At 43.4% G+C, this 267,500-nt stretch overlaps 1 protein-coding gene across 2 annotated transcripts; it reads right to left on the bottom strand.

The window, feature by feature from the left end:
* Nucleotides 1-31,633: 31,633 nt before the first annotated feature.
* LOC139417973 (glutamate receptor 1-like) lies at nt 31,634-161,407 on the bottom strand. Of its 2 annotated transcripts, none has more exons than XM_071167010.1 (16): nt 161,230-161,407; nt 160,898-161,032; nt 103,910-104,149; nt 75,402-75,589; nt 73,662-73,715; nt 68,392-68,550; nt 68,141-68,308; nt 67,206-67,310; nt 64,071-64,181; nt 62,040-62,246; nt 57,406-57,920; nt 44,864-45,062; nt 44,474-44,721; nt 41,458-41,572; nt 39,173-39,307; nt 31,634-32,031 (listed from the first exon to the last, which is right to left on the bottom strand). In XM_071167010.1, the coding sequence occupies exons 1-16, from the start codon at nt 161,312-161,314 to the stop codon at nt 31,885-31,887; spliced, it is 2,811 nt and encodes a 936-aa protein (XP_071023111.1). In that variant the 5' UTR covers nt 161,315-161,407; the 3' UTR covers nt 31,634-31,884. The 2 variants fall into 2 exon arrangements, with proteins under 2 accessions (XP_071023111.1, XP_071023110.1); XM_071167009.1 differs by lacking the exon at nt 41,458-41,572 and adding an exon at nt 40,759-40,873.
* Between the last annotated feature and the right edge of the window lie 106,093 nt (nt 161,408-267,500).

Here is a 267,500-nt window from a genome sequence, read left to right as displayed (position 1 = left end):
ATAATTAGTGACATGAGGTTAACCTGAGATCAAGTTCCCTACATGTAGTAACTTTGTGAATAGCAATTGTTTACATGGGATGTTTTTAAATTGCTATATTTATTTATTTATATTACCTTTATTTAACTAGGCAAGTCAGTTAAGAACAAATTCTTATTTTCAATGACGGCCTAGGAACACTGGGTTAACTGCCTGTTCAGGGGCAGAACGACAGATTTGTACCTTGTCAGCTCGGGGGTTTGAACTTGCAACCTTTCGGTTACTAGCCCAATGCTCTAACCACTAGGCTACCCTGCCACCTCTATAATTTGCATAATAATGGAGTTATTACAAAAGTGAAATAAGGAAGTAACTTTTCCTCATGTACAGTAGTTACAAAAACTCTCAGCTTATTGCTTTTGCAATTAAAATGCAATTACCAAAATATTATGTCAAAAAAACATGAAAATAAAATAGCAGTTTTATTACACAGGCACAATAATAGTTTTCACCAGTTAAATGTCATGGCAAAATGTAGATTTACACTTTAATAGACATACTCAAAACGAACTGCTATTCATGTGTAATTACATGATTCTGACATGCCAAAACTTGGCATATTTGGAAAGAAGACATCTGGGAGATTGAGGAAATGATCAGAAGATAGATAGGAGTTACATAGTTCAGAATATACAAGTTCAAACACACACAAAGATAACCGTTATTTACAAGCTATAAGTGAATTATTGATGACTAAAGCTGGAAACACATCAGATGGCTTCCACAACATGTGAACAATATCAGAAAAAAATTGATATTGATACACCTAACAACTAGAAATGGGAAGATGTTTAAGTAAGTTGTGTCAGGTGTGGTCATGGGAAGTTTCCAAGTCTCTGAGCCAGGAAGCAATAGTTTCCATTACGCATAAAAGGTTCTAGGCCTTGCTTTGTCCCACCCAGGTCAACTGCATATCCCTGGAAAGCTTATCTCACTGGCTACAATGCTGTCAAGGTGTCATAGTAGCCAATCCCCTGTGTAATGGATGCCTACAGCACGTAAGCAGACGACATCATATTTTTGATGCACAAAGATATAGTCACTCGGTGGACTTTCGATGCTGCCATTAAGTCAAACATCATTAGAGAACATTGTCAATAGGCTATATTTTTTCCCACCAACCTAAGGATTAATTTCATACCCCTCGTGTAGCTACAGCTCAAACACAGACCAAAACATTTGGTAAACATTTGCTGCTGACCTCCTGAGTGGCGCAGTGGTCTAAGGCACTGCATCGCAATGCTAGCTGTGCCACTAGAGATACTGGGTTCGAGTCCAGGCTCTTTTGTAGCTGGCCGTGACCGGGAGACCCATGGTGTGGCCATGAATTGGCCCAGCGTTGTCTGGGTTAGGGGAGGGTTTGGCCGGCAGGGATGTTCCTGTCCCATCGTGCACTAGTGACTCCAGTGGCGGGCTGGGTGCAATGCACGCTGACATGGTCGCCAGGTGTACAGTGTTTCTGCAGTGCGGCTTGGCAGGGTTGTGTTTCGGAGGACGCACGGCTCTTGACCTTCGCCTCTCCCAAGTCCGTACGGGAGTTGCAGCCATGTCACAGGACTGTAACTAGCAATTGGATACCACGAAAAAGAGGTCAAATTTAACAAATATATATGTTTGGTGAAAACGTTGTATAAAATACACATTTTGACTCTCAGGGCTGGTGATCAATAACAGTAGGTCACAGCCAGACAAATAACATATCCTCATGATGTGTGGAGTCCCGGCTTTTGGTGTGAATCAATTTATTCCGTGTTTATTTTGTTTATGCTTCACAACGCTAACCGTAATGTAGGTAGCAGCCATCTTGAAATGAGGTCATCGACTCAACCTGCCCTTATACACTCGTATGCCCATATATGGTAGTAAGTCATACAAAAGATTTGAAGACACAGATCAATAGCCAAGATACTCAGCTTTCTGTAGATACGCTGCTTTTGCAGATATGGGCTACCGTTCTCATAAATAATGGGAATTGATGAGAATTGATGTAAAATATATCACTAGCCACTTTAAACAATGCTACTTAATATAATGTTTACATACCCTACATTATTCATCTCATATGTATATACTGTACTCTATATCATCTACTGCATCTTTATGTAATATATGTATCACTAGCCACTTTAACTATGCCACTTTGTTTACATATTCATCTCATATGTATATACTGCACTCAATACCATCTACTGTATCTTGCCTATGCCTTTCTGTACCATCACTCATTCACATATCTTTATGTACTCATTCATATATCTTTACACTTGTGTGCATAAGGTAGTAGTTTTGGAATTGTTAGGTTAGATTACTCGTTGGTTATTACTGCATTGTCGGAACTAGAAGCACAAGCATTTCGCTACACTCGCATTAACATCTGCTAACCATGTGTATGTGACAAATAAATTTGATTTGATTTGATTTAAAGGACTGAATTGGGGACTTTACATTTAAGAGGTTAAGTGTTCTATCCATTCTTTAACATGCAGTTCCAGATAAACTCAGGGGGAAAAAGAAACGTCCTCTCACTGTCAATTGCGTTTATTTTCAGCAAACTGAACTTATTTGTATGAACATAAAATTAATAAACTGAGACATAAACTGAACAAGTTCCTCAGACATGTGACCAACAGAAATGGAATAGTGTGTCCCTGAACAATGGGGGGTCAAAATCAAAAGTAACTGTCAGTATCTGGTGTCTGCACCAGCTGCATTAAGTACTGCAGTGCATCTCCTCCTCATGGACTGCACCAGATTTCCCAGTTCTTGCTGTGAGATGTTACCCCACTCTTCCACCAAGACACCTGCAAGTTCCCGGACATTTCTGGGGGGAATAGCCCTAGCCCTCACCCTCCGATCCAACAGGTCCCAGACGTGCTCAATGGGATTGAGATCCGGGCTAGTCGCTGGCCATGGCAGAACACTGACATTCCTGTCTTGCAGGAAATCACACACAGAAAGGGCAGTATGGCTGGTGGCATTGTCATGCTGGAGGGTCATGTCAGGATGAGCCTGCAGGAAGGGTACCACATGAGAGGGTCTTCCCTGTAACGCACAGCTCCAGACACAATGAGACATAATAATGGAACGAGCAGTACACAAGATGTCCACTAGATGGCGATATGCTCCCATTCATAGAGCAGTAACCATTACTCCTCTGGTTTTAGGCTACTTATCATCCATACTACCATAGACGACAGGAACACAATAGCAGTATGCAGAACAACAGATATGTTAGCTAGATTAGTAGATATCATACAAAAATGTTGTAGACTCTGGGGGTTAAGAGAAATGTCTACTTATTGTGTATTGTACATACTATTGTACCATCATACATTAGTAGTCTACACATTAGTGACATTGTGAACCAGTCAATATCAGTCAAAGGTCAGGGTTGTGGGGATGCATGAGTCAAAGGTCAGGGTTCTGGGTATTTGGGTATTCATGAGTCAAAGGTCGGGGTTCTTGGTATGCATGACCCTGACCCTTAGTATACTAAGGGTCAGGGTTCTGGGGACGCATGAGTCAAAGGTCAGGGTTGTGGGGATGCATCAGTTTTCGGCTCCCTGGTGGCGCAGTGGTCTAAGGCACTGCATATTAGTGCTAGAGGTGTCACTACAGACCCTGGTTCAATTCCAGGCTGTATCACAACTGGACGTGATTGGGAGTCCCATAGGGCGGTGCACAATAGGCCTAGCGTCATCCGGGTTTGGCCGGGGTAGGGGAGGGTTTGGCTGGGTTAGGGGAGGGGTTGGCCGGGGTAGGCCGTCATTGTAAAGGGAGGGTTTGGCTGGGTTAGGGGAGGGTTTGGCCGGGTTAGGGGAGGTGTTGGCCGGGGTAGGCCGTCATTGTAAAGGGGGGGTTTGACTGGGTTTAGGGGAGGGTTTGGCCGGGTTAGGGGAGGGTTTGGCCGGGGTAGGCCGTCATTGTAAATAAGAATTTGTTCTTAACTAATTAATTCCTAATTCCTAATTAAATAAAGGTTAAATTACTTCTTCTTCTTCGGTTTGAGAATGAGAATGGCTTCCTCTGTTCTGTAGAGAAGATAAATATAGTTGTTGTTGCAGCAGTGTTTGCTTCATTGGCCATAATGTAGTGTTGATGAAGTTGATTAGTCTCAGTCATTCATCTGCTAGTGCGTTGGTGGGCTCATCATATCCTGTTTCCTCCTCGTTGTTTATCAACCAGTTGGTTTCTGCCTTTGATGGTCATTTAAATCCCTAATCTTGTCACAGGGATTTGTCTCGCTGCCACTCAACTTGAAACAACATTTTGGTCACAGTAATATAGTATGTTGTGCCTCCCTCCCTTCCCGATCATTCTATTTGTACATATGTAGGATCTTATTTTGTGCCAGTTTGCTACAGCCAGAAAATAATCCTGCGGCAACAGACAATGTTACTTTTAATTTTCAAACTTCAGAAGTCTTTTTATACCTCAAATACACTACAAGTTTTACATTTCCTGCGTTGCATAAAAGTTCTCCTAATAGAGGGTGATCAAATTAAGATCCTACACCTGTATGCGATGACGAAAACATGTTATTAACGTGAAGTGGCAAAGGATTAAATGCATAGGCCTTCATAAATCTGTTCCCATTTCCTATTTGTTCATCGCTCATTGTGTGTTGTGTTAATTACTGTGATCACTCAACATCGAGTCCCGCTCTGGATTTCAGCTGCCTTCCGTGCAAATAAAGGATGCAAAGAAACTACATTTTCAACTAAACCGGTTGTCTGCCTCTAGCTAGATGGTACCAAGTGGAGAAATCTATGCAATATACTCATAATGCGTGCATGTAGCTACTATATAATGATACGAGGCAGCAATGTTCGTTTTAACGCATGTTATATTGAGCCTTTGTGGATGTTATAACATGTATATGTGACCTATGCTAGAAAGCCTTGGCAAGCTTCGGCACGTTAACAAAAAGCTTATTTTCAAGCATCTCCAGATGCAAGTGGACCTCCAATGCCACTATAATCTAATTCACTCACTCTTTGCTTCCTGCATTTCCCTCTCCAAATGCATCGAAAAGGGAATTAGCCCGTTGCGTAGCTGTCATCCTGAGCGCACAAGGAAGGGGCATTATAGAGACTTCAGTTTGCGTATGTGTGATAAAGTCAATGTGCACACATGTCCGTGTCTAGGCTGCCGACGGGAGGCAACCGTTTGAAATTATGTTGTTTATGCACACTTTATGGACAACACAACCTGTCCACGGACCAACTTTAGGCTACCTGCTGTTAGGAAGTCTGCTGACTATGTGAAATATAATGTCTCCTCATTTCTTGTGCAAAGACTCAATCTGATGGAGAGGAGAAATGCCTTATGGCACGTTTGTTACCATACAGTTTAACACTCGGTTTGAATACGTTTCATAATATTACCATCTAAGCACATTGGGTTGAAGTGTACCATTGTGCAACACCGTCAGCCTTGATAAAAACCCAGAGAAATACTACTGCCTCTGCAGCTAACTGGCACATTCAGAGACTCAAGTCATGTCGGTAGAATTGAAAGGTTGGCATGGCAACCTTTTTGGGGGGGACTGAAAACGGAAAGGCAGAGCTTTTACACTTTGAACAATGACGTTCTCCTTTAGTGTGTAAAGATACTGCAGTGCTGACTTGGCCCTTTGACATTGTAGTCTTAAGGCGTCAGCATGCATCAGTTCGGCTGGCGCCTAGGAACTCGGCTAGCCGAACAGAACCAGTGTTCTCTATACTCCCTTAAAAGACCTTGGCTTAAAATTTTTTTTTTTAAAAGGGGGCAATAGTACTGTTTGTCCATTTTGAGACACCATAGCCAGTATACACTTCCTCAAAATGGTCAGAATTAATCAAGGATAGCTCTAGAAATCTGTCATTACTTTTGACGTTTTTTTTGCCCGAAGGGACCTTCCTTAGTCGTGCAATTTTACATCTATTTATGATGTTCAGTGCAGTGTTGTTCTACCAGCTACAGACAGTTGACTTGATACCAGAAGGTTTCTCTCTCTAGTCCTACAACACTTTGGCCTCTGGGAGATCTACTGCTTTAGCTTCATTTAGCTCTGGGCCCCAGGCAGGGCTCAGGCCACTCTGAAGGCACAAGCTTTTGTTAATTTGTTGTGAGCACCGTCATCGCCAGAGGTTAACAACACATTTAGAGTCATTGTTTTATGGTGAGAAAGCCAAGTGGAGATGCTCTGGTTTAGAAGGCGGGGGCACCTTTAAGCATTGGATATGGCACAAGAGAGAAAACATTTGTGTGAAGTCAACAACAACAGATCTCTCAGTTCCTTCTCCTCCAATCAGATTCCCCTTATCAGCTGTAACAATGCTCCCTATAAAGTTTTCCACTCAGGGACTTATTCAACTGGAAGTGTGATGGCGAAAGCAAGGAAAAATAAAGTGATTGTTCTGTTATTATTGGATGGTATATCACAAATGGCGTCATTCTTATTTGATAAATACCTGCACATATTCCTGATAGGCACCTTTTCATATGAGATTATGGTGTCAAGAATCAGCCAGCTCCCCTCTGGAAATAGTGAATATGGGATTGCAGCTACAAACCTTTTCAGACGCAAAGGTGGGTGGAAGAGATAAGAGTGGGACAAAATTATTCCAGTGTTATTATAGCCCCATAGTGTATTCACAAACTTATTTTCCTCACAAAGTGCCTTCATTTCAAGTCACTTTACTACCTATGTGAAGATTTATAACTCTATAGGCGGTCGGTCCGTGTAAAAGCCAGTTCATTCATATTCAGAGGTTGGCAGTGAGGGTGACCGGAGATAAGGTTTTCTTTGGAGGGTGATGGAGATCAATTTCGTTCTCTAAAGCTGAACATTTTAAGTGCTTTAGAAGATCTCTATTGCTTGAAACTGGGAGATTACTGTCAGTTAGTCAAATTATATATTGTGATCAATAGTGAAGAAGGGGGTAAATTGAGCCATTAAAAATAATTATAATTTACATTCAGCATCACTAGTCTGAAATGCTCTCCTCGTGTAGACCGGATAACCCTGTGTGGGTTATCCGGTAGGCCCGGGCAATCCCCTTGGATTGATGAGGAATTTAAAAATTGTACGCAGCCTACCTGTAATGCCCGGGGTGAAGTGGAGGAAGAAGTCAGGTGCAGGAAGCAGAGAGTTCAGGATAGCGATACTTTTAATACACCACACTGGTGAAAACGAGGCCACCCAAACAAATGCCCCAAAACACAGGGGAACTAAATAGTTCCACAAAAACACACACACACACGGACAACCGTGACTTACAGACGTGTACAATCGTACACTGAAAACAATCCCGCACAACCAGCAGGCGGGCAGGCTGGTGAATAAAGCCCAACCAATTCACCTAACTAATTAAATTAACTAATTCACCTAACTAATTCACCTAACTAAACACAGGTGCAACTAATAAACAGACAAGGGGGGAAAAAGGATCAGTGGCAGCTAGTAGGCCGGTGACGACGACCGCCGAGCGCCACCCGAACAGGAAGGGGAGCCACCTTCGGTAGGAGTCGTGACAACGTCAAGGGAAATATAGTATTCTTTCTAACAAAGATCTCTAAATATATTTCAGAATGTGTATCCCTGAAGATAATCAGAATTCATGTAAGCAAAATATTTTTTGAAAACATAGCTTGACCAAAAAAAATGGTCTCTTGGAAGCTTCCTTGGGGTAAGTGGGTGTTATTGTCCTGCGGGTGTGAAAGATTCAGCAGACTGCTGGCATTACACATCTGGCTAAAAGACTACTGTAGCTCTGCTGGAGTCACTTTTATTTATAACTTTGACACCTTCTGGAAACAGAAGATACTCTACAGGAATGACGGAGTCCATCCAAATCATCTTGGCTCCTGGACATCTTGGCTCCATGCATTTCAAGGCTGTGTTGAAACAATGACTGGTAAATGATCCAAGGCCAGCTCAATTAATCCCTACCATTGTGACAATGAGTCGTCATAATGCTGCATCAAATGTACATGATCTTAGGGGCATTGGCAAACACAGTGTAAGTAATTTAATTTATGTACCCCTAATTGCACCGAATACATCTGTTTATCCTACAGCTGTTGTATGCTGTAATCATGAGCCTATTAACCAGAGTTACACTGTTAGCACTGAGGCGGTGTGCAATAGTAGGAAGACCACTTGATGCAGCTCACCCTGCACTATCAGCTCCAATGTAAATAACATGAGTAAGTCTACCTCTGATAAGCTTCCCAGTAAAGCATTAAAAACAATTAAGCAACCTAGAAAAGTGCTAAGAATAGCCCTTATTAACATACGTAGCCTAAGAAAAGGTCCATGAAGTCAAACACTTGCTGGTAAAAGATGACATTCATATTCTGACTATCTCTGAAACTCACTTAGATAATACCTTTGATGATACAGTGGTATTAATACATGGTTATAACATCTACCAAAAAGACAGAAATGCCAACGGAGGCGGTGTTGCGGTCTATATTCAGAACCACATCCCTGTAAAGCTTAGAGACGATCTAATGTTAAATACTGTTGAAGTAATATGGCTACAGGTTCATCTGCCTCACCTAAAGCCCATTCTTGTGGGAAGCTGCTATAGACCACCAAGTGCTAACAGTCAGTATCTGGACAACATGTTAAATGTTAAATGTGCAACCAGAGGGGAAAAAAATTCTAGATCACCTGTACTCCACACACAGAGATGCGTACCCGCCCTCTATTTGATAAATCCGACCACAACTCTATCCTCCTGATTCCTGCTTACAAGCAAAAATTAAAGCAGGAAGCACCAGTGACTCGGTCTATAAAAAAATGGTCAGATGAAGCAGATGCTAAACTACAGGACTGCTTTGCTATCACAGACTGGAACATGTTCCGGGATTCTTCCAATGGCATTGAGGAATACACCACATCAGTCACTGGCTTTATCAATAAGTGCATTGAGGACATCGTCCCGACAGTGACTGTGCGTACATACCCCAACCAAAAGCCATCGATTACAGGCAACATTCGCACTGAGCTAAAGGGTAGAGCTGTCGCTTTCAAGGTGCGGGACTCTAACCCGGAAGATTACAAGAAATCCCGCTATGCTCTGCGATGAACCATCAAACAGGCAAAGCGTCAATACAGGGCTAAGATTGAATCATACTACACCAGCTCAAACGCTCGTTGGATGTGGCAGGGCTTGCAAAATATTACAGACTACAAGGGGAAGCACAGCCGCGAGCTGTCCAGTGACACGAGCCTACCAGATGAGCTAAATCACTTCTATGCTTGCTTCGAGGCAAGCAACACTGAGGCATGCATGAGAGTAACAGCTGTTCCGGACGACTGTGTGATCACGCTCTCCGCAGCCGATGTGAGTAAGAGGTTTAAATAGGTCAACATACACAAGGCTGCGGGGCCAAACAGATTACCAGGATGTGTGCTCCGGGCATGTGCTGACCAACTGGCAGGTGTCTTCACTGACATTTTCAACATGTCCCTGATTGAGTCTGTAATACCAACATACTTCAAGCAGACCACCATAGTCCCTGTGCCCAAGAACACAAAGGCAAACTGCCTAAATGACTACAGACCCATAGCACTCACATTTGTAGCCATGAAGTGCTTTGAAAGTCTGGCAATGGCTCACATCAACACCATTATCCCAGAAACCCTAGACCCACTCCAATTTGCATACTGCCACAACAGATCCACAGAAGATGCAATCTCTATTGCATTCCACACTGCCCTTTCCCACCTGGACAAAAGGAACACCTACATGAGAATGCTATTCATTGACTACAGCTCAGCGTTCAGCACCATAGTACCCTCAAAGCTCATCACTAAGCTAAGGAACCTGGGACTAAACACCTACCTCTGCAACTGGATCCTGGACTTCCTGACGGGCTGCCCCCAGGTGGTGAGGGTAGGTAGCAACGCATATGCCACACTGATCCTCAACGCAGGGACCCCTCAGGGGTGCGTGCTCAGTCCCCTCCTGTGCTCCCTGTTCATTCACGACTGCATGGCCAGGCACGTCTCCAACACCATCATTAAGTTTGCTGAAGACACAACAGTGGTAGGCCTGATCACCGACAACGACGAGACAGCCTATAGGGAGGAGGTCAGAGACCTGGCCGGGTGGTGCCAGAATAACAACCTATCCCTTAACGTAACCAAGACTAAGGAGATGATTGTGGACTACAGGAAAAGGATCACCGAGCACGTCCCCATTCTCATCGACGGAGCTGTAGTGGAGCAGGTTGAGAGCTTCAAATTCCTCGGTGTCCACATCAACAACAAACTAGATTGGTCCAAACACACCAAGACAGTCGTGAAGAGGGCACGACAAAGCCTATTCCCCCTCAGGAAACTAAAAAGATTTGGCCTGGGTCCTGAGGTCCTCAAAAGGTTCTACAGTTGCAACATCGAGACCGGTTGCATCACTGCCTGGTACGACAATTGCTCGGCCACAAGGCACTTCAGGAGGTAGTAGCCTTTTTACTATTGTTTTATTTCTTTACTTTACACACACACACACACACTTTTTCTTTACACACACACACACACACACACGCACACGCACACACACACACACACACACACACACACACACATACTTTTTTTCTCTCCGCACCATTGGTTAGAGAGCCTGTAAGTAAGCATTTCACTGTTGCTATTTGCTACACCTGTTGTATTCGACGCACGTGACAAATAAACTTTGATTTGATTTAATATGTGTGAAATGCTTGATAATGTATGTGATATCAACAGTGTGCCTATTTCCACTGGTTAGTACTTGTATAAGTGTGCCCTTTGGTTTCCGTTGTCTGTTGACATTTGTTACAATGTCCGTGGGTGCGTGTGCGTACCTGTGCTGTGTGTTTCGGGCATTCGTGCCCTTGTGGATTGCACAGAAGATTACGGGTCTCGTCCCGTGTGGTATCATTGTGCGAGTGTGTATTTATTCGAGGTACTCCTCACTCTTTTGTTTGGGTTTCAACCCTGTGTTTTTGTATAGTGTTTGTTTGGTCTTCACCACGTCGTAATTTGGGGTATAATAAAAAAAACTATTTCGCATTCCTGCGCCTGTTTCCCGAATCATTGTTACCAACGTGACAGAATAATCAACCATTAAGGGAGACAGCGGGAATGGCCCGTCCGACGACGACGCAACCCCAGCAGCCACAACTGGCCTGACACAGAGAAGTGTATTTTCTGGGTGATTTAAATATCGACTGGCTTTTCATCAAGCTGCCCACTCAGGGAAAAACTTCAAACTGTAACCAGTGCCTGCCATCTGGTTCAGGTTGTCAGTCAATCTACCAGGGTAGTTACAAACAGCAGAGGAATTGAAATCATCAACATGTATTGATCACACTTTTACTAACGCTGCAGATATTTGGTTTAAAGCAGTATCCAAATCCATAGGATGTAGTGATCACAATATAGTAGCCGTGTCTAGGAAAACCAAAGTTCCAGAGGCTGGGCCTAATATAGTGTTTAGGAGGTCATACAATACGTTTTATAGTGATTCATATGTTGATGATGTAAATAATATTTGCAGATCTGTGGTGTGTAATGAGGAGCAAACAGATGCTGCACTTGACACATTTATGAACCTACTTATTCCAGTTACTAATAAGCACGCACCCATTAAGAAAATGACTGTAAAAAATGTTAAATCCCCTTGGATTGATGAGGAATTTAAAAATTGTACAGTTGAGAGGGATGAGGCAAAATGTATGGCAATTAAGTCTGGCAGCCCAACTGATTGGCAAACGTACTGCAAATTTAAAAAATCATGTGACTAAACTAAAGAAAAATAAAAAGAAACTACACCATGAAACAAAGATAAATGACATAAAGAATGATAGTAAAACGCTTTGGGGCACCTTAAATTACATTTTGGGGGGAAAAAGCAACTTGGCTCCTTCATTCATTGAATCAGATGGCTCATTCATCACAAAGCCCACTGATATTGCAAACTACTTTAATTACTTTTTCATTTTCAAGATAAGCAAACTTAGGGATGGCATGCCAGCAACAAACGCTGACACTACACATCCAAGTATATCGGACCAAATTATGAAAGACAAGAATTGTACTTCTGAATTCCGTAAAGTCAGTGTGGAAGAGGTGAAACAATGATTGCTGTCTATCAACAATGATAAGCCACCGGGGTTTGACAATCTAGATAGAAAATTACTGAGGATAATAGCAGATGATATTGCCACTCCTATTTGCCACATCTTCAATTTAAGCCTACTAGAGAGCATGTGCCCTCAGACCTGGAGGGAGGCTAAAGTAATTCCACTAAACAAGAATAGTAAAGCCCCCTTTACAGGCTCAAATAGCCAACCAATCAGCCAGTTACCAACCCTTAGTAAACTTCTGGAAAAAATGGTGTTTGACCAGATACAATGCTATTTTACAGTAAACAAATTGACAACAGAATGTCAGCAGGTTTATAGGGAAAGACACTCAACAAGCACAGCGCTTACACAAATGACTGATGATCGGCCGAGAGAAATTTATGATAAAATGATTGTGGGTGCTGTCTTGTTAAACTTCAGTGCAGCTTTTGACATTATTGATCATAGTCTGCTGCTGGAAAAACGTATGTGTTATGGCTTTACACCCCCTGCTTTAATGTGGATAAAGGGTTACTTGTCTAACAGAACACAGAGGGTGTTCTTTAATGGACGCCTATCAAATATAATCCAGTTAGAATCAGGAATTCCCCAGGGTAGCTGTTTAGGCCCATTGCTTTTTTCAATTTTTACTAATGACATGCCACTGACTTTGAGTAAAGCCAGAGTTTCTATGTATGTGGATGACTCAACACTATACATGTCAGCTACTACAGCGACTGAAATGACTGCAACAATCAACAAAGAGCTGCAGTTAGTTTCAGAGTGGGTGGCAAGGAATAAGTTAGCCTTAAATATTTATAAAACTAAAAGCATTGTATTTGGAACAAAACTCTCACTAAACCCTAAACCTCAACTAAATCTTGTAGTAAAAAATGTGGAAATTGAGCAAGTTGAGGTTTATTTTAATATTTATTTAACTAGGCAAGTCAGTTAAGAACACATTCCTATTTTCAATGACGGCCTGGGAACAGTGGGTTAACTGCCTTGTTCAGGGGCAGAACGACAGATTTGTACCTTGTCAGCTCGGGGATTCGAACTTTCGGTTACTAGCCCAACGCTCTAACCACTAGGCTACCCTGCCGCCCCGAGGTGCCTAAACTGCTTGGAGTAACTAGATTCTAAACTTTCATTGTCAAAACTTATTGATGCAGTAGTAGCTAAGATGGGGAGAAGTCTGTCTATAATAAAGCTCTGCTCTGCCTTCTTAACAACACTATCATCAAGGTAGGTCCTACAGGCACTAGTTTTGTTGTAACTGGACTACTGTTCAGTCGTGTGGTCAGGTGCCACAAAAAAAGGAATTAGGAAAATTGACATGTCTGTCTAAACTACTGGCACACAGCTCGGACACCCATGCATATCCCACAAGACATGCCACAAGTCCCCAACAGACTATAGGAGGCACACAGTACTACATAGAGCCATGACTACATGGAACTCTATTCCACATCAAGTAACTGACACAAGCAGTAAAATTTGATTTAAAAAACAGAAAGAAAACACCTTATGAGAGACAGAGGGGACTGTGAAGCAACACAAACATTGGCACAGACACATGCATACACACACACACACACACACACACACACACACACACACACACACACACACACACACACACACACACACACACACAGACGATAACAGGCGCACTATACATACACATGGATTTAGTACTGTAGATACAGTGAGGAAAAAAAGTATTTGATCCTCTGCTGATTTTGTACGTTTGCCCACTGACAAAGAAATTATAATAATGTTAATGGTAGGTTTATTTGAACAGTGAGAGACAGAATAACAACAAAACAATCCAGAAAAAAGCATGTCAAAAATGTTATAAATTGATTTGCATTTTAATGAAGGAAATAAGTATTTGGCCCCTCTGCAAAACATGACTTAGTACTTGGTGGCAAAACCCTTCTTGGCAATCACAGAGGTCAGACGTTTCTTGTTGTTGGCCACAAGGTTTGCACACATCTTAAGAGGGATTTTGTCCCACTCCTCTTTGCAGATCTTCTCCAAGTCATTAAGGTTTCGAGGCTGACGTTTGGCAACTCGAACCTTCAGCTCCCTCCACAGATTTTCTATGGGATTAAGGTCTGGAGACTGGCTATGCCACTCCAGGACCTTAATGTGCTTCTTCTTGAGCCACTCCTTTGTTGCCTTGGCCATGTGTTTTGGGTCATTGTCATGCTGGAATACCCATCCACGACCCATTTTCAATGCCCTGGCTGAGGGAAGGAGGTTCTCACCCAAGATTTGACGGTACATGGCCCCGTCCATCGTCCCTTTGATGCGGTGAAGTTGTCCTGTCCCCTTAGCAGAAAAACACCCCCAAAGCATAATGTTTCCACCTCCATGTTTGACGGTGGGGATGGTGTTCTTGGGGTCATAGGCAGCATTCCTCCTCCTCCAAACACGGCGAGTTGAGTTGATGCCAAAGAGCTCCATTTTGGTCTCATCTGACCCCAACACTTTCACCCAGTTGTCCTCTGAATCATTCAGATGTTCATTGGCAAACTTCAGACGGGCATGTATATGTGCTTTCTTGAGCAGGGGGACCTTGCGGGCGCTGCAGGATTTCAGTCCTTCACGGTGTGTTACCAATTGTTTTCTTGTTTTCTTGGTGACTATGGGCCCAGCTGCCTTAAGATCATTGACAAGATCCTCCAGTGTAGCTCTGGGCTGATTCCTCACCGTACTCACCGTTCTCATGATCATTGCAACTCCATGAGGTGAGATCTTGCATGGATCCCCAGGCCGAGGGAGATTGACAGTTATTTTGTGTTTCTTCCATTTGCGAATAATCGCACCAACTGTTGTCACCTTCTCACCAAGCTGCTTCGGCGATGGTCTTGTAGCCCATTCCAGCTTTGTGTAGGTCTACAATCTTGTTCCTGACATCCTTGGAGAGCTCTTTGGTCTTGGCCATGGTGGAGAGTTTGGAATCTGATGGAGAGTTTGTGTCACGTTCTGACCTTAGTTCCTTTGTTTTGTCTTTGTTTTAGTATGGTCAGGGTGTTAGTTGGGGTGGGCAGTCTATGTTTGTTTTTCTATGTTGTATTTTGCGTTTGGCATGGTATGGTTCTCAATCAGAGGCAGGTGTGGTTAGTTGTCTCTGATTGAGAATCATACTTAGGTAGCCTTTTCCCACCAGTGTTTCGTGGGTGATTATTTTCTGTTCTGTGTTTTTGTATTTCACCATTCAGGACTGTTTCGTTTCGTTCTCATTGTTTTTGTTTTGTGTTCATATAATAAATACAATATGGACACTTACCACACTGCGCATTGGTCCTCCGATCCTTCTTACTACTCCTCCTCAGAAGAGGAGGACAACGACCGTTACAGAATCACCCACCACCAAAGGACCAAGCAGCGTGGTAACGGGCAGCAGCAGCAGCAGCAGCGATCTCAGGACTCCTGGACATGGGAAGAGATCCTGGACGGCAAAGGACCCTGGGCACAGGCTGGGGAATATCGCCGCCCCAAGGCAGAGCTGGAGGCAGCGAAAGCTGAGAGGCGGCGGAATGAGTAGGCAGCACGGCAGTGCGGCTGGAAGCCCGAGAGGCAGCCCCAAAAATGTCTTGGGGGAGGCACACTCCCCGTGTGGCGAAGTCAGGAGACCTGCGCCAACTCCCCGTGCTTACCGTGGAGAGAGAGGGACCGGGCAGGCACAGTGTTATGCCGTGAGGTGCACGGTGTCCCCGGTGCGTGTGCATAGCCCGGTGCAGTACATTGCAGCACCTCGTATCGGCTGGGATAGAGTGGGCATCGAACCAGGTGTCATGAAGCCAGCTCAGCGCATCTGGTCTCCAGTGCGTCTCCTCGGGCCGGGGTACATGGCACCAGCCCTACGCATGGTGTCCTCGGTTCGCCAGCACAGCCCAGTGTGGGCTATTCCACCTCGCTGCACTGGCCTGGCTACGGTGAGCATTCAGCCAGGTAGGGTTGGGCAGGCTCGGTGCTCGAGACCTCCACTGTGCCTTCACGTTCCGGTCTATCCGGTGCCACCTCCACGCACCAGCCCTCCGGTGGCAGCCCCCCGCACCAGGCTGTCTCTCCGTCTCCTTCCTACAGGTGCTCCCGCCTGTCCAGTGCTCCCAGAGTCTTCCTCCTGCCCAGCGCTGTCAGAGTCTCCCATCTGTCCTGAGCTGCCAGGGTCTCCCGTCTGTCCTGAGCTGCCAGAGTCTCCCGTCTGTCCTGAGCTGCCAGAGTCTCCCGTCTGTCCTGAGCTGCCAGAGTCTCCCGTCTGTCTTGAGCTGCCAGAGTCTCCCGTCTGTCCTGAGCTGCCAGAGTCTCCCGTCAGTCAGCCAGGAGCTGCCAGAGCCATCAGTCAGCCAGGAGCTTCCAGAGCAGTCAGTCAGCCAGGAGCTGCCAGAGCCGTCAGTCAGCCAGGAGCTGCCAGAGCCGTCAGTCAGCCAGGAGCTTCCAGAGCTGTCAGTCAGCCAGGAGCTTCCAGAGCTGTCAGTCAGCCAGGAGCTGCCAGAGCTGTCAGTCAGCCAGGAGCTGCCAGAGCCGTCAGTCAGCCAGGAGCTTCCAGAGCTGTCAGTCAGCCAGGAGCTGCCAGAATCGCCCTTCACTCCGGAGCTGCCGGAGTCTCCCGTCCGTCCGATGCTAGGGTCCCCAGTCCGAAGTCGGTGGATAATCTTTATCAAGCTGAGACTCCATGTCATCAGATAAGACCTGGTGTGTCTCTGGTACTCTGTCATAGCCTCTCTTTATCAAGCTCAGACTCCATGTCATCAGATAAGACCTGGTGTGTCTCTGCTACTCTATCATAGCCTCTCTTTATCAAGCTGAGACTCCATGTCATCAGATAAGACCTGGTGTGTCTCTGCTACTCTGTCATAGCCTCTCTTTATCAAGCTGAGACTCCATGTCATCAGATAAGACCTGGTGTGTCTCTGCTACTCTATCATAGCCTCTCTTTATCAAGCTGAGACTCCATGTCATCAGATAAGACCTGGTGTGTCTCTGCTATTCTATCATAGCCTCTCTTTATCAAGCTGAGACTCCATGTCATCAGATAAGACCTGGCGTGTCTCTGCTACTCTATCATAGCCTCTCTTTATCAAGCTGAGACTCCATGTCATCAGATAAGACCTGGTGTGTCTCTGCTACTCTGTCATAGCCTCTCTTTATCAAGCTGAGACTCCATGTCATCAGATAAGACCTGGTGTGTCTCTGCTACTCTATCATAGCCTCTCTTTATCAAGCTGAGACTCCATGTCATCAGATAAGACCTGGTGTGTCTCTGCTACTCTATCATAGCCTCTCTTTATCAAGCTGAGACTCCATGTCATCAGATAAGACCTGGTGTGTCTCTGCTACTCTATCATAGCCTCTCTTTATCAAGCTGAGACTCCATGTCATCAGATAAGACCTGGTGTGTCTCTGCTACTCTGTCATAGCCTCTCTTTCACACAGATACATGTTAATAGTCTTCTTTGTTAATGTACCTCCTCAGTGTCATTCAGTCTGTTTGTTCATCCCTTGCTGCTGTTCAAATGGACTTCATCCCTTCTCTCACTTCCTTGGCTGCTCTCCAGAGCCTGTTTTATGTTTGTATACACGGGGCATGATGATGTCTGCTCTGTAACAATGAAAATACACTATATTGAGGCATGACACATTGCAAAAATACAATGCATATTATGCGTGAAACTGACCAACTGTAATCATCATTTATACGTGGCAATTGGCTCAACTTACCCCAGTGCCATTGGCAAACCTTCTGACTATATTAGTCCACACAGCTACAAGGATGTACTTTCATGTAAAACTTGTAGTGTATTTGAGGTTTAAAAACTCCACTTTGAAATTTCAGATTTCTCCCCTACGAAAAATGTATCAACCCCTAAAAAAATGTCAATGTATTATAATCCACAAAATAATTGAAATGTCCTGTTGCTGCAGGATTATTTTTAAACTGGCTCAAATTAAGATCCTACATCTGTACAAGTAGAATGGGACAACATACTATATTACTGTGACCATATTGTAGCTTATAGAGACTCCAACTGATGTATAAAACAATCTTAAAATGATCTACTTTGGTTTAAGTAAAAGCATCCTGAATCCAATAACACAATAAATGAATTTGACTGGGTGAAAATCTGTTTTATGGACCTAACTTACTTACCACTTTTCCCATGTGATTTCTTCCTTTAGCGTCCATTAAATTATGACCTTTCCCTAAATATTTGGTCACATGATTAAGTTTGTGTGTCCTAGAAACAAGGGGTGGCTCAATTAACCCTTTGGTTCAACTTTCCCCACTCTCCCTTTATGGTTTTGGAAACATTTGGAACTTAACCTTCAACTTTCACATCAGCGATAAATACTTTTTCAAATGCAAAAGATAGACTAACTGTATGCAGTTTTAGCACAGTTGCACACAGCTATGTTTTGAATAACATATCTTCCTCCCCAGTTGTGTTCCAATGGAAATGTGTGAGCAAGGTGGGAGTAATTGTGGTACTGTATGTCGCCTACTGAAGGCATGAGTTATTCCAAACACAGTCGGGTGGATCTATGCTAAATCAATAAAATTCTGAGAATAATTCTCACTTGTACGGCAGGAGAAAATCTAGGCCTTCAAACTAACAAGTTGCATGGTCACAAACATTTCTTATCTACCCATGCAGTCAAAATGGCCATTACCTAACACAGCTACTGCACTTCCTATATCACAGGGCTGTTCCAAATCGCTTCTGATTTTCATCCTCTCCTTCTAATCAGGGATTGATTCAGACATGAGTACACCAGGAGAGTGCAATTAACTACCAGATAGAAGCAAGTAACGGAAGTGTTTCTGTACGAGGCCCCCCGAGTGGCGTAGCAGTCTAAGGCACTGACGGCCGTGACCGGGAGTCCCATAGGGCCGCACAAAATTGTCCCAGTGATTGGTAATTGGTAAAGGGAGGGTTTGGCCGGGGGCTTTCCTTGGCTCATCGCGCTCTAGCGAGTCCTTGTGGCGGGCCGGGTGCCTGCAAGCTGACTTCATTCATCAGTGAACAGTGTTTCTTCCGACACGTTGGTACGGCTGGCTTCCGCGGTTAAGCAGGCAGGTGTTAAAGAAGCAGCGCGGCTTGGCAGGTCTTGTTTCGGGGAGGATGCATGACTTGACCTTCGCCTCTCCCGAGCCCATTGGGGAGTTGCAGTGATGAGACAAGATCATTACTACCAATTGGATATTACGAAATTGGGGAGAAAAATGTGGTTAAGTATTTATTTTTTTATAGAAAAAAAAGAATATGTTTTTCTGCGCTCCAGGACCAGAATTGAACGGCCCTGCTATATCACCTCAAACCTGGGATGAGTTCATTTTGCTTCAACGTTTGCCACGTTGCGTGACGGTTTGTACTGAACGACACGTTACCCAAAACGTTCTTCCGCGTTTTCGAAAAGACTTTGAGGTACCTTTGCTCCATTTGGTGAGTGTGGCGGAGTGTGGCTTGAAACTATGAGAGACGTATTTACAGGGCAGTGGTGCACAAACCAGACCCATTACATCTCCCTCAATGGCCACACCTCAGCTGCAGTTATACAGGGTGTCTCCCAGGGCTCTGTGCTGGGTCCCTTACTCTTCATCATCTACATCCTCCCCCTTGGTAAGATCCTCCGTCACTTCAACCTTGATTTCCACTGCTATGCCGATGACACACAGATCTACCTCGGCACCAAATCCCTCCTCAACCCACCTCTGACCCACATTGAATCTTGCCTCTCTACAATAAAAACTTGGATGAATACAACTTCCTCAAGCTCAACAGTGATAAAACAGAACTCCTCCTCATAGGCACCAAATCCACCCTCACCAAAGCTGGCAACCCCACCCTCACCATTGACAACACCACTGTCTCTATCATGGTCCAAACACACCAAGACCGTCATGAAGAGGGCACGACAGCACCTTTTCCCCCTCAGGAGAAGATTTGGCATGGCTCCCCAGATCCTCAAAAAGTTCTACAGCTGCACCATCTAGAGCATCTTGACTGATTGCATCACCGCCTGGTATGACAACTGCTTGGCATCCGGCCATAAGGCGCTACAGAGGGTAATGTGTATGGCTCAGTACATCACTCGGGTCAAGCTTCCTGCCATCCAGGACCTATATACTAGGCGTTGTCAGAGGAAGGCACAAAAAATTGTCAAAGACCCCAGTCACCCAAGTCATAGACTGTTCTCTCTGATACAAAAACCCTTTTGTTTTTACACTGCTGCTACTTGCTGTTTATTATCTATGCATATTCACTTCACCCCTACCTACAAGAACAAATTACCCTCGACTAACCTGTACCCCAGCACACTGACTCGGTACTGGTACCTCCTGTATATAGCCTCGTTACTGTTATTTTATTGTGTTACATTTATTTAATATTTTACTTCAGTTTATTTAGTAAATATTTCCTTAACTCTATTTCTTGAAGTGCGTTGTAGGTTAAGGACTTGTAAGTAAGGATTTGACGGTAAGGTTGCATTTGGCGCATGTGACAAATACAATTTGATTTGATTTGGTCCTGGACTCCACGCTCTCTATTAACCTCCACATAAGACAGACTGTCAAATCCTCATTCTTCCACCTCCGCAACATTGCCAAAGTAAAGCCCCACCTTGACTAAGCCTACCCTTAAGCCCCCTCCCTTCCAGTGACAAGCAGGGGATGTGACAGAGAGAGATAGTTAGCAAAACAGGCCAAAGACCCCTCAGAGACACCAAAACTCCTTAGCCGGCCTACAAGAATGGAATGGTCTACCGTATCGAAACCTTGGCCGAGTCAATAAAGATAGCAGCACAACATTGCTTGGAGTCAAGGGCAGTGGTGACATCATGGTTTACAAACATGATAGCTGTACTTTCAGTTCATGGTTGACGACAGCTTGTTGGCCAAAACATGTGAATGCATCCAACTGGTATTTATGACTTTACATTTGGTAATTACCACTTTCCCACGTGGTTACGAAAGCAGCATAAGAAGTGACTATGGGCCTCCTTCCCGATTGGTTATGAATGGAGCATAAGAATTGACTATGGGCGTGGCTATGGAGTGACCGGGGCGGAGCCCAATGACTATATACACTCAAGGAACCATGGAACCTTGTAGGTTACAGTGTGTATTAAGGCCACCTGTGTTACAAAACTGCTTCTACTATATACCATAATGGGGCGGCAGCTAGCCTTAGTGGTTAAAGCATTGGGCCAGTAACTGAAAGGTTGCTGGATCGAATCCCCGAACTGACAAAGTAAAAATCTGTCTTTCTGGCCTTTGAACAAGGCAGTTATAACCCAATGTTCCTAGGCCATCATTGTAAATAAGAATTATTTGGTCTTAACTGACTTGCCTAATTAAATATAAAAATACAATTTAAATTTAGGAATCATGACATGCTGTGTATCTAATCTGAGGTGTTCTGATGCGAGGTCAATAAAAAAGATTTCATGTTAGACCTAGTGCATTAGATAACACCAGTCTATCTGTAATGCACATTGGTTGATCCCGTAGCCATGGATACAGGCACTTCTTCACACAGGCAGGTAGATTTGAATCTGGGTGAATCTACAATACTGATGATGAAGTGCCTTATCAGCGTTCATCTGCTGAAACATCCGGGAGGGTCAATATATCTCCTATGGTTTAATTTGAAACTCTTCCATTTTTGTCTATTTCTCCCTCAGATGTGATGAGGCTATTTTAGAAACCTTTTCATAATGTAGTGCAGCAATACAGACAGTGTAGCCGATACGTACGTTATCTGTGTGCAGAGACACTGCAGGCTCATTGAAATACATTTAGTAGCATTTATTTTCTCTCCACAGAGTGGAGTAGATCGACAATACCCTATCTAGTAAGCCTAGGAAACACTGACATGCAGGAAACTAAACTATTTACAGTTAAGAGGCCCCCCCCACACACACTCTAACCACTAGACTACCTGCCCCCCCCCTACACTCTAACCACTAGGCTACCTGCCGCCCCCCTACACTCTAACCACTAGGCTACCTGCCCCCCCCCTACACTCTAACCACTAGACTACCTGCCCCCCCCCACACACTCTAACCACTAGGCTACCTGCCCCCCCCCCCACACACTCTAACCACTAGGCTACCTGCCACCCCTACACTCTAACCACTAGGCTACCTGCCGCCCCTACACTCTAACCACTAGGCTGCCTGCCGCCCCTACACTCTAACCACTAGGCTACCTGCCGCCCCTACACTCTAACCACTAGGCTACCTGCCACCCCTACACTCTAACCACTAGGCTACCTGCCGCCCCTACACTCTAACCACTAGGCTACCTGCCGCCCCTACACTCTAACCACTAGGCTACCTGCCGCCCCTACACTCTAACCACTAGGCTACCTGCCGCCCCTACACTCTAACCACTAGGCTACCTGCCGCCCCTACACTCTAACCACTAGGCTACCTGCCCCCCCCCCACACACTCTAACCACTAGGCTACCTGCCACCCCTACACTCTAACCACTAGGCTACCTGCCGCCCCTACACTCTAACCACTAGGCTACCTGCCCCCCCCCACACACTCTAACCACTAGGCTACCTGCCGCCCCTACACTCTAACCACTAGGCTACCTGCCACCCCTACACTCTAACCACTAGGCTACCCTGCCGTCCCTACACTCTAACCACTAGGCTACCCTGCCGCCCCTACACTCTAACCACTAGGCTACCTGCCACCCCTACACTCTAACCACTAGGCTACCTGCCACCCCTACACTCTAACCACTAGGCTACCTGCCGCCCCTACACTCTAACCACTAGGCTACCCTGCCGCCCCTACACTCTAACCACTAGACTACCTGCCCCCCCCCACACACTCTAACCACTAGGCTACCTGCCACCCCTACACTCTAACCACTAGGCTACCTGCCGCCCCTACACTCTAACCACTAGGCTACCTGCCACCCCTACACTCTAACCACTAGGCTACCTGCCGCCCCTACACTCTAACCACTAGGCTACCTGCCACCCCTACACTCTAACCACTAGGCTACCTGCCTCCTCTACACTCTAACCACTAGGCTACCTGCCGCCCCTACACTCTAACCACTAGGCTACCTGCCGCCCCTACACTCTAACCACTAGGCTACCTGCCGCCCCTACACTCTAACCACTAGGCTACCTGCCGCCCCTACACTCTAACCACTAGGCTACCTGCCGCCCCTACACTCTAACCACTAGGCTACCTGCCGCCCCTACACTCTAACCACTAGGCTGCCTGCCGCCCCTACACTCTAACCACTAGGCTGCCTGCCGCCCCTACACTCTAACCACTAGGCTACCTGCCGCCCCTACACTCTAACCACTAGGCTACCTGCCGCCCCTACACTCTAACCACTAGGCTACCTGCCGCCCCTACACTCTAACCACTAGGCTACCTGCCGCCCCTACACTCTAACCACTAGGCTACCTGCTGCCCCTACACTCTAACCACTAGGCTACCTACCCCCCCTACACTCTAACCACTAGGCTACCTGCCGCCCCTACACTCTAACCACTAGGCTGCCTGCCGCCCCTACACTCTAACCACTAGGCTACCTGCCGCCCCAACACTCTAACCACTAGGCTACCTGCCGCCCCTACACTCTAACCACTAGGCTACCTGCCGCCCCTACACTCTAACCACTAGGCTACCCTGCCGCCCCTACACTCTAACCACTAGGCTACCTGCCGCCCCTACACTCTAACCACTAGGCTACCTGCCGCCCCAGAGAGACTACTTTTTAGATACTATAAATGGTGATGATTTCACTAATGAACCAAGGAATGAAGCAACATCCTCACTCAATAGAGAACTGGTGATAATAATACAATCTGAATCAGCAGACAATCTAATTAAAATATTTAAGTGCCAAGAGCAGATTGAACCAGTGACTTAGCCCTGTGACACTACAAGACTTTTAATGAGGTAACTATGTAATGTAATGAGCCGATAATTCATAATTAGGGGCTTCTCAACTAATTGCCAGCTCCTTTTTAGTGTCTCTCCTCTTGATGCTAGTGCAGGGATTAATGATGTGTTACGCTATATGATGCCCACAGTTCACAAAACAAAGAACAAAGGTCAGCGATATTTTTTTGAGGCATATGGCAATTTTGTTTATTTATTTTGTTTCAAGAGTAAAAACTCTCACACAGAAAACAGAACAGAAAGAAACAAACACTGAGAGAGAAATTCTAAAACAGCCTGCCTGTCACAGATTTTTCCGGAACTTTCATCACGCACACCTGACCTCTATTCCCACGGATTAGTATGTTTACTGTATATATGTGCCCTTTGATTTTCGTGGTCTTGTCTATTATTGTTACAATTGTCCGTTGGTGCGTGTGAGTACCTGTGCTGTGTGTTTTGGGCTTCCGTGCCCTTGCGGATTGTGCAGATGATTACAGGTCTCGTCCCGTGTGGTATCATTGTGCGCGTGTGTATTTATTTGAGGTACTCCTCACTCTTCTGTTTGGGTTTCAACCCTGTGTTTTTGTAGTACACGTGTTTGTTTGGTCTTCGTCCCCATGCCTTTACACGGCACGCCGTAATTTGGCCTGAATAAAAAAAACTATTACGCATTCCTGCGCCTGTCTCCCGAATCATTCATGCCAGCGTGACACTGACAAAGGGGCTCTTCGGCTATCCCCATAGCAGAATCCCTTTTGGGTCCAGGGAGAACCCTTTTGGGTCCACCCTCTGTGGAAAGGATTCCCAAAAGGGCTGGAACCAAAACAGGTTCCTCAAAGGGTTCTCCTATGAGGACAACTGAAGAACCAGTCTAGATTCTAGGTAGCCCTAAGATTGCATTGTGACTCTGAACCCTTTTCTCTCCTTTTAAAACCATAAGAATCCCTCAGGATATTTCCTGTGTTTGGTATTTATTGTGAACAATGGGGAGCCTTTCTTTTTTTAACGTTCAGCATCCCTACGTCAAGGGAAATCTAGTATTCTTTCTAACAATGATATTTAAATACATTTCAGGATGTTGTTTATCCCTGGAAATAATTAGAATTTATGTAAACAAATTTTTTGAAAATATAGCTTGTCTAAAGAAAAAGTAGTCTCTTGGAAGCCTCCTTAGAGGGATGGGACCATCAGATAAGACCTGGTGTGTCTCTGCTACTCTATCATAGCCTCTCTTTATCAAGCTGAGACTCCATGTCATCAGATAAGACCTGGTGTGTCTCTGCTACTCTATCATAGCCTCTCTTTATCAAGCTGAGACTCCATGTCATCAGATAAGACCTGGTGTGTCTCTGCTACTCTATCATAGCCTCTCTTTATCAAGCTGAGACTCCATGTCATCAGATAAGACCTGGTGTGTCTCTGCTACTCTATCATAGCCTCTCTTTATCAAGCTGAGACTCCATGTCATCAGATAAGACCTGGTGTGTCTCTGCTACTCTGTCATAGCCTCTCTTTGTCAAGCTGAGACTCCATGTCATCAGATAAGACCTGGTGTGTCTCTGCTACTCTATCATAGCCTCTCTTTATCAAGCTGAGACTCCATGTCATCAGATAAGACCTGGTGTGTCTCTGCTACTCTATCATAGCCTCTCTTTATCAAGCTGAGACTCCATGTCATCAGATAAGACCTGGTGTGTCTCTGCTACTCTATCATAGCCTCTCTTTCACACAGATACATGTTAATAGTCTTTTTTGTTAATGCACCTCCTCAGTGTCATTCAGTTTATTATTTCATCCCTTGCTGCTGTTCAAATGGACTTCATCCCTTCTCTCATTTCCTTGGCTGCTCTCCAGAACCTCAAGACCCTGCATCTTTTATGTTTGTATACGCGGGGCGATGTCTGCTCGGTAACAATAAAAATGCACTATATTGATTTCATATGTATAACACATTGCAAAAAAATACTATGCATGAAACTGAAGAAATGTAATCATAATTTGTATGGGGTATGGTGACTCAACTTACCTCATGGTCATTGGCTCAACTTACCCCAAGGCTAGGTTTAGGACATCATATTGCTGCTTATAAAGGCCCCAACTGATGTATAAAACAATCTTAAAATGATCTACTTTGGTTTAGATAGAAGCAACATGAAACCTCTAACACAATCAATTCATTTAACCTGGTGAAAATCAGCTTTTTGGACCTGACTTACTACTTTTTTCCATGTAGTTTCTTCCTTCACAGAGACTCCATAAAATGATGACCTCTTGCTAAATATTTGGTGACATGATTATTTTTGTTAATGGTTTCCTAGAAACGAGGGTTGGTTCAACTAACCCCTTTGTCCCCTAACCCCACTCTGGTTCAACAGGAAGACTCACAGCATGTGAAAAGAAGACCATGAGGATACTGTATCTATTGCAGTGAAAGGTGGTTGTGGGGCAGGGATGAATACCTAGGCTGAACACTCTACGCATCACGCCAATGGGGTTAACCCACGAGGTGGGAATTGTAAAGTGGCTCATACAGGCGGAAATTAAAGGAGGGAAATGAGGAGAAAAGAGTCACGACGAAGTTTTACTCTACAAAGTAATGGATCCACTTGATAACTCCCAATACAAGAGACTCCATCAGGGCATGATTTGTGAACATTTTAAAAGGCAATCTTCAAAACAATTACCCTTCTTCAGTTCACAGATTTAATGACACTGTAGAAATAAACACAAGGGGAGCCTCTCTTTCTCTCTGTCTCTCCATCTCCCCGGGACTATTCTCACTCCTTAGTCTCACCATCCCATTCTCTCCAGACCAAGCAGAGCGCTGAATAAGAAAAAAAAGAGAACCAGGGCACGTGGTTACAAAAGTTTGTAATTTATTGAGAGCACTGTTACTCAACCAAGTTCTCTCCCCACCTATTGAAATCTAAATTGTGCATTAGTCTTTTTCCCGAAAGATATCGCTTGAGACAGAGGTGAACACACAAAGACATAAGGTCGGTTTTCTCTTGCACCTCGAGAAGTAAATTAAACAAAGTAGTGCCAGATCAAAATATTATTTAAAAGGACAATATAAATGTAATCTCACTATAAACGCACAAAATATATTGGACTGAGAAAAGCTTTGAACAAAACTGTCTGCACCTGGTCAACAGAATGGAACATCATTTCAACACCAGGGTGTCTTACATTACATTTCTTACCATACAAATGTGGATATTATTATTATTATTTATTTTTTTTAAACAAATTGATTAAAGTACAGTACAAAACCAAAATAAGTTTTAGTTGTGTGACACTGTGCTATGCCAAAGAGGATAACAAATAGGGAGAAAATGAATAGAAGACGAACGACCCTCTGAGTCGTACAGTAACATATTGGGTGATGGGATAGTGACATACAATGGATGGCTGCTCAACGGACCATGAGATGCTGTCCCTCACAGTACAATGACACGTTACAGTAAAAATACCACCGTACAGTGTACATTTTAAGAGTGTTCTTGTGCTTGTACTGTCTTTGTACTGTAGATCCAAAAAGTTGTGAAATTGTACAGTTGTCTTAAATCATATGACGATAGGTAGCTTAGGTTAGGTGATGTAAGTTAGGTCATTGGTATGTTACAAGCCTGACCCATCAGTGTAGGTTAACAAGCCTGACCCATCAGTGTAGGTTAACAAGCCTGAAACATCAATGTAGGTTAACAAGCCTGAAACATCAATGTAGGTTAACAAGCCTGAAACATCAGTGGATTTGTAGAGTAAAATGAAAATGGCACACCCTAATTTGTGGGCTAATTGTGTCATCCTCTCATACCATCTCATTTCCAACACTAAAGCCACTCGATTAGTCATCTCATTCATGTCCTATATTTTAATGTATTTCTCAATCCCAGCCCCCTTCCCCTGCAGGAGGCCTTTTTGCCTTTTGGTAGGCCATCATTGTAAAGAAGAATTTGTTCTTAACTTGCCTAGTTAAATAAAGGTTGAATAAAAAAAATTATAAAAAAAATATCAAAGATTTTATGCCACTAGATATTCTACTGCCCTTGGAACATGTTCCTTATCTTTATCAATGGCTCATACGTCATCTTTGAGATATTAATGGAAACATGCGGAATGAAACAGCAGGTAGAAATGATATTGTCTGTTCTATCTGTACTCTGTTAAATCCTTTAAATCCTCAGTTGGTAGAGCATGGCGCTTGCAACGCCAGGGTTGTGGGTTCGATTCCCACTGCGGACCAGTATGAAAAACAGTACAAAAATGCACTCACTACTGTAAGGATAAGAGTATCTGCTAAATGACTCACTACTGTAGTATCTCTGGATAAGAACGTCTGCTAAATGACTCACTACTGTAGTGGCTCTGGATAAGAGTGTCTGCTAAATGACTCACTACTGTAGTGACTCTGGATAAGAGAGTCTGTTAAATGACTCACTACTGTAGTGGCTCCGGATAAGAGAGTCTGCTAAATGACTCACTACTGTAGTGGCTCTGGATAAGAGAGTCTGTTAAATGACTCACTACTGTAGTGGCTCTGGATAAGAGAGTCTATTAAATGACTCACTACTGTAGTGGCTCTGGATAAGAGAGTCTGCTAAATGACTCACTACTGTAGTGGCTCTGGATAAGAGAGTCTGTTAAATGACTCACTACTGTAGTGGCTCTGGATGAGAGTGTCTGCTAAATGACTCACTCCTCTAAATGGTAATGACCTACAAACTGGTGGTTTATAACATATTTACATGACAAGGGAACACAATAGGGAACATGGTTTTGAAATATGTCATAGCTGTGTAGTTTTGTAGTAATTTAAAAATGTAAATTAATTCTCCATGTCAGGTGTTGGGCAGGAAATATTATATATATATATATATATATATATATATATATATATATATATAATACAGTGCCTTGCGAAAGTATTCGGCCCCCTTGAACTTTGCGACCTTTTGCCACATTTCAGGCTTCAAACATAAAGATATAAAACTGTATTTTTTTGTGAAGAATCAACAACAAGTGGGACACAATCATGAAGTGGAATGACATTTATTGGATATTTTAAACTTTTTTAACAAATCAAAAACTGAAAAATTGGGCGTGCAAAATTATTCAGCCCCCTAAAGTTAATACTTTGTAGCGCCACCTTTTTCTGCGATTACAGCTGTAAGTCGCTTGGGGTATGTCTCTATCAGTTTTGTACATCGAGAGACTGACATTTTTTCCCCATTCCTCCTTGCAAAACAGCTCGAGCTCAGTGAGGTTGGATGGAGAGCATTTGTGAACAGCAGTTTTCAGTTCTTTCCACAGATTCTCGATTGGATTCAGGTCTGGACTTTGACTTGGCCATTCTAACACCTGGATATGTTTATTTTTGAACCATTCCATTTTGCTTTGTGTTTTGGATCATTGTCTTGTTGGAAGACAAATCTCCGTCCCAGTCTCAGGTCTTTTGCAGACTCCATCAGGTTTTCTTCCAGAATGGTCCTGTATTTGGCTCCATCCATCTTCCCATCAATTTTAACCATCTTCCCTGTCCCTGCTGAAGAAAAGCAGGCCCAAACCATGATGCTGCCACCACCATGTTTGACAGTGGGGATGGTGTGTTCAAGGTGATGAGCTGTGTTGCTTTTACGGCAAACATAACGTCTTGCATTGTTGCCAAAAAGTTCAATTTTGGTTTCATCTGACCAGAGCACCTTCTTCCACATGTTTGGTGTGTCTCCCAGGTGGCTTGTGGCAAACTTTAAACAACACTTTTTATGGATATCTTTAAGAAATGGCTTTCTTCTTGCCACTCTTCCATAAAGGCCAGATTTGTGCAATATACGACTGATTGTTGTCCTATGGACAGAGTCTCCCACCTCAGCTGTAGATCTCTGCAGTTCATCCAGAGTGGTCATGGGCCTCTTGGCTGCATCTCTGATCAGTCTTCTCCTTGTATGAGCTGAAAGTTTAGAGGGACGGCCAGGTCTTGGTAGATTTGCAGTGGTCTGATACTCCTTCCATTTCAATATTATCGCTTGCACAGTGCTCCTTGGGATGTTTAAAGCTTGGGAAATCTTTTTGTATCCAAATCCGGCTTTAAACTTCTTCACAACAGTATCTCGGACCTGCCTGGTGTGTTCCTTGTTCTTCATGATGCTCTCTGCACTTTTAACGGACCTCTGAGACTATCACAGTGCAGGTGCATTTATACGGAGACTTGATTACACACAGGTGGATTGTATTTATCATCATTAGTCATTTAGGTCAACATTGGATCATTCAGAGATCCTCACTGAACTTCTGGAGAGAGTTTGCTGCACTGAAAGTAAAGGGGCTGAATAATTTTGCACGCCCAATTTTTCAGTTTTTGATTTGTTAAAAAAGTTTGAAATATCCAATAAATGTCGTTCCACTTCATGATTGTGTCCCACTTGTTGTTGATTCTTCACAAAAAAATACAGTTTTATATCTTTATGTTTGAAGCCTGAAATGTGGCAAAAGGTCGCAAAGTTCAAGGGGGCCGAATACTTTCGCAAGGCACTGTATATATAATTAGAGAGGAAATCTGTAAGTCGGAATGAAATTCCAATGCAGTGACGTTGACAAAGTGGCTCATGTGAGAAACAATACAGAAATCATCCATTCCTATGTGATGTGTGAAAACATTCAGCAGTAGTTTTATTCAACATACTGTATGCACCTATAGATAGGTTGAAAGTCAAATGTTTGGAATTGGACATTTTTGTGTCACAAGGAACAAAATCACTGTTCAGTATAAGGCAAAATGATTGACACCCTTGATACAGCTAAGCATTAATGACTGTATAATATAAATCATTGAAATGCTGAGCTATATTGTTTACTCAAAAGGTCATACCCCTAAACATGCTAACCTCATGGCTTTGGGGAATGATCTTTGACCCTCTAAACCTTCTCACTCATCATTATTCACGATTCATTCAGGATTATCTGTAATCATGGTAGCATCCACATTAATGTAAAAGTGTTTAGAAATATATTCTATACTTATTTCTAATAAAAAAATGACACCAAAATGACACACTACATTATTTACCATTCATTTATATTGGGCCAAAAATAATCTAAAACACAACCAAGACAAACTGCAAATGCATCCAACAAGTATGTAGAGTCACAAGCTTGATGTAATCATTGCGTGCTGGGAATATGGGACTAAATACTAAACTTTTGACTACTTTATTTATAAGAATCTTTCGGGATGTCAATCGGTTTGACCCTTTTCTCTTTTCTGAGGAAAAAAGTAGTTAATTTATCAAACAGAATCTCTTTCTCCAAGATATTAGTATAAAATAATATCATTTCCTCATTCTTTTTGTTGCATACAATATAGCTTAGTATTTGAATTCTTTATCTTATACGTTATTGCTCATCTTTAATCCAGGGGTTCAATTATTTCAGACTCCACTGTAGCTGTTCATGACTGTTAATGATAGTAGTAGACAGGAAAAACTGAATTGTCGACCGGAAAAACTGACATAGTGCAAAAAAAGTGTCACTATTAATTGGGTTGGGGAAGAACTTCTCTTTTTGATACACAAAAGTATGCCATCTATTAAAGTCCAAGACAGCCATCTTTATTGCAGCAGAAAAGATCCACATAAACCGTCTCTTTACAAAAGTGATTTTGTTTGTTGTTTCTATCTTCAGAGAGAGCAGTCAGTGAATCCTATTGGCAGTAGTCAAGCCACAGTGCAACACTCCCCCCCCCCCCCCCCCCCCCTCCTCTTTTCCATTCCTCTTTTTGGTGGGGTCTGTGCAGAGGAAGGACTGCCCCATCACATGCCCGCGGCCTGGCTCATGCAGGGGAGAGTCTGTGACGCTTTGGGGAAGTCATGGGCGACCACTCGTCCATTCTCGCCCCCGCTCCCTGTCCTGGTCATCCGGCCCAGGGTGGAACTCAGCATGGCTGCATCAATGATTTGCTGCATGGGATAACACAGGGAGTTACACAACAACAATACATTATAGTTACCCATTAATTTTACTGAACTCCACTGAGTTAATCCACTGAACTCCACTGAGTTAATCCACTGAACTCTACTGAGTTAATCCACTGAACTCTACTGAGTTAATCCACTGAACTCTACTGAGTTAATCCACTGAACTCTACTGAGTTAATCCACTGAACTCTACTGAGTTAATCCACTGAACTCTACTGAGTTAATCCACTGAACTCTACTGAGTTAATCCACTGAACTCTACTGAGTTAATCCACTGAACTCTACTGAGTTAATCCACTGAACTCTACTGAGTTAATCCACTGAACTCTACTGAGTTAATCCACTGAACTCTACTGAGTTAATCCACTGAACTCTACTGAGTTAATCCACTGAACTCTACTGAGTTAATCCACTGAACTCTACTGAGTTAATCCACTGAACTCTACTGAGTTAATCCACTGAACTCTACTGAGTTAATCCACTGAACTCTACTGAGTTAATCCACTGAACTCTACTGAGTTAATCCACTGAACTCTACTGAGTTAATCCACTGAACTCTACTGAGTTAATCCACTGAACTCTACTGAGTTAATCCACTGAACTCTACTGAGTTAATCCACTGAACTCTACTGAGTTAATCCACTGAACTCTACTGAGTTAATCCACTGAACTCTACTGAGTTAATCCACTGAACTCTACTGAGTTAATCCACTGAACTCTACTGAGTTAATCCACTGAACTCTACTGAGTTAATCCACTGAACTCTACTGAGTTAATCCACTGAACTCTACTGAGTTAATCCACTGAACTCTACTGAGTTAATCCACTGAACTCTACTGAGTTAATCCACTGAACTCTACTGAGTTAATCCACTGAACTCTACTGAGTTAATCCACTGAACTCTACTGAGTTAATCCACTGAACTCCACTGAGTTAATCCACTGAACTCCACTGAGTTAATCCACTGAACTCCACTGAGTTAATCCACTGAACTCCACTGAGTTAATCCACTGAACTCCACTGAGTTAATCCACTGAACTCTACTGAGTTAATCCACTGAACTCTACTGAGTTAATCCACTGAACTCCACTGAGTTAATCCACTGAACTCCACTGAGTTAATCCACTGAACTCCACTGAGTTAATCCACTGAACTCCACTGAGTTAATCTACTGAACTCCACTGAGTTAATCCACTGAACACTATCGAGTTAATCCACTGAACACTATCGAGTTAATCTACTGAACACTATCGAGTTAATCTACTGAACACTATCGAGTTAATCTACTGAACACTATCGAGTTAATCTACTGAACACTATCGAGTTAATCTACTGAACACTATCGAGTTAATCTACTGAACACTATCGAGTTAATCTACTGAACACTATCGAGTTAATCTACTGAACACTATCGAGATAATCTATTGAACACTATCGAGTTAATCTACTGAACACTATCGAGTTAATCTACTGAACACTATCGAGTTAATCTACTGAACACTATCGAGTTAATCTACTGAACACTATCGAGTTAATCTACTGAACACTATCGAGTTAATCTACTGAACACTATCGAGTTAATCTACTGAACACTATCGAGATAATCTACTGAACACTATCGAGATAATCTATTGAACACTATCGAGTTAATCTACTGAACACTATCGAGTTAATCTACTGAACACTATCGAGTTAATCTACTGAACACTATCGAGTTAATCTACTGAACACTATCGAGTTAATCTACCGAGTTAATCTACTATACCAAGTTAATCTACTATACTCTACTATACCAAGTTAATCTACTATACTCTACCGAGTTAATCTACTATACTCCACCAAGTTAATATACTATACTCTACCAAGTTAATCTACTGAACTCTACTGAACTCTACTGAGTTAATCTACTGAACTCTACTGAATTTTACTGAGTTAATCTACTTAACTCTCCTGAGTTAATAAACAAAAATGTACTTGAAACAGCCATTAAGTGATTATTGGTTCAGTTACTTGGTATAAAACAGGAATGTGCAAACAGACAATCCTGACTTCTGTGCTATGAGTCACGCAATGTATTTTCTTCCTCTGTAAACTCTTGTGAAAGATGACACTCGTTCTCTCTGCTCCTTTGTCTCTGGTTATCTCACAGTGGAGAGCCAATAAGTGTACCATGCAAAATATGAGACCGAACCCCCGTAACAATAACGCAAGCAGAACCGTGCGGCGCTAGCTCCCAGCCTACTCTCTTTTGCATTAGTTTAACATAATGAAACACCCGTAGGCTTGAAACTGGAGCTAATGATCTGGATGTTGGCTTGTACATCCTCAGTGTATAAATGATTTAAATCAAGTACACTTCAATAGATCCCGAGGATTATGCTCTTCGGCTGATGCAGACTAATTGGTCTACTCACAGTAGCGATATGTGGCTGAGATACTTTAAACACAGGACTTACGTGATTCCGCTGTCGACCTGACATGTAAACATTTTCAACAAAATGGCTGTTTATGATGGAGCTAAACGTGTACTGTACAGCTGGGATGTATACTAAACACATTAAGATATCATCATGACATTAAATCACTTCTGTTGCACATATGCAACAGTCCCTGGTTTCATGTCTAATTGCAATCAACTGATATTTGGACATTCATTTTTTTGAAAATGTATCATAAATAAATAGATACATTGAAAAAAATGTATTAAGCATTAAGTTCATGAGGTTAATGAGAAGTTGCAAATGAAAGTCATACACAAATCGTAACTAATTATCGGATAAGATGAAAAGATACACACATCTTTGATCTAAATAGGAACTTACTGTATAGTGACGCATGATCACATGCATCTGGCAGCTATTATGCCATTGTTTTCAATCAAACCTACGTCATCAAAGATGGAGATGACAAACAAAAGCCAGGTGTTTCTACACCTCAGACGATACAGTACCCAACAGAGTAATAAATACTGTATAACTAAGAAGTAGTGTGACATATTCTTCTCACACACATAACTCATCTAGTAGCTGTAGGGTCAATAGCTGAATAAATGGACCCTTCATTGAAACAGCTCTGTGCCTGACAAAGTGCTTTAGTCTTCTGCCCGATGGTTCAGGGGGATGACCAGTATTTCTGTAGTTCAGGGGATTTAACAGTATCTCTGTAGTTCAGGTGATTTAACAGTATCTCTGTAGTTCAGGGGATTTAACAGTATCTCTGTAGTTCAGGGGATTTAACAGTATCTCTGTAGTTCAGGGGATTTAACAGTATCTCTGTAGTTCAGGGGATTTAACAGTACCTCTGTAGTTCAGGGGATTTAACAGTACCTCTGTAGTTCAGGGGATTTAACAGTATCTCTGTAGTTCAGGGGATTTAACAGTATCTCTGTAGTTCAGGGGATTTAACAGTACCTCTGTAGTTCAGGGGATTTAACAGTATCTCTGTAGTTCAGGGGATTTAACAGTATCTCTGTAGTTCAGGGGATTTAACAGTACCTCTGTAGTTCAGGGGATTTAACAGTACCTTTGTAGTTCAGGGGATTTAACAGTATCTCTGTAGTTCAGGGGATTTAACAGTATCTCTGTAGTTCAGGGTATTTAACAGTACCTCTGTAGTTCAGGGGTTTTAACAGTAGCTCTGTAGTTCAGGGTATTTAACAGTACCTCTGTAGTTCAGGGGTTTTAACAGTAGCTCTGTAGTTCAGGGGATTTAACAGTATCTCTGTAGTTCAGGTGATTTAACAGTATCTCTGTAGTTCAGGGGATTTAACAGTATCTCTGTAGTTCAGGGGATTTAACAGTACCTCTGTAGTTCAGGGGATTTAACAGTATCTCTGTAGTTCAGGGGATTTAACAGTACCTCTGTAGTTCAGGGGATTTAACAGTACCTCTGTAGTTCAGGGGATTTAACAGTATCTCTGTAGTTCAGGGGATTTAACAGTATCTCTGTAGTTCAGGGGATTTAACAGTATCTCTGTAGTTCAGGGGATTTAACAGTATCTCTGTAGTTCAGGTGATTTAACAGTATCTCTGTAGTTCAGGGGATTTAACAGTATCTCTGTAGTTCAGGGGATTTAACAGTACCTTTGTAGTTCAGGGGATTTAACAGTATCTCTGTAGTTCAGGGGATTTAACAGTAGCTAGGTAGTTCAGGGGATTTAACAGTAGCTCTGTAGTTCAGGGGTTTTTTCACGGTCGTCGTCGGAATGAGACCAAGGTGCAGCGTGGTAGGCGTACATTTTCTTTTATTTGTAATGTAGCCAACAAAAACAAGAAATAACAAAAACGACCGTGAAGCTTACAAAGGATATAGTGCCCCTAACAAAGACAACTACCCACACTGAAAGGAGGGAAAAAGGGCTACCTAAGTATGATTCCCAATCAGAGACAACGATAGACAGCTGTCCCTGATTGAGAACCATACCCAGCCAAAACATAGAAATACCAAAACATAGAAAATAGAACATAGAATGCCCACCCAAATCCCCTGACCAAACCAAAATAGAGACATAAAAAGCTCTCTAAGGTCAGGGCATGACAGTACCCCCCCCCCCCCCCCAAAGGATGAGGACTCCAACCGCAAAACCTGAACCTATAGGGGAGGGTCTGGGTGGGCATCTATCCGCGGTGGCGGCTCTGGCGCGGGACGTAGACACCACTCCACCTCTGGCTCACCCCACTTTGGTAGCGCGGACTGAGGACCCTCGCTGTGGGCCCAAGACTGGGGACCTTTGCTGCGGGGCACGGACTGATCACCCTCGTTGCGGGCCCCGGACTGGGCACCCTCGCTGCGGGCCCCGGACTGGGCACCCTCGTTGCGGGCCACGGACTGGGCACCCTCGCTGGTGGCTCGGGACTGGAGTCAGCCGCTGGAGGCTCCGGACTGGAGGCCGTCGCTGGAGGCTCCGGACTGGAGGCCGTCGTTGGAGCCTTCGTGCCATGACTCCTCACTGGAGGCTTCGTGCCATGGATCATCACTGGAGGCTTCTTGCCATGGATCTTCACTGGAGGCTTCGTGCCATGGATCATCACTGGAGGCTTCTTGCCATGGATCACCACTGGAGGCTTCTTGCCATGGATCACCACTGGAGGCTTCGTGCCATGGATCATCACTGGAGGCTTCTTGCCATGGATCATCACTGGAGGCTTCTTGCCATGGATCATCACTGGAGGCTTCTTGCCATGGATCATCACTGGAGGCTTCGTGCCATGGATAATCACTGGAGGCTTCGTGCCATGGATCATCACTGGAGGCTTCGTGCCATGGATCATCACTGGAGGCTTCTTGCCATGGATCATCACTGGAGGCTTCTTGCCAAGGATCATCACTGGAGGCTTCGTGCCATGGATCATCACTGGAGGATTCTTGCCATGGATCATCACTGGAGGCTTCTTGCCATGGATCATCACTGGAGGCTTCTTGCCATGGATCATCACTGGAGGCTTCTTGCCATGGATCATCACTGGAGGCTTCTTGCCATGGATCATCACTGGAGGCTTAGTTCTGGACGCAGGCACAGGACTCACCAGGCTGGGGAGACGTACAGGAGGCTTTGTCCTTGGCAGAGGCTTCGGATACACTGGGCCGTGGAGGCGCACTGGAGGTCTCGAGCTTAGAGCCTGCACAACCCGTCCTGGCTGGGTGGTTATCGTCACCCTGCAAATGTGGGGCGCTGGCACAGGACGCATTGGGCTGTGCAGACATACCGGAGACACAGTGTGCAGAAATGGCACAGGATATCCTGGGGCGAAGAGACGCACTGGAGACCAGGCGCGCTGAGCCGGCACCATCCGTCCTGGCTGGATGCTCAACCTAGCCCGGCAGATGAAGGGAGCTGGGATGTAGCGCACCGGGCTGTGAATGCGCACTGGAGACACCGTGCTCCGCCGCATAATGCCTGACCAGTACGACGCTCGCCACGGTAAGCACGGGGAGTTAGCTCAGGTCTCCAACCTGACTCAGTCAAACTCTCCGTGTGCCGCCCCCAAAATGTTGCTAGCCGTGTTCCCTCATAACGCTGGGCCCCTTTACCAGCTGCCTTTGCCTTCTTCTCTGCTTCTACCTGCTCCTACGGCAGGCGATCCTTTCCGTCATTGATCTCCTCCCACGTCCAGGATCCCTTGCCATTCAAAATGTCCTCCCACGTCCATTCCTCCTTACCACACTGCTTGGTCCTTTGGTGGTGGGAAGTTCTGTCACGCCCGTCGAATGAACTAGACCAAAGCGCAGCGTGGTGAGCGTACATGTTCCTTTAATTGAGAAATGACGCCGACAAAAACAATAAACAATACAAAACAACCGTGAAGCTTACGGGCAATGTGCCACAAATAAAGTGAACTTCCCACAAAGAAAGGAGGGAAAAAGGGCTACCTAAGTATGATTCCCAATCAGAGACAACGATAGACAGCTGTCCCTGATTGAGAACCCTACCCAGCCAAAACATAGAAATACCAAAACATAGAAAATAGAACATAGAATGCCCACCCAAATCACACCCTAACCAAACCAAAATAGAGACCACCATAATTAGCAAATAAATAAATTAAAAATCCTACAATGTGATTTTCTGGATTATTTTTTTCTCATTTTGTCTGTTATAGTTGAAGTGTACCTATGACGAAAATTACAGGCCTCTCTCATCTTTTTAAGTGGGTGAACTTGCACAATTGGTGGCTGACTAAATACTTTTTTGCCTCACTGTAAATTATAGAGCCTTCGTCATTGCTTCAAAGTTAAAATAATATAAAAACAATAATTAAGAGGGTGCTTATATTTGTTCTAGTTCACACATGTACAGATGTAGGATCTTAATTTGAGCCAGTTTGCTACAGATTATAATGAATGGACTTTTCTTGTAAGGGTGGATACATTTTACGTTAGGAAAAATCAAATCAGATTTTTTAATGTGTAACTTACAAACTTTAGAAGCCTTTTCAAATCTTGATTACACTAGCTTGCATTTCCTGCCGTGCAGGAAAATTCTCATCAACAAAAGAGAGATCAAATTAAGAACCTACATCTGTACAAGTGTGTATTAATAAGAACATCTTTTTTTCCCCACAACTCCCCCTGAGACACATTTGGAGAGTCGGGGTCGCGGCCTGCCGTCCTCCACTTAACTAACCTTCATCCTCCTCGACTCGATCCTGGACTTGTAACAGAACTCGACCAAGGCCACGAGCATGGCCAGCCCCAGCCCTCCAATCAGGATGTAGAACACCCCAGCCACATTGCTGAGGCTCAGAGCGCTGGTCTTGTCCTACAGACACAAAGACACAGGGTGAGACGCACTGGACCATGTCCAAGAGACACACCACACTAGGATAAAGATAGTGTAATTAACCATTCAACTACTGGTCTCACTACTGTCCTAGTGAATTTACACGACACATACTGACTGGTAAGTGTACCTTCATGATAAATCAACAGGTCATTGTATATCTCCTAGAGAGGTCCTGACATATCTTTCTAATTTAACTGACTACTATCAACAACATACTTGATACAGTACATATCTAAGACTGACAGAAACATGCAGAGTCATGCACATGTAACAGGCTTGGAGTGAACATATCTTTAGAAAGTAGCTGACTAATGTGCATTTACAGCTAACACGTGTCTTTTATACCAGACATAATGTCCAGTCATTCAAAATCAAATATGCATTAAAACACTTACATTAATTCCATTCTATATCGCCTCGCTGTTTTTTTGTTGTTGTTGATCATTTACTAAACCACGAAGTCCCTTGAGATGAGAATCTCTTTTTCAAGGGAGAGCGTTTCACACTATCAGAATGATATGTAGTTGGTGTTGTGTATTCTAAAACATTCCCAAGACTGAATTTTTATAGAGTTGAACCATGCAAGAGGGAAAGGTCAACTTTTATTTTAGGTTTACGTCATAGGGTAGGGGTATCTTTATAAAATATAATTTGATTTTTAAGCAAATGCACCAGATAAGGGAAGGGCAATTGATTCGACAAGCCGTGGTTGCCGTGACATCACAAGAGGGGTTGCGCACATCTGTGACATGTGTAGTCTGGGATTGGTGGCAGATTGGCCATGTCTTGGGTCTCAACCAATAGCATGCACACTGTCTAAAGACAGAGACAAGGAACACAGCACTAAAGGAGAGGAGATCCCAGTTCTGGAGGAGGTCTTGTATAAAGGGCCTTTCTCTCCACGCTGTCATTTACCCGTGTCTCTTCATTTGACTTTGAAAGTTAAAATCACAAATAAATCTAAATTCTATTCATTCAGAAAACTGTGAATACTTTGCCTGTAGATGTCTGTAGAATATCCCAGACACAGGGAACAAAAGGGTATTATCACTGTGTTATTCCTACACTATACAGTTTCAATTGTTATCCTTGTAATTGGTTCATCATCATTAGCTACACACATTTTGGAGAATAGAATACAACCCTAGGTCTACTTTTTTGGTTTAGACGAAACAAGCATTTACCAAGATCTAATTACGGGCCACTGTCTCATCCATAGCATGTGAGGACACAGCAATTATCACTAATCACTAAAGGTGTCTGAGTTCCAGGGCTGACATGAATCACAGTTATAAGGACACCAGTTTGTGTAAATGGCAGATTGGAGAGAAAGAGTGCTGAGTGCTGGGGAAGGGGGGACGAGGGACCGTACAGAACTGCTAATACTCAATCTTGGTGTTAAGTATAGGACCAACACATGGACTGACCTTTCTTCCGGAGTCCTTGCTTCCACACTCTCCCTTATCGTACCACCATTTGTTTTTCAGTTTGTCTAAGATGGCTTGCTCATTGAGTTTCAACACCGCTAGGTTTACGGGGATTCTTCAACCAGGAAATGACATAAATAACATCACCCATGTTATCTTATGTTATTCAGTACATAGTAAACAGACACCCATTATTATGTCTAGATATGTTCTACGTACATGTCTAGACGGATAAAAAAAAAACAAGAAAAACAAACAAACACAAATCACAACTTGAAACTGTCACTGCCAAAGTGATATGCATTAATACTCCATCTAGCTTTGTGTCCTTTTTCCCTACTGCAAGATGTGTATTACTATATCACTTTGGGTAACCGGCAAAATGTAAACACTCGGATATGCAAACCTGTCAATTATTGTTGCTTTAACAAGACAGTACTTTAGAAAACATACACGAAACTCTGCAAAAAAACATTTTTTGGGGGGGGGGAATTGCCAATGCAACTAATTTGAAAGTAAACGGCACGTTTTTTGAAGAATTCCTCATACAATATAGTTGTAATCTTACACAAACTAACGTCAACAAGGACGAAGGGGGATTTGTGGTATTGCAGCCGATGTGTTTTTTTTTTAAAGGTTTGTTGCCGGTTACCCCCCATCGTCGTGGTTACCCGCTAGGTTTCTCATACTGGGGCTGACCTTGGAGTCACCTCCTCCGCTGCCGCACTCTCCCTTGTCGTACCACCATTTGTTTTTCAATTTGTCCAACAGGCCCTGCTCGTTCAGTTTTAACACTGCCAAGTTTACTGGGTTTCTTGAAATGATAATAGAATAATATTGGTCAGCATTTATGGAGATGTGATACGGTGTGGCAGAGGTAGTTCAGAAATAAAGTTTAAATAGCAAAAAGGAGGTACTGTTATCAGAATAATGAAAAATTAATAAAAAATAAGGCTACTAATAATGTGCCTGCCACTGTAAAATAAAATACAAAACATTTGTTTCTAGTCCTGTATATAAAAATAATACTTCATGGTTTAAACCATGACAGATTTTACCAAGCAAGACCAAGGATTCTAGGTAGGAGAACTATATACATATCAGAACATGTCTTGGATTGGTTGCATGGGCATGTATTTCCGTTAAAATCTAAAATAAGTAGCCTCCTGGATAAGGACAAGGCATAAACAGCCAACTTGTCGATTCACTTTTCAATACTCAAGTTTTCGTCAGATATTCATTGGGATATTTTTGTGGTCAGGTGAGCACTATCCAAGGCATTACTGATATTGGGCATTGTGCTCCATTCTCTTCATCCTTTGCTGTTGCTGGTCCATTACAGTATGGACAACCCTCTCATAACTAACATGGTGGAAGGTGCTGCTGTACAGAAGTCTGATGGAAACATTATGTCAGCATGAACACTCAGCAAGCTAGAGTCTTTCTCAGTAAAACCCCGGAATTCTTTCTCTATTCAGAGAGAAAGAAAGAGTTCCGTCTGCCTAATGGATGAGTTAAATAAATCCACATCCTCTATTAGGATTTTAGTAGCATTTGTCTTTGAGAGCGGCAGTTTTCTTGTGATGCGACTGACAAAAATAAAGTGATGTGACGATGATGTGGGGGAAAACACGTCAGGAATAAAAACAGGAAGGAAGAAGATTATTATTATTTTTTTTTCAACAGGTATAGAAGACAAGACAAGGGTGGGATGTAATGGTATGCCACATCAGATACACAGCAATGAAGGACTCTTAAGTCCATTTCTGTTTCATAAACATTACGGAGAACTGATCACAGTTTACAACTTTATGATAGCAGAAACTATGTTCCAACATATTTAGAACGGATGGTTAGGATGTTTTTTTCTCCAAATCATCAAAACCTTAAGCTCATATAGAATAGTATGTATCTGATGTGGCACAGTTGTTACAGCTCATACAGCAGTCATTTCAACATCATTTTCTACTTTCAACATACACAAATGCAATAGTGCAAATATAGGCTAGTACACTGTGGCATGGGGATCACAGGTTGGTTTAAAGACGTTTTAGACGGTTATTTTTCAAGAGCTCATTTTATACAACTTTAGAGAATGTACCGTAGAATAGGAAAATATCAATCGTATGTATACACATACATCCGTAAAAACACCAATTCACAGAATTAGCTCAAGATCTTTGGAATGTGCGTAATTTGAACCCACAGCCACAGTGTGAAACTACAATTAGTCTCAGAGTATGTACGAGTCCGTCAAAGCCTAGGCTGAACCAGCCCATCACACTTGATATTGAGTGTAACTTAGAAAGCCTTTGTGAAACACCACTCTTTCTGTCACCTTGATAAAGATATTGGTAGACTAATAAACTAGGTAAACAACGTGAGTGATCGATCAAAAAGGCTGCTGGGTGTGATTGATAAAGCCTATGTGCTTTGTGAATGGGGCCTGCAGCCCATTAATATGAGGACAATAACATCTGATTGAACACAGGTGCATTAAAAGTGATGAAACAGATGAGTTCCTAAATGTGAATCTTGCAAAAAAAAAACGTTTTTACTGGGTGCTTTTACCCTGAAATAACTTGTAAAATATTGGTTCATAATTGGTTTTTGGTACTAAAATAAAATTGCAATTAAATCACAGGAGATGTACAGAAAAGGTAATAACTAACACCTAGGATTCTAATTCAAGTGCTATTTCTTGGGAAAATGCCGTTTTGAGATTTACTGTCAAAGTCCACAACTCTAGAAGTTCTGAGATAAAAAAAAATATGCAGGTAATAACATCAGGGTGCAATTTAAAGTTAATTGAATTAAATAGCTTTCATTTATTATCTATCAAAGCCGGAATTTACATTTTCGTAACAGTTATTACCCCCAGTTTTCCTAGTTATTCCAAGGAGCAAGACATTACAAAATGGTATTATAACCAGTGTTTGTCTGAAGAAAGTAAAGGCCTGAACGGTCATGATTCCAATATGATGTTGATGATACTTTATGGACTGAGTTGAGACAGTGATGGGGGGGGGACATGTTCTAGATGTCTGGTGAGAGTGGTTACAAATCAGGAGTAGAGAATAGTTGAATGAGACTCTCTCTCAATGAGACTTTATCTCTTTATCTCGTAATGAGACTTTATCAATTTATCTCTCAATGAGACTTTATCTATTTATCTCTTAATGAGACTTTATCTCTTTATCTCTTAATGAGACTTTATCTATTTATCTCTTAATGAGACTTTATCTCTTTATCTCGTAATGAGACTTTATCTCTCAATGAGACTTTATCTATTTATCTCTTAATGAGACTTTATCTCTTTATCTCGTAATGAGACTTTATCTCTTAATGAGACTTTATCAATTTATCTCGTAATGAGACTTTATCTCTCAATGAGACTTTATCTCTTTATCTCTTAATGAGACTTTATCTCTTTATCTCGTAATGAGACGTCATCTCTTTATCTCTTAACTAGCATTATCACTGAAACAGACTAAAATGTGCATAATTTGCCCAAAGATTGTAAATTGATATATAACATCATGCTACATTTATTAAAGAAATAGTCTCTTCACTAATTATTATTTACTTTACAAAAGTGGGATAATTTGCAACTGTAACCTCTCTCACCTCAAGGGTGCATTTGGCATTCACATGTAAAACATAACAGGTGTGGTCGATCGTCATGGTGACGTGACCAGCCTACACACTGTAATACCTTAGTGCCGATCCCTTGGGCGTGGCCACTCCGTAACCCTTGGAGTCCAGGTTCCCTCCCACCTTCATGGTGTCACAGGGTTTTCTCTGCTCGATGTACTCGTTCATGGTGGACTCCAGCAGGTAGGCATACCTCCCTTTGGACTTCCTGACCCGCACCACGCCCTCGTCTGTGGTCTTCACGAACACTGACGGGTCGGCAGACTTCATGTAGGACCACATCTTCTCAAATACGGCTATTTTCGATCTCTAAGGTGCAAAAACAATAATGGGTAAAATACTGTATGTAGATGCTCTATGAGAAATGTAACCGCCTCGTCAAAAACTAATTGGAGCCACTTCATGACAGTTGATGCTTTTTCATGACAGTTGATGACATCTAGAGCTTTACCCTGAAGAACTCTTTGGTGGAGCCTCCGTCTAGAGTACCATAGGCGATCTCCGTCTGCTTGGCCAGGTCCTCGGCACTCTCTATGGGCGACACCATCCTCTCCACGGTGAGGAAAGCAGCCAGGTTGGCCGTGTAGGACGAGATGATGATGAGGGTGAAGAACCACCACACTCCCCCTACAATGCGACCAGAGAGGGACCTAGAGAGAAGAGAGAGAGGAGAGTCTCTAACAATCCAAACATTGCCATCTCAGATAGAAGGAAAGGAAAGTGGACGTGTTGAGTGAGGGAAGTGATAAATCAATGGTTCAAGAGTAACACTGATCGTTTTCTTGGCACACAATGATACATTGCTTTCTGTTGCCACTATACAGATAATCACTCAATCACTTGGATAATCACTCCGTTTCGCACAATGCCACAGGTATAGAGACATGTGTATTAATTGCTTTTCCTTGTTTGATTGATTGTGAGTGTTGTACAACAACAACAAAAAAATGAAACAAAATAAGCTATATCTGTTCACACAAACCTACACTACACTATGTGAAAAAATAAGCCCCCACAAAAATGTTTGCGATCAAATCATTGCGCTAATTGTACCTTCAAAAGAACCTGACCCCATTCCTGGCCTAAATGCTGTGCTACAAACGTATTCTGAACTACAGCAGAGACAGTTGGTGCAGCACGTCTGCTCCGAAGATCACAGCGGCGCTACAAAACAGAGATCGCATTTCTGAGAAAACAGAAACACACATAGTTGGATTGTCCTTTTGTAGGGCTGCATAACACCCAATTAGTATGCATTGTATGAAACAATCCTCTCCATTTTCAGTCTGAGCGTAAACAAACATGGCAGTTGTGTGGGCTGATGGTGAAAGACAGGTTGATCTGTAGAAAATGGCGTTCAGCGTTGTAGGATCTCTGAGTGCCAGTGTAGATTTCTCAAAGACGACACTCCCCTTTTGGAAGCAGCAAAGCTTCTAACTAAAGCAGAGGAATTAAAGAGGAATTGTGTTAAAAAAAAAGAATTGCTTTAAAAATAGCAAATTGTTGTTCTGTGTTGTTTTATGCAAAACAGAGGATAAGCTGGCTCCAGTATTTGGATTTGCCCAGCAATTTCAGGGAGAAGAACGTCCTCACCCACAGACCTGTTTCCAAATTCAGAAACCGTTCCTCTTTGGAAGATTCGCTGAACAAAACCTCCTTTTATTGCCCCTTGAATCCCTTGTACACAATGCAGCTCACACACTAAAAGAGAATTTAAAAGCAGTGAGAACAGAGTGAGCCTAAGACTAGGGGTTGGAGGGTAGCATGTGAGGAATGCTACTGGAAACTACTGCAAAAGGAAAGCAGGAAAAACAGTAAGCCCTTCAAACTTCAATTCATTGACAGCTTGCAGGCACAGAGATCTTTTGAAGCCTCCGCACTAGCCAGCCAACAAGCTGGTCTCCAGAGAAACAGCCTGCCAATAGTTTAAGCCACCAAGAACTGGACATGGGGATTCTCTAGGTCCAGCCCACCACAACGAGATGGGATAAAAACACCCGATGGTCGTACAGTTACACCTCCAGCATGTTGGCTGCAGGGAATGACTCTAAAACGGCCATTCATCTCTTTCAATGCAAACTAACTGGTAAACAGGGTTGATACTAATGTGGATAATAATTATAACACTACTCATAATTACAAATAAGAGGTAATGAGGTAACAATACATTTTAAAATGACAAATCATTTCCCAAGTGTGTGCTAGAGCAAACACATAAAAACACACACGCACACACACGCACGCGCACACACGCACACACAATACTCCGTCATGGTGAACTGTCCTCTCCAAATATTTGAGCTCATCAGAGGGAGGTTATGTCCGTAGGTCTGTCAGCCATGTCTGGGGCGGGTAACGAGTCTCCAGAGACGATGAGATGCTGAAGTCCAACACTTGCATTCTGTCAGTCTGTATTGTTTGAACAGAACACTGCAGCGGCAGCAACACAGTTCAGATGTGACGCTGATCTCTTATTTTTGACAGAACCGTTGTTAAACACTGTTAAGCATGTCATAACACTGAGGGTTTCTGGGTCACCTCTGTACAAGGAAAGGCCTGTGAGGCCCGCAGGGTTGGGTTTGTGTGATTGGCTGTTTGTGTGTGTACTGTATGTACTGTTAAAGGAGTAGAATGTGTGAGAGTGTGTAAATGTTTTAGCTATGGGATGGCTGGGCGATGTGTTTGGGGAGTGTGTGTGTGTGTGTTTAACAATAGAATTGAAGTGACAGGCTGTGCCTGGGGCAGGAAGAGGAGCGTTCGGGGCGTCTGGTCACTAAGAGAGAGCTCTGACCCGTACACCACCACGTCTCACTGCAGACACACAGGCAAAGGGGACTGGTCCAGGATATACACTGACCCTTCCCCACTGTGTGCACACATACGTACTGTACATATGAACACACTTATACCTTCCTCTCCTTAATTTGATACAATATATAAACAAAAGTATATGGACACCCCTTCAAATTAGTGGATTCGGCTGTTTCAGCCACATCCATTGCTGACAGGTGCATAAAATTGAGCACACAGTGTAACGGTTTTGACTTGAGGTTATTTTTTTATAGGGGTGCCAGGTAGGTTGTGCCTACCAGAGAAAACATTGGTTTCTCCTTTTGTTGTTTGGGAGGGAATGAGTCCCATCTGGTCCGTCAAGTCTACACCATACAAAGGACTTATGTAAACGTCAGAAGGGAAATCAACTTTTCATAAACCCTTAAAACATTGAAAGAACTTCAAAAACAACTATTCTTTTGCGTGGGTTGTATTAGCAACATCAATGGATTACACACACATAATAATATAACACAATGAGTTCTGGTTCCTCCAGAAATGTCCTGTACCTCGGGCCTAAAAAGAGTTCCGCCCGGTAAGGAGTTCAGTGAACTCAAGTGACTTGTCACGCAATGTTGGTCCGTTCATTCCGTGTAGCGTAAACCCAGTATTAAATCATACAATCAATATAACCATTTTACCACAGAACTTTAAAGCGTATCTGCTCTTACTAATTCCTCAACTACATCTAACTACATAAATCATCACCGTATACATCATATCAAAACAAATGAAATACCGTATACAAAAAAGGTGGTAGTCAGTCGGTCAGTCAGACAATCCAATCCGCCACCAGATCTCCAGCGGAGAAAGGCCACGAAGAATAGAGAGGAGTAGTCCACGGACGCAAAGAGTGGATCCGATCCTGGGTAAACTCTCAGGCTACAAAACACACGTTTAACAGCAACAAAACAACCGGAATAGAGAAGCTTCGGGAACACATCCTCAGTCACGTCTCCATCACAAACGCCACTTTTGCGCAGCTGATGCTGGCTATTTAATTGGGAATTAAAGGGCAAGCACCCTATTGGAAGGAGAAGCACTGAGACGGCTCAAAATAATTCAGGGCCGTCACAACAGCCATTCAACTTCCATAAACAAAAATTGGCAGTAGAATTACTTTCAAAGTGGCACTGTCATAGGATGCCACCTTTCCAACAAGTAATTCCATCAAATATATGCCCTGCTAGAGGTGCCCCGGTCAACTGTAAGTGCTATTATTGTGAAGTGGAAACGTCCAGGAGCAACAAAGGCTCAGCTGCGAAGTGGTAGGACACACAAGATCACAGAACGGGACCGCCGAGCTTTAAATCACGTAGCGCGTAAAAAAAAAACTGTCTGTCCTCAGTTGCAACACTCACTAACGAGTTCCAAACTGCCTCTGGAAGCAATTTCAGCACAATAACTATTCGTCGGGAGCTTTATGAAATGTATTTCCATGGCCGAGCTGCCGCACACAAGCCCAAGATCACCGTGTGCAATGCCAAGCGTCGGCTGGAGTGGTGTAAAGCTTGTCACCATTTGGATTCTGGAGCAGTGGAAACGCATTCACCATCTGCCGATCCGATGGATGAATCGGAGTTTGGCGGATTGCCAGGTAAACAATACCTTCCCGAATGCATTGTGCCCGCTGTAAAGTTTGGTGGATGAGGAATAATGGTACGGGGCTGTTTTTCATGGTTCGGGCTAGTTCCCTTAGTTCCAGTGAAATCTTAACGCTACAGTATACAATGACATTCTAGACAATTCTGTGCTTCCAACTTTGCGGCAACTGTTTGGTGAAGGCCCTTTCCTGTTTCAGCATGACAATGCCCCTGTGCACAAAACGAGGTTCATACAGAAATGGTTTGTCGAGATCGGTGTGGAAGAACTTGACTGGCCTGCACAGAGCCCTGACCTCAACCCCACCAAACACCTTTGGGATGAATTGGAACGCCGACTGCGAGCCAGGCCTAATCGCCCAACATCAGTGCACGACCTCACTAATGCTCTTGTGGCTGAATGGAAGCAAGTCCCCGCAGCAATGTTCCAACATCTAGTGGAAAGCGATCCCAGAAGAGTGGAGGCTGTTACAGCAGCAAAGGGGGGACCAACTCCATATTAATGTCTGTGATTTTGGAAAGAGATGTTCGACAAGCAGGGGTCCACATACCTATTGGTCGTGTAGTGTATCTCCCTGGCAAATTATTTAAAACTAATCTTAACCCTTTCATAACTCATCTATCTTCATAAACCTCTGTATGACATACGTATGAGATATTGTGTCCAGTAAATTACTTTAATGAGCTGTGAAAAGTTACAATAACATTGGAGATGCAGCACACATTCCTCCAGTGGTGAAAGTGGAGCGTATGAGGCTGAGAGTGAGATCCCCCTCAGGGCAAAAACGCAGTAGCAAACACACATCCAAGCAGACAGGAGCGTCTATCTTCGTTGAGCAGAGTCTAGCAGTACCAGGGAGGCATTAGTCTGCTGTACAGCAGGAGTGGTATGGAGGGAGAAAGGCATGGAGGGAGGCATGGAGGGAAGGATGGAGGGAGGTATGGAGGGAAGGATGGACGGAGGTATAGATGGAAGGATGGAGGGAGGTATGGAGGGAGAGATGGAGGGAGGTATGGAGGGAGAGATGGAGGGAGGTATGGAGGGAGATATGGCGGTATGGAGGGAGGTATGGCGGTATGGAGGGAGGTATGGAGGAGGTATGGAGGGAGGCATGGAAGGAGGTATGGAGGGAGGTAGGTATGGAGGGAGGCATGGAAGGAGTTATGGAGGGAGGTATGGAGGGAGGCATGGAGGGAGGTATGGAAGGAGGTATGGAGGGAGGTATGGCGGTAAGGAGGGAGGTTTGGAGGGAGGCATGGAGGGAGGTATGGAGGGAGGTATGGAGGGAGGTATGGAGGGAGGCATGGAGGGAGGCATGGAGGAAGGTATGGAGGAAGGCATGGAGGGAGGGAGCGAGGTATGAAGGGAGGTATGGAGGGAGGTATGGAGGGAAGGATGGACGGAGGTATAGATGGAAGGATGGAGGGAGGTATGGAGGGAGAGATGGAGGGAGGTATGGAGGGAGAGATGGAGGGAGGTATGGAGGGAGATATGGCGGTATGGAGGGAGGTATGGCGGTATGGAGGGAGGTATGGAGGAGGTATGGAGGGAGGTATGGAGGGAGGCATGGAAGGAGGTATGGAGGGAGGTAGGTATGGAGGGAGGCATGGAGGGAGGTATGGAAGGAGGTATGGAGGGAGGTATGGCGGTAAGGAGGGAGGTTTGGAGGGAGGCATGGAGGGAGGTATGGAGGGAGGTATGGAGGGAGGTATGGAGGGAGGCATGGAGGGAGGCATGGAGGAAGGTATGGAGGAAGGCATGGAGGGAGGGAGCGAGGTATGAAGGGAGGTATGGAGGGAGGTATGGAGGGAAGGATGGAGGGAAGGATGGAGGGAGGTATGGAGGGAGGTATGGAGGGAAGGATGGAGGGAGGTATGGAGGGAGGTATGGAGGGAAGGATGGAGGGAGGTATGGAGGAAAGTATGGAGGGAAGGATGGAGGGAGGCATGGAGGTAGGCATGGAGGGAGGGAGAGAGGCATGGAGGGAGGCATGGAGGGAGGTATGCAGGGAGGTATGGAGGGAGGTATGGAGGGAAGGATGGAGGGAGGTATGGATGAAAGTATGGAGGCAAGGATGGAGGGAGGCATGGAGGGAGGTATGGAGGGAGGTATGGAGGGAAGGATGGAGGGAGGTATGGAGGGAGGTATGGAGAGAGGTATGGAGGGAGGCATGGAGGGAGGCATGGAGGAAGGTATGGAGGAAGGCATGGAGGGAGGGAGCGAGGTATGAAGGGAGGTATGGAGGGAGGTATGGAGGGAAGGATGGAGGGAAGGATGGAGGGAGGTATGGAGGGAGGTATGGAGGGAAGGATGGAGGGAGGTATGGAGGAAAGTATGGAGGGAAGGATGGAGGGAGGCATGGAGGTAGGCATGGAGGGAGGGAGAGAGGCATGGAGGGAGGCATGGAGGGAGGTATGCAGGGAGGTATGGAGGGAGGTATGGAGGGAAGGATGGAGGGAGGTATGGATGAAAGTATGGAGGCAAGGATGGAGGGAGGCATGGAGGGAGGTATGGAGGGAGGTATGGAGGGAAGGATGGAGGGAGGTATGGAGGGAGGTATGGAGGGAAGGATGGAGGGAGGTATGGAGGGAGGAATGGAGGGAAGGATGGAGGGAGGTATGGAGGAAAGTATGGAGGGAAGGATGGAGGGAGGCATGGAGGTAGGCATGGAGGGAGGGAGAGAGGCATGGAGGGAGGCATGGAGGGAGGTATGCAGGGAGGTATGGAGGGAGGTATGGAGGGAAGGATGGAGGGAGGTATGGAGGAAAGTATGGAGGCAAGGATGGAGGGAGGCATGGAGGGAGGGAGGTATGGAGGGAGGTATAGAGGGAAGCATGGAGGGAGGGAGGTATGGAGGGAGGCATGGAGGGAGGGAGGTATGGAGGGAGGGAGGTAGGTATGGAGGTTGCATGGAGGGAGGTATGGAGGGAGGGAGGTAGGTATGGAGGTTGCATGGAGGGAGGGAGGTATGGAGGGAGGTATGGAGGGAGGCATGTGGGAAGGTAGGTATGGAGGGAGGTATGGAGCGAGGCATGGAGGGAGGGAGGCATGGGGAGGCATGGAGGGAGGTATGGAGGGAGGTATGGAGGGAGGGAGGTAGGAATGGAAGGAAGTATGGAGGGAGGGAGGAATGGAGGGAGGTATGGAGGGAGGGAGGCATGGAGGGAAGGGGGGAGGCATGGAGGGAGATATGGAGGGAGGCATGGAGGGAGGTATGGAGGGAGGTATGGAGCTACTGAAGGGAAGGAGGGAGGCGGTATTGACACTTTCTCACTGCCTTGATCACGCCAGCCGTCAGTAAAACCCTATTTCGTATTTCATTGTCTCTGTGAATGGGAGGGAATCCCATCGGCTTTGCACAGTGGAGAACAGAAAGGTTAAAGAGATACTTTGGTATTTTGGCAACGAGGCTCTTTATCTACTTCCCCAGAGTTAGATGATCTCGTGGACACCATGTTTATGTTTCTGGGTTCCGTTTGAAGAACATTGCTATCTGCCAGTCTGTGAGGCTAATCATTTCTAATAACAATAAGATAATGACATATAATCGGTAATAAGTGTGCACTTAAGATGGCACACAGACATTTACCTCAGAAGTTAAACTCAGGCGTCTAGTGGCTTCTGTGAGTTGCTACATGACGAGCCCTTCTCTGAGTGGCAGTGGTGACATTTACAGAGATCAGACACATGCTATCATTAATAAATAGCTGGGGTCTGCCCACAAAGCTGCTCCTTCCATCTCCCATTGCTCTTGTTCTTCAAAGTTATGTTTCGATCTGGTTGTTTGGAGATTATCATCAACATGGCAGGCCTCCCAGTTACTGAATTATTTGACAAATAGCATCCTGCCAAACGCAGCTGGCCGGCAGGTTCTTTAAACTGTTCTTTCCTCAGAGCTGCTATCGATATATGACATTTGAGCTGTTTTACTGCAGGTCAGCTCACTGAACACACCAGTGTGAGAAGCAAGTTGACCTTTCTATTCCTATTGACCTTCAGGTGACCTTTCATAGTGCCACCTATCCACCTAGGGTGTCACGCCCTGACCTTAGAGAGACGTTTTATTTCTCTATTTGGTTAGGTCAGGGTGTAATGTGGGGTGGGCATTCTATGTTTTGTTTTTCTATGATTTTGTATTTCTATGTTTTGGCCAGGTATGGTTCTCAATCAGGGACAGCTGTCGATCGTTGTCTCTGGGAACCATACTTAGGTAGCCCTTTTTCCCTCCTTTCTTTGTGGGAAGTTAACTTTATTTGTGGCACATTGCCCGTAAGTTTCACGGTTGTTTTGTATAGTTTATTGTTTTTGTCGGCGTCATTTCTAAATAAAAAGGAATATGTACGCTCACCACGCTACGCTTTGGTCTACTTCATTCGACGGCCGTGACATAGTGCCACCTTTCTGCTCCAAATTAGACTCCCTCAGAGATGCAGTATCCTCACCGCACGCACTTTCACAATGCTGAAGAAGCTACCCGAATATACTGTAGATTCTCGCAATACTGAAGAAGGCACATGACTAAACACTCAGTTTATTAGGTACACCACTCCATTCACGAAAATAGTTTGCTCCTACAGACAGTGAGCCACGTAGCTGTGGCTTGCCATATAAATCTGGCAGACAGGCATCGAGGCATTCAGTTACTGTTCGATTGAATGTTGGAATGGGCAAAACGAGTAGCCTAATCGACTTTGAAGGTGGTATGATCGTCGGGTCAGGCGGTTCCAGTATCTCAATGGTACAGATTGGTGGAGGTGGTGTAGGTGGTGTAGGTGGTGTAATAGTGTGGGGAATGTTTTCCTTGCTAGGTCCCTTGATGACAATTGAGCAACGCTTCCATGCCCTGAAAAACGCAGGCTGTTCTGGAGGCAAAGGGGAGGTCTGACCCAGTATTTAATAAAGTGAATGTAGATTCTCACAAGACTCCTCAAAATAGAGTAGAGAGGTGTTCTTATAAAAGCCATCCTGTGTATCAAATCAAATCAAATGTATTTATATAGCCCTTCTTACATCAGCTGATATATCAAAGTGCTGTACAGAAACCCAGCCTTAAACCTCAAACAGCAAGCAATGCAGGTGTAGAAGCATGGTGGCTAGGAGGATAGGTGTAGGCTGCAAGTATTACCTAGTGTGATGCATGACTGATTACAGTTTTTCTCAATTGCTAAAACACTAAAACCCATTGGCTGAAAAAAGTTCTCAGTTGCCTGGACTCATTTAGCTAATTATGCAGTCTGTTGTCAATACCTTAAACCATTTCACATGGTAAAACACAATTTGCAGATCTCACTTAGACTTTTCAGAAAAACTCTAAACACATTCTCATTCTCAAAACTTATTCTGCACTCTAATGCACATGTCATCCATACTGGTAAACACAAGTGGCAACAATCAAATACAAATAGAGAACATATGTCATTGATTGAACACAACCACTCAAAATGGATTTAACCTGTTTCAAATGATACGACACAACCAATAAGCCAGGTCAGAGAGCAAACAGGTTGTTGAAGGTGGGAAGGAGAAAGTCTGAGAATGGATACTGGAGTACAGTGCATTGTAGGGTTGCACTGTACTATTGTAGGGTACAAGTACAGTGCATTGTAGGGTACAAGTACAGTGCATTGTAGGGTACAAGTACAGTGCATTGTAGGGTACAAGGAGGAGGAAGAACAGAAAACAAAAGAGCAAAGCAGAGTAGTAATTTCTGATACATTTTGAGCTACTATGATAGAACATGTTTTCCTTCATCAAAAGACAATGACGGAAAAATATGAATATTTCTTTAGATTTAAAAATGTACTTCTCCCTGAGAATTGTATGTTTTGAACAATGTGTTTTCTATTTTTCAGTGTATTGTTCACTGACTGCTTGAGATTGTATATCATTTTGATCACTTTGTTTATGATTTGAGAGCAGTGTTTTACACAGTTAAAACTGCAAGAGAAGTCAGAGGTTATGTAAATAGTGCTTGAAGATGAGGTTTTGTGTTGAATGTTTTCAGGAAATGGAGCAAGGTTTCAGAAATTGTGTTTTAGCAATTTAGAAAAACTGTAAGAGAGTCACTATGTGTTTGAGACATGAATGTAACTCATCTGTGCTCTGGCCTCATGGGTAAAGAGGTCCTTATCCCACTGAGTTTCTCCATTACTGTATAACCCCATGAGGTAGCAGGGAAGTGAATCACCACTATTTGTCAGGTCTCCCCTCCTCTATTTGTCAGGTCTCCCCTCCTCTGACAGCCTGGGAGACGAAGTCAAATCACCAGTCCGCCAAGAGGCTTAGACCATGAAACCCAAATGATTCACACAGGAGAGAGAGAGCGCGGAAGAGAGAGAGAGAGAGAGAGAGAGAGAGAGAGAGAGAGACAGTAGTATCTGAGGTATCTGAGGTGCTAAAAAAGTGTAATTTCCTCTTTAAGTGTGTTCCATGGCATTGCCATTGAAAGGGATCCTTCAAAGGGGTGTTTACTTACTAGAGATAGAGAGAGAGAGAGAGAGAGAGAGAGAGAGAGTCTGCTCCCAAGTGAACTGAGGAGAGGGGAAACTGATGTGTTAAAGCAGAGAACTGAAGAGAAGACCAGCGAAGGGAAGATAGAAGATCAATGTCTTCGTAATGATTTCATTTAGAGGAATCAACCATCTGCAGTACACGACTGTGCCTCGTTGGTCAGTATAGGGGGACAGATAAATGGGGGAGGAAAATAAGCTTTTACAGTACAAACTAAGACAAAGTAAGACTTGGATTGTCCTTGGAATGGCCAGCGTTAAAGGGTTCCTCTCCTGAAGCTTAGAAATTCTGTCTGGGTTAAATTGGATGCATCTACGACCGAGAAAACAACATCTGTCACAGGCAGCTTTCTGCAAATGTAATCTAATTTTGGCCCATTAGGCAGCTTTCTGCAAATGTAATCTAATTTGGGCCCATTAGTTCCCTCAAAGCAGAAGGATACACATGTCCACCTAAATGTCAGGCAGTGACTGAGGAGCCAGCAATTAGAGCAAGCCAAGCGCCCAGGGGCCTTACTTTATAATGAGGAGGAGGAGGAGGAGGAGGAGGAATGTCACCAGATTGACCTGAACTAATGATCTGGTAATGAATCCCCACATGACTTTATGAAGGAATACATTGATAATATAATAATATACAATAATATTAATAATAATAATAATAATACATAATATACACCGTACAGTATGGTTAGCTGGAAACAAAGGGTCAGGCGTGGGTCAGGCTAGGCAGGCAGGCAGGGAGGGGCATAGGACATAGGTTATGGTTAGCTGGAAACAAAGGGTCAGGCGTGGGTCAGGCTAGGCAGGCAGGCAGGCAGGGAGGGGCATAGGACATAGGTTATGGTTAGCTGGAAACAAAGGGTCAGGCGTGGGTCAGGCTAGGCAGGCAGGCAGGCAGGGAGGGGCACAGGACATAGGTTATGGTTAGCTGGAAACAAAGGGTCAGGCGTGGGTCAGGCTAGGCAGGCAGGCAGGGAGGGGCGCAGGACATAGGTTATGGATAGCTGGAAACAAAGGGGCAGGCGTGGGTCAGGCTAGGCAGGCAGGCAGGGAGGGGCACAGGACATAGGTTATGGTTAGCTGGAAACAAAGGGGCAGGTGTGGGTCAGGCTAGGCAGGCAGGCAGGGAGGGGCGCAGGACATAGGTTATGGCTAGCTGGAAACAAAGGGGCAGGGCATTGTGATAATGATTATGGTACTCCTGCCATGTGGCAAGGGAACAATGAATAAGGCCACACATAGATCTTAGGTACATACAACCAAAGCAGTTGCAATCCATTATATCTGAAAATATATTTTCTTTCAACGAGGCACAATGTAAAGTTATCCATCCGAAAGGGTTCTTTTCACGTTAACTCACTGGAAGGAAGGAATCCTGTAAGAACCATAACTGAATCTGAATCCATCTAATTTCAACAATTCTTTTGAATTTGAAATGTCTATTCACCAAGAATCAACATGAAAAATACACCCTCTTTCGTGTGCCAAAAATACCCTTATCTTAGGGAGTATCTTTGTCTCTCTTCTTTGAGAAGCTTCTGCTGATGTCCATGTCTGCCCTGATAAGAGCACAACTACACGCACCTCCAACAGCAGCCTGGACTGGACCCTGGGGCTGGGCTTGGACCTAGGGAACCCCTGACCAGGGTCTGGCCTGCACCCCATTACTGGTGTCTTGGGTTGTGATAAGAACACAGGCTCCTGAAGGCCCAGTCCAGACATACTGTCAGTCAGTCTGTCACTCTGCTCTTGTTTTGTTATGATCTTTTCTGCTGTTCTGATCTGTTATTTTCTGATATGTTCTGATGTCTTCTGATCTGTGCTGTTCTGTTCTGTTCTGATCTGTGCTGTTCGGATCTGTTATTTTCTGATATGTTCTGATGTCTTCTGATCTGATCTGTTCTGTTCGGCAGGATGCCTCTGTATCCTTTCTGCTGATGACTCATCTTCCATGTCTTCACTGTGGGGAGTCTTTTATAGTGTGAAAGGATGTTGTTAGTGGAAACACTACAGGTAACAGTGGGGGGTCGAAAAAAGGTTTGCTTACCTTGGCGAGATGTCACAGCCCTGCTGCATGAAGGCGCCCAGCGAGAACCACAAGCTGTTGAATATCCCAAACTCATTGGTGTGCCCCTCACTCTGGCTCTGGCCCTGTCCTTGGCCCTGGTTTTGGCCCGGTTGGGACTGGGACTGGCCCTGTCCTTGGCCCTGGTTTTGGCCCGGTTGGGACTGGGACTGTCCTGGCTCTCTCCTGGGACTGAACGACTGCTGTCTCTGCTGCTGCTCCTGGCCCTCCTCTCCCTCTGAGTCGTCCCCCTGCCACTCGTACGGGCTGAAGCGGCTGACCAGGAAGAGAACCACGCTCACACCGATGTAGGCAAACACGATGCACATCCAGATCTCGTAGGCCAGTGGGTCGAGGAAGGAGAAGACACCTGGTTTTGACTTGGTGGGCTTCTTGATCATGATGGAGATGCCCAGGGACATGAAGGGCTTGGAGAAGTCGATCACCTCCTCTCTCACCAGAGTGATGGTCAACGGGGCTACTGCTACATCTGCTTTCTAGGAGTCAAGGAGAGAATTACGTGTTCATCTATGTAGCTCTATGTATCATTCACCAACATTATCCCTACACTCAGAAATCCACGTCCGTATTCGTCCTTCAAACATTATCCCTACACTGAGAAATCCATGTCTGTATTCGTCCTTCAAACATTATCCCTACACTCAGAAATCCACGTCCGTATTCGTCCTTCAAACATTATCCCTACACTCAGAAATCCACGTCCGTATTCGTCCTTCAAACATTATCCCTACACTCAGAAATCCACGTCTGTATTTGTGCTTCAAACATTATCCCTACACTCAGAAATCCATGTCTGTATTCGTCCTTCCAGCCATAAAGACTTCAAGTGGATATGACAAAAGCATTTCCTTAAAGGGGCAATCAGCAATTGCAACAATAACAAAGCATTTTCCCAGCCCCTGCTTTGGTAAAAAGCTGAGGGATGTGGCTAAAGAAACCAGGGCTCCTGAGTGGCGTAGCGGTCTAAGGCACTGCATCTCAGTGCTCGAAGGCTGTATCACAACCAGCTGTGATTGGGAGTCCCATAGGAGTCCCATAGGTAGGCGCACAATTGGCCCAGGGTCGTCCAGGTTTGGCTGGTGTAGGCAGTCACTGTAAATAAGAAATTGTTCTTAACTGACTTGCCTAGTTAAATAAAGAAACAAATAAATGTAACCATTTTCAATTCATAGACAGAGCTATCGATTCAAGGACTTACCATCCACGACACCAAAGTATAGTTTTAACCATATCTTGAGGCTATATGGTGTCTGTTTACATTTACTTTGTTTATAATAAGAGAGTAAAACAAGCTTATATTTTGGGCTCTGATGGGGTACAAAAGTTGAACTAAGCTCATGAGGCATCAATAAGCAATTTTATTCAAGAATCAATGGGTCCGTAAGTGTAAAAAATAAATAAAAATGGATGTAACAACTGCAGATTGCCCCTTTAAGGTGATGTGAAGGAATGTAAATCACTCGGATTAGCATACGGCTCAGTAATAGTAAACTCTGTTCCCATAAGACAAGTTTCTAAAATCACTCTCCAGCTAACGTAAACACTGAGCTTTTTCAAGCTGAATAGTAATGAATCCCTTTCAAGAAATATTAGGCTTACAACACTGAGAGAAATAAAATAAAAACCCCTCCAAGCGAGACTTGATTTGGTTGAGTCCACCCAGCACCTCTGTCGTTGTAAGGACAGAACAAATATTCTACTGTACCCTCGACCAAACTAGGAGCGTATCTTTCATCTCAAGTTCCTGAGGGCAGAGAAATTGTGTTTTGACATGATTCACATGAACAATGGAAGATATGAGAAGTGACAGTTCTGTTAGGGACGTTTCAATAAAACAGCCTTCCTGGAATACAAATCCACATACTGTACTGTTCTCAATCTGTTGCCTGTTGCCCAATTCTTTGGTTACCAGACAACAGCGTTTGACTACTTGGCACACTATCACTTGGCAGCCTATCAAGACCCATCTGAATTGTGTTTTGACATTGAGGAAGCTGCTGGATATGTCAAGTGAGAGGTATAGACCTTTGTCCTAATATATCTCTTGTAAGGACACGCTGCGTCCTTTCTGAAGTAAAGCTGTGAAGTACTTCTCCAACACGATGTTATTGTTATCACAAAGAATGTATGTAAAAAAAAAACTAAAAAAAAACATAATATTGGAATGAAATAAGCATGCCCTGCAGTATGTCCTTTGGCTACAGTTGCAAATGTACAAATGTATGTACAAATGTACAAATGTATGTATAAATGTACAAATGTACAAATGTATGTACAAATGTACAAATGTACACATGTACAAATGTATGTACAAATGTACAAATGTACAAATGTATGTACAAATGTACAAATGTATGTACAAATGTATGTACAAATGTACAAATGTATGTACAAATGTATGTACAAATGTATGTACAAATGTATGTACAAATGTACAAATGTATGTACAAATGTATGTACAAATGTATGTACAAATGTACAAATGTATGTTTCAAATGTACAAATGTACAAATGTATGTACAAATGTACAAATGTATGTACAAATGTACAAATGTATGTACAAATGTACAAATGTACAAAGGTACAAATGTACAAATGTACAAATGTATGTACAAATGTACAAATGTACAAATGTATGTACAAATGTACAAATGTATGTACAAATGTATGTACAAATGTATGTACAAATGTATGTACAAATGTACAAATGTATGTACAAATGTATGTACAAATGTACAAATGTATGTACAAATGTATGTACAAATGTATGTACAAATGTACAAATGTATGTACAAATGTATGTACAAATGTACAAATGTATGTACAAATGTATGTACAAATGTATGTACAAATGTACAAATGTACAAATGTATGTAAAAATGTACAAATGTATGTACAAATGTACAAATGTATGTACAAATGTACAAATGTACGTACAAATGTATGTACAAATGTACAAATGTATGTACAAATGTATGTACAAATGTACAAATGTATGTACAAATGTACAAATGTATGTACAAATGTATGTACAAATGTACAAATGTATGTACAAATGTATGTACAAATGTACAAATGTATGTACAAATGTACAAATGTATGTACAAATGTACAAATGTACAAATGTATGTACAAATGTACAAATGTATGTACAAATGTATGTACAAATGTACAAATGTATGTACAAATGTATGTACAAATGTATGTACAAATGTACAAATGTATGTACAAATGTACAAATGTATGTACAAATGTATGTACAAATGTACAAATGTATGTACAAATGTACAAATGTATGTACAAATGTATGTACATATGTACAAATGTATGTACAAATGTACAAATGTATGTACAAATGTACAAATGTATGTACAAATGTACAAATGTATGTACAAATGTACAAATGTACAAATGTGTGTACAAATGTACAAATGTATGTACAAATGTACAAATGTATGTACAAATGTACAAATGTATGTACAAATGTATGTACAGATGTACAAATGTATGTACATATGTGCAAATGTACAAATCTACAAATGTACAAATGTATGTACAAATGTATGTACAAATGTACAAATGTATGTACAAATGTACAAATGTATGTACAAATGTACAAATGTATGTACAAATGTACAAATGTATGTACAAATGTACAAATGTACAAATTATTGTACAAATGTACAAATGTATGTACAAATGTACAAATGTATGTACAAATGTACAAATGTATGTACAAATGTATGTACAAATGTATGTACAAATGTACAAATGTATGTACAAATGTACAAATGTATGTACAAATGTACAAATGTACAAATGTATGTACAAATGTACAAATGTACAATGCAGATATGTATATGCTCCAAACTTGTAAAATAACACAACGGAAACATTATTTATACTAAAGGCCACATTGAATTTGTTTTCACGTATTTAGTATGTGACAAACAGCCACTAACAAAATCATTGCACACGTCTTTTGCATTTGTTATGTTTGGATTAAGGTTTAACGTCGTGTCTGTATGAATACTGAATCTTGAATACTGAATCTTGAATATTGAATCTTGAATATTGAATCTTGAATCTTGAATATTGACTGGGGGAAAAGGCTAGAGTGAAGGTTGAGATAAAAGATGGTGTGTACTTGGAAAACTACATGTTAGTCTAAAAGAAATGTGAAATAATGTCAAGATGCTTTTTATAGTGAAGATGAAGTTTATAAATTGCCTGGCTGGGCTGATGAGACAGTGGATAGCACAGTCTGATGGAACAGAGTAAATAGGCATTTTAACGTCATAGATTTAGCCGGAGGTAACTTGTGGAATAGACACCGGCTGGAATGCGCTTCTAAACAATCAGCATTCAGGATTAGACCCCCCCGTTGTATAAATGACAGATACTGTACCACATCTGCAACATTTTGGTTACTGCTACTACAGTATATAAACCGAAAGTGGTTGTATTCAAAATGTGTCCTTGCTATTGGACGAATTCCATGGACAGCTGTGTTGACTGAGACTGTACAATTAACACATTTCTCCTCTCTCAGAGCCTAGTGAGTTGCCCAGTGTGTTCATGAGATGGTTACTAACCCCATAAACGAGCTCGCCCACCATCCCGTTCCACATCTTGGACTCAGCGTCTCTGGCTCCGTACTTTCCATCCCCTACGATCTCCAGTTTATAAGTATAGCCCACATGCTTGGCGATCTCGGCGGCCAGCTCCACACAATAGCCCTCATACTTATCGTTCCCCACCAGCTGCTCATGATTTTTCTTCAGCATCACATATGGAGATTCCTAGGAAACATGAAGGACAACATTGATGTTTGTTTTTCATGGTTTCCTTCACTCTGCACGCATTCACCATTCATTTTTCACACATTTTTAAAAGGGACATTTATAAAGCTTTCCTTGTCCAGCTTTCTCTGGGACAATGTACTCTAGGGGTTCCCAGGGACTTTCCTTGATTTGAGGGGTAAAAAAAAGTACATACCATAGGTTATTATTTTTATTTTTTATAAGTCGCAATTGTTTATACTAATCTAAAACGACGCATAAATCTGTGATGCTTTGGGCTAGAAACAAGTGGTCAAATACCAGAGGGAAAAAGTCCCTCGGATGCATATGGGAATAACTTTGGTTTGTCTTTATGATATTCGGAAGCTGAGCTACGCATTTCTAAAGTTGAGGAGTCAAAGAAATCTGACTTTGCTTGGAAAGTATACTGATACTCCGTTGCTATCAATTGTTCTAATCACTTTCTGTAAAAGAGAGTAATATAATTAAATTGAGGGTTCATATAAATGACCGTAATAAAACATATTTGGTAGCGGAATAACATTTGGGAAGGCATTTGTGACATTTTTCAAACGTTATAAAGGGGGCCCTGGATAAAAAACTTGTCCATGGTACGGTATAATATATGAACTTGTTTACAACCATGGGGCTTCACATCAATTTCTGTCAATTGCTTTGTGTATACGAAGGGGCCTTCAAATGACATTATTCATGGCGAGGAAGTGGCTACCCCCGGGGATCTGGACACCATCTCACACCTTCTCCTCAGTGTCGGGTGACTCAGATCTGATGGGCAAGCAGCACTCCTGCTATTTCTGACTGGCCAGGCCAGGATGACTGTAAAGGGGCTGTGTGGAGCTCTGGGTCTACCCTCCAGGTAAAGCAGAACAGAGCTGCTGTGAAAGCAGCCCTCATGGCCTGGCCACAGGTGAACACAACATAGAGTACAATCGGGAAATAGTGGGGCTGAGATAGTTTCACAAGGACAGTATTTCAGAGTTCAGATTTAGCCAGAAGCATTTTGAGACACACAAGGGCTCTCTCTCCCTCTCCCTCCCCATCCCTTACTCTCCCTCTCTCTCTCCCCATCCCTTACTCTCTCCCTCTCCCGCTCTCTCTTGCGCTCTCCCCCTCTCTCTCTCTCTCCCCATCCCTTACTCTCTCCCTCCTCATCCCTTACTCTCCCCCTCTCTCTCCCCAACCCTTACTCTCCCTCCCCATCCCTTACTCTCTCTCTCTCTCTCTCTCTCTCTCTCTCTCTCGCTCTCTCTCTCTCCCCATCCATTACTCTCTCTCTCCCCATCCCTTACTTTCTCCCTCCCCGTCCATTACTCTCTCTCCCTCTCTTGCGCTCTCCCTCTCTCTCTCTCTCTTTTTCGCTCTCTCCCCTTCCCTCCCTCATGTAGATGACTTGACCCACTGGTAATGATAGCCCATTTTAGGGATTGCTTAGATGGATGAATGTGCTGTACGAAATATAAACCCTGCCGTTTGGATATGAAAAGTTAAAATAAATTCACTGTCCAATTTTTTCTGGGATAGTTGCCACTAATTTCTATCCCTGTGTGAATCCAACCTAAAAATCCCTATTTTCCAGTATAGCCATATCAAACACAGCCTCAAATAATTGTCCTTTTTTCGTCAGTGAAACCCATTATCAGCCTCCAAACATTGAGCCTATCAGTTAAGCTAGAAGAAGAAGTATTACTTAAATTATCACAGTGAATTATTGTAATGTTTGTTTATGTATCAATTAATCCCATAAGGCAACCGCCGATTTGACACGAAAATAAAATGTAATTCATTCATTCTAGTGAGACTCACAAGGATACTGGTCACTATGTAGGTCCTGTTTTGCAGTCCGAAGAACTCTTCAACTACCGGCGTGTATACCGCTGTGTTCACATAGTTCTCATTCTCGTTCCAGTAGCCCACCTACAGTCAGAAAGAGTACAGTCTATCAACACACACAGAGGAGGAAATCATACACTTCTATTTATAGTGTAAGACATATTAATATCACTGAAGCACAATTAGCCTACACACACATAGCGTGGGCATAAGAACACTGTCCATATCAGATTTAGCATATCGTTTATGAGGGCCCTGAATATTTATGAACAGCTTTGCCTGATGTTCTTTGTGGTGGGCTATCTCATCAATTGATGTGATTTAGGCGAGCGGACACCTGGGGCGATTGATTTGTGAGTTGTGCTTTGTGCCCACTCCCATACCCTATAATTACCCCTATACGTGTATCTTTTTTTATGACTAGTCTGTATACAGGTAGACCAGAAAAGCCACATCCCTGATTGGCAGATGAGTGGCAATCCTGATTACAACCACCTGCTACCCATCTGCTGTTCCCTACAAATGCTGTTTTGAATTACAGAAAGTTGTACCTAAACACTAAAGAAGGCTGTAAAGACGAAACTATCCCTGACGCAGTAAAAACAATTTTTAATGATGAAGTAAGCTTTATGCAATATATGTTTTTTAGTGCAAACCCATTACACCTCTTTGTTTGGGTATAAGAACATCCATTAACTCATATAGCTAATCCCCTAGCTAGTCCTTACGCTATACTCAGTGATAACCAACACCTCCTACCGTACGCCAGGGCCAGCTTATCTTATTCTCAGGTTGTAAGACTGTGTCGGTGATAACATTAAAGAGAGTCATCTTAATGTACAAATACCTTGCATGCCAAATGATACAAGGAATTTGCTCCAAATACAGTATGCAAGATCACTGAGTACTATAGCCAATGAGCTGCTGGTTCACTGAGTACTATAGCCAATGAGCTGCTGGTTCACTGAGTACTATAGCCAATAGCTGGTTGCATTCATGTAAACTCAGCAAAAAAAGAAACATCCTCTCACTGTCAACTGCGTTTATTTTCAGCAAACTTAACATGTGTAAATATTTGTATGAACATAAGATTCAACAACTGAGACATAAACTGAACAAGTTCCACAGACATGTGACTAACAGAAATGGAATAATGTGTCCCTGAACAAAGGGGGGAGGGGTCAAAATCAAAAGTAACAGTCAGTAACTGGTGTGGCCACCAGCTGCATTAAGTACTGCAGTGCATCTCCTCCTCATGGACTGCACCAGATTTCCCAGTTATTGCTGTGAGATGTTACCCCACTCTTCCACCAAGAAAACTGCAAGTTCCCGGACATTTCTGGGGGGAATGGCCCTAGCCCTCACCCTCCGATCCAACAGGTCCCAGACGTGCTCAATGGGATTGAGATCCGGGCTAGTCGCTGGCCATGGCAGAACACTGACATTCCTGTCTTGCAGAAAATCATGCACAGAACGTGCAGTATGGCTGGTGGTATTGTCATGCTGGAGGGTCATGTCAGGATGTGTCTACAGGAAGGGGACCACATGAGGGAGGATTATGTCTTCCCTGTAACGCAAAGCTTTGAGATTCCCTGCAATGACAGCAAGCTCAGTCCGATGATGCTGGGACACACCGCCCCAGACCATGATGGACCCTCCACCTCCACCCTCCATCGATCCCACTCCAGAGTACAGGCCTCGGTGTAACGCTCATTCCTTCGGTCCTGTCTGGTCCAGTAATGGTGGGTTTGTACCCATTGGCGACGTTGTTGCTGGTGGTGTCTGGTGAGGACCTGCCTTACAACAGGCCTACAAGCCCTCAGTCCAGCTTCTCTCAGCCTATTGCGGACAGTCTGAGCACTGATGGAGGGATTGTGTGTTCCTGGTGTAACTCGGGCAGTTGTTGTTGTCATCCTGTACCTGTCCCCCAGGTGTGATATTCGGATGTACCAATCCTGTGCAGGTGTTGTTACACGTGGTCTGCCACTGCGAGGACGATCAGCTGTCCGTCCTGTCTACTTGTAGCGCTGTCTTAGGCATCTCACAGTACAGACATTGCAATTTATTGCCCTGGCCACATCTGCAGTCCTCATGCCTTCTTGCAGCATGCCTAAGGCACGTTCACACAGATGAGCAGGGACGCTGGGCATCTTTCTTTTGGTGTTTTTCAGAGTCAGTAGAAAGGCCTCTTTAGTGTCCTAAGTTTTCATAACTGTGACCTTAATTGCCTACCGTCTGTAAGCTGTTAGTGTCTTAACGACCATTCCACAGGTGCATGTTCATTAACTGTTCATGGTTCATTGAACAAGCATTAGAAACAGTGTTAAACCCTTTACAATGAAAATCTGTGAAGTTATTTGGATTTTTACTAATTATCTTTGAAAGACAGAGTCCTGAAAAAGGGACGATTATTTTTTTGCTGAGCTCATTTACTCTGATATGCTGTGCATTTTCCCAAATGAAATATATATTGATATATTCGATATTCCTTTTCTGATTGACAAACAAATTCTTCGGATATGAATAAATAATATGAAAATCCTACAACTGCGCTATGAAAACAAATATGTCACATACTGGTATGATGTGAACATTGGACATTCATTTTTTTGCAAAGGCAATTTTGCTCCAGTGGTTAAATTTGGCTCCAGGGGTTAAATTTGGCTCCAGTGGTTAAATTTGGCTCCAGTGGTTCAATTTGGCTCTTGTGGTTCAATTTGGCTCCTGGGGTTCAATTTGGCTCCAGTGGTTCAATTTGGCTCCAGGGGTTCAATTTGGCTCCAGGGGTTCAATTTGGCTCCAGGGGTTCAAATTGGCTCCAGGGGTTCTTGTTGCTGGGCACAATGCTAGTGAATAATTAGTCAAGTTTTTTTTAACAAAGCGTCTTAAAAAAGGATTTGTAATTAAGATGAAAACAATGTGTCCAGACAATTACAGTTGAGATGATGAGTCCATTGAGGGTGATGTTCTCTGATGAATTACTCCTACTGGTAAGGTCAAGTGTCATACAGTATCCTACCTAACTATCTAACACAACATATTTCCCCTGAGGAGGACAAAAAGAGGTTGATTGATAATTCTAGAGGTTACGGACAAGTCCCAGTTCACCTTCAGCGGTCCACTCGGGCTCAGCTCCATGACGCTGACCGTGTAGTTGGTCCGATGGCCTTTCTCGTTAAACTGGACATGTCCAGTCAAGCCCTCAATTCGAACCTGTAGGACAAACCAGATATGGACCAGGATTGGTATGAAGAACTGCTAACTCTCTGAGATCTGTATCTGTGCAACCTGGAATCTGAAAAATGAATAACGCTCAACTGGTTGCTACAGTACGCAAAGAAATCAACACCTAATACAAGGGTAGGCAACTACATTCAGCTGCGGGAAGATTTTTGTCTGAGCGGATGGTTGGGAGATTTCTTTGATGACGTTATAACGTCTCCTTTTTATATTGGTGGGAATACTTGGGAACAGATTTCCTAAATTAAACTCAATTTTAGTGATTTCCTGGTGATTTATCAGTCCTTTTTTACCAAAAGCTAAAATCCTATAATTATTATTCTTTTTTTTACTAAAAACTTTGGTGAGCCCCAAAAATAATCACTTGATGGGCCAGTTTGGGCCTGTTGCCTACCACCGATATAATATATTTTTTACACAATACTGCATGATTATATTATAGCTAGGAGCAAAAACTGCAAAAATGTCATTTTCTTATCTCAAGAACACAATATTGCTATTTCAGGATTCCAATATTACCAGATGGTTGTTTTGACATGGCATGATATCTAACATAATATTTGAAATCCTACAATTCTACAGGTCACAAGATAACTATTTAAGGATTACTGTACATATAGCTCACAAGTTTGCATTTAACTGAGGGTTTAACACAATAGTACTTAATTAAGCTAGTATTGTTTTCTATTGTACAGTATTTCTCATAGTCAAACATGATTAATTGCCTGTGCAGCTAGCGTTGAGTTTGAAGCCTAGTCCTTCTATTCTCTGTGGCTGTGGAGTGAGTGGTGCTATCTGCCTACCTGCTGTAGGGCTCTCTGGATGTCGATACCCTGGCCCCAGGGAGCTGGTGGGTTGGCCAGACACTCGCCAGCGTTGCCTCGCCGGGAGATGTCAATACGTTGCTTCCGGAGGTTCTGAAAGGCGGTTGCCATGACGCTCACTCCGTCGTATGTGAGGGCTCCTGTGTACTAAGAGGGCAAATCCAAGGAGGCAACATTATTGGAATCTTGAGAACATGAATGGAAAGATCTCTGAGACAGTTTGATCATACCTTCAGTCTTCTCTTGGGTAGCTTAAGGTCTTTGCTGTCAAAGTCCACCCACTCCTCTATGACCTTGCTGACATTTTCGTCTGAGTAGTTCATTAGTTGGAACCCGGTGATGTTGGCACCACTCTTCTGGAACTCAGTGAAGTTCATGTCCAAAAATCCCTGAGAAAGAAGGAATCAAATTCTTACCATAGAACAGAAGCAAACTTAAGCTAAGTAAACAAAACAGAACCAAACATGGCTTAGCCGTAAGGATGGAGCAGATCATTGGAAGAAAGTGTTTTTTCAGAGTGCCGGTACTGAAAGCTTGGATTTCTTAGAGCTGCTATTCAGCTGTTCTACCCCACTTGAGAAGTCACCCACTGGGCAAAAACTTGTTGAATCAACGTTGTTTCTACGTCATTTCAACACCTAAAAGTCAATGTGCTGACGTTGAATCAACGTTGTTTCTACGTCATTTCAACATCTAAAAGTCACCGTGCTGACGTTGAATCAACGCGGAAAACTGATTGGATTTAAATGAAGTCATCAACGTCTGGGAATTCTGAATATTTTCAGCCACATTTTTACCTTTTACCTTTACCTATATCCACTGACATGGTGACTGTTTTCGTTGATTTCACATTGAATTCACGTTAGTTGACAACTCAACCAAATGTAAATCAAAACTAGATGTTGAACTGATGTCTGTGCCCAGTGGGCAGGTCAAATCAAATCAAATCAAATCAAATTTTATTTGTCACATACACATGGTTAGCAGATGTTAATGCGAGTGTAGCGAAATGCTTGTGCTTCAAGTTCCGACAATGCAGGTCCAGGCAGTCACTACAAATCTATGAAGCAGGAAATGAAAACCACTATTCTACAGTTTGACAAGCAGATGTCTTTTCAACTGCATCTGCCCTCTTTTACTATTTTGATTTACAAATATGACTACTTGTAGTCGTGCAAAGATAGAACCAAGTCAAACACAGGACAGCACTCCCACAGTCTCTGAGCATTCAAGGAAACACACATCAGACACAGCATGACGACTTAAAAATGGAACGTCGGTAACACTTCACCTTAAATGTACACTAATGAATATGTAACTAAATAGTAATACATGATATTTATAACATAGTAGTTACATGTAATTACTATGTAAATACTATGTAATTATACTGTAATAAGGGTTTAGCGGTATAGGTTGTTACACAAGTGGAACAAGGACATGTAATTACAAATCTGCTTGTCGGAGGTTATTCCGGATCTTCAAATTGAATTGTTCCTAGTGCTATCTTTGATTGACTTAGGGATACGGTGGACAACCAAGTGGGAGCGGCTCCCCTCACCTTGTTTGCATTTAATTACCTGTGTCTCCAGAGTAAGAACGTCTAACCACATTAAACTTACCCAGCTGGAGTCACGCTGCAGCTAGCCTCGGAAACAGGCTTCAGCAAACGCTCTTTGAATGCTTTATTTGAATGATAAAAAGTCATAGATCACATATTCCATTCTTACCCCCCCCCCCTCCTCCGAGGCTATAAATAATAAGAAGAGTGTTGGAAGTTTAGGGAGTCTTCACAGGCTGATAACTAAGATCACGTTTCGTTACATAGACCATACTTAATCAATAAACAGAGGAAGTATGAGTGTGTTTGTGTGTGTGTGTGTGTGCGAGCATGCGTGTGTGTGTGTGTGTGTGTGTGTGAGTGTGTACGTGTGTGTGTGTGTCTGTGTGTGTGCGAGCATGCGTGTGTGTGTGTGTGTGAGTGTGTACGTGTGTATGTGTGTGTGTGTGTGTACGTGTGTGTGTGTGTGTGCGAGCATGCGTGTGTGCGTGTGTGAGTGTGTACGTGTACGTACGTGTGTGTGTGTGTGTGTGTGTGTGTGTGTGTGTGTGTGTGCCCCATCTGGCAAATGGTTCAAATGGTAAGGAACCGCGGAGTGTTGCATCTTGCCACCTTTTAATCATTATTATATATGTTTCCTATGGCACAATCCAGTTAGGAATTTAACAATCCTGACGGTGAAGTCACCATTCCCCCCCCTCTATATTTCACAGTCCACTTTATGTGTTCTACCACAACAAATGTTTCTAGACCTCTTGAGTTGAGCCCTCTGGAGTGGATGTTTAGACCTGACATGCAACCCTTAAGCCAAACATACAGCATCCTCTCCTGGTGAAGTACTGTGTATAACACAAGACGACATACCACTAGAGCAAGCGGCTAGCTTGTTGCTTCATGGGCGACAGCTGACCTCAGATCTCAAATCAAATCAAATCATATTTCATTGGTCACATACATGTTGATTAGCAGATGTTATTGCGGGTGTAGTGAAATGCTTGTGCTTTTAGCTCTGACAGTGCAGTAATATCTGACAAGTAATAGTCAACAAATTACACAACATATACCCAATACACACAAATCTAAGTAGGAATGAATCAAGACTATATACATATGGATGAGCGATGTCAGAGCGGAACGGACTAAGATACAGTAGAATAGTATAGAATACAGTATATACATATGAGATGAGAAATGATAGATATGTAAGCATTATTAAGTGAATGAGATACTGTAGAATAGTATAGAATACAGAATATACATATGAGATGAGAAATGATAGATATGTAAACATTAAGTGGCTCAGATACAGTAGATTAGTATAGAATACAGTATATACATATGAGATGAGTAATGCAAGATATGTAAACATTATTAAGTGAATGAGATACCGTAGAATAGTATAGAATACAGTATATACATATGAGATGAGTAATGATAGATATGTAAGCATTATTAAGTGAATGAGATACAGTAGAATAGTATAGAATACAGTATATGAGATGAGAAATGATAGATATGTAAACATTAAGTGAATGAGATACAGTAGAATAGTATAGAATACAGTATATGAGATGAGTAATGATAGATATGTAAACATTATTAAGTGAATGAGATACCGTAGAATAGTATAGAATACAGTATATACATATGAGGTGAGTAATGATAGATATGTAAACATTAAGTGACTAAGATACAGTAGAATAGTATAGAATACAGTATATACAGTGCCTTGCGAAAGTATTCGGCCCCCTTGAACTTTGCGACCTTTTGCCCCATTTCAGGCTTCAAACATAAAGATATAAAACTGTATTTTTTTGTGAAGAATCAACAACAAGTGGGACACAATCATGAAGTGGAACGACATTTATTGGATATTTCTAACTTTTTTAACAAATCAAAAACTGAAAAATTGGGCGTGCAAAATTATTCAGCCCCTTTACTTTCAGTGCAGCAAACTCTCTCCAGAAGTTCAGTGAGGATCTCTGAATGATCCAATGTTGACCTAAATGACTATTGATGATAAATACAATCCATCTGTGTGTAATCAAGTCTCCGTATAAATGCACCTGCACTGTGATAGTCTCAGAGGTCCGTTAAAAGCGCAGAGAGCATCATGAAGAACAAGGAACACACCAGGCAGGTCCGAGATACTGTTGTGAAGAAGTTTAAAGCCAGATTTGGATACAAAAAGATTTCCCAAGCTTTAAACATCCCAAGGAGCACTGTGCAAGCGATAATATTGAAATGGAAGGAGTATCAGACCACTGCAAATCTACCAAGACCTGGCCGTCCCTCTAAACTTTCAGCTCATACAAGGAGAAGACTGATCAGAGATGCAGCCAAGAGGCCCATGATCACTCTGGATGAACTGCAGAGATCTACAGCTGAGGTGGGAGACTCTGTCCATAGGACAACAATCAGTCGTATATTGCACAAATCTGGCCTTTATGGAAGAGTGGCAAGCAGAAAGCCATTTCTTAAAGATATCCATAAAAAGTGTCGTTTAAAGTTTGCCACAAGCCACCTGGGAGACACACCAAACACGTGGAAGAAGGTGCTCTGGTCAGATGAAACCAAAATTGAACTTTTTGGCAACAATGCAAAACGTTATGTTTGGCGTAAAAGCAACACAGCTGAACACACCATCCCCACTGTCAAACATGGTGGTGGCAGCATCATGGTTTGGGCCTGCTTTTCTTCAGCAGGGACAGGGAAGATGGTTAAAATTGATGGGAAGATGGATGGAGCCAAATACAGGACCATTCTGGAAGAAAACCTGATGGAGTCTGCAAAAGACCTGAGACTGGGGCGGAGATTTGTCTTCCAACAAGACAGTGATCCAAAACATAAAGCAAAATCTACAATGGAATGGTTCAAAAATAAACATATCCAGGTGTTAGAATGGCCAAGTCAAAGTCCAGACCTGAATCCAATCGAGAATCTGTGGAAAGAACTGAAAACTGCTGTTCACAAATGCTCTCCACCCAACCTCACTGAGCTCGAGCTGTTTTGCAAGGAGTAATGGGAAAACATTTCAGTCTCTCGATGTGCAAAACTGATAGAGACATACCCCAAGCGACTTACAGCTGTAATCGCAGCAAAAGGTGGCGCTACAAAGTATTAACTTAAGGGGGCTGAATAATTTTGCACGCCCAATTTTTCAGTTTTTGATTTGTTAAAAAAGTTAGAAATATCCAATAAATGTCGTTCCACTTCATGATTGTGTCCCACTTGTTGTTGATTCTTCACAAAAAAATACAGTTTTATATCTTTATGTTTGAAGCCTGAAATGTGGCAAAAGGTCGCAAAGTTCAAGGGGGCCGAATACTTTCGCAAGGCACTGTATATATATGCGCAAGTATAGTGTAAGCATGTACAAGCACGCCCATGCACACACACACACACACACACACACACACACACACACACAAAGGAGCTCAGAGCCCTACAATTGCCTTAAAGGAGTAGAAATGATAATATACTTGCTCAGCGGGTAATCAGCAATCTGTCTACATTGTGTTCTGCACAGACAAGCAGAAGCTCTACTGGTCTGTCAGATACAGAGAAGATGAACAGGCACCAATACATGGAACAACGCCACCACAGATTAGTCGAAACAATCGGTTTCCATCAATTCTGCAGAATACGAAACAACAGTTGTGCTTACATGTTTTGTAATCGTTCAGTGGGGATGAAGGTACAGTGTTATTTTACTTCTCAATGGGGGCGTGAGTAGCGTCGTGATCAGAACAACAACAACAACAACAACAGCAACAAAAATTCTATCAATTTCACAGTAGAGTTTTCTTGACTGGGAGCTCCAGCAATATCTACAAAGAAGACATTTCAGATGGATTGAAAATAAAATTACAATGAAATGACATTGGAGCCTGCATGTTGCATCAAAGCTTCAATTGTTTCAGAGAGGGCTAGACTTACCAGGTTTGCCAATATGTAGTGGTAATTTTTTAGGTTCTTCTTCTGAGCAGCGATCTGGAAAGCATAACAAAATGGGGAAATTATGTCCATTTGGCAACACGTCAATGAAAGCATTTTGAAAGCTATTGCATTCCAGATGTGGATTGAGGTGTCCCATTAATCCTGAGTGGCGCAGCTGTTTAAGGGCACTGCATCTCAGTGCAAGAGGCGTCACTACAGTCCCTGGTTTGACTCCAGGCTGTATCACATCTGGCTGTGATTGGGAATCCCATAGGGTGGTGCACAATTGGCCCAGTGTCATCCGGGTTAGGTTTAAAAAATATATATATATATCTTTATTTAACTAGGCAAGTCAGTTAAGAACAAATTCTTATTTACAATGACAGCCAACTGGGGAACAGTGGGTTAACCGCCTTGTTAAGGAGGCAGAACGACAGAGTTTAACCTTGTCAGCTCAGGGATTTGACCTAGCAACCTTTCAGTTACAAGTCCAAAGCTCTAACCACTAGGCTACCTGCCACCCCTAGGATTTGGCTGGGGTAGGCCGTCATTGTAAATAAGAATTTGTTCTTAACTGACATGCCTAGTTAAAAAATGTATCGCAGTCCTCCCAAATAGAAGCTAATTGTTCCTGTCTTTGAGGAAATGAATTACTCATCTCCTGTCTCTGCCTGCATGTCTGAGTAAAATATCAGTGCTCAGCAGAAAGAGGGCAGCTGGAACAACTCACCGTGGAGGGCTGGGAAGGATTTGGCATCTGTCACTGTGGGAAGCCCAATTAGAGCGTTAATGACTACATGTTCACAATCTGTATCAAAATCACTAGTAAACCTGTGATGGATAGGCCCGGGATCGCCTCTGGGAGACAGAATGAAGCAGCCCGTCAGGGATAATTGAGCCTGACCATATTTCTAAATGCTTATCTATAAACTACATGTTTTTGAATATGCTAATTTCACTAGCTCTCTGCTATTCAGAAACCACGACATTTTTACATTTGAGTCATTTAGCAGAAGCTCTTATCTAAAGCGCCGTACGAGAGCAATTAGGGTTAAGTGCCTTGCTCAAGGGCACATCGACAGATTTTTCACCGAGTCGGCTTAAGGATTTGCACCAGTGACCTCTCGGTTACTGGCCCGACGGGACAAAAGAGAGATTTTACATATTCAAAATAGCTCAAAGGAACTGTTATCCCTCCCAAACAAGATAGACTACATTTATAAAAAAGGTCTGCTATGAATGTTTCTTAAGCTAGGTTTTTGAATAGTTTTAGTCCAGCTCTACTCACTGTGGTGATTCCTATTTATAGTACAATATATAAATGGTACCAGGGAACAATATTGTCCCTGGAGAACTGGCTGATGATATGATCTTCCAGCAACAGCATGGAATCCAAGTCATACACATCTATCTTTGTCTTCATTACAAACTTCCCTCCACTGTCCCCCTGAGACTGGCCCAGTATAGAACAGAGACACTATAACAGTACCAAGCAGTGTTCAAACTGAACCCCTGCAACTGAACCTTTGTCAATAGTTTTGAGTTGTAATACTCAGTAAGAGGAGGAAGGGTTATTTTGTTACTCTAGCTGCATGGTCTTCTTGTTGGTGTGAACCCATCCGATCCAATTACTGAACTAATCTGTCTAGTTTACAGACCATCTCTTCATGCATTAAGCTCTCAATAGTCACCTCCCCCTTGTTTCATTACTGGACTGTCTATCAATCTGATGTTATTTACCAGGTTGAGGATCAAGTTGAGTCTCTCCAGCTCACAGTCCAGGATGATGTTGTACTCCTTCTTCTTCTCTAGGTCCTGAACCACCTTCAGGAAGGCCACCTGATCCATACCACTGTCCAGGTTCACTGATGTCACCTGCCATGTCCTCTCTGCTGCTGTATCCAGAATCTTCTGCAGCACTGTCAGGCCTACAAGACAAACACCGAAGGTACACGCTAATTAGTCTGGGCATATTTGATGGTAAACCACACTTAGGTACTTTACTTAGGTGAAGTAAACCACACTTAGGTACTTTACTTAGGTGAAGTAAACCACACTTAGGTACTTTACTTAGGTGAAGTAAACCACACTTAGGTACTTTACTTAGGTAAAGTAACCACACATAGGTGACGGGGTGCAGGTAGCCTAGCACTTATTTGTATTATTTATTAAACCTGTATTTAACTAGGCAAGTCAGCTAAGAACAAATTCTTATTTATATTGAAGGCCTACCCCGGCCAAACCCTAATCTGGACGACGCTGGGCCAATTGTGAGCCGCCCTATGGGACTCCCAATCATGGCCGGTTGTGATACAGCCTGGAATCGAACCAGGGTCTGTAGTGATGCCTCTAGCATTGAGATGCAGTGCCGTAGACCGCTGCACCACTCGTGAAAGGCGAACTCGCAGTAGGAGGGTTGCCAGTTTGAATCCTGGGTCTGACAGGGAACAAAATCTTTCAGGAAGTGAGCGAACAATCAGAGGGTTGCTGGAATCAAATCCTAGATGCCATTGCCTGCTGTTGTTCCCCTTTAGCAAGTCACTTAACCTCCCACAACAATTGCTCCACGGGCGCCCAGTGTAACAGCCCCCTGATCCAGGCCTCTATATGTATATAACAGTCCCCCGATCCAACCCTTTCAGCCTCTATATGTATAGAACAGTCCCCTGATCCAACTATTTCAGCCTCTATATGTATGTAACAGTCCCCTTTTCAGCCTCTATATGTATGTAACTGTCCCCTGATCCAACCTTTTCAGCCTCTATATGTATATAACAGTCCCCTGATCCAACCTTTTCAGCCTCTATATGTATATAACAGTCCCCTGATCCAACCTTTTCAGCCTCTATATGTATATAACAGTCCCCTGATCCAGCCTCTATATGTATATAACAATTCCCTGATCCCACCTTTTCAGCCGCTATATGTATGTAACAGTCCCCCGATCCAACCCTTTTCAGCCTCTATATGTATATAACAGTCCCCTGATCCAACCTTTTCAGCCTCTATATGTATGTAACTGTCCCATGATCCAACCTTTTCAGCCTCTATATATATGTAACAGTCCCCTGATCCAACCTTTTCAGCCTCTATATGTATATAACAGTCCCCTGATCCAACCTTTTCAGCCTCTATATGTATATAACAGTCCCCTGATCCAACCTTTTCAGCCTCTATATGTATATAACAGTCCCCTGATCCAACCTTTTCAGCCTCTATATGTATTTAACAGTCCCCTGATCCAACTTTTTCAGCCTGTATATGTATATAACAGTCCCCTGATCCAACCTCTCCAGCCTGTATATGTATGTAACAGTCCCCTGCTTCGATGTCTTCAGCCTCTATATGTATATAACTGTCCCCTGATCCAACCTTTTCAGCCTGTATATGTATATAACAGTCCCCCGATCCAACCTTTTCAGCCTCTATATGTATGTAACAGTCCCCTGATCCAACCTTTTCAGCCTCTATATGTATGTAACAGTCCCCTGATCCACCCTTTTCAGCCTCTATATGTATGTAACAGTCCCCCGATCCAACCTTTTCAGCCTCTATATGTATATAACAGTCCCCTGATCCAACCTTTTCAGCCTCTATATGTATATAACAGTCCCCTGATCCAGCCTCTATATGTATATAACAATTCCCTGATCCAACCTTTTCAGCCTCTATATGTATGTAACAGTCCCCCGATCCAACCCTTTTCAGCCTCTATATGTATATAACAGTCCCCTGATCCAACCTTTTCAGCCTCTATATGTATATAACAGTCCCCTGATCCAACCTTTTCAGCCTCTATATATATGTAACAGTCCCCTGATCCAACTTTTTCAGCCTCTATATGTATATAACAGTCCCCTGATCCAACCTTTTCAGCCTCTATATGTATGTAACAGTCCCCTGATCCAATCTTTTCAGCCTGTATATGTATATAACAGTCCCCTGATCCAACCTCTCCAGCCTGTATATGTATGTAACAGTCCCCTGCTTCGATGTCTTCAGCCTCTATATGTATATAACTGTCCCCTGATCCAACCTTTTCAGCCTCTATATGTATGTAACAGTCCCCTGATCCACCCTTTTCAGCCTCTATATGTATGTAACAGTCCCCCGATCCAACCTTTTCAGCCTCTATATGTATGTAACAGTCCCCTGATCCAACCTCTCCAGCCTGTATATGTACTGTATGTAACAGTCCCCTGCTCCAGCCTCTATATGTATGTAACAGTCCCCTGATCCAACCTCTCCAGCCTGTATATGTACTGTATGTAACAGTCCCCTGCTCCAGCCTCTATATGTATGTAACAGTCCCCTGATCCAACCTCTCCAGCCTGTATATGTACTGTATGTAACAGTCCCCTGCTCCAGCCTCTATATGTATGTAACAGTCCCCTGATCCAACCTCTCCAGCCTCTATATGTACTGTATGTAACAGTCCCCTTCTCCAGCCTCTATATGTATGTAACAGTCCCCTGATCCAACCTCTCCAGCCTGTATATGTACTGTATGTAACAGTCCCCTGCTCCAGCCTCTATATGTATGTAACAGTCCCATGATCCAACCTCTCCAGCCTCTATATGTACTGTATGTAACAGTCCCCTGCTCCAGCCTCTATATGTATGTAAAAGTCCCCTGATCCAACCTCTCCAGCCTGTATATGTACTGTATGAGTGTCTTTCAGAGGTTGGGATAAAGCAGTAGTCAGTAATTCAGTTGGACCTGGGGTAACAATTGACAAGTAAAGTGATCTTAATATAAACTTTTCTTTTGATCCTTTGTAGTCACTAAAATGTAATTTACATCTCTTTTCTTTACACATTCTTTCTTTACATTCTTTCTTTACATCTCTTTTCTTGGCTTCACCTGCTGTATGGGGCAAGCTCCAATGCCGCTGTGACTTACAGAAGAACTTGAGTTGACTGAACGTATCCAGTGAAGCCTCAGTGGATTTCCTCTACTCTCATCTTCCATTGAACACACGTGTACTCGTTTCTTTAAAAGTAGATTAGTAAATAAACTGGTATTATAAAGGTGTAATGCTTTTGTGATCAGGAGTGGTTTGTTTAGCACAGCACTGCTGCATATAGAGAACAGAGGATTTCAAGAGCTACACAGCAGACTGTGTACGAGGCAGAGTTGCTCCGGTTGTTTTCACGGCAGTCACCTGCAATCACTGTCACCGCACCTAAAACTGTGACAGCCAGGCTGAGGTGCTGCTGCCTGAATGCCTGTGTATTCTCCTCAGCCAAAGTAAATGGGCTGCTTCATATCTGCTTTCCCAAGGGCCCTGAGTTTGAAAACGACCAAATGTAGCATTTGGTTCCCCCCCCTTTCAATACTGGAAATGGAAATGCTGAGTATTTTTTGCACTGGGTGATGACAGTGAGAAAGATCTATGAAGTGGAGAGAACTTCTCCCCCCCCTCCTTCCTTCCTTCCTCGCCTCTCTTCTTCTCTCTTTGAGGAACATGACTAAGAACGTAGACAGATGATGTGTGAATGCAGCTGAACCACCTGAATTAATGCCATTCCTTCCCCTTATCTATAACCCTGGCTCATCAGTATTCCCCCATATTCAGTGCCTTCAGAAAGTATGTATACCCCTTGATTTATTCCACATTTTGTAGTGTTACAGCCTGAATTTCAAAAATGGATTAAAAAGATGTTTGTCTCACTCATGTACACACAATACCCCATAATGACAAAGTGAAAACATGTTTTAAGAAATGTTTGCTAATTTATTGAAAATGAAATATAGAACCATCTAAGTTATACCCGCCCCTGAGTCAATACTTTGTAGAAGCACCTTTGGCGGTGATTACAGCTTTATGCCATCTTGGCATCATTTCTGTATCAGCTTTACGTAGTCTTGGGTATGTCTGTATCAGCTTTATGTCATCTTGGGTATGTCTGTTTCAGCTTTACAGTACGTCATCTTGGGTATGTCTGTATCAGCTTTATGTCATCTTGGGTATGTCTGTTTCAGCTTTATGTCGTCTTGGGTATGTCTGTTTCAGCTTTACAGTACGTCATCTTGGGTATGTCTGTTTCAGCTTTACGTCGTCTTGGGTATGTCTGTTTCAGCTTTACAGTACGTCATCTTGGGTATGTCTGTTTCAGCTTTACATCGTCTTGGGTATGTCTGTAAAAATAATCTAAAAACACATTTCAAACTTTGTCATTATGGGGTCATTATTGTGAGAAATTCTTTTAACAAAATGTGGAACAAGTCAAGGGGTATGAATACTTTCTGAACACAGTAATGTACAGTGTTTTGGGTAACGTGTTACAAAAGTAACGCGGTTTGTAATCAGATTACTAACTTTTTCCTGAATTGGGTAATATTACTACAGTTACTTTGTCAAACAACGCGTGCGTTACTTTCAGAATTTTCAGCGTGTTTCCATGAATCCCATCTCAACTTGTTTCCTCATTTAGTTCTGGAGCGAGCAGAGAAAGGCTGTTTGGAGAAATGTCGCGACAGCTGCAGTCCATAGAAATATATAGAGGGAGCACCTCTGATCTTTGCCATTGATCGCTTCTGTGATAGCAATGCCCATAGAGGGCTTCCCCGTCTTGTGGCAAGCATGCCCTCTATACAACTCTATGGGTCTGTGCACGTGCGGTCTATAACCAGAACCGTTGGCTCGAGAGAAAGATTTTGAATTGAAAAGATAAGAAATCTCTACAGATGTTTGTCTTACAGTATACTACCCAGCTAGCACAGTGGATCTGGGCCGATTACGGCTGAGAGTCGGGGCACTCGGCTAAAAGTCAGACTAGGGCCGACGTCATGTGGCCCGAGTCTGGGCCGCCTTCGGCCGTATTACTTATGGCTAGGATGCGGGGATTGAGCTCGGGCCGATTCCGGTGTGAGTTATCTGGCCCAAATCTATTACTTGGGGCTCGGGCCGATTGGGGCTACTCTCTGGCAGATGATTACACGGGCTGCTTCATTAAATTAACATTTTATTATTTATTTATTTTTCCATATTTTCTCATTGTTTCTGTGATCAAAAAATTAAATTAACATTTAAATATAATGATTTAAGAGTCCTGTTTAAGAAGCATTTTGATACTTTGTGCGATGCAATTGATAAGCATGATAAACTTTGTGGATGGATCCTCCCGAGCGTCGCAGCGGTCTAAGACACTGCATTGCAGCGCAAACTGTGTTGCTACAGATGCAGGTTTGAGACCCATGGGGCGAAGCACAATTGGCCCAGCGGCGTCCGAGGTAGGGGAGGGTTTGCCTGGCCGGGACGTCCTTGTCCCATCACGCTGTAGCGACTCCTGCCGCATGCACGCTAACACGGTCACCAGGTGTACAGTGTTTCCTCCGACACAGTGTTTTTTTGTGGATGGGTATCATTTGTAGGTATAAAATGTATAATAGTAATATTTATAATTACTAAATAGGGTAATTTTGTATTCATTTATTTAAATTTGCATCGGGACACTTCTGGAGGGATTCTGGTAGATGCAGGCAAAGTCGTCTGAATTCCAGTAGACAGAAAACAGCCCAATGTACTTGGGCCCATTCTGGGCAGTCATTCATTTTGAACCCGGGCCGAGTCCAACACCCGATTCCAAGCTGATTCAATCAGTTCCGGCAGCCCCGGAAGAGGGCCGCTTCTGGGCCGATTCCTCATCGCTAGCTGGGTATATATGGCTAATTAAGCAGCCCATATATGGCAGAGCACTTGTAGACTAGCACAGGAAAGCAGCGCCACAGATGAAAGGAGAAACTAGTGATAAAACCTGAGTTAGTAAGTAGACTATCTTTGGAAGAGAGTGCACGGCTCGCCTCGCTTCCTCATACAGTCAAACAAACTGTGAGATTTATATTTTTTTCATGAAAGTAATATAACGAGTATTATAAACTGGATGGTTCGAGCCCTGAATGCTGATTGGCTGAAAGCTGTGGTATATCAGACCGTATACCACGGGTATGAAAAAAAAAAATACAATTTACTGTTCTAATTCCGTCTGTAACCAGTTTATAATAGCAGAAAGGCACCTCAGGAGTTTGTGGTATATGGCCAATAAACCACAGCTAAGGGCTGTATGCAGGCATTGCGTCGTGCCTAAGCACAGCCCTTAGCTGTGGTATATTGGCCATATACCACACCCACTTGTTTCCTTATTGCTTAAATATAAGGTGGTACTTTCCTCAAAAAGTAATATTGTAAAGGTACTTTTGTTAACCAATATGTAATATATTACTTTCCCAAGTACCTAATCCCAACACTGGTAATGTATTACAGCACCTTTAGTTTTTGTTTAGTTTATTAATTCGACCATTTAAAAAAAAAAACAAGGACACATAAAACTTAAAAAAGCCATACATGCACATGAGTTAAATCATGAAGGATAACACACAATACAATGGGAATTATTTCCATTGTTAACCTTTTACGACTAGGGGGCGATATTTACATTTTTGGATGAAAAATGTTCCCGTTTTAAACAAGATATTTTGTCACGAAAAGATGCTCGACTATGCATATAATTGACAGCTTTGGATAGAAAACACTGACGTTTCCAAAACTGCAAAGATATTGTCTGTGAGTGCGACAGAACTGATGTTACAGGCGAAACCCAGATAAAAATCCAATCAGGAAGTGACGCATTTTTTGAAACCGCCTCATGCCAATGATTCATATGGCTGTGAATGGGCTACGAATGAGCTTACGTTTTCTACGTATTCCCCAAGGTGTCTACAGCATTGTGACGTCTTTTTACACATTTCTGTTGAAGAATAGCCGTAAGGGGCCACATTTAGCAAGTAGTCACATGGTGTCTCCCGCAGAAAATCTTGCGTAAAATACTGAGGTAGCCATTTTTCCAATCGCTTCTTTTGAGAAACCAATTGCCTCGACGGATATATTATCAGGAATTATTTCCATTGTTAAATCATGGAAGATAACACACAATACAGTCTGGGACTTATTTCCATTGTTAAATCATGGAGGATAACACACAATACAGTCTGGGACTTATTTCCATTGTTAAATCATGGAAGATAACACACAATACAGTCTGGGACTTATTTCCATTGTTAAATCATGGAGGATAACACACAATACAGTCTGGGACTTATTTCCATTGTTAAATCATGGAGGATAACACACAATACAGTCTGGGACTTATTTCCATTGTTAAATCATGGAGGATAACACACAATAAAGTCTGGGACTTATTTCCATTGTTAAATCATGGAGGATAACACACAATACAGTCTGGGACTTATTTCCATTGTGGTCCTCTTGAGACAAGATGTCTAGTCCCGATCCGACACGGTTGAACACAGTATGACAGAGAGATAATAAAACATAAAAACAGAGAAGAAGAACATCTCTCTCATCATTTCAGTTACATCTTAGGGATCATTCATATGGGCACAGAAGACATCAAACAGTTTTCTACTTTATTTTTAAAGCTGCCCAGAGAGAACGTTGTTTTTATGGGCAGAGGCGCATTGCAGCACGATAGAAACACAGAAGGTTAGATGTAATTCATAACACAGAGTAGCAACATATTCATCCTTACTGTGATTGTACAGTACAGTAATATGTCTGCATTGATAAATGACAGTGATTCCTCTGAGCATTCTCTAACAATGATCCTAACTAAAGGCCTTAGAAGTGAGATGTCTCGAACAGTTGTCAGATGTTTAAAAAAACGTGTTTTTTAAACACACATGTATCCTCCATACAAGCGTGCATGCAGGGCTCAGTTCAACTTGAAACATACTGGGGAAAGATCTTAATTCATGATCAAATTGTAAATTGGATAGTTTTGACATGATAAAAGTGTTCAGCTAAGTGTGTACTATCTATGATCTAAATATATTGCCTCGACAAACTCCTACTGTAGACGCAGTGTGCAACACAGACATTTCTTCACAACAGACAACAACGCTTCAGACAGCAGCACTCTACAGTTGCGATAGTGTACATGCCGGTACTGTAGGTGTACTGTACTCTTAGGACATGTCTATAGAACAAGATGTCTATAGAACAAGATGTCTTTAGAACAAAATGTATATAGAACAAGATGTCTTTAGAACAAGATGTCTATAGAACAAGATGTCTATAGAACAAGATGTCTATAGAACAAGATGTCTTTAGAACAAGATGTCTTTAGAACAAGCACTTTTATTTGAAATAAATAAATGAAGACATCACAGTGCTATGATCTTCTATGTCGTAAGCACTTCACGTGTGTGTAAAATGTGCAGTAGTAGCAAAGATCAACAAAATACTGACTTTAAAGAGGCTCTCATTGTGCCTTTACCTCAGGGCCAGAGTGTGGCTATTTTCAAAGCACATTTCTGACCAACACAGAAAGCCTCCAACAAAGTGCCACTGCTGAGCAGCCACAACAAAACATCTAAAAACAAAAGTATTCAATGCAATTTAAATACACCACCCTGGTACCATCTGACCTGCAAACGATCCACCTGATAAATAAGGTCATATTTATCATATTGTAAAGTTATATTCTCAGCGCCATCCAAAAGCTCCTCGACCCGTTTCAGTTTGCCTATCAGCCCAGCACAGGAGTTGATGATGCCGTTCCTACTCTCCTCAACATGGTCTGTAGACATGTAGACGGTGCCAAATCCTATTTCAGGGTTCTGTTTGTTGACTTTTCTTCTGCCTCCAACATTACATTCTGGCACAGAGACTCATAAGGGACTTCTCCTTAGATGGTAGGCTGGTTTTGTGGCTGTTGGACTTCCTGAGCCAGCGGTCACAGTGGGTCAAAGTAGGTCCCCATGTGTCGGACATACGCAACACCAACACAGGTTCTCCTCAGGGATGTGTTTTGTCCCCACTCCTGTACATATGGTATACTAATAGTTTGTCACGTTCTGACCTTTATTTCCTTTGTTTTGTCGTTATTTAGTATGGTCAGGGCGTGAGTTGGGGTGGGCAGTCTGTTTGTTTTTCTATGTTTTGGGGATTTGTATGTTTCGGCCTAGTATGGTTCTCAATCAGAGGCAGGTGTAGTTGTCTCTGATTGAGAATCATACTTAGGTAGCCTGGGTTTTACTGTTTGTTTGTGGGTGATTGTTTATGTTGATTGCTTGTGTCAGCACAGTTCTCATTAGCTTCATGGTCGTTAGTTTGTTTATTGTTTTGTATAGGGTATCAGTGTTCAGTGTTTTCTTTATTAAATTTCATCATGAACACATACCACGCCGCATTTTGGTCCTCCGATCCTTCTCGCCTCTCCTCTTCAGATGAAGAGGAGGACGCCCGTGACATAGTTGTACTAGTTTCCATCCTGACAGACACCTCGTTAAGTTCGCTGATGACACTGTCTCGATCAGCCTTTTGCATGATGACGAAGAACACCATGGCCTGGTCCTAAATGACTTTGTAGAGTGGTGTGACGAATCACACTTCCTCAATACCAACAAGACCAAAGAGATGTGCATAGACTTCAGGAAGTGTGTGCATAGACTTCCTCTGCAACATCTATCAGAGGTCAGAATGTAGAAATTGTAGAGGAATGCAAATATCTGGGTGTCCTCTTGTGGACAATAAGCTTCAGTAGAGTAAATGTTCAGACCTGATCTACAGAAAGAGTCAACAAAGACTGTACTTTCCTCAAAAAGCTGGGATCTTTTAATGTTGACTGTCCTATCACAAAATTATTTTTGACCCAAGACATCCCCTGTACCCGGACTTTGGACTACTCCCCCCTGGGTGCAGGTATAGGGGACCCCTCAGCAAGAAAAACAGAACTAGACAATCATTTGTGCCAGGTGTGATATCCCTCTTAAATAGCTTGGGCTAATGTTCCTATCGACCCAGTAAGGACAGCAGGCTAATGTTTCTATAGACTCAGTAAGGCCAGCAGGCTAATGTTCCTATAGACTCAGTAAGGACAGCAGGCTAATGTTCCTATCGACCCAGTAAGGACAGCAGGCTAATGTTCCTATCGACCCAGTAAGGACAGCAGGCTAATGTTCCTATCGACCCAGTAAGGACAGCAGGCTAATGTTCCTATAGACTCAGTAAGGACAGCAGGCTAATGTTCCTATCGACCCAGTAAGGACAGCAGGCTAATGTTCCTATCGACCCAGTAAGGACAGCAGGCTAATGTTCCTATCGACCCAGTAAGGACAGCAGGCTAATGTTCCTATAGACTCAGTAAGGACAGCAGGCTAATGTTCCTATAGACCCAGTAAGGACAGCAGGCTAATGTTCCTATAGACCCAGTAAGGACAGCAGGCTAATGTTCCTATCGACCCAGTAAGGACAGCAGGCTAATGTTCCTATCGACCCAGTAAGGACAGCAGGCTAATGTTCCTATCGACCCAGTAAGGACAGCAGGCTAATGTTCCTATCGACCCAGTAAGGACAGCAGGCTAATGTTCCTATAGACTCAGTAAGGACAGCAAGCTAATGTTCCTATAGACCCAGTAAGGACAGCAGGCTAATGTTCCTATAGACTCAGTAAGACCAGCAGGCTAATGTTCCTATAGACCCAGTAAGGACAGCAGGCTAATGTTCCTATAGACCCAGTAAGGACAGCAGGCTAATGTTCCTATAGACCCAGTAAGGACGGCAGGCTAATGTTCCTATAGACCCAGTAAGGACAGCAGGCTAATGTTCCTATCGACCCAGTAAGGACAGCAGGCTAATGTTCCTATCAACCCAGTAAGGACAGCAGGCTAATGTTCCTATCGACCCAGTATGGACAGCAGGCTAATGTTTATATAGACTCAGTAAGACCAGCAGGCTAATGTTCCTATAGACTTAGTAAGGAAAGCAGGCTAATGTTCCTATAGACTCAGTAAGACCATCAGGCTAATGTTCCTATAGACTTAGTAAGGACAGCAGGCTAATGTTCCTATAGACTCAGTAAGACCATCAGGCTAGTCTATTTTTATTTGTATGTAACTGTTATGAAAGTTGTATTGTCAAAAAAGATGTATATTTATACACCACCTTAAACGTGTACATGACACTGCAACAACCCTTCCCCACGGGGACAATAAAGTCAGTAGAGTAAGTAGGATACTCAACATACGTTATAGAGTAGTGATGGTACCATACCACACCATACCTTAGTCACAGGAGGCTGCTGAGGGGAGGACGGCTCATAATAATGGCAGGAACGGAGCAAATGGAATGGCATTAAACACGCGGAGACCATGTGTTTGATGTTTATAGAGTAGTGATGGGAAGCTTGTCTCACATATTTCAAGGCACTTTGATCTGATAAAAAAATAAAAAGTACCGATGCTTAGTATCAAAGTAACAATAACAGGTGATTGATGACGTTTTGCTTCTTCAGACATCACACTACCTTCTGACAGCTGTAGGAACTGCTGGACAAAGAGCGCCGACCTGCTGCTAAACAGGTGGAAAGTTGGCTCTGGGCGTAGAGCCAAAGTGAAATGAATTCAAACAACTCTAGTTGTTATAGGTAATGATCCAATTATGGATCCAAAGTTATTTGTTAATATGTCAAAGTGAGTTTAAAACGTTTAATTTAAGTTAAATTCAATTCAAAAGGTGACAGGCAGTTGATAAAAGCTTTGTTGGATCCCACTGTGTCTTTCAAAACATCAACCTGCGCTGGGCACCACTTCCAAACTTACTCTAGATAGTCTGTCAAAACATCGACCTGCGCTGGACACCACTTCCAAACTTACTCTAGATAGTCTGTCAAAACATCAACCTGCGCTGGGCACCACTTCCAAACGTACTCTAGATAGTCTGTCAAAACATCGACCTGCGCTGGACACCACTTCCAAACTTACTCTAGATAGTCTGTCAAAACATCAACCTGCGCTGGGCACCACTTCCAAACTTACTCTAGATAGTCTGTCAAAACATCAACCTGCGCTGGGCACCACTTCCAAACGTACTCTAGATAGTCTGTCAAAACATCAACCTGCGCTGGGCACCACTTCCAAACGTACTCTAGATAGTCTGTCAAAACATCGACCTGCGCTGGGCACCACTTCCAAACGTACTCTAGATAGTCTGTCAAAACATCAACCTGCGCTGGGCACCACTTCCAAACTTACTCTAGATAGTCTGTCAAAACATCAACCTGCGCTGGGCACCACTTCCAAACTTACTCTAGATAGTCTGTCAAAACATCAACCTGCGCTGGGCACCACTTCCAAACTTACTCTAGATAGTCTGTCAAAACATCGACCTGCGCTGGACACCACTTCCAAACTTACTCTAGATAGTCTGTCAAAACATCGACCTGCGCTGGGCACCACTTCCAAACGTACTCTAGATAGTCTGTCAAAACATCAACCTGCGCTGGGCACCACTTCCAAACTTACTCTAGATAGTCTGTCAAAACATCAACCTGCGCTGGGCACCACTTCCAAACTTACTCTAGATAGTCTGTCAAAACATCAACCTGCGCTGGGCACCACTTCCAAACGTACTCTAGATAGTCTGTCAAAACATCAACCTGCGCTGGGCACCACTTCCAAACTTACTCTAGATAGTCTGTCAAAACATCGACCTGCGCTGGACACCACTTCCAAACTTACTCTAGATAGTCTGTCAAAACATCGACCTGCGCTGGACACCACTTCCAAACTTACTCTAGATAGTCTTTCAAAACATCGACCTGCGCTGGGCACCACTTCCAAACTTACTCTAGATAGTCTGTCAGAACATCGACCTGCGCTGGGCACCACTTCCAAACTTACTCTAGATAGTCTGTCAAAACATCGACCTGCGCTGGGCACCACTTCCAAACTTACTCTAGATAGTCTGTCAAAACATCAACCTGCGCTGGGCACCACTTCCAAACTTACTCTAGATAGTCTGTCAAAACATCGACCTGCGCTGGGCACCACTTCCAAACTTACTCTAGATAGTCTTTCAAAACATCGACCTGCGCTGGGCACCACTTCCAAACTTACTCTAGATAGTCTTTCAAAACATCAACCTGCGCTGGGCACCACTTCCAAACGTACTCTAGATATTCAGATATTCTTCACTTACTGTCACTTGACAGGTGGCTAAGCCTGTTAAGCACTGGTGAGTGAGATTCTCCTCCTGTGGAGTACCATCCGCTGTGGTTCCTGAACGGTAGCCCAGGAGACAGGGTTGAGGATTAGGAATCCTCCAGACACCATAGGCGCAGGATGAAATCCTGGCTAAAAATTGGGAAAATGATTTTATTTGAAACCACACTAGCTGGACATTGTTGTTCGAATAATTTGTTTTATTTAGTCAAACCTATGGTAATCTTTTGTCTTCAGCATCCTACATAATACCACGGATGTACAGTTTTAGAAAATAGTGAACTGGGGAAGGAAAAAAAGGTCAGCAGAATGTGAACCCCACATTCAAACAACATTTTGTTTATTAAAGCTCACACCTATCCATTGTGCTAGGTGATTGGCAAAAAATGTAGGTGGCTAGGTGGTGATGTAGGTGGCTAGGTGATTGGCAAGTGATGTAGGTGGCCTGGTGGTGATGTAGGTGGCTAGGTGGTGATGTAGGTGGCTAGGTGGTGATGTAGGTGTCCTGGTGGTGATGTAGGTGGCTAGGTGGTGATGTAGGTGTCCTGGTGGTGATGTAGGTGGCTAGGTGGTGATGTAAGTGTCCTGGTGGTGATGTAGGTGGCTAGGTGGTGATGTAGGTGGCTAGGTGGTGATGTAGGTGGCTAGGTGGTGATGTAGGTGGCTAGGTGGTAATGTAGGTGGCTAGGTGGTGATGTAGGTGGCTAGGTGGTGATGTAGGTGGCTAGGTGGTGATGTAGGTGTCCTGGTGGTGATGTAGGTGGCTAGGTGGTGATGTAAGTGTCCTGGTGGTGATGTAGGTGGCTAGGTGGTGATGTAGGTGGCTAGGTGGTGATGTAGGTGGCTAGGTGGTAATGTAGGTGGCTAGGTGTTGATGTAGGTGGCTAGGTGGTGATGTAGGTGGCTAGGTGGTGATGTAGGTGGTACTTCAGAGTAGTTGCCTTTAAAAAAATTTTTTTTTTACAACAACACCATAACGAAGTTGGAGTTATCATGATGTATGTTCATGAAGTCTACTATTGCAATAAAATGTTTGTCATTTGAGACTCCTTGGTGATAACCAAGTGAGAGATAATTGTTTTAGTTCCGATGTGCATTAGATATATTGTTGTTGATTTGTCTGGTTTCTGTTGTTTATAGTAGTATATGTCATCTGAATCAACCAGTTGGTGAACTCAGTACCAAAGCCCTCCTTACAATTATCTCTTAAAGAACAAGAGCTTTGTTCTGAAGGAATTGGATAAAATTACATTTCGGTCAACAGAGATGACAATTATAAATATAGACACTAATCTTCATGCCCTGAATTGGATTTGCATAAACATTAACAAAATGCATTTAATTTACAAAACAATACTAAAGTAAACCCAATTGGAGCCACAACAAGCTGCTTCCTCATCCCATTTGTTTGGATGATACTTCACTGGAGCCCACAGCTTTGAGTTCGTATGCAAATGACACATCAATTACATTATGCATTACTGATGCACAAGGCTGACCATCTGACCTGACAAGGAGAGACTCCTAGTGGTGTGTGCTATGTATAATATTTCTGCATTTGCATTCATTAGCAGAGGGAACAAAATATGTTATGTTCTAAGAGAGACTGAATGGCTTACAAAGTCCTTGCAATTTTTACAGTAATATATAGAAACAGATAAAGTTACGTTTTTTCAAATTTTAGTGGCGACATGGATTACGCAACAGATGACAAAAGTAGTTTTGTAAGAAGTAACAGTGATCCTGCAAAGGGCATTTCATGTTAATTAAAACAGTGTGTCGGATCCAATTTTTAAACTGCCACTGCTTGCCTTGCAATACACTTCCTGCCATCTCTGTATAGGCACATAGAGCTTGTCTCAGCAGCTGTGGAATCGTCTCACACCAGAGAGCAAACCAGCTTTATCGCCCACTGAGCAGCATCCCAGCTAACAATATTAAGGAGAGACAACGTTTTTGTAATGTTACCGTAATTTTCCCCTAATGTTTGAGTGTCCAGTTTTCCATTAGTTGGGGGAACATTATATCTATGTTAACAAAAACCTTCTAAAAACTTTTTTAACATGTTTTGGTGTTAAAGTTAGAACATTCCCTTAAACTTCTTAGGACTGCAATCCCGTTAACTTCTTAAAGGTATAGGGGGCAGCATTTTCACTTTTGGATAAATAGCGTGCCCAATTTAAACTTCCTGCTACTCATGCCAGGAATATAAGATATGCATAATGTTAGTAGATTTGGATAGAAAACACTCTGAAGTTTCTAAAACTGTTTGAATCATGTCTGTGAGTATAACAGAACTTATGTAGCAGGCAAAACCCCGAGGACTAACCGTTCAGAAAATTTATTTTTTGGTCTCTGTCTGTTCACTGAGTTCTCATTGGCAAATTATATTTCTTGTTTTCAGTTCCTACCGCTTCCACTGGATGTCACCAGTCTTTGGAATTTGGTTGAGGTTATTCCTTTGTGCAATGAAGAAGTAGGCCATCTAGTAACTGGGTAACACTGTTGAGAGTGCACAAGACGTGAAAAGTAGCATGGTTTGTTGTCTTCCTGTATTGAACACAGATAGACCCGTCTACAATTTGATCGATTATTAACGTTTAAAAAAGTAGTTTGAAATATTTTGGCAAAGTTTATAGGCAACTTTTGAAATATTTTGTAGTAACGTTGCGTTTTTTGGAAGCTGTTTTTTTCTGGATCAAACGCGTCAAATAAATGGACATTTGGATATATATGGATGGAATTAATCGAACAAAAGGACCAATTGTGATGTTTATGGGACATATTGGAGTGCCAACAAAAGAAGCTCGTCAAAGGTAATGCATGTTTAATATTTTATTTCTGCATTTTGTGTAGCGCCTGCAGGGTTGAAAGATGCTACCCTCTTTGTTTACTATTGGGCTATCATCAGATAATAGTTTCTTATGCTTTCGCCAAAAAGCCTTTTTAAAATCTGACATGTTGGCTGGATTCACAACGAGTGTAGCTTTAATTGAGTATCTTACATGTGTAATTTAATTAAAGTTTGATTTTTATATAATTTTTTTTTTTTTGCCGCGCTGTATTTTCCATGTTTTTTGCCCAAGTGGGACGCAACCGTCCCCTATACCATAAGAAGTTAACGGACAACAGCCAGTGAAAGTGCAGAGCGCCAAATTCAAACAACAGAAATCTCATAATTAAAATTCCTCAAACATACATGTATTTTATACCGTTTTAAAGGTAATCTTGTTGTTAATCCCACCAAAGTGTCCGATTTCAAATAGGCTTTACAGCAAAAGCACCACAAACGATTATGTTAGGTCACTACCAAGCCACAGAAAAACCCAGCCATTTTTCCAGCCAAAGAGAGTCACAAAAAGCACAAATAGAGATAAAATCACTAACCTTTGATGATCTTCATCAGATGACACTCATAGGACTTCATGTTACACAATGCATATGTTTTGTTCGATAAAGTGCATATTTATATAAAAAAATCTCAGTATACATCACTAGTTCCAAAAACATCTGGTGATATCGCAGAGAGCCCCATCATTTTACAGAAATACTCATTATAAATGTCGATGAAAATACAATTGTTAGACATGGAAATATAGATACACTTACCTTAATGTCAAGCAGAACTTCTCTAGAATGTGGTTGCAATGTTTTCAGAATGTACAAAATGAATGTTCTAGAAACATCTCCTTAATGTCAAGCAGAACTTCTCTAGAATGTGGTTGCAATGTTTTCAGAATGTACAAAATGAATGTTCTAGAAGCATTTTCTTGGACATTGCAAGAACATTCGTGTCTAGTTTTCTGAGGGTTAGGAAAATATTCCATCAACGTCACATCAAACATACACAAAACATGGTTGCCATGTTCTCAGAATATAAGATATTAATGTTCTGGACACGTTTCATGGGAACGCAGCAAGAACATTTCTGTGTATCAGTTGTCAAGAGGTCGCCTGATGGTCCAAAATAAATGTTTTTCCTCCTAAAAAAAAAAAAAAATGAATTAAACATCACACCTTGCTGCTGTTGCCAAGCCCATCAAGACCCTGATTGGTGAACCACAAATCTATTCACAGCTCCTTTTGTATGTTGGTGAGGTTAGGGAAACTCTCACACACACTATGCTTTTTAACATGAAATGCTCTCATTATTTTGAGTTAATCAAGGAGAAAGAGAACAACATTTTTGCCAAATGCAAACTCTACAAAGGCAGCATTGTTCTCTTTGCCAGAAACATCACATCAAACCCCAAAAATCATCTGGAGGTTGAGCACAACGTTGGAAACCAAAGTCCCAGAAATGCATGAAAGAGGAGAAATCTACACACAATATGATAATAAGTATTCTAACAACATTCAAAACGGTAATATTAACATATAGTGAGAGTAGGGTGACTCCCCGAGCAGGTCTTGAACCCAGGCCACCAGCATCCATGACTAACACCCTAACCACTAACCACTGTCCCAATAAGGGATAGCTCCAGGCCACCAGCATCCATGACTAACACCCTAACCACTGTCCCAATAAGGGATATCTCCAGGCCACCAGCATCCATGACTAACACCCTAACCACTGTCCCAATAAGGGATATCTTGAGGGCATGTGCTTATTGGGCCAGTATAGTGGGGTCCATAAGAAACCCTAACCCCTCCTCCCTAGGCATTAGATCTGAAACAGCCTGATAGGTCCAGAAGAAATTCAAAATCAAATCAAATCAAAGTTTATTTGTCACACGCGCCAAATACAACAGGAGTAGAACTTACAGTGAAATGCTTACTTATAGGCTCTAACCAATAGTGCAAAAAAGGTGTTAGGTGAACAATAGGTAAGTAAAGAAATAAAAACAACAGTAAAAAGACAGTGAAAAATAACAGTGGCTAGGCTATATACAGTAGAGAGGCTATATACAGTAGTGAGGCTATATACAGTAGTGAGGCTATATACAGTAGAGAGGCTATATAGAGTAGAGAGGCTATATACAGTAGTGAGGCAATAAAAGTAGGGAGGCTATACACAGTAGCGAGGCTATAAAAGTAGGGAGGCTATATACAGTAGCGAGGCTATATACAATAGTGAGGCAATAAAAGTAGCGAGGCTACATGCAGGCACCGGTTAGTCAGGCTGATTGAAGTAGTATGTACACGTAGATATGGTTAAAGTGACTATGCATATATGATGAACAGAGAGTAGCAGTAGTGTAAAAGAGGGGTTGGTGGGTGGTGGGACACAATGCAGATAGCAAGGTTAGCCAATGTGCGGGAACACTGGTTGGTCGGGCCAATTAGGTAGTGTGTACATGAATGTATAGTTAAAGTGACTATGTATATATGATAAACAGAGAGTAGCAGCAGCATAAAAGAGGGGTTGGGGGGCACACAATGCAAATAGTCCGGGTAGCCATTTGGTTACCTGTTCAGGAGTCTTATGGCTTGGGGGTAAAAACTGTTGAGAAGCCTTTTTGTCCTAGACTTGGCACTCCGGTACCGCTTGCCATGCGGTAGTAGAGAGAACAGTCTATGATTGGGGTGGCTGGGGTCTTTGAACATTTTTAGGGCCTTCCTCTGACACCGCCTGGTGTAGAGGTCCTGGATGGCAGGAAGCTTAACCCCAGTGATGTACCCCTCCTCCCTAAGCACTAGATCTGAAACAGCCTGATAGGTCCAGAAGAAACCCTAACCCCTCCTCCCTAGGCACTAGATATGAAACAACCTGATAGGTCCAGAAGAAACCCTAACCCCTCCTCCCTAGGCACTAGATATGAAACAACCTGATAGGTCCAGAATAAACCCTAACCCCTCCTCCCTAGGCACTAGATATGAAACAACCTGATAGGTCCAGAACCCCTCCTCCCTAGGCACTAGATATGAAACAGCCTGATAGGTCCAGAAGAAACCCTAACCCCTCCTCCCTAGGCACTAGATCTGAAACAACCTGATAGGTCCAGAAGAAACCCTAACCCCTCCTCCCTAGGCACTAGATATGAAACAACCTGATAGGTCCAGAAGAAACCCTAACCCCTCCTCCCTAGGCACTAGATATGAAACAACCTGATAGGTCCAGAAGAAACCCTAACCCCTCCTCCCTAGGCACTAGATATGAAACAACCTGATAGGTCCAGAAGAAACCCTAACCCCTCCTCCCTAGGCACTAGATCTGAAACAACCTGATAGGTCCAGAAGAAACCCTAACCCCTCCTCCCTAGGCACTAGATATGAAACAACCTGATAGGTCCAGAAGAAACCCTAACCCCTCCTCCCTAGGCACTAGATATGAAACAACCTGATAGGTCCAGAAGAAACCCTAACCCCTCCTCCCTAGGCACTAGATATGAAACAACCTGATAGGTCCAGAAGAAACCCTAACCCCTCCTCCCTAGGCACTAGATATGAAACAACCTGATAGGTCCAGAAGAAACCCTAACCCCTCCTCCCTAGGCACTAGATATGAAACAACCTGATAGGTCCAGAAGAAACCCTAACCCCTCCTCCCTAGGCACTAGATATGAAACAACCTGATAGGTCCAGAAGAAACCCTAACCCCTCCTCCCTAGGCACTAGATATGAAACAACCTGATAGGTCCAGAAGAAACCCTAACCCCTCCTCCCTAGGCACTAGATATGAAACAACCTGATAGGTCCAGAAGAAACCCTAACCCCTCCTCCCTAGGCACTAGATACGAAACAGCCTGATAGGTCCAGAAGAAACCCTAACCCCTCCTCCCTAGGCACTAGATATGAAACAACCTGATAGGTCCAGAAGAAACCCTAACCCCTCCTCCCTAGGCACTAGATCTGAAACAGCCTGATAGGTCCAGAAGAAACCCTAACCACTCCTCCCTAGGCACTAGATATGAAACAACCTGATAGGTCCAGAAGAAACCCTAACCCCTCCTCCCTAGGCACTAGATCTGAAACAACCTGATAGGTCCAGAAGAAACCCTAACCCCTCCTCCCTAGGCACTAGATATGAAACAACCTGATAGGTCCAGAAGAAACCCTAACCCCTCCTCCCTAGGCACTAGATCTGAAACAACCGGTAAGGTCCAGAAGAAACCCTAACCCCTCCTCCCTAGGCACTAGATATGAAACAACCTGATAGGTCCAGAATAAACCCTAACCCCTCCTCCCTAGGCACTAGATATGAAACAACCTGATAGGTCCAGAAGAAACCCTAACCCCTCCTCCCTAGGCACTAGATATGAAACAGCCTGATAGGTCCAGAAGAAACCCTAACCCCTCCTCCCTAGGCACTAGATCTGAAACAACCTGATAGGTCCAGAAGAAACCCTAACCCCTCCTCCCTAGGCACTAGATATGAAACAACCTGATAGGTCCAGAAGAAACCCTAACCCCTCCTCCCTAGGCACTAGATATGAAACAACCTGATAGGTCCAGAAGAAACCCTAACCCCTCCTCCCTAGGCACTAGATATGAAACAACCTGATAGGTCCAGAAGAAACCCTAACCCCTCCTCCCTAGGCACTAGATCTGAAACAACCTGATAGGTCCAGAAGAAACCCTAACCCCTCCTCCCTAGGCACTAGATATGAAACAACCTGATAGGTCCAGAAGAAACCCTAACCCCTCCTCCCTAGGCACTAGATATGAAACAACCTGATAGGTCCAGAAGAAACCCTAACCCCTCCCCCCTAGGCACTAGATATGAAACAACCTGATAGGTCCAGAAGAAACCCTAACCCCTCCTCCCTAGGCACTAGATATGAAACAACCTGATAGGTCCAGAAGAAACCCTAACCCCTCCTCCCTAGGCACTAGATATGAAACAACCTGATAGGTCCAGAAGAAACCCTAACCCCTCCTCCCTAGGCACTAGATATGAAACAACCTGATAGGTCCAGAAGAAACCCTAACCCCTCCTCCCTAGGCACTAGATATGAAACAACCTGATAGGTCCAGAAGAAACCCTAACCCCTCCTCCCTAGGCACTAGATACGAAACAGCCTGATAGGTCCAGAAGAAACCCTAACCCCTCCTCCCTAGGCACTAGATATGAAACAACCTGATAGGTCCAGAAGAAACCCTAACCCCTCCTCCCTAGGCACTAGATCTGAAACAACCTGATAGGTCCAGAAGAAACCCTAACCCCTCCTCCCTAGGCACTAGATATGAAACAACCTGATAGGTCCAGAAGAAACCCTAACCCCTCCTCCCTAGGCACTAGATCTGAAACAACCGGTAAGGTCCAGAAGAAACCCTAACCCCTCCTCCCTAGGCACTAGATATGAAACAACCTGATAGGTCCAGAAGAAACCCTAACCCCTCCTCCCTAAGCACTAGATCTGAAACAACCTGATAGGTCCAGAAGAAACCCTAACCCCTCCTCCCTAGGCACTAGATATGAAACAACCTGATAGGTCCAGAAGAAACCCTAACCCCTCCTCCCTAGGCACTAGATCTGAAACAACCTGATAGGTCCAGAATAAACCCTAACCCCTCCTCCCTAGGCACTAGATATGAAACAACCTGATAGGTCCAGAAGAAACCCTAACCCCTCCTCCCTAGGCACTAGATATGAAACAACCTGATAGGTCCAGAAGAAACCCTAACCCCTCCTCCCTAGGCACTAGATATGAAACAACCTGATAGGTCCAGAAGAAACCCTAACCCCTCCTCCCTAGGCACTAGATCTGAAACAACCTGATAGGTCCAGAAGAAACCCTAACCCCTCCTCCCTAGGCACTAGATATGAAACAACCTGATAGGTCCAGAAGAAACCCTAACCCCTCCTCCCTAGGCACTAGATATGAAACAACCTGATAGGTCCAGAAGAAACCCTAACCCCTCCTCCCTAGGCACTAGATATGAAACAACCTGATAGGTCCAGAAGAAACCCTAACCCCTCCTCCCTAGGCACTAGATATGAAACAACCTGATAGGTCCAGAAGAAACCCTAACCCCTCCTCCCTAGGCACTAGATATGAAACAACCTGATAGGTCCAGAAGAAACCCTAACCCCTCCTCCCTAGGCACTAGATCTGAAACAACCTGATAGGTCCAGAAGAAACCCTAACCCCTCCTCCCTAGGCACTAGATATGAAACAACCTGATAGGTCCAGAAGAAACCCTAACCCCTCCTCCCTAGGCACTAGATCTGAAACAGCCTGATAGGTCCAGAAGAAACCCTAACCCCTCCTCCCTAGGCACTAGATATGAAACAACCTGATAGGTCCAGAAGAAACCCTAACCCCTCCTCCCTAGGCACTAGATATGAAACAACCTGATAGGTCCAGAAGAAACCCTAACCCCTCCTCCCTAGGCACTAGATATGAAACAACCTGATAGGTCCAGAAGAAACCCTAACCCCTCCTCCCTAGGCACTAGATATGAAACAACCTGATAGGTCCAGAAGAAACCCTAACCCCTCCTCCCTAGGCACTAGATATGAAACAACCTGATAGGTCCAGAAGAAACCCTAACCCCTCCTCCCTAGGCACTAGATATGAAACAACCTGATAGGTCCAGAATAAACCCTAACCCCTCCTCCCTAGGCACTAGATATGAAACAACCTGATAGGTCCAGAAGAAACCCTAACCCCTCCTCCCTAGGCACTAGATCTGAAACAACCTGATAGGTCCAGAAGAAACCCTAACCCCTCCTCCCTAGGCACTAGATATGAAACAACCTGATAGGTCCAGAAGAAACCCTAACCCCTCCTCCCTAGGCACTAGATATGAAACAACCTGATAGGTCCAGAAGAAACCCTAACCCCTCCTCCCTAGGCACTAGATATGAAACAACCTGATAGGTCCAGAAGAAACCCTAACCCCTCCTCCCTAGGCACTAGATATGAAACAACCTGATAGGTCCAGAAGAAACCCTAACCCCTCCTCCCTAGGCACTAGATATGAAACAACCTGATAGGTCCAGAAGAAACCCTAACCCCTCCTCCCTAAGCACTAGATCTGAAACAACCTGATAGGTCCAGAAGAAACCCTAACCCCTCCTCCCTAGGCACTAGATATGAAACAACCTGATAGGTCCAGAAGAAACCCTAACCCCTCCTCCCTAGGCACTAGATCTGAAACAACCTGATAGGTCCAGAAGAAACCCTAACCCCTCCTCCCTAGGCACTAGATATGAAACAACCTGATAGGTCCAGAAGAAACCCTAACCCCTCCTCCCTAGGCACTAGATCTGAAACAACCTGATAGGTCCAGAAGAAACCCTAACCCCTCCTCCCTAGGCACTAGATATGAAACAACCTGATAGGTCCAGAAGAAACCCTAACCCCTCCTCCCTAGGCACTAGATATGAAACAACCTGATAGGTCCAGAAGAAACCCTAACCCCTCCTCCCTAGGCACTAGATATGAAACAGCCTGATAGGTCCAGAAGAAACCCTAACCCCTCCTCCCTAGGCACTAGATATGAAACAACCTGATAGGTCCAGAAGAAACCCTAACCCCTCCTCCCTAGGCACTAGATATGAAACAACCTGATAGGTCCAGAAGAAACCCTAACCCCTCCTCCCTAGGCACTAGATCTGAAACAACCGGTAAGGTCCAGAAGAAACCCTAACCCCTCCTCCCTAGGCACTAGATATGAAACAACCTGATAGGTCCAGAAGAAACCCTAACCCCTCCTCCCTAAGCACTAGATCTGAAACAACCGGTAAGGTCCAGAAGAAACCCTAACCCCTCCTCCCTAGGCACTAGATATGAAACAACCTGATAGGTCCAGAAGAAACCCTAACCCCTCCTCCCTAGGCACTAGATCTGAAACAACCTGATAGGTCCAGAAGAAACCCTAACCCCTCCTCCCTAGGCACTAGATATGAAACAACCTGATAGGTCCAGAAGAAACCCTAACCCCTCCTCCCTAGGCACTAGATATGAAACAACCTGATAGGTCCAGAAGAAACCCTAACCCCTCCTCCCTAGGCACTAGATATGAAACAACCTGATAGGTCCAGAAGAAACCCTAACCCCTCCTCCCTAGGCACTAGATATGAAACAACCTGATAGGTCCAGAAGAAACCCTAACCCCTCCTCCCTAGGCACTAGATCTGAAACAACCTGATAGGTCCAGAAGAAACCCTAACCCCTCCTCCCTAGGCACTAGATATGAAACAACCTGATAGGTCCAGAAGAAACCCTAACCCCTCCTCCCTAGGCACTAGATATGAAACAACCTGATAGGTCCAGAAGAAACCCTAACCCCTCCTCCCTAGGCACTAGATATGAAACAACCTGATAGGTCCAGAAGAAACCCTAACCCCTCCTCCCTAGGCACTAGATATGAAACAACCTGATAGGTCCAGAAGAAACCCTAACCCCTCCTCCCTAGGCACTAGATATGAAACTACCTGATAGGTCCAGAAGAAACCCTAACCCCTCCTCCCTAGGCACTAGATATGAAACAACCTGATAGGTCCAGAAGAAACCCTAACCCCTCCTCCCTAGGCACTAGATATGAAACAACCTGATAGGTCCAGAAGAAACCCTAACCCCTCCTCCCTAGGCACTAGATATGAAACAACCTGATAGGTCCAGAAGAAACCTGATAGGTGTAAGCACCAGTGTAATTTCACTTTGAAGTAAATCTCAGCTGTTAAAAAATACACTCAAGGAACTATTATTGATCATAATAATTCAGGTGTATCATTTAAAAACAGGTTAATATACCCCACTAACATTCGACAACTATATTAAAGCTCTTAAATTGCTGAAATATGTCATTCAAATCAATGATAAAAGACTAGTCAGATTGACTGACATCTGACACAGACATGGTTGCGTAAGCAGATAGAAACCCTAACCCCAGAGTACGGTGAACCAAGAGGTTGTGAATTCAAATTCCAGGTGAGAACATCTTGAACAATAATTATAAAGTATAAATGAACATGCACAATGTAATCATGTATGTCAAAGTGTGTTAAATATTTAAGTTGAAAACACAATGTTAAAAACACTGTTGGTGTGAGTATCCCTATCCTTGCCAACAGACAAAGACCTATGAATGGATCAGCGGGTTCACCAATCAGGACCTTGATATGCTCGGCAACAGTAACAAGACATTATGTGTAATGAAATAGTAACCTAACTAACCCACCGAAAACCCGGACACATGCAACGTTCCAATGAAACATGTCTAGGTCATTAATATCTTAAGTTCTGAGAACATGGTAACCACGTTCTGGATAAGTTATATTTGACAAAAAAGAGAGCGGTCTATTGGAAATATTCCTTGCACATCATGGGAGCATTCCTATGAAAACATTAGCTAATGGCCTAATGAGACTCTTAAGGGAACGTTCTCCAAAGTTATGGGAATGCTTTGTTGTTAGCTGGGACTAACCTGCAGATAAACTAGAGAGAGAGAGAGAGACAAACGCTGTGCTCTATCTGTGTAGTGTTAGCGACGCATCACGCCACTGCAGCAGTGCAGATAAGCAAGTGAATCGTTGGGATTGGCAGGGAAAGCAGCCTGGGTAGCCCCCTTTTCTGCTGGTCTCACAGATCTGCCTATCACAGCTTCTCTCAAATGTCGCACAAACGCAAATGACATTCCCGCAGTCTCTAATTGTGTACAGTGTACATTTTTGAACACCTGTATGCAGTCGTTGTTCAAGTGGATCTTGGTCCTTATACGGACCCCGTCTAGGTTAAGATGATGAGCTTTTGTTGTGCAACGAAAGATCTGTCTTCTTTTTTTACTATAGCAAACATATGTGTGAGATGGCAAGGCAGGAAGACAAGGGTTAATCTAATCACCCCCCCCCCTCCCCCCCAGGACTGCACTGTGGGATGGATTGAGTAGGAAGAGGAAGTACCCACCACCCACTCCCCCCCATGGGACTGCACTGTGGGATGCAGTCAGTCAGAAGAGGAGCCAGGGAACTCAATTCCAGTTCTAGAGTCACGGGGAGAACAAAGGATAAAACACATCACATAGCTACATACATCAAAAAGTCAAAAGTACAAGTAAAACCTTTTACAGTCATCTTGTAGTCTGTGAGAGCAATCACACTGTACTACTTAGCACTTAAGGGGAACCATGTCTTGTCGTATAGTTACCAAACTATGCTCTGGAGTCTAGTCTTGAGGTGTCACAATCCTGAGCAGGGCTATGTGGCTTCTCTAGCCCAGGGCCCGGTTCCATAAAGCATTTTAAGTTAATTTCCCCCTTATCTTTTCACTTAAAGTTTACTTCACTTTAAGATAGTTGCACAAAACATTTTATGGTAAATTTCCCCCTTAAATTAAGTGAAAAGGTTAAGGGTTCCCTATGAAGTCCCTTAAGTGCTTCATTCAGTATGAATATCAATGTAAACCGCATTTGTGGAGGAGAATGTCGCTTTCTTCTGCCCTGGTTCCCAAAGAAAAACATCAACCAGCAAGCTTGCTAGGTATCTAAACATTGGAAGGTGCACAATCCATAGCTACTGTACAAAGCTAGCTGGCTAGCTAGCTACCTACGCTGAAAGTTAGCTTGACGAGCTAGAATGTAATAGAAAAAAAGTTGAGAGAAAAGTAACTAAAATAAATGTTTTATTATCTTCTTAATCAATTTGTTTCTCCTGTCTTGAATGTAGAAGTTTTATTTGGCGATAAAATAAAAGAGATCTCTTTGATGAGACACTCATTCAGCGAATCAGGTCGTCTCCGTGGTAACTCTTTCTGCATTAGATGCCTTCAAACTACCATAAAACCCTTAAATTATGCCCTTACCTAAGGAAATGTTTGACTGGCTCTATGCAACGCCCTTAAACAATTTTAATAGGTTAAGGAAATTATACCTTAAGGGAAACACCCTGAGGTCTGGCTTCAGCGTTAAGCAGAAAAGCAGCCAGTGATTAATCTCTGGTCATGTCCTGAGAAGTACATATGTAATGTAACCCCACGTACACGCACATAACACAGACACAGAGGCATTAAGATTGGAGTGAAGTTTCCTAAAAGGCTTAAATAACCACCGACTGTGTAATGCTATATCCAGGCAACAGGTGGGGCTCTCAGATCCGTCATGAAGAAGTCAGCAACCTTGAGTTCCTTGTCCAAGACTGAAGCGCTAAGACTAGCTAAATAAATCCATGGAGCATTTGTCCCGTTACCTTAAACATTTTACTCAGTGAAACTATCTATGGTGCAATGAAGATAAGCAAGCAAGTTACACATTATGTCATTATATTTGCTCGTCTTCGGTGCATGCCCTTCAGTCTGCAACCTCCGTCCTGGGCACATTCACTACCAGACTCTGCATCATTAAACAGTTATACAGTTATATATTACATATCCTTCTAGCTGCATCTGTTTCTGATGGTACTGAAGATGAGTGAAGGTCACAGTCGAGTGGCTGCAAATTGAAGAGGTACACGCACCAGGGGCTCATTTCCCATAGGAGACCATTGCAGTCATATATGCCCATCCAAGCACAAAATGTGCATTGAGGACATACAGTTCACAGAATTCAGCTTACACATCTAGAGGAGCTTCTGGCAGAATAACAAGCAATATATTTAACAGCTAAGAATACCAAATAATACTGTAGATTTAACAGCTAAGCTAAGAATACCAAATAATACTGTAGATTTAACAGCTAAGCTAAGAATACCAAATAATACTGTAGATTTAACAGCTAAGCTAAGAATACCAAATAATACTGTAGATTTAACAGCTAAGCTAAGAATACCAAATAATACTGTAGATTTAACAGCTAAGCTAAGAATACCAAATAATACTGTAGATTTAACAGCTAAGCTAAGAATACCAAATAATACTGTAGATTTAACAGCTAAGCTAAGAATACCAAATAATACTGTAGATTTAACAGCTAAGCTAAGAATACCAAATAATACTGTAGATTTAACAGCTAAGAAAACCAAACTCAAAACACATCCACAGATGTTGTAGGACAATATATCATACCATAAACAGTACGGCAACATAGTTAGAGACAAAATAGTAAAGCAAACTTTAAAATGGACTAGTCTGACTATACACCATTTCAATTAATGTCACCCTGAACTGAGGATACATCTAACAAGTATCCACAACATATCCACAAAAGACTAAATAACAGCTAGGCTACTTGAAAAATGTCTACAATAACACTTGCAGAGATGCTTGAGCTTGACATCAGTCCAACTGTGCCCTACCAGTGTACTGTGAGAGTGTGACGTCAAGCCTACTGTATAGTTTAACCTGCTCAAGAGGTTCCACTTGTAAAAACACAAAAAAACGTGAGGTAATGATGACCAGTACCTGAATGAGAGCTATACATGTAGACAAACTTGGTCCATTTGTAGTGATGAATCAGGGCAATGAGGGGCTCCTGAAGCTCCGGTCTTAGCTGGATCACAAACTGGTTGTTGGTTTCAATTGGGAAACTGGGTGTCACAAAGCAGACGTGGAGAGCCCCGCAGAACGACATGAGCATGTTCATGGTCTTCCTGTCATACAATCCAATGATGGCATAGACTCCTTTGGAAAACTGTGAACAAACTGTGGAGAGGAAAAGTAAGAGGAAAGATGTTAGGTTTATGAGAGTTCCTGTTTACACCGGTATCAAACCTTGGGTTGCAAGGGCCTATTGCAACTTTCTGCCCTGTTTCTGTAAAGTACATCAGACCGGTCTGGAGAGGGCGGGAGAACATGAAAAGATGAGAGCTCCGAGGGGTCACAGTTCAACAACAGGGGGAAGACAATTGTTGATAATGTGCAGGGTGTAAACAAATTTAATTTTAAAACACATTTTTAAAATAAAACATGCAAACTGGATCAATAAATTAATAGATAAATAATTCAATAAGTACATAATTGGAAATCACACCAAGGGATGAAGAGGTTAAGTGGTACAAAGATAAGTGCTATGTTAAAGTGCTTGATATAATACAATAAAATATGAAAAAGACAAAACCAGATTGAGCAAATAAATACATTGTTTTTTATTGAACTTCCTCTTCCTGTCGGTGGCCCCTCCAGCTCTCTTAATTAGGCCCTCACTAACTCCCACTGTCGATGCATTATCATCCTCTTTACCATTCATTCCAAGTGGAGCCAAGGTCTTAAATTTGGCTATCCACTTGGATTAGGGTTAGGGTAGGGTAGGGTTAGGGTAAGGTTAGGTTAGGGTTAGGGTAGGGTAGGGTTAGGGTAAGGTTAGGGTAGGGTGAGGTTAGGGTTAGGGTAGGGTTAGGGTAAGGTTATGGTAGGGTTAGGGTAGGGTAGAGTAGGGTTAGGGTAAGGTTAGGGGAGGGGAGGGTGAGGTTAGGGTTAGGGTAGGGTTAGGGTAAGGTTAGGGTAGGGTTAGGGTAAGGTTATGGTAAGGTTAGGGTAAGGGTAGGGTTAGGGTAAGGTTAGGGTTAGGGTAAGGTTAGGGTAGGGTTAGGGTAAGGTTAGGGTAAGGTTAGGGTTAGGGTAAGGTTAGGGTTAGGGTGAGGTTAGGGTTAGGGTGAGGTTAGGGTAAGGTTAGGGTAAGGGTAGGGTTAGGGTAAGGTTAGGATAGGGTTAAGGTAAGGTTAGGGTTAGGGTAGGGTAAGGTTAGGGGAGGGTGAGGTTAGGGTAAGGTTAGGGTAAGGTTAGGGTAGGGTAAGGGTAGAGTTAGGGTAAGGGTAGGGTTAGGGTAGGGTTAGGGTAAGGTTAGGGTTAGGGTAAGGTTAGGGTAAGGTTAGGGTAGGGTTAGGGTAGGGTTAGGGTAGGGTTAGGGTAGGGTTAGGGTAGGGTTAGGGTAGGGTTTGAGTTAGGGTAGGGTTAGGGTAGCGTTAGGGTGGGAGTGGGTTAGGGTTAGGGTAGGGTTAGAGTTAGGGTAGGGTTAGTGTCACATCAGGGTTAGGGTAGGGTTAGAGTTAGGGTAGGGTAGAGGTAGGGTTAGAGTTAGGGTAGGGTTGGGGTAAGAGTTAGGGTAGGCTTAGGGTAGGGGTAGGGTTAGGATACATTTAGGGTAGGGTTAAGCTTAGGGTAGGGGTAGGGTAGGGTTGGTTTAGGGTAGGGTAGGATTTGTATAAGGTTAGGGTAGAGTTAGGGTAGGGTTAAGCTTAGGGTAGGGTTAGGGTAGGGTTCAGCTTAGGGTAGGGTTGGTTTAGGGTAGGGTAGGATTAGGGTAAGGTTAGGGTAGTGTTAGGGTAGGGTTAAGGTAGAGTTAGGTTAGGGTTAAGCTTAGGGTAGGGTAGGGTTAAGCTTAGGGAAGGGGTAGGGTAGGGTTGGTTTAGGGTAGGGTTAGGGTGTTGTTAGGGTAGGGTTAGGGTTAGGGTAGGGTTAGGCTAGTGGTAGGGTTAGGGTAAGGTTAGAGTTAGGGTTAGGGTTGGGGTAGGGTTAGGGTATAGTTAGGGTAGGGTAAGGTTAGTGTGTGGTTAGGGTAGGGTTGGGTTAGGTTGGGGCTGGGTTAGGGTAGGATTAGGGTAGTGTTAAGGTAGGGTTAGGGTAAGGTTAGGGGAGGGTGAGGTTAGGGTTAGGGTAGGGTTAGGGTAAGGTTAGGGTAAGGTTAGGGTAAGGGTAAGGTTAGGATAGGGTTAAGGTAAGGTTAGGGTTAGGGTAGGGTTAGGGTAAGGTTAGGGTAGGGTTAGGGTAAGGTTAGGGTAGGGTTAGGGTAAGGTTAGGGTAGGGTTAGGGTAGGGTTAGGGTAGGGTTAGGGTAGGGTTAGGGTTAGGGTAGGGTAGGATTAGAGTTAGGGTAGGGATAGGGTAAGGTTAGGGTAGAGTTAGGGTAGGGTTAGGGTTAGGGTAGGGTTAGGGTAGGGTAGCGTTAGGGTGGGAGTGGGTTAGGGTAGGGTTAGAGTTAGGGTAGGGTTAGTGTCACATCAGGGTTAGGGTTAGGGTAGGGTTAGGGTAGGGTAGAGGTAGGGTTAGAGTTAGGGTAGGTGTTACGAATAGAAGAACAACAGTAGAACAGCACCAGCACCTCTGGCACTAGCATCTACCTCAAGCTTGAACAGTTGTTCAAAATCCGGAGCAGCAAGTACAGGGGTACTACATAAGAGTGCTTTCGCAGATTCAAAAGCGCTCTTACAATCAGGGGACCACACAAATGGTCTTGCCGGACTGAGCAAATCAGTCAATGGAGCAACTACCGCAGAGAAATTTTTACAGAAGCTACGGTAGTAGCCAACCATCCCTAAAAAGCGGCGTAGCTCTCGTCTGGTGGTAGGTGCAGGGAATGCAGTTATAGCCAAGACCTTGGCATCAACAGGGCGCACCTGTCCATGGCCAACCTCTTTACCGAGATAGGTAACAGTAGCCTTCCCAAACTCGCACTTTGCTAAGTTCAGGGTTAGAGAAGCAGCTGCCAACCGTTCACATACTACCCTTAGCGAGTCAACATGATCTGACCACTCAGACGAATAAATAACTAGGTCATCAAGGTATGCACTACAATTAGGAACGCCAGCTAATACGGAGTTAACCAGTCGTTGGAAAGTGGCTGGTGCATTTTGCATCCCAAAAGCCATGACTGAGTACTGTAGGAAGTTGTCTGGGGTCACAAAGGCAGAAATCTCAGAAGCACGTGAAGTTAACGGAACCTGCCAGTAACCTTTTAAGAGGTCCAACTTAGTTACATACTTAGCAGCACCAATAGTATCGATACAGTCGTCCAGTCTGGGTAACGGGAACGAATCTGGCATTGTGACAGAATTTACCTTTCGATAATCCGTACATAACCTGGACGTACCATCAGGTTTAGGAACCAGAATGCAAGGAGAACTCCAAGGGCTTGAACTTGGCTTAGCCAGGTCATTCTCCAACAAATATCTCACCTCATCCCTCATTATCTTCCTCTTGGAAGCGTTGATACGATATGGGTGTTGCTTGATAGGTGTAGCATTTCCAACATTAATGTCATGTTCCAACACATTTGTGCGAGTAGGAACGTCATTAAAGAGACATGGAAAACTGTGTAGTAGCCTCACAATATCATTAGCCTGTCCATCCGTAGACAGCAGCATTTCTGAGTTGGGCAATCTAACACACTGCTGTTGAGTATTGCGCAACTCCAAGCCATCAACATCATCAATTTGACAGTCCACTATCATCGCAGTAGTAGCAGAGGAGACAGCAGTACCTTCCTCTGTTTTTGAACTATCTAACTGTGTGATGGGTCGGGTGTGGTATGCTTTCAACATGTTAATGTGACACACACGAGATTGGCGTTTTCTATCAGGAGTTTGAAGCACATAGTCAGTTTCACTTATTTTCTTTTCAATTAAATAAGGACCAGAGAAACGAGCTGACAGTGAAGATCCTGGAACAGGTAATAACACCAGTACTTGATCACCTGGCTGTAGTGGACGAGAAACAGCCTCTTTATCATAGTGTCTTTTCATGCTCCTCTGTGAGGAAGACAGAGCTTCCTTTGCGAGAGCACAAGCTTGGTGTAGGCGCTCACGAAAGCGACTAACATAGTCCAACACATTCTCATCTCTGGTACACAACTCTTGGGACAAGAACTGTTCTTTAAGGACTTTCATTGGTCCTCTTACTGTGTGACCAAACACTAGTTCAGCCGGGCTGAAACCTAGGGACTCCTGCACAGTTTCACGAGCAGCAAACAAAACTAGAGGAACTCCCTCATCCCAATCTTTCTCAGATTCCAAACAATATTTACGTAGCATAGACTTCAGTGTCTGATGCCATCTTTCAAGCGCACCCTGAGACTCTGGGTGATAGGCGCTTGACACACGGTGCGTAATTGATAAGGATTTCAACACCTGCTTGAAGAGCTTGGATAGGAAATTGGTACCTTGATCGCTTTGTACCACCTTAGGTAACCCGAATGTCGTGAAGAATTTTATTAAGGCTTTACTCACTATCGGAGCTGTAATCCTTCTCAGAGGAATAGCCTCGGGGTATCTTGTAGCCATACACATTATCGTTAACAAAAACTGGTTACCCGATTTTGTCTTCGGTAACGGTCCGACACAATCAACCACCACATGCTCAAATGGTTCACCTATTACAGGTATGGGACACAGAGGAGCGGGAGGAATAACCTGATTTGGTTTTCCTGTTATCTGACAGGTGTGGCATGTCCGACAGAACTGAGCCACATCTTGTTTTAAACCCGGCCAAAAGAAATGTCGAAGGATCCGATCATACGTCTTTGTAATTCCTAAATGACCAGACCACTGGTGATCATGAGCAAGGGATAACACATTTTGTCGAAAGGCTGTAGGAATCACTATTTGGTAAACAGCATTCCAATCTCCACCCGCGTCAACATGGGATTTCCATTTACGCATGAGGAGATTACCATCAATGAAGTAAGCCATGTTCTTCTTCTTCACTTCTTCCAATGAGACAACACTAGAAAAACATTTAGCAAGTTTGTCGTCAACCTTTTGGTTAGCAATCAGCTGCTCACGAGTGACTGGTAACTGTATTGCATCAGCAATAAGTTCAACGTTCTTTGATTCTTTCCTGGGCTGTTTGTCAGAGGTGATCAGCTTCTCAGAGGCATCACACAATCCATCCTCTTGATCATCCTCTTTGAACAGAACAGTGTTCGACAAATCTATCACGTCACCCTCTTGTAGTGCCTGAGCACGAGTGACAGCACAAGCGGGGAACACATGTGGATAACTCTGTGCCAACTCATTCGAGAGAGAGTGGTCACTTTTATCCAATACTTCCAATACGGGTACTACCTTTCCTCCGGCAATATCGTTACCCATTATAAAGGTCACACCTTTCACTGGCAACTTAGGACGTACCCCCACTCTGAATATTCCACTGATTAACTCAGAGTGTACTTTCACAAAGTGCAACGGCACTGGGACAAAACCCATTTCAATACCCTGCACTAACACACTGGAACCACAGTATGTATCGTCAGATAAGGGCAACACATCAGACAATATAAACGACTGCGCCGCACCAGTATCTCTAAGGATTTTAACCGGACGCTGAGACGCTTCGTCATTCGTTAGGGACACAAACCCCTCGAAAATGAATGGTTCATAACTGCGGTCGGGGACTGGGTCTTTCAAACTACAGTTACCCTGAGGCAGCTGTTTTGTTGCAGACCTCACAACCGTACGAATTAGAGCAACACCTGTTGGTGGCTTGGCACGAAGAGGCATTTAAGCAGGAAGCAATCATTAGTCATATGTCCCACTTTATGACAATAGAAACAGGAACGCTCATTCTTCTGGCGTGTTTGATATACTACTGCGGGCCGACTAGGGCTAAAGGTAGGAAACTCAGTGGTTCTACTCTCAGTTTGAGCCGAAAACACACTCTTGTGCGTCAACACAAACTCGTCTGCCAACACAGACGCTTCTGCCAGGGAGGATACTTTCTGTTCGTTTAGGTAAACTACAATGCGTTCGGGTAGGCAATTTTTAAACTCTTCCAACAAGATTAACTCCCGGAGAGAGTTGAAATCAGTTACCTTACTAGCAGCATGCCATTTATCAAACAGATTTCCCTTGTCTCTAGCAAATTCCACATAAGTCTTACTAGAAGACTTTCTATGAGACCTAAATCTCTGTCGGTATGCCTCAGGCACAAGCTCATAGGCACGAAGAACAGTAGCTTTGACTACTTCATAATTCAAACTGTCCTCTAGAGGTAGCGCTGACAAAACCTCTTGGGCTTTACCAGTTAATTTACACTGAAGTAATAGGCACCATACCTCTTCAGGCCACTTCAATGCTACGGCTATACGCTCAAATACACAAAAATAGGAGTCAACCTCCGACTCTCTGAACAAAGGTACTAAGGCTATCTGCCTACTAATGTCAAACGTGTTTGAGGACACAGCTGGTGAGGACGACTCACTAACAGGAACAGTAGGAACGAAGGCTAGCCTCGCTGTCTCTGCCTCCAGTTCCATCTGGCGTATTTTAAACGTCATCTGCCTCTGTTCTCGTTCTTTTTCTGCCTCAATTTTACACATCTCCAAATGCCGTTGTTCTCTTTCTGCCTCAATTTTACACATCTCCAACTGGAGAGTCTCTCGCCTAATTTGGGCTCTCTCTTCCACCTCTAGTTGTAACTGTGCTAAACGGACATCCCTCCTGGCATCACCGTTTGACAGTGGGGAGCGTGGTTCAAAATGGGACAATGTGGCTGGTGTTTTAGCCTCGCCCTCATTATCAGATACCAATGGGCTTACAGGAGCAGCAACATCCCCTACAGGGTTAGTATGCTCAGGCAGCGGTAACACAAGCACCTGCTCTTCCAACAATACATTTAACACCAGCTTTTTAACCTCCGACTTAACTACATTCTGTGAAAACGATACTGAATAATGGTCAGCCAAGGTCATTAAGTCAACTCTACGACATTTATCAAAAACCTCCCACGAAGGATTATCCAAAAAGGACTTCAAATCAAAAGTAGCCATCTTACACTACTTCACAAGAGCCAACGAAAATAGCAAACACTAATGCTACTTCAGCTATGACGCTCAACACTGAACTATACCACTACAACAATCTACATGAGCGGCATGGGTGTCAGTAAAGACATATCCCGGATGAGGCTCCACTTATGTTACGAATCCCTTTTGGCCCGACAGTCTAGGGGGGATGGTAGTGAGACCCGTAACATAACTCATGTAAATTATAATTGTGACAAAGTACGTGTGAACGAAATAACCACGACAACCGAAATAATACCGTCAAACTCAGGGTTTATTTATAAACACACGGTAATGGGGGGAGCAGGAAAAGGGGCTGAGCTGGACCCAAGGAAAGAAACAATAAGTATTCAAAACACCCCTAAGCTAGACTAGCCTATTTCAACAACAGCTAACTAACTAACCAAAAATACAGTGGGTGGTCCGCCCAGTTCTAACTAGTGTGTTTTAACAAAGTTTACCTACGGGTAGTGTATGCCCATGGGCGACTTGTCTTGGTTTCCCCTTTTCCCACCAGCAAACACCATAAGCAAAAACAATACTCACAGGAGATGACAAAGTGCTATGGAGGTGCTCAAACAAAAGAGAGGTTAATTAATACACAGAGAGCGAGCGAAGAACAGAGATCTACAAACATGGCATTTACAAAGAGATTGAGCTACTGAAATCTATGAAAAACAGAGATCTACCAACATGGCATTACAAAGAGATTGAGCTACTGAAATCTATGAAAAACAGAGATCTACCAACATGGCATTACAAAGAGATTGAGCTCTAGAGCAAACAAATGATGGGGTTTTTAAACCATGGGGAAGGAACTATGATAGGGTAGGAAACAGGAGGAGGTGTGTCTTCTGATTGATGGGTTGATTGTTGACTGATTGGGGAGTGATGATTTTCACCTGTGAGGGGAGAAGGAGAGAAAAGAAACACACATACACAGGATACACACAGGATAACTGTATCCGTAACAGTAGGGTTAGGGTAAGAGTTAGGGTAGGCTTAGGGTAGGTGTATGGTTAGGGTTAGGATACATTTAGGGTAGGGTTAAGCTTAGGGTAGGGGTAGGGTAGGGTTGGTTTAGGGTAGGGTAGGATTCGTATAAGGTTAGGGTAGGGTTAAGCTTAGGGTAGGGTTAGGGTAGGGTTAAGCTTAGGGTAGGGGTAGGGTAGGGTTGGTTTAGGGTAGGGTAGGATTAGGGTAAGGTTAGGGTAGTGTTAGGGTAGGGTTAAGGTAGAGTTAGGGTAGGGTTAATCTTAGGGTAGGGTAGGGTTAAGCTTAGGGTAGGGGTAGGGTAGGGTTGGTTTAGGGTAGGGTAGGGTTAGGGTGTGGTTAGGGTAGGGTAGAGTTAGGGTAGGGTTAGGCTAGTGGTAGGGTTAGGGTAGGGTTGGTTTAGGGTAGGGTTAGGGTAAGGTTAGGTTAGAGTTAGGGTAAGGTTAGGGGAGGGTGAGGTTAGGGTTAGGGTAGGGTTAGGGTAAGGTTAGGGTAGGGTTAGGGTAAGGTTAGGCTAAGGTTAGGGTAAGGGTAGGGTTAGGGTAAGGTTAGGATAGGGTTAAGGTAAGGTTAGGGTTAGGGTAGGGTAGGGTTAGGGTAAGGTTAGGGTAGGGTTAGGGTAAGGGTAGAGTTAGGGTAAGGTTAGGGTTAGGGTAGGGTTAGGGTAGGGTTAGGGTAAGGTTAGGGTAAGGTTAGGGTTAGGGAAGGGTTAGGGTAAGGTTAGGGTTAGGGTAAGGTTAGGGTAAGGTTAGGGTAGGGTTAGAGTTAGGGTAGGGTTAGGGTAGGGTAGGATTAGAGTTAGGGTAAGGTTAGGGTAGAGTTAGGGTAGGGTTAGGGTAGGGTTAGGGTAGGGTTTGAGTTAGGGTAGGGTTAGGGTAGCGTTAGGGTGGGAGTTGGTTAGGGTTAGGGTAGGGTTAGAGTTAGGGTAGGGTTAGTGTCACATCAGGGTTAGGGTTAAGGTAGGGTTAGAGTTAGGGTAGGGTTAGGGTAAGAGTTAGGGTAGGCTTAGGGTAGGGTTAGGGTTAGGATACATTTAGGGTAGGGTTAAGCTTAGGGTAGGGGTAGGGTAGGGTTGGTTTAGGGTAGGGTAGGATTCGTATAAGGTTAGGGTAGAGTTAGGGTAGGGTTAAGCTTAGGGTAGGGTTAGGGTAGGGTTAAGCTTAGGGTAGGGGTAGGGTAGGGTTGGTTTAGGGTAGGGTAGGATTAGGGTAAGGTTAGGGTAGTGTTAGGGTAGGGTTAAGGTAGAGTTAGGGTAGGGTTAATCTTAGGGTAGGGTAGGGTAGGGTTAAGCTTAGGGTAGGGGTAGGGTAGGGTTGGTTTAGGGTAGGGTAGGGTTAGGGTGTGGTTAGGGTAGGGTTAGGGTTAGGGTAGGGTTAGGCTAGTGGTAGGGTTAGGGTAGGGTTGGTTTAGGGTAGGGTTAGGGTAAGGTTAGAGTTAGGGTTAGGGTAGGGATAGGGTTGGGTTAGGGTAGGGTTAGGGTAGAGTTAGGGTAAGGTTAGTGTGTGGTTAGGGTAGGGTTGGGTTAGGTTAGGGCTGGGTTAGGGTAGGATTAGGGTAGTGTTAGGGTAGGATAGGGTCATGTTAGTGTTCGCATGGGGTTAGGGTTAGGGTAGTGTTAGGGTAGGATAGGGTTATGTTAGTGTTCGGGTGGGGTTAGGTTAGGGTTAGGGTAGGATAGGGTTATGTTAGTGTTCGGGTGGGGTTAGGTTAGGGTTAGGGTAGGGTTAGGGTAGTGTTAGGTTAGGGTTAGGGTAGGGTAGGGTTAGGGTTAGGGTAGGGTTAGGTTAGGGTTAGGGTAGGATTATGGTAGTGTTCGGGTGGGGTTAGGGTTAGGGTAGGGTTAGGTTAGGGTTAGGGTTAGGGTAATGGTAGTGTTCGGGTTAGGGTAGCGTTAGGGTAGGGTTAGGGTAGGTTAGGGTAGGGTTAGGGTTAGGGTAGGGTTAGGGTAGGTTAGGGTAGGGTAGGGTTAGGGTAGGTTAGGGTAGGTTAGGGTTAGGGTAGGGTTAGGTGGAGAGGAAAAGGAAAGAGGAGGAGAGGTTGAACACGTGATTTGAATTGATTGCCATAATGGGACCCATGTCGTCATTAAAGTTATACTTTTGACTCATCTGCCCATAGAACATTCTTCCAAGTGTCTTGATGATCATTCAGGTACTTCCATGTGATTTTTTAACAAACTTGAGTCAACTTTTTGGAGTGTAAGGGGGCAATTATTTTTTCACACAGGGGAATTTGGGTGTTATATAACTTAGTTAATTAAATAAATAAAATAAGTATATATTTTTGTTATTTGTAAACGCAGGTTCCCTTGATCTAATACTAGTATTGGTTGAAGATCTGATTACATTCAGTATGAAAAATATGCGAAAATCAAGAAAATCAGAAAGGGGCAAATGCTTTTTTCACAGCACTGTATAAAACAGGTTATAAAAATAAATGCACTGCTATTTGTACGAGAACAATGAGAAGAGATGGGGGTAATTGTCACATCAGGAATGCAACGTAGTGCCATGTTGGTGACAGCTATCTTTGCAACCATTTATTGATGCTCTTAATAAGGTGTTATTTTTTTTTTTTATCTTGTTCAAGTCTCTATTTGTCTGTGTATATCTTTTCTTTATCTCCAGGCTCTTTCATTTCTGCACTGTCACTCATTGTGGCTTCTCTCTGCAAGTGGTTTGCTTGTTATCCAATAGAAGTCTCTTGTAGCGATCTGAAAAGACAGGAGCTGCTGCCATACTATTGTATGATAAAGAACTGCAGCAAAGGTGTCGTATACACACTGTCTATATCTATATAGAACGCTTTGATGTATACCTGCTAGTGAGTCAGCTGACTTTATTCATCTAGACATTGCTGTTCAGCGAAGAACGAAAACCAAAACAGTGATTCAAGTCCACAAGAGGAAGACTTGATCTGGAGAGCCTGTAAAAGTTTCTCTGTTGCAACTGTGTTCGCAGGGAGAACGCTTCGTTATGGTTTGAACTTCAAAAATAAACCTAATTGGAATTACTCGTATTAAGCGGATTTGAATTTAGTGTCTTTCTGATTATACAGATGTAGGATCTTAATTTGAGCCAGTTTGTTAGAGCGGAAATTATTTCCTGCAGCAACAGGAAATGGGAATTACGTGGATTATAATTTATTGATATTTTTTGCAGGGATTTTTTAAGGGCGAAATCAAGTCTGAAATTTCAAAGTGGAAATTACAAAGTTCAGACGCCTTTTTAAACCGCAAACCACATTTTTCTGGTGATCAAATTAAGATTCCACATCTGTATTTTGTGCAGATTTTATTAGTCTTTACTGTGTATGCTATGTTGTTCCGATCTAAATCTCAACCACATTTATCCTTGTAACAGCCAGGTCCATTTTTCCTCCAATGCAAAAGATACCAGAATACTATTTTATTATTGTTTTCAAGATACACATCTTTCTCGCTAGGAGATACAAAGGCAATAAAAGACTTGACAGTTCTTTTATATCCTTGTCCCATGTACCTTTAATCTCTTTATCATTACCCTCCAGTGTATTTAAGTAGAGTACTCTAGCTATAACAAATTCGTCCCACTGGGCACACCACGTAATTTCAATGTGGAGAATTGGGTAAAATTTGGTCTGATACGTTGATCAATGAGATTACAATCTATTTTCACCCACTCAAAAAGACAGTCAAACGTTTGTTGAATTCCCAATCTGTTACCACAATGCTTCAACCATCTAAAAGTAGAACCAAATTCCAATGGAAAATCAATATCTGATTTTCAGTTTAGTTGTCAACTAAATGTGTTATCACTGCGCATTCAAACATTTAAAAAGCACAGCAAAGTTTAAATGGGAATACAATGTCAGATATTTTGTCAATTTATACAACAATTTAAAGTGTTATGACTGTGCTTCATCTAATAGCAAAACTAAATAACCCTGGATTGCAATTTCGATGATTTAAATACAGTTGATGTCGGAAGTTTACTAAATAGCTCTCTATGGTCAGGGGGTGACAATGACACAAGTCATTTGTCCAACAATTATTTACAGACAGATTATTTCACTTATAAATCACTGTATCACAATTCCAGTGGGTCAGAAGTTTACATACACTAAGGTGTCTGTGCCTTTAAACAGCTTGGAAAATGCCAGAAAATGATGTCATGGCTTTAGAAGCTTCTGACATCATTTAAGTCAATTGGAGGTGTACCTTGTGGATGTATTTCAAGGCCTACCTTCAAACGCAGTGCCTTTGTGCTTGACATCATGGGAAAATGAAAATAAATCAGCCAAGACCTAAAAAAAAATTGTAGACCTCCACAAGTCTGGTTCATCTTTGGGAGCAATTTCCAAACGCATGAAGGTTCCACGTTCATCTGTACAAACAATAGTATGCAAGTATAAACACCATGGGACCACACAGATGTCATACCGCTCAGGAAGGAGACGCATTCTGTCTCCTAGAGATGAATGTACTTCGGTGCAAAAAGTGCAAATCAATCCCAGAACAACAGCAAAGGACCTTGTGAAGATGCTGGAGGAAACCGGTACAAAAGTATCTATATCCACAGTAAAAAGAGTTATCGACATAACCTGAAAGGCCGCTCAGCAAGGAAGAAGCCACTGCTCCAAAACCGCCATAAAAAAAGCCAGACTACGGTTTACAACTGCACATGGGGATAAAGATCTTACTTTTTGGAGAAATGTCCTCTGGTCTGACAGAACTGTTTGGCCGTAATGACCATCGTGATGTTTGGAGGAAAAAGGGGGAGGCTTGCAAGCCGAAGAACACCATCCCAACCGTGAAGCACGGGGGTGGTAGCATCATGTTGCGGGGGTGCTTTGCTGCAGGAGGGCCTGGTGCACTTCACAAAATAGATGGCATCCTGAGGTAGGACAATTATGTGGATATATTGAAGGAACATCTGAAGACATCTGTCAGGAAGTTAAAGCTTGGTTGCAAATGGGTCTTCCAAATGGACAATGACCCCAAGCATACTTCCAAAGTTGTGGCAAAATGTCTTAAGGACAACAAAGTCAAGGCATATTGGAATGGCCATCACAAAGCCCTGACCTCAATCCTATAGAACATTTGTGGGCAGAACTGAAAAGGCGTGTGCGAGCAAGGAGGCCTACAATCCTGACTCAGTTACACCAGCTCTGTCAGGAATGGGCCAAAATTCATCCAACTTATTGTGGAAAGCTTGTGGAAGGCTACTCGAAACGTTTGACCCAAGTTAAACAATTCAAAGGCAATGCTTCCAAATACTTATTAAATGTGTGTAAACTTCTAACCCACTGGGAATGTGATGAAAGAAATAAAAAATGAAATAAATCATTCTCTCTACTATTATTCTGACATTTCACATTCTTAAAATAAAGTGGTGATCCTAACTGACCTAATACAGGGCATTTTTACTAGGATTAAATGTCAGGAAAAACTGAGTTTAAATGTAATTGGCTGAGGTGTATGTAAACTTCCGACTTCAACTGTACTTGATGCATGTTGTCACGATCGTCGTATTGAGGAGACCAAAGCGCAGCGTGATGTGAATACATCTTTTTAATGAAAGACGAAAAAAAACACAAAGTACACTGAACAAACAAACAAAATAACAAGACGACCGTGACCGCTATCAACACTGAGTGCAAACATGCAACATCACATAGACAATAACCCAAACTGGGAAATGGCAACCTAAATAGGATCCCCAATCAGAGACAACGATAAACAGCTGCCTCTGATTGGGAACCAATCCAGGCTACCATAGACCTACATATGTCTAGACTAGACACACACACCTAGACATACAAAAAACCCTAGATGAGACAAAAAAGCACATACCACCACCCTCGTCACACCCTGACCTAACCAAAATATATAAAGAAAACAAAGAATACTCAGGTCAGGGCGTGACACATGTGGTCATTGCAATTTGAGATCCTGCACAGACTATTTTAGCATTTGTGAAGATCTCCACAGACCTAGGACATTTGCATGCCATCTTGAACATGCACGCTTTCTATGATTTCATAAGAAGACATTTATTGTTACAGAATTCAAAATGTGTCCAGGGACGTGTTACTCATTTTAAAGTTGAATAAATACACTGAGTGTTCGAAACATTTTGACACCTTCCTAATATTACATCCCCCCCCCCCCCCCCCCCCATTTTTGCCCTCAGAACAGCATCAGTTCAAAGCCTTCCACAGGAATGCTCGTCCATGTTTACTCCAATGCTTCCCACAGTTGGGTCAGGTTGGCTGGATGTCCTTTGGATGGTAGACCATTCTTGATACAAACAGGAAACTGTCGAGTGTGAAAAATCCGGCAACATTGCAGTTCTCTATATAAATCGGTACGCCTGGCACCTACTACCGTACCCCGTTCAAAGGCAGTTAAATATTTTGTCTTGCCTATTCACCCTCTGAATAGCACACACACACAATCCATGTCTCAATCGTCTCAAGGCTTAAAAATCGTTCTTTAACCCCGTCTCCTCCCCTTCATCTACACTGATTGAAGTGGATTTAACAAGTGACATTGATAAGGCATCATAGCTTTCACCTGGATTCACCTGGTCAGTCTATGTCATGGAAAGAGCAGGTGTTCTTAATGTTTTGTATATTCAGAATATGTGTATTGTCTATTTTTAGTTTAATCCTGGACTGAATTTAAACAATAGATGTTGATTACTTCCCAAATGTCAAATAGGCCGAAATAGCCCCGTTGATGATATATAATTGATAAAGTATGATTATAGTATGATTAATTTGCTCTGCTCAACTTTTGAGCTTAATGACTTTAACAAGAACAGTGAATCCGTTAAGTGGAGGTTTCTCAACACTCATTCTCATAATAGCACATTGGTAAGTCAGTGACAAATATCAATGCTGGGCTTGTTTAAAAACCCGGATGGGAGACTAAAAGGATAGCTGTAGATGAATCAACTCTCCAGCAGGAGGTGCTGCTCAGCTTATTGTTATTTGGGGATTTTAGTGGATATTACTTTGATGATTTGATGTTATTTTCAAAGGTACACATTTATACAAGGGTTTGTCTATGTTGAAAATTGGTTAACATGATGACATAATGACGTGGTTGCCATTTCTAATGTGTTTTCCGCGTGGTAGATTCCACATCACAATACGTTGACACATTTACATTGAAAACAATGTTGATTTAACCAGTTTGTGCCCGGTGGGCTATTCATGATAGCGGACCTTGGATTGTGCTCAATGGAGATTGTTTGCACCCACAGCCTGCACTCAGCAGTGAGAAAAACAGGTTTTTCTCCTGAGGGGTTTTTTTTTTTTGGGGAGATGCATAATGCTCCGAAAGTGAATGATCCTCTCTGATTCTCTGGCTCCCCAGTGAAAACCAGCTGAGGGCAGCTGAGGCTCTCTCTCGTCTGGCAGCCTGCTCTCTAGCTGGTGAGATTTGCTTTGGCTACAGAGAGGATCAAATAAAGACGGTCCGTCCAGTTGGGACAGTCTTTGCGGAAGCACGCCATGTTGACAACAGTGATAATGCATATTGACTTTTAAGAGCATCGAGACAAGTCACTTTTCCAGGCAAGAACTGGAGCCAGACCTAATCACGAATCAGAGCCAGAGCTCAATACAATTCACTTCTTAAAAGACTCAGGTTCTTTACGCAAATTGTAGAAATGGTAATCCCCTCATGTTCTGCAGGCTTTGACACAAAAAAACTGATATGTTTCTGAGTTTACTGTGGTGAGATGTGGTGCTCTATCATTCTCACAACATATCAGCCAAAGACACTGTCATTAGAGCCAGATTACACCAGACTATACCTACGTTATCATTAGTGCCAAATTACACCATTTTATAGCTACACTATCATTAGAGTCAGATTACACCAGACTATAGCTACACTATCATTATAGCCAGATTACATCAGACTGTAGCTACATTATCATTAGAGCCAGATTACACCAGAATATAGCCAACCTATCATTAGAGCCAGATTACACCAGACTATACCTACGTTATCATTAGTGCCAGATTACACCATTTTATAGCTACACTATCATTAGTCAGATTACACCAGACTATAGCTACACTATCATTATAGGCAGATTACATCAGACTGTAGCTACATTATCATTAGAGCCAGATTACACCAGAATATAGCCAGCCTATCATTAGAGCCAGATTACACCAGACTATACCTACGTTATCATTAGTGCCAGATTACACCATTTTATAGCTACACTATCATTAGCGCCAGATTACACCAGACTATAGCTACACTATCATTAGAGCCAGATTACACCAGACTATAGCTACCCTATCATTAGCGCCAGATTACACCAGACTATAGCTACATTATCATTAGAGCCAGATTACACCAGACTATAGCTACCCTATCATTAGCGCCAGATTACACCAGACTATAGCTACATTATCTTTAGAGCCAGATTACACCAGACTATAGCTACACTATCATTAGCGCCAGATTACACCAGACTATAGCTACACTATCATTAGAGCCAGATTACACCAGACTATAGCTACATTATCATTAGTGCCAGATTACACCAGACTATAGCTACACTATCATTAGCGCCAGATTACACCAGACTATAGCTACACTATCATTAGCGCCAGATTACACCAGACTATAGCTACACTATCATTAGCGCCAGATTACACCAGACTATAGCTACATTATCATTAGTGCCAGATTACACCAGACTATAGCTAACCCCGCCCCCTATTCTGCCTAGTAAGTGGTTGCTTCCTAGGTGCATCAAGGAGCAAAAATATGTTAGCAGGACGCTAGATACTCTAGTGCAGACAGTATCGTCAGGAGAGAGTTTCGAGTGACAGACACAGCATTTGATTTGATTTTAGTGATGGACAGGATTTACAGGAGGTATGTAGCCTATTGATTCCTTGTTGATGAATAAATAAAACAAAAGTGTTTTATTGTTTCTCTGTAATACTAGCAACCAATTTGGCTTGGAGTTGGCTTCAGCTAGTCAGTTACATAAATTCCCAATCCCCCAATCTCATAACTAACTAACAAGCTATTTCAGGCTTTCAATCAAGTTAGAGTAGCTTGTCTCCAACTGTTTTAGCTGTCATGCCTGCTGGCAAGGTTGCTAGACTTTAGAAAAAATGTAAGTCCTCCTTCAACAAGGTGATCAAATAAAGATACTACATCTGTAATTTACCCGGGGTAAGAAGGATACAGACCAAGGTTATTATAGTAAACTAAAACTGAAACTAATACAAAAACTGAAATAAAACAAACCTGTTTGAAAAACGAAAACTATTCTGAGACTATTATATTTGACTCCAAAACTAACTAAAAAAAAAAAAACATCATGAATTATGTTCAATTTTTGTTTTTTTTCCTAAACTTTGGGCAAAAATCTAATGGGGTTTTCAATTGAGTTTTGGGGGGATTTTCAAACTACTGAATCTGGTGTGTAAATGCTGCCAGGAGAGGGTGATGTTTCAAATAGGGCTATCTTGTGCATCACTATCACTAGCTAAACAGGGGTAAAACAGCTAGGCAGCTAACTTGATTCTTCTCACACGTTAAAAGGCATTGGACTGGTGTAAACCCTTATACATCAGTGGTGTAAACATGGGCAAGAGAGAGTTTCCTTCAACCATATTTTTTGCACCAGTCTTTTAAATCCAAGTCACATTGAGATTGACTTTATAATTGAAACCTAACCTAACCTGTGATCTGACCCATCACCTTATGTATTGCTGTCCCCCAGTTGCAAGAACTGAAATCCCCCCCTCCCCCAAAACACAAACACACTATACAGCACAATGTCTCCTAGGTTCCCAGGTATGCTTTACAGTATGTCCCTACCGCTATAAATGAAACTAAAAAATATAAAAACTCATTAGAAATATTTGTACACTACTATAACTAAATAAAAACTAGCATCTCGGGTCAATAAAAAAAAAATCATTTTTATTTGATTTTATATATTAAAAAATATCTATTATAACCTTGATACAGACCTAATGTCAGTTAATGTGCTGCATTCCCCCTCTAGCTCACATCACTACAGAGGTCTGGAATATGGCCACCAGCCATACTATGTATAGCCAAAGACTTAAAGAGGTCATATACTGTAACAGTTTACGCTGAGCAGACTGAAGAAACAGGCAGGATATCTGAACAACCTAGCACGCCAGAGACCAGCTGTCCTCGTCATGTCCTCTCTGGCCTTGGTCCTGTTCCTGTCGGCAAATTCTATCAAGCTAATGAGATATCTGTCACATACAATCAACACAGAAACACCCTAAAACCAACCTATTCCACACACAGAGGGATAAATGCCCAAGTGTGACAGCACTTTATTTCTAAATAACCCAGAGCTGCTAATAGTTGCTACAGGGCCTGCAGCTGGTCCTAGCTTCAAACACGATGCCTCTCAACCTGTAGGTGCTATTTGATTCAGAACCTTTAGTGATTGTTCTAATAACAACAACAACAACAACAATAATAATAATAACAATAATAATAATAATAACAACAACAGTAAAAATAACAATAGTAACAATAATAATAACAATAATAACAACAACAACAACAAGAACAATAATAATAACAACAATAATAATAATAACAATAATAACAACAATACTACTACTACTACTACTACTACTACTAATAATAATAACAATAATAACAACAACAACAACAAGAACAATAATAACAATAATAATAATAACAATAACAACAATACTACTAATAATACTACTACTACTGCTACTACTACTACTAATAATAATAATAATAATACAAATACTACTACTACTACTAATAATAATAATAATACAAAAACTACTACTACTACTACTACTAATAATAATAATAATAACAATAATAACAACAACAAGAACAATAATAACAATAATAATAATAACAATAATAACAACAATAACAACAATACTACTACTACTACTACTACTACTAATAATAATAATAATAATACAAAAACTACTACTACTACTACTACTACTAATAATAATAATAATACAAAAACTACTACTACTACTAATACTAATAATAATACATTGTATATAGCAGATGCCATTCAGGACACTCAAGGACACCTTTCATTAAAAGGCAGTGCGTGGAGAAAGACAGTCAGGAATGACTGTTAGTTATAAAGCCCCTGGGAAGGAGGGAAGGGGAGATGGAGAGAGGCTTCCTGCTCTCCATGTGTATAATATAAACCCTGCTATCATCACGCTGGCTCTTGTGGGTCTGTGGTTGAGTGACATGACTGGGACATCTGGCCTGGCTGCATGTCACCATCGTGAAGGAGGTGACATGAGTTGGGAGGATGACCACAAGCAATCTCTGACCGACGAAACACACTGGACAACCTGGCACAAGCATGACGTGCTACTAGTGTGGGTCAGTGAATAGAGGCCAGACTGAATTTATTTGTGCATGTCTCGTACTGCTGGAATGCATAGTCCTACACATGTATTGAAAACAAACACTGTGTCTCCCCCCCCCAAAAAAATACAAGGCTCCTAAAAACAGATGTTACCATATGCTCAAACTGAGAGAGACTGACTGTATACCGGAAAGTTGGAATTGCACTTGTGAAGGATTAGACCAGATGTCCTCTTCATGTGAATCATACACACACACACACACACACACACACACACACTCATAATTTGACAGCATGCTCACTTTGTTTTATCCAGACATATTGTGCATGAATTCCCTTGGACCTCATGAGTTACCAAAATCAATTGCTTTTATAGGCATAAACAATGAGGCGGCTTTGTTTAGAATCAATGTAAAGATGCTGCTGTTGCACCAGACAAGTCACTCATTCGTCAATCCTCTAGCCACACCTTTTAGGCAGGAGGCAATGATTTTTTATTTTTTATTTCACCTTTATTGAACCAGGTAGGCCAGTTGAGAACAAGTTCTCATTTACAACTGCGACCTGGCCAAGATAAAGCATAGCAGTTCGACAAAAACAAACAACACGGAGTTACACATAAACAAACGTACAGTCAATAACACAAAATAAAATAAATGTAAGTACGGCGTGTGCAAATGTAGAAGAGTAGGGAGGTAAGGCAATAAATAAGCCCTAGACGCGAAAATAAATAAAATTTAGCATACTACTGGAGTGATGGATGTGCAGATGATGATGTGCAGGTATAGATACTGGGGTGCAAAAGAGCAAGAGGATTAATAACAATATGGGGATGAGGTAGTCTGGTGTGCTATGTCCAGACTGACTGTGTACAGGTACAGTGATCGGTAAGCTGCTCAGACAGCTGATGCTTAAAGTTAGAGAGGGAGATATAAGACTACAGCTTCAGAGATTTTTGCAATTCGTTCCAGTCATTGGCAGCAGAGAACCGGAAGGAAAGGCGGCCAAAGGAAGTGTTGGCTTTGGGGATGACCAGTGCAATATACCTGCTGGAGCGCCGGAGCGCGTTCTGCGCGAATGTATGGCACACAATAGAGAGACAGTAGTCTGAGACTGACAAGAATACAAATCACCCAAACTATAAAAGCAGGGTTAGGGCCACACAATATCTATACCTGGAGTGCAGCACATGTGCACTGTAGAGGGCAACAACATGTAGCCTTCAATGCCTTTACCCTTGAGGGACGGGCCGTGCAATGCCATGCCTAGAGCCCAGTGCTCTCCCCAGCTGGACAACACCACAGGCTCCCGTTGAACAACACCACAGGCTCCCGCTGGACAACACCACAGGCCCCCGCTGGACAACACCACAGGCTCCCTGCTGGACAACACCACAGGCCCCCGCTGGACAACACCACAGGCTTCCACTGGACAACACCACAGGCTCCCGCTGGACAACACCACAGGCCCCCGCTGGACAACACCACAGGCTCCCGCTGGACAACACCACAGGCTCCCTCTGGACAACACCACAGGCTCCCTCTGGACAACACCACAGGCTCCCGTTGAACAACACCACAGGCTCCCTGCTGGACAACACCACAGGCTGTGGCTCCTGATCAAGAATGCTGCTCCCACAGAATCACATTCTTGTAATTTTCTACCAACTGAAAACTCACTTGAAACATAGTGGTTGAATTAACATTGTTTCAACGTGATTTGTGAACGTATTGTGACGTGGAATCAACGAGGAAAACAAAAGTTATCAACCAGTACTGTTTTCATGTAATTTCAACCTGCGTTTTAAACATTGAAATTAGGGTAAATCTTCAACTTAAATAGATTGATTTAACCTGACTAATGGATTGTTACATCAATCTAATGTCAACATAATCATCAGAACTATGTATAAGTTGATAATGCATTGAACATTTCACATAGAAACGTCAAAAATCTTTTTAATCCTATATTCAATATACAGTATTCTGGGTGATTGAAATTATGTTGAATTTCATATTTGATTAAACATATGTTAATTACCTTGTTTCAATGTTGATATTAAAATGGTATGTTTGAATCAACGTCATTGTTCCAACATCATGCCGTGAACCTAAATAAAGAGGTATATTGAAATAAAATCTGAAGCCACAGTCCAATGATTCCTTCCTGAACACCGACTCCTACTGGTATAAAGAGGGGTAATTCCCCTACTGGTATAAAGAGGGGTAATGCCCCTACTGGTATAAAGAGGGGTAATGCCCCTACTGGTATAAAGAGGGGTAATGCCCCTACTGGTATAAAGAGGGGTAATGCCCCTACTGGTATAAAGAGGGGTAATGCCCCTACTGGTATAAAGAGGGGTATTCCCCTACTGGTATAAAGAGGGGTAATGCCCCTACTGGTATAAAGAGGGGTAATGCCCCTACTGGTATAAAGAGGGGTAATGCCCCTACTGGTATATAGAGGGGTAATGCCCCTACTGGTATAAAGAGGGGTAATTCCCCAACTGGTATAAAGAGGGGTAATGCCCCTACTGGTATAAAGAGGGGTAATTCCCCTACTGGTATAAAGAGGGGTAATGCCCCTACTGGTATAAAGAGGGGTAATGCCCCTACTGGTATAAAGAGGGGTAATGCCCCTACTGGTATAAAGAGGGGTAATTCCCCTACTGGTATAAAGAGGGGTAATGCCCCTACTGGTATAAAGAGGGGTAATGAGAATACCTCTATCATCCAGATACCTACAGTAGCTCTACATACACTGCTTAGCTTTGGAAACAAGGGAACGGGGGAAACCTAGTCATGTGCTCAACTGAAATGTGTCTTCTGCACTACATTTTGTATTTTTTATTTTATTGAACCTTTATTTAACTAGGCAAACCAGTTAAGATCAAATTCTTATTTACAATGACGGCCTCCCAAAAGGCAAAGGGCCTCCTGCGGGGGACGGGGGCCTTGGATTAAAAAAACTACATACAATAAATACAATAGAAATATAGGACAAAACACATCACAACAAGAGAGACAACACTACATAAAGAAAGACTTAAGATAACAACCCAGCATGGTAGCAACACAACATAACAACACAGCATGGTAGCAACACAACATAACAACAACATGGTAGCAACACAACATGGCACAAACATTATTGGGCACAGACAACAGCACAAAGGGCAAGAAGGTAGAGACTACATCACACAAAGCAGCCACAACTGTCAGTAAGAGTGTCCATGATTGAGTCTTTGAATGAAGAGATTGAGATAAAACTGTCCAGTTTGCGTGTTTGTTGCAGCTCGTTCGAATCGCTAGCTGCAGTGAACTGAAAAGAGGAGCGACCCAGGGATGTGTGTGCTTTGGGGACCTTTAACAGAACGTGACTGGCAGAACCCAACCCCTCTGAATCAGAGGTGCGGGGGGCTGCCTTAATCGACATCCGCGTCTTCGGCGCCCGGGGAACAGTCAGCTGTGTTCAACAACTTTAAACACTGATCAGCTTCCAAACTCCTTTGCGAGGACTACCTTAATAATATTGAAAAGTTTAAAGTAACGCCTAACTTTTCTTACACAACCTGTATGTGAAAGTACATTCGGGGTGAGGTTGGGTTTAGGTAAGCTACATTGACATCTGATTTTCCCAGAGGACACCATCGTTTCAACGTGAAACTAGGTATACTATCATTGGTCCAGTGTGTGCCCAGTGGGAATGTCTTGCCACAACCTTTTGAGGCTGGCTATCATCTGGATACCTGCTAATCTCCTTGATATGGTAATCTAAAGCATTACAGGCCTATAAATATAATTCCTTTGTGTGATTACAACCACAGGAGAACACTTGTACTGCTTCTGCTAAACACTGGCAATCCCCTTCCTACTTAAATTGATTTTTGACAACTGAACTCCCCTTTCACTCTACACCAGAGTTAATTCCACATATTCACTACTCTTAACTGAAGAAAATAATCTGTTTAGTTATGATACAATGAATAATAGATTAAATGGGTTTGTTGAGGCAAGGCCCCGCTAAACGATTCACATAAAAGGCAAAAGCTCCCATAGAGACAGAAACATCACTTACATGCAACCATCTCCAGCTACAGTATATCAGGGCAATCACACAGGCTTAGTTCTGTTTTTCACACACACAAATACACATTGCCCTTTACCATGATCGTGTGTCTGTGTTTTTTAACCCCTGCCATGAGGGAAAACAGGTGTGTACTGTAAACATGCTGTTCAACACGTCCACCACACAGACACGCCGTAGGCTACACGGTCAGTTTCTCCTATAGCCGAAAGACTCGGCTTCAACTCAGTGATGGCACTACACCATGTATATCTAATTGGGGATAATCCAACTGGAATGGTTTCTTGCCAAGGTGGAGGCACTCAGTTAGCCGCTCCACTGTCACTCATCAAAGTCAACTTATCTCACAAGAAGCAAACGAATCACAACAAGCTCAATCTGTTTTGGTGGATTGCCCAACATTGTGTGACATGATGTATATTTTTTATGCGAACACAAAAGAAATGACTGGAAAGTACCCTGACAATTATTTCCATTCTTCGCTCAACCTATCTGTAAATTGCTGATAAGGAGAATATTGGCGCTAACATAGAAAGTTGGAATCTAAATAAAACATGCCTCACTACCAACAGCACATTGGAAATGTATGAGTTTTCTGCCTTAATTTTTAATTATCCTCAATGGTAGATTATGGTCATGTTTATTTTTTCACTGGATGGCATTGTGACTAATACCGCAATTTGCATAAAGAATCCAACTGTCTGTTTAGCAGTTCATCCAGTGATAGAACACCTACAGTGACATGTCTGTTTAGCAGTTCATCCAGTGATTAAACACCAACAGTGACATGTCTGTTTAGCAGTTCATCCAGTGATTAAACACCAACAGTGACATGTCTGTTTAGCAGTTCATCCAGTCATTAAACACCAACAGTGACATGTCTGTTTAGCAGTTCATCCAGTGCAGTGATAGAACACCAACAGTGACATGTCTGTTTAGCAGTTCATCCAGTGATAGAACACCTACAGTGACATGTCTGTTTAGCAGTTCATCCAGTGATAAAACACCAACAGTGACATGTCTGTTTAGCAGTTCATCCAGTGATAGAACACCTACAGTGACATGTCTGTTTAGCAGTTCATCCAGTGATTAAACACCAACAGTGACATGTCTGTTTAGCAGTTCATCCAGTGATAGAACACCTACAGTGACATGCCTGTATAGCAGTTCATCCAGTGATTAAACACCAACAGTGACATGTCTGTTTATCAGTTCATCCAGTGATTTAAACACCTACAGTGACATGTCTGTTAAGCAGTTCATCCAGTGATTAAACACCAACAGTGACATGTCTGTTTATCAGTTCATCCAGTGATTAAACACCTACAGTGACATGTCTGTTTAGCAGTTCATCCAGTGCAGTGATAGAACACCTACAGTGACGTGTCTGTTAAGCAGTTCATCCAGTGATAGAACACCAACAGTGACATGTCTGTTTAGCAGTTCATCCAGTGATAGAACACCAACAGTGACATGTCTGTTTAGCAGTTCATCCAGTGCAGTGATAGAACACCTACAGTGACATGTCTGTTTAGCAGTTCATCCAGTGATAATACACCAACAGTGACATGTCTGTTTCGCAGTTCATCCAGTGATAGAACACCTAAAGTGACATGTCTGTTTATCAGTTCATCAGGTGATAAGACACCTACAGTGACATGTATGTTTAGCAGTTCATCAGGTGATAAGACACCTACAGTGACATGTCTGTTTAGCAGTTTATCCAGTGCAGCGATAAAACACCTAGAGTGACATGTCTGTTTAGCAGTTCATCCAGTGATTAAACACCTACAGGGACATGTCTGTTTAGCAGTTCATCCAGTGATAGAACACCTATAGTGACATGTCTGTTAGCAGTTAATCCAGTGCAGTGATAAAACACCTAGAGTGACATGTCTGTTTAGCAGTTCATCCAGTGCAGTGATAAAACACCTAGAGTGACATGTCTGTTTAGCAGTTCATCCAGTGCAGTGATAAAACACCTAGAGTGACATGTCTGTTTAGCAGTTCATCCAGTGATTAAACACCTACAGGGACATGTCTGTTTAGCAGTTCATCCAGTGATAGAACACCTATAGTGACATGTCTGTTAGCAGTTAATCCAGTGCAGTGATAAAACACCTAGAGTGACATGTCTGTTTAGCCGTTCATCCAGTGATAGAACATCTACAGTGACATGTCTGTATAGCAGTTCATCCAGTGATAAAACACCAACAGTGACATGTCTGTATAGCAGAATATCCAGTGCAGTTAAAAAACACCAACAGTGACATGTCTGTATAGCCGAACAGCCAGTGCAGTGATAGAACACCTACAGTGACGTGTCTGTTTAGCAGTTCATCCAGTGATAAAACACCAACAGTGACATATCTGTATAGCAGTTCATCCAGTGAGAGAACACCAACAGTGACATGTCTGTATAGCAGAACATCCAGTGCAGTGATAGAACACCTACAGTGACATGTATGTTTAGCAGTTCATCCAGTGATATAACACCTACAGTGACATGTCTGTTTAGCAGTTTATCCAGTGCAGCAATAAAACACCTAGAGTGGCATGTCTGTTTAGCAGTTCATCCAGTGATAGAACACCTACAGTGACATGTCTGTTTAGCAGTTCATCCAGTGATATAACACCTACAGTGACATGTCTGTTTAGCAGTTTATCCAGTGGAGCAAAATAAAACACCTAGAGTGACATGTCTGTTTAGCAGTTCGTCCATTGCAGTTATAGAACACCAACAGTGACATGTCTGTTTAGCAGTTCATCCAGTGATACAACACCAACAGTGACATGTCTGTTTAGCAGTTCATCCAGTGATAGAACACCTACAGTGACATGTCTGTTTAGCAGTTCATCCATCATTAAAACACCAAGAGTGACATGTCTGTAAAGCAGAACATCCAGTGCAGTGATAAAACACCTAGTGACATGTCTGTTTAGCAGTTCGTCCAGTGCAGTGACAGAACACCAACAGTGAAATGTCTGTAAAGCAGAACAACCAGTGCAGTGATAGAACACCTAGAGTGACATGTCTGTTTAGCAGTTCATCCAGTGATAGAACATCTACAGTGACATGTCTGGATAGCAGTTCATCCAGTGATAGAACACCTACAGGGACATGTCTGTTTAGCAGTTCATCCAGTGATTAAACAACTACAGTGACATGTCTGTTTAGCAGTTCATCCATCGTTAAAACACCAAGAGTGACATGTCTGTAAAGCAGAACATCCAGTGCAGTGATAAAACACCTAGTGACATTTCTGTTTAGCAGTTCGTCCAGTGCAGTGATAGTACACCAACAGCGACATGTCTGTAAAGCAGAACAACCAGTGCAGTGATAGAACACCTAAAGTGACATGTCTGTTTAGCAGTTCATCCAGTGATAGAACACCAACAGTGACATGTCTGTTTAGCAGTTCATCCAGTGATAGAACACCTAAAGTGACATGTCTGTTTAGCAGTTCATCCATCGTTAAAACACCAAGAGTGACATGTCTGTAAAGCAGAACAACCAGTGCAGTGATAGAACACCTAAAGTGACATGTCTGTTTAGCAGTTCATCCAGTGATAGAACACCAACAGTGACATGTCTGTTTAGCAGTTCATCCAGTGATACAACACCTACAGTGACATGTCTGTTTAGCAGTTCATCCAGTGATAGAACACCTAAAGTGACATGTCTGTTTAGCAGTTCATCCAGTGATACAACACCAACAGTGACATGTCTGTTTAGCAGTTCATCCAGTGATTAAACACCTACAGGGACATGTCTGTTTAGCAGTTCATCCAGTGATAGAACATCTACAGTGACATGTCTGTTTAGCAGTTCATCCAGTGATAAAACACCAACAGTGACATGTCTGTAATACAGTTCATCCAGTGCAGTGATAAAACACCTAGTGACATGTCTGTTTAGCAGTTCGTCCAGTGCAGTGATAGAACACCAACAGTGAAATGTCTGTAAAGCAGAACAACCAGTGCAGTGATAGAACACCTACAGTGACATGTCTGTTTAGCAGTTCATCCAGTGATATAAAACCTAAAGTGACATGTCTGTTTAGCAGTTCATCCAGTGATAGAACACCTACAGTGACATGTCTGTTTAGCAGTTCATCCAGTGATAGAACACCTACAGTGACATGTCTGTTAGCAGTTCATCCAGTGATAAAACACCAACAGTGACATGTCTGTAATACAGTTCATCCAGTGCAGTGATATAACACCAACAGTGACATGTCTGTATAGCAGAACATCCAGTGCAGTGATAGAACACCTACAGTGACATGTCTGTTTAGCAGTTCATCCAATGCAGTGATAGAACACTGACAGTGACATATCTGTATAGCAGAACATCCAGTGCAGTGATAAAACACCAACAGTGACATGTCTGTATAGCAGAACATCCAGTGCAGTGATAGAACACCTACAGTGACATGTCTGTTTAGCAGTTCAACCAGTCATAAAAGACCAACAGTGACATGTCTGTTTAGCAGTTCATCCAGTGATTAAACACCAACAGTGACATGTCTGTTTAGCAGTTCATCCAGTGATAGAACACCTACAGTGACATGTCTGTTTAGCAGTTCATCCAGTTCTAGAACACCAAGAGTGACATGTCTGTTTAGCAGAACATCCAGTGCAGTGATAAAACACCAACAGTGACATGTCTGTATAGCAGAACATCCAGTGCAGTGATAGAACACCTACAGTGACATGTCTGTTTAGCAGTTCAACCAGTCATAAAACACCAACAGTGACATGTCTGTTTAGCAGTTCATCCAGTGATAGAACACCTACAGTGACATGTCTGTTTAGCAGTTCATCCAGTCATTAAACACCTGCAGTGACATGTCTGTTTAGCAGTTCATCCAGTTATAGAACACCAAGAGTGACATGTCTGTTTAGCAGAACATCCAGTGCAGTGATAGAACACCTACAGTGACATGTCTGTTTAGCAGTTCATCCAGTGCAGTGATAAAACACCTAGAGTGACATGTTTGTTTAGCAGTTTGTCCAGTGCAGTGATAGAACACCAACAGTGACATGTCTGTTTAGCAGTTCATCCAGTGATACAACACCAACAGTGACATGTCTGTTTAGCAGTTCATCCAGTGATTAAACACCTACAGTGACATGTATGTAAAGAAGAACATCCAGTGCAGTGATAAAACACCTAGTGACATGTCTGTTTAGCAGTTCGTCCAGTGCAGTGATAGAACACCAACAGTGACATGTCTGTAAAGCAGAACAACCAGTGCAGTGATAGAACACCTACAGTGACATGTCTGTTTAGCAGTTCATCCAGTGATAGAACACCTACAGTGACATGTCTGTTTAGCAGTTCATCCAGTGCAGTGATAAAACACCTAGAGTGACATGTCTGTTTAGCAGTTCGTCCAGTGCAGTGATAGAACACCAACAGTGACATGTCTGTTTAGCAGTTCATCCAGTGATAGAACACCTACAGGGACATGTCTGTTTAGCAGTTCATCCAGTGATAGAACACCTACTGTGACATGTCTGTTTAGCAGTTCATCCAGTGATACAACACCTACAGTGACATGTCTGTATAGCAGTTCATCCAGTGATAAAACACCAACAGTGACATGCCTGTATAGCAGTTCATCCAGTGATAGAACACCTACAGGGACATGTCTGTTTAGCAGTTCATCCAGTGATAGAACACCTACTGTGACAAGTCTGTTTAGCAGTTCATCCAGTGATACAACACCTACAGTGACAAGTCTGTATAGCAGTTCATCCAGTGATAGAACACCTACAGTGACATGTCTGTTTAGCAGTTCATCCAGTGATTAAACACCTACAGTGACATGTCTGTTTAGCAGTTCATCCAGTGATAGAACACCTACAGTGACATGTCTGTTTAGCAGTTCATCCAGTGATAGAACACCTACTGTGAAAGGTCTGTTTAGCAGTTCATCCAGTGATAAAACACCAACAGTGACATGTCTGTAATACAGTTCATCCAGTGCAGTGATATAACACCAACAGTGACATGTCTGTATAGCAGAACATCCAGTGCAGTGAAAAAACACCAACAGTGACATGTCTGTATAGCAGAACATCCAGTGCAGTGAAAAAACACCAACAGTGACATGTCTGTATAGCCGAACAGCCAGTGCAGTGAAAAAACACCAACAGTGACATGTCTGTATAGCAGAACATCCAGTGCAGTGAAAAAACACCAACAGTGAAATGTATGTAAAGAAGAACATCCAGTGCAGTGATAGAACACCTACAGTGACATGTCTGTTTAGCAGTTCATCCATTGATAGAACACCAACAGTGACATGTCTGTTTAGCAGTTCATCCAGTGATAGAACACCTACAGTGACATGTCTGTTTAGCAGTTCATCCAGTGCAGTGATAAAACACCTAGAGTGACATGTCTGTTTAGCAGTTCGTCCAGTGCAGTGATAGAACACCAACAGTGACATGTCTGTTTAGCAGTTCATCCAGTGCAGTGATAGAACACCAACAGTGACATGTCTGTTTAGCAGTTCATCCAGTGATAGAACACCTACAGGGACATGTCTGTTTAGCAGTTCATCCAGTGATAGAACACCTACAGTGACATGTCTGTTTAGCAGTTCATCCAGTGATACAACACCTACAGTGACATGTCTGTATAGCAGTTCATCCAGTGATTAAACACCAACAGTGACATGCCTGTATAGCAGTTCATCCAGTGATAGAACACCTACAGGGACATGTCTGTTTAGCAGTTCATCCAGTGATAGAACACCTACTGTGACAAGTCTGTTTAGCAGTTCATCCAGTGATACAACACCTACAGTGACATGTCTGTATAGCAGTTCATCCAGTGATAGAACACCTACAGTGACATGTCTGTTTAGCAGTTCAACCAGTCATAAAACACCAACAGTGACATGTCTGTTTAGCAGTTCATCCAGTGATAGAACACCTACAGTGACATGTCTGTTTAGCAGTTCATCCAGTGATTAAACACCTACAGTGACATGTCTGTTTAGCAGTTCATCCAGTGATAGAACACCTACAGTGACATGTCTGTTTAGCAGTTCATCCAGTGCAGTGATAAAACACCTAGAGTGACATGTTTTTTTAGCAGTTCGTCCAGTGCAGTGATAGAACACCAACAGTGACATGTCTGTTTAGCAGTTCATCCAGTGATAAAACACCAACAGTGACATATCTGTTTAGCAGTTCATCCAGTGATAGAACACCAACAGTGACATGTCTGTTTAGCAGTTCATCCAGTGATAGAACACCTAAAGTGACATGTATGTTTAGCAGTTCATCCAGTGATAGAACACCTACAGGGACATGCCTGTATAGCAGTTAATCCAGTGATAGAACACCTACAGGGACATGTCTGTTTAGCAGTTCATCCAGTGATAGAACACCTACTGTGAAAGGTCTGTTTAGCAGTTCATCCAGTGATACAACACCTATAGTGACATGTCTGTGTAGCAGTTCATCCAGTGATAAAACACCAACAGTGACATGTCTGTAATACAGTTCATCCAGTGCAGTGATATAACACCAACAGTGACATGTCTGTATAGCAGAACATCCAGTGCAGTGAAAAAACACCAACAGTGACATGTCTGTATAGCAGAACATCCAGTGCAGTGAAAAAACACCAACAGTGACATGTCTGTATAGCCGAACAGCCAGTGCAGTGATAGAACACCTACAGTGACATGTCTGTTTAGCAGTTCATCCAGTGATAGAACACCAACAGTGACATGTCTGTTTAGCAGTTCATCCAGTGATAGAACACCTAAAGTGACATGTATGTTTAGCAGTTCATCCAGTGATAGAACACCTACAGGGACATGCCTGTATAGCAGTTCATCCAGTGATAGAACACCTACAGGGACATGTCTGTTTAGCAGTTCATCCAGTGATAGAACACCTACTGTGAAAGGTCTGTTTAGCAGTTCAACCAGTCATAAAACACCAACAGTGACATGTCTGTTTAGCAGTTCATCCAGTGATAGAACACCTACAGTGACATGTCTGTTTAGCAGTTCATCCAGTGATTAAACACCTACAGTGACATGTCTGTTTAGCAGTTCATCCAGTTATAGAACACCAAGAGTGACATGTCTGTTTAGCAGAACATCCAGTGCAGTGATAGAACACCTAAAGTGACATGTCTGTTTAGCAGTTAATCCAGTGATAGAACACCAACAGTGACATGTCTGTTTAGCAGTTCATCCAGTGATAGAACACCAACAGTGACATGCCTGTTTAGCAGTTTATCCAGTGATACAACACCTACAGTGACATGTCTGTTTAGCAGTTCATCCAGTGCAGTGACAAAACACCTAGAGTGACATGTCTGTTTAGCAGTTCGTCCAGTGCAGTGATAGAACACCTAGAGTGACATGTCTGTTTAGCAGTTCATCCAGTGATAGAACACCTACAGGGACATGTCTGTTTCGTTGTTCATCCAGTGATTAAACACCCACAGTGACATGTCTGTTTAGCAGTTCATCCATCGTTAAAACACCAAGAGTGACATGTCTGTAAAGCAGAACATCCAGTGCAGTGATAAAACACTGACAGTGACATATCTGTATAGCAGAACATCTAGTGCAGTGATAAAACACCAACAGTGACATGTCTGTATAGCAGAACATCCAGTGATAGAACACCTACAGTGATGTGTCTGTTTAGCAGTTCATCCAGTGATAAAACACCAACAGTGACATGTCTGTTTAGCAGTTCATCCAGTGATAGAACACCTACAGTGACATGTCTGTTTAGCAGTTCATCCATCATTAAAACACCAAGAGTGACATGTCTGTAAAGCAGAACATCCAGTGCAGTGATAAAACACCTAGTGACATGTCTGTTTAGCAGTTCGTCCAGTGCAGTGACAGAACACCAACAGTGAAATGTCTGTAAAGCAGAACAACCAGTGCAGTGATAGAACACCTAGAGTGACATGTCTGTTTAGCAGTTCATCCAGTGATAGAACATCTACAGTGACATGTCTGGATAGCAGTTCATCCAGTGATAGAACACCTACAGGGACATGTCTGTTTAGCAGTTCATCCAGTGATTAAACAACTACAGTGACATGTCTGTTTAGCAGTTCATCCATCGTTAAAACACCAAGAGTGACATGTCTGTAAAGCAGAACATCCAGTGCAGTGATAAAACACCTAGTGACATTTCTGTTTAGCAGTTCGTCCAGTGCAGTGATAGTACACCAACAGCGACATGTCTGTAAAGCAGAACAACCAGTGCAGTGATAGAACACCTAAAGTGACATGTCTGTTTAGCAGTTCATCCAGTGATAGAACACCAACAGTGACATGTCTGTTTAGCAGTTCATCCAGTGATAGAACACCTAAAGTGACATGTCTGTTTAGCAGTTCATCCATCGTTAAAACACCAAGAGTGACATGTCTGTAAAGCAGAACAACCAGTGCAGTGATAGAACACCTAAAGTGACATGTCTGTTTAGCAGTTCATCCAGTGATAGAACACCAACAGTGACATGTCTGTTTAGCAGTTCATCCAGTGATACAACACCTACAGTGACATGTCTGTTTAGCAGTTCATCCAGTGATAGAACACCTAAAGTGACATGTCTGTTTAGCAGTTCATCCAGTGATACAACACCAACAGTGACATGTCTGTTTAGCAGTTCATCCAGTGATTAAACACCTACAGGGACATGTCTGTTTAGCAGTTCATCCAGTGATAGAACATCTACAGTGACATGTCTGTTTAGCAGTTCATCCAGTGATAAAACACCAACAGTGACATGTCTGTAATACAGTTCATCCAGTGCAGTGATAAAACACCTAGTGACATGTCTGTTTAGCAGTTCGTCCAGTGCAGTGATAGAACACCAACAGTGAAATGTCTGTAAAGCAGAACAACCAGTGCAGTGATAGAACACCTACAGTGACATGTCTGTTTAGCAGTTCATCCAGTGATATAAAACCTAAAGTGACATGTCTGTTTAGCAGTTCATCCAGTGATAGAACACCTACAGTGACATGTCTGTTTAGCAGTTCATCCAGTGATAGAACACCTACAGTGACATGTCTGTTAGCAGTTCATCCAGTGATAAAACACCAACAGTGACATGTCTGTAATACAGTTCATCCAGTGCAGTGATATAACACCAACAGTGACATGTCTGTATAGCAGAACATCCAGTGCAGTGATAGAACACCTACAGTGACATGTCTGTTTAGCAGTTCATCCAATGCAGTGATAGAACACTGACAGTGACATATCTGTATAGCAGAACATCCAGTGCAGTGATAAAACACCAACAGTGACATGTCTGTATAGCAGAACATCCAGTGCAGTGATAGAACACCTACAGTGACATGTCTGTTTAGCAGTTCAACCAGTCATAAAAGACCAACAGTGAAATGTCTGTTTAGCAGTTCATCCAGTGATTAAACACCAACAGTGACATGTCTGTTTAGCAGTTCATCCAGTGATAGAACACCTACAGTGACATGTCTGTTTAGCAGTTCATCCAGTTCTAGAACACCAAGAGTGACATGTCTGTTTAGCAGAACATCCAGTGCAGTGATAAAACACCAACAGTGACATGTCTGTATAGCAGAACATCCAGTGCAGTGATAGAACACCTACAGTGACATGTCTGTTTAGCAGTTCAACCAGTCATAAAACACCAACAGTGACATGTCTGTTTAGCAGTTCATCCAGTGATAGAACACCTACAGTGACATGTCTGTTTAGCAGTTCATCCAGTCATTAAACACCTGCAGTGACATGTCTGTTTAGCAGTTCATCCAGTTATAGAACACCAAGAGTGACATGTCTGTTTAGCAGAACATCCAGTGCAGTGATAGAACACCTACAGTGACATGTCTGTTTAGCAGTTCATCCAGTGCAGTGATAAAACACCTAGAGTGACATGTTTGTTTAGCAGTTTGTCCAGTGCAGTGATAGAACACCAACAGTGACATGTCTGTTTAGCAGTTCATCCAGTGATACAACACCAACAGTGACATGTCTGTTTAGCAGTTCATCCAGTGATTAAACACCTACAGTGACATGTATGTAAAGAAGAACATCCAGTGCAGTGATAAAACACCTAGTGACATGTCTGTTTAGCAGTTCGTCCAGTGCAGTGATAGAACACCAACAGTGACATGTCTGTAAAGCAGAACAACCAGTGCAGTGATAGAACACCTACAGTGACATGTCTGTTTAGCAGTTCATCCAGTGATAGAACACCTACAGTGACATGTCTGTTTAGCAGTTCATCCAGTGCAGTGATAAAACACCTAGAGTGACATGTCTGTTTAGCAGTTCGTCCAGTGCAGTGATAGAACACCAACAGTGACATGTCTGTTTAGCAGTTCATCCAGTGATAGAACACCTACAGGGACATGTCTGTTTAGCAGTTCATCCAGTGATAGAACACCTACTGTGACATGTCTGTTTAGCAGTTCATCCAGTGATACAACACCTACAGTGACATGTCTGTATAGCAGTTCATCCAGTGATAAAACACCAACAGTGACATGCCTGTATAGCAGTTCATCCAGTGATAGAACACCTACAGGGACATGTCTGTTTAGCAGTTCATCCAGTGATAGAACACCTACTGTGACAAGTCTGTTTAGCAGTTCATCCAGTGATACAACACCTACAGTGACAAGTCTGTATAGCAGTTCATCCAGTGATAGAACACCTACAGTGACATGTCTGTTTAGCAGTTCATCCAGTGATTAAACACCTACAGTGACATGTCTGTTTAGCAGTTCATCCAGTGATAGAACACCTACAGTGACATGTCTGTTTAGCAGTTCATCCAGTGATAGAACACCTACTGTGAAAGGTCTGTTTAGCAGTTCATCCAGTGATAAAACACCAACAGTGACATGTCTGTAATACAGTTCATCCAGTGCAGTGATATAACACCAACAGTGACATGTCTGTATAGCAGAACATCCAGTGCAGTGAAAAAACACCAACAGTGACATGTCTGTATAGCAGAACATCCAGTGCAGTGAAAAAACACCAACAGTGACATGTCTGTATAGCCGAACAGCCAGTGCAGTGAAAAAACACCAACAGTGACATGTCTGTATAGCAGAACATCCAGTGCAGTGAAAAAACACCAACAGTGAAATGTATGTAAAGAAGAACATCCAGTGCAGTGATAGAACACCTACAGTGACATGTCTGTTTAGCAGTTCATCCATTGATAGAACACCAACAGTGACATGTCTGTTTAGCAGTTCATCCAGTGATAGAACACCTACAGTGACATGTCTGTTTAGCAGTTCATCCAGTGCAGTGATAAAACACCTAGAGTGACATGTCTGTTTAGCAGTTCGTCCAGTGCAGTGATAGAACACCAACAGTGACATGTCTGTTTAGCAGTTCATCCAGTGCAGTGATAGAACACCAACAGTGACATGTCTGTTTAGCAGTTCATCCAGTGATAGAACACCTACAGGGACATGTCTGTTTAGCAGTTCATCCAGTGATAGAACACCTACAGTGACATGTCTGTTTAGCAGTTCATCCAGTGATACAACACCTACAGTGACATGTCTGTATAGCAGTTCATCCAGTGATTAAACACCAACAGTGACATGCCTGTATAGCAGTTCATCCAGTGATAGAACACCTACAGGGACATGTCTGTTTAGCAGTTCATCCAGTGATAGAACACCTACTGTGACAAGTCTGTTTAGCAGTTCATCCAGTGATACAACACCTACAGTGACATGTCTGTATAGCAGTTCATCCAGTGATAGAACACCTACAGTGACATGTCTGTTTAGCAGTTCAACCAGTCATAAAACACCAACAGTGACATGTCTGTTTAGCAGTTCATCCAGTGATAGAACACCTACAGTGACATGTCTGTTTAGCAGTTCATCCAGTGATTAAACACCTACAGTGACATGTCTGTTTAGCAGTTCATCCAGTGATAGAACACCTACAGTGACATGTCTGTTTAGCAGTTCATCCAGTGCAGTGATAAAACACCTAGAGTGACATGTTTTTTTAGCAGTTCGTCCAGTGCAGTGATAGAACACCAACAGTGACATGTCTGTTTAGCAGTTCATCCAGTGATAAAACACCAACAGTGACATATCTGTTTAGCAGTTCATCCAGTGATAGAACACCAACAGTGACATGTCTGTTTAGCAGTTCATCCAGTGATAGAACACCTAAAGTGACATGTATGTTTAGCAGTTCATCCAGTGATAGAACACCTACAGGGACATGCCTGTATAGCAGTTAATCCAGTGATAGAACACCTACAGGGACATGTCTGTTTAGCAGTTCATCCAGTGATAGAACACCTACTGTGAAAGGTCTGTTTAGCAGTTCATCCAGTGATACAACACCTATAGTGACATGTCTGTGTAGCAGTTCATCCAGTGATAAAACACCAACAGTGACATGTCTGTAATACAGTTCATCCAGTGCAGTGATATAACACCAACAGTGACATGTCTGTATAGCAGAACATCCAGTGCAGTGAAAAAACACCAACAGTGACATGTCTGTATAGCAGAACATCCAGTGCAGTGAAAAAACACCAACAGTGACATGTCTGTATAGCCGAACAGCCAGTGCAGTGATAGAACACCTACAGTGACATGTCTGTTTAGCAGTTCATCCAGTGATAGAACACCAACAGTGACATGTCTGTTTAGCAGTTCATCCAGTGATAGAACACCTAAAGTGACATGTATGTTTAGCAGTTCATCCAGTGATAGAACACCTACAGGGACATGCCTGTATAGCAGTTCATCCAGTGATAGAACACCTACAGGGACATGTCTGTTTAGCAGTTCATCCAGTGATAGAACACCTACTGTGAAAGGTCTGTTTAGCAGTTCAACCAGTCATAAAACACCAACAGTGACATGTCTGTTTAGCAGTTCATCCAGTGATAGAACACCTACAGTGACATGTCTGTTTAGCAGTTCATCCAGTGATTAAACACCTACAGTGACATGTCTGTTTAGCAGTTCATCCAGTTATAGAACACCAAGAGTGACATGTCTGTTTAGCAGAACATCCAGTGCAGTGATAGAACACCTAAAGTGACATGTCTGTTTAGCAGTTAATCCAGTGATAGAACACCAACAGTGACATGTCTGTTTAGCAGTTCATCCAGTGATAGAACACCAACAGTGACATGCCTGTTTAGCAGTTTATCCAGTGATACAACACCTACAGTGACATGTCTGTTTAGCAGTTCATCCAGTGCAGTGACAAAACACCTAGAGTGACATGTCTGTTTAGCAGTTCGTCCAGTGCAGTGATAGAACACCTAGAGTGACATGTCTGTTTAGCAGTTCATCCAGTGATAGAACACCTACAGGGACATGTCTGTTTCGTTGTTCATCCAGTGATTAAACACCCACAGTGACATGTCTGTTTAGCAGTTCATCCATCGTTAAAACACCAAGAGTGACATGTCTGTAAAGCAGAACATCCAGTGCAGTGATAAAACACTGACAGTGACATATCTGTATAGCAGAACATCTAGTGCAGTGATAAAACACCAACAGTGACATGTCTGTATAGCAGAACATCCAGTGATAGAACACCTACAGTGATGTGTCTGTTTAGCAGTTCATCCAGTGATAAAACACCAACAGTGACATGTCTGTTTAGCAGTTCATCCAGTGATAGAACACCTACAGTGACATGTCTGTTTAGCAGTTCATCCATCATTAAAACACCAAGAGTGACATGTCTGTAAAGCAGAACATCCAGTGCAGTGATAAAACACCTAGTGACATGTCTGTTTAGCAGTTCGTCCAGTGCAGTGACAGAACACCAACAGTGAAATGTCTGTAAAGCAGAACAACCAGTGCAGTGATAGAACACCTAGAGTGACATGTCTGTTTAGCAGTTCATCCAGTGATAGAACATCTACAGTGACATGTCTGGATAGCAGTTCATCCAGTGATAGAACACCTACAGGGACATGTCTGTTTAGCAGTTCATCCAGTGATTAAACAACTACAGTGACATGTCTGTTTAGCAGTTCATCCATCGTTAAAACACCAAGAGTGACATGTCTGTAAAGCAGAACATCCAGTGCAGTGATAAAACACCTAGTGACATTTCTGTTTAGCAGTTCGTCCAGTGCAGTGATAGTACACCAACAGCGACATGTCTGTAAAGCAGAACAACCAGTGCAGTGATAGAACACCTAAAGTGACATGTCTGTTTAGCAGTTCATCCAGTGATAGAACACCAACAGTGACATGTCTGTTTAGCAGTTCATCCAGTGATAGAACACCTAAAGTGACATGTCTGTTTAGCAGTTCATCCATCGTTAAAACACCAAGAGTGACATGTCTGTAAAGCAGAACAACCAGTGCAGTGATAGAACACCTAAAGTGACATGTCTGTTTAGCAGTTCATCCAGTGATAGAACACCAACAGTGACATGTCTGTTTAGCAGTTCATCCAGTGATACAACACCTACAGTGACATGTCTGTTTAGCAGTTCATCCAGTGATAGAACACCTAAAGTGACATGTCTGTTTAGCAGTTCATCTAGTGATACAACACCAACAGTGACATGTCTGTTTAGCAGTTCATCCAGTGATTAAACACCTACAGGGACATGTCTGTTTAGCAGTTCATCCAGTGATAGAACATCTACAGTGACATGTCTGTTTAGCAGTTCATCCAGTGATAAAACACCAACAGTGACATGTCTGTAATACAGTTCATCCAGTGCAGTGATAAAACACCTAGTGACATGTCTGTTTAGCAGTTCGTCCAGTGCAGTGATAGAACACCAACAGTGAAATGTCTGTAAAGCAGAACAACCAGTGCAGTGATAGAACACCTACAGTGACATGTCTGTTTAGCAGTTCATCCAGTGATATAAAACCTAAAGTGACATGTCTGTTTAGCAGTTCATCCAGTGATAGAACACCTACAGTGACATGTCTGTTTAGCAGTTCATCCAGTGATAGAACACCTACAGTGACATGTCTGTTAGCAGTTCATCCAGTGCAGTGATAAAACACCTAGAGTGACATATCTGTTTAGCAGTTCATCCAGTGATAGAACATCTACAGTGACATGTCTGGATAGCAGTTCATCCAGTGATAAAACACCAACAGTGACATGTCTGTAATACAGTTCATCCAGTGCAGTGATATAACACCAACAGTGACATGTCTGTATAGCAGAACATCCAGTGCAGTGATAGAACACCTACAGTGACATGTCTGTTTAGCAGTTCATCCAATGCAGTGATAGAACACTGACAGTGACATATCTGTATAGCAGAACATCCAGTGCAGTGATAAAACACCAACAGTGACATGTCTGTATAGCAGAACATCCAGTGCAGTGATAGAACACCTACAGTGACATGTCTGTTTAGCAGTTCAACCAGTCATAAAAGACCAACAGTGACATGTCTGTTTAGCAGTTCATCCAGTGATTAAACACCAACAGTGACATGTCTGTTTAGCAGTTCATCCAGTGATAGAACACCTACAGTGACATGTCTGTTTAGCAGTTCATCCAGTTCTAGAACACCAAGAGTGACATGTCTGTTTAGCAGAACATCCAGTGCAGTGATAAAACACCAACAGTGACATGTCTGTATAGCAGAACATCCAGTGCAGTGATAGAACACCTACAGTGACATGTCTGTTTAGCAGTTCAACCAGTCATAAAACACCAACAGTGACATGTCTGTTTAGCAGTTCATCCAGTGATAGAACACCTACAGTGACATGTCTGTTTAGCAGTTCATCCAGTCATTAAACACCTGCAGTGACATGTCTGTTTAGCAGTTCATCCAGTTATAGAACACCAAGAGTGACATGTCTGTTTAGCAGAACATCCAGTGCAGTGATAGAACACCTACAGTGACATGTCTGTTTAGCAGTTCATCCAGTGCAGTGATAAAACACCTAGAGTGACATGTTTGTTTAGCAGTTTGTCCAGTGCAGTGATAGAACACCAACAGTGACATGTCTGTTTAGCAGTTCATCCAGTGATACAACACCAACAGTGACATGTCTGTTTAGCAGTTCACCAAGTGATAGAACACCTACAGGGACATGTCTGTTTAGCAGTTCATCCAGTGATTAAACACCTACAGTGACATGTATGTAAAGAAGAACATCCAGTGCAGTGATAAAACACCTAGTGACATGTCTGTTTAGCAGTTCGTCCAGTGCAGTGATAGAACACCAACAGTGACATGTCTGTAAAGCAGAACAACCAGTGCAGTGATAGAACACCTACAGTGACATGTCTGTTTAGCAGTTCATCCATTGATAGAACACCAACAGTGACATGTCTGTTTAGCAGTTCATCCAGTGATAGAACACCTACAGTGACATGTCTGTTTAGCAGTTCATCCAGTGCAGTGATAAAACACCTAGAGTGACATGTCTGTTTAGCAGTTCGTCCAGTGCAGTGATAGAACACCAACAGTGACATGTCTGTTTAGCAGTTCATCCAGTGATAGAACACCTACAGGGACATGTCTGTTTAGCAGTTCATCCAGTGATAGAACACCTACTGTGACATGTCTGTTTAGCAGTTCATCCAGTGATACAACACCTACAGTGACATGTCTGTATAGCAGTTCATCCAGTGATTAAACACCAACAGTGACATGCCTGTATAGCAGTTCATCCAGTGATAGAACACCTACAGGGACATGTCTGTTTAGCAGTTCATCCAGTGATAGAACACCTACTGTGACAAGTCTGTTTAGCAGTTCATCCAGTGATACAACACCTACAGTGACAAGTCTGTATAGCAGTTCATCCAGTGATAGAACACCTACAGTGACATGTCTGTTTAGCAGTTCATCCAGTGATTAAACACCTACAGTGACATGTCTGTTTAGCAGTTCATCCAGTGATAGAACACCTACAGTGACATGTCTGTTTAGCAGTTCATCCAGTGATAGAACACCTACTGTGAAAGGTCTGTTTAGCAGTTCATCCAGTGATAAAACACCAACAGTGACATGTCTGTAATACAGTTCATCCAGTGCAGTGATATAACACCAACAGTGACATGTCTGTATAGCAGAACATCCAGTGCAGTGAAAAAACACCAACAGTGACATGTCTGTATAGCAGAACATCCAGTGCAGTGAAAAAACACCAACAGTGACATGTCTGTATAGCCGAACAGCCAGTGCAGTGAAAAAACACCAACAGTGACATGTCTGTATAGCAGAACATCCAGTGCAGTGAAAAAACACCAACAGTGACATGTATGTAAAGAAGAACATCCAGTGCAGTGATAAAACACCTAGTGACATGTCTGTTTAGCAGTTCGTCCAGTGCAGTGATAGAACACCAACAGTGACATGTCTGTAAAGCAGAACAACCAGTGCAGTGATAGAACACCTACAGTGACATGTCTGTTTAGCAGTTCATCCATTGATAGAACACCAACAGTGACATGTCTGTTTAGCAGTTCATCCAGTGATAGAACACCTACAGTGACATGTCTGTTTAGCAGTTCATCCAGTGCAGTGATAAAACACCTAGAGTGACATGTCTGTTTAGCAGTTCGTCCAGTGCAGTGATAGAACACCAACAGTGACATGTCTGTTTAGCAGTTCATCCAGTGCAGTGATAGAACACCAACAGTGACATGTCTGTTTAGCAGTTCATCCAGTGATAGAACACCTACAGGGACATGTCTGTTTAGCAGTTCATCCAGTGATAGAACACCTACAGTGACATGTCTGTTTAGCAGTTCATCCAGTGATACAACACCTACAGTGACATGTCTGTATAGCAGTTCATCCAGTGATTAAACACCAACAGTGACATGCCTGTATAGCAGTTCATCCAGTGATAGAACACCTACAGGGACATGTCTGTTTAGCAGTTCATCCAGTGATAGAACACCTACTGTGACAAGTCTGTTTAGCAGTTCATCCAGTGATACAACACCTACAGTGACATGTCTGTATAGCAGTTCATCCAGTGATAGAACACCTACAGTGACATGTCTGTTTAGCAGTTCAACCAGTCATAAAACACCAACAGTGACATGTCTGTTTAGCAGTTCATCCAGTGATAGAACACCTACAGTGACATGTCTGTTTAGCAGTTCATCCAGTGATTAAACACCTACAGTGACATGTCTGTTTAGCAGTTCATCCAGTGATAGAACACCTACAGTGACATGTCTGTTTAGCAGTTCATCCAGTGCAGTGATAAAACACCTAGAGTGACATGTTTTTTTAGCAGTTCGTCCAGTGCAGTGATAGAACACCAACAGTGACATGTCTGTTTAGCAGTTCATCCAGTGATAAAACACCAACAGTGACATATCTGTTTAGCAGTTCATCCAGTGATAGAACACCAACAGTGACATGTCTGTTTAGCAGTTCATCCAGTGATAGAACACCTAAAGTGACATGTATGTTTAGCAGTTCATCCAGTGATAGAACACCTACAGGGACATGCCTGTATAGCAGTTAATCCAGTGATAGAACACCTACAGGGACATGTCTGTTTAGCAGTTCATCCAGTGATAGAACACCTACTGTGAAAGGTCTGTGTAGCAGTTCATCCAGTGATAAAACACCAACAGTGACATGTCTGTAATACAGTTCATCCAGTGCAGTGATATAACACCAACAGTGACATGTCTGTATAGCAGAACATCCAGTGCAGTGAAAAAACACCAACAGTGACATGTCTGTATAGCAGAACATCCAGTGCAGTGAAAAAACACCAACAGTGACATGTCTGTATAGCCGAACAGCCAGTGCAGTGATAGAACACCTACAGTGACATGTCTGTTTAGCAGTTCATCCAGTGATAGAACACCAACAGTGACATGTCTGTTTAGCAGTTCATCCAGTGATAGAACACCTAAAGTGACATGTATGTTTAGCAGTTCATCCAGTGATAGAACACCTACAGGGACATGCCTGTATAGCAGTTCATCCAGTGATAGAACACCTACAGGGACATGTCTGTTTAGCAGTTCATCCAGTGATAGAACACCTACTGTGAAAGGTCTGTTTAGCAGTTCAACCAGTCATAAAACACCAACAGTGACATGTCTGTTTAGCAGTTCATCCAGTGATAGAACACCTACAGTGACATGTCTGTTTAGCAGTTCATCCAGTGATTAAACACCTACAGTGACATGTCTGTTTAGCAGTTCATCCAGTTATAGAACACCAAGAGTGACATGTCTGTTTAGCAGAACATCCAGTGCAGTGATAGAACACCTAAAGTGACATGTCTGTTTAGCAGTTAATCCAGTGATAGAACACCAACAGTGACATGTCTGTTTAGCAGTTCATCCAGTGATAGAACACCAACAGTGACATGCCTGTTTAGCAGTTTATCCAGTGATACAACACCTACAGTGACATGTCTGTTTAGCAGTTCATCCAGTGCAGTGACAAAACACCTAGAGTGACATGTCTGTTTAGCAGTTCGTCCAGTGCAGTGATAGAACACCTAGAGTGACATGTCTGTTTAGCAGTTCATCCAGTGATAGAACACCTACAGGGACATGTCTGTTTCGTTGTTCATCCAGTGATTAAACACCCACAGTGACATGTCTGTTTAGCAGTTCATCCATCGTTAAAACACCAAGAGTGACATGTCTGTAAAGCAGAACATCCAGTGCAGTGATAAAACACTGACAGTGACATATCTGTATAGCAGAACATCCAGTGCAGTGATAAAACACCAACAGTGACATGTCTGTATAGCAGAACATCCAGTGATAGAACACCTACAGTGATGTGTCTGTTTAGCAGTTCATCCAGTGATAAAACACCAACAGTGACATGTCTGTTTAGCAGTTCATCCAGTGATAGAACACCTACAGTGACATGTCTGTTTAGCAGTTCATCCAGTGATAGAACACCTAAAGTGACATGTCTGTTTAGCAGTTCATCCAGTGATAGAACACCTACAGTGACATGTCTGTTTAGCAGTTCAACCAGTCATAAAACACCAACAGTGACATGTCTGTTTAGCAGTTCATCCAGTGATAGAACACCAACAGTGACATGTCTGTTTAGCAGTTCATCCAGTGCAGTGATAAAACACCTAGAGTGACATGTTTGTTTAGCAGTTCGTCCAATGCAGTGATAGAACACCTACAGTGACATGTCTGTTACGCAGTTCATCCAGTGATAGAACACCTAAAGTGACATGTCTGTTTAGCAGTTCATCCAGTGATAGAACACCTACAGTGACATGTCTGTTTAGCAGTTCATCCAGTGATAGAACACCTAAAGTGACATGTCTGTTTAGCAGTTCATCCAGTGATAGAACACCTAAAGTGACATGTCTGTTTAGCAGTTCATCCAGTGATAGAACACCAACAGTGACATGTCTGTTTAGCAGTTTATCCTGTGTTAAAACACCAAGAGTGACATGTCTGTTTAGCAGTTCATCCAGTACAGTGATAGAACACCTACAGTGACATGTCTGTTTAGCAGTTCTTCCAGAGCAGTGATAAAACACCTACAGTGACATGTCTGTTTAGCAGTTCATCCAGTGCAGTGATAGAAAATTTACAGTGACATGTCTGTATAGCAGAACATCCAGTGCAGTGATAAAACACCGACAGTGACATATTTGTATAGCAGAACATCCAGTGCAGTGATAAAACACCAACAGTGACATGTCTGTATAGCATAACATACAGTGCAGTGATAGAACACCTACAGTGACATGTCTGTTTAGCGGTTCATCCAGTGCAGTGATAGAACACCTACAGTGACATGTCTGTTTAGTAGTTCATCCAGTGATAGAACACCAACAGTGACATGTCTGTTTAGCAGATTATCCTGTGTTAAAACACCAAGAGTGACATGTCTGTTTTAGCAGTTCATCCAGTACAGTGATAGAACACCTACAGTGACATGTCTGTTTAGCAGTTCTTCCAGAGCAGTGATAAAACACCTACAGTGACATGTCTGTTTAGCAGTTCATCCAGTGCAGTCATAGAACACCTACAGTGACATGTCTGTATATCAGAACATCCAGTGCAGTGATAAAACACTGACAGTGACATATCTGTATAGCAGAACATCCAGTGCAGTGATAAAACACCAACAGTGACATGTCTGTATAGCATAACATACAGTGCAGTGATAGAACACCTACAGTGACATGTCTGTTTAGCAGTTCATCCAGTGCAGTGATAGAACACCTACAGTGACATGTCTGTTTAGTAGTTCATCCAGTGATAGAACACCAACAGTGACATGTCTGTTTAGCAGATTATCCTGTGTTAAAACACCAAGAGTGACATGTCTGTTTAGCAGTTCATCCAGTACAGTGATAGAACACCTACAGTGACATGTCTGTTTAGCAGTTCTTCCAGAGCAGTGATAAAACACCTACAGTGACATGTCTGTTTAGCAGTTCATCCAGTGCAGTCATAGAACACCTACAGTGACATGTCTGTATATCAGAACATCCAGTGCAGTGATAAAACACCGACAGTGACATATCTGTATAGCAGAACATCCAGTGCAGTGATAAAACACCAACAGTGACATGTCTGTATAGCATAACATACAGTGCAGTGATAGAACACCTACAGTGACATGTCTGTTTAGCAGTTCATCCAGTGATAGAACACCTACAGTGACATGTCTGTTTAGCAGTTCATCCAGTGCAGTGATAGAACACCAACAGTGACATGTCTGTTTAGCAGTTCATCCAGTGATAGAACACCTAAAGTGACATGTCTGTTTAGCAGTTCATCCAGTGATAGAACACCTAAAGTGACATGTCTGTTTAGCAGTTCATCCAGTGATAAAACACCAACAGTGACATGTCTGTTTAGCAGTTCATCCAGTGTAGTGATAGAACACCAACAGTGACATGTCTGTAAAGCAGAACATCCAGTGCAGTGATAGAACACCTACAGTGACATGTCTGTTTAGCAGTTCATCCAGTGATAGAACACCTAAAGTGACATGTCTGTTTAGCAGTTCAAGCAGTGATAGAACACCTACAGTGACATGTCTGTTTAGCAGTTCATCCAGTGATACAACACCTACAGTGACATGTCTGTTTAGCAGTTCATCCAGTGCAGTGATAGAACACCTACAGTGACATGTCTGTTTAGCAGTTCATCCAGTGCAGATAAAACACAGTGACATGTCTGTATAGTAGTTCATCCAGTGATAAAAGACCTACAGTGACATGTCTGTTTAGCAGTTCATCCAGTACAGTGATAGAACACCTACAGTGACATGTCTGTTTAGCAGTTCTTCCAGTGATAGAACACCTAAAGTGACATGTCTGGTTAGCAGTTCATCCAGTGATAGAACACCAACAGTGACATGTCTGTTTAGCAGTTTATCCTGTGTTAAAACACCAAGAGTGACATGTCTGTTTAGCAGTTCTTCCAGAGCAGTGATAAAACACCTACAGTGACATGTCTGTTTAGCAGTTCATCCAGTGCAGTGATAGAAAATCTACAGTGACATGTCTGTATAGCAGAACATCCAGTGCAGTGATAAAACACCGACAGTGACATATTTGTATAGCAGAACATCCAGTGCAGTGATAAAACACCAACAGTGACATGTCTGTATAGCATAACATACAGTGCAGTGATAGAACACCTACAGTGACATGTCTGTTTAGCAGTTCATCCAGTGCAGTGATAGAACACCTACAGTGACATGTCTGTTTAGTAGTTCATCCAGTGATAGAACACCAACAGTGACATGTCTGTTTAGCAGATTATCCTGTGTTAAAACACCAAGAGTGACATGTCTGTTTAGCAGTTCATCCAGTACAGTGATAGAACACCTACAGTGACATGTCTGTTTAGCAGTTCTTCCAGAGCAGTGATAAAACACCTACAGTGACATGTCTGTTTAGCAGTTCATCCAGTGCAGTCATAGAACACCTACAGTGACATGTCTGTATATCAGAACATCCAGTGCAGTGATAAAACACCGACAGTGACATATCTGTATAGCAGAACATCCAGTGCAGTGATAAAACACCAACAGTGACATGTCTGTATAGCATAACATACAGTGCAGTGATAGAACACCTACAGTGACATGTCTGTTTAGCAGTTCATCCAGTGATAGAACACCTACAGTGACATGTCTGTTTAGCAGTTCATCCAGTGCAGTGATAGAACACCAACAGTGACATGTCTGTTTAGCAGTTCATCCAGTGATAGAACACCTAAAGTGACATGTCTGTTTAGCAGTTCATCCAGTGATAGAACACCTACAGTGACATGTCTGTTTAGCAGTTCATCCAGTGCAGTGATAGAACACCAACAGTGACATGTCTGTTTAGCAGTTCATCCAGTGCAGTGATAGAACACCTACAGTGACATGTCTGTTTAGCAGTTCATCCAGTGATAGAACACCTAAAGTGACATGTCTGTTTAGCAGTTCATCCAGTGATAAAACACCAACAGTGACATGTCTGTTTAGCAGTTCATCCAGTGTAGTGATAGAACACCAACAGTGACATGTCTGTAAAGCAGAACATCCAGTGCAGTGATAGAACACCTACAGTGACATGTCTGTTTAGCAGTTCATCCAGTGATAGAACACCTAAAGTGACATGTCTGTTTAGCAGTTCAAGCAGTGATAGAACACCTACAGTGACATGTCTGTTTAGCAGTTCATCCAGTGATACAACACCTACAGTGACATGTCTGTTTAGCAGTTCATCCAGTGCAGTGATAGAACACCTACAGTGACATGTCTGTATAGCAGAACATCCAGTGCAGTGATAAAACACCGACAGTGACATATCTGTATAGCAGAACATCCAGTGCAGTGATAAAACACCTACAGTGACATGTCTGTATAGCAGTTCATCCAGTGATAAACACCTACAGTGACATGTCTGTTTAGCAGTTCATCCAGTGCAGTGATAGAACACCTACAGTGACATGTCTGTATAGTAGTTCATCCAGTGATAAAATACCTACAGTGACATGTCTGTTTAGCAGTTCATCCAGTGCAGATAAAACACCTACAGTGACATGTCTGTTTAGCAGTTCATCCAGTGATAGAACACCTACAGTGACATGTCTGTATAGCAGTTAATCCAGTGATAGAACACCAGCTAATGCACACATTAAGAGTGCATGCCCAGATTCTCATTAAAACCACAGTCAGTTGTTTCTTAGGAAACGTCTTAAATCAATGAGAATTATCTTCCAGTACAATGTGTAATTCCACAAAAAAATACTCCAGCACTGATAAACCATATTCCATTCTACATTATCCATCTTTATCTGTTTGTGCCTTTGAAACGATTGATAATTCTAGACACCATTGATACTGAATTACAGTATTGCATTCAATCATTGAAACAGTTTTCTAAAACTTTCGCTGGCAAAGGGAAACCAGTCTTTTGAACAAACAGTCAAATGTGACACCCTTAAAAACAGAAATGAGGGAGCAAACTGGGTGAGTGCAGAAGGGTAAGATGGCATTACATTAACTTTAAATTGGCTTGGGGGAATGTTGGGTTTGTCAAGAAAGAGAATCATGTCCCTGTTGAACTGCTGTGCCACTCTCTCCCTAACCTCCCTCTGTCTCTCTCTCTCTCTCCCTCCCTCCCTCCCACCATTTATCTCTCTCTCTCTCTCTCTCTCTCTCTTTTTCTCTCCCTCCCTCCATCCCTCTATTTCCCCCTCCCTCCCTCCCTCCCTCCCTCTCCCTCCATTTCTCTCTTTTTCCTTCCCTCCCTCCATTTCTCCCTCCCTCCCTCCCTCCCTCCATTTCCCTCCCTCCCTACATTTCTCTCTCCTTCCCTCCCTCCATTTCTCCCTCCCTCCCTCCCTCCCTCCCTCCCTCCCTCCCTCCCTCCCTCCCTTTCTCTCTCTCTTTCCCTCCCTTTCTCTCTCTCCCTCCCTCCCTCCCTCCCTCCCTCCCTCCCTCCCTCCCTCTCCCTCTCTCCCTCCCTCCCTTCCTTTCTCTCCCTCTCCCTTTCTCTCTCTCTGTATGAGAGTGAGACAAGCAGCACTTGGTTTAACTGGACTAGAATACACTGTAACTATCAGCAGTTATTTAGTGTTAGCCCCAACACTGCCCTCTGAAGGCCTGATGTCAGGATACATAGCATGACATTATGGCTTCAACCAAAGCCCCAAAGTGCCAAGTCTAGGTCCAAGAGGCTTCTAAACAGCTTCTACCCCCAAGTCATCAGCTTTTACCCCCAAGTCATAAGACTCCTGATCACCTAATCAAATGGCAACCCAGACGTTTTGCATTGCCCCCCCCCCCCCTCTTCCACCACTGCCACTCTCTGTTGTTACTCCTCTCTACATGTAAATCTTACCTCAACTAACTGGTGCCCCCCGCATATTGACTCTGTACCGGTACCCCCCTGTATATAGACTTGTTATTGTTATTTTACTGCTGCTCAGGTGGGACCATTCTAGCCAATGAGAGGGCAGATACACATGTGAAACACAGCTCCATTATAGCATCTGTGACAGCATGGCCAGTGCAATTGAGGCTATCTCCATTTTAAAGTAGTAAATGTTATTCTTCTTGATTGGCTGATTGCTTCCAACTTATAACAATCCCCACCCAGTTGACTACTTTTAAATAGTGGAAGCCCTCATTGGCAATGTCCATGCTAAAATGGATTATATCCATGATGAGTCTTCTATCTATCTCTATGACAACAGCCACAACTTTAAGTTTTATTTCAAAGTTGCCAAAATGCTACGTGTATCCACTTAAATCAGTGCATTCGTAACAACCAAACCATTACAAAACTTATTTTTTGACCAAATAAGCCTCGTGTAGAAAATTAGCAATTCCATTTTTGTTGGCCAAATTCGACACTCTCTCATTGACCTCCATGCAAAAATTACTCACTTTGTGGGCTTATTTTTTTGTGAACCAGATTTTTCGCGGAGTAAAACCTCTTGCTTCGTCTCTCGCGCCACCTCTTCCTCTCTGCTTCAACCTCCTTATGGGAGGTGGCTAGAAAGTCTGCACTGGAACCATCAAGGGTACATGGAAATGTTTAAGTCTTTAAGGATTATTGGTACCGACTTGTAGCTATGTGGGACACCTCAGGTCATTTGTGGCACAAGAAACTGTCCATTGTCCACTAACTGAATTTGCCATGTGTCTCGGCGCTCTCTACCAGGTGAGTGATGCTGTGCTGCCTGGGAGAAGCAGGAAGCTGTGTCTGCATTTTCTGAGACCCTGGATGTAGACGGCTGTGACTGTGTGTGTGACGCATGCAGACACATTAGCCTGAATAACCTCATATACATGAATCCTTCAACTTGGTAGACATCCAATGGTGTCTCTTGAGTCCTTGGTAGCCTAGTTAATGGTCCTAATATATTCATTGGATGTTGTTATTGTTCTACTATATACGGTTCTTATTGTAACTGTTAATATGGCTTGTCATTCCTCCCACTCACCCTGGGCAACTCAATTAGTTGTTTTAAATGATGATGGTTGCTATATTATAGTAACATAGCCATCTGTCTAAAGTAAATATGACAATATCTTACTGATGACAAAAAAAAGGGGTTCTTGTGAATGATTTGCTTACTTTAGAAATATAATTGTATTGCCAAGCCACTTTAGTGTTCTTAAGACAAAATCATCATTGGCCCCCATTGAGAATGCCTGGGGCAGCACAGTCACAATGCCTGGGGCAGCACAGTCACAACACCTGGGGCAGCACAGTCACAATGCCTGGGGCAGCACAGTCACAATGCCTGGGGCAGCACAGTCACAATGCCAGTGGCAGCACAGTCACAATGCCAGTGGCAGCACAGTCACAATGCCTGGGGCAGCACAGTCACAACGCATGGGGCAGCACAGTCACAATGCCTGGGGCAGCACAGTCACAATGCTTGGGGCAGCATAGTCACAATGCCTGGGGCAGCACAGTCACAATGCCTGGGGCAGCACAGTCACAATGCCTGGGGCAGCACAGTCACAACACCTGGGGCAGCACAGTCACAACGCCTGGGGCAGCACAGTCACAATGCCTGGGGCAGCACAGTCGCAATGCCAGTGGCAGCACAGTCACAATGCCTGGGGCAGCACAGTCACAATGCCTGGGGCAGCACAGTCACATTGCCTGGGGCAACACAGTCAGATTGCCTGGGGCAGCACAGTCAGATTGCCTGGGGCAGCACAGTCACAATACCTGGGGCAGCACAGTCACAATACCTGGGGCAGCACGGTCACAATGCCAACGGCAGCACAGTCACAATGCCTGGGGCAGCACAGTCACAATGTCTGGGGCAGCACAGTCACATTGCCTGGGGCAGCACAGTCACAATACCTGGGGCAACACAGTCAGATTGCCTGGGGCAGCACAGTCACAATACCTGGGGCAACACAGTTAGATTGCCTGGGGCAGCACAGTCAGAATGCCCGTGGCAGCACAGTCAGAATGCCTGGGGCAGCACAGTCAGAATGCCCGTGGTAGCACAGTCACAATGGGAGTCAACCCATGAATAGGTTTCCCCCCTGTCTGATACAGCCAAGGAAGTATGATGTAGCTCATGACTATGATCCATTGAGTTGTCTGAAGAAGAAAATTTAAAATTAAAAAACACTGAATTGCTAAGGTAATTTCCAGATTGTCTGCTTCTTTTTTAAATCAACTGATGAAACGCTGCTGTTCCTTCCTAATGCAAATCCTGATGTCATAAGCGGCTCACACTAATGTCTAGAATGAGGAGGCATTGGCAGGAACAACACTGAATCACTGATCTCTTTAAATAAGAGCCCAGGGTCTGGTTGCAAAAAAATACCTTAAGTTAATTTCCCCCTCATCTTTTCCCTTAAAGTTTCTTTAACTCTAAGTAGGTTGCACAAAAGTGAATTTCCTAAGAGAGAGAGAGAGAACAGCCAATCAGGATACATTCAAAAAACACATCAATACTGACTGGTCACTGTGTCTAAAGCAAGTCCTAAAACTCATCCAATCATTACATAATATCTCCAGGAGATGAGAGGTGAGGACCCCGGATCAGAATACCAAGTCTTCAACTGCAAGCCGCCTCTTTCACCTGTCAATTGAAAGTCCACAGAAAAATGTCCGTACCGTTGGGTTTGCTGTCTGTGTGCAATTTGTATGTTTCCTCCCACATTCCATCTTCCACTTTCTCATTGAAAGGTTACAATTATTGGAAGCTTGCGGGAACTCAGGGAGTGCCTGAAATGCGTATATTCTATGTTACTCAATTGAGACACATAGTCATTTTGATATGTCAAGTTTTTCAGATAATCTTCATATTGGCATAATTATGGTTCCCTAAATGTGCTATTTCACATAATCTCCACAGAACGACGCTGATACAGCTCAACTCTCCCTGTTGATTCACATGTTTCATGACTGCTATGATCAATCAAATAATATCTCTCCGTTGTTTTTTTTGGTGCCTAAAATACCCGTTATTGCCCAACTGGGATGCGTTTCGGGAAAGCGCTAACTTATAGACGACATGAAAGTCAAAAAAGTAACTGCATGACGCCAACAGATGGTGCCTTAAAAGGTTCTAATCTTTTAGAAAACTGCAGATTCGTGGAAATGAGTGTCTAGACAGGATCATTTCAAATGAGTGCCTAGACAGGATCCTTTCAAATGAGTGCCTAGACAGGCTCCTTTCAAATGAGTGCCTAGACAGGATCCTTTCAAATGAGTGCCTAGACAGGATCCTTTCAAATGAGTGCCTAGACAGGATCCTTTCAAATGAGTGTCTAGACAGGATCTTTTCAAATGAGTGTCTAGACAGGATCCTTTCAAATGAGTGCCTAGACAGGATCCTTTCAAATGAGTGCCTAGACAGGCTCCTTTCAAATGAGTGCCTAGACAGGATCCTTTCAAATGAGTGCCTAGACAGGATCCTTTCAAATGAGTGCCTAGACAGGATCCTTTCAAATGAGTGTCTAGACAGGATCTTTTCAAATGAGTGTCTAGACAGGATCCTTTCAAATGAGTGCCTAGACAGGATCCTTTCAAATGAGTGTCTAGACAGGATCCTTTCAAATGAGTGCCTAGACAGGATCCTTTCAAATGAGTGTCTAGACAGGATCCTTTCAAATGAGTGTCTAGACAGGATCCTTTCAAATGAGTGCCTAGACAGGATCCTTTCAAATGAGTGCCTAGACAGGATCCTTTCAAATGAGTGCCTAGACAGGATCCTTTCAAATGAGTGCCTAGACAGGATCCTTTCAAATGAGTGTCTAGACAGGATCCTTTCAAATGAGTGCCTAGACAGGATCCTTTCAAATGAGTGCCTAGACAGGATCCTTTCAAATGAGTGCCTAGACAGGATCCTTTCAAATGAGTGCCTAGACAGGATCCTTTCAAATGAGTGCCTAGACAGGATCCTTTCAAATGAGTGCCTAGACAGGATCCTTTTCTACTGTACCTCCAAAATCATTATGACAAAATGTTAGAGAAGAGGTTACTGACACTATCGTTGACATTTAGTAAAGCAACAGGTGTTAATGCAATGGAGACAGCATTTGAACACCTCGAACACTAACTGTCATCAAAGTGAAAACACGATTCAGTGCAATTACAAAGCACTGCAGTCAGTTAGTCAATTACAAAGAACAAACCATTCACTAAACCCTAAATCTCAACTAAATCTTGTCATGAATATTGTGTAAATAGAGGAAGTTGAGGAGACTAAAGTGCTTGGATTGGGGCGGCAGGTAGCCTAGTGGTTAAGAGTGTTGGGCGGGTAACCAAAAAATTGCTAGATGGAATCCCCGAGCTGACAATGTAAAAGTATCTTGTTCTGCCCCTGAACAAGGCAGTTAACCCACTGTTCCTAGACCAGTTAACCCACTGTTCCTAGACCAGTTAACCCACTGTTCCTAGACCAGTTAACCCACTGTTCCTAGACCAGTTAACCCACTGTTCCTAGACCAGTTAACCCACTGTTCCTAGACCAGTTAACCCACTGTTCCTAGACCAGTTAACCCACTGTTCCTAGACCAGTTAACCCACTGTTCCTAGACCAGTTAACCCACTGTTCCTGGACCAGTTAACCTACGGTTCCTAGACCAGTTAACCCACTGTTCCTAGACCAGTTAACCCACTGTTCCTAGACCAGTTAACCCACTGTTCCTAGACCAGTTAACCCACTGTTCCTAGACCAGTTAACCCACTGTTCCTAGACCAGTTAACCCACTGTTCCTAGACCAGTTAACCCACTGTTCCTAGACCAGTTAACCCACTGTTCCTAGACCAGTTAACCCACTGTTCCTAGACCAGTTAACCCACTGTTCCTAGACCAGTTAACCCACTGTTCCTAGACCAGTTAACCCACTGTTCCTAGACCAGTTAACCCACTGTTCCTAGACCAGTCAACCCACTGTTCCTAGGCCAGTTAACCCACTGTTCCTAGACCAGTTAACCCACTGTTCCTAGACCAGTTAACCCACTGTTCCTAGACCAGTTAACCCACTGTTCCTAGACCAGTTAACCCACTGTTCCTAGACCAGTTAACCCACTGTTCCTAGACCAGTTAACCCACTGTTCCTAGGCCAGTTAACCCACTGTTCCTAGACCAGTTAACCCACTGTTCCTAGACCAGTTAACCCACTGTTCCTAGACCAGTTAACCCACTGTTCCTAGACCAGTTAACCCACTGTTCCTAGACCAGTTAACCCACTGTTCCTAGACCAGTTAACCCACTGTTCCTAGACCAGTTAACCCACTGTTCCTAGACCAGTTAACCCACTGTTCCTAGACCAGTTAACCCACTGTTCCTAGACCAGTTAACCCACTGTTCCTAGACCAGTTAACCCACTGTTCCTAGACCAGTTAACCCACTGTTCCTAGACCAGTTAACCCACTGTTCCTAGACCAGTTAACCCACTGTTCCTAGACCAGTTAACCCACTGTTCCTAGGCCAGTTAACCCACTGTTCCTAGACCAGTTAACCCACTGTTCCTAGACCAGTTAACCCACTGTTCCTAGACCAGTTAACCCACTGTTCCTAGACCAGTTAACCCACTGTTCCTAGACCAGTTAACCCGCTGTTCCTAGACCAGTTAACCCACTGTTCCTAGACCAGTTAACCCGCTGTTCCTAGACCAGTTAACCCACTGTTCCTAGACCAGTTAACCCACTGTTCCTAGACCAGTTAACCCACTGTTCCTAGACCAGTTAACCCACTGTTCCTAGACCAGTTAACCCACTGTTCCTAGACCAGTTAACCCACTGTTCCTAGACCAGTTAACCCACTGTTCCTAGACCAGTTAACCCACTGTTCCTAGGCCGTCATTGAAAATACGAATTTGTTCTTAACTGACTTGCCTAAGTTAAGTAAACTGACATGGTCTAAACGTATTGATGCAACAGTAGCTAAGATGGGGAGAGTGATGTTCTGCTTTCTTGACATCTCTATCAACAAAACAAGTCCTACAAGACCTAGTTCTGTTGCACGTGGACTACTGACCAGTTATATGGTCAAGTGCCACAGAGGGACTTTGGCAAATTACAGTTGTCCCAGAAAAGAGCAGCACGGCTAGCCCTTAAGTGTACACAGAGAGCTAACATCGATGACACGCATGTCTTTTATCTCCTGGCTCAAAGTAGAGGAGAGATTGACTGCATCACTACTTGTCTTTGTGAGAGGCACTGACATGTTGAAAAACATAGAGGTGTCTAGCACACAGCTCAGACACATGCCACAAGGGGTCTCTTCACAATCCCCAAGTCCAGAACAGATTCTGGAAAACGCACAGTACTACACAGGGCCATGACTACAAACTCTATTTCACATCAATTAACTCATGAAAGCAGTAAAATCTGATTTTAAAAAAATAAAAAAACGGATTAAACTACACCTTATGGAACAACAAGGACTATGAAGAGCCACAAACGCATACGCACGCTAGCACACACACTCTACACACATATACATTGTAATATTGTTGTATGGTGGTATTCTACATGTTGTATTGTAGATATGTTGTGGTATAATAATGTTATATGATGTACTGTACTCTTTTATTTTGGGTTTTACGTGTGATGCAAGTGCCTCAATGTGTTTGGACCCCAGGAAGAGTAGCTGGTAGGGATCCCTAATAAATACACATTTAAAAAATGACAGATACCATATCTTAATTTGAGCCAGTTTCACACAACAGGAAAACAATCCTGCAGCAACAGTTAATGTGAATTGTTATGTAGATTATAATTAATGGAAATTTTTCCGTAGGGGTTTGGGCAAATCAAGTCTGAAATTGGAAATTGGAAATGATTATGCAAAAGGCTTCTAACTTTGTTTAACCTCGAAAACACTACACGTTTGCGTTTCCTGCTATGCAGGAAAATTCATGCAACAACAGGATGATCAAATTAAGATATGGCATCTGTACATGTGCTGTTCATTAAAGGGAGATAAAGGCTAAACTCACATGCATATGTCATAGCAAAGCTGCTTGCTGTGTCGACCATGTCCACTTGTGGTACCAGTTTGGGGATATCCTGGTGATGAGAGAGTGCAAACCGAAAAACCTCATATTCGTGGGAGCCGTTTGGGAACAATCCCCCTGTGTGCAAGACAAAGGCCATCATTGAAAAGGGTTCACATCAACTGTCATCAAACAACGAAAATTTTAACGTAGCCTAATACAAAATAAGACGAATGGGGACTGTCTTGCAACTTTGGAATTACGCAGCAGTTTAGATGTGAAACCGACAGGACGCAGTAGTGATATAATAAGCATTCCGTGTTGATAATACTCACCTATATTTATATTACTTGGGAAATTTGAACCAGCGCAAAACCCAACACAAAAACTAACAAAGACCGAGGTAAGTCGTCGCTGCATATTTCCTTTTGCATTGGCGACGAAAAAAGAAACAAATGCCAAATAAAGGTCTGCTTCTGTTGCCCACAAGCCACTCACAATGCATTCATAGTTGTAGTAGACTAACTGAATTCGCAGAGCTTGAGTCACAACCGCTCTCTCCCTAGCCTGGCGCACTCTCTCTCGCTGTCTGCGGTGCGCGCAGAGCTAAAGATAATGACGGTGTCAATACACAAGCAGACGGAGCCCTACCTACTTTAGATATAAACTGCGGAGCTTCGATTATGTCAGCATTAAATGGGAGCTCATGATGGTTTTCTGAACATTCTGTCACCGTATTCACACAGTATCGTATGAGAATTACGCTTAGATAAATCGTTACAGAACTGGGAATGCCCAAATTCCTTGCACAGACTGTGTTAATAAACCAGTAGTGGAGTTGCCAAGACGTTCATGGCATAATGATTGTGCAAGCAGCTCATTACCGGTCTATGATTGGTCGCAAATGGCAACCTAAATCGAGCAGTTAATTACATTTTATGTAGACAAGTATAATGAAAATAATGACACATATATTTAACTAATTAATTACATCGTATGTACACAAGTATAGTGAAAACAATGACACATATAGTTAACTATTTATGACACATACATATGTTATTATTAGGTTACAACACACAAATGTATAGCCTAATGAGGCTGTTTTGCGACGGACATCAAGGTGTAGACCGACAGTAAGATAATAAATACGGAGTATTTTAACATGCGGTATTTTACAGTCATACATCTCTTGAAAGATACAGTACTTAGGCCTGACCCTCACAACTGCTCTGTCACATAATAACATATATACGGCACAGCGTTTAAATTCTGCCTATACATCAGAAATCAGACAACAAGAATGCGGCTTTGTCTTAATATGCAGCCGACCCGAGATCAACTCTTTGCGCGCGCTCTAATCCAGGACATCGGAAATGAATGAACGCCTTAACAGACGACGTGTTGGCCTGATAATAGCCTCATTACTACCTCGTTTGGCCCTACCCCTGTTCTCGTGTCTGGAGTCTTATGACTTTGGATCAGGAGAGAGACACGGACACAGAAGTGATTTTTAGGGACTGCTCTTTTTGGACAGCAGAATATTTATTGGCGCTATAGGTTTTTGCAAATGGGAGAAACATTTGTGATAGGCCTACTTGCATAACAAATACTAACACTACTTACATATTTTTATCCACAGTGCTGAGTGTATACTGTCACCAAGCTAGCAGTAAAACAACATTTTAAAACAACGTTGTCACGTGCATCTACTGCACAATTCTATAGCAACCCCACAGCTCGAGCTCATAAATAGACTAATGTTAAATCCCTAACTTCCCGATTTTCAACAGTTGAAAACCAGACAATGGATAAAGGATGAATGCATTGTGCATTCACTGCATCTATTAAATGCCGAATGACATAATGCATTACAAACCTGAGGAATTTAAACACTGTTGGAATCAATCTCGCTAGCTGTGGGCCAATTATTTTCTCTAGATCTCAGACATGACTGTAAAAGCCCGTTCGTTGTGTTTACATCCATGGCATGCTGTTTTGTGGTATTCCTAACACATTATGCAAGATGCAGTGTCAAACACATTTCCTCACCTTGAATTCTAGATTCAGATTTGATGCATATTGTGAATCATGAGTCATCAGTAAATAGGTGACAGTAATAGAGAATTAAGATGGCATTTTCACCACAACAATGAATCACACAATTTCACAACCAGAAGAGTCAGCCATTGTTAAATTCAAAATGCGTCGAAGAAGATACATATTTCTGCAAGATGAACACCTCAGTTTATTTGTTAGAACACAAACAGTATAGTATTTGGTAAAGAAGGAATATGTTTTCACTTGTGGATGTGTTTAGAGAGGATATGTGTACATGTCACTTCCACAGGAATGTCACCATGGTACTGGACAGTATAGAATGAGTGATGAGATGAGTAGGAGGAGGAAGGCAAGGTATCACTGTCACTCCATATGTAGCAAAGATGGTTCGGTGAACAACTCCTGCATGAAGAGTATAACCTTAATGAAGTCATACTTGAAGATTTGTGTTAGCTCGCAGAACCAATGCCTTGACCATACCTCACCGGGCTATACTGTCTTGAGTGATGCACGTGATCAGGAAAATACACACGCACAAGTGACTATCACTGTATTTTCTTAGTTGATAATGGATATTTTAAATCCCCATGTAAATGTTTAAATTTTATATATATATTTTTTAAGACACTTGATATTATTAACACTCCCTTTAAACCAATAGTATAATGTTCAAGTGTCAGGTTCGTAATAAGGAAAGGGCGCTGGGTGTGTTGAGTTCCACATCTTTATTTGCAATGAAACTTCTCAAAAAAACAAAAATAAGCAACCTCAGTGGTGCTACAAGCACAAACACAAAAAATATCCCACAAACCGAGGTGGGAAAATGGCTACCTAAATATGATCCCCAATTAGAGGCAACGAATACCAGCTGCCTCTAATTGGGAACCACACAAAGCACCAACATATAAATATTGAACTAGAACAACCCCTAGTCACGCCCTGACCTACTTCACCACAGAGAACCAAGGGCTCTCTATGGTCAGGGCGTGACATCAAGATCTGTAATATTCACTTGGATAAGATGTGTTCCTGGATAGCGGAACACCCTCTTTCATATCCGCGCAACAGATGGAACGCTGAGCTTTTACACTATGTTGTTCAGTAATTAAGAGAGAATGGTGCATGAACACAATCCACTGTGAGATCATTAGATTACAAACTATAGGGAAAGGAAAAAAAATGCTTTGGAATGCAATTTTTACTAAACAGTGTCTTGTTAGTTTACAATTACAGGCTTTTACTGATTAAATATTCACTTTACACGTAGTAGTAACACCAGGGAGGAATTGGATATTTCTATGTCGTGGCTGTTTTAGAGGGAATTCACTTGTGCTCTCTCATGGTAATTGGGCTTCTGAAGCAAGTGCCAGGAATATGCCTTATGTGAGTTAGCTATTGTAGTTGTTGAGAGTCTGTTGAAAAACAAAACAATTATATAATTGATATTCATAAGTAATACATTAATACTCTAAATTGAATAATTGAGTTTTGACTTACTTTTTGTATAATTTAGTTAGCACTGAATAGCCTCCTATAGCAAGCAAAATGAACAAGAAAATAGTGCATTGGAACCTGGGATATAGGACTGGTGTGTGAGAATTCAACATCAGACCATGTGTTTAGACCCTCAAAACTGGCAACAACATACAGTAAGCATCACCATTAAACCAAAAACTTCATTTAACTAGGCAAGTCAGTTTAAGAACAAATTCTTATTTACAAAGACAGCCTAGGAACAGTGGGTTAAGTGCCTTGTTCAGGGGCAGAATGACAGATTCTTACCTTGTCAGCTCGGGGATTCAATCTTGAAACCTTTCGGTTACTAGTCCAACACTCTAACCACTAGGCTACCTGCCGCCCCTACACTCTAACCACTAGGCTACCTGCCGACCCTACAATCTAACCACTAGGCTACCTGCTGCCCCTACACTCTAACCACTAGGCTACCTGCCGCCCCTACACTCTAACCACTAGGCTACCTGCTGCCCCTACACTCTAACCACTAGGCTACCTGCTGCCCCTACACTCTAACCACTAGGCTACCTGCCGCCCCTACACTCTAACCACTAGGCTACCTGCTGCCCCTACACTCTAACCACTAGGCTACCTGCCGACCCTACACTCTAACCACTAGGCTACCTGCTGCCCCTACACTCTAACCACTAGGCTACCTGCCGCCCCTACACTCTAACCACTAGGCTACCTGCTGCCCCTACACTCTAACCACTAGGCTACCTGCTGCCCCTACACTCTAACCACTAGGCTACCTGCTGCCCCTACACTCTAACCACTAGGCTACCTGCCGCCCCAACGCTCTAACCACTAGGCTACCTTCCGCTTCACCTTCTATGCTAAAGATCATGGGATGGTAATGCATTATATGATAATGTGTTTGCTGCTGAATGAACTATCCAGGATTTGAACTTACCCAGGAGTCTCCTGGGTAAATCCCACTGACCTCTTAGTCTGAATTTAGTTAACACTTACCAGGTAAGTTGACTAAAAACACATTCTCATTTACAGCAATGACCTTGGGAATAGTTACAGAGGAGAGGAGATGAATGAGCCAATTGGAAGCTGGGGATAATTAGGTGACCATGATCGTATGAGGGCCATGTTGGAAATGTAGCTAGGACACCGGGCTTAACACCCCTACTTTTATGATAAGTGCCAAGGGATCTTTACTGACCACAGAGAGTCAGGACACTTTAACGTAACCATCCGAAAGACTGAAAGTAAGTCATAAGTAAGTAAGCACAAGTTTCTTTGGGGATAAAACAAAAAAATCACCTTTATTTAACCAGGTAGGCTAGTTGAGAACAAGTTCTCATTTGCAACTGCGACCTGGCCAAGATAAAGCACAGCAGTTTGACACATACAATAAAACAGAGTTACACATGGAATAAACAAAACACAGTCAATAATACAGTAGAAAAAAAGAAAACAAAAAGTCTATATACAGTGAGTGCAAATGAGGTAAGTTAAGGAAATAAATAGGCCATGGTGGCAAAGTAATTACAATATAGTAATTAAACACTGGAATGGTAGATCGGCAGAAGATGAATGTGCAAGGTAGAGATACTGGGGTGCAAAGGAGCAAAAATAAATAAATAAATACCAGTATGGGGATGAGGTAGGTAGATAGATGGGCTGTTTACAGATAGGCTAAGTACAGGTGCAGTGATCTGTAAGCTGCTCTGACATCTGGTGCTTAAAGCTAGTGAGGGAGATGTGAGTCTCCAGCATTACCAATAAGGAGTTGCAGATTCAAATAGTACATGCATTAATCGTACCAGTTGACCACTGCAATCACTCATGGGAAGACTGGTTGAGTCTGAGGTTGGCGATCGGCCACGACAAATAGTCACAAACAAGGCGGGCCCATTTTGTACATCATGTGCAGTAATTTGTCAAGTCCCGGGGTGCGACGTATTTCCATGTGTTGCCCATTTATGAAAAGAGGACAATGGATGAAATATTAAACAGATGAATAATGGAACAAACCATCCAACCAGCTGACATCCATTTTGCTTAAACTTTTTTGTCATATTGATTGTGCTTTTTTGTTGTTGTTGTTGTTGTTGTTGTTGTTGTTTTTGTTGTTGTTGTTGTTGTTGTTTTTGTTGTTGTTGTTGTTTTAGTTGTTGTTGTTGTTGTTGTTGTTGTTTTTGTTTTTGTTGTTGTTGTTGTTGTTTTAGTTGTTGTTGTTTTTGTTTTAGTTGTTGTTGTTTTTGTTGTTGTTGTTGTTGTTCACAGCACATTAAAAGCATTTTTTTTATCTCCCTCCCATCCTCAGACCCCCTGGCTGTTTTCCCTGGCCTGTGAGAAAGGTGAACGAGCCAGATTCATCCACTGGTGTTCAGAGGTCACACTTTCAGCCCCATTATACTTTTAAAAGCTTTAAATCTTTGACAAGCAGACAGTGAGACAGGAAGCCACTGGACAAAACCTGGTTGAATCAACATTATTTCAACCCAGAAATTCAATGCGATGATGTTGAATCAACGTAGAAAACTGATTGGATTTGAAAAAATCAGCAATGTAAAAGGGACTTAAAATAAATAAAAAAAATTTCACCCAACTTTTAAACCAAAATCCAATGACATGGTTTGTTTTGTTGATTTCACGTTGAATTCACGTTTGTTGATAACTCAACCAAATGTAAATCAAAATTAGACGTTGAACTGGCGTCCGTGCCCATTGGTAGGTCTCAGTGCATTCGCCCCGTCCAGAAAGCACAACGGTTATTCCCGTCATTATCACACAAAGTAGTGTGTGGTGCAAAAATAAAAAAATATATAAAAAATGCCTTCCTCCTTTCATATCCATTTTGTTTCAGTATCTCAACTGTCACATCTTTTTCTTGCTGGAGGCAAGAGGAAGTGTTTGTCTCAAAATGAGGCGCACAGAATTGTTTCCCGAAGATGGGATGATGAGGTGCAAGAATCAAACTGTCAAATATGTCTGTGAAGGACTAGCTTCATCAGCTTTTCTTGTTCAGTCCTTGATGTGAGAAGGAGAGAGAGAGAACCTTTGATTGTGCATCTTAGAGTTTTAAGTTCAGGCCATTTTTACACAAACTACAGTATAATGAATAACTGAGGATAGGTCTGACTGTGGCTTTTGTACTGAGTGTATTGCTACAATGAGAGTGGATTGATTTAGTCAGAAAAATACTATGTGAAACAGAAGAAACACAACTATCAAATCAGCACTCCTCCCAGTGCTTGCAGAATGTCTATTTACCTCATCCCAGAGAACTCTGCATACTCTGGAGACCTGTACACCAGAGGAGGCTGGTGGTAGGAAATACTCATTTTAAGGGCTTGAATGGAATCGTACCAAACACATCAAACACATGGAAACAACATGCTTGACTCCTTTCCATTGATTCCATTCTAGCCAATACAATGAGTTGTCCTTCTATAGCACCTCCCACCAGCCTCCTCTGATGTACACGTGTGTTAACCCAACAATGAGAGTATGGTGAATTTCGAAGTGTCATGTCTTGTGTTCCCTAGGAATACTAACTCACCAGCAGTGGATAGATAGGTCTGTCTGTTGACGTCCTCCAAGACCTGGCAAAAAGAGACATTAGTTACACAGGGTTTACAGCTCTGTGTAGCGACAGCTAGCCTAGTGGTTAGAGCGTTGGTCCAGTAACTGAAAGGTTGCTGGATCGAATCCCAGAGCTGACAAGGTAAAAATCTGTCGCTCTTCCCCTGAGCAAGACAGTTAACCCACTGCTGAAGAGGTGGATGTTGATTATGGCAGCTCCTTGCAGTTTAAGTCACAGAGTTTTCCCCAAGCTTACATTATCAGGCCTCCTGGGTGGTGCATCGCTAGAGGCTTCACTGTAGACCCTGGTTCGTTCCCAGGCTGTGTCACAACCTGCTGTGATTGGGAGTCCCATATGGCGGTGCACAATTGGCCCAGCATCATCTGGGTTTTGGCCAGAGTAGGCCGTCATTGTAAATACGAATTTGTTCTTAACTGACTTGGCTAGTTAAATAAAGGTTACATCAGCAAAACCGTTAACAATGACCTTTAGGTTGGTTTCAACAATGACCTTTAGGTTGGTTTCAACAATGACCTTTAGGTTGATTTCAACAATGACCTTTAGGTTGATTTCAACAATGACCTTTAGGTTGGTTTCAACAATGACCTTTAGGTTGGTTTCAACAATGGTTGGTTTCAACAATGACCTTTAGGTTGGTTCAACAATAACCTTAAGGTTGGTTCAACAATGACCTTTAGGTTGGTTTCAACCATGACCTTTAAGTTGGTTTCAACAATGACCTTTAGGTTGGTTTCAACAAAGACCTTTAGGTTGGTTTCAACAAAGACCTTTAGGTTGGTTTCAACAATGACCTTTAGGTTGGTTTCAACAAAGACCTTTAGGTTGGTTTCAACAATGGTTGGTTACAACAATGACCTTTAGGTTGGTTCAACAATGACCTTTAGGTTGGTTTCAACAATGACCTTTAGGTTGGTTCAACAATGACCTTTAGGTTGGTTTCAACAAAGACCTTTAGGTTGGTTTCAACAATGGTTGGTTTCAACAAAGACCTTTAGGTTGGTTTCAACAATGACCTTTAGGTTGGTTTCAACAATGGTTGGTTTCAACAATGACCTTTAGGTTGGTTCAACAATGACCTTTAGGTTGGTTTCAACAATGACCTTTAGGTTGGTTCAACAATGACCTTTAGGTTGGTTCAACAATAACCTTTAGGTTGGTTTCAACAATGACCTTTAGGTTGGTTCAACAATGACCTTTAGGTTGGTTTCAACAATGGTTGGTTTCAACAATGACCTTTAGGTTGTTTCAACAATAACCTTTAGGTTGGTTTCAACAATGACCTTTAGGTTGGTTTCAACAATGACCTTTAGGTTGGTTCAACAATGGTTGGTTTCAACAATGACCTTTAGGTTGGTTTCAACAATGACATTTAGGTTGGTTCAACAATAGTTGGTTTCAACAATGACCTTTAGGTTGGATTCAACAATGACCTTTAGGTTGGTTCAACAATGGTTGGTTTCAACAATGACCTTTAGGTTGGTTTCAACAATGACCTTTAGGTTGGTTTCAACATTGACCTTTAGGTTGGTTTCAACAATGACCTTTAGGTTGGTTCAACAATGGTTGGTTTAAACAATGACCTTTAGGTTGGTTTCAACAATGACCTTTAGGTTGGTTTCAACAATAACCTTTAGGTTGGTTTCAACAAAGACCTTTAGGTTGGTTTCAACAATGACCTTTAGGTTGGTTTCAACAATGACCTTTAGGTTGGTTTCAACAATAACCTTTAGGTTGGTTTCAACAAAGACCTTTAGGTTGGTTCAACAATAACCTTTAGGTTGGTTTCAACAAAGACCTTTAGGTTGGTTTCAACAATGACCTTTAGGTTGGTTTCAACAATGACCTTTAGGTTGGTTTCAACAATGACCTTTAGGTTGGTTTCAACAATGACCTTTAGGTTGGTTTCAACAATGACCTTTAGGTTGGTTTCAACAAGGGTTGGTTTCAACAAAGACCTTTAGGTTGGTTTCAACAATGACCTTTCGGTTGGTTTCAACAATGACCTTTAGGTTGGTTCAACAATGACCTTTAGGTTGGTTCAACAATAACCTTTAGGTTGGTTTCAACAATGACCTTTAGGTTGGTTCAACAATGACCTTTAGGTTGGTTTCAACAATGGTTGGTTTCAACAATGACCTTTAGGTTGTTTCAACAATAACCTTTAGGTTGGTTTCAACAATGACCTTTAGGTTGGTTTCAACAATGACCTTTAGGTTGGTTCAACAATGGTTGGTTACAACAATGACCTTTAGGTTGGTTTCAACAATGACATTTAGGTTGGTTCAACAATGGTTGGTTTCAACAATGACCTTTAGGTTGGTTTCGACAATGACCTTTAGGTTGGTTCAACAATGGTTGGTTTCAACAATGACCTTTAGGTTGGTTTCAACAATGACCTTTAGGTTGGTTCAACAATGGTTGGTTTCAACAATGACCTTTAGGTTGGTTTCAACAAAGACCTTTAGGTTGGTTCAACAATAACCTTTAGGTTGGTTTCAACAAAGACCTTTAGGTTGGTTTCAACAATGACCTTTAGGTTGGTTTCAACAATGACCTTTAGGTTGGTTTCAACAATGACCTTTAGGTTGGTTTCGACAATGACCTTTAGGTTGGTTTTAACAAAGACCTTTAGGTTGGTTTCAAAAATAACCTTTAGGTTGGATTCAACAAAGACCTTTAGGTTGGTTTCAACAATGGTTGGTTTCAACAATGACCTTTAGGTTGGTTCAACAATAACCTTTAGGTTGGTTTCAACAATGGTTGGTTTCAACAATGACCTTTAGGTTGGTTTCAACAATGGTTGGTTTCAACAATGACCTTTAGGTTGGTTCAACAATGGTTGGTTTCAACAAAGACCTTTAGGTTGGTTCAACAATGGTTTGTTTCAACAAAGACCTTTAGGTTGGTTTCAACAATGGTTGGTTTCAACAATGACCTTTAGGTTGGTTCAACAATGGATGGTTTCAACAAAGACCTTTAGGTTGGTTCAACAATGGTTGGTTTCAACAAAGACCTTTAGGTTGGTTCAACAAAGACCTTTAGGTTGGTTTCAACAATGGTTGGTTTCAACAAAGACCTTTAGGTTGGTTCAACAATGACCTTTAGGTTGGTTTCAACAAAGACCTTTAGGTTGGTTTCAACAATGGTTGGTTTCAACAAAGACCTTTAGGTTGGTTCAACAATGACCTTTAGGTTGGTTTCAACAAAGACCTTTAGGTTGGTTCAACAAAGACCTTTAGGTTGCTTTCAACAATGGTTGGTTTCAACAATGACCTTTAGGTTGGTTTCACTTTTACCTCCGTGATGATGTGAGTTTTCTTATAGCATTGTTTGTGATGCTTCATTTCACCACTGACTCTCCACACTCTCAGAAGTTCTCGGTGGCAATAGGGTCGTTCCGTATGAGTATGAAAGATGGCGATGCAACGAGTCGGGATGCTTTCTTTTGTAAGATTTGTATAAACATTTATATTAAAACCATTTTCAAATAGTTTGACATAAACTTTAAAATTATATCAAACTCAGCCGTTTATCTTTTTCGATGATGAGGACATGGATGTCTCCTGGTAGGGTTGGGTATGCAAAATGGGTTAACTGTGGGTCCAAATGGAGCACCTCCATCTCCTGAATGTTTTTGCATTCAGGTCCAAAACGTCACTTCCTGACCACTTTTACCAAGGGCAAACATGTATGGAAGATTTCGTTCAAATTGAAAGGGGGTGTAGTCAGAAAGTGATTGAGATCATATGCAACAACCCAATAGTAACCAGCATTCACAGAGTGCTTGAGAATGGTAAGCCTCATCTGTGGGCGTCGCTTATCCGCATTGTGTCAGATCAGTGAGACTTTAAAGCGGATCAACACTAAAGGTCAGAGAAACACCATGAAAGAAACAGCATAGGAGTCCTTTAGGAGCCCAACGTGAGAGAGGATCTGAGAGCTCATTTCTGTTACGATGAAAGCTGTTCATCAAAAACAGTGAAGCGTTCAGCACCATAGTGGCATAGCGCAGATTCGCGGGGCCCCCGCAATGTCCGACCAAGCCGAACAAATGTATATATATGTTTTTTTATTCTATGTGGCAGAGCGATAAATGTATATGTAGCTAATCTCATGCTATTTTACACATTTTGCACAGAGGCTGAGAGAAAATGTTGCTGTTTTAGAGCTCAGGGATTCTTGAAAGATGGGAGACTTCTTTCCACACATATTTGTCTTTTTTTAACGATTTATATATATTTTTTATAGACCAAAATATCAACTATCACACGTCTTCATAAAATGCAACTAACTGGATTCATGTCAACTCTGTCCACCATAAAATACATTTAATTTTGACAATTATTGTCCAACAAGTTTTTAAAGGATTTGATTGTTTATTTATAACTTTAAATATGTAATATAAATCTCCAAACTTCTTTTTGTTTTGTTTTACATCACTATTACATGTCTACAGGGCATTTCGTTAACATTTTGGCATGTTTTTCTAGATTTTCGAACATTTAAACAAGTTTTATAAATATATCATTGTCTTATAGGTCTAGCACAAACAAATATCCTACTTCTATTGTTAAAATATATGTTGCAGATCAGTGATCAAATATTTTTTTTCTAAATAGTAACAACAACAAAAAATGACTCCATCAGTAACGGCCTTGACAAGCCAACCACATAGCTGACAACAGATACTCAAAACAGACACAATTTTTCCTCTAAAAAAAGTAAAGTTAAATACAAACATTGTAAAATACGGACAATTATTAATTTTAAAATCTCCAATAAAAACAAAACCATTCAATCAGATCTTTCAGAGTTGACAAAAATGTAATTTTTCAATGTCATTCAAGTGGTATAGAGTGTAGAAATTGTGTTTTTCCTCAGTTGTTTTAAGACTCTTAAAACATAATTAAATGTAACAGTATATGAATTTTGGTTCAATTACTGTTATGGTGAGTGAATGAGGACCCAAAAGCGAACTAACTTAAACAGAGCTTCTTTAATAACCAAACATAGGTAGGCTCAGATAGACCGGCAGATTCCGACAGGACAGGACAAGGTTACAGCAAACATGACGATAGTCTGGCTCAGGCATGAAACACAACAAACAAGAATCCGACAAGGACAGGAACAGAAACAGAGAGAGATATAGGGACCTAATCAGAGGGAAAAAGGGAACAGGTGGGAAACGGGGTGAATGGGTAGTTAGAGGAGACAAGGAACAGCTGGGGGAAAGCGGGGGAGAAAAGGTAACCTAACAACGACCAGCAGAGGGAGACAGGGTGAAGGGAAAGGACAGAGACAAGACACAACATGACAGTACATGACAGTACCCCCCCACTCACCGAGCGCCTCCTGGCGCACTCGAGGAGGAAACCTGGCGGCAACGGAGGAAATCCTCGATCAGCGCACGGTCCAGCACGTCCCGAGAGGGAACCCAACTCCTCTCCTCAGGACCGTACCCCTCCCAATCTACGAGGTACTGGTGACCACGGCCCCGAGGACGCATGTCCAAAATTCTATGGACCCTGTAGATGGGTGCGCCCTCGACAAGGATGGGGGGGGGGGGGGGAAGACGAGCGGGGGCGCGAAGGACGGGCTTGATGCAGGAGACATGGAAGACCGGGTGGACGCGACGAAGGTATCGCGGAAGAAGAAGTCGAACTGCGACAGGATTAATGACCCGAGAAATACGGAACGGACCAATGAACCGCGGGGTCAACTTGCGAGAAGCCGTCTTAAGGGGAAGGTTCTGAGTGGAGAGCCAAACTCTCTGACCGCGACAATATCTAGGACTCTTAGTTCTACGCTTATTAGCAGCCCTCACAGTCTGCGTCCTATAACGGCAAAGTGCAGACCTGACCCTCTTCCAGGTGCGCTCGCAACGTTGGACAAAAGCCTGAGCGGAGGGGACGCTGGACTCGGCGAACTGAGATGAGAACAGCGGAGGCTGGTACCCGAGGCTACTCTGAAAAGGAGATAGCCCGGTCGCAGACGAAGGAAGCGAGTTGTGGGCGTATTCTGCCCAGGGGAGCTGTTCTGACCAAGACGCAGGGTTACGAAAAGAAAGACTGCGTAAGATGCGACCAATAGTCTGATTGGCCCGTTCTGCTTGACCGTTAGACTGGGGGTGAAAGCCGGAAGAGAGACTGACGGAAGCCCCAATCAAACGGCAAAACTCCCTCCAAAACTCCCTCCAAAATTGAGACCAAACCAAAAATTAAACTATGACAATAAAGTTACCCTGCCGGACAAGTATTTTCCCGACTTTCAAGGATCTCTGAGCAAATTTCCTGCTATTCTAGACATTTTACCATGAGGCTGAGAGAAAATATTGCAGTTCTAGAGCTAATTTCCTGTAATTGTAAACATGTCTTTCATGGTTTACAATGTGTCCACATGTTATCGGGGGGGCCTGACTTCCAGGGAGACCCCAATCAAAGCTTGTGGGCACCCCCTGACTTGCGGGGGCTGCAGGGGTGTGTGCTACGCTAGTGGATCCTGGGACTGAACACCTCCCTCTGCAACTGGGTGTGCAAAGAAGGACCTAGAAAAACCGCAGCTGTCCCAGAACAGAGTGGCACGTCTTGCTCTTCACTGTAACCAGAGGGCTAACATCGATACCATGCGTGCCAGTCTTTCTTGGCTAATATTAGAGGAGAGATTGACTGCATTGTTTTTTGTTTTATGAGAAATGCGCAAGTCAGTGTTGAAAATTCAAAATGTTTTGCACAGTCAATTTACACACAGCATTGACACACACACACACCCACCCAACCAGACATGCCACCAGGGGTCTTTTCACAGTCCCAAAATCCAGAAAAAAATTCAAGGAAACATACAGTGGTATATAGAGCCATGACTACATGGCTTCCATCACAACAAACCTGGCTTTATTAAACAGATACAGAAACACCTCACGGCACAACGCCCCTCCCCTATTTGACTTATTGTAAGTGCATGTACTGATAGATCCTACTGAATGTAAGTTTAGTATATGGAAATGTAAATATACTGTAAGGTCTAGAATAGCTGGCCTCTGTGTTTCATCTCAGTATGGAGTCAGTACAGAACCTTTTAGTTCTATTTGTCTTGTTTTGTAGTTCTGTCCTTAAACTGTTCTTGTCTATTAATATTCTGTATTTTGTCATGTTTCATGTCTTGTGTGGACCCCAGGAAGAGTAGCTGCTGCTATCGCAACAACTAATGGGCATCCTAACAAAATACCAAATGCTGGACTTCCTGATGGGCCGACACCAGGTGGTGAGGGTAGGCAACTACCCCTCCGCCACACTGACCCTGAACACGTGGGCCCCCCAGAGATTTGTGATTAGCCACCTCCTGTACTCCCTGTTTACCCACGACTGCATGGCCACACACGACTCCAACACCATCATCAAGTTTGCTGATGGGAACGACGGTGGTAGGGCTGATCACCGACGGCGATGAGACGGCCTACAGGGAGGAGGTCAGAGACCTGGCAGTGTGGTGCCAGGACAACAGTTTCTCCCTCTCAACTTCAGTAAGACCAAGGAGCTGATCGTGGACTACAGGAAACATGGGGTTGCACACACGCATCCACATCAACGGGGCCGCGGGGGAGAGAGTCAAGAGCTTCAAGTTCCTTAGTGTCCACATCACTGTGGACATAACATGGTCCTCTCACACCAGCATAGTTGTGAAGAAGGCACGACAAAGCGTCTAGTCCCTTTGATTTGTCACAGCCTCTCAGATCCTCAAGAAACTTTACAGGTGGTGAAAGCATTTCGACTAGTTGTATCACCGCCTGGTATGGCAACTGCACTGCCCTTGACCGCAAGGCCCTACATCGGGTGGTGCGGACAGCCCAGCGCATCAATGGTGGCGAGCTCCTGTATGGACAGGACATTGATTCCATGAAAAAGGTTCAGACTCCAGTCAATCAAGCCATGGACTGTTTTCTCTAACTGTATCACTACAGTACATACCTATCTCTATCACTACAGTACATACCTCTCTCTATCACTCCAGTACATACCTCTCTCTATCACTACAGTACATATCTACCTCTATCACTACAGTACATACCTCTTTCTATCACTACAGTACATACCTATCTCTATCACTACAGTACATACCTCTCTCTATCACTCCAGTACATACCTCTCTCTATCACTACAGTACATATCTACCTCTATCACTACAGTACATACCTCTCTCTATCACTACAGTACATACCTCTCTCTATCACTACAGTACATACCTCTCTCTATCACTCCAGTACATACCTATCACTACAGTACATACCTATCACTACAGTACATACCTCTCTCTATCACTACACTACATACTTCTCTCTATCACTACAGTACATACCTCTCTCTATCACTACAGTACATATCTACCTCTATCACTACAGTACATACCTCTCTCTATCACTACAGTACATACCTCTCTCTATCACTACAGTACATACCTCTCTCTATCACTCCAGTACATACCTATCACAACAGTACATACCTATCACTACAGTACATACCTCTCTCTATCACTACAGTACATACCTATCACTACAGTACATACCTATCACTACAGTACATACCTCTCTCTATCACTACAGTACATAACTAACTCTATCACTACAGTACATACCTCTCTCTATCACTACAGTACATATATATCACTACAGTACATACCTATCTCTATCACTCCAGTACATACCTATCTCTATCACTACAGTACATACCTATCTCTATCACTACAGTACATACCTATCTCTATCACTACAGTACATATCTATCACTACAGTACATACCTCTCTCTATCACTCCAGTACATACCTCTCTCTATCACTACAGTACATATCTACCTATATCACTACAGTACATACCTCTCTCTATCACTACAGTACATACCTCTCTCTATCACTACAGTACATACCTCTCTCTATCACTCCAGTACATACCTATCACTACAGTACATACCTCTCTCTATCACTACAGTACATACCTATCACTACAGTACATACCTCTCTCTATCACTACAGTACATATCATTCACTACAGTACATACCTCTCTCTATCACTACAGTACATACCTATCACTACAGTACATACCTCTCTCTATCACTACAGTACATAACTAACTCTATCACTACAGTACATACCTATCTCTATCACTACAGTACATACCTATCACTACAGTACATACCTCTCTCTATCACTACAGTACATACCTATCACTACAGTACATACAGTGCATTCTGACAGTATTCAGAACCCTTCACTTTTTCCACATTTGGTTACGTTACAGCCTTATTCTAAAATGTATTAAATTAAATTTTTTCCTCATCAATCTACACACAATACCCTATAGTGACAAAGCGAAAACATGTTTTTAGAATTGTTTGCAAATTTATAAAATAAAAAAGTATCACATGTATCATGTCTGCAGCATTGAAGGTCCCCAAGAACCATTGGCCTCCATTATTCTTAAATGGAAGAAGTTTGGAACCACCAAGACTCTTCCTAAAGCTGGCCACCTGTCCAAACTGAGCAATCGGGGGAGAAGGGCCTTGGTCAGGGAGGTGACCGATGGGAGAATCTTCCAGAAGGACAACCACCTCTGCAGCACTCCACCAATTAGCCCTGTATGGTAGTGTGGCCAGACAGAAGCCATTCCTCAGTTTGCCAAAAGGACTCTCAGACCATGATTCTCTGGTCTGATGAATCAAATATTGAACTCTGCAGGAAACCTGGCACCATCCCTACGGTGAAGTATGGTGGTGGCAGCATCATGCTGTGGGGATGCTTTTCAGCGGCAGGGACTGGGAGACTAATCGGGATCAAGGGAAAGATGAATGGAGCAAAGTACAGAGAGATCCTTGATGAAAACCTACTCCAGAGCACTCAGGCTCTCAGACTGGGGCGAAGGTTCACCTTCCAACAGGACGTGACCCTAAGCACACAGCCAAAACAAGGCAGGAGTGGCTTTGGGACAAGATTCTGAATGTTCTTGAGTGGCCCAGCCAGAGCCCGGACTTGAACCTGATTGAACATCTCTAGAGAGACCTGAAAATATCTTTGCAACGATGCTTCCCATCCAACCGGACAGAGCTTGAGAGGATCTGCAGAGGAGAATGGGAGAAATTCCCCAAATACAGGTGTGCCAAGCTCGTAGCGTCATACCCAAGAAGGCTCGAGGCTGTAATCGCTGCCAAAGGTGCTTCAACAAAGTCCTGAGTAAAGGGTCTGAATACATATGTAAAAGTGATATTTCAGTGTTTTTATTTTTATACATTTGTTAACATAAAAACCTGTTTTTGCCTTGTCATTATGGGGTATTGTGATGTCATTATGGGGTATTGTGATGTCATTATGGGGTATTGTGATGTCATTATGGGGTATTGTGTTTAGATGGATGAGGGGAAAAACCGATTTCATCCATTTTAAATTAAGCCTGTAATGTATCAAAATGTGGAAAAAGTCTAAAACTTCTTCCTGTGCATGTTCATCCAGGCTGTGTCACAACCGGCCGTGATTGGGATTCCCATAGGGCGGCGTACAATTGGCTCAGCGTCGTCTGGGTTTGGCCGATGTAGGCCGTCATTGTAAATAAGAATATGTTCTTTAACTGACTTGCCTTGTTAAACAAAAGGTTAAATAAAGATTATTTTTTTTTAGAGTGACATTTCCCTTGAACTACTTAATGTACACGCCCCAGAACATTATGACCTCCATCCTCCTTGTTACTGCCTGAGGGGAAGACAGTGTCCTTACCGGTGAAGTGTAGAGATGTCAAATTACTCTGCTGATTGAAGAAGACTGGGATGGCTTTGTCACCGTCATGGCAGAGAGGAAGTAGAGGAGCACAGCAAGTCACCTCATGAGACAATATCACTGAGTCAGCCAATGAGTGGCAGACCTTGGGTTCTCGGGTGCAGGAAATATGCAACATTCAACCTGCAATTTAGAGTTATTCCTTCATACAATGAAAGTGATTGTGATGGCAGTATGAGTCAGTCATTATATTGCAGTAATGTGAACACTTTCAGTAATGAAAGTTCCACCAATAGATGTCACAGCTGTTGTGCTGCCATGCACAGACAAAATTTAAGCGCAAGACGAAATGCCAGGAAAACCACTCTCGGTCTCTTTGTTAATCTATATTTTGATTCTATGTCCATGAGAAGGAAGGCTATGATTCATGGCCTGCCCCCATAATAAGAGGGAACCTGATTAAGTAAAAGCATGCTGATTTGTGGGTAAAAAAAACAACAACAACAAAAACACTTGTGTTGAATTCTAAACCAAGATTACATTAACTCCTGGCATAGATAGGACTCCATGGGTTACTTTGAAATTACAGCTCATCTGCTTTTTTTTTGGGGGGGGGGGGGGGGGGTCCTTAAATCATATATAATTCCTTTTATTTAGGTTGTCATGGCAACTGCGGAACTCTTTGAAGCTATTTTATAGTTTCTCTGGGGCGAGGGGGGGCGAGGGGGTGGGGTGTGTGTGTAATGACTCTCAGCTTTATAGCACTACAAACAGACTGTGCCGCGTTGGAGCATAAACATGGTGCACCCTGGGCTATGTGACACACAGAAAAACTGCCGTGTGTAGAGGTAGAGGAGGCGGAGGAGGAGGATCAAAATGAGATAAAGACATCATGACAGACAGCTGCTGCTGTGATGACTTGCTAATGAAGCCCATACAATCAGATCAGAACCTGCAGGTTTTGCAAACACAACAGGCGGTAAGGAAATTTTTTTGAGAGAGTTTCTTGTTCTTTCAGCTTTGTATTTTCTTTGAGATGCTTGGCAAGCATTCAGGACTAGAGGGTAGACGTAGCATAGTCAAGTAAATCTGTCTCCCTCCATTTCATATGATATGTTACACATTTGCAATATGTGTGATGTGTTAAGAATTCCAATTTGTTGCTGCTAATGTTAGATAGGACGCTAATGCTAACATTAGCTAGGCGGCTAACGTTAGCTAGACTAGGGGTTAGGGTTAAGGGGTTAAGGTTAGGGTCAGAGGAATGGTTAGCTAACATGCTAAGTAGTTGCAAAGTGGCTAAAAAAGTGGTAAGTAGTTGCAAAATTGATAAAATGCTAAAGTTGTCCCCGTGATGAGATTCAAACACACAACCTTACGGTTGCTAGACGTTCATGTTATACTGTACACCCACCCATCCACCTTGCTTTAGCTTTTGATTAGCCATCGTCTCCATGACATCACCTACAAGTGTGATGAGGTATTTCTATTGGAGAGGCAGTTTCTGCCTATTTACACAGTGTACTGTTTTTGCCCCAGAGTTCATCGCACCATCATGGACCTACTGGTCACACACTGATTTAATCATCATTGTTTCCACGTCATTTCAATAAAAGGATGTTGAACCAACATGGAATAGACGTGAATTGACTGTCTGCGTCCAGTGGGAAAGGCCTAATTAATACGATAATGGAGTCAGCAGTTTTATGCTGGAGTTAAGATATCAGTCATATAAAAACTAAATCACTGTAATTCAATGGAAGCTAGTTTCAGTGATGGATCACAGAAGAAAACAAGAGCAGGTGGAAAAAAACATTTTTAGTGTGTATGCGTGTACACGCATATGCGTGTGTTTTTGTGTACTTGTGTACACAAATATGCATGTGTTTTTGTGTACGCGTGTACACGCATGTGTGTGTGTGTGTGTGTGAGTGAGACTAGACAAACAACAGGAATATTTAGGACAGCCTCTGTAGTGATAGCTTTTGAACTGCTTCCTATTATAACCAAAAGCTGTAGTGCTGACTCTGAAGTTCCTCCCCATGTCAGCCATTTTGCAGAGAATAAAGCGAGGCTGAAATATGGGGATGGTTAGCTGCAGCACAAGAGGGGGACCTTGAAAGTGGAGAGGAGGGTGATTCAGATAGGGGCGGACTGGGACAAGAATTTGGCCCTGGCATTTTTTCCACACTAGCCCACTTCACTGTACCAGTGACTGGTGAGACGTGGTCCTCGTCCTCTTTTTTAACCAGCTCATGTTTAAAACAAATACAACATGTAAAAACACCACTGTTTAGGGAAATAGGTAGCCTAGTGGTTAGAATCATTAGGCCAGAAACCAAAAGGTTTAAATCGCCAACTAGGTGGAAAGTCTGTCGATGTGCCCTTGAGCAAGGCGCTAAACCCTAATTACTCCTGTATGTCTGCTAAATGAGTAAAATGCCTCTGACTGGAGATACAACTCACCACTATAACTGCGCTTCTGCTCTAAACATTTAGTTTGCCTCGCTGTTTGTGCTGTCTTCTCTGCTTCTTCATGTTTTCTGTCTGTCTGCTTAAGCCTTATACGTTATAAACGCCAAGCTAAAGACTTAGGATATACTGTGCCATCGGAAAGAATTCAGACTTTTTCTAAAAAACATTATTTTTAACTAGGCAGTCAGTTAAGAACAAATTCTTAAGTTCAATGACGGCCTAGGAACAGGTTAACAGCCTTGTTTAGGGGCAGAACGGGGATTTGAACTTGCAACCTTTTGGTTACTAGCCCAATGCTCTAACCACTAGTCTACCCTGCCGCCCCATTTTGTGACCTTACAGCTCAAAAATTCATGAAATTAAAAAAAGTCTTCAGCAATCTACACACAATACCGCATAATGACAAAGCAAAAACAGGTTTAATAAACTTTTGCAAGGTATTAAATATTAAAAACAGAAATACCTTATTTACATAGGTATTCAGACCCTTTGCTATGAGACTTGAAATTGAGCTCAGGTGCATCCCGTTTCTATTGATCTTCCTTGAGATGTTTCTAAAACTTGATTGGAGTCCACCTGTGTGTAAATTCAATTGATTGGATGTGATTTAGAAAGGCACATACCTGTCAATATAAGGTCCCACAGTTGACAGTGCAAGTAAGAGCAAAAACCAAGCCATGAGGTTGAAGGAATTGCCAGTAGAACTCCGAGACAAGATTGTGTCGAGGCACAGATCTGGGGAAGGGTACCAAAAAATGTCTGCAACATTGAAGGTCCCCAAGGACCCAGTGGCCTCCAGCATTCTTAAATGGAAGAAGTTTGGAACCATCAAGACTCTTCCTAGAGCTGTGGCCGCCCGGCCAAACTGAGCATTCGGGGGAGAAGGGCCTTGGTAAGGGAGGTGACCAAGAACCCGATGGTCACTCTGACAGAGCTCTAGAGTTCCTCTGTGGAGATGGGAGAACCTTCCAGAAGTATAACCATCTCTGCAGCACTCCACCAATCAGGCCTTTATGGTAGAGTGGCCAGATGGAAGCCACTCTTTAGCAAAAGGCACAAAAACCTGCTTGGAGTTGGCCAAAAGGCACCTAAAGACTCTCAGATCATGAGAAACAAGATTCTCTGGTCTGATGAAACAAAGACTGAACTCTTTGGCCTGAATGCCAAGCGTCACGTCTGGAGGAAACCTGGCGCCATCCCTACGGTGAAGTATGGTGATGGCAGCATCATGCTGTGGGGATTTGTTTCAGCGGCAGGGACTGGGAGACTAGGTAGAAACTTTCATTACAGGAATCATTAGGATAATGCACTTTACTGTTTGACCAAATCGTAGTTTTAGCTGCCCGAAGAAAAAGGACGTTGCGAGTGAGGTGACAATATAGAATGTACTTTTTCTGCATTAATAACAGGCACCCTTTCCGAGTGGGAGCAGGTCTCTTTGCTGATGTCGCAATGCACTTTGAATGTGAGTTTGCATGACCTCAACTAAGCCAAACAGATAACAGGGCCTGCCCATCTTGCTAGGGGGTCCGACCAATGCCCGCTGACCAACCAAAGTCTCATTATAGATTAATATGAAAAGTTGGGCAAAAATGATCAAATGAAACTTAACATGCCCGTGGGCCGTGTCACCTGTTTCTCTTTATATATATATATATAAAAAATGTGTGTCTGTCTATATTTTTTATTGAATCTTTATTTAACTAGGCAAGTAGGTTAAGAACAAATTATAATTTACAATGACGGCCTATCAAAAGGCAAAAGGCCTCCTGTGGGGATGGGGGCTGGGATTAAAAATGACAAAATAAATAAGATATAAATATAGGACAAAACACACATCACGACAAGAGAGACACCACAACACTACATAAGAGACACCACAACACTACATGAAGAGAGACACCACAACACTACATAAAGAGAGACACCACAACACTACATAAAGAGAGACACCACAACACCACATAAAGAGAGACACCACAACACTACATAAAGAGAGACACCACAACACTACATAAAGAGAGACACCACAACACCACATAAAGAGAGACACCACAACACTACATAAAGAGAGACACCACAACACTACATAAAGAGAGACACCACAACACTACATAAAGAGAGACACCACAACACTACATAGAGAGAGACACCACAACACTACATAAAGAGAGACACCACAACACTACATAGAGAGAGACACCACAACACTACATAAAGAGAGACACCACAACACTACATAAAGAGAGACACCACAACACTACATAAAGAGAGACACCACAACACTACATAAAGAGAGACACCACAACACTACATAAAGAGAGACACCACAACACTACATAAAGAGAGACACCACAACACTACATAAAGAGAGACACCACAACACTACATAAAGAGAGACACCACAACACTACATAAAGACAGACACCACAACACTACATAAAGAGAGACACCACAACACTACATAAAGAGAGACACCACAACACTACATAAAGAGAGACACCACAACACTACATAAAGAGAGACACCACAACACTACATAAAGATAGACACCACAACACTACATAAAGAGAGACACCACAACACTACATAAAGAGAGACACCACAACACTACATAAAGAGAGACCTAAGACAACATCATAGCAACACACAGCATGGTAGTAACACAACATGGTAGCAACATGGTAGCAACACAACATGGTAGCAACATGGTAGCAACAAAACATGGTAGCAGCACAACATGGTAGCAACACAACATGGTAGCAACATGGTAGCAACACAACATGGTAGCAACATGGTAGCAACAAAACATGGTAGCAGCACAACATGGTAGCAACACAACATGGTAGCAGCACAAAACATGGTACAAACATTATTGGGCACAGACAACAGCACAAAGGGCAAGAAGGTAGAGACAACAATACATCACACAAAGCAGCCACAACTGTCTGTAAGAGTGTCCATGATTGAGTCTTTTGAATGAAGAGATTGAGTGTTGTTGCAGCTTGTTCCAGTCGCTAGCTGAACTGAAAAGAGGAGTGACCCAGAGATGTGTGTGCTTTGGGGACCTTTAACAGAACGTGACTGGCAGAACAGGTGTTGTATGTGGAAGATGAGGGCTGCAGTAGATATCTCAGATAGGGGGAAGTGAGGCTTAAGAGGGTTTTATAAATAAGCATCAACCAGTGGGTCTTGCGACGGGTATACAGAGATGACCAGTTTACAGAGGAGTATAGAGTACAGTGGTGTGTCCTATAAGGAGCATTGGTGGCAAATCTGATGGCCGAATGGTAAAGAACATCTAGCTGATCGAGAGCACCCTTACCTGCCGATCTATAAATTATTTCTCCGTAATCTAGCATGGGGTAGGATGGTCATCTGAATCAGGGTTAGTTTGGCAGCTGGGGTGAAAGAGGAGCGATTTAAGATAGAGGAAACCAAGTCTAGATTTTACTTTAGCCTGCAGCTTTGATATGTGCTGAGAGAAGGACAGTGTACCGTCTAGCCATACTCCCAAGTACTTGTATGAGGTGACTACCTCAAGCTCTAGAGCCTCAGACCACTCAACAAATAAATGGTTCAGACTGTTTGGCATTTGTCAGAATTGCCAGATGGCCAATCCTCCCCTGGGTTCCTCAGACAATCTTTGTTTTCTTCTGCTCCATCAGTAAATCACTCATCTAACCACAGAGCCTTCTCTTCTTCAGGAAGCTTCACTCTGAGCAACAGCACAGAGCCTTCTCTTCTTCAGGAAGCTTCACTCTGAGCAACCGCACATAGCCTTCTCTTCTTCAGGAAGCTTCACTCTGAGCAACAGCACAGAGACGTAACAGAGTTCCTTCTACACACCAGCAATAATAACCCATTTCCAGATATATTCAACTGATGGCCTCGATACAAAAATGCATGCTGAGCTCTTTAGCAAAGGGAGTGTACAAAAACAAAACAAATGATTCAAAATATTTGACAAATTTGCCATGACCCGTGAAAATGTTATAGGAAGCGGATATGTAAACACACCTAGAGTCAACCTCACAGCTCTCCATTCCAGGCTTATGCTGTGGTTGCAAATGTATTAATTATTCATAAAATAATGTGATGAATAATTTGTAATATGACATTTAATCATGTGTTGGAGGTCTCCTGCTGAGAGTTTAAGATGGCCATGCAAAGGATCATTTAGTTATTTGATTTAGAATTTTAGGAACCATTTAGATATAAAAATGTTTTAATAATTTTAGATTTTTTTTTAGTTAAGAACAAATTCTTATCCTCAATGACAGCGGTGGCTAACTGCCTGTTCAGGGGCAGTTAACCCCCATTTTTTCTACTTTGTAGAACAACAGTGAAGACATCAAAACTCTGAAATAACACATATGGAACCATGTAGTAACCAAAAAAAGTGTTAAACAAATCCAAATATATTTTAGATTAAAATATAAATTCTTCAAAGTAGCCCACCCTTTGTCTTGATGACAGACAAAGGGGTGGTGAAGATAAGTGAGGATAAGCCCGTCAGCAGGGTTGTTCTGTGAAGTGCACACTTTGTGTCAGTTATGCACCATCAAACATTACAATTCATTCTTAAATTAATATTCAAACAATGCTCTTTGTCAGCCATCCAATCTAAATCTAATTAATTAATAGTTTGGGAAGCAACTATTTAATAAAGGTGTTATTAAAATTATTTGTGCTCTTTTTTTATTAAATACTGACTATTCAATATGCACTCACTTTTCAGTACTTGTGTATATTATGAGCGTGATTGAAATGCATATTGTTAGATTTAACTTAGAACTGTAATGATGTTTCACATTGTGTCATAGTGTCAAATCATATGGACAATGAGAAGTAAACATCTGTGACTGAAAACGCTTTGATCTGCATTGAAAATGTGCAATATGACTCCCAGTCACGTGTTCAATGGAATGGAACTCAAAAGGTAACTAATAGCAATGTTTACACAATTCTGTAGCTCACACTTCATTTCCCTGCCAAAAATCATTTGCAGTTTTCCAGTCTGTTGAGCTCGCTTTCCTCTACATACGGCAGACGGAGTTCAGTTGTGGCGTGCAGTCTGTTCAAAGGGGCGGCCAGCCAGGGAAGACCTCAGAGAGAGAGGGGGGAAGGGAGGGGACGGCCGGCCAGGGAAGACCTCAGAGAGAGAGGGGGGAAGGGAGGGGACGGCCGGCCAGGGAAGACCTCAGAGAGAGAGGGGGGAAGGGAGGGGACGGCCGGCCAGGGAAGACCTCAGAGAGAGAGGGGGGAAGGGAGGGGACGGCCGGCCAGGGAAGACCTCAAAGAGAGTGAAGGGAAGGGAGGGGACGGCCGGCCAGGGAAGACCTCAGGGAGAGAGGGAGGGGAGGAGACGGCCAGCCAGGGAAGACCTCAAAGAGAGTGGGGGGAAGGGAGGGGACGGCCGGCCAGGGAAGACCTCAGAGAGAGAGGGAGGGGAGGGCCAGCCAGGGAAGACCTCAAAGAGAGAGGGAGGGGAGGGGACGGCCAGCCAGGGAAGACCTCAGAGAGAGAGGGAGGGGAGGGGACAGCCAGCCAGGGAAGACCTCAGAGAGAGAGGGAGAGAGAGGAGAGGGGACGGCCAGCCAGGGAAGATCTCAGAGAGAGAGAGAGAGGAGAGGGGACGGCCAGCCAGGGAAGATCTCAGAGAGAGAGAGAGAGGAGAGGGGACGGCCAGCCAGGGAAGATCTCAGAGAGACAGAGAGAGGAGAGGGGACGGCAGCCAGGGAAGATCTCAGAGAGAGCGAGAGGCGAGGGGAAGGCCAGCCAGGGAAGACCTCAGAGAGAGAGAGAGGCGAGGGGATGACCAGCCAGGGAAGACCTCAGAGAGAGAAGGGGGAGGGCATGGCCAGCCAGGGAAGACCTCAGAGAGAGAGAGAGGCGAGGGGAAGACCTCAGAGAGAGAAGGGGGAGGGGACTGCCAGCCAGGGAAGACCTCAGAGAGAGAAGGGGGAGGGCCAGGGAAGTGCACAGAGAGAGAGAGAGAGAGAGAGAGTGGGGACGGACAGACAGGAAAGACCTCAGAGAGTGAGCGAGAGAGAGGAGAGGGAGGGGATGGCAAGCCAGGGAAGACCTCAGAGAGCGAGTGAGAGAGAGAGGAGAGGGAGGGGATGGCAAGCCAGGGAAGACCTCAGAGAGAGAGAGAGGAGGACGGCCATCCGGGGAAGACCACAGAAAGAGTGAGAGGAGGACGGTCAGTCAGGGAAGACCTCAGAGAGAAAGAGAGGAGACAGAGAGTGGGGAGGAGCCAGTGCAGAGCACAGAGATGGAGATGGACAGGCACGAAAGACACGAAAGACCTCAGAGAGCGAGAGAGGGGAGGGGACGGCCAGCCAGGGAAGCCCTCGGAGATAAAGAGAGGGGAGAGAGAGAGAGAGAGAGAGAGAGAGGGGACGGCCAGCCAGGCGAGAGAGAGAGAGGGGGGGGGGGCAGCCAGGGAAGCCCTCGGAGATAAAAAGGGGGGGGGGAGAGAGAGAGAGAGAGAGAGAGAGAGAGAGAGAGAGAGAGAGAGAGAGAGAGAGAGAGAGGACTCCCAGCCAGGGAAGACCTCAGAGAGGAGAGGGAGAGAGAGGGGAGGAGACGGAGAGAGGGGAGGTGACGGCCAGCCAGGGACGACCTCAGAGAGAAAGAGATTGGAGGGGACGGCCAGTATAACAGACAAAAGCCCTGGAGCTGGACCTCGTCTGCTGTTCTCCGTAGGCTCCTTTAATCAACCTGTCAGTATTAGTTTGGGTACACACCCATGATCACCCTGCCCAGTCTCCTAGCTATTACCTCGGGTTCAGATCAATTTGGATCATTTCACAACCTAAAGCTAGGTTGACGTTGACCCCCAATCCTAACCCACTGGGCACACACTGGTTGAATCAATGTTGTTTCCATGTAATTTCAACGAAATAACTTGAACCAACGTGGAATAGAAGTTGAATTGATGTCTTTGCCCAGTGGTAAGGGGCCCCGGGGTGGTTTCTTCTTGCTCAGCACTCAAATATCTGACTAAACAGTTTTCTGAGTACTGGAATTTGCCAGGTAAGTAGTCTCTTATTGAGGTCTTATTACACCCACATTTGGGTTGCTGCCCCTGAGACCTGAACAGGTCATTACTTTCCTTTGAACCTACATCCAGATGAATACCCAGGGTTAATGTACATCATGCTCATACTCTAACATGCCTAAAAAGCAGACGTACATCTAGTCATAGACTGTTCTCTCTGCTACCGCACAGCAAGCGGTACCTGAGCTCCAAGTCTAGTCATAGACTGTTCTCTCTGCTACCGCACAGCAAGCGGTACCGGAGGGCCAAGTCTAGTCATAGACTGTTCTCTCTGCTACCGCAGAGCAAGCGGTACCGGAGCGCCAAGTCTAGTCATAGACTGTTCTCTCTGCTACCGCACAGCAAGCGGTACCGGAGCGCCAAGTCTAGTCATAGACTGTTCTCTCTGCTACCGCACAGCAAGCGGTACCGGAGGGCCAAGTCTAGTCATAGACTGTTCTCTCTGCTACCGCACGGCAAGCGGTACCGGAGGGCCAAGTCTAGTCATAGACTGTTCTCTCTGCTACCGCACAGCAAGCGGTACCGGAGGGCCAAGTCTAGTCATAGACTGTTCTCTCTGCTACCGCACAGCAAGCGGTAAGACTTTCCACTAGTTGATGGAACATTGCTGCGGAGACTTGCTTCCATTCAGCCACAAGAGCATTAGTGAGGTCGGGCACTGATGTTGGGCGATTAGGCCTGGCTCTCAGTCAGCGTTCCAATTCATTCATGGGGTTGAGGTCAGGGCTCTGTGCAGGCCAGTCAAGTTCTTCCACACCAATCTCGACAAACCATTTCTGTATGGACCTCACTTTGTGCACAGGGGCACTTCATTCTCACCAAGATGGCATAGCAGTCAGACGTCCTTTGTCCTCATCTTGTCGTGTCCCGTGTATATATATATTTACATATTTTCTTCACATATTTTTTTATATATTTTCTTTTCTATAAACTAAACTTCAAAACACTCTCCTGCAACCCGCCTCACCAATTAAAAATATACATATTATTCACTCATATCTGAAATCCACAATAGAAGCTAGCCAGAAGCTAGCCAGAAGCTGGCCAGAAGCTAGCCAGAAGCTAACCAGAAGCTAACCAGAAGCTAACCAGTTTACTGGCTAACGTTAGTATTCAGCTAACCACAGTTGGTGGTTATCAGCTGTCCTTTTGCTCGACAAGCTAACGCCAGATTTGTACAACGCGACTCAGACCAGAGCATACCGGACCTAATTTCTCTCCATATCTCCGGATTTCTACCGCAAGCTCTGGACATTTACACCTGGATCTTGAAGCTAGCTAGCTGCTATCCGAGTGACTATTGGCTTACGTCGGTCCCGGAGCAAACATAAATTATTCCGGAGCTAGCCAGCTGAAGAGTTCCATCAGCCACTCCTGGGCAACAATCACATATCCGGACCCGTTTTACTGCCAACGCGGAGCCCCGCCGTCTGCTATAGATCACCCTCTGCCCCCAGCTGTGCTCTGGACACCATATGTGAACTGATTGCCCCCCATCTATCTTCAGAGCTCGTGCTGCTAGGTGACCTAAACTGGAACATGCTTAACACCCCAGCCATCATACAATCATAGCTTTATGCCCTCAATCTCACACAAATGATCAATGAACGTACCAGGTACCACCCCAAAGCCGTAAACACGGGCACCCTCATAGATATCATCCTAACCAACTTGCCCTCTAAATACACCTCTGCTGTTTTCAACCAAGATCTCAGTGATCACTGCCTCATTGCCTGCATCCGCAATGGGTCAGCGGTCAAACGACCTCCACTCATCACTGTCAAACGCTCCCTGAAACACATCAGTGAGCAGGCCTTTCTAATCGACCTGGCCCGGGTATCCTGGAAGGATATTGACCTCATCCCGTCAGTAGAGGATTCCATGGTTATTTAAAAAAAATCCTCACCATCTTAAATAAGCATGCCCCATTCAAGAAATGTAGAACCAGGAACAGATATAGCCCTTGGTTCTCTCCAGACCTGATTGCCGTTAACCAAAACAAAAACATCCTATGGCGTTCTGCATTAGCATCAAACAGCCCCCGTGATATGCAACTTTTCAGGGAAGTTATAAACCAATATACACAGGCAGTTAGAAAAGCCAAGGCTAGCTTTTTCAAGCAGAAATTTGCTTCCTGCAACACAAACTCTAAAAAGTTATGGGACACTGTAAAGTCCATGGAGAATAAGAACACCTCCTGCCAGCTGCCCACTGCACACTGATAGGAAACTCTGTCACCACCGATAAATCCACTATAATTGAGAATTTCAATAAGCATTTTTCTACTGCTGGCCATGCTTTCCACCTGGCTACCCCTACCCCGGTCAACAGCACTGCACCCCCACAGCAACTCGCCCAAGCCTTCCCCATTTCTCCTTCTCCTAAATCCAGTCAGCTGATGTCTTGAAAGAGCTGAAAAATCTGGACCCCTACAAATCAGCCGGGCTAGACAATCTGGACCCTTTCTTTCTAAAATTATCTGCCGAAATTGTTACAACCCCTAATACCAGCCTGTTCAACCTCTCTTTCGTGTCATCTGAGATACCCAAAGATTGGAAAGCAGCTGCGGTCATCCCCCTCTTCAAAGGGGGGAACACTCTTGACCCAAACTGCTACAGACCTATATCTATCCTACCCTGCCTTTCTAAGGTCTTCGAAAGCCAAGTCAACAAACAGATTACCGACCATTTCGAATCCCACCGCAACTATGCAATCTGGTTTCAGAGCTGGTCATGGGTGCACCTCAGCCACGCTCAAGGTCCTAAACGATATCTTAACCGCCATCGATAAGAAACAATACTGTGCAGCCGTATTCATTGACCTGGCCAAGGCTTTCGACTCTGTCAATCACCACATCCTCTCGGCAGACTCGATAGCCTTGGTTTCTCAAATGATTGCCTCGCCTGGTTCACCAACTACTTCTCTGATAGAGTTCAGTGTGTCAAATCGGAGGGCCTGTTGTCCGGGCCTCTGGCAGTCTCTATGGGGGTGCCACAGTTCAATTCTTGGGCCGACTCTCTTCTCTGTATACATCAATGATGTCGCTCATGCTGCTGGTGAGTCCCTGATCCATCTCTACGCAGACGACACCATTCTGTATACTTCTGGCCCTTCTTTGGACACTGTGTTAACAAACCTCCAGACGAGCTTCAATGCCATACAACTCTCCTTCCGTGGCCTCCAACTGCTCTTAAATACAAGTAAAACTAAATAAATGCTCTTCAACCGATCGCTACCTGCACCTGCCCGCCTGTCCAACATCACTACTCTGGACGGCTCTGACTTAGAATACGTGGACAACTACAAATACCTAGATGTCTGGTTAGACTGTAAACTCTCCTTCCAGACCCATATCAAACATCTCCAATCCAAAGTCAAATCTAGAATTGGCTTCCTATTTCGCAACAAAGCATCCTTCACTCATGCTGCCAAACATACCCTCGTAAAACTAACCATCCTATCAATCCTCGACTTTGGCGACGTCATTTACAAAATAACCTCCAATACCCTACTCAATAAATTGGATGCAGTCTATCACAGTTCCATCCGTTTTGTCACCAAAGCCCCATATACTACCCACCACTGCAACCTGTACGCTCTCGTTGGCTGGCCCTCGCTTCATACTCGTCGCCATACCCACTGGCTCCAGGTCATTTACAAGACCCTGCTAGGTAAAGTCCCCCTTATCTCAGCTCGCTGGTCACCATAGCATCACCCACCTGTAGCACGTGCTCCAGCAGGTATATCTCTCTGGTCACCCCCAAAACCAATTCTTTCTTTGGCTGCCTCTCCTTCCAGTTCTCTGCTGCCAATGACTTGAACGAACTACAAAAATCTCTGAAACTGGAAACACTTATCTGCCTCATTAGCTTTAAGCACCAGCTGTCAGAGCAGCTCACAAATTACTGCACCTGTACATAGCCCATCTATAATTTAGCCCAAACAACTACCTCTTCCCCTACTGTATTTATTTATTTATTTTGCTCCTTTGCACCCAATTATTTCTATCTCTACTTTGCACATTCTTCCACTGCAAATCTACCATTCCAGTGTTTTACTTGCTATATACTATTTACTTCGCCACCATGGCCTATTTATTGCCTTTACCTCCCTTCTCACCTCATTTTCTCACATTGTATATATACTTATTTTTCTACTGTATTATTGATTGTATGTTTGTTTTACTCCATGTGTAACTGTGTTGTTTTATCTTGGCCAGGTCGCAATTGTAAATGAGAACTTGTTCTCAACTTTCCTACCTGGTTAAATAAAGGTTATATCTTTTTCTTTTTTTTTGTCAAGAATCAGGAAAAGTCCTTCCCCAAACTGTGGCCACAAAGTTGGAAGCACAGAACGTTCTAGAATGTTATTGTATGCTGTAGTGTTAAGATTTCCCTTCACTGGAACTAAGGGACCTAGCCCTAACCATGGAAAACAGCCCCAGGAACAGGTGTGGCTGAAATAGTCGAATCCACTCATTTGAAGAGGTGTCCACATACTTTTGTTTATATATAGTGTATGTATCCAAAGTTGGCTCTGTGTCTACACCAGCTAATGAGTTTCACTCCTGCCTTCATAATACATGGGTTATGGTACGATACTCATTGGAACACTGTGTAGGTCATCACTTCAGAGCATTGTGATATTTCTAATACTGCTTTCTCCGCTAGCTACAGTAAATACACATGGATCCCAGGGTGCTCACAGTGGTTAGAGGTTAGTGGTTAGTTCTCCAGCCCATTAGAGGAGACCAAGGTCAGTCGGTGTGCTCACGATGCTACCCACGATGCTCCTCCCCTCTGACCTGTTTTCATCACATCACATTCAAGTGATTACGCAATCTGTAAAACGTACTTTCAAGGTCTTTTTGGGCCCAGGTATCCAAATGTAAAAAATGTGATCAAATTTAATCAAATTTAATTAGATTTTATTTGACATCTGAAATCTCTCCCATGACAGGAATAAATGAGGGATGTTTTTTTTACTATTCTTTTTTTTCAGAGGAGTCGTCGCGTGAATAGTCCCTCTAGAATTGAATGTCTTAGGGTAATTTCACACAAGCGTGATTTCTCTCTCCCAAAGCCATAATCTTGTTGCAGCCATGCAGGATGCCTGTGCCTCTGTAGGACTTAGCAGGCAGAGTGGAAAGGTATGTTGCTATTCCGCTGACAGAACCAAATTGCGGATCAAAGCTGGATTCGTCCTCAAAATTTCACCAGGAGTGTTCTGCTTGTGTATTTATGTGTGTGTGTGTGTGTGTGTGATGTTTTTATGTGTGTCATTTTTGTCCGAATAAGTAGCATTTGCACTTGTGCTACAGACATACAGTATATTGAAAGCTGACATTGAGACAAATACCAAATCTTGTTGATAGAGCTGCTCCTACAGTGATTTTTACTCAAAGTGAAATAGAATGTGATTAACGTTGGGTAGAAAAAAAAAACAATATTCCTTTTTCCTGTTTTTGCCAGTAAACTATTGGAAACTTACCCCAAATATAGTTTTCTGTCTGTAGAACCTCATGTCATGTGTGGCTGGCTGGCTGGCTGGCTGGCTGTCTGTCTGTCTGTCTGTCTGTCTGTCTGTCTGTCTGTCTGTCTGTCTGTCTCTGTCTGTCTGTCTGTCTGTCTGTCTGTCTGTCTGTCTGTCTGTCTGTCTGTCTGTCTGTCTGTCTCTGTCTGTCTGTCTGTCTGTCTGTCTGTCTGTCTGTCTCCTTGTTGCTTATTCAGATGCGTCTATCCTTGCTGCTGAACACGAGATGCTGTTCAGCAGAGATGCTGTTCAGGAGAGATTGTCTTCAGGAGCGATGCTGTGCAGGAGAGATAGCGCTACGTTGGCTCAGTAGCAGGATTGTGTGAATCATTTCAGCCCTGTTCTGTGACTACGGCCCACTCAGCTCATCCCCTCATACCTTTGTACCCAAAGCTTTCCACAGCTCCTGCCTGGAAGGTACACTCATATGTGGAGACAAACAAGATTCTATTAATTTAACTCGCTGCTCTGCTGCTTGTCGCTCTGTGTGTGTGTGTGTGTGTGGAGGGGGGGGGGGGGGGGGGGGTTCCAGGTAAAAGTACATTTCAATTTTCTCAATATAACTTTCTGAATTTGAATGGAAGTGGCATTTTTGTACACACACACACACACACACACACACACAGCCCGTCTCCCTTGAGCACAGTCTTCATACGAAATTGCACTTCCATTCAACAAATAAGCCTTTTCATGAGGAAATATGATCAGCTAATATGAATGCAGACGGGCCCTATTAACATGATTTATGCCACAATTTGACATGTTGAAGACGGAGGACAGAAGGTATTCTAACCTGCATTAATATCGTATTCATATAAGCAGGCCGTTTCCCCGTCTTTGATGACTATTTTACTGATTACACCGACTGCAGGGATTCGCATGATGCCGCCAATGCCTGATCCCCTTTGTTTTTGCCATGCGCAGATCTATATGGAATCAGCCTGTACACCAAAAGGCATCATTACACACCAGCTCCAACTCATGAAGTCTCTCTCTCTGCATTGGATTCCAGCCGAAGCCTTATTTAAATGAGACGTGCAAAAAAAAAAACACTTCCCCGCTGCAACTTCAAGAGTGCCGTAATCGTGGATCTTATAAAATAGCTTCCCAAAAAGATAGGCGCAGAGATGTAAAGCATTCGCACCTCTGCTGCTCCCTTTGATGATCACCCCCTGTTAAGATCGCTCAATATTTCAGGGGGGGGGGGGACTATTGCACACAAGATTCAGCAAGCAGCAAAGAGTACCTTGGAAATAGAGGGTCTTATAAAATGATCACAACGAGGTGCTATAAACTATGTCCTCAAGTTAAATAGGTCTGATGAAATAGATCACGGAACGCTACGTCTCTCCTTTATTAATCATGTGGTTCCGTGTGTACTCAGTCCTCCGCCGCCCCCCTGTAGTGGGGAGAAAGGCAAACATCCAACCTGCATTCAATCAATCTGTGTTAAGACTAGCTTCATCGCCTCCATCTAATCCACACCCACAAAGACAAACACACGGACAAGCACATGTCTAGATAGCTCAGTGTTCACAAATACTACTTCCACTCGTGTTTTTTTTTTTTTTTTTTTGGTTTAGGAGTCAAAGCAGAGCGAGAGGAATGAGAAAACGAGAGTTCGGCACCATAAACAGGAGGCTCGTCGTTCCCTCGGCTGCCCAGCCTGAGGGCTCACAGCTGGGAGGCGCTTCTGCTCACCCCTGGGCCTCTCCTGGGGGGGTCAGCAGTGCCTCAACATACGCTCCATATAGAACAGGAAGGACCAACATTTAGACAGGATGTTTCAGGGATATTGAGTAATGGATTCATTAAAATACCTATTTTGTGTCAAATGCGGCGAAAATATACTTTGAAATTGCTCTGTGCTCTTTTGTGTAATAATGCGAGTTCCCGTATCAGAGTTGTGGGTGTAATGTGCACCTTGTATGCACCTCAAGGAAAATTACGATGTTTAGCGGGAAGATTTTGACGCAAACTACATTTGGACCGTTACAAATACTCTGTAATGACAATCTTTAGAAACAAATGCAATCAAGCCGTTTCTTAGTGATAAACCCTCAGGTAACCAAGCGTCTTACTTCACATAATGACCTTAATGATCTATAAATATATAAACTATGTAAGGCAACAAATGGATTTCTTCATCCATGGACTCAGAGCCAACAGCGTTCCATTTAAAGATAAGCCCATAATCCAACGCATGTGTCAGCACTGCTGGTCGGTCTCTGAAACAGTCATTAATATCAGTGAGAGATTGCTAATGAGGGTTAATCAGAACCTCTGCAGGATGCAAAATCATCGGTGCAAAACTGCTGAGGATGAGAGGAGATGGAGATTACAGAGGGAGATGTGATTGGGAGGGGAGTCCCAGGGATCTATAGGATTAATGACTTGATTATACCAAAACATGCATAGCCCAATTATTCTGATCTGTGATACAACAGGGTGTTGTTGTAATAATTTGTTTATCTCTTGGTACGGCAATATCTGTGGGATGAAAGTACACCGGCCTCTGTGGATGAAGGCAGAGTGAGAGTCACGTGGAGGTGTGAGAGATAAGGTCTCACTGTGGTCTCCTGAAGATATCATTAGTAGATGACTTCAGAAGAAGACCACAGTCAGACCTTATCATCACTAGATTACTGAGGAAGACCACAGTGAGACTGCGTAATAACTGCACTTACAGTTGACCGGGGCAGCTCTCGCCTGCCAGAAAGTTGACAAACTGTCTTGTTAGAAACGTGGCATTCTATGATTGTATGTCACATTGAAAGTCACTGAGCTCTTCAGTAAGGTCATTCTACTGCCAATGTTTTCCTGTGGAGATTGCATGGCGGTGTGCTCGATTTTCTATACACCTGTCAGCAACGGTTGTGGCTGAGTTAGGCCAAAATCACTCATTTGAAGGTGTGTCCACATACTTTTGTAATAATAGTGTAGTTAATTTTTGAATGTCGTGGAACATCACGTGTGATTAAGAGAAAGTCTGATGAGCTGTTAGTCCTCTTGTGATGTCATGAGCTCTCTACACCGATCGCACATCAATGGAAGAGGATTACAAGGATGTTTTCACCACAACACTGGAAACTCTGAGACTTTAGTATTTGGTATTTTTTTATTAGGATCCCTATTAGCCTCTGCAAAAGCAGCAGCTACTCTTCCTGGGGTCCACGTGAAACATGATATAGTACATAGTACAGAACGTTATTAGTCAAGGACTAAAATACATACATTTAATGGTTGTGTCTCTTTACAGTGAGTACAAGAGTGTGCAAAGCTGTCATCTAGGCAAAGGGTGGCTACTTTGAAGAATCTTAAATATAAAATATATTTTGATTTGTTTAACACTTTTTTTGGTTACTACATGATTCCATATGTGTTATTTCATAGTGTTGATGTCTTCACTATTATTCTACAATGTAGAAAATAGTATGAATAAATAAAAAACCTTGAATTAGTAGGTGTGTCCAAACTTTTGACTGGTACTGTATATAAAATGGCTCTCTCTTCACAGTCCCCTTTGTGCAGTAAGGTGTTCTTTAAACAGGTTTGATTGCTAGCTTGAGTTACCTGGGTTACCAGAGAGTTCTATGTAGTCATGTTACCTGGGTTACCAGAGAGCTCCATGTAGTCATGTTACCTGGGTTACCAGAGAGCTCCATGTAGTCATGTTACCTGGGTTACCAGAGAGTTCTATGTAGTCATGTTACCTGGGTTACCAGAGAGTTCTATGTAGACATGTTACCTGGGTTACCAGAGAGCTCCATGTAGTCATGTTACCTGGGTTACCAGAGAGCTCCATGTAGTCATGTTACCTGGGTTACCAGAGAGCTCCATGTAGTCATGTTACCTGGGTTACCAGAGAGTTCCATGTAGTCATGTTACCTGGGTTACCAAAGAGCTCCATGTAGTCATGTTACCTGGGTTACCAGAGAGCTCCATGTAGTCATGTTACCTGGGTTACCAGAGGGCTCCATGTAGTCATGTTACCTGGGTTACCAGAGAGCTCCATGTAGTCATGTTACCTGGGTTACCAGAGAGCTCCATGCAGTCATGGCTCTATTGAATACTGTGCGTTTCCTACCCTCTGTTCTGGACCTAGGGACTGTGAAGAGACCTCTGGTTGCAGCAAATCACATTATATTTGTCACATGCGTGGAATACAACAGGTGTTAACCTTACTGTGAAATATTAACTTATTAGCTCTTAACCAACAATGCAATTTTAAGAAAATACTAGTAAACAAAAACAAAAAAGTAACACAATAAAATAACAATAACAAGGCTATGTACAGGGGTTTATCGGTACCGAGTCAATGTGCGGGGGTACAGGTTAGTCGAAGTAATTGAGGTAATATGTACACGTAGGTAGGGGTTAAGTGACTATGCATAGATAATTAACAGGAAGTAGAAGCAGCAGGGGGTCAATGTAAGGTCAATGTAAATAGTCCAGGTTTGTTGTTCAGCAGTCTTATGGCTTGGGGGTAGAAGCTGTTAAGGAGCCTTTTGGATCAAGACTTGGTGCTCCGGTACTGCTTGCCGTGCAATAGCAGAGAGAACAGTCTATGACTGTTAGACTATGACTTAGCCCCAGTGATGTACTTGGCCGCACGCACTACCCTCTGTGGCACCTTACGGTCGGATGCCTAACTGTTGCCTTACCAGGCGGTGATGCAACCGGTCAGGATGCTCTCAATGGTGCAGCTGTATAACTTTTTGAGGATCTGGGGACCCATGCCAAATCTTTTCAGTCTTCTGAGGTAGAATAGGTGTTGTCGTGCCCTCTTCACGACTCTCTTGGTGTGTTTGGAACATAATAGTTTGTTGCTGATGTGGACACCAAGGAACTTGAAGCTGTCGACCCGCTCCACTGCAGCCCGATCGATGTGAATGGGGGCGTGTTTGGCCCTCCTTTTCCTTTAGTTCACGATCAGCTCCTTTGTCTTGCTCAAGTTGAGGGAGAGGTTGTTGTCCTGGCTCCACACTGCCAGGTCTCTGACTTCCTCCCTATAGGCTGTCTCATCATTGTCAGTGATTAGACCTACCACCGTTGTGTCAACAAACTAAATTATGGTGTTGGAGTCGTGCTTGGCCACGCAGTTGTGGGTGAACAGGGAGTACAGGAGGGGACTAAGCACCCCTGAGGGGCCCCCGTGTTGAGGATCAGCATGGCAGATGTGTTGTTGCCTCCCTCACCACCTGGGTTGGCCCGTCAGGAAGTCCAGGATCCACACACATGGAGAGCGTGATCACACTGTCGTCCGGAACAGATGGTGCTCTCATGCATGCTTCAGTGTTGCTTGCCTCAAAGATTATAAAAGGCATTTAGCCCGCCTCGTAGACTCGCGTATGGTGGTCTGCTTGAAACATGTTGGTATTACCGACTCAGACAGGAAGAGTGTTGAAAATGTCAGTGAAGACACTTGCCAGTTGGTCAGCACATGCTCGGAGTACACATCCTGGGAATCAGTCTGGTACTGCAGCCTTGTGAATATTGAACTGCTTGAAGGTCTTACTCACATTGGCTGCGGAGAGCGTGATCACACAGTCGTCCGGAACAGCTGGTGCTCTCATGCATGTTTCAGTGTTATTTACCTCAAAGTGAGCAGTAGTTTAGCTCATTTGGTAGGCTTGTGTGACTGGGCAGCTCTCGATTGTGCTTCCCTTTGTAGTTTGTAATAGTTTGCAAGCCCTGCCACATCCGACGAGCGTCAAATACGGTATAGTAGAGTCCTGTATTGACACTTTGCCTGTTTGATTGTTTGTCTGAGGGCATACCGAGATTTCTTATAAGCGTCCGGATTAGTGTCCCCTCCTTGAAAGCAGCAGCTCTAGCCTTTAGCTTGGTGCGGATGTTGCCTGTAATCGATGACTTCTGGTTGGGATATGTATGTACCGTCACTGTGGGGACGACATCATCGATATACTTATTGATGAAGCCGGTGACTGAGCTGGTATACTCGTCAATGCCATCAGATGAATCCCTGAACATATTCCAGTCTGTGCTAGCGAAACAGTCCTGTAGCTTTGCATTCGTGTCATCTGAACACATCCGTATTGAGTGAGTCACTGGTACCACCTGCTTTAGTTTTTGCTTGTAAGCAGGAATCAGGGGGATAGAATTATGGTCACATTGTCAGGAATCAAGGTAAGACCCAGATGCAGACACGTCGAATTGCCAATGGTTTAATATTCCAACAGGGGCAGGCAATAGACAGGTCAAGGCAGGCAGGGGTCAGTAAACCAGAGGTGGGGCAACGGTACCAGACGGCAGACAGGCTCAGGGTCAGGCAGAGTAGTCAGGCAGGCGGGCTCAGAGTCAGGACAGGAAAAGGTCAAATCCAGGAGGGCGAGAAAAAAAAGAGAGACTGGGGAAAAGCAGGAGCTGAGAACAAAAACGCTGGTTGACTTGACAAACAAGATGAACTGGCAACGGATAAACAGAGAACACAGGTATAAATATAATGAGGTAGATGGGCGACACCTAGAGGGGGGTGGAGATAAGGACAAGTGAAACAGATCAGGGTGTGACACAGATTTGCCGAATGGAGGGCGAGGGAGAGCTTTGTATGCGTCCATGTGTGTGGAGTAAAGGTGGTCTAGAGTTGCTGGTAGAAATGAGGTAAACCAGATAAAAATTGTCCTGCATTAAAATCCCCGGCCACTAGGAGCGCTGCATCTGGATGAGCATTTTCTTGTTTTCTCATGGCCCTATACAGCTCGTTGAGTGCGGTCTTAGTGCCAGCATCGGATTGTGGTGGTAAATAGACAGCTACGAAAAATATAGATGAAAACTCTCTTGGCAGATAGTGTGGTCTACTGCTTATTATGACGTACTCAAACCACAGTTGAGCAAAACCTCAAGACTTATTTAATATTAGAGATCGCACACCAGCTGTTATTGACAAATAGACACAAATCACCACCCCTGATCTTAACAGAGGTAGATGTTCTGTCTTGCCGATGCACGGAAAACCCAACCAGCTGTATATAATCCATGTCCTCGTTCAGCCAGGACTATGTGAAACATAACATATTACAGATTTTAATGTCCTGTTGGTAGGATAGTCTCGAAACAGAGCTCATGCTGTTTATTCTCCAGTGATTGCACGTTGGCTAATAGGACAGATGGTAGAGGCGGATTACCCACTCACCGATGAAATCTCACAAGGCACCCGGATCTGCTGCCCCTGCATCTCCATCTCCTCTTCATGCGAAAAGGGATTTGGTCTGGGAGTAACAGTGTATCTTTCGCGTCAGACTAAACACTCGTCCAGTTTGTTCGCTGTCCTGATATCAGAAGCTCTTTTCAGTCATAAGAGACGGTAGCAGAAACTTTATGTACAAAATAAGTTACAAACAATGGTTAGTAGCCTGTAAAATGGCAGCCATCTCCTCCAGCGCCATACCTATTGCATGTCTTGTGTTGCACCAATGAGTGTCTGAACTGTGTACTAACTGCTTGAACAGACAGTGCAGCATCTTCAACACATCAATACCTCGCACAAGGACCATTGTCATGTTACCATAGTGATGGAGTCAATCTCTCCTCAACTTTGAGCCAGTTGAAATTTGCCCTCCGTGTTAATCTAAGTGCGATATGTGCTGCTTTGTTCTGGACCAACTGGAATTTACTCATGTCCCTCTTTGCCGCTTCAGACCTATTACCTGATGATATATGATAGATTTATTATGATATTATCAGCTTGGTAGTGGAAACACATCCAATTAATAACGATACAAAATATGCTAATACTTGTTTACACACTCCCCGTTGTGGTTTTTAATAACGGTGCATGCAGACACCTCCACCGGGTGTGATGAGGAGGGAAATGACAGGTTCTTTATAATCAATATGATTTATGCCAAACGTGAAGAATGAAGTTCAAATGTCATCTTCTCACTTTTAATGACCGTCTGTGAAGCTCGCTGCTTAGACAGCACAAACCTTGCAACAAAGAACAACCGTTACCTAACTTTACGAGAAGAGAACTAGGTTTTCCAGGGAGGTGTCATTTCATCTGCAGCCAAGGCAAATGTTTTTATTACACAAATGAAGCCCGGAAGACGTCTAACAGCAGTGCGTTCTCATTTTAACTAAAGTGTGTCAGCTTCTGTTTTCACCCTGCTGCCAATGCCAGTCAATAGCCCTGTTTACACCTGGCGCTAACATGTCCTGTGTCTTGATGGCTGCGTTCTGATCTTTTTTAGAATACAGTGTATTGGGAAAGTGTTCCCTTTCCCTTTTTGCACATTTTGTTACTTTACAGCCTTATTCTAAAACGGAATGTAATATATAAAAAAAATCCTCATCAATCTACACACAATACCCCATAGTGACAAAGCAAAAACAAGTCAAATTTATTACAAATAAAAAACAGAAATACTTTATTTACATAAATATTCACACCATTTGCTATGAGGCTCGAATTTTCGCTCAGGTGCCTCATTTTTCCCTTGATAATCCTTGAGATATTTCTACAACTCGATTGGAGTCCACCTGTGGTAAATTCAATTGATTGGACATGATTTTGTAAGGCACACATCTGTCTATACAAGGTCCCACAGTTGACAGTGCATGTCAGAGCAAAAACCAAGCCTTGAGGTTGAAGGAAGTAGCCTCCATCATTCTTAAATGGAAGAAGTTTAGGACCATCAAGACTCTTCCTAGAGCTGGCTGCCCGGCCAAACTGAGAAATAGTGGGAGAAGAGCCTTGATCAGGGAGGTGACCAAGAACATGATCAATCTGATAGAGCTCCAGAGTTCCTCTGTGGAGATGTGAGAACCTTCCAGAAGGACAACCATCTTTGCAACACTCAATCAGGCCTTTATGGTAGAGTGACCAGACGGAAGCCACACCTCAGTAAAAGGCACTGGCTCTGACGCTCGTCGCATGCGGCAGGGCTTGCAAACTATTACAAACTACAAAGGGAAGCACAGCCGAGTGCTGCCCAGTGACACAAGCCTACTAGAGGAGCTGAACTACTTCTATGCTCATTTTGAGGCAAATAGCACTGAAACATGCATGAGAGCACCAGTTGGACGACTGTGTGATCACGCTCTCCGCAGCCAATGTGAGTAAGACCTTTAAACAGGTCAACATTCAGAAGGCCGCAGGGCCAGATGGATTACCAGGACGTGTACTTTGAGCATGAGCTGACCAACTGGCAAGTGTCTTCACTGACATTTTCAACATCTCCCTGTCTGACTCTGTAATACCAACATGTTTCAAGCAGACCACCATAGTCCTTGACCCGTAGCACTCACATCTGTAGCCATGAAGTGCTTTGAAAGGCTGATCATGGCTCACATCAACACCATTATCCCAGAAACTCTAGACCCACTCCAATTTGCATACAACACCAACAGATCCACAGATGATGCAATCTCTATTGCACTCAACACTGCCCTTTCCCACCTGGACAAAAGGAACACTTATGTGAGAATGCTATTCATTGACTACAGCTCAGCGTTCAACACCATAGTGCCCTCAAAGCTCATCAATAAGCGATGGACCCTGGGACTAAACACCTCACTCTGCAACTGGATCCTGGACTTCCTGATGGGCCGCCCCTAGGTGGTAAGGGTAAGCATCAACACATCTGCCACGCTGATCCTCAACATGGGGGCTCCTCAGGGGTGCGTGCTCAGTCCCCTCCTGTACTCCCTGTTGACTCATGACTGCACGGCCAGGCATGACTCCAAAACCATCATTAACCATCATTTGATTTGATTTGATTTGATTTGATTTAAGTTTGCTGTTGACACAACAGTGGTAGGTCTGACAACGATGAGATAACCTATAGGAGGTCAGAGACCTGACCGTGTGATGCAAGGACAAAAACCTCTCCCTCAATGTGATCAAGAAAAAGGATATGATAATGGACTACAGGAAATGGAGGACTGAGCACGCCCCCATTCTCATCGATGGGGTTATGGTGGAGCAGGTTGAGAGCTTCAAGTTCCGTGGCGTCCACATCACCAACAAACGAACATGGTCCAAGCACACCAAGACAGTCGTGAAGAGGGCACGACAAAATGTATTCCCTCTCAGGAGACTGAAAAGATTTGGCATGGGTCCTCAGATCCTCAAAAGGTTTTTGAGCACATTGACTCTGTACCGGTACCCCCCCCTGTATATAGTCCTGCTATTGTTATTTAATGCTGCTCTTTAATTATTTGTTATTCTTATCTCTTACTTTTTTTTTTTGTTGGTATTTTCTTAAAACTGCGTTGTTGGTTAAGGGCTTGTAAGAAATAATTTCACTGTAAGGTGAAACCTTGTATTCTGTTGTATTCGGCCCATGTGACTAATAGCATTTTATTTTATTTGACAACTCGCTTGGAGTGTGCCAAAAAGCACCTCACGACTCCCAGGCCATGAGAAATAAGATTCTCTGGTCTGATGAAACCAAGATTGAACTCTTTGGCCTGATTGCTAAGCGTCACATCTGGAGGAAACCTGGCACCATCCCTATGGTGAAGCATGGTGGTGGCAGCATCATGCTGTGGGGATGTTTTTCAGCGGCAGGGACTGGGAGACTAGTCAGGATCGAGGGAAAAAAAAGATGAACAGAGAAAAGTACAGAGAGATCCTTGATGAAAACCTGCTCCAGAGTGCTCAGGACGCCGACTGGGGAGAAGGTTCACCTTCCAACAGGACAACGATTCTAATCACACAGCCAAGACAATGCAGGAGTGCTCTTCGGGACAAATCTCTGAATGTCCTTGAGTGGCCCAGCCAGAGCGCGGACTTGAACTCGATCGAACATCTCTGAAGAGACCTGAAAATAGCTTTGCAGCGACACTCCCCATCCAACCTGACAGAGCTTGAGAGGATCTACAGAGAAGAATGGGAGAAACTCCCCAAGAAGACTTGAGGCTGTAATTGCTGCCAAAGGTGCTTCAACAAAGTACCTTCAACAAAGTAACAAAGGGTCTGAATACTTATGTTAATGTAACATTTTTAAAAGCCTGCTTTTGCTTTGTCATTATGGGGTATTGTGTGCAGATTGATGAGGGAAAAAAAGTTTTAATCAATTTGAGAATAAGACTGAAAAAATTGAAGGGCTCTGAATACTTTCTGAATGCATTGTATATTCCTCAGTCTAAATTATTTGTGGTTCACTTCACCTCTTCTAAAGTAGTCTGTCTTGATCTGATTCTGTGTCTGTGCTGAGGTCTCAAAATTGTCTGCAGCCCCTCCCTGCAGTCAATGACTGAAGTGCACTCTGACATGGTGCAGGTGTCTTTTATTTAAGCCCTTAACCATGAGTGTGAGCTGTATACCTTTGTTTCAAAGTAGATTTATTTAAAACTTACCAAGAATCACTCTGTGACCCTGATTTAGCCCACTGCAACTTCCGGCGCCGACAGAGATGGCCGCCTCGCTTCGCGTTCCTAGGAAACTATGCAGTTTTTTGTTTTTTTACGTGTTATTTCTTACATTAGTACCCCAGGTCATCTTAGGTTTCATTACATACAGTCGAGAAGAACTACTGAATATAAGATCAGCGTCAACTCACCATCTGTACGACCAAGAATATGTTTTTCGCGACGCGGACCCTGTGTTCTGCCTTACAAGCAGGACAACGGAGTGGATCCTATGCAGCGACCCAAAAAAACGACTCCGAAAGAGAGGGAAACGAGGCGGTCTTCTGGTCAGACTCCGGAGACGGGCACACCGTGCACCACTCCCTAGCATTCTTCTTGCCAATGTCCAGTCTCTTGACAACAAGGTTGATGAAATCCGAGCAAGGGTAGCATTCCAGAGGGACATCAGAGACTGTAACGTCCTTTGCTTCACTGAAACATGGCTCACTGGAGAGACTCTATCCGAAGCGGTGCAGCCAACGGGTTTCTCCACGCATCGCGCTGACAGAAACAAACATCTTTCTGGTAAGAAGAGGGGCGGGGGCGTATGCCTCATGGCCAACGTGACATGGTGTGATGAAAGAAACATACAGGAACTCAAATCCTTCTGTTCACCTGATTTAGAATTCCTCACAATCAAATGTAGACCGCATTATCTACCAAGAGAATTCTCTTTGATTATAATCACAGCCGTATATATCCCCCCCCAAGCAGACACATCGATGGCTCTGAACGAACTTTATTTAACTCTCTGCAAACTGGAAACGATTTATCCGGAGGCTGCATTCATTGTAGCTGGGGATTTTAACAAGGCTAATCTGAAAACAAGACTCCCTAAATTTTATCAGCATATCGATTGCGCAACCAGGGGTGGAAAGACCTTGGATCATTGTTACTCTAACTTCCGCGACGCATATAAGGCCCTGCCCCGCCCCCCTTTCGGAAAAGCTGACCACGACTCCATTTTGTTGATCCCTGCCTACAGACAGAAACTAAAACAAGAGGCTCCCACGCTGAGGTCTGTCCAACGCTGGTCCGACCAAGCTGACTCCACACTCCAAGACTGCTTCCATCACGTGGACTGGGAGATGTTTCGAATTGCGTCAGATAACAACATTGACGAATACGCTGATTCGGTGTGCGAGTTCATTAGAACGTGCGTTGAAGATGTCGTTCCCATAGCAACGATTAAAACATTCCCTAACCAGAAACCGTGGATTGATGGCAGCATTCGTGTGAAACTGAAAGCGCAAACCACTGCTTTTAATCAGGGCAAGGTGTCTGGTAACATGACCGAATACAAACAGTGCAGCTATTCCCTCCGCAAGGCTATCAAACAAGCTAAGCGCCAGTACAGAGACAAAGTAGAATCTCAATTCAACGGCTCAGACACAAGAGGCATGTGGCAGGTTCTACAGTCAATCACGGACTACAGGAAGAAATCCAGCCCAGTCATGGACCAGGATGTCTTGCTCCCAAGTAGACTTAATAACTTTTTTGCCCGCTTTGAGGACAATACAGTGCCACTGACACGGCCTGCAACGAAAACATGCGGTCTCTCCTTCACTGCAGCTGAGGTGAGTAAGACATTTAAACGTGTTAACCCTCGCAAGGCTGCAGGCCCAGACGGCATCCCCAGCCGCGCCCTCAGAGCATGCGCAGACCAGCTGGCCGGTGTGTTTACGGACATATTCAATCAATCCCTATACCAGTCTGCTGTTCCCACATGCTTCAAGAGGGCCACCATTGTTCCTGTTCCCAAGAAAGCTAAGGTAACTGAGCTAAACGACTACCGCCCCGTAGCACTCACATCCGTCATCATGAAGTGCTTTGAGAGACTAGTCAAGGACCATATCACCTCCACCCTACCTGACACCCTAGACCCACTCCAATTTGCTTACCGCCCAAATAGGTCCACAGACGATGCAATCTCAACCACACTGCACACTGCCCTAACCCATCTGGACAAGAGGAATACCTATGTGAGAATGCTGTTCATCGACTACAGCTCGGCATTCAACACCATAGTACCCTCCAAGCTCGTCATCAAGCTCGAGACCCTGGGTCTCGACCCCGCCCTGTGCAACTGGGTACTGGACTTCCTGACGGGCCGCCCCCAGGTGGTGAGGGTAGGCAACAACATCTCCTCCCCGCTGATCCTCAACACTGGGGCCCCACAAGGGTGCGTTCTGAGCCCTCTCCTGTACTCCCTGTTCACCCACGACTGCGTGGCCATGCACACCTCCAACTCAATCATCAAGTTTGCGGACGACACAACAGTGGTAGGCTTGATTACCAACAACGACGAGACGGCCTACAGGGAGGAGGTGAGGGCCCTCGGAGTGTGGTGTCAGGAAAATAACCTCACACTCAACGTCAACAAAACTAAGGAGATGATTGTGGACTTCAGGAAACAGCAGAGGGAACACCCCCCTATCCACATCGATGGAACAGTAGTGGAGAGGGTAGCAAGTTTTAAGTTCCTCGGCATACACATCACAGACAAACTGAATTGGTCCACTCACACAGACAGCATCGTGAAGAAGGCGCAGCAGCGCCTCTTCAACCTCAGGAGGCTGAAGAAATTTGGCTTGTCACCAAAAGCACTCACAAACTTCTACAGATGCACAATCGAGAGCATCCTGGCGGGCTGTATCACCGCCTGGTATGGCAACTGCACCGCCCTCAACCGTAAGGCTCTCCAGAGGGTAGTGAGGTCTGCACAACGCATCACCGGGGGCAAACTACCTGCCCTCCAGGACACCTACACCACCCGATGTCACAGGAAGGCCATAAAGATCATCAAGGACATCAACCACCCGATCCACTGCCTGTTCACCCCGCTATCATCCAGAAGGCGAGGTCAGTACAGGTGCATCAAAGCTGGGACCGAGAGACTGAAAAACAGCTTCTATCTCAAGGCCATCAGACTGTTAAACAGCCACCACTAACACTGAGTGGCTGCTGCCAACACACTGACACTGACTCAACTCCAGCCACTTTAATAATGGGAATTGATGGGAAATGATGTAAATATATCACTAGCCACTTTAAACAATGCTACCTTATATAATGTTACTTACCCTACATTATTCATCTCATATGCATACGTATATACTGTACTCTATATCATCGACTGTATCCTTATGTAATACATGTATCACTAGCCACTTTAAACTATGCCACTTTGTTTACATACTCATCTCATTTGTACATACTGTACTCGATACCATCTACTGTATCTTGCCTTGGCTGCTCTGTACCATCACTCATTCATATATCCTTATGTACATATTCTTTATCCCCTTACACTGTGTACAAGACAGTAGTTTTGGAATTGTTTGTTAGATTACTTGTTATTACTGCATTGTCGGAACTAGAAGCACAAGCATTTCGCTACACTCGCATTAACATCTGCTAACCATGTGTATGTGACAAATAAAATTTGATTTGATTTGATTTGATTTGCAGTAAAATGTTTGATCTTTAACCTGAGTTAACCAGTAAAAACGATGTGATCTAGGATGATAGGAAGAAGTCATAACTTTTCCCACCCTTGTCAGAGTTCAGAGATATGATGCATCTCGTCAACACTGGCAGAACAAACAGCATAAATAAATGAATGAACAAGAAAGCCTATTTTGTGAAGCTGCTGTCTGAACCCTGTTCGCTTCTGCACTGCTGAGCATGCACATTTGATTAGGCTATACATAAAAACAGGAGAATGTTGTAAAACTTTCACTTGGAATGACGCTGGAGAGAAGAAGCAGGTAAGGGGCGAGACAGTATCCCCCCCTCCCTCGCCACCCGGCGTCCTACCTGGGCGAACAGGCCAAGACATGGGCGCTGGGCAAGCCGGTTGGCGCGTGGGAGCCCAACGAACCGGAAGGAGTGTGAGAGCCTGGCAAGCCGGATGAGGCATGGAAGCCAGACAATCCGACTGAGGCAAGACGCCTGTCGATCCAGCTGCAGAGAGAGAGCCCGATGATCCAGTGGAGAGTGACGTGGGATGGGAAGCAGCCGAGCCAACAGAGGCAAGGAAACCTCTCGAGCCAGCCAGGGCGTGAAAGCCTGATGGGCTGGCTTAACCACCCATCTGCGGCGGAATCCACCCCGACATCACCAAAGAAGCAAAAACCAAACCAAAAAAACTCAAAAACTGATGATCCAGCTGAGGCCCGACGTGGGATGGGCTCCATCCGAGCCAACCGGGGCAAGGAAACCTCTCGAGCCAGCTAGGGCAAGGAAGCCTCTCGAGCTAGGGCTAGGAAACCTCTCGAGCTAGGGCTAGGAAACCTCTCGAGCTAGGGCAAGGAAACCTCTCGAGCTAGGGCAAGGAAGCCTCTCGAGCTAGGGCAAGGAAACCTCTCGAGCTTGGGCAAGGAAACCTCTCGAGCTAGGGCAAGGAAGCTCGACGAGCTGGCTAGGCACCCCCTGGTTCCATCGGTGACGACCCAGAGCCAATGCCACCATACCAACCGGAACGCCGGTGCTTCCCGATGCTTCGTATGATTGCTGATGCATTCTGTAACATGGAATGATGCTGGAGAGACAAAGCAGGTACGGGGAGTATGTCACACCCTGACCTTAGATATCTCTGTTTTCTATATATTTTGTTTAGGTCAGGGTGTGACTAGGGTGGGTACTCTAGGTTTTTGTATGTCTAGGTATTTTTTGTATGTCTAGGGGTTTTGTATGTCTATGTTGGCCTGATATGGTTCCCAATCAGAGACAACGATAAACAGCTGTCTGGATCATATTTAGGCAGGCCATTTTACCACTTTCTGGTGTGGGATCCTGACTATGTGTAGTTGCCTGTAAGCACTCTATTGTATAGCTTCACATTTCGTTTGTTATTTTGTTAGTTTGTTAATTATTTTAATAAAGAGAATGTACGCATACCACGCTGCGCCTTGGTCTCCTTCATACGACGAACGTGACAGAAGATCCCACCAAAAATGGACCAAGCTGCATGTACAGGAGGAGTGGACTTGGGAGGAGATTCTGGAGGGATAAGGACCCTGGACGCAGGCCGGGGAGTATCGCCGACCTAAGGAGAAGATAGAGGCAGCGAAACCGGAACGGCGACGATACAAGTAGATAGCTCAACAGAGCAAGCACGAGAGGCAACCCCAAGAAAATGTTGAGGGGGACACATGGAGCAGCCGAGGAGCGAACCAGAGCCAGTCAGGGAGTCGGATGAGGGGTGCTAGCATTGAGAGCGTTGCAGAGCGGGCATGCACAGTCCAGAGCTTCCGGCAACAGTGTCCAGTTCAGAGCTTCCGGCGACAGTTTCCAGTCCGGATCCTCCGGCGACAGTTTCCAGTCCGGAACCTCCAACGACGACCCACAGTCCGGAACCTCCAACGACGGTCCACAGTCCGGAACCTCCAGCGACGGTCCACAGTCCGAGGTCTCCAACGACGGTCCCCAGTCCGGAACCTCCAGCGACGGTCCACAGTCTGGAGCCTCCAGCGACGGTCCCCAGTCCGAGGTCTCCAACGATGGTCCCCAGTCCGGAACCTCCAGCGACGGTTCCCAGTCCGAGGTCTCCAACGACGGTCCCCAGTCTGGAGCCTCCAGCGACGAGCTGCAGTCCAGATCCTCCAGCGGTGGTTCCCAGTTCTGAGCCTCCGGTGATGATCCACGGTCCGGGTTCCTCCGACAACGATCCACAGTCCGGTTCCACAGAAGCAGAGGGATCAGTGTAGGGAGTGGGGACTGCGTCCAGAACCGGAGCTGCCACCGAGGGTAGATGCCCACCCGGACCCTCCCCTATAGGTTCAGGTTTGCGGCCGGGAGTCCGCACCTTTTGGGGGGGGGGGGGGGGGGTACTGTCACGCCCTGACCTTAGATTTCTCTGTTTTCCATATATTTTGGTTAGATCGGGGTGTGACTAAGGTGGGTACTCTAGGTTTTTGTATGTCTAGGGGTTTTGTATGTTTGTATATCTATGTTGGCCTGATATGGTTCCCAATCAGAGACAGCTGTTTATCGTTGTCTCTGATTGGGGATCATATTTAGGCAGGCCTTTTTATCACTTTCTGGTGTGGGATCTTGACTATGTGTAGTTGCCTTTCAGCACTATGTTGTATAGCTTCACGTTTTGTTTGTTATTTTGTTCATTCTTTTAATAAAGAGAATGTACGCATACCACGCTGCGCCTTGGTCTCCTTCATACGACCAACGTGACAGAGTAAAACATGTAAAAAAAAAGGACATGGAACGAGACAGGAACAGCCTCAGCATATCAAATCAAATCAAATGTATTTATATAGCCCTTCGTACATCAGCTGATATCAGCATACAAGAAAACAAAGACAAAAAACAATCAACGCATCAGCGGGGAACAGAGCAGGGGAACTGACAAATACAGGGGAGGTAATAAACAGATGATAAGTGAGCCCAGGTGAGTCCAATATCGCTGAAGCGCGTGACGAGGGGAGGCAGGTGTGCGTAATAGATGGAAGGAGTACGTGATGCAGGGTAGCCTGGTGCCCTCAAACGCCAGGGGAGGGAAGAGCAGGAGCAGACATGACAAAAACATTATTATTAAATATATTTTTTTGCTGTTTTTCCGAGCATGAAATCATATAACTAAACACACAAACATGGACACTCCACATCAGGCTCTTTCGAATAGCAGTGTTGAAGTCACATGCTAACGTTACATTTACAATTTTAGTAATTTAGCAGACACTCCAGAGGCTTACAATTAGTGCATAACCCATGAGTGAGGCCCACTGAAGGACACTTTTTCACCTTGAAGAACTCGTTAGCACCATCTCATTAGGAAAGATTAGCATCTCTGAATGTTCTGCACACAAACCAATTATATGCAAACCTAGAGGACTTTTGAACATTGCATATGTTAAATCCACCAAGCTTTCAGAGCATCGCTATCTACCTTCGCTCGTATTGTTCAGTACTGTATCAGATATGGGCCAGAAACTCTGCCAGTCTCATATGATAATGCTGACTGGACTAGGAAGAGAGTACTTTTCATTCCCCCCCCCCATTCTTTCAAAACTAAAAAAAGAGCTCTAACACGTCATTGTTCACATCAGTACACGCTGTCAGTTAGCCCTCCCTACTGGCGACACTACCAGCTGGTCATCAAATCAAATCTAATGGTATTGGTCACATACACATGGTTAGCAGATGTTATTGCGAGTGTAGTGAAATGCTTATGCTTCTAGATCTGACAGTGCAGCAGCTTCTAAACAGGTAATATCTAATAAATTCTACAACAAAACCTAATATCTAACAAATTCCACAACACAACCTAATACACACAATCTAGTAAAGGAATGGGATAAGAATATATAAGTATAAAATATATGGATGAGCAGTGACAGAGCGGCTAAGATGCAATAGATAGTAAAGAATAGATAGTGAAGGACACAGTATACAGTATATACATATGAGATGAGTCAAGTGAGATATGTAAACACTCTTAAAGTGGCATTATTGAAGTGACTAGTGTTCCATTTATTAAAGTGGCCAATGATATCAAGTCTGTAGGTAGGCAGCCGCCTCTCTGTGCTAGTGGTGGCTGTTTAAAAATGTGATGGCCTTGTGATAGTAGCTGCTCTTTAATCTCTCTGTCCCAGTTTTGATGCACCTGTACTGACTTTGCCTTCTGGATGGAACTGGGCTGACAGGCAGTGGCTCGGGTGATTATTGTCCTTGATTATATTTTTTGCCTTCCTGTGACATCGGGTGTTGTAGGTGTCCTGGAGGGCAGGTAGTTTAGCCCCCCCTGGTAATGCGTTGTGTAGACCGCACCGCCCTCTGGAGAGCCCTGCAGTTGTGGGCGGTGCAGTTGCCGTACCAGGTGGTGATACAGCCTGACAGGATACTCTCTCAATTGTACACCTGTAAAAGTTAGCGAGGGTTGTCGGTGACAAGCCACATTTTTCATCCTCCTGAGGTTGAAGAGGCGCTGTTGCGTCTTCTTCACCACACTCTCTGTGTGCGTGGACCATTTCAATTTGTTGGTGCTATGTACACTGAGGAACTTAGAACTTTCCACCTTCTCCACTACCTTCTCTACTACCTTCTCTACTACCTTCTCTACTACCTTCTCTACTACCTTCTCCACTACCTTCTCCACTACCTTCTCTACTACCTTCTCTACTACCTTCTCCACTACCTTCTCCACTACCTTCTCCACTACCTTCTCTACTACCTTCTCCACTACCTTCTCCACTACCTTCTCCACTACCTTCTCTACTACCTTCTCTACTACCTTCTCCACTACCTTCTCCACTACCTTCTCTACTACCTTCTCTACTACCTTCTCCACTACCTTCTCCACTACCTTCTCCACTACGGTCCCGTCGATGTGGATAGGGGGGTGCTCCCTTTGCTGTTTCCTGAAGTCCACGATCATCTCTTTTGTTATGCTGACATTGAGTGAGAGGCTATTTTCCCGAGGGCCCTCATCTCCTCCCTGTAGGCTGTCCCGTCGTTGTTGGTAATCAAGCCTACCACGGTAGTGTCGTCTGCAAACTTGATGATTGAGTTGGAGGCGTACAGGAGAGGGCTGAGAACGCACCCTTGTGGGGCCCCAGTGTTGAGGGTCAGTGGAGTGGAGATGTTGTTTCCTACCTACACCACCTGAGGGCAACACGTCAGGAATTCCAGGACCCAGTTGCACAAAGTTGGGTCGAGACCCGGGGTCTCAAGCTTAATGATGAGTTTGGAGGGAACAATGGTGTTGAATGCTGAGCTGTAGTCAATGAACAGCATTCTTACATACAGTGCCTTGCGAAAGTATTCGGCCCCCTTGAACTTTGCGACCTTTTGCCACATTTCAGGCTTCAAACATAAAGATATAAAACTGTATATTTTTGTGAAGAATCAACAACAAGTGGGACACAATCATGAAGTGGAACGACATTTATTGGATATTTCAAACTTTTTTAACAAATCAAAAACTGAAAAATTGGGCGGGCAAAATTATTCAGCCCCTTTACTTTCAGTGCAGCAAACTCTCTCCAGAAGTTCAGTGAGGATCTCTGAATGATCCAATGTTGACCTAAATGACTAATGATGATAAATACAATCCACCTGTGTGTAATCAAGTCTCTGTATAAATGCACCTGCACTGTGATAGTCTCAGAGGTCCGTTAAAAGCGCAGAGAGCATCATGAAGAACAAGGAACACACCAGGCAGGTCCGATATACTGTTGTGAAGAAGTTTAATGCCGGATTTGGATACAAAAAGATTTCCCAAGCTTTAAACATCCCAAGGAGTACTGTGCAAGCGATAATATTGAAATGGAAGGAGTATCAGACCACTGCAAATCTACCAAGACCTGGCCGTCCCTCTAAACTTTCAGCTCATACAAGGAGAAGACTGATCAGAGATGCAGCCAAGAGGCCCTTGATCACTCTGGATGAACTGCAGAGATCTACAGCTGAGGTGGGAGACTCTGTCCATAGGACAACAATCAGTTGTATATTGCACAAATATGGCCTTTATGGAAGAGTGGCAAGAAGAAAGCCATTTCTTAAAGATATCCATAAAAAGTGTCGTTTAAAGTTTGCCACAAGCCACCTGGGAGACACACCAAACATGTGGAAGAAGGTGCTCTGGTCAGATGAAACCAAAATTGAACTTTTTGGCAAAAATGCAAAACGTTATGTTTGGCGTAAAAGCAACATAGCTGAACACACCATCCCCACTGTCAAACATGGTGGTGGCAGCATCATGGTTTGGGCCTGCTTTTCTTCAGCAGGGACAGGGAAGATGGTTAAAATTGATGGGAAGATGGTTTGGAGCCAAATACAGGACCATTCTGGAAGGAAACCTGATGGAGTCTGCAAAAGACCTGAGACTGGGACGGAGATTTGTCTTCCAACAAGACAATGATCCAAAACATAAAGCAAAATCTACAATGGAATGGTTCAAAAATAAACATATCCAGGTGTTAGAATGGCCAAGTCAAAGTCCAGACCTGAATCCAATCGAGAATCTGTGGAAAGAACTGAAAACTGCTGTTCACAAATGCTCTCCATCCAACCTCACTGAGCTCGAGCTGTTTTGCAAGGAGGAATGGGAAAAAATGTCAGTCTCTTCATGTGCAAAACTGATAGAGACATACCCCAAGCGACTTACAGCTGTAATCGCAGCAAAAGGTGGCGCTACAAAGTATTAACTTAAGGGGGCTGAATAATTTTGCACGCCCAATTTTTCAGTTTTTGATTTGTTAAAAAAGTTTGAAATATCCAATAAATGGTGTTCCACTTCATGATTGTGTCCCACTTGTTGATTCTTCACAAACAAATACAGTTTTATATCTTTATGTTTGAAGCCTGAAATGTGGCAAAAGGTCGCAAAGTTCAAGGGGGCCGAATACTTTCGCAAGGCACTGTAGGTTTCCCTCTTGTCCAGATGGGATGGGGCAGTGTGCAGTGTGATGGTGATTGCATCGTCTGTGGACCTATTGGGGTGGTAAGTCATTTGGATTGGGTCATCGGGTGTCAGGTAGGGTGGAGGATATATGATCCTTGACTAGTCTCTCATAGTCATTTAGTTCAGTTAGCTTTCTTGGGAACAGGAACAATGGTGGCCATCTTGAAGCATGTGGGAACAGCAGACTGGGATAAGGATTGATTGAATATGTTTGTAAACACACCAGCCAGCTGGTCTGCGCATGCTCTGAGGACACGGCTAGGGATGCCGTCTGGGCCTGCAGCCTTGCGAGGGTTAACACGTTTAAATGTTTTAGTCACGTTGGCCACAGAGAAGGAGAGTCCACAGTCTTTGGTAGCAGGCTGTGTCGGTAGCACTGTATTGTCCTCAACGCACGCAAAGAAGTTGTTTATGCATATACTGTAATGTCCGTAACTTGTGAATAAATAAAACAAGAAACATATTTTTTGTTAATTAAGAGAATGAGACTAGGGAAAAACAACTGTTAACATTATAAACCTATGTCAAAGGTACAGTACATTCGGAAATGATTCAGACGACTTTTTCCCACATTTTGTTAGGTTACATCCTTATTCAAAAATAGATTAAATTGATGGCAAAGCAAAAACAGGTTTTTTAGAAATGTTTGCAAATGTATTATAGCCTCGAGTCTTCTTGGGTATGACGCTACAAGCTTGGCACACCTGTATTTGGGGAGCGTCTCTCATTCTCCTCTGCAGATCCTTTCAAGCTCTGTCAGATTAGATGGGGAGCATCGCTGCACAGCTATTTTCATTATCACCTCATGGCAAATGTAATTCAGTGGTAATTAGGGTGTAATATTTTCCAGGTAAAATGAATGACTGTGACCTTATTCATATACTGTGTGGGTTGGGTTAAATGCAGAAGGCATTCAGTTGTACAACTGACTAGGTATGAAACAGGCTACTGCACATTACGCACAACAGAAAAAGAAGCCAGATTTAAACATCACATAAAAAAAGTAACAGTTCCATTTCACGCCATGCTGTTCATATAAATAATTTATTATAATTTACCAGTTTCTCGTAGTTATTTATCCCGCAAAAAAAGAGAGTGGTTTTGGGCGTTAAATCCCGATAATTCTCGGGTAACCAGGTTCCTGCCATTCAACTACAGTAGTCATGGTGAGGTGCAAACAACACAATGTGGCTTCGTCATCAACCATTACAACCAATCAAACGGAGCCCAAGAACAAGATTAAAGAACACTTTTTTGATGTTATTTACTGTAAATTCTGCATCGTGTTGTCGAGTGAAGAAGGAGCAGAATCGAGTCCCTCTATAGGCTGACTGACATGAACACTGCAGCTGGTCTTTGGCTTGAAACTGAGGATGAGTTCACTCACTGGAGGGTTTAGATGAGATCTGCTTTTTGTGGGGTGAGGGGGGGGGGGGTGCTGTGGGATTATTTAAGATACTCTTGGAAGAGGTAGGGTTTCAGATGTTTTTTTAAGAAGATGGGCAGGGAATTTTCTGTCCTAGCGTCAGAGGGAAGCTGGTTCCACAACTGGGGTGTCAGGACAGAGAAGAGCTTAGACTGGGCGGGAGCTGCCCTCCCGTAGAGGTGGGAGGGGTAAGAGACCAAAGGTTGCAGAACAGAGTAGACGGGTTGGGGTGTAAGCATAGCCTGAAGGTAGGGAGGGGCAGTTCCTCTTGCTGCTCCGAAAGAAAGTACCACGGTCTTGTAGTGGATGCGAGTTTCGACTGGAAGCCAGTGGAGTGTGTGGAGGAGCAGGGTGACATGGGAAAACTTGGGAATGTTGAACACCAGGCGTTCTGAATAAGTTGCAGGGGTATGATGGCACAAGCAGGGTGCCCAGCCTACAGAGAGTTGCAGTAGTCTAGACGGGAGATGACAAGCGCTTGGATTAGAACCTGCATCGTTTCCTGTGTGAGGTAAGGTCGTAGTCTCAAATCAAATCAAATTGTATCGGTCACATACACATGGTTAGCGGATGTTATTGCGAGTGTAGCGAAATGCTTGCAGTCTACAGATGTTGTAGAGTTTGAACCTGCAGGGTGTTGTCCAGAGTATTGTCAAAGTTCTTTTCATTCCAGGAGGGTGACACTATGGAGTTGTCAACCATGATGGAAAGATCTTGGAATGGGCAGGCCTTCCCTGAGAGGAAGAGCAGCTCTGTCTTGTCGAGGTTGAGCTTGAGGTGGTGGGTCAACATTCAAGCTGAGATATTTGCCAGGCACCCAGAGATGACATCCAAACTGAGATATCTGCCAGGCACCAAGAGATCAAATCAAATCAAAGTGTATTTGTCACGTGCGCCGAATACAACAGGTGTACGACCTGACAGTGAAATGCTGAATACAACAGGTGTAGTAGACCTCACAGTGAAATGCTGAATACAACAGGTGTAGTAGACCTGACAGTGAAATGCTGAATACAACAGGTGTAGTAGACCTGACAGTGAAATGCTGAATACAACAGGTGTAGTAGACCTTACAGTGAAATGCTGAATACAACAGGTGTAGTAGACCTGACAGTGAAATGCTTACTTACTAACCAACGGTGCAATTTTTAAGTAAAGAAAAAAGGTATTAGGTAAACAATAGATAAGTAAAGAAATAAAAACAACAGTAAAAAATACAGTGAAAAATAACAGTAGCGAGACTATATACAGTAAGTCGGGCTGATTGATGTAGTTTGTACATGTAGGTATAGTTAAAGTGACTATGCATTTATGATAGAGAGTAGCAGCAGCGTAAAAGAGGGGTTGGTGGGTGGTGGGACACAATGCAAATAGTCAGGGTAGCCATTTGATTACCTGTTCAGGAGTCTTATGGCTTGGGGGTTAAAACTGTTGAGATGCATTTTGGTCCTAGACTTGACGCTCTGGTACTGCTTGCCATGCGGTACTAGAGTGAACAGTTAATGACTGGGGTGTCTGGGGTTTTTGACAATGTTTAGGGCCTTCCTCTGACACCGCCTGGTGTAGAAGTCCTGGATGGCAGGCAGCTTAGCCTCAGTGACGTACTGGGCCATACACACTACCCTCTGAGGTGCCTTGCGGTCGGAGGCCGAGCAATTGCCGTACCAGGCAGAGATGCAACAAGTTAGGATGCTCTCGATGGTGCAGCTGTAGAACCTTTTGAGGATCTGAGGACCCATGCCAAATCTTTTCAGTTTCCTGAGGGGGGAAAGGCTTTGTCGTGCCCTCTTCATGACATCCAAGCTGAGATATCTGCCAGGCACGTAGACTTGACATCCAAGCTGAGATATCTGCCAAGCACCCAGAGATGACATCCAAGCTGAGATATCTGCCAGGCACGTAGACTTGACATCCAAGCTGAGATATCTGCCAAGCACCCAGAGATGACATCTAAGCTGAGATATCTGCCAGGCACCCAGAGATGACATCCAAGCTGAGATATCTGCCAGGCACCAAGAGATGACATCCAAGCTGAGATATCTGCCAGGCACCCAGAGATGACATCCAAGCTGAGATATCTGCCAGGCACCAAGAGATGACATCCAAGCTGAGATATCTGCCAGGCACCAGAGATGCGTAGAGAAAGGTAGTTGAGTCATCGTCATAGCAACGATAGGAGAGACCATGTGAATGATAGGAAAGACCATGTGAATGATAGGAGATACCATGTGAATGATATGAGAGACCATGTGAATGATAGGAGAGACCATGTGAATGATAGGAGAGACCATGTGAATGATAGGAGAGACCATGTGAATGATAGGAGAGACCATGTAAAGGATAGGAGAGACCATGTGAATGATATGACGGAGCCTAGTGACTTGTGTAGAGAGAAGAGGAGAGGGCCTAGAACCGAGCCCTGGGGGACACCAGTAGTGAGAGTACGTGGTGCAGACACAGATCCTCTCCAAGTGAGTCTGCCAGGTAGGATGCAACCCAAGAGTGTGCAGAGTCTGACACACTCAGAGACTGAGACTGTGGAGATGGGATCTGATGGTTCACAGTGTCGAAGGTAGTGGATAGATCTAGGAAGATGAGAACAGAGGAGAGAGAGTTAGCTATGGCAGTGCGAAGACACAGAAGAGAGCAGTCTCGGTTGAGTGGCTGGTTAGTGTCAAGAAGATCGAGGGAGAAGTCTGTCCATAATAGAGCGATGCTCTGCCTTCTCAACAACACTATCAACAAGGCAGGTCCTACAGGCCCTAGTTTCTACCTTCTCAACAACACTATCAACAAGGCAGGTCCTACAGGCCCTAGTTTCTACCTTCTTAACAACACTATCAACAAGGCAGGTTCTACAGGCTCTAGTTTCTACCTTCTTAACAACACTATCAACAAGGCAGGTCCTACAGGCTCTAGTTTCTACCTTCTCAACAACACTATCAACAAGGCAGGTCCTACAGGCCCTAGTTTCTACCTTCTTAACAACACTATCAACAAGGCAGGTCCTACAGGCCCTAGTTTCTACCTTCTTAACAACACTATCAACAAGGCAGGTCCTACAGGCCCTAGTTTCTACCTTCTTAACAACACTATCAACAAGGCAGGTCCTACAGGCCCTAGTTTCTGCCTTCTCAACAACACTATCATCAAGGCAGGTCCTACAGGCCCTAGTTTCTGCCTTCTCAACAACACTATCAACAAGGCAGGTCCTACAGGCTCTAGTTTTGTTACACCTGGACTACTGTTCAGTCGTGTGGTCAGGTGCCACAAAGAGGGACTTAGGAAAATTACAATTGGCTCAGAACAGGGCAGCACGGCTGGCCCTTAAATGTACACCAGGAGCTAACATTAATAATATGCATGTCAATCTCTCATGGCTCAAAGTAGAGGAGGGATTGACTTCATCACTACTTGTATTTGTCAGAGGTATTGACATGTTGAATACACTGAGCTGTCGGTCTAAATGACTAGCACACAGGTCAGACACCCATGCATACCCCACAAAGGCATGCCACAGTCCCCAAGCCCAGAACAGACTATGTACTACATGGTGCCATGACTACATGGAACTCTATTCCACATCAGGAAACTAATGGAAGCAGTAGAATCAGATTTAAATAATGGATAAAAAGAAACCTTATATGGAACAGCGGGGACTGTGAAGAGACACAAACACAGCCGCATACACACATACGATAACATACGCACTGTACACACACGTACACATGGATTTTGTGTTGTAGATATGTGGTAGTAGAGTAGTGGCCTGAGGGCAAACACTTAAGGTGTTGTGAAATATGTTGTAAATGTATTGTAATGTTTTTTTTTCATGATTTAATTGCCTTAATGTTGCTGGACCCCAGGAAGAGTAGCTGCTGCCTTGACAGAAACTAACGGGGATCCTTAATAAACCCAGGAAGAGTAGCTGATGCCTTGGCAGAAACTAACGGGGATCCTTAATAAAACCCAGGAAGAGTAGCTGCTGCCTTTGCAGGAACTAACGGGAATCCTTAATAAACCCCAGGAAGAGTAGCTTCTGCCTTGGCAGAAACTAATGGGGATCCATAATAAACACCGGGAAGAGTAGCTTCTGCCTTGGTAGAAACTAATGGGGATCCTTAATAAACCCCAGGTAGAGTAGCTGCTGCCTTGGCAGAAACTAATGGGGATCCTTAATAAACCCCAGGAAGAGTAGCTGCTGCCTTGGCAGGAACTAATGGGGATCTATAATAAACCCCAGGAAGAGTAGCTGCTGCCTTGACAGAAACTAATGGGGATCCATAATAAACACCAGGAAGAGTAGCTGCTGCCTTGGCAGGAACTACATGGGGATCCTTAATAACCCCCAGGAAGAGTAGCTGCTGCATTGGCAGAAACTAATGGGGATCCTTAATAAACCCCAGGAAGAGTAGCTGCTGCCTTGGCAGGAACTAATGGGGATCTATAACAAACCCCAGGAAGAGTAGCTGCTGCCTTGACAGAAACTAATGGGGATCCATAATAAACACCAGGAAGAGTAGCTGCTGCCTTGGCAGGAACTACATGGGGATCCTTAATAAACCCCAGGAAGAGTAGCTGCTGCCTTGGCAGAAACTAATGGGGATCCTTAATAAACCCCAGGAAGAGTAGCTGCTGCCTTGGCAGAAACTAACGGGGATCCTTAATAAACCCCAGGAAGAGTAGCTGCTGCCTTGGCAGGAACTACATGGGGATCCTTAATAAACACCAGGAAGAGTAGCTGCTGCCTTGGCAGAAACTAACGGGGATCCTTAATAAACCCCAGGAAGAGTAGCTGCTGCCTTGGCAGAAACGAATGGGGATCCATAATAAACCCCAGGAAGAGTGGCTGCTGCCTTGGCAGAAACTAATGGGGATCCATAATAAACCCCAGGAAGAGTAGCTGCTGCCTTGGCAGAAACTAATGGGGATCCATAATAAACACCAGGAAGAGTAGCTGCTGCCTTGGCAGGAACTAGTGGGGATCCATAATAAACCCCAGGAAGAGTAAATCAAATCAAATCAAATTTTATTTGTCACATACACATGTTTAGCAGATGTTAATGCGATTGTAGCGAAATGCTTGTGCTTCTAGTTCCGACAATGCAGTAATAACCAACAAGTAATCTAACCAACAATTCCAAAACTACTGTCTTATACACAGTGTAAGGGGATAAAGAATATGTACATAAGGATATATGAATGAGTGATGGTACAGAGCAGCATAGGCAAGATACAGTAGATGGTATCGAGTACAGTATATACATATGAGATGAGTATGTAAACAAAGTGGCATAGTTAAAGTGGCTAGTGATACATGTATTACATAAGGATGCAGTCGATGATATAGAGTACAGTATATACGCATGCATATGAGATGAATAATGTAGGGTAAGTAACATTATATAAGGTAGCATTGTTTAAAGTGGTTAGTGATATATTTACATCATTTCCCATCAATTCCCATTATTAAAGTGGCTGGAGTTGAGTCAGTGTCAGTGTCAGTGTGTTGGCAGCAGCCACTCAATGTTAGTGGTGGCTGTTAAACAGTCTGATGGCCTTGAGATAGAAGCTGTTTTTCAGTCTCTCGGTCCCAGCTTTGATGCACCTGTACTGACCTCGCCTTCTGGATGATAGCGGGGTGAACAGGCAGTGGCTCGGGTGGTTGATGTCCTTGATGATCTTTATGGCCTTCCTGTAACATCGGGTGGTGTAGGTGTCCTGGAGGGCAGGTAGTTTGCCCCCGGTGATGCGTTGTGCAGACCTCACTACCCTCTGGAGAGCCTTACGGTTGAGGGCGGAGCAGTTGCCGTACCAGGCGGTGATACAGCCCGCCAGGATGCTCTCGATTGTGCATCTGTAGAAGTTTGTGAGTGCTTTTGGTGACAAGCCGAATTTCTTCAGCCTCCTGAGGTTGAAGAGGCGCTGCTGCGCCTTCTTCACGATGCTGTCTGTGTGAGTGGACCAATTCAGTTTGTCTGTGATGTGTATGCCGAGGAACTTAAAACTTGCTACCCTCTCCACTACTGTTCCATCGATGTGGATAGGGGGGTGTTCCCTCTGCTGTTTCCTGAAGTCCACAATCATCTCCTTAGTTTTGTTGACGTTGAGTGTGAGGTTATTTTCCTGACACCACACTCCGAGGGCCCTCACCTCCTCCCTGTAGGCCGTCTCGTCGTTGTTGGTAATCAAGCCTACCACTGTTGTGTCGTCCGCAAACTTGATGATTGAGTTGGAGGCGTGCGTGGCCAAGCAGTCGTGGGTGAACAGGGAGTACAGGAGAGGGCTCAGAACGCACCCTTGTGGGGCCCCAGTGTTGAGGATCAGCGGGGAGGAGATGTTGTTGCCTACCCTCACCACCTGGGGGCGGCCCGTCAGGAAGTCTAGTACCCAGTTGCACAGGGCGGGGTCGAGACCCAGGGTCTCGAGCTTGATGACGAGCTTGGAGGGTACTATGGTGTTGAATGCCGAGCAGTAGTCGATGAACAGCATTCTCACATAGGTATTCCTCTTGTCCAGATGGGTTAGGGCAGTGTGCAGTGTGGTTGAGATTGCATCGTCTGTGGACCTATTTGGGCGGTAAGCAAATTGGAGTGGGTCTAGGGTGTCAGGTAGGGTGGAGGTGATATGGTCCTTGACTAGTCTCTCAAAGCACTTCATGATGACGGAAGTGAGTGCTACGGGGCGGTAGTCGTTTAGCTCAGTTACCTTAGCTTTCTTGGGAACAGGAACAATGGTGGCCCTCTTGAAGCACGTGGGAACAGCAGACTGGTATAGGGATTGATTGAATATGTCCGTAAACACACCGGCCAGCTGGTCTGCGCATGCTCTGAGGGCACGGCTGGGGATGCCGTCTGGGCCTGCAGCCTTGCGAGGGTTAACACGTTTAAATGTCTTGCTCACCTCGGCTGCAGTGAAGGAGAGACCGCATGTTTTCGTTGCAGGCCGTGTCAGTGGCACTGTATTGTCCTCAAAGCGGGCAGAAAAGTTATTTAGTCTGCCTGGGAGCAGGACATCCTGGTCCGTGACTGGGCTGGATTTCTTCCTGTAGTCCTTGATTGACTGTAGACCCTGCCACATGCCTCCTGTGTCTGAGCCGTTGAATTGAGATTCTACTTTGTCTCTGTACTGACGCTTAGCTTGTTTGATAGCCTTGCGGAGGGAATAGCTGCACTGTTTGTATTCGGTCATGTTACCAGACTCCTTGCCCTGATTAAAAGCAGTGGGAGCTGCTGCCTTGGCAGAAACTAATGGGGATCCATAATAAACCCTAGGAAGAGTAGCTGCTGCCTTAGCAGGAACTAATGGGGATCCATAATAAACCCCAGGAAGAGTAGCTGCTGCCTTGACAGAAACTAATGGGGATCCATAATAAACCTCAGGAAGAGTAGATGCAGCCTTGGCAGAAACTAATGGGGATCTATAATAAACCCCAGGAAGAGTGGCTGCTGCCTTGGCAGAAACTAATGGGGATCCATAATAAACCCCAGGAAGAGTAGCTGCTGCCTTGGCAGGAACTAATGGGGATCTATAATAAACCCCAGGAAGAGTAGCTGCTGCCTTGGCATCAACTAATGGGGATCTATAATAAACCCCAGGAAGAGTAGCTGCTGCCTTGGCATAAACTAATGGGGATCTATAATAAACCCCAGGAAGAGTAGCTGCTGCCTTGGCAGAAACTAATGGGGATCCTTAATAAATCCCAGGAAGAGTAGCTGCTGCCTTGGCAGTAACTAGTGGGGATCCATAATAAACCCCAGGAAGAGTAGCTGCTGCCTTGGCATCAACTAATGGGGATCTATAATAAACCCCAGGAAGAGTAGCTGCTGCCTTGGCAGAAACTAACGGGGAACCTTAATAAACCGCAGGAAGAGTAGCTGCTGCCTTGGCAGAAACTAACGGGGATCCTTAATAAACCCCAGGAAGAGTAGCTGCTGCCTTGGCAGAAACTAATAGGGATCTATAATAAACCCCAGGAAGAGTAGCTGCTGCCTTGGCAGAAACTAACGGGGATCCTTAATAAACCGCAGGAAGAGTAGCTGCTGCCTTGGCAGAAACTAACGGGGATCCTTAATAAACCCCAGGAAGAGTAGCTGTTGCCTTGGCAGAAACTAATAGGGATCTATAATAAACCCCAGGAAGAGTAGCTGCTGCCTTGGCAGAAACTAACAGGGATCCTTAATAAACAGCAGGAAGAGTAGCTGCTGCCTTGGCAGGAACTAATGGGGATCCATAATAAATTCCAGGAAGAGTAGCTGCTGCCTTGGCAGTAACTAATGGGGATCCATAATAAACCCCAGGAAGAGTAGCTGCTGCCTTGGCAGAAACTAATTGGGATCCATAATAAACCCCAGGAAGAGTAGCTGCTGCCTTGGCAGGAACTAATGGGGATCCATAATAAACCCCAGGAAGAGTAGCTGCTGCCTTGGCAGAAACTAACTGGGATCTATAATAAACCCCAGGAAGAGTAGCTGCTGCCTTGGCAGAAACTAATGGGGATCTATAATAAAACACAAATACAAACTATGCATGCACAAACAACAACAACAAGCCATATCTTTATATGACACAGTCAGGTTTACAATAACAGTATTCATTAAATACAGAGTAGGAATAAGAAATAAATGTCAAATAAATAATAATAAACTCTGATAAGTATCTGTAGGCATGTTCTCAGCTACAACCTTCCTCCACTCAGCGGAGAGATTTTTACAAATTAAAATGAGTGAACGCAGATCAAATACATGCATAATTATGCCATTATTCTTTCAACTCAAAATTTCTTCAGAGGGTGGGATGAAAAATCCTGACACAAACCCCTGGCTTTTGGCCATCTCTGTCAGAGCAGTGGGATATTAAAACTGCATTGCAGTGAATAAATCTGTTCAAATAAATGCTAACGATGTGGTCTGTTTTGGCTGGAAGAGATATCCATTTTCTGCTCCTCTACCCCTTGCTCTCTCTCCCTGTCTCTCCCTGTCTCTCCCTGTCTCTCCCTGTCTCTCCCTGTCTCTCTCTCTCTCCCTCTCTCTCTCTCTCTCTCTCTCTCTCTCTCTCTCTCTCTCTCTCTCTCTCTCTCTCTCTCTCTCTCTCTCTCTCTCTCTCTCTCTCTCTCTCTCTCTCTCTCTCTCTCTCTCTCTCCCTGTCTCTCTCTCTTTCTGTCTCTCTCCCTCTCTCTCTCTCTCTCTCTCTCTCTCTCTCTCTCTCCCTCTCTCTCTCTGTCTCTCTCTGTCTCTCTCTCTCTGTCTCTGTCTGTCTCCCTCTCTGTCTTTCTCTCTGTCTCTCTCCCTCTCTCTCTCTCTCCCTTTCTCTCTCTCTCTCTCTCTCTCTCTCTCTGTCGCTCTCTCTCTCTCTCTCCCTGTCTCCCTGTCTCTCTCTCTGTCTCCCTCTCTGTCCTTCTCTCTCCCTCTCTGTCTCCCTCTCCCTCTCTCTGTCTCTCTCTCTGTCTCTCTCTCTGGCTCTCTCTCTGTCGTTCTCTATGTCTCTCTCTCTTGCTCTCTCAGCACTCTTTAAATCTCATAAGTTTCCAAAGTTTTAAAGTGGCTGGTGGGACCTTAATTGGGGAGAACGGGCTCGTAGCAATGGCTGGAATGGAATAAATTGAATGTTATCAAACAAATCAAACACATGGTTTTCATGTCTTTGATACCATTCCATTGATTCCATTCCAGCCATTATTATGAGCCAACCTCCCCTCAGCAAGCGGGAGTCTGGCAGATACATTTCTACGTTTCAGGCTGTTAAAAAGCCTATAAAACAGAGGCGATCAAACTGATTAAATAATTATTTATACACAATACACACCTACTCATTCAAGGGGTTTTCTTTATTTTTACTATTTTTACTAGTGAAGACATCAAAACTATAAAATAACACACATGGAATCATGTAGTAACCAAAAAAAGTGTTAAACAAATCTAAATATATTTTGTATTTGAGATTCTTCAAAGTGGCCACCCTTTGCCTTGATGGCAGCTTTGCACACTATTGGCATTCTCTCAACAAGCTTCATGAGGTAGTCACCTGGAATGCATTTCAATTGTTGGTTACTATTCAATCAAGCCTTATCCCAGTCTGCTCTCCCCACGTGCTTCAAGAGGGCCACCATTGTTCCTGTTCCCAAGAAAGCTAAGGTAACTGAGCTAAACAACTACCTCCCCGTAGCACTCACATCCGTCATCATGAAGTGCTTTGAGAGACTAGTCAAGGACCATATCACCTCCACCCTACCTGATACCCTAGATCCTCTCCAATTTGCTTACCGCCCCAATAGGTCTACAGATGACACAATCACAACCACACTGCACACTGCCCTAACCCATCTGGACAAGAGGAATACCTATGTGAGAATGCTGTTCATCGACTACAGCTCAGCATTTAACACCATAGTACCCTCCAAACTCGTCATCAAGCTCGAGACCCTGGGTCTCGACCCCGCCCTGTGCAACTGGGTACTGGACTTCCTGACGGGCCGCCCCCAGATGGTGAGAGTAGGTAACAAAATCTCCACCCCGCTGATCCTCAACACTGGGACTCCACAAGGGTGCGTTCTGAGCCCTCTCCTGTACTCCCTGTTCACCCACGACTGCATGGCCATGCACGCCTCCAACTCAATCATCAAGTTTGCAGACGACACTACAGTGGTAGGCTTGATTACCAACAACGACGAGACGGCCTACAGGGAGGAGGTGAGGGCCCTCGGAGTGTGGTGTCAGGAAAATAACCTCACACTCAACGCCAACAAAACAAAGGAGATGATCGTGGACTTCAGGAAACAGCAGAGGGAGCAGCCCCCTATCCACATCGACGGGACAGTAGTGGAGAAGGTAGTAAGTTTTAAGTTCCTCGGCATACACATCACGGACAAACTGAATTGGTCCACCCATACAGACAGCGTCGTGAAGAAGGCGCAGCAGTGCCTCTTCAACCTCAGGAGGCTGAAGAAATTTGGCTTGTCACCAAAAGCACTCACAAACTTTTACAGATGCACAATCGAGAGCATCCTGTCGGGCTGTATCACTGCCTATTACGGCAACTGCTCCACCCACAACCGTAAGGCTCTCCAGAGGGTAGTGAGGTTTGCACAACGCATCACCTGCCCTCCAGGACACCTACACCACCCGATGTCACAGGAAGGCCATAAAGATCATCAAGGACAACAACAACCCGAGCCACTGCCTGTTCACCCCGCTATCATCCAGAAGGCGAGGTCAGTACAGGTGCATCAAAGCAGGGACCGAGAGACTGAAAAACAGCTTCTATCTCAAGGCCATCAGACTGTTAAACAGCCACCACAAACATTGAGTGACTGCTGCCAACATACTGACTCAACTCCAGCCACTTTAATAATGGAAATTGATGTAAAAAATGTATCACTAGCCACTTTAAACAATGCCACCTAATATAATGTTTACATACCCTACATTACTCATCTCATATGTATATACTGTACTCTCTACCATCTGAATCTTTCCATCTTTATGTAATACATGTATCACTAGCCACTTTAAACTATGCCACTTTTGTTTACATACCCTACTTTACTCATCTCATATGTATATACTGTACTCAATACCATCTACTGCATCTTGCCTATGCCATTCTGTACCATCACTCATTCATATATCTTTATGTACATATTCTTTATCCCTTTACACTTGTGTGTATAAGGTAGTAGTTTTGGAATTGTTAGGTTAGATTACTTGTTGGTTACTACTGCGTTGTCGTAACTAGAAGCACAAGCATTTCGCTACACTCGCATTAACATCTGCTAACCATGTGTATGTGATAAATATATATATATTTTTGATTTGATTTGACTAAATGTATGCAAATTTTGCTGGGGGGCAAGGGGGAGATTTGGGATCTTTCCCCCACAGCCTTTTCCCCCACGCACCTCCATGGCAATTCCATTGTTTTGGTCGAGTTCGATTGACCTCATCTGTAGGATAACGCTTTGAAGAACCGTTTTTTGTTCCAGGTAGAATTCTTTTGGGTTCCATGTAGAACTCTCTGTGGAAAGGGTTCTAGATGCAACAAAAAAAGGTTCTACCTGGAACCAAAAAGGGTTTTCCAATGGGGACAATTCTTGTGTATTTTATTCCTCTTGTTACTATTTTTATATTATTTTTTATGGACTCACTCTGTGCAATAATAGTGTTTATTAACATGATTTTTGAATGACTACCTAATTTCTGTACCCGACACATACAATTATCTGTAAGGTCCCTCAGTCGAGCAGTGAATTTCAAACACAGATTCAAGCACAAAAAAACAGGGAGGTTTTCCAATGCCTCACAAAGAAGGGCACCGATTGGTACAAATAAAAAAAAGCAGATATTGAATATTTTTATTTTACTTTCCAATGGGGACAGCCAAAGAACCCTTTTAGGTTCTGGGTTGCACCTTTTTTTCTAAGAGTGCATTTGCAGGAAATTAGTGAATCTGTGAATCTGACACATTTTTAAAACCAGTGAATCTGTGATTTTTGTTGTTGTTGATGGGAATATTAATAACAGATTTTATAGGCAAGCTTCCTAAACATCCGTGAAAATGTATGTAATTTGGTTGTGCATCAGCAGTTTTTCTCTTGTTATTGTCAGTCAATGATTGTAGCCCATGTCAGTAAAAATTTTTTGATTGCTAAGTAGTTTAGTGGCAAGCTATCTAAAGTTGTTATCATGGGCGAATTACCAATGATTTTGATAGTCAGTCTCACTCAAATATTATATTAAAACAATTGCACAAATTTCTCTCCACCCAATGGGAAAATGTGTAGAATTGCATGAAATTAGTTACACTAATTAGTTACACTAATAGTTACACTATTGCTATTGCAAAATCTTCTCTCCGCCCCAAGGAAAAATGTGTATAATTGCAACAAACTTGCTTTAAAACTGCAAAATGTCCTCTAAACCTCATGACAAAATGTGTAGAATTGCACAAAATGAACTCTGAAACTTTAAAATGTTCTCTCTACTCTCACATGGGGGGGGGGGAGGGGTTATGGGAATGGGTACGCAGACCGACGGGCAACTGTCGCCCCCCACCCCCATCGAAGTTACCTATCCCTGCCGTAAGCAATTAAACCACTGGGACTGTTTGACTCTCTGGATGACTTGATATTTGCATACCTTGCTCTAGTTTTTCCCAAGCACAGGTGGGTCTCTGGAGACATCTACCACTGTGCAGCTCCTCCCACCTGTCTGCTCTCTTCTCTAAGGCTCTCACAGAAACCAACTGGGCTTAATGTCAGCTGACTAGCGTGTGACACTTACGCAAGCTGTCTCCACAGACGCTGCCTTCTATTGACCCAAGTACGATCTTAGGAGCAGTCAGGCTACAGAAAGGACCCTGAAATAGACCATGCTTCATGGTTTTATGTCGTTGGGATTTAGTTCTGGACATGTTTACTTGCTCACCTGCGCTAAAATTTTAGACGTCTCCGTTTAGCTTGTCTAGAAATTAGGGACGATAAAAGCTGTAAGAGATTTTTTTATTGCGGCTTGTTATTGTGTTCAGGAAGGGTGCAAGAATCAATGTGTTTGTTGTGGGTTTTTATAATAAATAGGCTTACCTGCAGAGACTGATCATGTGTTACATGTCACAAATACAGCACAAGTATGGGCCTCATTTAGCACAACGATCTAACACCAGTGGGCTCCAATGACGTGCTCTGCCTCACAAATGGCTCACTATGAATAAAGTCTTCATTGTCAGGAGATGCTGTGCAGAAGGCAGCTTGAAGCTACAACATCCTAATGTCTTGAAGCTACGACATTAGCTTGAAGCTACAACATCCTAATGTCTTGAAGCTACAACATCCTAATGTCTTGAAGCTACAACATCCTAATGTCTTGAAGCTACAACATCCTAATGTCTTGAAGCTACAACATCCTAATGTCTTGAAGCTACAACATCCTAATGTCTTGAAGCTACAACATCCTAATGTCTTGAAGCTACAACATCCTAATGTCTTGAAGCTACAACATCCTAATGTCTTGGAGCTACAACATCCTTATGTCTTGAAGCTACAACATCTTAATGTCTTGAAGCTACAACATCCTAATGTCTTGAAGCTACAACATCCTAATGTCTTGAAGCTACAACATCCTAAGGTCTTGAAGAGACAACATCCTAATGTCTTGAAGCTACAACATCCTAATATCTTGAAGCTACAACATCCTAATGTCTTGAAGCTACAACATCCTAATGTCTTGAAGCTACAACATCCTAATGTCTTGAAGCTACAACATCCTAATGTCTTGAAGCTACAACATCCTAATGTCTTGAAGCTACAACATCCTAATGTCTTGAAGCTACAACATCCTAATGTATTGAAGCTACAACATCCTAATGTCTTGGAGCTACAACATCCTTATGTCTTGAAGCTACAACATCCTAATGTCTTGGAGCTACAACATCCTTATGTCTTGAAGCTACAACATCTTAATGTCTTGAAGCTACAACATCCTAATGTCTTGAAGCTACAACATCCTAATGTCTTGAAGCTACAACATCCTAATATCTTGAAGCTACAACATCCTAATGTCTTGAAGCTACAACATCCTAATGTCTTGAAGATACAATTTTTTAAAAATGTATTTATTAGGATCCCCGTTAGCCGACAGCTAGTCTTATTGGGGTCCGACACATAACAAAAAAGACATTACAGACAAAAGACGTCTTGGAGCTACAACATCCCAATGTCTACTAATAAGTCTACTAATAATGGCGATTGATTCACAACTTGCAGCTATATGGAGGGTAACCAAGTGTCTGGATAATTACTCACCCAGGCAAGATGTGTCATTACTTCATCTACAGACAGATGGATGAGAGGAAGTCGCCACCATCTGAAATAATGTTGTCATCGGCTCTATTAAAAACATGGGATATGTCTGCCATGTCTGTTAGTTGCCTCTGTCTATTCCACTTGTTAAATATAGATTTGTAGCTCTGTTCGTGATTTTTGGTTCTGTCTCAAACCAGGCAGGTTCATATAAAGGCTTCTTTATGTCTCCTGTTCAGGGAGGGGTGTTGATGAAAACGTGTCATCCTGTCAGCACACACTTGCCTTCTTCTTATATATTCACTGTGTTTGACGGGCTGTCAGGCGGTCGGCGATGAAACATTTAAAGAAGCACTTTGGGGGTTTAAAATGCTCTTTGTCATGGAAATGTCAAGTACAAAGTTGATTCTCAGTGGGAGTTGAAAGTAATCTGCGAGACCAGAACTTATCCACCAATGGCCTCTTTCCCTACATGTTGGCTATTCAGAGAACATGGCATTCCTCCCCTAGCATGGCGCATGGCTTACTTGGTTAAATTGACCATGAAGTCCTGCAGGTGTGGCACTTCGCCGGGGGTTTGGAGAAATGCTTGCGCCAACGTTTCTGAAATCCAATTTCTTTTACATTCCACCTGGAGGGATAATGCACATGCATCAAGTTTTCTCAGGCAATACACATCTTCAGTGGTGTCTAATCCTCAGTGGAGTCCAATCCTCAGTGGAGCCCTATCCTCAGTGGAGCCCTATCCTCAGTGGAGTCCAATCCTCAGTGGAGCCCTATCCTCAGTGGAGTCCAATCCTCAGTGGAGTCCAATCCTCAGTGGAGTCCTATCCTCAGTGGAGTCCAATCCTCAGTGGAGCCCTATCCTCAGTGGAGTCCAATCCTCAGTGGAGTCCTATCCTCAGTGGAGTCCTATCCTCAGTGGAGTCCAATCCTCAGTGGAGTCCTATCCTCAGTGGAGTCCAATCCTCAGTGGAGTCCTATCCTCAGTGGAGTCCAATCCTCAGTGGAGCCCTATCCTCAGTGGAGTCCAATCCTCAGTGGAGCCCTATCCTCAGTGGAGTCCAATCCTCAGTGGAGCCCTATCCTCAGTGGAGTCCAATCCTCAGTGGAGCCCTATCCTCAGTGGAGTCATATCCTCAGTGGAGTCCAATCCTCAGTGGAGCCCTATCCTCAGTGGAGTCCAATCCTCAGTGGAGTCCAATCCTCAGTGGAGCCCTATCCTCAGTGGAGTCCAATCCTCAGTGGAGTCCAATCCTCAGTGGAGTCAAATCCTCAGTGGAGTCCAATCCTCAGTGGAGCCCTATCCTCAGTGGAGCCCAATCCTCAGTGGAGTCCAATCCTCAGTGGAGTCCAATCCTCAGTGGAGCCCTATCCTCAGTGGAGTCCAATCCTCAGTGGAGTCCAATCCTCAGTGGAGCCCTATCCTCAGTGGAGCCCTATCCTCAGTGGAGTCCAATCCTCAGTGGAGTCCAATCGTCAGTGGTGCCCTATCCTCAGTGGAGCCCTATCCTCAGCGGAGTCCAATCCTCAGTGGTGCCCTATCCTCAGTGGAGCCCTATCCTCAGCGGAGTCCAATCCTCAGTGGTGCCCTATCCTCAGTGGAGCCCTATCCTCAGTGGAGTCCAATCCTCAGTGGAGTCCAATCCTCAGTGGAGCCCTATCCTCAGTGGAGCCCTATCCTCAGTGGAGTCCAATCCTCAGTGGAGTCCAATCCTCAGTGGAGTCCAATCCTCAGTGGAGCCCTATCCTCAGTGGAGCCCTATCCTCAGTGGAGTCCAATCCTCAGTGGAGTCCAATCCTCAGTGGAGTCCAATCCTCAGTGGAGCCCTATCCTCAGTGGAGTCCAATCCTCAGTGGAGTCCAATCCTCAGTGGAGCCCTATCCTCAGTGGAGTCCAATCCTCAGTGGAGTCCAATCCTCAGTGGAGCCCTATCCTCAGTGGAGCCCTATCCTCAGTGGAGTCCAATCCTCAGTGGAGCCCTATCCTCAGTGGAGTCAAATCCTCAGTGGAGCTCAATCCTCAGTGGAGCCCTATCCTCAGTGGAGTCAAATCCTCAGTGGAGCCCTATCCTCAGTGGAGCCCTATCCTCAGTGGAGTCAAATCCTCAGTGGAGCCCTATCCTCAGTGGAGTCCAATCCTCAGTGGAGCCCTATCCTCAGTGGAGTCAAATCCTCAGTGGAGCCCTATCCTCAGTGGTGCCCTATCCTCAGTGGAGCCCTATCCTCAGTGGAGTCCTATCCTCAGTGGAGCCCTATCCTCAGTGGCGTCCAATCCTCAGTGGAGCCCTATCCTCAGTGGAGTCCAATCCTCAGTGGAGCCCTATCCTCAGTGGAGTCAAATCCTCAGTGGAGCCCTATCCTCAGTGGAGTCAAATCCTCAGTGGAGCCCTATCCTCAGTGGAGCCCTATCCTCAGTGGAGCCCTATCCTCAGTGGAGTCCAATCCTCAGTGGAGCCCTATCCTCAGTGGAGTCCAATTCTCACCGGAGTCCAATCCTCAGTGGAGTCCAATCCTCAGCGGAGTCCAATCCTCAGTGGAGTCCAATCCTCAGTGGAGCCCTATCCTCAGTGGAGTCCAATCCTCAGTGGAGCCCTATCCTCAGTGGAGTCCTATCCTCAGTGGAGCCCTATCCTCAGTGGAGTCCAATCCTCAGCGGAGTCCAATCCTCAGTGGAGTCCAATCCTCAGCGGAGTCTTAGCTAACAGGAAGTTCATGCTCCAGGGACCACAGCAGAACGACATAATGTAAGAGTTGACGGAATACCTTCTACCCCCTCTATGCAAATCACAACATTTATTCATGGCAGGCCACTGCACAGTGGGCTGCATGAGATATAATGATGGCTGAATTATAAATGCATGTACTACACCTGTACTGACTTATAATTCTTATGGACGTCACGTTTCAGTGTATAAGCTGTATATATAGCAGCCTGACAGAAGGTGAAAAACCTCCCTAGCTGGGAGAGGAATGGAGATTGCCAAAGACAGTAAGCTGACAAGAATCAGGTGCTGTGGAGAAGCTTTAATTAATACTAATACTGCAAATAAGAGAGTTGGTCTGCATTAGTCCTGAAGTACCTCAAATAAGAGAGGTGGTCTGCATTAGTCCTGAAGTACCTCAAATAAGAGAGGTGGTCTGCATTAGTCCTGAAGTACCTCAAATAAGAGAGGTGGTCTGCATTAGTCCTGAAGTACCTCAAATAAGAGAGGTGGTCTGCATTAGTCCTGAAGTACCTCAAATAAGAGAGGTGGTCTGCATTAGTCCTGAAGTACCTCAAATAAGAGAGGTGGTCTGCATTAGTCCTGAAGTACCTCAAATAAGAGAGGTGGTCTGAATTAGTCCTGAAGTACCTCAAATAAGAGAGTTGGTCTGCGTTAGTCCTGAAGTACCTCAAATAAGAGAGGTGGTCTGAATTAGTCCTGAAGTACCTCAAATAAGAGAGGTGGTCTGCATTAGTCCTGAAGTACCTCAAATAAGAGAGGTGGTCTGCATTAGTCCTGAAGTACCTCAAATAAGAGAGGTGGTCTGCGTTAGTCCTGAAGTACCTCAAATAAGAGAGGTGGTCTGCGTTAGTCCTGAAGTACCTCAAATAAGAGAGGTGGTCTGCATTAGTCCTGAAGTACCTCAAATAAGAGAGGTGGTCTGCATTAGTCCTGAAGTACCTCAAATAAGAGAGGTGGTCTGCATTAGTCCTGAAGTACCTCAAATAAGAGAGGTGGTCTGCGTTAGTCCTGAAGTACCTCAAATAAGAGAGGTGGTCTGCATTAGTCCTGAAGTACCTCAAATAAGAGAGTTGGTCTGCATTAGTCCTGAAGTACCTCAAATAAGAGAGGTGGTCTGCGTTAGTCCTGAAGTACCTCAAATAAGAGAGTTGGTCTGCATTAGTCCTGAAGTCAACACGTACCACACACATGCACACACACACACACACACACACACACACACACACACACACACACACACACACACACACACACACACACACACACACACACACACACACACACACACACACACACACACACACACGCTGCTAATGCCACCAATTTAGCCAGTAAAGGAAGGAAGGTTTGTCAATTAAAAGTAATAATGAGTCATGTTTGTTTATTTAATGATGTATTTTACACTGTCTGTTGTTACATGATGTCAATGGGAACTAGAGTGAGCGCATCTATGGGTACGTTTTGTCAAAAGTGTCGTTAGTTGGAGAAAATGTTGACCAAGTAAATATTTTTGTGGATCCGCGCTGCAGCAACACAACCTGCAGAAAAAGTGGTAACCATAGCAACAACCATCAAAGATGAGGGCCTATAGCTGAGACTGGTCTTAATGCATACCATCCTGAGAGATAAGGTTTCATTAAACCCTAAAAAACCCTCTTATGTCACGACACTGTGCCTCACTGCACCTACCTGCAGAAAGTCACTGCTTAAACACGGAAACTAATTTGGAATGTGTATTCTTTGTAACTAATTGAGGTGCTCATCCCCCAAAAAATCCTGATATATTTCACCTCTCTAGGAGGAACTGTGGCGTGCCTTCAGCTTGTGGTGCTATTCCGTTTAACACAAGAAAGCTTACGTCAGTTGAGGAACGGTAGCTAGATGTAGTTCTTCACAAAACAAGCATCCCAAAATATTTCTCAATTCAATTTATCTACTTAGTTTCTTCTGTTTTCATCTAAATACTTGTGTTATATGGGCCTATGAGGGGATTTCCTAAGAAGCAGGGGATTAGAAAAGGGAAACAAAACAATTTCAACATAAATCGTATTATCATTACGCAATACTGTTCATAGAAAATCTCCTCACATAAAACCCAATTAGCCCACATGGTAAATCTCCTCATACACAACCCAATTAGCCCACATGGTAAATCTCCTCACATAAATCCCAATTAGCCCACATGGTAAATCTCCTCATACACAACCCAATTAGCCCACATGGTAAATCTTCTCATACACAACCCAATTAGCCCACATGGTAAATCTTCTCATACACAACCCAATTAGCCCACATGGTAAATCTTCTCATACACAACCCAATTAGCCCACATGGTAAATCTTCTCATACACAACCCAATTAGCCCACATGGTAAATCTTCTCATACACAACAAAATTAGCCCACATGGTAAATCTGCACATACACAACCCAATTAGCCCACATGGTAAATCTTCTCATACACAACCCAATTAGCCCACATGGTAAATCTTCTCATACACAACCCAATTAGCCCACATGGTAAATCTTCTCATACACAACAAAATTAGCCCACATGGTAAATCTGCACATACACAACCCAATTAGCCCACATGGTAAATCTTCTCATACACAACCCAATTAGCCCACATGGTAAATCTTCTCATACACAACCCAATTAGCCCACATGGTAAATATTCTCATACACAACCCAATTAGCCCACATGGTAAATAGTAGTAATCAACTGAAAATTACTGCCATAGATGACTGCCAAAACACCAAACCTCACTTTACAATCACACATATGGTGGATGGATTGCATTGCATTTCCATGCAATTTCATACAATTTCCACCTGCCGCAAGGCATAGGTTTATTTTCCCCTGTGAATCTAACCACGTCTGTGTCCATTAGCTTGTAAAAAAAATAACTTACTTGGTCAACTTACAGCAATAATTGAAAGCATTAGGGCAAATTGCTCCCAAATTAGCCAGTGGAGGCAGAGAGAAAGTGTATATGTGTTACAAGCCAAAGGCAAGCAGAGAGCACAATTAGGAAAATGCAGTCTGTTTCCCAAAAGATCGACTCTTATGAATTATGATGAGATGGTGTCACAAGCTGCCAAGGATTCTAAACACTTGGCTATAGACATGCATTCATGCACACACACACACACACACACGCACGCACGCACGCACGCACGCACGCACACACACATCTGCATACACGCATGTATAATGCTAGTCAAATTTTACTGTTTGTGTAATGAAGTGCGCTGAGAGTCGGGAAGCAAGCTCAGGGATTGAGTGTTTTAATAAGTAAAAGAAACATGAAACATAGACAACGCAACGACATGAAAACAGAGTCAATAACACCTGAGGAAAGAACCAAGGGGAGTGACAGATATAGGAAAGATAATCAAGGAGGTGATGGAGTCCAGGTGATTGTCATGGGGCGCAGGTGCGCTTGACGATGGTGACAGGTGTGCGGGATAATCAGCAGCCTGATGACCTAGAGGCCGTAGAGGGAGTATACGTGATAGTACCCCCTCCCTGATGCACGGCTCCAGCCGCAGGACACTGTCAAAGGGGACGAACCCAGGGATCAGGGGCGGACCGTTCACCCCTGCAGATGCGTGAGAACCTGTCACGCCAGCTGAGGCACAGGAACCTGTCGAGTCAGCTGGAGAGCGGGAACCTGACAGATCGGTTGAGGCAGGGGAGCCTGGCGATCTGGCTGAGGTATGAGAGCCCAACGAGCTGGCTGAGGCAGGGGAGCCTGGTGATCCGGCTGAGGCATGAGAGCCCAACGAGCCGGCTGAGGCAGGGGAGCCTGGCGATCCGGGCTAAGGCATGAAAGCCCAACGAGCCGGCTGAGGCAGGGGAGCCTGGTGATCTGGTTGAGGCATGAGAGCCCAACGAGCTGGCTGAGGCAGGGGAGCCTGGTGATCTGTTTGAGGCATGAGAGCCCAACGAGCCGGCTGAGGCAGGGGAGCCTGGTGATCTGTTTGAGGCATGAGAGCCCAACGAGCTGGCTGAGGCAGGGGAGCCTGGTGATCTGTTTGAGGCATGAGAGCCTGTAGCAGTTTCCGGACCCGATGTCATTTACTCTGAAAAACAAAAACAAAAAAAAAACACTCCCTGATGCTTCCCTTAGAGTGAGGTGTTATTCTGTAACGAGTGCTCTGAGAGTTCAGGGAGTGAGTGTTTGAAATAATTAATAATAAACAATGAACACGAAAAACAAACAACGCACCGACATGAAAACAGAGTCAATAACACCTGAGAAAAGAACCAAGGAGAGTGACAGACATAGAGAAGATAATCAAGGAGGTGATGGAGTCCAGGTGATTGTCATGAGGAGCAGGTGCGCGAGACGATGGTGACAGGTGTGTGGGATAATCAGCAGCCTGATGACCTAGAGGCTGGAGAGGGGGTATACATGACAGTACCCCCTCCCTGACGTGACAACAACACGTGACAGCTTGACTTTTTACGCCACTTGCTTTTCCTCATGTTGAGTGAAGGAAATAGTATTATAAACTGGGTGGTTAGAGCCCTGAATGCTGATTGGCTGACAGCCGTGGTGTATCAGACCGTATACCACGGGTATGACAAAACGTTTATTTTTACTGCTCTAATTACGTTGGTAACCAGTTTATAATAGCAATAAGGCACCTCAGGGGGTTTGTGGTATATGGCCAAAATACCACGGCTAAGGGCTATATCCAGGCACTCTGCGATGTGTTGTACCTAAAGAACAGCCCTTAGCTGTGTTATATTGGCCATATACCACACCCCTTCGTGCCTTATTGCTTAATTATATCCTGCTTATGGATGAAATTAATATTAGCGCTAAAGGTTCAAGTCGCTCCTCTCCCTGGTTCTGTCAGGATCTGATAACACATCAATGTCAGAGCTGGCCTGCTGCACATCTATCTGCCACACACACACGCATACACACACGCGCATACACACACACACACACACACACACACACATACACACACACACACACACAGCTTAATTAAAATATTCAGCAAACTGACGACAGAGGATCCAGCACTAGACCTTAACTAATACACAAATGTGAAACCCAACGCTGGGGTTCACATGAGACAGTGTTACATTCAGGGCTCTCTTAGGAATATGTTTACAGCTTTTCAGAAAGCACATGAATTACAGATGTGTGGGGGGGGGGGGGGGGGGGGGGGGGGGGAGGGGGAGGGGGGGCGGGGGGGGGGGGGGGGTATACAGTAGAACTGACAGACAGGTGGAAAAATTCTTCCCTTACAGAAAAACCACGTGATTTCACGTCTGGAAAAATATATGATTTAAAATCTGGAAAATCACATAATTTCTTATTATTTTTTAACACTTTTTTACACATGTGATCACGTGTAGTTTCATGTTATCAAATTAACTTCACATAAGATGTGTTTTTGGAACACTTCACATGTGATCACGTGAAATTCATGTAGTTTTTCGGTAAGAGTTTGCCTACAGTACAACTACAGCGGGTGATCCATCCCATTTAATCATCCAAGAATAATTGATAATTTTATTGTGACTATGAAAAGGCTAATTAGGAACTAATTATGTGTATAATTGAGGGCATAAACCATTTTACTTTTCCTCTCAGTCTTAATGCATTGAACTTATCTCCTGATTAAGGCACGTTTTCAAACCAGGCCAAGATGATCAACTCCCATTGTAACGGCTTTCTTCCTGGGAAGGAGAGGACCAAAGTGCAGCGTGGTAAGTGTCCATGGTTATTTAATGACAGAAACTCAACACTACAAAACAATAAACGTGGCAAAAACCCAAAACAGTTCTATCTGGTGCAGAGAACACAAAGACAGGAAACAATCACCCACAAATCCAAACACAAAACAGGCTACCTAAATATGGTTCCCAATCAGAGACAATGACTAACACCTGCCTCTGATTGAGAACCATATTAGGCCAAACATAGAAATAGACAAACTAGACACACAAGCTCACATCCTGACCAACACTAAAACAAGGAAAACACACAAGAACTATGGTCAGAACGTGACACCCATTCCCTTTTACCTGTGCTACTTTGGACAGTATTACTGTATGACTGGCATTAGACATCACCATCATTTCACCACATGACAGGCAATAACTGCCCTATAAATCCTCTCTGGGATATGTGGTACGGTAGCGTCCCACAGTGAAAGTGCAGGGCGCCAAATTCAAAACAACAAAAATCTCATAATTAAAATTCCTCAAGCATACAAGTATTTTACACTATTTTAAAGATAAAATTCTCGTTAATCCAGCCACAGTGTCTGATTTCAAAAAGGCTTTACAGCGAAAGCACCCCAAACGATTATGTTAGGTCACCACCAAGTCACAGAAAACACAGCCATTTTTCCAGCCAAAGAGAGGAGTCACAAAAAACACAAATAGAGATAAAATGAATCACTAACCTTTGACGATCTTCATCAGATGACACTCATAGGACTTCATGTTACACAATACATGTATGTTTTGTTCGCTAAAGTGCATATTTATATAAAAAAATCTCATTTTACTTTGGCCCGTTACGTTCAGTAGTTCTAAAACATGCAGTGATTTTGCAGAGAGCCACATCAATTTACAGAAATACTCATCATAAATGTTAATGAAAATACAAGTGTTATACATGGAATTAGACATATACTTTTCCTTAATGCAACCGCTGTGTCAGACTTTTTTTTAAACTTTACGGAAAAAGCAAACCATGCAATAATCTGAGTGCAGCGTTCAGACAACAAAAACAGCCAAAAAGATATCCGCCATATTGGGTAGTCAACAAATAGCATTATAAATATTCACTTACCTTTGATGATCTTCATCAGAATGCACTCCCAGGAATCCCAGTTCCACCATAAATGTTTGATTTGTTCGAATAAGTGCATAATTTATGTCCAAATAGCTTCTTTTATTAGGGCGTTTGGTAAACAAATCCGAAAGCGCGTTCAGGTCCAGCCGAACGTCAGACGAAAAGTTCAAAAAGTTCCGTTACAGCCCGTAGAAACTTGTCAAACTAAGTATAGAATCAATCTTTAGGATGTTTTTATCATAAATCTTCAATAATGTTCCAACCGGAGAATTCCTATGTCTGTAGAAAAGCAATGGAACGAGAGCTAACTCTCTCGTGACCGCACGATACGAGCCTGTGACACTCTGCCAGACACCTGACTAATTTCTCTCTCATTCGGTCCCACTTCACAGTAGAATCCTCAAACAAAGTTCTAAAGACTGTTGACGTCTAGTGGAAGCCGTAGGAAGTGCAACATAACCAATATCCCACTGCATCTATAATAGGGGCTGAGTTTTAAAAAACTACAAGCCTCAGATTTCCCACTTCCTGGTTGGATTTTTCTCCGGTTTTCGCCTGCCATATGAGTTCTGTTATACTCACAGACATCATTCAAACAGTTTTAGAAACTTCAGAGTGTTTTCTATCCAATACTACTAATAATATGCATATATTAGCATCTGGGACAAAGTAGCAGGCAGTTTACTCTGGGCACCTTATTCATCCAAACTACTCAATACTGCCCCCCCCCCCCCCCCCCCCCTGTCACCAAGAAGTTATGACATTGGTAACACAGTGCATTCAGAAAGTATTCAGACCCCTTGACTTCTTCCACATTTTGTTACGTTATAGCATTATTCTAAAATGTATTTCCTAATCAGTCTACACACAATACCCCATAATGACAAAGTAAAAACTGTTTTTTTGATTTGTTTGCAAAAGAATAACAAAAAAGAACAGAAATACCTTATTTACATATGTATTCAGATCCTTTGCTATGGTCCATAGGTCATCCCTGTAGTCTTCTCTGTCATCCTAGATCTACCAGCCTGGACGATCAGATGACGGACATGCGCTGCCCATCCTTGTGGCGGCCATTTGCAGAAATCCTACCCGGGGCACCCACCAGAGGGGGACCACAACGATGATCCACAACCAGGACATCCCATGGTAATTTTTATGTTGGTTTGCAACTTGCAGGATAGTCACCAGATTGAAACCACCAGAGGGGGACTGTCATGACTTGCACTTTCGGGTGAGGATCATAGGTGCCAGGTCACCCCACCCCCCTCCCTCCCTCTCTCTCTCCCACCACAGTTTTATGACGGTCGTAAATACCTGCAGGAAAACTCTCTTTCTCACTCTTTCAGTAATGGAAGTTAAATCCATTTGTTACCACAGCGAGACGTTGCAGTACAGTAACATCAAAAAGGTTGAATAATTAAACAATATTTCTGTAATCCAAACAGTTGGAAAGGTCCGTGTGTACTTAAAGAACAATCGTGTTGAATTCGTTACTAATTTGTGAGGTAACTAAGGACAGTAGAATTACATAACTGTATCTCTGAATGTGTATTATTCCCAGTGATCTAAATGTTGTGTAACTTGTATGATTAAATATGAAACTATTTGTGAGAAGATGTAATGTGATGTTAGGCTTCTAAATGGGAGAATTGTTTTTCATATGATGTCTTAACCAGTCAGTGACCACACCCACAGACATTATGTCATCATCAGGGAACGCCCCCTTTTTCCATAAAACCCACCTCTAGCTAAATTCACATTAGACCAGCGGGACCACTAGCGTGAGCTGGAAGGTACGGAATGGTTAGACACTCTGAAAATGTCTCGAGTGAAGAAGATGATGACTTTCAACAGAGAAGAAGAAAGTCTCTATAGACCAGAGACCGTGAGGATGTGAATCCACACGCTGAAATGGTTAAGAAATTTAAATCTCTAGAGACCAGTACATTGCTATAGACGTGTAAAATGGTTCTAGCTCTGCATTAGACCAAGCAGGCGGACGTTGTGAACCGGACGTCATGAGACCTGTACACGGACAACGTGAGCTAAAAGGTACAAAAACGGTTAGAAACTCTGAAAATGTTTCGAGTGAAGAAGATGACGACTGCACAGGAACATCCAGTCTGCAGATGTTTAAGTACTCTGAAAGATCCATTCGAAAGAACATTTCCCTATCGAATGACCATTGGTACGTCAGACGTATCCAATTGTCACGTTCGCTAGAATAGTTATCGGACCAAGGCACAGCAGATGTTGGGTTCCACATAATTTATTAGAAAGTGAAACTTATCAAAACAAAACAATAAGCAATAAACTAACAACGAATCATGACTACAGAGGTGCCACGTGCACTAACTCAAAACAATATCCCATAAACCACAGGTGGAGAAAATGCTACTTAAATACAGTGGGGCAAATAAGTATTTAGTCAGCCACCAATTGTGAAAGTTCTCCCACTTAAAAAGATGAGAGAGGCCTGTAATTTTCATCGTAGGTACACTTCAACTATGACAGACAAAATGAGAAAAAAAAATCCTGAAAATCACATTGTAGGATTTTTAATGAATTAATTTGCCAATTATGGTGGAACTCCAACTACGAAACTACTTTGATCTCTGGTGGACAAAACAGAGACTTTCTTTCGAATTACTCCCCAGACGGACCGACGATTTCAAGAGAGACAACAAAGACATATACACATAAATATATACATTGCAATTCTCTCAAATGAGCTGCCATTCATTTGCAAAGTATTAGCATTTCCATTAGCATAGTTATCAACTTTATGTAGTGGGTCCATTCTGTCTTTCCCACTCTTTATCTGTTCCCACCCCTTTCCATTGTCCACCAAGCCGTCATATTGGGTTTGGTCCACTAGGGACTTTTCATTGCATTATGTAGTAATCAATGTGTAAGCAATTCTCTTTGTGTGTTTATGTAATTCTGTGTGATTATTTGTATATCGCTGATTCATCATTTTTGCTAGGGTTCATGCAGATATCGAAGGATTTTGCAAGATTCAGAATGAGACTGAAGGTAAATAAGAATTAATGAATTGACTGTGACTGATGTAAGAGATATTTATATCTTTAGTGTTTAGTCGGGAGATAGTAACTCGTTAAATAACTTTTTCCGTGGTGCCCCAGATTACTACATAATTATGTGTTACATGAGTAATTTAATTGTGTAATAATTTAACATTGATGACGGGACATTTTAGAATAAGGCTGTAACGTAACAGAATGTGGAAAGTCAAGGGGTCTGAATACTTTCTGAATGTACTGTAAGTATGATGTGTTACTGCACAGATCTCGTTTAAATTCTGCATCAGGATCAGCTCCTCAAACTTTACCTAGATCTGTCTCTACCTGGATCTGTCTGTACCTGGATCTGTATCTACCTGGATCTGTCTCTACCTGGATCTGTCTGTACCTGGATCTGTCTCTACCTGGATCTGTCTCTACCTGGATCTGTCTCTACCTGGATCTGTCTCTACCTGGATCTGTCGGTACCTGGATCTGTCGGTACCTTGGCTTGTGACACTCTGTTGTAACACTCCGTTGTAACACTCTGTGACCGAGAGTAATCCCATTGTTATCCTGCCTGTTTGGCAGTCTTTCTCCCTTGGCCTTTCCTCCAGAGGCTAAATGTGCTTTTATCATCTTTAAATAACTCATTAGAGAGGAGCCCTGCCCTTTGCCTGCTCTTGGGGAGTCAGGGAGCGCGCCAAATTACATCACAGGCTTTTAGACCCGTTTGTAATTAGATCTGTCCCTGCTAATTACAGCTGATCATCGCTATGGCAACATGTAGCAGGGTAGCGGGATAAGTATCCAGGGCAGGGTGAGTTAGAGGTGGGGCAATCTGACAGCCTGCAGCGTTATAGTCTACAAAAGGCTGATACCTCTCTTTCATGAAGGGTGTATTGTTAGGGTGGATAACATGTCATGTATTGTTAGGATGTATAACATGTATTGTTAGGGTAGATAACATGTCATGTATTGTTAGGATGTATAACATGTATTGTTAGGGTAGATAACATGTCATGTATTGTTAGGATGTATAACATGTATTGTTAGGGTGGATAACATGTCTTGTTAGGGTGGATAACATGTCATGTATTGTTAGGATGTATAACATGTATTGTTAGGGTGGATAACATGTCATGTATTGTTAGGATGTATAACATGTATTGTTAGGGTGGATAACATGTCTTGTTAGGGTGGATAACATGTCATGTAGTGTTAGGATGTATAACATGTATTGTTAGGGTGGATAACATGTATCGTTAGGGTGGATAATATGTATTGTTAGGGTGGATAACATGTATCGTTAGGGTGGATAATATGTATTGTTAGGGTGGATAACATGTATTGTTAGGGTGGATAATATGTATTGTTAGGGTGGATAACATGTATTGTTAGGGTGGATAATATGTATTGTTAGGGTGGATAACATGTATTGTTAGGGTGGATAACATGTATTGTTAGGGTGGATAACATGTATTGTTAGGGTGGATACCATGTCATGTATTGTTAGGGTGGATACCATGTATCCATGGTATGTGTGTGTGTGTGTGTGTGTGTGTGTGTGTGTGTGTGCGTGTGTGTGTGTGCACATGTTTTTGTAAGTGTGAATAGAACTCTGATTTAGGACTTGTGGCCCTCAGGTGTTTAAATATAATCAAAACCTGGAAGGTGTCAATACATCACCGGTGACAGCACCTCCACTGATCTACACACACACACACACACACACACACACACACACACACACACACACACACACACACACACACACACACACACACACACACACACACACACACACACACACACACACACACACACACACACACACACACACACACACACACACACACACACACACACACACACACACACACACACACACACACACACACGCGCACACGCGCACACACGCGCACACACACGCGCACACACACACGCACACACACGCGCACACACTCACACGCACACACACACACGCGCACACGCACACATACACACACACACGCACGCACACACGCACATACACACGCACAGTAAGACACCCACAGTAACCACAGACGTTTGTTCAGGGTGGTGCTTTTACACAGGAACCTGTGAATGTGAGGTCATTTCATTTGACATGACTCTCCCAGGACATGGGTCTCTCATGGGTTAAATATGGGCTGATGTTACAGTTTCTTCTGGATTTTTTACATTTAATTTTATATATCCACTTTAATAACCCTTGAGAGACCAATGTCCTGGAAGAGTTGCTGTTCTTGTCCATGTCCTGTATGACATTGATTTCTACTTCTGTCCTGGGTTTACTGAGTTCCTCTTCTAGGCAGAGATTACAGAGAATACAGGCATTCCAGAGATTACAGAGAATACAGGCATTTCAGAGATTACAGAGAATACAGGCATTACAGAGACTACATACATTATAGAGATAACAGACATTACAGAGATTACAGACATGACAGCGATTACAGAGATTACATACATTATAGAGATAACAGACATTACAGAGATTACAGACATGACAGAGATTACAGATATTACATACATTACAGAGATTACAGACATTACATACATTACAGAGATTACATATATTACAGATATTACACAGATTACAGAAATTACAGACATTACAGAGATTACACAGATTACATACATTCTATACACTACAGAGATTACACAGATTACAGAGATTACAAACATTACAGGGATTACCAACATTATAGAGATCACACAGATTACAGACTTTATAGAGATTACACAGATTACAGAGAATACAGGCATTACAGAGATTACAGACATTACATACATTACAGAGATTACATACATTATAGAGATTACATACATTATAGAGATAACAGACATTACAGAGATTACAGACATGACAGCGATTACAGAGATTACATACATTATAGAGATAACTGACATTACAGAGATTACAGACATGACAGAGATTACAGAGATTACATACATTATAGAGATAACAGACATTACAGAGATTACAGACATGACAGCGATTACAGAGATTACATACATTATAGAGATAACAGACATTACAGAGATTACAGACATGACAGAGATTACAGAGATTACATACATTATAGAGATAACAGACATTACAGAGATTACAGACATTACATACATTACAGAGATTACATATATTACAGATATTACACAGATTACAGAAATTACAGACATTACAGAGATTACACAGATTACATACATTCTATACACTACAGAGATTACACAGATTACAGAGATTACAAACATTACAGGGATTACCAACATTATAGAGATCACACAGATTACAGACTTTATAGAGATTACACAGATTACAGAGAATACAGGCATTACAGAGATTACAGACATTACATACATTACATTATAGAGATTACATACATTATAGAGATTACATACATTATAGCGATTACAGAGATAACAGACATTACAAAGATGGTTTCTATTTTACTGAGTGTATTTAGGAGCATTTATACTTTGTTTGCGCATAACAATCTAATGGAAGTAATTGCTGCCATCTTGTCTAAATAAATATATACATTTGCTGTACTGTTTTAAGAATCCTAGCTTTTCCAGAAGACTGCAGGGGTAACCGTTGCCGATAAACAAATAAATCATTCCGCTGTTCACGTTCTACTGGAAAACACATGAGTATAAGGAAAGCAGGATTGTCTTGACATATCGAAATAAAAACATAGAGGTTCAATAAATGTGGTACAGTGTCAAGAAAAAACATCAAAATGTGTATATCCCGTGGGAGTGTATACATGAATAAAAGATTCAGTTTAGTAGAGACGTTGACTTTTCAGGTATGTAATGGAGTATCACCCAGCTATGTTTTTTATTTAACTAGGCAAGTCAGTTAAGAACCAATTCTTATTTACAATGGCAGCCTACCTCAGCCAAACCTGGGACAATTGCACGCCACCCTATGGGACAATCACAGCCAGATGTGATACAGCCTGAATACGAACCAGGGACTGTAATGGTGCCTCTTGCACTGAGATGCAGTGCCTCAGCCCGCTGTGCCAATCAGGAGCCCTCACTATTGCTCAATCATCAGAAATACTGTCAAATAGAGGATGAGCCTTACAAGCTGCTTCCTTTTAAATTTTAACTCATTATGTGAAAGGATGCAGTTGTAATGGTCTGGGTGTAGCTGGTGCAGAGGAGTCAGGCACAAGACAGCAGAGATGAGTAACACAAGTAACTTTACTTAAATATTCCAATAACATGTCGTAATACCGAGTCCACAATAACGGATAAATAAAACAATCACGCACAAAAACCATGGGGAAAACAGAGGGTTAAATAATTAACATGTAATTGGGGAATTGAAACCAGCTGTGTAAAACAAAGACAAAACAACTGGAAAATGAAAAGTGGATCGGCGATGGCTAGAAAGCCGTGACGTCGACCGTCGAACGCCGCCTGAACAAGGAGAGGGACCGACTTCGGTGGAAGTTGTGACAGCAGTTGCAGATGGCTCCATGATTTCAGGAACAGGAAACCAACTGCCAGAGCCAAAGCTAATTTAGCAGTCGACTGTCTTGTCTTTGTAGATATCCAGCTGGACGTAATGACCACGGACACAGTAGAGATAAAACAAGAGAAGATCTTTAGATGTAAACGGCTTGTGCCTGGTGCTTAATGTTTAATGAATAGGAAGTAGAACTTCTCATGTATTTTTAAAGAAGGCGAGGGGAGAACTACCAGGGCATTGGCTATCAACGCTCGGTGCCCTTGCTGTTTCTACTACCCTACTTTCTCTTTGCTGATGCTTTCAATATTAGGTTAAGAAACGTTAAGGAGCCACTGAATGTCGATTGGTACGTGTGTTTTCTGTTGATCATTAGAAAAACAAGATTTTAGTCCAGAATATATTTTTCCTGACGGGTACCGCATTTGGTGAATGAGACACTGTAGACACGGACCATGAGACACTGTAGACACGGACCATGAGACACTGTAGACACGGACCATGAGACACTGTAGTCACGGAAGCCTGTTTCACTTCCTCAAAATCCCCAGAATGAATCTAAGATAAGTCAAGAAATCTACAATTATTTTTGACGTTTTCGCTGAGGATGTTTTAGTGGCACAATTTTACATCAAACTAAGGTGTTTGGTGCAGTATTTGTCAAATAAAAAATGGCGACGTGTTGTTGTCACGTATACTCCCTCTACGGCCTCTAGGTCATCAGGCTGCTGATTATCCCGCGCACCTGTCACCATCGCCTCATGACACTCACCTGGACTCCATCACCTCCTTGATTATATTCCCTATATCTGTCACTCCCCTTGGTTCTTTCCTCAGGTGTTATTGACTCAGGTGTTATTGTTATTGACTCTATTTATTATTATTTATTAAAACACTCACTCCCTGAACTTGCTTGCCGACTCTCAGAGCACTCGTTACAGAATAACACCTCACTCTAAGGGAAGCATCAGGGAGTGTTTTTTTGTCAGAGTATTGACTTTGGGTCCGGGAACTGCTACAGACTCTCATGCCTCAACCAGATCACCAGGCTTTCTTGCCTCAGCCGGCTCGTCAGGCTCTCATACCTCAGCCGGATCACCAGGCTCCCCTGCCTCAGCCAGCTCGTCAGGTTCTCATGCCTCAGCCGGATCACCAGGCTTTCTTGACTCAGCCGGCTCGTCAGGCTCTCATACCTCAGCCGGATCACCAGGCTCCCCTGCCTCAGCCAGCTCGTCAGGTTCTCATGCCTCAGCCGGATCACCAGGCTTTCTTGCCTCAGCCAGCTCGTCAGGTTCTCATGCTTCAGCCGGATCACCAGGCTCCCCTGCCTCAGCCAGCTCGTCAGGTTCTCATGCCTCAACCAGATCACCAGGCTTTCTTGCGTCAGCCGGCTCGTCAGGCTCTCATGCATCAACCAGATCACCAGGCGTTCTTGCCTCAGCCGGCTCGTCAGGCTCTCATGCCTCAACCAGATCACCAGGCTTTCTTGCCTCAGCCGGCTCGTCAGGCTCTCATGCCTCAGCCAGATCACCAGGCTCCCCTGCCTCAGCCAGCTTGTCAGGGTTTCATGCCTTAGCCGGATCGGCAGGCTCCCCTGCCTGAGCCATCTTGTCAGGTTCTCATGCCTCAGCCGGATCGCCAGGCTCCCCTGCTTCCACTGGCTCGTCAGGTTCTCATGCCTCAGCCAGATCACCAGGCTCCCCTGCCTCAACCGAACTGCCCCAGCTGACTCGACAGGTTCCTGTGCCTCAGCTGGCGTGACAGGTTCTCACGCATCAGCAGGGGTGACTGGTCCCCTCCTGATCCCCGGGTTCGTCCCCTTTGACTGCGTCCTGTGGCTGGAGCCGCGCGTCAGGAAGGGGTTACTGTCACGTATACTCCCTCTACGGCCTCTAGGTCATCAGGCTGCTGATTATCCCGCACAACTATCACCATCGTCTCGCACACCTGCGCCTCATGACAATCACCTGGACTCCATCACCTCCTTGATTATCTTCCCTATATCTGTCACTCCCCTTGGCTCTTTCCTCAGGTGTTATTGACTCTGTTTTCATGTCAGTGCATTGTTTGTGTTTCGTGTTCATTGTTTCTTTTTTAAATTAAAACACTCACTCCCTGAACTTGCTTCCCGACTCTCAGCACAGTCGTTACAGTTGTCTTATGTAAACAAAGTTGAGTTGCTGGGCAGGTCTGTCTCACTGTCTATGTCAGCAGTAACGAAAGTAGGGGTCGCGACCCCATATGGGGTTGCCTGAAATGTGAATGGGGTCACTAGAGAATTTCCAAAATCCTGAGAGAAAAAAAATACATATATTATAATATCGTATTAGTATTTCAAAATCATTGTAATGTGGTTAACCTTAAAAATCTAAATGAAAGGTCTCCCGAGAGGCGCAGTGGTCTAAGGCACTGCATCGCAGTGCTAGCTGTGCCACTAGAGATCCTGGTTCACAGCCGGCCGTGACCAGGAGACCCATGGGGTCAATTGGCCCAGCATCGTCCGGGTTAGGGGAGGGTTTGGCTCTAGTGACCCCTGCGGCGGGCCGAACGCAATGCACGCTGACGCGGCCGCCAGGTGTACCGTGTTTCCTCAGACACATTGGTGAGGCTTCAAGGTTAAGCGGGCATTGTGTCAAGAAGCAGTAACACTTGGTTGGGTTGTGTTTCGGAGGACGCACAGCTCTCAACCTTCACCTCTCCCGAGTCCGTACGGGAATTGCAGCAATGGGACAAGACTAACTACCAATTGGATACCACGAAAAAAGGATAAACATTATTTTTTTAATAAAATAAAAATAAAAAACACAAATCTAAAAGATCAAATTCAACCAGAGAGTACCCTTAGATCATGGGAAAAGGCAGCACCTGAATCATTCCCTTGGTGAATGACTAGGTCCTCTACACTATGAAACCACACACTAATGATTCATTCCCATGGTGAATAACTAGGCCTTCTACGCTATGAAACCACACACTAATGAATCATTCCCATGATGAACGACTAGGACCTCTACACTATGAAACCACACACTAATGATTCATTCCCATGGTGAATGACTAGGCCTTCTACGCTATGAAACCACACACTATTGAATCATTCCCACGGTGAATGACTAGGCTCTCTATGCTATGAAATCGCACACTGTTGCAGAGACTTTGATATTATCGGCCGCAATTGATATGGTGAAAACAATATGTGGGGAGGCAAAGGCCCAGACACTCACATCAATAACTATGTCAGATAACACAGTTCAACAAACAATTTATGGTACTGCTAGCAATCAAGAGGAAACTGACTGAATGACTCAAACTCCCCAGATTATGCTCTCCAAATGAACGTTAGCTGTAAAGGCCGAGATGCCCATGCATTGGCTTTTGTTAGCTATACATGTCGGGGATGCTATTTACAAGGACATATTGTTCTGTCTCACGATTCCCAAGCACGAAACAGCATATGGGATGTTTTCTGTGCTTCCTGGCTACATTGATGAAAAACACATTCCATATTGGATCGAATGGTGGGCTTTTGCACAGATGTGGCTCTATCTATCACGGGAAAGCACACAGGCCTCTGGTTATGAATGTGTGTTTCCCTCTGCCACATGGACGCATTGAGAGAAATTGGAGGCAAAAGAGCTGAGCACAGAACTTAGAGATACAGAGCTTTCAGAAAGTATTCAGACCCCTTGACTTTTTCCCACATTTGTTTTACGTTACAGCCTTATTCTAAATGGATTACATTGTTCCCCCCCCCCCCCCTCATCAATCTACACACAACACCCCATAATGACAAACCAAAAACAGGCTTTTTTGATTTTGATTACAAATTTATTACAAATAAAAAACAGAAATATCACATTTAGATAAGTATTCAGACCCTTTACTCAGTCCTTTCTTAAAGCACCTTATAGCCTTGAGTCTTCTTGGGTATGACGCTACACTCTTGGCGCACCTGGGAATTTCTTCCATTCGTCTCTGCAGATCCTCTTAATCTTTCTCATGTTGGAAGGGATGCACAGCTATTTTCAGGTCTCTCCAGAGATGTTCGATCGGGTTCAAGTCTGGGCTCTGGCTGGGCGACTCCAGGACATTCAGAGACTTGTCCCGAATACACTCCTACGTTGTCTTAGCTGTGTGCTTCGGGTCGTTGTCCCGTTGCCCCAGTCTTGGTTTCGTCAGACCAGAGAATCTTCTATCTCATGGTCTGAGAGTCCTTTAGGTGCCTTTTGTCCAACTCCAAGCGGGCTGTCATGTGCCTTTTCCTGAGGAATGGCTTCCGTCTGGCCACTCTACCATAAAAGCCTGTTTGGTGAAGTGCTGCAGAGATGGTTGTCCTTCCGGGAAGGTTCTCCCATCTCCAAAGAGAAACTCTGGAGCTCTGTCAGAGTGACCATCAGTTTCATGGACACCTCCCTTACCAAGGTCCTTCTCCCCCGATTGTTCAGTTTGGCCGGACGGCCAGCTCTAGGAGTCTTGGTGCTATAAACCTTCTTCCATTTAAGAATGATGGAGGCCACTGTGTTCGTGGGGACCTTCAATGCTGCAGAAAGTCGTTGGTACCTTTCTCCAGATCTGTGCCTCGACACAATCCTCTCTTTGAGCTCTACGGACATTTCCTTCGACCTCATGGCTTGGTTTTTGCTCTGACATTCACTGTCAACTGTGGGACCTTATATAGACAGGTGTGTGCCTTTCCAAATCATGTCCAATCAATTGAATTTACCACAGGTGGATTCCAATCGAGTTGTAGAAACATCTCAAGGATGACCAATGGAAAGAAGATGCACCTGAGCTCAATTTCATGTCTCATAGCAACAGGGTCTGAATATTTACAGTTGAAGTCGGAAGTTTACATACACCTTAGCCAACTACATTTAAATTCCGTTTTTCACAATTCCTGACATTTAATCAGAGTAAAAATTCCCTGTCTTAGGTCAGTTAGGATCATCACTTTATTTTAAGAATGTGAAATGCCAGAATAATAGTAGAAAGAATGATTTATTTTAGCTTTTATTTCTTTCATCACATCCCCAGTGGGTCAGAAGTTTACATACACTCAATTAGTGTTTGGAAGCATTGCCTTTAAATTGTTTAACTTGGGTCAAATGTTTTGGGTAGCCTTCTACAAGCTTCCCACAATAAGTTGGGTGTTTGTTGGCCCATTCCTCCTGACAGAGCTGGTGAGTTAGGTTTGTAGGCCTCCTTGCTCGCACACGCCTTTTCAGTTCTGCCACAAATGTTCTATAGGATTGAGGTCAGGGCTTTGTGATGGCCACTCCAATACCTTGACTTTGCTGTTCTTAAGCCATTTTGACACAACTTTGGAAGTATGTTTGGGGTCATTGTCCATTTGGAAGACCCATTTGCGACCAAGCTTTAATTTCCTGAATGATGTCTTGAGATGTTGCTTCAATATATCCACATAATTTCCCTACCTCATGATGCCATCTATTTTGTGAAGTGCACCAGTCCCTCCTGCAGTAAAGCACAACATGATGCTGCCACCCCCCGTGCTTCACGGTTGGGATGGTATTCTTCGGCTTGCAAGCCTCCCCCTTCTTCCTCCAAACATAACGATGGTCATTATGGCCAAACAGTTCTATTTTTGTTTCATTAGACCAGAGGACATTTCTCCAAAAAATACCATCTTTGTCCCCATGTGCAGTTGCAAACCGTAGTCTGGCTTTTGGAGCAGTGGAGCAGTGGCTTCTTCCTAGCTGAGCGGACTTTCAGGTTATGTCGATATAGGACTCGTTTAACTGTGGTTATAGATACTTTTGTATCTGTTTCCTCCAGCATCTTCACAAGGTCCTTTGCTGTTCTTCTGGGTTTGATTTGCACTTTACCAAAGTATGTTTATCTCTTGTAGACAGAACACGTCTCCTTTCTGAGTGGTATGACGGCTGCGTGGTCCCATGGTGTTTATACTTGCGTACTATTGTTTGTACAGGTGAACGTGGTACCTTCAGGCATTTGGAAATTGCTCTCAAGGACGAACCAGACTTTAGATTTTCCCATGATGTCAAGACAAAAGGCACTGAGTTTGAAGGTAGGCCTTGAAATACATCCACAGGTACACCTCCAATTGACTCAAATTATGTCAATTAGCCTGTCAGAAGCTTCTAAAGCCATGACATCATTTGCTGGTATATTCCAAGCTGTTTAAAGGCACAGTCAACTTAGTGTATGTAAACTTCTGACCCACTGGAGTTGTGATACAGTGAATTATAAGTGAAATAATCTGTCTGTAAACAATTGTTGGAAAAATGACTTGTGTCATACACAAAGTAGATGTCCTAACTGACTTAAAAAAACTATTGTTTGTTAATAACCTCTTGCTCCTACTTGAGACGCAGATGTCTCAAGTAGACACCTGGAAATGCAAATGCGCTACGCTAAATGCTAAATGTACTCGTTAAAACCTAAACCTTCATCAAAATTCACATGCAGGGTATTGAATTAAAGCTACACTCGTTGTGAACCTAGCCAACAAGTTAGATTTTTAAAATGCTTTTCGGCGAAAGCATGAGAAGCTATTATCTGATAGCATGCAACACCTCAAAATGCCTGAATGCGATGTAAACAAAGATATAGCTTAGCCGGCGCTACACAAAACGCAGAAATAAAATATAAAACATTCATTACCTTTGACGAGCTTCTTTCTTGGCACTCCTATATGCCCCATAAACATCACTATTGGGTCTTTTTTTCGTTTAAATCGGTCCATATATACCCAAAATAGCTTTCTATGGAAGCTGTGTCATTCAGAAAAAAACATCGTTTTTAAACGCTGCGTCATTTTTTAAAATTAAAAAAGTCGACGATAAACTTTCACAAAACACTTCGAAATACTTTTGTAATCCAACTTTAGGTATTAGTAAACGTTTATAATCTATCAAAATGATTACAGGGCGATGTATATTCAATAGCTCCTCGTTTTCAAATCAATGGCTGCCAATGTGCACATTCAAAACATCCTGGTGGAGACCGGAAGAAAGGGAATCCAGTTAGTTGGATTTACAAAGAAAAAAGTCCCTTGAAAATGACGACAATGGCGACATCGTGTGGAATCTGTAGGAATTGCATGCAGGTCGATAATTAATTTTGTGCCCTTTTAACAACCCATGAAAGTGACGCATGGAAATAATTTTTAGCTTTCAGAGAGCAGTTTTTCTTGCGCTTTTCAATTAAACACACGATCTGTTATAGTCACAGCCGTGATTTAACCAGTTTTAGAAACTTCAGAGTGTTTTCTATCTACACATACTAATCATATGCATATACTATATTCCTGGCATGAGTAGCAGGACGCTGAAAAGTTGCGCGATTTTTAACAGAATGTTCGAAAAAGGAGGGGGTAGACTTAAGAGGTTTTAACAAGAAATTTGTGGGGTGGTTGAAAAACTAGTTTTAATGATTCCAACCTAAGTGTATGTAAACTTCCAACTTCAACTGTATGTAAATAAGATGTTTTAGATTTTTTTTTTATACATTTGCTAACATTTCTAAAAACCTGTTTTTGCTTTGTCATTATGGATTATTGTGTGTAGATTGATGAGGGGGGGGGGGGGAATTATTTAATCAATTTCAGAGTAAGGCTGTAACATAACAAAATGTGAAAAAGTCAAGGGGTCTGAATACTTTGTAAATGACATCAAACCACATTCACTGGGCACACACTTATCCACACACATTCGCAAAACTATGCGGAGACCACAGCATCAGTAAGTTTCCAACACGTTTCCAACTCCAACACTTGGAAGAGCACTTTGGGTCGGACCTACTTCCAACTGTGATCCTGGCTCAGTTGACATGCCGCTAAGTGAAATCGAACAGCTGATCGAGCTATCATGTGACTGAATGTCGCAGACAACACATTTTCAGGTCACTAAGGAGGTGTTTTGGTTCCTGACTCAAAGGTAATTTCTTGCCCTCTCCCTCTAAGCGTCAATGCTGTGTGCAAAACAACTGTGAAATCTCCAGCTTCCAACTTCAGACTGGGAACTCGGAAAGAAAGTTTTTGGGGGAACGGTCATCCAACTTGGAACTCTAACTCGGGAACTCAGGCCTCCAACCTAAAGATCACTGACGTCAAGAAAGCCCCATAAAGCCCCATAAAACTCATGGTAGGTTACCCTTCGCCAGCTCATTTCTGTGTGAAGCTGGATTCAGTGTTCTCGTCTGCATTAGGACCAAATATCCATCCAGGTTGAATGTGACTGCAGAGATGAGGTGCGCAGAGTCGACCACGCCCCCTGACTTTGAGAAGCCACGCCCCCTGACTTTGAGAAGCTCTGACCCGACATGCATCAAGTCACACCCATCTCATTAGTGGTGGTGAGATGAGAGACATTATATCAGACTAATTTGAAATTGACTGCCCCACATTAAAAGTATGTGATGGTTGAGAAGTTGTTCGAGAAGAAGTTGAGTTGAGAAGACAATCAGAAATACTGTTAGAATGTTTTACAATTGACTGACATAGGCCCAAATAAATAAGTAAACATTAGCTGTTAATTACAGAGTTTTTTTCACATGGGTGGGGTCGCAAGAATTTTCAGATATCAAAATGGGGTCGTGGGCCAAAAAAGTTAGGGAACCCCTCATCTATGCTATTGGATAGAGAGCAATTACCGCAGCTGTTTACTCCATTTTAGACAAGACTGACATTATGACAAAAAATGATCCCGTTTAAACTTTGTAGTCAATTTTGACGCTAGAATAATTGTTTCTGACACATATCGATGCCACATAGGGATTTTTTTTTTTTATTTTTAAAGGAAGTCGCTCTTTAAAATCAGATATTTGCTTCACGTAAATCCCACTAATTTTACTTTGGGCATTTCAAAGGGGAGAAAAGATGTTGTCGGTCAATTATAAGTGCCCACTTTGACCTACAGTTTGTGACAGAGAGTGACTTCGTAAAATTATTTGCCCATGTTTATGTGTTCATATTTGTGCGTTTACTTAATATTGTCGGGAGATAAACAAAAAAGTAATGCAGGATGCTGAATGAGGTCTCATGCAAAGCTAATCAAAATGGCATCGTCAGTCCCTTTAAGGAATGTTTACCTGGGTTGAAATAGAAAGACAACACAACGATGGAATATGTAACACTACATACCATTACAGCACTGAAATAAGGACTCCACATGGGTTCTGTACTAAAACCAATTATTATCAGCATACGATTTCACTTTCACCCATTTGGCAACAATAGCTACGGAGAATGAATTGTACCACAATTAAATTGAAAATAGAACAACGGTTGACAAAAAATTACAAAGTGTGCATAATTAACGTGTTTAAAGTTTTTAAATCACTATGGGTTATTATTTCACTGTAATAGCTACTGTAGATTGGACAGTGCAGTTAGATTAACAAGAATGTAAGCTTTCTGTCAATATCAGATATGTCTATGTCTTGGGAAATGTTCTTGTTACTTACACCCTCATGCTAATCGCATTAGCCTACGTTAGCTCAACTGCCCCGTGGAGGGACCCACGGATCCTGTAGAGGTTACAGGTTTACATCACTATGGGTTAAATTAAAACTGAGGAAAATGAAAAGACAATCAAAATGGATCTTGTAATATATGCAAATACAATATTGATTATGATTTGTCATTCATTTCCTCTTTTAATCTGTCTTTTTCTCATTGCTCTGCACCATTTTCAATTTTCCAGGCGCGACCCTCCTGGCAGTGTATTTGTGCGCGTTGGGGGATTCTCTATGTGTCAGCGTCAGGCGATTGTCTCCAATGGCAGGTTATTGTCTGCCATTAACATCAGCTTATAGCGTATAGGTTTGTCCAGGGTCCAAGCAAGTCAATCAAAGTTAATTTAATTTAAACTACCCATTTTAATTTAGAATCAAATCACCTCCAGACACATGACGGCTTCCCTGATCTGACCTGAAGGGTGGTGTTAAGGTCTGCCTGGAAAGATGACATAGGAAGTGCACAGACAGCCGCGGTGTATTGGCGCCCCTCTAAAAGCCTTAGCGTTGCGCCTGGCAGCAGCACTGAGGACCCCATGTTCTAAAACAACACTGCACTGTGCAGCCATGGAGATGATACAAGCAGTTTAGAAGAAGGCCTGAAAGGCTAAACTAGTCCCCTTGGCATTCGCGCTGCCCACTTGTGTTCCAGACAGTTGTATCCGTTTAATGCTTTTAGCAGCTACATTCTCTCTCTGTCCATTGATTTTGTGGTTCGTATTGCTAGCTGTCTTCTGCTGTCGGATGTGGTAGAATCGAGAGGCTGTGGTGTTCTGCCATTTTTAAACAATAAGAGCAGAGTAGTGCTACACTGGTTTCCCCTCAAGACTTACTGGATGAGTGGATACCCATTGGGCACACACTGGTTGAATAAGACGTTGTTTCAACATTATTTACCAATGTATTGTGATGTGGAATCAACATGTAAAATACATTGGATTTGAAGAAAAAAAAAAAAAATCAACCAGTACTGTTTTCATCTAATTTCAACCAGCGTTGTAAAGATTGAAATTAGGCTAAAAATGCTATTTAAGTACATTGACTTAAGCTGACTAGCAGGTTGTTACATCAATATAATCTCTAGATAATCATCAGCACTATGTATATGTTGAAATTGCATTGAAAATTCGGTCCTGCTTTAAATGACGTTCAGCTTATAAAGGCTTCATAAATCCTTCATAAATCCTTCATAATGCCTTCGTAATGCCTTCATAAATCCTTCATAATGCCTTCATAAATCCTTCATGAATCCTTCATAAATCCTTCATAAATCCTTCATAATGCCTTCATAATGCCTTCATAATGCCTTCATAAATCCTTCATAAATCCTTCATAAATCCTTCATAATGCCTTCATAATGCCTTCATAATGCCTTCATAAATCCTTCATAATGCCTTCATAAATCCTTCATAATGCCTTCATAAATCCTTCATAATGCCTTCATAAATCCTTCATAATGCCTTCATAAATCCTTCATAATGCCTTCATAAATCAAATCAAATTGTATTGGTCACATACACATACACGTGTTTATTGCGTGTGTAGCAAAATGCTGGTGCGCTACATAATGTGTTACAGAGCATCTATAACCACATGTCGTGATTTCTAAAGGGTTAATAAATGTGGCATAACTGTGTGACATAATCACCAATATCAAATATGACATAACCCCACTATGTCGAATATGATATAAACATGTGCTTTATGAAGGGTGACATGTTGTGCTGAAGGATGGCACATGCTCTAAAGCAGGAGGGGTGGGGGACGTCCGGCCTCTGGGCCGTATACATCCTGCGAGACCGTTTGATCAGGCTCCCGGGCCAATTCATAAATACATTTATTTTTTTTATAAATCTCGACGTCGTTTTTCCACAAACATAACATTTTAAAGTGAAAGGCAAACCTGTATGCCTAGTTTGCAGTACTGAAAAAGTCTAATTTGGAGCGTCATTACAGCTCGAACCATGCTAAACTGAATGAGTTGCAAGTACAACAGCCATGGTTGGCTCGAAAAAGAGATTTACCACATTAGTGAAAAAATAAATGAGTCTTGATCCAAGTGATTTGATTGTATGCAACTGCGTCTTACATCAAGAAAGTCTATGTGCACAGTCCCTGAAGGCGAACAACGTAGCAGAAACTGTAGCGTTGACCATCAATTTGATCAAAAGCAAAGGGCTGAACAACCGCCAGTTTAAGGAGCTATTGAGTGATCTTGAATCGGAGTATGGTGATCTGGTTTACCACTGTGAGGTGCGGTGGTTGAGCCGTGGAAACATGCTCTTGCGCGGTTTTGCCGACTGAAGGATGGAGTAAAACAATTCATGGAGGTGAAGGGGCAACCTGTGAACTGAGTGATGACAAGTGGATGTGTGATTTGGCCTTCATGGTGGACTTAACCAAGCATCTGTCTGATTTTAACGTCAAGCTCCAAGAGCCGAACCATCTACTCAGCAATCTGCTGTCAAATGTGAAATTGTTCGAAGCGAAATTAAAGCTATGGCAAGTCCAACTAGAAAGGGGTAACAGTGCATTTTCCTACTCTGCAAGGACAAGAGCCTGAGATTACGTGGGAATATGCCGGTGAGTGTGGAAAGCTAACGAATGCATTTTGTGAGTGGTTTGAGGATGGGAAAAGTAAACAACTGGAGTTGAACATATTTGCAGCCCCGTTTAACGTTGAACCAGCGGATGTGCCTGTATGGCCTACAACATGAAGTCATTAAGCTGCAAAGCAAGGAGGAGCTCAAAGCCAGGAACAACAACCTCCCTCTCCTTGAGTTCTACAAAATATACGTTAGCGCTGAGCATTTTCCTCATTCTGAGGAGACATGCACTTAAATTTGCATCTGCGTTCGGGATGACCTACTGCTGTGAGTAGTTATTTTCCAAACTGACTCTTGTAAAGACTCGATTCTGTTCAAGACTGACACAAACCTGGAAAACCAGCTGCGAGTATCGTCATCTTCACTGCCGGCTGACATCAAACGCCTCGTCAAAGATAAGCAGTTTCAGCCATCGCATTAGAGGTGAGTTTGAACAAGTAATCATAATAATAACAACAACATTATCTACAATACTAATATGTATTTAAATAGGACTAGCACTTTTCTAAATACTCAAGGACACAAGAAACATCATAAAAGTCATATTTTAACTATAAAACCAACGTCAGTGATTAAAGTCACATTAAAACATGAATAAAACAGAAAATAGCTAATTTTAATAATATGGCCCCCGAATGAATCTTTAAATATCCAAATGGCCCTTGATGGCAAAAAGGTTCCCCACTCCTTGTCACGTTCTGACCATAGTTCTTGTGTGTTTTCCTTGTTTTAGTGTTGGTCAGGACGTGAGCTGGGTGGGTCAACGCTATGTTGTGTGTCTAGTTTGTCTGTTTCTGTGTTTGGCCTGATATGGTTCTCAATCAGAGGCAGGTGTTAGTCATTGTCTCTGATTGGGAACCATATTTAGGTAGCTTGTTTTGTGTTGGGGTTTGTGGGTGATTGTTTCCTGTCTTTGTGTCTATGCACCAGATAGGACTGTTTTCGGTTTTCACATTTGTTGTTTTGTAATTTGAAGTGTTCAGTTGGAATTTATTGTTAAAGAAGACTCACCACGCTGCGCTTTGGTCCTCTCTTTCCCAGGAAGAAAGCCGTTACAGAATCACCCACCAACCAAGGACCAAGCGGCGTGGTAAACAGGTGCAGCAGGAGAAGCAGCAGCAGGAGAAGCAACAGGTGCAGCAGGAGAAACAACAGGTGCAGCAGGAGAAGCAGCAGCAGCAGGAGAAGCAACAGGTGCAGCAGGAGAAGCAGCAGCAGCAGGAGAAGCATCAGGTGCAGCAGGAGAAGCAGCAGCAGGAGAAGCAACAGGTGCTGCAGGAGAAGCAGCAGCAGCAGGAGAAGCATCAGGTGCAGCAGGAGAAGCAGCAGCAGCAGGAGCAACAGCAGCAACAGGTGCAGCAGGAGAAGCAGCAGCAGCAACAGGTGCAGCAGGAGAAGCAACAGGTGCAGCAGGAGAAGCAACAGGTGCAGCAGGAGAAGCAACAGGTGCAGCAGGAGAAGCATCAGGTGCAGCAGGAGAAGCATCAGGTGCAGCAGGAGAAGCAACAGGTCCAGCAGGAGAAGCATCAGGTGCAGCAGGAGAAGCAGCAGCAGGAGAAGCATCAGGTGCAGCAGGAGAAGCAGCCAGCATCACAAGACTCATGGACATGGGTGGACGAGTTGGACAGAAAAGGACCCTGGGCAGAGCCAGGCGAATATCGCCGCCCCAAAGCAGAGCTGGAGGCAGCGAAAGCAGAGAGGCGGCATTACGAGGAGCAGGAGAGGCAGCGATGTCAGGATTTCGGGACATGGGAGCAGAATCTGGACTATACAACTTGGGAAGAGATAGACAGGTGGGCGATCGACCCAGGGAGAGTGCCGGAGCCCGCCTGGGATTCGATGGAGCAGTGCGAGGAAGGTTACAGGAGAATGAGGTTGGCGAAACGAGCACGGCGGCGCGGTAGGAAGGCCGAGAGACAGCCCCAAAAATGTCTTGGGAGGGGGCACAGGGAGAGTGTGGCAGAGTCAGGAGTCAGACCTGAGCCAACTCCCCCTGTTTACCGTAAGGAGCCATGGATGGAATCAGGGCAGTCGGCGAAGTTGAGGTGTGCGTCTGGGAATGTTGAGGAGGTATTGGACAGAGTAGAGAGAGCTGTTGGTTTGGCATGGTATGCACGGCATTCGCCCTGATGAGTGTGTTAGCTGTCCAATGCCACCTGTGTCAGTTCCTCGTACTCAGCCTGAAACTTGTGTTGGAGTTCCGGAGGATGTGATGCCGGCTATACACACCAGGTCTCCAGTACACCTTCACAACCCGGTGTGTCCTGTTCCTTGCACTCACCCTGAGGTTCGTGTCCCCAGCCCGGTACCAACAGTGCCGGCACCCCGCGCCAGGCTGTCTCTCCGTCCCATCAATACCTCCTCTCCAGCGCAGCCGGAGTCTCCCGCCTGTCCGGCGCTTCCAGAGCTTCCACACCTCAGTCCAGAGGCGCCAGAGCCCCTCAGTCCAGAGGCGCCAGAGCCCCTCAGTCCAGAGGCGCCAGAGCTTCTCTGTCCAGCGCTGCCAGAGCCTTCCTCCTCTCCAGCGTTGCCGGAGTCTCCAGTCTGCCCAGCGCCGCCTGAGCTGGCCGTCTGCCCAGCGCCGCCTGAGCTGCCCGTCTGCCCAGCGCCACCTGAGCTGCCCGTCTGCCCAGCGCCGTCTGAGCTGCCCGTCTGCCCAGCACCGCCTGAGCTGCCCGTCTGCCCAGCGCCACCTGAGCTGCCCGTCTGCCCAGCGCCGTCTGAGCTGCCCGTCTGCCCAGCACCGCCTGAGCTGCCCATCTGCCCAGCGCCGCCTGAGCTGCCCATCTGCCCAGCGCCGCCTGAGCTGCCCATCTGCCCAGCGCCGCCTGAGCTGCCCATCTGCCCAGCGCCGCCTGAGCTGCCCGTCTGCCCAGCGCCGCCTGAGCTGCCCGTCTGCCCAGCGCCGCCTGAGCTGCCCGTCTGCCCAGAGCTGCTAGAGTCTCCTGTCTGTCCAGAGCTGCTAGAGTCTCCTGTCTGTCCAGAGCTGCTAGAGTCTCCCGTTTCTCCAGTGCTGTTAGAGTCTCCCGTTTCTCCAGTGCCGTTAGATTCTCCCGTCTGTCCAGAGCCGCTAGAGTCTCCCGTCTGTCCAGAGCTGCTAGAGTCTCCCATCTGTCCAGAGCTGCTAGAGTCTCCCGTCTGCCCAGAGTCGCCAGTCAGCATGGAGCCGCCAGAGCCGCCAGTCAGCCAGGATCTGCCAGAGCCGCCAGTCAGCCAGGATCTGCCAGAGCCGCCAGTCAGCCAGGAGCTGCCAGAGCCGCCAGTCAGCCATGAGCTGCCAGAGCCGCCAGTCAGCCAGGAGCTGCCAGAGCCGCCAGTCAGCCATGAGCTGCCAGAGCCGCCAGTCAGCCAGGAGCTGCCAGAGCCGCCAGTCAGCCAGGAGCTGCCAGAGCCGTCAGTCAGCCAGGAGCTGCCAGAGCCGTCAACCAGCCTGAGCTACCCCTCAGTCCTTCAGTCCTGAGCTATCCTTCAGTCCTGAGCTACCCCTCAGTCCTGAGCTACCCCTCAGTCCTGAGCTGCCCCTCAGTCCAGTGGGGCCCTTTGTTACGGTTCCTAGGCCAAGGTCAGCGGCGAGGGTCGCCACTCAAAGGAAGCTAAGGAGGTAGACAAAGAAAATGATGGAGTGGGGTCCACGTCCAGCGCCAGAGCCGCCACCGCGGACAGATGCCCACCCAGACCCTCCCCTATAGGTTTAGGTTGTTAATTAGCTAGCTGGAAGGTAGGATATGTTGTTGTTTTTCTCCCTTGAGGCCAGGGGAAATGGTTTCCACTAGATAGAACAGACACAAAGTCAAAAATGGCCATATTGTAAAAATTCCTGAAAACAAAAATATTTTTTGACCTAATTTATGGTTGGGGTTAGGCATAAGGTTATCAGTTTGGTGAAAGTTAGGTTTAAGGTTAAATTTAAATTGTGGAATATTGGCAGAGTTTAGCCATAATTATGACTTATGTGTTAACTAGCGACTACCAAAGTGTAATGTTTTTGGTAGCAAAGCACATAGCCTGATGACAAATACTTTACTCAATAAGGTCACTCCCATATAATTCCATGGTCGCACCCACTAAGGCCAACTTTGAATGGTTGATATCCCAGTATTATATGTGCTACACCAATAAACACTTAACTTGAAATCCCCCAACTCAAGGACATTTTGTTCTGGAACCAAGATACATGTTTCTCAGTACAAAACACACACACACAACAATATAACGAGCCATACCGCATGGTGCTGGGCCCAGTCAGGTATTTGGCACATTCACCCGCTCCCCCCGCTGAAAGATCAGCCACAACATGTTGACACCATTGTAACAGCCCTGGTCTCCAGAATGGGAACAGAAGAGGAATACCTGATGTGGTAGTCTCAGGTACTGTAGGACTACTCCAAATCATCTTGGCTCTGACACACACACACACACACACACACTCACACACACATACGCATACACACACACACACACACACACACAAAAACACACACACACAAAAACACACACACACACAAAAAACAACCACACACACACACAGACAGACACAAAAACACACAGACGCGCAAGCTTCGCAGGTCCATCAACCCATGTAAACACCTCTCACAACCCAGTAACCTGTGGATCAGGAGAGAGAATCTTCATAAATCAGCAGAAAGTTACTAACCTTTTTATTGACACTGTATATAGTGTCCTGTAATACTTAGTTTGAAGTGAAACATCTTCAATCGTTCATAACAAAATCAAAACATATTTTAGATTTTTAGATTCTTCGAAGTAGCCGCCCTTTGCCTTGATGACAGCTTTGCACACTCTTGGCATTCTCAGAAATCTCCCTGCTACCATGAGTTTCCTGGGAGATATCGGGGGTGAGATATGTTCAAGAAACCCACCTGATGCACGTGGACCTGCTTACATGTTTGTAGAATATTCTACAATTTTACTAAAAATGTATTGCTTCTGGTGTCGGTTTTGGTTTATAAATCGAACACCGTAGATCAAAATGGCTGGCATTGAGTGGTAGCCCTGATTCTCACAGACACAGGAGGGTTCCAGAGTGGTGCAGGGGTCTAAGCTACTGCATTTCAGTGCTAGAGGCGTCACTACAGAAACGCTGGTTGTACCACCGGCTGTGATCGGGAGTCCCATAGGGTGGTGCACAATTGGCCCAGCGTTGTCCGGGTTTGGCCGGTGTAGGCCTTCATAGGGTTATAGATAATATGTGACGCATTTATGTAGTGTGTATGAAGTTTTTATAGGGGTGGCAGGTAGCCTAGTGGTTAGAGCGTTGGACTAGTAAACGAAAGGTTGCTCAATCGAATCCCCGAGCTGACAAGGTAAAAATCTGTTGTTCTAGCCCTGAACAAGGCACTGTTCCTAGGTCATCATTGAAAATAAGAATTTGTTCTTAACTGACTTGCCTAGTTAAATTAAATAAAGATAAAATAAATAAAAAATAAGCTACACGTCAGACTGAAAATTCCTCATAGTAACGTAAAAAATACCATTCATCGTATCAGTTTTGTCAACAATAACTATGATGGAAAATACTTGTCAACTACCTATTTTTCCATACTATGACGATAACGAGATGAGATGCCCTGGAAAATATATGTAATTATTACAAATTACTTTCATTTTAGTTGACGGAAATGTAACGAGATGAGAATTCCAATTGAGACTAATAAACACTTAATTTGAAATTAAATTATTTTTCATCTGTTTTGTCTAATAAGAAGCATGGATACAGAATATTTTATCCAACTCTCTCCTTCGTAGAATTGCTAAGGACATAAAATGGAATTAAATTTGCTGTGAAAAAGTATTTGCCCCTTTCTGATTTTCTCTATTTTTTGCATATTTTTGAATGTTCAGATCAGATCTTCAACCAAAACCAAATATTATACTGAACAAAAATATAAACGCAACATGTAAAGTGTTGGTCCGATGTTTCATGAGCTGAAATTAAACATCCCAGAAATGTTCCATACTCAAAAAAAGCTTATTTCTCTCAAATTTTGTGCATAAATTTGTTTACATCCCTGTTAGTGAGCATTTCTCCTTTACCAAGATAAGCCGGTGTGACAGGTGTGACATTTCAGGAAGTATGATCATTACACAGGTGCACCTTGTGCTAGGGACAATAAAAGGCCAGCGGAAAATGTGCAATTTTGTCACACAACACAATGCACAGATGTCGCAAGTTTTGAGGGAGCGTGCAATTGGCATGCTGACTGCTGGAATGTCCACCAGAGCTGTTGCCAGATAATTTAATGTTAATTTCTCTACCATAAGCCGCTTTAGAGAATTTGTCAGTAAGTCCAACCGCCGTCTCAACCGTAGACCACGTGTAACCACGACAACCCAGGACCTCCCCTTCTGCCTTCTTCACCTGCGGGATCGTCTGAGACCAGCCACTCGGACAGCTGATGAAACTGAG

This window comes from Oncorhynchus clarkii, chromosome 10, assembly GCF_045791955.1.
Source record: "Oncorhynchus clarkii lewisi isolate Uvic-CL-2024 chromosome 10, UVic_Ocla_1.0, whole genome shotgun sequence".
Lineage (NCBI taxonomy): Eukaryota > Metazoa > Chordata > Actinopteri > Salmoniformes > Salmonidae > Oncorhynchus > Oncorhynchus clarkii.
The sequence above is the reverse complement of the archived record's forward strand: the minus strand, read 5'-3'. Positions and strand labels throughout refer to the sequence as shown.

Coding starts and splice junctions, on each gene's coding strand:
- LOC139417973 (XM_071167010.1), bottom strand. CDS start 161,314: ATGCAGCGACGACTTACCTCGGTCTTTGTTAGTTTTTGTGTTGGGTTT. Junction 68,309..68,391: donor TACCCAAGAGAAGACTGAAG/GTATGATCAAAC, acceptor TTGCCCTCTTAG/TACACAGGAGCCCTCACATA. Junction 44,722..44,863: donor CCACCAAAGAGTTCTTCAGG/GTAAAGCTCTAG, acceptor TTTGCACCTTAG/AGATCGAAAATAGCCGTATT.